This window comes from Gambusia affinis, linkage group LG14, assembly GCF_019740435.1.
Source record: "Gambusia affinis linkage group LG14, SWU_Gaff_1.0, whole genome shotgun sequence".
Classification (NCBI taxonomy): Eukaryota; Metazoa; Chordata; class Actinopteri; order Cyprinodontiformes; family Poeciliidae; genus Gambusia; species Gambusia affinis.
The window spans coordinates 12,843,889-13,096,638 of record NC_057881.1 but is presented as its reverse complement, the minus strand read 5'-3'; the positions used below and the strand labels follow the sequence as shown (position 1 = coordinate 13,096,638).

General features: G+C 38.4%; 7 protein-coding genes across 13 annotated transcripts; 4 read left to right on the top strand and 3 right to left on the bottom strand.

The window, feature by feature from the left end:
* Window positions 1–26,863: 26,863 nt before the first annotated feature.
* zbtb10 (zinc finger and BTB domain containing 10) lies at window positions 26,864–50,471 on the bottom strand. Of its 2 annotated transcripts, XM_044137951.1 has the most exons (5): window positions 49,470–50,471; window positions 40,746–41,778; window positions 33,923–33,988; window positions 31,909–32,084; window positions 26,864–29,793 (listed from the first exon to the last, which is right to left on the bottom strand). In XM_044137951.1, exons 1-5 carry the CDS (start codon window positions 50,148–50,150, stop codon window positions 29,509–29,511), a joined length of 2,241 nt encoding a protein of 746 aa, XP_043993886.1. In that variant the 5' UTR covers window positions 50,151–50,471; the 3' UTR covers window positions 26,864–29,508. The 2 variants fall into 2 exon arrangements, with proteins under 2 accessions (XP_043993886.1, XP_043993887.1); XM_044137952.1 differs by lacking the exon at window positions 33,923–33,988 and having other exon boundaries at window positions 49,470–50,426.
* A 3,297-nt stretch (window positions 50,472–53,768) lies between these two features.
* Window positions 53,769–71,686, top strand: tpd52 (tumor protein D52). 2 transcript variants are annotated; one of them, XM_044137704.1, is made up of 6 exons: window positions 53,769–53,904; window positions 66,537–66,664; window positions 67,062–67,210; window positions 67,795–67,896; window positions 70,431–70,479; window positions 71,075–71,686. In XM_044137704.1, the coding sequence occupies exons 1-6, from the start codon at window positions 53,886–53,888 to the stop codon at window positions 71,189–71,191; spliced, it is 564 nt and encodes a 187-aa protein (XP_043993639.1). In that variant the 5' UTR covers window positions 53,769–53,885; the 3' UTR covers window positions 71,192–71,686. The 2 variants fall into 2 exon arrangements, with proteins under 2 accessions (XP_043993639.1, XP_043993638.1); XM_044137703.1 differs by lacking the exon at window positions 53,769–53,904 and adding an exon at window positions 62,228–63,080.
* Window positions 71,687–87,569: 15,883 nt separating this feature from the next.
* On the bottom strand, window positions 87,570–143,095 carry znf704 (zinc finger protein 704). The gene is made up of 9 exons (XM_044137723.1): window positions 142,300–143,095; window positions 132,681–132,868; window positions 97,388–97,491; window positions 95,304–95,581; window positions 90,698–90,798; window positions 90,157–90,451; window positions 89,935–90,060; window positions 89,171–89,262; window positions 87,570–89,002 (listed from the first exon to the last, which is right to left on the bottom strand). The coding sequence occupies exons 1-9, from the start codon at window positions 142,558–142,560 to the stop codon at window positions 88,888–88,890; spliced, it is 1,560 nt and encodes a 519-aa protein (XP_043993658.1). The 5' UTR covers window positions 142,561–143,095; the 3' UTR covers window positions 87,570–88,887.
* A 2,564-nt stretch (window positions 143,096–145,659) lies between these two features.
* pag1 (phosphoprotein membrane anchor with glycosphingolipid microdomains 1) lies at window positions 145,660–211,358 on the bottom strand. 4 transcript variants are annotated; one of them, XM_044138291.1, is made up of 10 exons: window positions 211,032–211,357; window positions 194,126–194,271; window positions 165,041–165,077; window positions 162,964–163,195; window positions 160,970–161,027; window positions 158,063–158,159; window positions 156,899–157,068; window positions 156,310–156,741; window positions 149,305–149,361; window positions 145,660–148,753 (listed from the first exon to the last, which is right to left on the bottom strand). In XM_044138291.1, exons 4-10 carry the CDS (start codon window positions 163,149–163,151, stop codon window positions 148,412–148,414), a joined length of 1,344 nt encoding a protein of 447 aa, XP_043994226.1. In that variant the 5' UTR covers window positions 163,152–163,195; window positions 165,041–165,077; window positions 194,126–194,271; window positions 211,032–211,357; the 3' UTR covers window positions 145,660–148,411. The 4 variants fall into 4 exon arrangements, with proteins under 4 accessions (XP_043994226.1, XP_043994224.1, XP_043994225.1 ...); XM_044138289.1 differs by having other exon boundaries at window positions 211,060–211,357; XM_044138290.1 differs by lacking the exon at window positions 194,126–194,271 and having other exon boundaries at window positions 211,060–211,358.
* Window positions 211,359–216,775: 5,417 nt separating this feature from the next.
* On the top strand, window positions 216,776–219,323 carry mrpl53 (mitochondrial ribosomal protein L53). The gene is made up of 3 exons (XM_044139477.1): window positions 216,776–216,914; window positions 217,568–217,680; window positions 219,121–219,323. The coding sequence occupies exons 1-3, from the start codon at window positions 216,820–216,822 to the stop codon at window positions 219,237–219,239; spliced, it is 327 nt and encodes a 108-aa protein (XP_043995412.1). The 5' UTR covers window positions 216,776–216,819; the 3' UTR covers window positions 219,240–219,323.
* Window positions 219,324–220,344: 1,021 nt separating this feature from the next.
* On the top strand, window positions 220,345–221,780 carry fabp4a (fatty acid binding protein 4a). The gene is made up of 4 exons (XM_044139476.1): window positions 220,345–220,545; window positions 220,647–220,822; window positions 220,968–221,069; window positions 221,539–221,780. The coding sequence occupies exons 1-4, from the start codon at window positions 220,473–220,475 to the stop codon at window positions 221,587–221,589; spliced, it is 402 nt and encodes a 133-aa protein (XP_043995411.1). The 5' UTR covers window positions 220,345–220,472; the 3' UTR covers window positions 221,590–221,780.
* A 12,351-nt stretch (window positions 221,781–234,131) lies between these two features.
* fam8a1a (family with sequence similarity 8 member A1a) lies at window positions 234,132–242,168 on the top strand. Of its 2 annotated transcripts, none has more exons than XM_044139474.1 (5): window positions 234,132–234,753; window positions 235,774–235,894; window positions 236,045–236,168; window positions 239,255–239,394; window positions 239,592–239,785. In XM_044139474.1, the coding sequence occupies exons 1-5, from the start codon at window positions 234,381–234,383 to the stop codon at window positions 239,629–239,631; spliced, it is 798 nt and encodes a 265-aa protein (XP_043995409.1). In that variant the 5' UTR covers window positions 234,132–234,380; the 3' UTR covers window positions 239,632–239,785. The 2 variants fall into 2 exon arrangements, with proteins under 2 accessions (XP_043995409.1, XP_043995408.1); XM_044139473.1 differs by having other exon boundaries at window positions 234,139–234,753; window positions 239,513–242,168.
* Window positions 242,169–252,750: the final 10,582 nt, after the last annotated feature.

Here is a 252,750-nt window from a genome sequence, read left to right as displayed (position 1 = left end):
ACAGTGGTTAGCGCAGTGCTGATTGCTGTTTATTTGGTCTGTGGGTCGACACAGAGCCTTGCAGTTAGAAGCGCTACTGACAGCACTGTTTTTATTGGGTCCCTGTGGCTGAACCAACACTAACATTGGGGTCGCGCTCTTCGCTCTGTCCCCCACACCAAAAAACTCCCATACCGAGGTTCCTGTCTGCTTCAAAATAACTTACAGTTAATCACCATGTATGCAACATGAGATTTTTACTGGGGAAATATAGGGATTTTTGCCTCAAAATTATGTGGAAATCCATCACGCTGACATGGATCAAAGACCTAACAACTACTCTTTTGATAGAACCACCATTTATTGTTGCTTAAATAAGACAGGCAATCTGTCTGCCTGTCGGTGTGAGTAAACCGCTCCATTTTGTGCAACATTTGATTGTTTTGTGTATCTTCTGGACAGTGGCGGTTTCTGACATGGGTGACATGGGCAACCGCCCAGGGTAGTATCTAGTGGGGGGCTGCATGAGCTAACTTCTCCTTTATAGTCTCCATGTCTGGGCTACATTCTAGGGATGTAAATGAAAAGCTTTTTCATCCAAAGAAAGAATTCAGACAATGATAACATCTTATTGACACAAAAAGAACACTGAACATATAAAAAGAAAAGTCCAAAAGTGAAAGATGCAGTGGCAACATTATGATCATAGGAGACTTTCTGGATATGGAGCTGCAAGTTGTCTTTGGTCAGAGTTGATGAAATAACAGGGCAGTTTGGACCCATAACCTTCAGGAAGAAAGTTGAGGAGACAGAGATGCCTCTTGTTCAGAACTTCTGAATCCAAGTATTCATCAAACCATGAGAGAAAAGTTACAGTTTCAGAAAATATTCCTGAAGTCTAAATCCTAAAAATGTGTGTAGCTACTCACCTCTAAAGGAAATTATCTTGGTATTTTACAGCTTTCTGTATAAGGTCTCATGACTTGGTGGACACGGTGGAAGTGCCTGCCTTATCAGATGAAAGTTAACGCTCACACACACACACACGCACACACACACATATATATATACTGGCATGCACAAGGTGGTGCACGGTACATGAATGCCTAGTCATCCATGTAATATGACCCTGCCTCAGCCTACACATGAACACACGCTTATAAAGAGGTCACCGCTTTGCCGTCTGGTGGTCAACCCCCCCCATACACACACACACCCGAGTGTCTATGTGTGACTGACTGTCCACACAGTGAACAGGAAGAGAAAGGTATATCTCAAAGCATTGATTGATCATTTTTGTCCTTTTTTTTAAAAACCTAAAACACACAGACCTGCCTTCATTCAGCTGATATCTCCCTTTACTGAAAGAAGTGGAGATGCACTGGTGACCTCAGGGACACAGAGGGTGGGATGCTGGGATGAGACGGCTGTTTGTGCGTGTGTTTATCTGCGAGTCCCCACTGTAACGGCTGCTCCCGGCCGTCCACGCAGCTGTCTGCTCAACACACTCCCACATAAACACACCAATGTGCGCACAACACTGAGCGGCTGTGAGAGATCCCCCCCGCGGCCGCTTCCCAGGCTGAGAGAAAAGAGAGAAGGGGAAACGGCTGGAAAGGATTACGCACAACAGTCAACCAGTCGCAGAGCGACAGCCACACGTGGAACCTTGTGAATGTGCGGATCATCCAGGAAGTGATAGCGCTCATTCCTGTTGCATGATGAATAGTGTTGTAGTCTTCATGAGAAAGATATTAAAAGGGTAGTATGATGTAAAATTGGCTTTTTTTGAGCTTTATGTCACGGTGTAATGTTTTTCTCTCATCAAAAACATACCTGGAGTATTGCCTTGAGTCTTTCGTGCATGTTTGAGAAATCCTGTAATCTCCCATGGCAACTATTCAGCTGTGCAAAATGCCTGGTTGGACGTAGCTCCGCCTTCGAGGACAAAGTTCCTCCTAGCAGCATCCAAGCTACTGTACTTCCAACTGAAAGAGCACCCCTCCTCTGCAAATCCCCCACTGAGCTCCTAGCCAGTAGCAATTAGCAGACACCTTGTTGAACTGCATACCTGTTGATATCATCTCGTTAGCCACTTCTCAGTGCAACGCTTGTAAAAACGTTGCTAAAGGACTAATAGAGGACGAATGTTGTGATGACTTGAAGGCGTTAAATTAAATATGACTTTTTAGTTTGATACATGTAGCATTTTCACAGCAACTGCAGGTAACATAGTTGATTGTCCTATAAAATGACACTGTGTGCAGGAAAACACATAATAATGCCCCTTTAAAAATAAAATTAGCCAAATTTTGGAAAATCAAAAACAAACATTTCAATTGAAATCTATTTCTGATAATAATAAACATTTTTATTTCTGGCAAGCATCTACAACTTCAAGACCTTATTGGCAGGAAAAGTACAGCTTTAGTTTTGGTCAGAAAGTTTATGACAACTTTCTGCAGACAGCAGGCACAGTCAGAGGCCAAGCTGAAAACCTGACAAGATGAGATCATTTTAGTCATTTTACTTTAAAACTGGATTATTTTAATCAACAACTCTTATGCTTGAAAAGACCCTTCCTGTTTTTTAAATGGGAAGTGTGCTGAATTAGACAAAAACAGGCATGAAATCATGAAATCAAGAAAGTAAGAGCCATAGAACATTTGAGAATCATAAGTAACTAAGACCAAAAGATAACAAAAAGAAGTCAATAACCTAGAGAGTGTTTTCATCAATGTCCATTAACAGTTGAAAGTACGAAACAGTCGAAAGTCTGTTTCGTTTGTGAACATTATGAGAAATAAATCATGGTTAGACTCCCTATTTGAATCACCTCCTGTTTGACGTCAGATACTCTCCAAAAGAGTTGTAGCCTTTTTTTGTTACATGGCAGAACACCACAAGAATGTGTTTGTTCTGTCAAATAAAGTTTAAGAAAAGAAAGAAAGAAGAGAAAGATTGCCCAGTCATCTCTTGAGATTGTTTTATAAGAGCAGCAGTTAATCTACCAAGCCAAAGCTTAAAAAAAGGGTGAAATAAAGAAGAAAGAGATCAGCCCTGCAGATTTTCTGTGAGAAGTTGTGGAAAAATTATTCATAATGAACAGGAAATAGTAACACAGTCAGAAACAAGAATCTACTTTAATGAAATTAAACATATCAGCGTTTTATCGCATGCTATTTTCAAACAACAACTTCCTTCCCGGCAGTCATATTGTCAAATATCATGGTGTGTCAAACTGGTCACGTTTAGATTTCACTTTCAGAAAGGTTTCATTGAACAATTGCATTCATTTTTCTTTCTTCATTTAAGATTTTGTGGGAATTCAGACATTGAAAAACATGCTTGGACTCAAAGGTTTTTTCTGTGTTTGTATTGCAGGCAATTTCCTTTGGGTTTGTTATCCCTGCAGACAGAAATAGACAGAAGCCGGGACAAGCGGGAACAGGGAAGGTTTAGCCGACGATGTCATGGGCCCCGTGGTTTCACTGCAGGAGTTTCAACTTGTGTATGATCAAGGTCAGTGGGCATGTATTGTGGGTTTTAATGGAGACAAGAGGAGTAAAAAACAGAGGGAACTAAAACAAGTTTGACAGCAAGACGAGAATCAAAGATTTGTCTTTGCTGCACACATTCCAGACTCCGGCTTTAAAGCTTGGTGTTCACCACACATATTTGCTTTGTAGCTGTAAAGAAGTTCTCATGAATATTGGGGAGAATGTTTAGGCGACAGTGGGCTGCGCTCTTTGTTTGTATGCATGCGTGTGGCGTGCATGAGTGCTGTTGTGGTTATTGATTCATCCTGCTTATGAGGCATGACATGATGAGCCAGTCAGGACATTGGAGGGAGTGGAGGAGAGGGGGGGTGGATGTGTTTGTCGGGAGGTTTGTGGGAGGGAGACATAAACACTGAGGCAGAGGAAAGACAAGGATGCAGGATTTACACGGCGCAAAATAAAAGCCGGGGGATCACAGAACGATAAAGACACAACAAAACATAAGAAGGCACAGTTTATGTGGGAATGTGGATGAAAGCAAGCTGTTCATGTGTCTGTTGGTGCAGCACTTTTGATCTGATTCTATGGGAATGTAGAGAAACAGGGAACTCTATAAAGCTAAACGGTTCTGATCAGGAAAACGTGCTAACAAGTGGGACAAATATACATTTAAGCAGAGTATTAATTGTAGTATTAAAAGTAGTCACGCATTCCACAATTCTTGCCTTCTCCTAGAAACATGGGAAGAATAAAACCATTAATGTTTACCCCCAAACCGTGACGTAAATGTGGAAGACTGTGCTCAGGCCGGACAACACCAACTGTAACTTTCTGATCTTTATGCAAACCTCTCAACACATCAGCCACATTGGGAGACGTGGTGGCAGCATCATGCTTTGTGAATTATTTTTCTTAGCAGGGGAAGGGAAGTTGGTCAGAATTCATGGGATAATGGACGGAGAGGTACAGGACAGTTCTGGAAGAAACCTGCTACTGACTGCAAAAGAGAGATACATCCTGTTTAAAGCACACTCAGAATTGAAATAGATTAGATTTTTATGTGTTTTGAAATCTGTGCTTTTTGTTTGGTAATCAATAGATAATTCACACATGGCACTATTTCTCTGAAATGAACACTGTTTGTGGATCTGTTTCTTCAACAGTCAGGTTCTTCAGCAGGAGGAAAATAGCAGGACGGATGTGCAATTAAACGCATTACTAGGGAGAAAAGGACGCAGTTTTGTGTCTGCAGCTGTGTTGTTGTCCAGGTACAAATAAAACATAGAGAAGTTAAAACAAAACAAAAAATGTTTTAATTACAATTTCATTCTCTCTATTTTGGGTCTTCCTTTTGCTTTGGAGGAAAATAAGAGAAGATCTCAGAAATATGAAGTGAAAAGACAAAGTCTGGTTGTGTAGCTTCAAGCCTACGTGTGCTATAGATGGTGAAAAAGGCTTTCCAATCTGTCCATAATTTCAAAGCTGGTCAATACAAAGTAAAAATGGTAATAAATAGATATGGAGTCCGTTCCCGTCTGATGAGACTCAAAGCAGATGCTTTCCCACACTTCAGATGATTAAAAACAACCTCATTCCCACCCTAACATTTGGCCCTGAATGAGCAGTTGAGCTATTGAAGAAAATTATGCCAAAGTTATAAAATGTGTTATTTTAACAAACTGGACTAAGTTCTCACACTGTTGTAAAACAGCTTTTGCGCGCGCGCGTGTGTGGTTGTAGGTGGATGGGTGTGGGATCTGCAGTAGCAGCTGGTGCATTATGCATCCCCCATGTCCTTCAGAGACTGTCGTCATGCTTCCTGTATTGTGGCCAGTACGGCGTGATGTCACATCCTGCACTCAGTAGCGTTATGTGTTTGTGTGTTTATGAGGGTGCGGACCCTACAGAGACCCAGCTGCAGCGTCGGAGTGTCTAAAAACAAGAAAGGAAAACCTCCAAGAATAGAGATCCTTCTAGGGACCTGAGCAGAACGTTTTACACTGATTGCATTATTTGTTCTTGTATTTAAAAGAACAAAAAGTCTTCAAACATCATGGATTCAAACCTGTGCGATTAAAAGAGGTGTTAGTCTCCACTTGCAGTAGCTCATTTGATTCAGTTTGCATTGGCTCTAACTCTAATGAAGTCATGAGTTGTGAATACTGTACATACAATACATCATACTGGGATCATATGTTTTACGCAATGCGGTATATTTGGACGATCTTTGATTGTCTCTTGTCTCTGGGAAACATAGATGATAACTAAAATGGAAGAGTTTTCATCTGAACATCTTTAAAATATCACATCCATGATTTAATTGAGCTCTTCAGCCCTGTTTCTCACTAATCGCTCATCTTTCCTGCGCTTCTCATTCAGCTGTTTGTTCTCGTTCGTGTGACCCCGTTTCAGAGCCTTAGCTTGGCAGGACGGCCGCTTGGACACGTGGTTCATTGACTGGAAAAGTTTGGCTACACTCTCTGCTTCTCTTTCCTCTCACACCATTTATTATCTGTACTCGGAGACTCCCAGGACCCGAGGACTTGAGCTCACATGAACATAGAAGCACACACACACACAAATCTCACACACAGACGGATACAAGTAACACTCTTCCCCTCAGTGTGAGAACTTCTGCAATGTCTCCTCGACTGAGTCACACAGATGTTCCTCTTGGCACCTCAGCAGGTTGTGGTGGGGTGTTTCGGGGGGCCTTTCTGGGATCTGGGAGGGGGCCACTGAGGGCCAAACAGGGCCCCAGAGCCTGGATGAGAGCTTCCTTTGTGGGACACAAAGCATTGTCTGTGCTGGGAAAGGCCACAGGGATGGGAACACCGCCCAGAGCCGGACACTAAGCAGCGATTCTGGCTTTTCCATGTGTGAGTGTTTGTGCGAGGGTGGAAGACCACGACGGACTCTGAGTGTGGGAGAGAGAAACAGAAAGTGTGTACTAACTTATCCGGAGTGAACATGTTTGAGTCAAAGTCTGTCTGAGAAGGTGAAAGAGCAGCTGAAAGCATGACATTGGAGGAGCTAGCTTTTTTTTTCTTTAAAGTCTCACTTTCTATGACCTATTTTAGCATCTAATCAGTTTTGCCCTGTTTAAACCTAATCAGTTTTTAGATGTGCCACAGGTACAAAACACTGGAATGAAATGTCTTAATTACCTCCTCCTTATGTAGATCAGTTCTCCAAGAGCCTTGCTAATGACCTAATTATTCTATTCAGGTGTGGTGCAGCAGAGGCACATATAAAAGTTGCAGGACAGCAGACCTGGAGGACTGGAGTTTGACACCCCTGACCTAAAAGAAGTCACCATGAGACCCAGAACAGGCTCTTGCCAACACATAAGTGCATCCAGTGCAATTATAAAGATAAATGTGACCTATAATGCTTCCTTGAACAGGTTAGGATCCCGGTAGGTCTAAAGGTGATACAAAACATGTTCATTACATTTTTTGCACAAAATCCTTTTTAGATATTTAGATTTTAGTCTACTGCCTATTTTGAGCTCCTTTCAGAATGAGTAGTTTTAGAGCCTCCTGTCACTTTAAATCCAAATAAACTGCAGCTGGTCACGACCCCCCCCCCCCCAAACTCAACACTCACAAGTGAAAATGGCTGCAAACAGATGCGCAGTCATGTAACCGTACATCTTTGAAAAGCAGACATGGACCCTCCTGCACAACCAACAATGATGTAGCAAGGGGTTTCTGAATGGTAGGTCAGCAACATAATACTTGTCTTTTTCAGCAGTCATTGTACAGCGAATACAGCTGGAGGAAAGTCTGAGGACAGTGTGAGTAAAAAAAAAAATTAAGCTGAAGCCAAAATAGATCATCCAACACGATAAAAACCCAAAACATGTCGGCTGGCTGAGAACAAAGAACTGGACAATTTAGGCCCAAGTCGAAGCCCAGATCTTAATCACGTAAATTTCAGTCAGTTAGAAAAACGTTTGTTGGAAGAACAAATGAAATCTTTGAGGAGGTTCAACAGCTTCAGCTCATGATCCTCAACTGGGTCAATTAAAACAGACATAATGTACAAATCAAATCAGTTTCATGTCTTTTGACACTTTTTTTACATTTAGGCCATAGGAGATAAAAAAAAAATATGGAAGTATTGCATCTTGTTTGGTTTGTGCAGTTTTAAAATTCCTCTACAGCATAACAGTCTCTTTAACACCAGTTCTAGTTTCCCTGACTCTAGCTAGATCTGTAAAACATTTCTGCAGGGATGTAGGATAAAATGCACAAAAATGACATCAAATATTGGGATTTTGTTTTACTACTGGAAACATATGCATGTCAAAGTTATGAAAATTTACAAAACTGAAAATAAAAACATTTCTCTTCACTTTTGTCTACAAAAAAAAGTGATGCCTAAAAGTAACAAAGCCATGCATGTTTCGTAAGAGAAGAAAAAGATCATGACTTCATCATCTTAGCCCTGGGTTAAAGCTGCTGCTCCAACAACAGCCCGTCTGACATCAACCCCACCCGGCTTTTCTTTCAAATATGATAAGATACGGTGCTGATGAAGGACCGGGAAGTCTATTTTAAGACTTTGGGAACTGTCGCTTACAAAACGTGGCCCAAAAAAAAAAAAAAAGTCGGCCTGAGTCAAAAGAGTGAGCTTGCATGTGTGCATGAGTAACGGGGTGGAGCGTGGGGACGGTGGGAATGGACGAGGAATGTCAGAAAGCCAAAGAAGGGGAAAGAATGAAAACAAAAAAGCAAAGAAGTGGTTTATGCCCACAGAACAAAGATGAAGAGAGGGGTTTTTTTATAATTGGCCTTTTCCTTCGGGTCCCAGACTCACTGGCTGAGAGGAGGAGACAGGGGGATAGAGGGGAGAGTGTGTAGTCTCTGTCCAACACGCAGACACAGAGACACGGGGACAGCAGGACTCTCGGAAGACGGGAGGGTTCAGGACGTAGGTGATGAGAACACTTTGATAAACGATTTCTGTCTAATTACAGTTGCCACAGACAAGCACATCTCACTTAAAAAAAACAAAAAAACAAAACACACACACACACACTCTCTCACCCCAACACACACTTTTGAAACTTTTCCCAAATCACACACGCCTTAATCTCCTCACAAATGAGAACGTCTGAACGTCAGAGTGAGTTGGCGTTCAGCGACTCACCGCGTGACTGTTTTTTACACGACACAACCTTGACCTTGACGTACCACGGTGAGTCTGCGTGAGCGAACGTGCGTGTCTGTTTCACAAACCGCCTCGGGAAGCCCCGCTCCTTAAAAAGCCCCGTGAGTCTGCGAAAGCCCCGCAGAGCGGCAGTCTCACAGTTGTGTTGGCTTATTTCTGGGACGTTTCAGTGGGAAATCCTGAGAAACTTTGCTGGTGGTTCTGTCTGGATTCTGGAATGGATACTTTGGATTCATATGCTGCTGCAAACTATCACATGACATGCAACGCACAATGAACAAACAGCGGCTATGTCGGTTACTCAGATAGGCTACATCTGAATAATAATAATTAAAAAAAAAAGACAAATTGAAGTTTAAAATGTAAACCATCAGACGGGTTATGGAAAGTAATGTTTGGATAACTTGATTAGAAATTTTGCATTAAAAACAATTAAAGTATATTTTATAGAGTCTTGTATGTGATCCTGTCTTCTCCGTCAGGCTCACACACTCAGACTTGGTGGGACAGCGGCTCAGTCTGCAGGCTGCAGGCGCTTCGGCTTCAGGCTCCAGTTTCCTCCTGATGAAAGTGCAATCCAGGCAGGTTCCTCCCTGCTGCTTTGTTTCCCTCATCCCTCCAACCTGTGGGAAGGAGGGAGCGATGGACTCCGTCAGTGTCACAACACAACATTATCGCTCTCAACACACACACACACACACACACACACACACACACATACAAACTCAAAGCGACAAGAAGAAGAGGTCTGTCCTTTGTTATGCTTTTGTCTTCTCAGTTTCTCTCACGTTTCACTTTTTTTTTTACAGCTGTTATTCATCTTCTTTTCCTCCTCGACTGTCTGCGACTGTAATTCACAATCGATTTAGACAGAGTAGTAAACCTTGATGGAATAAATGATGTAAATAGACACGATACTTGTGTAAAAAATGTAGGTTAAATGTTTTTTTGGGTGTTTTAGCTTTACGAGAATAGAATTAGGTTTCTTTATCTCTGGGGAGGAAAGCTGATGTTGACTGAAAGTATAGGCATGAAGTGTTTAGATGTTCAATGTCACAAATTATGTTAATTAGCTTTTACGTAACTGGGATGTTTATATTAACTTAAATATTAAATATTAAAATAAGCATTTTAAACGGTAGTAACCTTAAAATATCTTGCAATGGCAGCCTAGTTGATCGGCAGACCAATCACAAGACGTTAATGTTTGACTGGATTTCATGGAGAAAAAAAGGAAGATTTTATGGGCTTATTGACAAAAAATTATGAAAGGAAAACACAATAGAACTTCCATATATGGATATGTTTACTGTTTTGTTTCATAAAACTCAACAGTAAACATTTTAAAACAGAATGATTAATATGTCTGAAGATCTGCTGAGTTTGGGTTATAGTTTTCCCTTGTGCTTTCTCTTTAAATTCAACACTTTCTAGCTCATAAAGCTCAATTTATATTGTTGTATTTTGCCATGTTTGATGTTTTTGGTGGATTGTTTTATTGTGTTTTGTTTTTAAGTTGCTTTATAGAAGGGTGCTGATTATTTTGTTCCTTTGTGGTAACATAACTGGGTACACGCATCTTTTCTGCAGTGAAAAGATGTGTGTTTTTAAAAATAGATGTTTTTACTTAAAATCTAGAAAGTGTAGCTACACTCCAATAAATATTCACAACCAGCAGGAGGTTGCTTAAAGTGTTTCTGGTTTGATTGGGGATCACAAGCAGCCAAAATTCACAAGAGTTAAATGGCTCAGAAAGAACCACAATTAATGGGAATCAATGACTTCAGAAACTATTTAGGTCAATTAAATTAAGATCTGAGCATTTTAGTGTCAGCATATTTCATGAAAACAATCAGCTCCTAAGAACTTTAAGTAAGTAAGTTTGAAATATTTCGTATGAGGATGTCCTATATGAAAATGTTATGTTTCATTGTTTCTCAGAAACAGACACACATCTTTCACTATTCACACTGGTGTCAAATACCAGGTATGAGTTTGTGTCTTAGTGTTGTCTAAATGTTGGAACCGTTAAGTTTCATTTTTAAAAAGCTAAACCTGATCTTTTGAAACAGTCTCCATCAACAGTCCCATAATGTTTTTGAAGTTTTTCTACCTTTCAGTCCAGTCCAAAGTGCCTGAACTGGCTCTGTGTTGATACATAAACGACAACTTAGGGAACTGGTTTGGCGTTTTGTTGCTCTGATTTCTTTAGTTGAAGTCTTCTACATTGTTTATTTGTATGAATAAAAAGAATAGAAGAAGAAAAGTCAACTTTCATTAAGTCGCTTCTCCTTTACCCTCGCCCCCACACCTTCCCCTTTAATGATGTGTGTGTGTATCCCACGTCTTACCAGGCGACACCTGCGCTGCCGCTCAACTTTAACAGCCCAGATCCAGCCGGATCACGATTAAATGCCCTGGGATTACAACACAGCTTAACACCAAAGCATTTAGACGCAGAAGCTGCCTTCCTGCGATGTAACAATCCCCTGTTCGCTTTGACATGCGGTGGGGCTTAGCTGCCAAAAGACAGCTGTCCATCAGCGCCTGGCTTTGATAAAGAGATAAATCATGCCTTGAGGCTGGCACACTTTTTTTTTTTTTTTTTTTGTGCAACAAGTTATCAAAGGCTGTATTATGCTTGAGCAATTGTTTTAATGAGTCGAACGCACCCTGCAGCAATGTACGTTTTCATCTGAACTTTGTTCCAAAGAAAACAGTTTCTGCCTGTTTCAAGAGCTCGTTTGGAACAACAAAAGGAGTCGAGGCGACGGCTGCCAAAGCTTGATGTTTTACCCTTTGGGTGGAAAAGTGACATCAAAAGCTGCAGCACATTGCTCCTGACTCCTAGAGGAGCTTAACAGAGGATAAAGAGAGGAGTGAACCTCATCCTATGCATCATCTACACACAGCTGTCCACTGGGTTAGGAAAACAGAGCCACCAACGAAACCTCAGCTGCACCTGCACAGGTTTATCCCCCTCAAGTTGTTCCCAAATAGAACGGAGAGAGAAACGACAAAGAGTTCAAGTGCTCAGTGTCAAGATCGATTCTGATGTGTGCTTCAGGCCTTTCAAGGGTTGAAATTTTTATTTATTTTTTTTACTCCTAGAGTGGAGATATGATCATAAAACAAAACTAGCAAGGAAAACAAATGAAGGCTGGGCGTATTTTTGTGTGGAAGAAAAGCAGGAAGCCCCGAAATCCGAATGCGAGCAGTTCAAAGAAGTCCAAGGAAGGTGGTAGGGTGCATATACAGGGTCATATATCAACACACACACTAACACATACACAGTTATTCAATGTAAATAACACAAGGACTGCTAGACACCCATATGCTCTATTAGCTATAATTGCTTGGTGCAGTTCATTCAGTGCAGAAGTAGCTCCATCTGCTCAGTTCATTTCACTGACAAACCACCACAAAGACGTGTAAAATTGACAAACAGAATGAAAATTATAAGTTTTGTTTAAAAATAAAAGTCAGAACATGTGCTGTGTGCCTGTACTCGTATTCAAAATTTTGTTGAACCTCTTTCAACTGCCAAAGCTGCGTTTTCCTCTGCCAAATAAAACAAGCTCTGTCAGACTGAGCATCAATCTGCAATTGTTTTGCACCAATTTTCAATTAACTTCATGTCTGGACTTTGATTAAGCCCTTCTAACACATGAGTACCCTTTAATCTGAACCATTTCATTGTTTCTTTGACTGAATGTTTGGGGTAGGTGTCTTGAAGGTGGACCTTCAGCGGAGTCTCAAGTCATTTGACCCCTCTAACTGATTCTTCATGGTTGGCCATCAAATCAAACCAAAAGCATCCCCCTACATGAAGCTGCCTCCACCACCATGTCGTCCCCCCATCATGGCGTTTTCAAGGTGATTTGCGGCGATGGAGTTTCACCGCACAAAGCAGTTTGAAAGTTGCTCGGCGTGTTTCGTTTTGGTCTTGCCTGACCTTTCACACGTTTGCTGTCCCTTGTTGAAAACTTTCAGCTGAATTTCTTATGATGTGAAAAGGTTCCCGAGGTACAAAGACATTTGCAAGTGCGTCCTTTGCCCACTTGTTTTCTCGTCCTCTAATTTCTTTTCTTTTCCCAGCTACGCGCATCGCCACACAGGAGAGGCCTTGTGTGCGAGGGGCCGTGACAACTGCGGCAGTAGCTGCACGGTGACCTTTAATCCCTGACAGCATGGGAAAGTGGGCACTCTCAGCTGTTAGGACTCCAGCAGACCCTCCTGAGCAATAGTTTATGATTACACATTAATGGGAAGATGCACTAAAAAACACAGAGGATTGACAAAGTGCACACACACAAAAAAAAAAAACACCCAAATGAAGGCCTACAGTATATCAGGGTTGCTGTGGTTACAGCTTCACACAGTAACCACAGCTTCACAGTGGTTACTGTGTGTACCACAGTACACACCCAAAGTGTGTGATCAATGGTTTCAACCCTAATCAAATGACTTCCCATATAATGATCTACGTTAATTTAATTCATATGTTTTATTTTAAATAATACTCAAAAACCCACTAAATCATAGAATTGTCACTATGCACACTTAAAGCAAAGTACACACACACACAAACGTGTGTGTGTGCTTTGCTGGCACACGCTTAAAGCTATTTAAGACCTAGAAATATTTCTGCCTCTCTTTATGTTCTCACAGTCCTCAGTCGCTGTAGGAATGTAAAGTATCCAGAACCCTGTTCCCCCCCAGGCCCTGGTTGAGCAGGATGGTGGTGAGACCCTTGATTTAAACAACTCTGATTGTTCCCATGTCACTTACTGCAACAATCTATACACCAGAGTCCTCCGTCAGCTGCTCAACCTTAAAGGTTTTTCCAGGAAGAGATGCATCCTCCTACTGTAGCTCGATCCAAGCTACTGTGCACTTCATGAACAACAAGGCTGTTTTTATAAAACGGTCATGCTTCGTTGGAAAAAAAATCTCGTGATTTTCTTCGATTTTACATTTTAAGTAGCGATTGAAACGATTTCATGGTCAGCTTATATGATTCTGGGTGTGCATGTACAGAATTGTGCAAAAACAGAAGAGCTGAATATCAGCTTTCAAAGCCGAGATTAAAAGACACATTTTTATGGAGTTTTTTTTCTACTCGGAAATCAGAGATTTCGATTTGGACTCGCCGTTCAGCCAGTTTTCTAATCCTGAATCCAGACTAAACATGTCTGATGAGAGCAAACGTGTCTTGATTTCTGGTTGCTGTGGATCCAAAGGCTTTTTGATAAAACTTACTGCTACAAAATATTTTCACAGGCGAGTTTATTTCTTCTAGCTTATAAATGATAAATTATGGAGCACTTCCAATCTAGAGAAACTACTAAAGTAGTACTTATAAAAACATAATAATATGTAAAAAATACAGCACAAAACAGTATTTTTCATTGTGAATCATCTTTGAGAACCCTTTGAGGGTTGAAAGTGCTATATTCTTCTTCGTCTATCATTATTCAACAAGGATGAAACTCCTTGAGATCAAAAGTCTCAAGGCTGTCCTGACAATCAGATGCAAGTCTGGTGTGATTTGATTTCATTTAATTTAGTATTGTACAATCTTGTTATCTTTCTCATGTTCCTTTACTGCGTCAATCGACAGAGTGTTGGTAAGTCCATTTTAATTTGCCTATTTTGTCTATTTGGTGCTTATTTATTGTTTATATTTGGTAACCTGACAACTGAGCACAAGAACGATCAACCCTGCAGTGTTTCCCCAGGCTGTAACCAGAACACATTCAAGTTGGGTGCAGTGTCATCCTCAGATCTAAGCTTCGACTTCAAGGACAGTTTGACTTTAGAGTAAGTGAAACCATGCTTACCTGACAAAACCCAGTGATGTCAAAAACCACTTCACTCATGTCCACTGTGACTTTGTGTCTTTCACAAGCACTATAAACCACAACAATGTTCATCTTTCTACAACTCACGAGATTTGCCCCAAACATGATGCCTTTGTACTTCAGTCGTATGTTGAAAGATTTGGTAAGGCAAAACTGCAAACAATGTCCAATAATAAAAAAAAAAAAGAGTCACCTGTTGTGGGATCAAACTAGTCCTTCATGGCATCATCGCCAACCCGCCTCATGTGAAGACGTCTTTTTGAGTTCTTTAACCATCTGAATGAAAATATTTTGTATTCAGAGGAAGAAAAAATAATTGATTTTGTTCTTTCTTTCCTTCTTACTCGCTCTCTTTCATTGCTTTTGATTTTAGTCGCATGTTGTGATGTAGACATCAGTTAGAGTTTTGGGTTTTTTTCCAAAATTGCAGGATATGTGGTGCTCTCTACTAATTGCTACTCCAGGTAGATGTGTACAGTAATTGTTTAAAAGTGGAAAAATAAGAGAGCATGCTTTTCAAGCACTCCTTATGTTCATTAACCTCTATAAACTAAGAAATGCCTCCAAAAAAAATATGAATATAAAAATCCTATATTTAGTCAAAGTACCAAAGTGAGACCTTGTACATTGTAGAGAATGCTTCACTTGAATCATTCTTTAAGCAGCGTTTCTACTGATCTAACATTAGTGAAGCATTTGGTTAGGATATGATTTAAGGTTAGGAAAAGACTTGCAACAAGTTAAAGCAAAGTGCCCATCTTTGTTTAAAACACAAAACAGGTTTTTATGGTATGTGAACCCATTTCTTAAATGAAATAAATGTGAGCAGATATAGAAAAGCATCCCAAACCAGAGTGAGATGGTCTCACAATACCCATTGATTTGTTGTGTGGTTCATCACAAACAGAGAAAACCTCGTTGTGTGGTTACAGTAGAGAAACAAAGGCACCTGTAGTCCCATCAAGTTCGGGTCAAAGGCCGCGCCGACCTCCAGAGCCGTCCTTCGATTGTTTCTAATCCTTCTGACAGCTGGGAGCCTCGGGGCCACAGATGCACAGACGAGAGAGGTTGAGGACTGCTTTGAGACTTTCACAGAGCCAGCCATTCGTTTGTGTGCGTGTGTGTGTGTATATATACATATGTGTCTGAGGCGCAAGTTTACATGCGAGAGTGACTGCGTGTGGTGTGGAGAGCATCCTTTCCCTGTCAAATCAGCAGCTGACTGTGATTAATATTTCAAAAGGGAACAAATGGAGAGCACAGGCAGGCCAGCGTGAAGGGGTGCGTATGTGTGTGTGTGTGTGTGTGTGTGTGTATGACGACGATATAATTGACATAATTACCCCCCTGCTTAAACATCACACACATCCTGACAGACACAGCCGGAGACACACAAGGACAGCGCTTCTCTCTTGTCTGTGTTCACCCAGATGATGCTTTAATGTGGTTTGAAGTGGGAGTCCACATTAAATCACCACGCATGAAGCCACCAGCCCCCATACTCAAATGGTGCTTCTTTTTTTTTCTTTTCTTTTGCATGATTTAAAAAAAAAGCATTTGACTATTAGACGCATTGGGGAAAATTTGGGGACCAAAAGATGATGCTTTTGGAGATCAAAGATGTAAAATCTGTCTTAAAATATAATCTGAGCAATATTTAGAATTTAGCTGCAAAGCAAGATTGCATTAAATCTGCAACCCAGTGACACCTAAAACAAGAGGAGTTCAGTCTGATTAAACGTCCAACTGTAGGAAAAAATGTAAACAGTGTATTTACTAATTGATCTTAATCTTCTGCTTGAGACGATTAATCTTAAATGTTATCTGCAATGTTTGGGAGACGTTTGGTTCTGATATTTTCTGTGATAAGAGAAAAATCATAACATGTTCAGATGAGACCAAAAGGTCAGAGAGCAACAAACACATCAAGAGAGAGGCAGCCTGCTCGAAATAGAAATAAAAACTTCCCTTTCTTCCATGAAGCGGTGAAACATTTAGAAACTAATACTGTTTTGATTATTAAAGGAAGCTTAAATGTGAACATATATGGAAATGAAACACAAACAGAGACACAAATTCTTTTCAGGGATGTGAAAAAGTATTTGGTCCCTTTCAGATTTTTTCAGTTTTACCTTTTTTTTTCTGATTTAAAAACAGAAATTTTACCAAAACAACAGCAAAAATATAATAAGAAAGTCCTGGTTTTCTAAATCAAAACCCTCATCTCTAGATAAGAGATGTAAATTATAAATCGCAACAATGACGTTTCTCTCTTTCGTTGCTACAAAGGAGGGTGGCACACACTTCAGGCAGTGGATAACTGATTTTGGAATGAAAATGAACGCCATAGTTAAAACAGCTATCTCTGCTGTTTGCTGTTTTTTTTTGTTGTTGTTGTTTTTGTACATGAAAAGTTCAAAATAAAATCCCAATCCCATGTGAAAGTTCTCCCTGATGACATGGCTTTGATGCAGCCTTTGAAGTGGAGACGTCGGGGGTAATAATGATGGTGATGGTGGTAATTGATAACGGGGAGCTGAACGGTAAATGGACGATCATGTGGGATAGGAAGTGCTGAAAGTGAGTCAGCCTCGGGCTGTGTGATAATGTAAGGGAAGGGTTGGGACAGCTATGATAAGGGAAAATGGTAGTCGTGACGGTTTGTGTGTTCAAATCTCCAGATTTGTCTCATGTCCATGTTAGAGGACGTGTTCTCAAGAAAAAGAAAAGAAAGTAAAAAAAACTTTTACGCTTTCACAAGAGTCTGATTCCCACAATGTTTTTTTGTTTTTTTTTTTAGGAAAAAACACGTGCTGCTACAGTGTTTAGGCATAAATATAAAAGCTGATTTTGATAATTGTGACTTCAAGTTAAGAAAACGCAACAAAACTGTTGCTATGTACTGAGCTAAGATGAAGCCAAAGTGAATATTTTTTATATAATTGCAAAGTAAAGAATGAAATTAAGTTTTCTAAGTTTTTTTCATTACAGTGCTGCTTCAGTTCATTCATTTGACATTTTCTTCATTGCTCCAAGGTTCTGCCTTAGCCTTTAAATCAGGCTGTGATCTACAATTTGACTTTTCCATGCAACATCTTCATTATCTTCTTTTTCTGGCAGTCTTTTTTAATTATTATTATTCTGATTTGTTGATGCATTTAGTTTTCGTTCCAGGTTGCAGCCATCAGACAGATTTCATCACATTGGATCCAGAATATGTCTGACAAACAGAGGACTAAGTGTCTGCAAGTTGTCCCTCAGCTGATTAACATTCCCAGGTCATCACTACTCCACCTCCGTGCATCAAGACATACAGTCTTGATGCACAGATGTGCATCAAGACTGTTTTATTCTTTTGACATTAATTCGTAGGGAGACGTTGAGTTGGGTAAGTGTGTGAGTAAATGTGTGGGCAGCTTAACAATATGATGTAATGTTTTTGATATGAGTGTGTCACGGGACCTCTACCTCTTTGACAAAGTTAAAACTTTCTTTAAAAACGTCTTTATCTGGTTTTGCATCTAAATGCCTTTTAAATAGCATTTTAATTGTACGTAACTTTAACATAATGTCAAAAATAGATCTCATCTGAAGGGACTTTTTGTAAAATAAAGCTTGGGTAAAAAAAATTAATGAAATTGGCAGCGTACAAGAACATTGAGATTTGTGCAAAGAACGATTGCAGAAATGTAAATAAGGAGTTGAGATGACAACAGCTGGCTTGGATTAGACACTTCAGAGGAGTAACAAGCTTCTGACACATAAACGAGTGACTCAATGTTTAGTCGAAAGTTTGTTATCTTTTCTCCCTGCTATGTCTCTCGGAAAAAAAAAAGATAAGCAAACTTTGTTTCAAGCGGCTTTCTGACTTCAGCCAACGGTTTTCAACATAAATCCTCCCGAATGTCCCCAACACGTGAACACACCTTGTGACGTCATGTGTTTGAGACGTTCGGAGTGAATGTCAAAGCCACACAATCAAACAAAAACTGCCATGATAAATACGATGGGAACATTAGATTACGGACATATCTGGTTCACCTCCATGTTTTTGATGAAAGTCAATCAAAATAGATTTTTTTTTCTCCCTGTCTCACTTTCATCTGCAGATAAACAAGAAACATTCACTCAGTTTGATTTAAAACACATAAATCAAAGAGTATTCAAAAATATTCAGGTGGTAGATAACACTTTTTAGCATTTAATAAACTTGTAAGGATGTTAAAATACACTGTTTTAGCTTTTTATAGTGCTAAAAAAATGTATTTTTAACAGACAGGAATGAACTAGCTCTATATTTTGAACAATTTCTCAAGCTTGTATTCAGTTTGTCAAGTATCAGTCAGCGTTAATACAGTTCACTTAAATGTAGAAGAAGACATGAACACCAATTCAAATCATTGTCAACCCAGACTTCTAGTGGGTTTGTGATTCCTTTGGGTTAACGTTCTTCACCGTTCATTTCTTCGATTGTTCTATTGACTCATTTAAAAGGTTCTGCTGTGAGCTGCTGCAGCAGCAGCAGCAGCAGGAAGCGGTGGCATGCAGATAACACTGGTCTGAATGTAGGGCTTGGTGACCCGGGGGAAAGCAGGCCTGGGGATTCAAGCTCGCTCTCTCACACAACAACACAATTGGGAGCCGGCAAGGCTGGACAAGGATCTCTTTAGTAGGTCTTTGAAAAACCAATCAAGCAGACATCTTGGCTCTCGTCATTGTTAGCTGCCACAGCGCTGCCCACAACAGACCAGGAATATCACAGGATGTAGAGCTTGTGTCATATTTGAACACAGAGAGCAGGGAGACATCTTGTCTATCGATCCTTAACAGACTTCAAAAACAAAAATATTGACTTTATTGATGATTAACTCTACAGATGGTATATGCATGCATTAAGAAAAAAACACAGAAGGACAGAGATGCAGTGTCAGAGATGTTACTGAACAATAATTAATTGTTAAGCTGACAACTGAGAATAAAAAAATTTCTAGTATTAAAAACTCAAATGAACAGCACAGCGTTTACTTTCCTTGTCAGGCATGTCTCTGGTCTTGTTGCAACAATGCTTAGTTTAAAAAAAAATAAAAAATCTCAGAGTTCAGTTTGTTTTTTGGCAAAAAACTACAGTTTCTAAAGTTTGGATGAACATTCTGTACAGATGTCACTGGTCGTTTTTATGGAATCATTTCCATAGTCTTTTAAAATGAGGAAGTGCTGGTGGGAAAATTCACAAATCTGCTACAAGCTCCAAATGTGTGCAGACCTGAACTTGTATGTCTGAAAGTAGTCACCAAGGCAGGTTTGCTCTTTGAATTGCATTGGTCTCATCTGTAAGCAAAGAGTAACACATTAAGAGATTAAGAATTGTCTGAAATATATCATGCAAATAAGAACAAAACTAAAAAATTAAAAAATAGAATACAATTTTCTAAGATGTGTTCTTACGTTTTAACCATATTTTTGCATCATATCTTATTTGTGACATGAGTTATTAATATTAGTATTGATTGTGACTATGATGTACTGTTGGTGTCATTATTGTGTAATTAGGAATAGATGAGTCCCTCCATGGCTGGAAGGACGTCCACAGTTAGCAACCATTCCTTCCGCTCTGAGAACTGTCCACTTACAGACTAATACACAAACAAGCCTTCGTGAATACGAAAAAAAAAAGAAAAAAAAGCTGTGTGTTCACCTCAGTGACCACCGCATAAACACTTGAACACCGAACCTCTCGAGACACTAGCATTTGCATGAATAACAATGCGCACACACACACACGCGCACGCAAACAAACGCGCACACTTGTTTTCACACAAACACTCAAGCATGTTCTCACTGTTCACACAAACTTTCACTCCCAACCAGCCTGCCCAATCCCTCGTGATGGTGTTTTCCCCCCAGTGTGCACACACACACGCGCGCGCGCGCACACACACAGGGCGCTCCCACACTCGCTCACATCTGTTTGAGTTTGTTTTCTGTCTGAAGCCGTCTCCTCCGGTCCCTCGCTGGCTTCCCTCCTTGCCTCCTCACCTCGTTTCCTCAGCAGACCGAAGGAAATGCTCGCCTCCTCTCGGCTGTTGCTCGGTGTCCAGCTCACGTTGCTAACGTGCCTCGAGGTTTTCAAAACATTAAAAAAAATATGCAAATGCTCACCTCTGGAACATAAACGTTTCTAAAAACACCTACTGAAAAATGCAAACTAAGAAGCTTGTTTTTGTCTCGCTGGTGGCACAGAAGACTTTCAAATATACCTTTCATTTTTGAATACAATGATCAACTTTTAATAAGAACCACAAACCAAAATGAACAAGTTTATTAAATAAAAAAAGGATTTTACATGTCCTGCTGTACTGTTATGGATATATATATATATATATATATATATATATATATATATATATATATATATATATATATATATATATATATATATATATATATATATATATATATATATATATATATATATTATTGCAAGCCTCCATAATGCTCCATAACACTGCCCACTGCTGGAGTCAGGCTGGCCAAAAATCTGCCCATTTTGTTTTAAGATTGTATCACTTTTAAAATAATTGTCACATTCCACTTATTTTTAATGTTATCTATGTTTTTTTTAATCAGAATTATTATTACTATTACACAAAAGTAGCCAACATGTGATTATTTAACTGATTAGTAGGTGGAGAGAGAAGCCACTTTTACTACAAACCTATAAGTTTTAAATGTTTTATGTTTCAAACAATAACGTAATTAATTATAAATAACGTTACAATATATCAACACTTTCAAAGCAGCTGGAATCAAGTCTTCATACTGTTTTTATTTTTTCAGGAAGTGACTTATTAAACCCTGATTGCTTAAGGTAAACCCAAGGACTAGAAGAAATGTTTTCATCCGGCCTCACATTATGTTCTCTGATGAATGCTGGAAATGGCTTTGCGTAACTTCAACAACCACATCCCACGGTAATGGAAAAGCTGTAAAGTCAGATTACGTGTCCGCGTCGGCTAATAAAATGTTGCCGAAATACCTGGAATTGTCTTGAAGGGAAAAAAATTGGAAAAATCTTGATGTGCTTTGTTAAAAAGGCATTACCGTAATTAAGCTGTTTTACTCATTGTCGTATGAATGAAGTAAACGAGGAGCATTTTTCAACGTGCAACGGGAAGAGGAGCTGTTTCAGAAGGAAGAAACATCTGTGCAGATTTCTCTGTTTTCAACAAACCCAGTTGAGTATGGATATGGTTAAAAAAAACATAAAAGGTAAGAAAAGCTGTGCATGAGTTGGAAACTTGGTTTGTTTCAGGTCGAGTCTGAGTAATTCCATCCATCCATCCATTAACGCTCCACCTCTTTCTGAGGAACTGAAAGCCGTTTGTTGTGTAGCAACAGTTTGTTGTGCTTTTCTTAACTTGAGAACTTCAGTCTAGTCTCTCCAGCAAGTTAAGCATTGGCACTTTTATGACATTAAACGGATTCAACAGATTTTTGCTCATTTAAAAGCACAATGAATCAGGATTAATTAGATGAAGCATTGCAGTTTATGTATTGTTTGTGTCAATTATGTGTTTTCTTTCCCCTTGTGTTGCTGTTTTATTTTAAACATATTTAATTGTCAGAGCTAAGGTGATTTGTTACTTCCTTACACAGAACTGATATCTTTGAATCTCAACAGATCTTGTCATATTAACCCAAAAACCTTTATATTTTGTCAGGGAGTTTTTGTGATTGGCCAACACAGAAAAGAGCAGCAATCTGTTTTCAGTCACCCGCACTAAGAAAATGGAATAAAATTCAAAGCAACCAAATGCTTTCATAAGTTACTTAATTAACTGAATATCCAGTGGTGTAATTAATGGATTAATGAATGAATGATTTAGTTAATTGTAGTGTGCTCTTCAATCTTTCACATGAAAATGAGAAGGAAGTGTATGGCATAAATGCAAACCTGCAGACCTGATGGATTTGCAGTTTATCACAAGTTACATGAGGAAAACATGCAAGAAGGAGCTTTGTGAAATGAAACTTAAAATCAAAGTTTAAGGATATATGTATGCAAAGTGCTGTGTGTTGAGGAAAACCAAGTCTGCCCACTGTGAAACACGGTGGTGGCAGCGTCATGTTTTTATCATGTGGGATAGGGAAACCGTTTAGAGTTGAATTGGAGAGATAGACGGGGAACAATTTAGAAAAAACTACGTGTCATTTCCCTTTTACTTTACAATCATGAACAGCCTCAAGTTGCTCTCTGGCATGAAATCCCAGCAACAGACATGGAAGTCAGCAATTATAGTGTCATAAAACATGAAAAAGTTCAAGGGGGCCGAGTACTTTTGCAAGACACAATCCGAACACAATCACACTGTTGAAATGGGATCATCCTGCAGATGGCTGAAAGCTTGCCACAGGGAGTCTGAGCTGCATTTATGGCCGTGAATATGTGTCCAAGTGTGTGAATGTGACTTTACACTGCTGCCGTCAAGCTCCTGGCGTTGACACAGTAAACTGATCCTGCAGGGTCTGAGAGGGGAAACATCTCCCTAACACACACACACACACGCACACACTCCAGAGGGAGAGGAGAGCACTGGAGGAGCGGCACTCACACGGAGATTGAGTTACAGCCGAATTAGATCTGAGCTGTGGGAACCAGCACCTTCGCCTAGACACACACACTCACACACACACACCCACGTGGCTGTTCTTAACACAACAGACGAGCAGGGACACACGCTGAGATGACACGGTGTGTGTACTCGATCTCACATGAACATGCTCTCCCACACACACACACACACACACACACACGTGAGCCGACAGATGCTTATAAACAAACACACGGCTCTGAACAGATGCAGGCCGACCCTGAGGAGCACATGCAGAAAACATAACATGAAAGAGGAGCTATATCATCCTGGAAATAAAGTCTGAATGTGACACAACGTTGTGTGTGTCTCTGTGTGTGTGGTTGTATCAACAGACTCAATGGCATAAAGATAAGTGTGGCTATAAAAAGATGCAAACAAGAAATTTCTGTCTCCCATAAACGGAAGACTGACAGAAGCCAGCAGCGGCAGGTTTATATCTGGAACAAACAATTCAACGCACACATCTAGTATAGAGCTGTGTGTGTGTGGGCGTGTGCGCGCGTGTGTGTGTGTGTGCATGCCGGATAAAAACGAGAGAGAACAAAGAACAGAAGAGAGGCCACAACACCACACACAAGTAAACTCTCCACATCGTAATTGCCCTTTCGTTTTCACACGCTAATGTCTTTCTGTCTGCGTGAACATGTGTGTGTTTATTTTCTATTCTCCTGCCAAGATTGCACAGCCAAGTACGCCAGAAAAACAAGACCAACACAGAGTGTGCTTCCTGGTTGTTTACACATGGGCTGGATAGATGGTTGAATGAATCAGTATTGGTCAGGGTCCTTTCGTAATCAGAAGTGTGGATATTTGAATTCCTTGTAAGAAACAACAACAGGAACCAAATCTGAGAGGTTCCTGAAAAAGCCCCAAATCCAACATGGCTGCTTCACGCAGACGGGGTGAAGCAGCCATGTTTGCTTGTTTGTCTATTTTTTTGAAGATGTATGAAAAATACTTGCAGCCTGAAGCATAATGTCAAAACTTTTGTTTTACATATTCCAGGGAGTAGATGGAAGTATATACGTAAGAATATTCCCTTTTCTTCTCCAACTACACAACCATACATTTATTACATTAATAATCCATAAATATAACATCTACACCCATATTTAATAGTAAAACCATCAATATAGCATGTATTTCATTTGAACTATGTTGGATTTCTTTAACGCACATCAATAAGAAAAACAAAAAACAGCAATAATTGAATATTCATACAATATATCCAGTAATATTGATATGTTTCTGATTATTCGAACAGTTTTATGTTTGGACACTGTCTAAGTTCAATATTCAAATTATTCCCCAGTTTCACTCCACTTAATACTCAATATTTATTTACATATTTTGAATCGTGTTTCTCCCTTTCACTTATAAATCTGCTCCTTCATCTTAAACAAGTTTTGCAAGAACTACCTTGTTCGATCTTTCCAGACGGATCCTGAGACTCGTTAAGTAGGAGTGTTGCACAGGCGACAAAAGCTGTCCTTGACAAAGGTTGAGTTTAGTTGCGTCACCTGAATGTTGGCTATGAGGAAAGAGTGAGATGCTGGGAACCAAATTTGCCTTCGCCACCATGTAAAGGTCACAGCAGGTCACAGCGGAGAAAGCAGTGATCAGGGAATAATGATCTGCATTCATGTTTGCTGTCCTCTTGACCTGCGTACTGTCACATGTCGGCTTATTGAGAACAGCGGACGTCAGACACGCACTTAAACATTCATATTACATACCAGCACAGTGGGTGGCAGCCGGGCTTCCCTGCAGCTGTGACCATATGATTAGCCGTCTTCTCTCTTTATTTAAGTGTCAAACAAACTACACACACACAAATCTAAACATCCCCTCGCGGCAAACACACACTTGCTCCACGCTGCCACCCAGCCCTGTGGACACAAACTACAGGAGCACCAGGGGAGAGAGAGAAAGGGGAGTGCAAACAAACTCTCCCTAGGTCCGGGGCTCCGGTTTCAGCCTTCCGTCCGCCGTGGGCTGGGGGGCCATGGGAACATGGAGCACCGGGGGCCCTGTGTCAATAAGGAGCAATGGTTCGACACAATGGAGGCCTGCCTGCAGACAACACCGCTGACAGATACCCACACAAAAGGGCCCGTGAATGGGAAGGAGGCAGGAAGAAGAATGGAGCAGTGTGCGGTTGACTGCAGTGCCAGTGTTTGATGGTTGTTTCGCTCACAAAACGCAACCACGTCCACGAGGGGTAAAATCTCCCTCTGAACGGCTTGTAACACCAGAAAACCCGGCGAACGCGGATCAGCAGACGGCTTCATGCATGTTTGAAAAATTTGTTTCAGTTACCAACTGGTGGAAGTGACTAGATTTGGCGCTAAGTAAATTGTCACAGAAAGATTTGTGAGTGAGTCTGGCTTCGAATGTGCTGATCACGTGCATTGCTACAGAGACACGGTGATCTTATCTGCTAACTGAGATTTCATGGAATGAAACTCTTTTTACCTGACACAGAAACTCCTCTCAAGTACTCAAAAGTTTGCTTTTTAAATTGAATAAAGATGAATTAAAATGTATTACAATGAGCACAGGATGACCTTCTCAAGCAATAAATAGAGCATCGCTGGAAAACATCACTGCACAAGCCCCCCATTAATGGAAACCTGGACTGTATTTTCTTCTGTCCAGGCCAGGCTTCTTTAAAGATATATGCTGCCACCTGGTGTCAAACAGCTGCTATTAGTCTAAAGCAAGATCCCAACAGCAGGTGGCAGCACTTTTAAATCTAGTGAGTTGAGAACAGCACACTGGGAGATTTTTTTTTTTTTTTTCCCCCTCAGTGTGACATATTTGCAGATAAAAACCTGTTAACGCAGGATTATCTTGCAAAACCGAGCATAGACACTAATCTACAGTTTAAACACGTGTTTCTGTCTCTGTGGAGGTATTTTATTAGACTTTTTGGAATAACTCTGACTGAATATGATACACTGAATGACTGCTCTGAACAAAGAAAAGAAAGCAAGGTAAAGGTAGAGGGATGGATTTCAGACCGTGAATGATTTCTGGAAGAAATATTTTTCTGAACTCTATTAATATTCTTTCTACATCCATCCAGATCTGAAAAATGGCTACAATTCCATTCAGTGTGGGAGGTGGTATGAGTTATTCTGCCAGTCAGCTGTTTACTAAGTATCAACCTCAGGTGTGTCACAGTTAAAGCTGTTATTTGCGCCTCAGACAGTGGACTTTGTATGTATGAACTGCTTAGGCACTTCACTGCTTTGTTTTTTAAAGTCAGTAACAAATAACAGCTGTTTTCATGAAGACTGAATAAAAAAGGTGCTCAAAACGGTTAAAGCAATATCAAAGTTTTATTCGTAAAATGTAGTATAGAGAGGAACAGTAGTACAATTCAGACAGAAAAAAGGAAAATGTAGTTCCATCTTTGAAAACCTTTGATAAAAACGTAAAAAGAGTAACCTGAATTTGCTTCGTGTTCGGAAAAAAGGGCACTGAGGCGCGGCCCCGGGTTTTGCATCACTGTTAAAGTTCGAGAAATAGAGAGAAGAGTTGAAAAATACAACCTTTTTTTTTTCTTTTTTGCAACAGCGTAAAAAAATACAGCTGGGAAAAAAAACCTCTGCTTTACATCTGTAGTGTTTTTGCTTCGTTTGCTTTTCCTGTTTTTTGTGGGATTTTTTTTTTTTGTTGTCGATTTTGTCGTCCATATAACAAATACAGCATAAAATCTATCATGATACATCATAGCTTTTGCGTTTCATTCATTACAGTAAAATCAGTAGGATGGTAAATAGTATCAAAAAAACAAACATGACAGATGGTGAGATGAACGAGCACGCAGCGTGAAAACGGAGAAAGCAAAAGGTTAAAAAAGTTCACCACAGCAGGAGGTTTGTGGCTGACCATGTTCCATTAATTCCATATATTCTTCATACATATACATATATATTTATCTCATATATTCTCAACATATATTCATACATATATATATATCTGCAACATAACCCCTCCCACTGTGACTTGAAGGTAAAAAGTGACACAAAGAGGATGAATATCTCTATGACTTAAAATATATCTTCTTCCACTGAGCGTATAAAGGAAGTTACACATCTTCGGTATCCTTAGCACTTCAGTACATACTGTATAATTCCACTGCATACGAACAGATACTGCTGTTCCAAGCTTTAAACCTGCAAACAATCAGTGTTTCTTTACAAAAACATGTGCTTGGTGAAACAAAGGAGAAAACATAAGTGGAAAAGACAAAAAAAAAAAACATAAAATAAAACCAAGGTAAAGTGAATGATTTTGAAGAGTAAAAACATTTAAAAATCTCAACAGTTACAGACACGAGCAAAGATTTTTTGTTTTCATTTCTACACTAAGCAAGTATTCACCTGGCTTTTCCGCATACGTTATATTCCAACAATAATTAATAAAACCAATTTTGGTTGGACAAATAGAAATTAACAGTCTTGATTGCATTTTGGAGTCTATATGTATATATATATATACATATATATATACATATATATATATATATACATATATATATATATATAGTATTAAATAATAAAACAGGACATCTATTAAAAAAGAAAGATTCAACTGGAAGAAAGACAACAGTTTTTATATAGTTCCATTCAGACCCGCTTTTGGGGGAGAGACAAACATAAAAAGAAAAACTCTTTTCATGAAAAGTAAGTGCATGTCTACGAGGTGCCATAGAGTTTCACTTTATGTGGAACAAAGTGTTTTCTACCTGGCAGACCTTAAAAAAAAAAAGAAAAAGAAAAAAAAAAAGAAGAGAAAACACACACACACACAAATTAAACTGTTGACTTTAACAAATACAAAATGGAGTTGTTTTAGACTTAAAACATCACGCGTCATAAATTTCTGCGCATTTCTAGCCCCGCCCCATCACAAACCAACGTTCAAGTGATTAGAAAATATATATATATTTATATATATGCTCATTTAGCTTTCAACCTCAGTACCAAACATAAACAAACAGGTAATTGATGTCCATTTAGGTCCTCAAGATGGCGATCAGAAGTACAGTTGGTAGTTTTGCAAAAAAAAAAAAAAAAAAAATGGTATGTGTGTGTGCTCGCGTTAAATTAAAAACAAAAAGCTTCAAAACGATGGCAAAAGCATACCTGATAGTCGCCGTAGCAAAACAGTGTTCTAAAGATTAAGCTGATTATATATGCATAACTGAGTCAGTTTAAGCTTTTATGATTATAAACATCATATATAGCCTGTAGGTCCAGTATTCTGCGACAAGCATTACAGCACCAAACGTTTCATCATTTGGCAAAAATTCAAGCTTTAAGTGAAAGTCAAATGCTTTTGTTTATTAATAATAATAATAAAGTGTTACTGTGACGCTGTGATTTGTATAAAGCTAGCAATAACAATTCCCCTCTTTTTCTATTTTTTTTTAAATATTTCCCACCCTATTTAAAACAACAAACCCAATGTTGTCTTTATTTCTTTTTTTTAAGTATATTCAGTAGTTTTTGTTTCCTGCTAAATCTTGGTGTGCGGTCTGTTTGGCACAATATCACAGCCCTTTTTTTTTTTCTTTTCTTTAAATTAATCATAAATATGGCTGTGATACATTAGAGTCACAAAACAGATTTTTTGGTTCCAAGATTTTTGCAGGGAAAGAAAATAGGAAAGACAAAAACAAAACAGAAACGAATACAATATTTAGCGCGTCTAAACCAGCCCTACAGAGCAAGTATCACTCTTCCTGTGGACAGTAATGCTCTTCGTCTGTGTGCCTCAAGCAACGCACTTTCAGATTGCTCGCGCACACAGAAAACAAAAAAAAAAAGAAACAGAAACAAAATAGCATTTAATAAGACCATAATAAGCTCTTTTCATAAATTAAATAATTAACATTTCTTTGTTTAGATGATTGGCCTACCTCAACTCAAAACAAAAAAAAAAGAAAATTACAACACCCCACCCAACTTGCACCCCGAAAAACAAACAGGAAATAAAAATACATCACCAAAAACCTGATTCATCATATAATTCATCATTAGAATCATTCTCTTATAGGCGCTGGGCCCAGAGTTGGACACATTATAATAATAAAATCTGTACATATTGGAGTTCCCATACTAACAAAACTTAAAAAAAAAAAAAAAAAAAATCATCTCTTTGTTGTGTACTTGCACAATTAAGTAACCTTGAGGTTTGATAGCACTTTGGAGTTGATTGTTTACCAGCTAGGTTTTGTGTACATACATGTATATCTATATATATATATTAAACATCAACTTTTTTTTTTTCAGATTTGTTTATCAAGCTTGTTTAGATTTCTTAGTCCTCGTCTGGAGCGGCGGCGGCGGCGTTGCCCTCGCCCCAGTTTGATTGGTCGTTGTCGGTGGGCTCCTCCCCCTCTACGTCCTCCACTTCCTCGCCGTCAAAGTCGTCATCGCGAGGAAACTCCATGCCCTCCAGGCCCTCCTGAGTGGCTTGGTGTGAGTCGGCGCAGTCGGCGCACACGCCGTAGCGCCGCGAACCGTGACGGATGCCGACGCTGGCTGCAAGCATGAAGATCTTCTTGCAAACCATGCATTTGTATTTTTTGTCTTTCTTGTGCACCTGAGAATAAAAATTAAACGGGACGGTTTTATTTATATATATATATATATATATTAAAAAAAAGGTTATTGGAGTGAAGTTGAGATCTACTTTTTTCATTTTGTGACAATTTTTAAGCTATCCCCATTTTAAAACAATATAATCGTTATCGGTAAAGCAACATGCTGCTCTACTATGAGCTTTTATTTGCAGTAAAACCAATTAAAAGACTTGGATCTTTCCCTAATTCATACTGCAGACTAAAGTATCTGGATAGAAATTTTCCATAAATGCGAGCAAAAAATTGGCAGTTGCACAAAGCCTTAGTTAAACAAATTGCCCAAAAAGTCTATTGTTCTCCAAAATGTTGAGTGATGTTTTTACCCTTAAAACCTAAAATAAGAGGACACACTGTTCACTGCAGATCTACGTTTTGTCTGGGATTGTAATCGTTTCTATAAATTTACCCTTCTGAGGAAAACATAGTTGCAAATGTTATATTATTTTTAAGTAAAATGCAAAATTGCTCGTTCTTGTGATAGTTCTGGTTTCGTCCTGTTTAGCATGTTTTAAAGTCAGTTATACACTCTGATAGGTCTGTTGATGATCACATGTGAAAATCTAAGCTAAGTCGTAAAACGGAAAAAGTGACTGTGCTTGTATAAATAACAATTCAACTCTTCCAATAATAAAGGGCTCAATTGGTTTTGAGTTGGCCAGCAACAGAAGCTTTGCTGGTAACGGATTGGTCTAGAATAAATGAGAAGTGAGTGATAAGATTAATTATTTAGAGGGATGCATAAAAAAAAAGGAAAAAGAAAAAATCTCAAGCTGCTAGAAGCCTCAACTGATTTCACAGTAATACGATTAGAGTCACTTCCTGGTTTGGCTACTTTGTTGTAGTGTGACCAATAACTAACTAAGCTCAAAGCATGCAGCCCCTTCCCAGGGAAGAGCGGCACCCTGCAATGATCCTAATTTTCCTAAACTACCCAAAGCCTTAAGCTTCAGTAAAAATGCAAAAGGACCACAGTTGAAAATTGTCTGTCATCTCCACGGTCATAAAATGTTTGAAGTAGAAACAAGAAGAACTGGCTCCAATGAACACCGGCTTCACATCTTACCATTTTTACATACTTGGAGAATAAGTAAAATTTTTAAGAAATATGAGTTTTTATTCTGTTAGGAAGAAGGATATAAAAACTAAAGTATGGAGTTGGACATGTTTTCCACTTTCTTAATGTATACTTAAAAAAAAAATAAAAAAAATGGCAAAATCCATACTGTTCAAGCCTGCATAAGAACACAATATGGACCAGTTGCTGGTATCACAAGTAGCTGAACAATGGCCCTCCTGTACCTGTTGCTAGTCACTAACGGTCAATATATTAAAAGAAGGTTAGTGCACTTTTCTCTCGCTTGAAAGAAAAACTAATCTGGATGACTGTAAATATTTTTTTTGGAAAAAACAAAACAAATAAAAAACCATCCAGACTACTGTGATTAGCACCCAAAAACAAAATGTCATTATTACACTGTACAGTGAAAGAATCCCACTGCCTCACCACTAACTTGCTTGTTTTTATATTTAAAAACATCGTTACTGTAATAATGTCATAATTCAGCAGCTGTCTAAAAGGATCTTTGCTGGTTATATCTTTTTTTATATTATTGTGTGGATTCCTTTATACTACAACACTGGTCCTTTTATTCAAAGATATATTTTGAAAATCTCATACCAGCCCATCCATAAATAATAGTGTCTTTTCTTATTAAATTCTGTGGATTATCCAGATGAGGCTTTGTTTGTTCATTCAAGATTCAATACCTGGAAACGATCATCTTTGCCCTTTTCTTTTAGGCCTGTGAGCACCGATCCGTTTTTGTACCACTTTGAGAGTGACCCTACCTTACTCCCTGTTTCAACGGGAACTGATAAAGAGTCTAAAAGACTCTGCTTGTGCACTCACTCCCTGTAGGAAAGCTGCCAGACCCAGAACACAAGGTGGTGTGGAATGAAGTGAGAGAGGCCAAAAATCTGTAGGGCTTGGCAGTGTTCGGGGGATGCGCACTGACCGGTGGCGAAACGGAGAAGGGTGGGGGGGGGCGGAGTTTAGTGTGCGTGTGTTGGCTCACCAGGGAATGTCTCTTTACGTGCTCGCGGCGGGTGAACAGCTTGCCGCAGATGTCGCAGCTGAAGGAGCGCACACCTGAGTGGATGATCAGGTGCCTCTTGAGTGTGCGGCGGTGCTTGGCGATGTAGTTACAGTGGGGGCACTTGAGCTTATTGAGGGCTAGGTGTGAGGCCTCGCCTGAGGAGAGAGAAGCAAAGCAGCAGAGGATAATCAACCAGAGTCACCGTCTCTGAAACTTCAATTCGAGTTATCGGGAAGTTCCTTTAAACCAATAACGCGGAGAGGCAACAAGACTATTATCATAAAAGCTGCATTTCAATCCGAAGGCCTAATGAGAACAGGGGGGTGTGTCAGGAACCAATATCCTGTTTATCAAATCAGTTGAGAGTAGAGATGCGGTGACCATTACTGCAAAAAAACAAAAAAAAACAAACCACAAACTGAAAAGATGCATTAAACATCATTTGCTCCTAGCTATGGAAGTCTGATAAAACTGCAAATGCACAAATGAAATCATTAAATGCGTCTGTGTTGCCGTTGCTACGTAACCGGAAAGAGAAACAGCAGCCTAGTGCTAATTATGAAGCTCGGTGATTGAACACAATAAAACATACTGAATTATCACAAATTTCACAAACAGTCACAAATTTTTATTTCCAAATGACACCAAGTTTCAATAGTTTATTATGTAATAATTATGTTTAGTTAATAAAAAATAATCTAATTTTGCATGCTTTTTTTTTGCAGCCGGATTCGCAGAAAATGCTCCAGCGATAGTCTTCCTGTTAGGAGTTTGGGGCTAACGCAGCAGGGCCCTTTGTTTAGGCCAGAGAGAGCAAAACAGAGGCGTTGTTAAGGTAGCTTGCCAAGGGGCGAGGAGGGGGGGATGGTTGATGAGAAGCAGGTCACCTGTGTATTCCCCTCCTGTGCGTGGCTGTGGGTTTTAAACAGCTGAAAAGAAGGTAGTGGATGTACTGCAGTCTGATCATTTAAGCTACATGAAAAGTTGCAACCTCTTCGCTATCTTGGCGCTAAGGAGTGGTCTTGAAGGGTCACAGTAATGTTTCTTAAATTGTGTTCCTCTGGTTTCCCCTCACTGTACAGTCTGTTCCTCTTTTGTCTGTTTTTATCTTAGTCTGAATCTGAACGCTTCGGCCTGACTGTCACTTCGCCGGGAACCCTTACTAATGCGACATCCTGTCTTTCTGTATAAAAACGTGCAACATGCTGGAGTTTTCAAGCATTTTATATTTGAACTCTGAAGTCCCAATTTCCAAATTGGCAGCTGGAAGAAACATTTACTGGGGAAGGACAACTGAACAGACTGAAATGAAAAGTTGGAGGTTTTTCACTAAATGGAAGACTTAAAAATCAAAAATGGCACCTGCAGAAGAGAGAGCTGGGTAGAGCAACAAACTGTTAATTTGCATTTCTGAAAGTTTGTATCTTGATAAATATTGCATAAAACACAGAAAAATATCCTTTTGAACTGTTTTGCCAATAAAAGATAAAAAAGATAAGTCCCACTAGTATTCTGACTCGCAGCTGGAACACCGGTTAGTTCGGTGTGATGTCATGTCCGGATCTGGATTCCAATGTGAATGGAAAGCTGAATTAGCCGACAATGCTGGGTGCTTTTATACAACTTTTCAGAAGACATGCACTGCAACAACTCTTTTTTTTTTTTTTCTTTTGCTTCACCTGTGCATTGTATGATCATTTTAACACCGTTAGGCAGAAAGAAAAGGCTTACGCTTCACTGTTCCTGTTTGCTTTGCTGTAACAACCAACAATGCAGTTGGGGACACGTTTCCCCTGAGAAAACGCCTCATCATCAGTTGGAGAAAAAAATCTGCTTCAGGTGAATCAACTACACTTATAAAGCCTGGTTTAAAGGATTTATGTGTAAAAGTGTGACTCAAACCTTTTTTCAAACGAAGCACATTAACAAAATCTTTCATTATCTACTAAATTCACTGGCGATTTAAACTGTACTCTAGAGAGTGGCATCTTACCATTCTCCCAGGACTCCCCTTGCTGTAAGTCTTGCATGATGCTATACTGGATCTGATTGGCCAGCTCTGGGAAAAGGGAAGGAGGGGGGCAGAAGGGGGAGGAGAGAAAGAGAGAGGAGAGGAGGGTGAGAGCCTGTGGGGGATCCACACCTCACGATGTTCTGTGTACACAGCCAACCACCCCCACTCCACACAAAGGAGGCAAACAGACACTCATAGAAGCCTACTGTATGTAAAGCAGAGGCTCCCAAGACGGCAACAAGCTAAGTAGGTTTCCAGTGTGGTGGGGGTTAATTAGAGAATGACAGAGTAGAGCCTTCACACTGGCTCGTCTTACACTCCACTTTTGCAAGCACCTGTGGATGTGTGAGTATACCCTTCCTAAAGCATCAGCGCTTAGAGCCCATTAAAGACACACCCCTATGAGTGTGTGCGTGCGCGTGTGTGTGTGTTCATGCTCCCTGGGTCAATATTTGGAATAGTGAGGACAGCCCTGGTGCATTAGAGTGGATTAGGAAATGAAGGGACTGCCCCGGGCAGCTTTGCACCTCTCTCGTACCGAGGTGGTGGTGGTGGTGGGGGGTTGTTCTGCATAGGTGTGTTCATTTTAGAGGCTGGTGTTCATGCAAATGCCCACCTGCTCCATGTGCCTGTGCAGATACAATCACTTAAAACAATCCAACAAACCTGCTTGGAGCAGACAGAAGAACCTGCTGGCTGTATGTGTTGTAGGAGAGTTCAGCGAGAGCAGCAGCCAGTGACAGTAAAGTACTTTAATCCTGTAAATAAACCACTCGTAGCTGTGCTTGTTTTTCAACACTCCAATGTGACTCTAAACTCACTGCTGTGTGTGATTTTGGGGGTAAAACTTCAAAGACGCAGAAGCTAACTGAAAACAAATATGAGAATATCATCTGGATATGCCTCTATGAGGATATAGCGTAATCATTATAGCCAGATGATTACGCTAAAAGAGACTGGTGCGTTTAGGGGCAAAATTTGGCACTGAACGCACCAGCCTGAGTCGCACCAGAGTTCAAATCCCGCCCTCGGTTCCCTTGCTGTGTTTTTGGTCCCCATCTTTCAGATTACTGTCAAAATGAAAGTCACTAGAGCACAAAATAATTTTGAAAAACAAAAGAAAAACAAAGAAAAACTCACCATTATGGACGTTTGGTAAAAACCAATGTAGTATGTAGCTTACTTATTGGAAGCCAATAAGTATCCTTCCACCAAAAAACAACCAGTTGATAGTTAACCTTTCAACTGGGTTATGTTTCAAACAAAATGATTTCTTGTAAGAGAACCCGGAAAACTGAGATGTTTGGTTTGAAGCAATATAGCAGGTTTTGAAAATTTCTCTGTTTCTCAATTATTTATCACAGCAGTAGAGTGATTAATTTGATTAAATGTTTTTTTTAAGTCAATTCGCCGGACTAGTATTTTCCCCCATTCTTAAAACGTGAAAGAAACAAAGAGGTGTGGAAAATGCCTTTAGGCGCTGCTGGTGTTCTGTCTGATTTAACTGGGTGAGTGTTGGTGTTATAAATGTAAAAATAGTATTTAAAGCTGCAGAAAGAATGCCATCATTCAGGCCACTATGTTTCCATCCTGAGGGCCTGGCAGTGCAAAACAAACTGAAGCCAAACGAAAGCCAAAAGCGTGACATCACTGTGGGAAACTGGGACGACTAATATTGCTGCACAAATATTCACAGGTTCAGATGGAAGCACGCATCAGGGCTATTTAGCTTCAGCAATCAGATTCAGTAAACAGTTTTTACCGTCAACAGAAGGGACGACACATTCAAACAACTTTATGTATTCTCGGTCATTTAAGACAACTTGAAACTTCTCTACAGTAGGAATAAATACATGGGTTCTGTTTGCAATAAAAAAAACTAGAGAGAGAGAGAAAGAGAAGGAGAGGGAGAGGGGAAAATGCTGTCACAAACAAGTAAAATGATCTCTCTAAATGGGACAGGACAACTGGGTTGAAAAATAGCATTAAGTGGGTTACAAATACTCCACATGCATGCTGAGTACTACTGAGCCTTCAAGTCTTTTTATCACCAATGTATGGGTCTAGACAGAAGGTTACTTACCCTTTGCATGATGGGAAAGTGAGAAAAACAAATATTACCACACGCTACATTGCTGTGAGCTAACCGTCACAGCAAATATACTATACGCTTCAATGTCTTTGATCGAGCTCAACAAAATCCCCACAGAGAGTGTGTGGCTGTCTTTATAAGCCAAGTAGGGTCACACTTATCTTGTTTAAAGCAACATGACAGTGTGGCTGCCAAAAAGACCCCTGGGACCATTTCTAGATAAATGTAAATTAATAGTTCAGTACTACAGGGAAATAAGGGTGTTTAATGTTCTGAAGGGTGAACTCTAACAGGTCAAAAAAAAAAAAAAAAACCCTTCAAGAAGATTGCTCTGGTTTCGTATTTAATACCAAAATTAGTAGATACATTTGCAACATTGCAAAACACATTATTTTATTAATTATATCATGACTGCATTTTTTTATGCGGTCACTGTGTGCCGGCTGCGAAGAGTTTTGACTGCCAGAAACTGTCCTCCACTGCGGTAAAGTGTGTCATCATATAAAGGAAGACAGTTCATTGTGACATGAAATGTTTCACTACTGGATAATAACACCACCTACAACAGGGAGAAAGGCACAAAAATATGCTGATGAATTATGCAACATAATAATCCTAACAAAAACTAAACCTCTCAAACCTGGCGTGAATTATTCTACACCAATTAAAGAGAAGCAGTAGTTCTTTACACAGTTGGTCCCAATAAGTAAAATCAATAAAGTAAAAAAAAACAACTAATTATACTGATCTTTTAGGAATTTTACATTAATTTCCGTTGACTGAACTTATTACGTTGAGAGATCATAACCTTTGATTAAATTCAAACAACTTACCAACAACCCCCTGTAGTTAGAAATTATTTACTGTATCAGCATAAAAGACACTGAATGATTACAGATCATTGGTTCTCTTTGGGTATGAAACAATAACTTGCGTCAGAATAAAAAGTATAGTCCAAAGCATGATCAAAAGTGCTTGGATTTTCAAAATGGGGATGGAAATGCCCGGGGGGTCTCACTTACAAACGTAGCATGCGCTAAAAATGACAACAAAAACTGGTGTCACTTTCCACTCAAAGGTTTTGATCTACTAAAAAATCCCTCGCACAAACTCTGACCCACACTTACTACTTACGCTTGTTTTGGAGACTGGAAACTATCATAAGAATTCTAAACTGCAAAAATAGTTCAAGTTTGGAGTGTCAATATCAACAAATCATATATACAAATCCTTCTACTCCTCATAAATGAATTACTCCTGCAAACAACTCCAGAGGACTTGCTTCAAAAAATCTGAATAATCTCTTTAAAGGAGGAGAACAGACACTCCCCTGATCCTAAAAATAAAACCACTCCAGTAAAGTTTTCTAAAATTACCTCTCGGTTCTAACACTAATTGTTTTACAACCCTGCTTTCATATGTTCAAGACTGTGGCAAATAAGTTCTGCAACTTTAAAAACAAAACTACACATCTACAGTTAAGTGTCCTGCATAGTTTAAGCTTCCCAGCGTGAGGCTATATTTAAACTGAACAAGAGCTGAGAAAATTAACTAAATGTAAGAGATGTGTTTTTTCTTTGATAACCAACCTGTAGCTATCTTTGGGAAAATGAGCACAGGTGGGTAAATAAAGTGGAGCAGCAAAGTGTGGAGAATAGAAAGCAAAGGAGTCGGCAAAATTTACTGGTGTTTTCGCGTGACTATTACAACACACTGGACTTCTTCATGCACACGCACAAGAGGAGCTGGAGGCACTAAGAGCATTCAAGTGCATTTAGGAAGGCCTGAGGGAGCAACAGTTTCCCCTGCTTCCTTCATTATCCTACATCAGGGAGGGCTTTGCTCTCAAACACACTGAAAGCAGTTCTCCATTTCTGCACAGCCTTTGTGACACACACACACACACACACACACACACACACACACACACACACACACACACACACACACACACACACACATCTCCTCCGCTTGTCTATACCACTTCACCTGATATACGAAATCATTATGGGCTAAATGGGACCAGCAAAAGGAGGTGGTTTGAGCCAGGAGATACATGCAGGGTACAATGAATAGAGCACTGTACAGATTAAGAGATTTAGGAGGGGAGAAGGAAAAAGTAAACTGACAAAACGATGGGGAAAGAACAATTTTATCACCCAAAAACGCCTAAACCTGAAGACAGGGCAGCTGGAAGACTTGTGAAGATGAAAAAAAAAAAAAAACCCCCAGTATTTTCGAGCAAACGTCAAAAGACATGCAGTGTCTTGCTCTGAAATTTTCCCACAGTTTGCAGTTTTAAAACACATTTCAGTATTCTGTTTTATGTGACAGACAAAGTAGTGTATATTTGTGAAGTGGAAAGTAAATGCATGGTTTTTAAAGAAATTTTGGGAAAAGTGTGTCCGAACCGATTTGCACATGTTCGGATGGAAAATTTTGCCAATTCTTTTTTTAAAAATTTCCCAAGCTCAGTAAAACTGGACAAGAGTCTAAGTGCTGAAAGGAGTACCCCACAGCATGATGCTGCTACTGCCACCCTTCACCATACTGAAACAAGTATTTCACCTGGAGACTGAAAAAGTTGAATTTCACATCTAACCAGAGTACCTTCCTTGAAGTTTGTTGTGCCTCCTCATGGGTTTTTGGAAAACTTTTTTCCAACAATGTCTTTCATGCAGACCAACTTATAGAGCTCCTGTCAGCAGATTCTCGTACTTGCAGGGATCATTTCTGCTCCCTCTGCCCAGCCTGTTTGTTTACATGGAACGTCATGTCCTGGTGGTGCCTTACTTTTATTTTCTGATGATCGATTATTAGACGTTCAAAGCTTGGGGCACTGTTCAATTAAATGCAGGCCACTCTTTTCACCAAGATTTTATATAAAAAAAATAAAAAAAACATTCAAAACCTTGTAAGATATTTCTACCATTACAAAAATGTGCACTACTTTGTGTTGGTTTATCGCAAAAAGTCCCAGCAAAACGACATGTCCAAATAAACAAGTCAGGGGTGGGAATACTTTTACAAGACACTGCAGATCTTTATGGGTACTGATTAGCTATGTTTGAGTCAAACTTTTAAAATTATTCTGCAATGAACGACAATTTATTAGAGAAAGAAAAAGTTGATATCACATGTTATAAGTTACTTTGAGAGTAGTTTTATATTTCAAATAACTCCAATCAGAATAACTTCCATAAGAAAAGTCCCTATACACAATAATGTCCAATTAAAAATAAGTAAATATAAGTATTTTTTAACAAAAACGGTAAATGGAAAGTAGAAACAGTAGATGAGCGGGGAGAGTTAGTGAAGCATATGGCACATAAACAACTAGCTAATTTGGTAACGTCACTGCAGGACACAGGGACTTGCTCTTTTACAAGCCCCTGGCCATGTTTGCAGAATTAATCTCAACACATCATTCAAGTAAATGTTATGGAGTAGGAATAGAAACTCCCAACATGAACTTTTATGGCTAAACTCCAGCCACTCTAGCTAGAAAACCCCCAAACGTATCGACTGACTATTTATACCCCTACATTCCTGAAACATCTCTGAAATTCTTGCATCATCTGGAGGCCCAAAAAAAAGATCCACAAAACAGGTCAGTTTGAAAAGTTATTACAATTGGTCTCTGTATAAAGTTCTTCTCTGACCCTTCTGTGACCCTGTCCATTGTTAATCTTTAGGTACTAGAAGCTTATGTACTAGAGGCTACTTAAACATGCAAAGCACGTTAAACTGAATGCCCTTCCTTCCCTGCTGTCTCTATCCAGAGCTTCCCATTCACAGATCAGCCATAACATTGTGACAACAAACAAACTTGTGAAAAACAAACTCTTGTCATCATAGTGGCAGTACGTCTGATGTATTAAACAACAAGTTAGCAATCTGCTGTTGAGGTTCGTATGTTGAAAGCAGTAGAAAAAAAAAAAAAAAGGAAATTTATGCAAAAATATTTAGTATTGTGACCCAAGGTAAGACAACTGGTGAACCAATAACACGGGGAAGAAAGTCAAGGCCCACTGATATGCAATCGGAGCAGTTCCACTAGTTGATAAGATTTGTGCCACTTATTGATATGACAAAGAGCAAAACATTTCTAATTTTCAGACTCTTAATCCAACAAGTACAATAACTAAAGTTGTTTAATGGAAAATCAAGGATGAAGGATGTAATTGATATATTATTTCAGAAATTTAAGTTTCATGCAATGAACAAAATAAGCTGTAGAAACTCAAATATTTTGGATTTTTTTTTCCCCCAGATTAAGGCTTGTAAAATTCTAAAGTATCTGAAAATGGATACAAGATCACCAAAAGAAGCTGAAATGATTAATCTAATGTTATTCAAATTGATAAGAGAGTCTGTTTGGGTTTTTTGGTTTTGGGATAAACAAAGTTTAATCCAACAAATTTTTAATTAAACAAGTATAATTCAACAAACCCCCAACTTTAGAGCTTTGAAAGAGCTGAAGGAACTGATAACAACTTGGAGCCAGATACCATCCAGAAGCCTGGTTGAGTCATACAGCTCGGTGCTACTTTGACCTACTCAATATTAGATGTGTAATCATATGGTTATGGCTTAACAGTGTATAATCTTCACATTATAATCGCACTCAGGCTATATCTTAATCAGAGTTGTGAAATGACAACAGTAAACACAAGAAAATGCTTTCTAGAGCTCCAATGTGCGCCTTACCAGCATTTTCTGAGAGTGAGGAGAAGTCCTCTCTGGGATAGGAGGCCGACGGTTGGATGAACATCCCTTCATCGAATCCTTCTTCAGGCTCTGGCTGGAAGTTGTAGACGAATCGCCTTGTGGTGGTCTGCTTTTTCCGCCGCCCACTTCCCGCGGCAGCGTCCGTCGCCTCTCGCTTTATTGCGGCGGGCGCTGCCGCGGTGCCCCCCGCGACCGGCTCGTTCCAGACGAAGACCTGCGTCTGGCTGCTTGCCGCCCGCATGTCATTGGTCTCTGCTGAGTCAGAGGAGGTTTCATTGTGGTGGGTCCAGTTACCAGACGCCCCTGGGGTCACAAGGGCACAGCCCTCAACCCCGGCCGCCGTCACCTCTATGTCACTGGTTTCCTCCTTTACCCTGCCATTAACATCGTCTTCTTCAATTGCATCCTTTCCTTGGTTGCCGCTTGCCTTGATTGACAGCTTGGACAGGATACTCGTGGCCCAAAAGTTGCTTGGTTTCCGGTCCAGTCCTCTCTGTCCCTCCTTGGCCACTGTCTGCCTCTTGTTGTAGTCCACCACCACCGAATCAGGAGCCTCTTGTTTAATGCTGATATTCAGAGCGTCCTTTATGAAAGCCCTGCATGACTGTACAACCTCCGTCATTTGGAGGTAACTCGCAACAGTCATCACCTCAATGGCATTTTGGCTTGTGAGCAGCAAATTTCCGGAGTAGAGAAAGTCGAGGATGACCGAGAAGCCCTGCACGGCAGCAACATCAAGGTGTGTGACAGTGGCTTGGTCCTGAGCCTCGCTCTTGGTCAGACAGTAGAGAGTTTTGAAGTAGCGGCTGCCCGCCACCAGGATGTTCTTGTGCGCGCGAAACACCTGGCCTGAGACAACTATGTTCACATCACAGAGGATGCCACTTTTGCGCTGTTTGTCCAACTCTTGTAGTAGCTGGTAACAGTAGGAGTTTTCATTGGGCTTGTTGCGGTAGTCGTCCTCTGAGCAGTTAGTGGAGGGGCTGGTGTTGTCCGATGGTCTCACAGTCTCCTTATAGCAAAAAGGGAGAAGAAAACAAAACATTAGTGGGGGGGGGAAATAACAACATATGCAGAATCTCATAGTATTAAATAGAAACATGTCTCCTCACAATGTAGTCCATCCATGAGACTTGCATGTTTGCTACTAGCGTGCAAGTTGGTCTCAAGAAATTAGTATTGTTATAATCCCCAGATAGGAAGGTGTGTCCTTTATATTTGACACCCTGAATCTATGTATGAGACGATATATAAAAAGGTTTTATTAAATCTCCAAATGAATTTTAAAGGAATCACTGTTCCATGTCAAAATACCAGGTTTAGGTGTGTCCATTAAATTATTTTTAGATTTTTACATAAATATGCTCAATTTCTTCTTCAAAAAAAATACTCAATTTCTTCTTCTCCAAGTTTCAGAGAATTAAAACGCCATTATTGCAAGTTTGAAAAAAATTCAAACTTGCAATAATGACAAAAGAATAACTTGATAACTTTATAACTTGTTTTTTTTTTCCTGCATTTACACCTTTGTTACTTTAAATCTTCACGCAAAAAAAAAATTCAGTAAGCTTCATAACACTGACATTAATGGTAGATTCATAAATTTAAGACATAAAATTATAGACCTAATATGGGAAATTCTAGGGTATTTAATACTTTAACATCTAAAATTGAGATTATTAAATTTAAGAATTTGACTTGGCAACACTCAGTTCTGATATACAACACTTTGTTTGTGGCAACAGTTTAAACTAGAGCAACGCTATATATTAAATAGGAATCACTTATTGTAAAATCTCTATTGTTAAATTTTGAAAAAAAAGGGGGAATTTTTTTATTTTCCAAGAAAAAAAAGTTTAATTATATTGCTGTCGTGATCTTAATCTTGTGTATTTCCTTCTGGCACTTTGTACGTGTATAGCTACACCTTACGAAACTTTCGCACAAATATAGACACACAAACAGGTTTCATCTGTCTGTTTATATACAGTGGAAACATGCACACACATCCCCTTTAGTCTCTGTCTGACACCAGTGCACCTGCCTCAAAGAGGTGAAACAGGTTCAGCAGGTTACTGTTAAGAGGGGGGCAGGTAGGAATTAGGCAGCGAAAGACATTACTTTAAGGCTTGCTCGTAAACAGCCATATAATCAAATCGTTTCCTCAAACAAACTTTAACCTCATAACGACAGATAAAAAAACAGGCAATGAAAGACTTTATTAAGCAGTTATCTAACAGTCAACCTGCCATTTGCTCTTATGTCAGGTCTCTCAGATACGTACGCGTCAATAAAATTTTAATAAGTTTCCCAAAATACCAGGGAACATGTTCAGACTCGCTGAATTTAGCGAAGCAAATGAGAGAACAGTGTTAAGGTGGTAATAAGGATCAATCTCTTGGGAAATATCAGCCCGAGTTCAATAAATATTTGAGCTTCTTCTTCTTCAGCTCCTAAAATGCTATTTTTTTTTAGTCGTTTGCATATATAATTCAGTTAATATATATGCATTAGATACAAGAACACAACCTGCCTGTTGAATGGGAGGAAAACTGGCAAAGCATAGACCTACTCTGTAACATCCCACTCAACCGGGTATTCATACACCAGGGAGGGGGAGGGCATAGAGCCAGCATGACAGGGAGCAGAAGACAGTGTACACATACATGCATATGTTCAGTAAATACACGGCATTATTATAACCCACAAAAGGCTGGGCTGAGGTGAGCCCTTAAGCGTCCTGATACAACAATAGAAAAACATTTTTAAATGCTGACGAGCATAAAGGTGCTTTTTGTTTTGCTTTGTGCTTTTTCCCCAACGTAATACACACAAGCAGAGCGTGGATCTCTGGCTCATTTTCGAATTGCACAGCAGATGTCCTAATCCAGAATAATTCACATTGCTCTGGCCCTGCATTTTTGCCCCCACCCACCCCCATCTCTGCCACGCACGCTTGCATGTGCACGCACGGGTTGAAGCCAGGCTGCCCACACGTACACACAGCTGGGGCTTTGGACCGGGTAATTCAGATTAAATCCATTTCTCAGAGGTCCCCACCCAGCCCCCACCAACCCACCACCCCCCACTCCCTCCACACTGCAGCTCTTGTCCAGGGCAGCCTGGGCACAGAGGGCTGTATGGGGGGGTTGGGGGGGGGGCTTATCATCCTCTGCCACAGCTGGAAGGGGGGAGAGATGGAGCGAGATGGGATAGAATAAAATGAGAGGCAGAATGAGGGAGAGATGGAGTGAGTGGAGGTTGGGTGGTAGATGTATAAAAAATAAATAAAACAAAAAAAAAAAACGGACAAACTATTAAGAGACAATGATTGCAAGGGTTTGTGGGAAAAAATATACAAGTCACATACACATGACAAAGTAAGGTAAAGGGAGAGCGATGAGAATTATTGGTCCGCAGATTAACGACATGAACTAAAGAACGGGGATTGAGAGAGTGAAAACCTGAGCTCTATGAAAAAAAAAAAAACAGGCCGAGGAGACGATGTGGAGCAAAGGGGGACAGAAAGCCAGCGCAATAGAGAAGGAGTTGTCGGGTCACCCCATTTTAGCATTCACAATAGCCTGTGCTCTCCCTGAGGCTGATTGTCCACTCACTGTGGGCCTTTGTAAAAAGGCTTGGCACTCAACTCTCTTATTACACAGCAGCTCCCACTGACAAATGCAGAAAAGAGCCGTGGTGCATGTGGGTGAGTCTAAGAGGTTGAGCAGGGAGGATGAGAAATTAGTCCATGATGTACACATCAAAGCCTCTGGAGGGGTACATCCACCCTGATGAGTACTAAGGTTGAATATATTTGTGTGGTAAAGTGAAGGTGCACAGAGTTCAGCTGGTAAACACAAGTGGGCAATTTTGTAGCTGGCCTGGCAAGTCAGGAACTCAAAATCTGATTTTTATCTGATTAGTAAATGCACCATATGAAAAGGCTAAGACTACAAGTATTGATAACACTCTTCCATGGTGAAGAAGAAAATTAGCCATCTCCAGTATCAGTGTGTGTTTTTTTATGAATTTAATGGTATCTCAGATGCAACAAGTGGAGGCCTGGTTGTCACTTGTTTTACTTTTAGAGCAAAATTATTTTTGTGGGATTGTGACTACACGGAAAGATTCATAGTTTACTCTCATCACATACCACAAAGGTTTATGAAAATATGTCCAAAATGACCATCCTTATACATAATGAATTTAGAAATGTTAGCATATGTTTGAAAACCTCAGAGTAGAGATGTAGAGTAGACGGTGTCAGCCTTCTTCAGGGCAGGAGTTCATTATCGTGTAGTGCAAAGAATGTAAAAAGAAATACAGCTAAATCCACTTCTATCACTAATACAAGATGCTACAAGTATGAAGCATGTAAAAACAAAGTCCTATTTATTATGTTCATGTTTAAAAAAAAAAAAGTAAAATCATATTTTTCCTAAAACAATGTGTTGCTTCTGCTCCAAATCAAAATAATTATTGGCTACTCACAGCCAAAGATCCATCTTTAACTATCCAATTTTAGTTCCAAACTAGAAAATATAATCTGCTAAAAACTGATTCTGGCAGGCCAAACGTTTACAAAAGCAAGAGATCAGAAATTTGTCACGAAGAAAGCAAGAAGAGCCACACAGGCTTTTGAGTTAAATTGGACTTGTTGGAGGTTAACGGTTTGACTTGTTCTCTTGATTTGACAAGCTTTTAACCAATTATATAGCAACAGGAAAATATAACCTAAAAGATGGATGATTTTTGCAGGTCTCTGCACCTACAACTTTTAACTTCCCACAGATTTTCTGTTTGAACGTTAATAGTCCAACTATTCGGGTGCTGGATAGGTTGCTTCATCCTGGCCTCATCAGCGGCAGCATCCCTTCTCCAGATGTGCCACGTATGAGCTGAGAGCTTAGAGAGACCAGCAGACCAACCCTGTGCAGCAGATGCTGGAGGCAAAACCTAACTAAGCCAAGAGAGAATTGAGGGAATCTCAACCTCTGCCAAGTCCTTATTCATTCCAGAGATTGCAAAAGGTGAACCAAGAGGAGAAACGAAGAGGGGATGGGCAAGATAAGTCCTTTGATGTAGGTCAAAAAGAAAAGTTTGAAAAGCCAAACGTATGCTGCCAAAAATCTAGTGCTTTACAGGTGCATTAAATGAGTCAAGGTGGCTTTAAAGTCAAGATTAGAAATGTAACGTATCAGCACTCAAGAAATGTACTACCACAAACCCAAACAATCCACAAAGTCCCAAGGCCAGCAAATGCATGAAAAAACTTTTCGACACACCATGAACAAAATCATGTGATGCAACTCCTGTCTTCATGCAACATAAAAACCCACTGGAGACACTTTTGTTTACGGTACCTTTAATGCACACGTTATCCTCAATTTGCACACCCGTACCCCACCCGCCCAGCATCTATCCTGTCCCATGACCAGCCCAGCCCAGAGGCCATCTCCGCCGCTCTTTGCCTAATTCTGCTGCGTCCTCCGCTACGTCTGGCCCCTCCTCCTCGCCCGGCCCCTCTGTCCCTTAGATGCTAGAACAATATCGCAGTGTGCATTTGGCCCAAGGTGTGGGAGGGCTGCTCTGAGTGTCTCCCTGCGTACCGACAATGCTAAACAGCTATGGTGGGGGTGCCACAAGAAAGGGGGTTTTTAGCAAGAAGAATTCTCCCTCTGGCTTCACCCCACCCATTCCCCCTGACCTGTGGCCCCCAATAAACATCCCATCTATCTGCTAGGATCCACCGGGTGTGTCTCCTTCCCCATTTGGGGAGACACCGCAATTATGAATAAGTGTTTGTCATAACCAAATTTAGGGATGGTGTGAAAATTACTTAACAGTTCTGAAGATATCTGAATTTCCTGTCTGAGAATTAACTCTGATGATCTCATCTCACACTAAGATCAAGAAAAACATAGGCATCGACTAAGCTGTGACAAAGATTTTTTTTTATCCCAACATAGAAAAGTTTATTAATTGTGTGCTTAATAGCAACAAAAAGAAAAGCATGACAGTGACACAAAAGGGAAAAACAGAGAATGAATTGAGTATAGGACTGGAACAAGTTTCATGTGACAATTCAATGCATCTTTGTTTCATATGGTAGAAATGGAAACACAGTCATAGTTTGGCTTAAAGAGTTTAAATAGAAGGCAATAACACATAGGTCTGTGGGCAGTGTGCACTGACAAAGGATTGACACATACTTGATTACTCTTCTGAGGAAAATTGAAGCAACAGTAACTCATGACATCATGCACAAAACAAAAAGGGAAAAATGTTGCCTGTTCAACATTTAAGACTGAAATATTCAGACACCCAAGGTCAACTTTTAAACTGCTGTAACCTCTCGCCAGAGAGAAGTAGCATAGGAAGCATAAGACAGCACGGAGAGAATTAAGAACAACAGCCCCCTTTTTTTCTGAGGATACCCACATTTATTACAGCTGCCCGGGTGTACTGAGGCTAATTGAGTTAGCTCTAACAAATGCAGCAGAGGCCTGACTAACATCAGGAATGAGTGTAGAGAACAAGACGTCGTCTCATAGCGTCTTTAATGTGCTGCTTCACAATGCTCTACAACTTATATTATCATATTCAAGAAGCACTCCTATGAAAGCTCTGAACTGAAGAACACAAATCAGAAATAAATAACTGTACAGCTAGCTAGGTTGTACATACAAACTAAACACAGAAACGGGACTTTGAGCTCAAACAGCCTCCTTAGTGGTGTCTGGGGTCCTTGTTGCTAGGGAAAAGCCACACCAAGCCCCTAATCCACTCCTACTGCTCTCCTTACCAATTAGAGATGTGTACAAGTTAGTGGATGACTTTAAGTAATTCTGATTAGCAACTGCGTGTACAAAGGAAGGGAACTAAATGTAGTAGTGAAATCCTCTCTGCTCACAAATTAGAGTCAAATAGGACCCTGTTCTTAATTCTCCTGACAGTTCAGGCCATTGTCAGTACATGAGGCGGTACGCGACCATGATTAAGGAACAGAAAATGTGGGCACTAATCGGTGAATCAATGTTTCAAACTGAGCAGTTTGTTTATACAGACATCACAAAAAATCTGCTGTAGATGTGCTGCCTCTGCTCTAATAAAATTAAGAAAACCAATAAAAAGACCTCTTGCAAATCAGCAACTAAATATTTATACTTTTAAAGTTTCTTGACTCTCTTTAACAACATTAAGTATGATGATACTGACGATACAAGTCTACCTTCCTCAACGGTCAGTAATTTTTATAGCCCAATAATAAAAGAAGTCACTGCAAAGTCAGATAGTAGATGTTTATAAGAATAATAAACCAGGATGGCGACCTCCATATTAGCATTTTTGTGAGAGAGTTGTTTATGTTTATTGTTGTCCATTTTTACCTGCACACAAGACTTTTAATATTTTTGTTTCTGAATCAACTTGCAGTGCATTATTGCGAGGTATGGGAGGTATGGATTCAACATTTTACAAATAAAAACAAATTAATCAAGGTTTGATATGACCTTCTAGCAATAGTTACGATTATGTCAATTCATTCAGAACAAAACTTACAGGTGAAAAGCTATAATGCTGGTTATGAAATTGCGGTACCAATGGCAAAAAGGCAAACAGAGCCAGATCCTTTCACATTTTGCATACCCAATAATATATTTGACTACCATAGTCACATCAGAAATTCACATCTGCTACATTAATTGTTTAAAAGAAAACAAATTGGTAATGTCCTTGGAAGCTTGATGAATGCCTCTAATAATTTCCCTAAACAGTAGGCAAAATGTCCAGTTGTATAGATATAAGATGATTCAGGTGATGCTGTGCTACTTGATTACTAACATCTATTCCACTGATTCCTCCCTGTTGTAAGGTCGCCTGTGGGCAAAGCAAGCTGTCAGGCTCCAGCCAGCATGATTTACTCCCCTCCTCTTGTTCAGCCTTGCAAGTGACACCATCTATGGATTTTGGGGGGTCATTCTCGCACAATGCCTCTAATTTAGCTCCCTGAAGGGAGGAGTAGGAGGTGGTTGGTGGAGGAAGAAATGCACCAAAGGTCACCCGTGACTGCAAGGCAGTGGAGTTAGCATGAGAGGCGGGGGGTTGGGTAAGGGGTGCGGTTCCCCAAAGGCTGTCAGGGTCGAGCCCTTGCCATTGTTTGACCTCTAGGCAAGCTAGCAATCAACACAACAGCCAATACAATAGTACTAAATTCTATACGACACAATTACTGCCTTACATTTGTGAATCAAAGTGCTGCTTTAATGATGCATTCTGAGACTCAACCTCTTGGTGTAGCAGGTGTCAAAAAGGAGCAGGTGTAATTACTCCGATATCTGAAGGGACAGTTCATTTCAAACCTTGAAGTGTTTTCTTAAAACCATCTATAAGTGACTCACTGCTATGGGAGCACCTCACCACCCTTAATGACCATCTACCTTTAGCTTGACAGCAACGCCTTAAGCGGCTAGAAAGCTATGCTAGCTGTTAGCTAAAGCTAGAAGGCTGGAGCTAACTAATTAGCCCGGGGGAGGGATTGGGAAGCTTAGGTAAAAGCCAATTTTCGCCTTAGCTTTATGTTTTAAGTTCTTCAACGTAAAAAAGCAACGATAAAACAAGTAACGAATTGACAGTTTGGCAGTTGTCTGACTGGTATTTCATGTAACGTAGGTAAACGGAAGCGGAGCCAGCTAACGTTACCTGTTTGGTGGGGTCATTTCTACCGTGCTCGGAAGACAGGTGATGTCTCAGCAGCAAGGCCCGCTTGTAGTTACGGCTCCCTTTGACGAGCTCGTCGCTGTTTTTAGTGGCAATGTTGTGGCACCAAGAACAAGACATGAGTCCCGTCTCTTGGCAGAATTTGAGCCATGGGAATTCTTGCAGCCACGAAGCGTGGAACCGTGAGTGTTTCTGAAGGAGGGTCTGCGGTCTCATCTCTACCCCAGATTTCCTGGAACCAGTTTCGCCTCCCCTCGCAACGCCCCGACACTCTTGTCCTTCTTCAGTGTTGTTGGTGGGACCGTTCCCCGCTGTCCAGCTATTTCCCTCCCTACACCCATCGTCTCCTTCAACCGAGCCCGTACGATCGTCCCCGTCCCCGGCTGCACAGCTGCCCCCTTCCGGGTCCTCTTCCTCCTCCGCCTCGGGCTCCGTGCTGTCGCTGACAGACCCAGCGCCCTCCACTCTCTTCTGCGACGGTCCCTTCGCCCCCAGATCCCTGTCCTCCTCTTGATCCGGCCTATTCCCGTTAAAATGTCGGTCTTGACAGGCCGGGGCCTCCCAGCTGTTACAGTTGCCCCCGCCGATGCCGCTGGAGCCCGTTAACCCAGTTGATCCACCTCCTCGGAAAGCCAGAGACCTGCGATTTCTCTCACCGGACATTTTTTCTTTATAAATATTACTATCTTCACTTTCCCAACAGTGTCTACCCTCCAGCGAATAAACAGTGAATTTAAAAGCGATGTCTTTCCCCGAAAGAGATGGCCCGCCGTCGTTTCTTTCCCCTGCCTGGCCCTCCCGGTGAGAGTATGTAGGTTATGCGGAAATAAATAAAGGTTTTAAACGCATAATGAATTTCAGGGTTCTCGCTGCGTCCGCGCAGGCCCCGCAGAGGTCGAATGGCAACGACTTTCCTCCCCACAATGCACCTCGACCAGAGCGGGGGGCGGGGGGGAGACTGGAGAGACAGAGAAGGAAGGGGGGAGGAAGGGGGACGGCTTTAAAGGGAGATGGGGGTGCTGTTGATCTGCAAGAGGTCCTTTGTATTTTAAAGCTGCACCCATTTTCCGCGTGCTTTTCATCTTTTGACTTTGCTTTTTTTTTCGGTCTATAAATGCCGACACGTGTTCCCCTCTTTAGCTCAAAGCATTGTGACCACAATTGTCATATGACTTCTACAGCAATACATTAACCGGGAAGTGTACATTATTATTATTATTATTATTATTATTATTATTATTATTATTATTATTATTATTATTATTATTATTATTATTATTATTATTATTATTATTATTATCCTCCGGTATTCCTGCATAAATATTAGTTAAATATTAATATTCATTTGATATATCTACATGAGAGAAGCTTGGCAATTTTTATTCTAAATTGGTCATATTTATGGATATTCTTTAACACTGTTGATGACACTAATGACACTACACATGTCCACTTTAGTCTTTATTTATTCCTGCTTCTGACCAATAAAATGATAGTGAGATTTATAAACAACTATTTCTAGTTAGCTGTTTATAAATCTGTATTGCATTGTAAACTGATATAAAATGCAGTGATTTTATATCAGTTTAATAAAACACATGATAACAAATCAAACAACTTTAGCTTTTTTATTTATTTACTGGTGTTTTAATTACTTGTGGCAATTGTGTAACTATTACTAGAAAAGAAGTCTACATATAATAATAAAATTACAACAATATTATTTTTATTGACAATTCATCCGCTGTCTGTAATTATTACCATAATTATAATTATCATTGTTGTTGGGATAATAGATCAACATCTAATTTTTATAAGTAATAGCTTACAGAAAAAAAAAATATGGATGTATAATATAAATACAAAATAGTAAAATAATTTGGAAAGGTATTTGTAAATATTTTACACGTCGACATTCCTTTGTTATTCTAAAAAAGGACGTTTTATCAATTTTTATAGACGACTGTCTGTATTAATACAATGGTTCTTGGTTAACTCTGAATCTGACAAAAATAAAATAAAACAGTGCCATTAGCTTTTAAACTGACATAATTTATTGACATACATGCACAATTTTGTGTCGCTTAAACTAAAGTGTAATCCCAACTAAAAGGCTTCAACAGTCCAAAGTAGCATAGTTATGTAAATATACACATTTGTCATTTTAAATGTGTATATTTTAGAACCCCTACTTTTTTAGATTCCCTACTTTGTATGTTATGATCCATATTGGACTTCACATTCACACTTTAAGAAACAGTGGTCTACCAAAAAACCATTTTGTGTCTCTAAATTACTGTAACAAAGTAAGGAGTAATAATTTTTCTCTTATTTTTGTGATGTGCATTGAGCATTGATTAATCTTCTTTACATAAAAACTTTGACTTTGAATTATGTTGAGTGGATTTTGTTCAACCAACAACTACATGTATCAAGATAAGAATAAACTGAATCAATCTTCATCTTTCCCTGGATAAAATGAATCTCTTTTGAGACTTATGTAAGGAACTGTAGCAGATCTATCTCTCTAATAAGTTTGTTTCTACTTGATGTTAATCCAAGGTATTCCAGCAGAGGACACTGTTTCACGATAGCCTTTCTCTTCCCGTGTGTGTCTCTTCATGGGTAGTACTTGACATAACATACTTGTGAATATACTTTATCTGCTGCTTCTAATTAATAATTTTACACATAGTGTCTAAAGAGAGGGACTTACCAAACGGTCTGGGCACAGTAAGATGGAGGGTATTATGTCCCACTGGTTTAATTGGTCTGGGGGACTGTCATTTCTTGTTAACAATGTGAAGGATTGTTTTCCCCAATAAAAAAAAAAAATCCATGTTAAAAAAAACAAAAAACAAAAAAAGGAAGAAAAAAAAGATTCTGCAAGAGCTGCACATCTTACAAATTGGTATTATAAGAGCCCTTGAAGCAGCCTTTGGGTTCTTTGCAAACTCTGAATAAGTCACACCTTATGGTCTGATTAATCCATGTAAGTACCAGTAAGTACTGTAAAAATATTTTGCTAACATCCCACAGAAAATTTATGCCACCCTTTAAATGCCCCAACAGTTCACGGTAAGTAACACCTCATAATTTATGTATTATATACATTGTCAAAAATGTAGAAAGTCCTATTAAAGCCCATAAATACATAGTCTGGTAAAAAAAAGAAACAAACAAACAAAAAAAAAAACAGCTCCTTGGCCTATGTTATTTGCTATAAGCAAGATTTGTTTTCAAGCAGAATTGCGCAGAAAGGCAATGGTACGTGAAAATGGGTGAAAGTTCTGGCTGGGCATATTCAATTAAAAAATGCTTTCTTAATCCCAAAGCCAAATTAAATGTTGCTGAAATTCATATTATCCTAGGTTCTTCAAATAGTTGTAGATCCTGATGACCGGGGTTAGGAAGGATTTTCTGTAGTGGTCTGTATTTCAGCAAATCTGGAAAAGCCTCTGACTGAAGACACTGTTGTTGTAAAGCAGTTGACTCATGAAGAGGATACTCAGGTTTGTCCATCATTTTCTTGAGTTTATGAAGATCTTTGCACGATAATCTCCAGGAGCTCCACAGTAGGCCCTAGAATAGAACAAGCCTTCTTTTTTATCTGGCTGTTTAGCCTTATCAAGTCATTGGCTCTGATGTTTGCCCGAACAGATTATATTACATCCCTACAAGTACCCCTAAAAGTTTGTTTTCTGCAACAAACTTATAGGACATATGCAGCTTCTTGCAGAAAATACTGAATGACTAAGCTTCCTCAAGAAGCACAGTCTGCTTTGTCCCTTCTTGTAGATGTTTCTTCACTATTGCTTCTCCAGTTCAGTCTGTTGCCCAGGTAAGAACCAAGGTATTTATGTCACTTCTTGTTTTGATGAAAATAAAACTTTAAAATTTACTTTTGTGCACTTCTGTCTTTGTTTGAGTGTAATACCTCTTTAAATTTAGAGGTAACCCTTACAAAAAATCCCATGAAAATCACACGTGTTCACATGTGATTTTTATGTAAGGGAAAGTCTATAAGTAGAGTTTTTCTTGAATAAAATGTGAATACCTAAAATTTAACCCAGTACAGCGTATGTTGATTATGCTGTATCAAACATATATTTTTTATGTAAGTTTTGCAAAAAAAAGAAAAAGAAAAAAAAAAGAAAAAGAAAAAATCGTCCATAAGATGACTTGTCCTTCATGTGCTATGCTCTGGATAGTGTAAAAACTCAACCCACGTGCATCTCTTTGTTTACACTCCTGCGTGTTGACGTCACCTAGAACCCCACCCCGTACGGCGGGCTGCCTGGCAACATGACGGAGAGAACAGGAAGACCTTCCGCCGTCAAGTTGGCAAACTACACACCCTGGACTTAAAAACGACCAGAAATATTTCTCGACCACACAATGGAGGGCGAAGAAAAAGGTAAACACTTTGTTGTATTTTATTTGCTCTGTCAGTATTGTTATTGATGGTTCTCATCTGTTGTTGTTTTTTTGACTCAAAAGTACACAGACTAGCTAAAAAGTTTGTATTGCGGCTGAATCTTGAGGCATGACAATATATGCTGTTTTTTGAAAAAGTGATGTAAGTAAAGTGACAATAAGTTAACAACATGTAGACTTTAACAACCTATTTTAACACTGTTTCCAAATTAGAGCTTCAGCCTTGCAAAAAATAATACGGAAGTCTGATGTTCCACGCCTTTTACTACCGCATGTAGTTGTCAGATGGGCTACTTTAGTGAAAATATCAACGGGGAAAGTATATTAAGATGTTCAAGTTAAAATAGGGATTATGGTTTTGATAGCTACTAAAAAGTCAGTCAAAAAAGTGTTTTAATAAATGAAAAGCTGGAAGCAGTCACACCTGTTTCACAGCTACGTTCTGTAAATGTCATGAGTGCACAATGTTTCTTGCAAGTAACGCGTTCCTGTTTAAAAACATTGTGTTTTGGGATAAAGCAAGGTGAATATATGCTGCTAGCAATATTTCGTCTTCTCTGGCTTCCTGAATATTTCTGTAACATTTTATCAGTCTACACTTAAACTTCTTCAGTTATGAGACCTTGGGCTTTGTTAGCTAGCTAAATATCTGGAGAAAAATACATGTTGTAAACAGTTGGTTATAGTTCTGCTGATTACATAGAAGCAGGTGACAGAAGTTTGTTTGTGACCATCCAACAGAAGTTGAGTATTACCTTTAAAAAACAACAACAAAAAACCCTCCCCTCCAGGTTTTCTGTATGTAATTTTCTGATCTCTGTGTGCCATTAAAGCAACAGAACACAAAATATGGAGGAAATTCATGTTGTAAAACGTAGACACAGTCTGTTACAGATTTAATATAATTTTATTTAAGTTTTTTTGTGCAGTTATTTGAGGTAAGAGTTATAAGATAAATCATTTCAATGACAGTGTGAGGTTACTCCTATGGCAGCTGACTGTATCATCTTATGCTACAAAAACTGTACTAGCATGTGTCAAATATCCAGTATTTGACAAATCTTAAATGTGTTTTGGAAAAACCAGCACAGTTTAACACAATCTAGAGATGCACAAATTAGTGTTTTTTTTTCTGTCCAATAATTTCTGGGGGGTTGTAAGTCTGACCTGTTGGTTCAGACTGATTTATTTTTTTTGTTTGTGCTTTTTAGAAGTAACGCATCAAACTGGAAAAAAATGTACTACAAGGTTTTTAATAGAGGCAATAGTTTATAATCCAACAGCAAATGAAGAAATTACAATATTTTTCCCAGTTATGAATCAAATGAACCAAATCGTTATTGAACTGCAATTCAAATCAAAAATTTTGATGAACTCATGGGCTTGGTTGATGTACTTGTTGACTGTAAATGTTCAGTTTTTCAGTTTTGATGCATACATTGAATGTGGAAGAGAATAAATTCAAAATTTATGATCAAGGGATAATTGGCTGTTTGGTGCATTATTATCCAATCACAAATGTTTTGTCTTGTAATGTAAGTGGATGCAATATCACAATAAAATATAGCTTAGATGTACTTTTTGGTAGACTATTATATTTGAAGTGTCATATGTCAGCAGACTGAATAATTTATTTTACCAGCTGGATTCACATTGAGATATATAGACTATGTGAGAATTTGGAGGCCCAAACTCTTGAGAGCATAAAAACTGCCAGGATATAATAATAATTTAAAAGGAGGGGAAGATTAAAGAAGTTGTTGACACCAATATCATGATCATGAAATTCTATCAGTAATATGGTTGTTGGATATTTTTATTATGAAATTTGAACGTGAGAAACACTCCACAAATTAATTGTGGAGTTCTTTGTTCATACTGTTATTCATAAGAATAAAACATTTTGTAAGGTTGTTCAACTGTCAGTTTATGTAATTATTGCACAATATAAATCCAGTACTTTCAGAATTAAGCTTTTGTTTTTTTTTTGCAGCTAACAAAAGTAAAGTTAAAAGTCATTCTTCCTCTCTGTCACTTTAAACACGGTCACTTTTGTGTTCCCCTTTGTGAAAATGTGCATTGTCACTCCAACAAACATTCATTTTTATTTTTTTAACATGTCCAGATATCCATGGTAGATGTGTACTGTCTAGTGTGGCATAAAGCTACTGATACAATGGTTTATCTGGATACCCTTTTGTTTTGTTCATTCTTTAATTCTAAGCTAAAATTCCCATTTAGGGGAAGGTATAGATCATCTCATTGTGCAGGATTTCTTTAAACTGTTACAGTTTAAAAACTGTGAAATTTTATGCTCAAGTATAAAGTATTTTTATGACAAGCACAAACAGTGATGGAGGATACCAGATTTGTCTCTAGTATAGAAAGACTTGTCACCCACATCTGAATGCACGCTTCTGGTTAGCTACCTGAAAGATTGCAGCTGCATTTCTCACCTCATTCCCACTAACAAGATAGATAAATGTGGGTGTTTGGTAATATTTTCCGACACATAAAACAGAGACCTACCAAAATGATTCAGTTTATGAAGTGTTTATTTTAAATTGCTGGTTATGCTTATGAGTGAAAAATACTCAAATCAATAATTAGATTTTTTTTTTATTAACTCATATGCTGTAGTGCTTTTACACAGTAATGATATGTTGTTTTTCTCGTTTTAAATTCGCAAAACATTTTTGTTTTCAATGTTTGTTCAAATAACATTCAATAGTTGGATTTTTACTAAGGGTTATATTACAAGCAGCCCACGCCTCATAAAACACGTCAGTCATGTAGGCCTCTCTGTTTCACTCATCATTTAGTTTTCCCTTTGAAATGTGTTTCAGATGAAGTGAAATCAGGTTATCAGGTTGTAGTAGGAGGAAGGTTAATGCATACTGAGCAGTTGGTAGTTTTTAAGAGCTCCCTTTTTTCTTATTGTGTGTGGGAAAGATGACCTACTTGCTTAGAAGCATCTCTTTCCTTGAATGATCAGTTCTTTGCATCGTTTCTTTATGTTCAATGTGTTGAAAAGGAGCGATCGAGCGTACTTTGATAACGTGATTTGTATACAGTGGGAAGATTAGGCTCTAATCAACATTTTATCTTCTTTGCTGTTCCAAGCAAATGTTAAAAGCTGTCAATGAAAGTTTTTTTTTTTTTTTTTAAAGTTGTGTTAAGCTGTGTCTCCTATGTCGTGTGGGTATTTTTTATTTCTGCGATCACTGACTTGTACAAGACAGTCAGGGTTTCTGTCCAATGTTGTTTTTTGACTGGCTCGCCTAATAAGGTTGATCATGAGTACAAATCAACAATTTTGCTTCATTAGATTTGTATGAAGAACAACTGACTGCTTTCATTTGTCAGAGAAAGTATCTCACAGTCAAGAGCCCCAAAGCTGGTTTGTTTTAAATTTAAAATTTTTTTTTTAGCAGAACCAAATGTTATAAAATGCATTCTGATGTTAGAGGTTTCATGGCACATCATTGCAGCCTCGTGTGAGAATTGTTTTTATAATCCCTACCAAACTTTTAAATCCATATTGATGTGTTTCATTTCCTTTAGGGCCCAATTTCACAATTATCTGCTTGTTTTGTTTATTTGCTTAACGTCTACAGCTGCTACAGTGTACTTCACATTTATTGACATCCTTGGTATAGATGTGGAAAACTAAGAATTGTAGAATACGTCAGTCTGCTACTGCAATAGCATAAATCCTACACAGACAAAATTGCTGCAGTTTTTCTTATTAAGGCTTTTACAGATCTTTGCAAAAAGGATCAAAAAAATTGTGGAGAGACTCCTCAAGTTTCTCTGTCTGCCAAATGGAGCACAGTGTGCAGCCTATACATTATAATTCCTAAAGATGAAGAAGATTTAATTGTGTAATTTGATCTCATTCGGGGGGGAAGAAAGTTCTGTTTTTTTAGACATTCTTGGAGGAGATGACTTAGACTGTGCTGCTTAGGCCTAATCATTTATAACAGAGATACTGGAATTTCTGGTCCCGTTTTCTTTTCTTTCTTTTTTTTTTAACACTCCTCTGTTGTTATCCTGCATGACTGAAGACAACTATCCAGTACTTCTTGGAATGCAGGATGGTGGCTTTTTCAGCATGGATGCAGATTCTAAAGTAAATACAAAATTGGGATGCTTTCTTTTCCACTTTAATGGCTCAAAACACTTTAACAGGAATTATGATGAAGATGTCCTGTAATTAACATTACAGAGTGGAGGATGCTAAGGTGCTTTAATTAGTCATATTTCACAAAGTCGTGTGTAATTTCTTATATATACGTGAGTTGTATTGTACACTTTTTCTGTTTCCATTTGAATATTGTGGAATTGGTTAAATTTGATTTTATTTTTCTTTCATTTAGAGCTAAAGTTGAATGTTTTCTTTTGCTTGAGATTTACCTGATTTTATTTATTTGTTGGAATTATTCAATTTAATGTTTTTTTGGTTTTTTTACATTATTGCTGAGTTTTTCAACTCGTGATTAAAAAAATTGCAATTGAAATTAATTTTAATAGTCAATAATTCACAACCATAAATATTAATTCTGATAAATTCCAGTTTTCTAAATTTTCTATTTTCCACATTTGATGGTTAGTTAGATGTTGGTACTCTGAAAACGTCCTTAATGATTTAAAAAGATTTTTGTATAAAATTGCAGTATATGTGTTTTGAACTTTTTCACAATTTGTCCTTAATCTTTTTAATAGATTTTTAGGGGGATTTTGTGTGATAGGCTAACACATAGTAGTGGACAATTGTTGATTTTATTTTATTTTTTCCAATATTCTTACAATATTCTTAAAAACCAATTTAACAGATGGTTTGCATTTGTATTCAGCCAAACCAAATAAATACCAACAGGCTCTTAGCCAGACCGCTGCATTTTACATCAGTTTGTCATAATCTTGTTTTCATGTTTGTGTTTTTGTAAAGCACATTGTGAGTTTTAATGTCTTTGATAGGTGCGATACAAATCAATTTTACATGCTTTTCTTAGCTTAATGACTTTGTATCTGCAACTACAGCACATCTGCTTGGAGTTTCTGCTCTTCCTTCTTTGAAAAATAGCTCAACATCAGTCGGACTGAATGGAAAGAATCTTTGAACAGCAGCTTTTTTTAAAATCCAGATTCTGGATTTGATCTTACTTCTGGATTTTTATTAGGCTAGTAGATAGTAGTTCTTTCCTGGGTTTAACACACCTGAATCAAATAGTTGGACCTGGTTTGTTAGATAGAACGAGATATGGTTGGATATCTTATTGCGAAGAGGTTTCCTCTAGTTTAGTTGTTTGTTTGTTTTGGGGGGGTTTCTAACCATCCTCCTTTATAAACTTGCATTGGAAACACATGTACAGTCTCTCTGCTCCATCTACGACTTTCCTTATTATTTTCCCATGATGCACATCTCATGGGAGCTCTGTGGGTCCAGTTCTTGCAGTCATTCATGTCCCATGATTCTTGTTTTAGGCCAATCATGTGACAGGCTATGCCTCAAATAGTGGGGTAATTGATCTCATGCTGTGCTTCGTTAACCACTTTAAGATGGCTGTTTGTTCCCTGTTACAGTCTAGGTGGATGTTATCTGTTCAAATCCCGGTCATGAACATGTGAACATTAATCTGAAATGTAGCTTAATTTATGACGTGAATGTAATTCTTTTAAAGATTGTGTGAGTTGTACTAAATTTACTACTTGTTAACAATTGTCATGTGAATTTGTTGTTTTGCTGGTCAAGTTGAGTGCAGATTGAAGTTTTGAGTTTAAACCTAATCTCTACGACAATAAGGTTATAAAATATATATATAAATATATTTTTTTCTAGTTCAGATAGAAAAATATCATTTGAAAATATGCATTCTGCTACAATGGAGTTGATTTTTAAATAACAGATGCCAATTCAGAAGAGGTTCCATTTCCAACAGGACATCTGCTCTGAGAATACAGCTGGACCTACAACAGGCTGGTTTAGGTTGAAGCTTATTCATGTGTTAGAATGGCCTAGTCAAAGTCCTGACCAAAATCCAGTTGAGATTCTGTGTTGGGCGTTTTTATGATGCTCTTTTGTCATTCTGACTCGGCTTGAGCAATCCCTGATGAAGACACAGTGGATGTAGAAACATTAGTCTGCCTTGGTGTTGACATGTTCATCAGTAGTTCTCAGCCCCAGTTTGTCTTCTGAGTTCGAGTTATTTGGCAAACATGCATGCATTTTCTTTTTTTTTTTTTTTGCTATTACATATCTTGAAACGTGACCATAAATTCCACTTCACAATTCTGCTGAATGTGTTGATACAATGACACAAAATCCCAATAAAACATTCACAGGATAGTTTTGCAAAGCATTGTGTTTTAGGCAACGTTTTTACTTGCTCCTCATCAGGACATTATTTGGTTATGAGTTGTGTCAAATGCATCTTTACATATTTATTTTCAATATGAGTTAAGTATTTTTTCTGAAAGTAGCAACACTGCTGTTGTGTTAAAAATAATTGAAATATTTATGAGCCCCAGTTAAACCTCATATTTTATCAGCTAAAATTATGTATATTTTGCCACGATTATATTCTCGGCAACAAACTGAGTTTTTGTCTGCTCAGATGTTGCAGATTCAAGATGCAGGTAGAAACTGGCTGCTCTGTTGCATATAAAATACGGTGATTGAATCCTTTTACATTATGCTTTAAAATAAAATAATTCTGTTGAGTAATGGTCAGGTAAAACAAAAAAGTTTACATTTGTTTCAACAAGTTTTTCCTACCTAACTTTGGCACAGTTTATAAAAAAAAAAAAAACTCCTCAGTGCTTGTGTTTAGCCAGTATAAAGTCTCTGTTAGTTGCTTAATCGAAGCATTTTCTCAACAGGCCAAAGTGGATCTGCTTGTCTGAAACCTTAGAAAAGAAGAATAGTTTGAGCTGTGTTTAATGATCTCACCAGTGATTCATGTTTCTAACTGGGACCTTTATTATTTAAAAAATGCGATGAAACAATCCCATCTACACTGACCTGATTATAAATAAAGGCATAACAATATAGCAGATGAGGTAAATAACGCTGAAAATTTCTTCGTCGTGGCACCAGATGTGAACGACAGCAAGTGAATATTCCATGCTGGGTTGTGTTTGAAACAGGAAGAAACGGGAGGGCTCTGAGGGAGTTTAACAAGAGCTGATGTGTGACGGTGCCATGACTGGATCAGAGCTTCGTGTTGGGGTCTTCCCAGTCTGCAGGGATTGGTGTTTATTTAAAAGTAGTCCAAGTAAGGAATGCTGTTAAACTAGCATCAGGGTCTTGTGTGGACAAGTTTGCGTTACCGACTCGACCTCTACATTTTCCAGATCTCGCTCCAATAGAGCATCAGCAGGATGTGCTTGACAAACGTGTCGGTTTTGTGGAGGCTTCGTCTTGTAGCTTACAGGACTTGAGTGTGCCAGAGATGATGAGGCTGCACAGTAATGCATGTATACTGTATGTGTGACTACAGTCCGTAATATTCACACTTATGTATTTGTGGCTTCAGTTATAGCTCATTAAATTGGTAGGAATACTGTAAAGGGAACAAAGAGGAAATATAAAGAAGAGGAAGTGACTCTGTCATGATCGGTGCTGTCACAGCAATGTTCAGTAACTGTGGTGCAGGTCTTATACCTACCAGGATGCCATTCTCTTCACCTCTTCCTTTAGTTGCACTGACTTTTCTAAACTAGACCAAATAGTTCCAGCGTCAGAAAACTGTGGCAGTGTGCATGAGCCAGAAGACATTACAAACTAAGAATATAGTTTCAAAATGATCCAGGTATTAGTTTTTAACAAACCGTTTTAGTGGCTAGTTGGAGCCAAAATTTAATGATGAATAAAAACACATCAGCAGTGTTTTCCTCTCGGATCAGCATAAATGGCTCATAATCTGGCATCTGCTGTGGTGACACAGAAACTCTCAGTGAAACCAAAGCAGAAATACATTAGGTCTGTTTATTAGGTATGTTGGAAAAAGGTGACCAATGGAATATCAGAAAGGTGATTCTAAAATTATCTCTGATTTATACGCAATCTAGAAATCGATTTCTTAAAAAAAAAAAAAATCATGATTTATTTACTTTTCTCCATTGATCTTTAAAATGTTCAAATGTCTCCCTGTGATAACAGAAAACTGCAGTTAAACGAATGTCCTTGTTGCTCAGAAAGAACAGATAAATTCACGTACTGAACGTCCACAGTACCGCTTTTTTCTTTCTTTCTTTCTTTTCTTTTAAAGCACTAAAAGCACTTTCTCTCCATTACTTCCAGAGCAGCCAGTGTAGCCTGCAGCATCCTCCCATCTCATTCTGGCTGACTAGCATTACTGCTGCTGCTCCGAGTTGGACTGGCCTCCCAGGATTATCGCTTTGCTGTAATCTGGGACACTGCAGATTATGCTTTTCATCTAATGCGCCCCTACACACACGCACCACATGACCCTCTCACACAAATGGACTCTCTCCTACTTTCTCCTCGCTTCACAGTGAGGGAGTGAGGAGTGGAAATGGCAGAGAGACTAGAGAGTTGAACCTCTGCAGCGTGCCTTCAAAGGCTGGTGGTAAAACTGGTTGTACAAACGGATTTTTGAATGATGGACTGAGAGCTGACCTTTGGGATTATAGTGGAGAGGAGGAGGGTGTGTGTGTCTGTGTGTGTGATCTACAGCAGCTGCTTGAGGGGACAGGTAACTTATTAACGTCCTGCAAAAAGCAGAGAGTTTACGATCCTTTGGCCTTCTGCACCAATGAGTAATGAAAACGTGGTGCCGCTTTGTTTCATTTTTTTGTCCTTCTGGCTGCTCCTAAACCAATCTAGAATCTGCTTAAGTGTTCATCACAAAGAGAACAAGAGTCCAGAGTGTCGTAAGCAAGGAGAGACAGTGACAACCAGCACGCGGCTGGATCACATGCAGACAATCAGGACTCGGGCGGCTCTGCTTAGGTAGAGATTGCGTCGAGGAGGTGGTTTTCACAGCGGCGTTCGGCGACCTGTAAATATGGAGCCTTTGGAGGAATACCACTCTCCGTTTGACTTTGAACAAGGGGTCAACTCCAGTTATCTCTACCTCTCCCCAGCTTACAGCGACACGCCGCCCAGTTCGCCAGCTGTCAGATGCAGAGGTAATCACAAGGAGGAAAGGGAGAGGCTGAGTGGAGGGTGTGTATGCGTGTGTGTGTGTGGGTGTGTGTGTGTGTGTGTGTTCACTGGACAAAAAAAAAAAGGCAAACATGGCTTTGGGTCACTGAGCAGGAATAATTTGGGGAACACAAACTATAAGAGGAGGGGAAAGCTTATTATTGTGTGCGGTGACAAAAGTGTGTGTTGCATTTACTGTTCAGATTTATCACTGTATCTGTACAAATCGTTTTGTTGCTGTTTCAATGCCAAAACAAATAAGCAAAAAAAGAAAACATGGTTAAATGTTTATTATCTTTGCTTTCAGTTTCTTTGTTTTATTTAATGTCCACCTTTTTTAGCCATCAGTTTTGTTAATACTCTCTGTTAGAATAATTATTGAGTTCAGGAAGGCATTGCATGTTAAATGCTTAAAATTTGAATAATCTAATTAAAGAAAACTAAAAAAATAGATTACGGTAAGCAACATATATTACCACCAAAAGTCATGGCATGATCGGGATTGACATTTCTAATTAGAATTTTTTATTTATTTTTTTTATTGTTTTTTTCCGTGAGAGGATTATTAAATGTTGAGATGTTTGAAACTGATTATTTGATATGATGAAACGCATCCAAAAGACAACTATGTCACATTTTTTACACGAGGGTTCATACTGCAGCAAAAAGCTTTTTATATAGTCAGAAAATAATCAAAATGACTTTACTTTTCATTCACTTTCACAGTTTTAAAATCTCAGAAATATATGACCTAAACCATATCTGGCTTTTGTGATGAAGGATGATGAAACTGAGGAGATTGGAAGAGTTTATTAGATTTGGCTCTTACTTCTCCTTTGTCTCTTCTGATTAGTGGAGAACTTGCCTACCTGTGAGAACTTTCATCCTGAAATTCTGTTTTCTTTCTCACAAGCCTGTTTTGCATTCAACTTCTAATTGTTAACGTTGCTTTGACAACTGCTCAAAATGGGGTGGTCATCGTGGAGGCCAGTGATGTGCAGTTTTACGATAACAAGCTAAACTTGTACGCTCAGACTTTTCTATTCCCTTCAAATCAGTAGCTTTCTCTTTTTCAAACACCAAATGAATCATGTTCACTTTCAGATTTTGTCACTTAGTGATTATGATTCCTGAAATTTTAACTAGCGTGCAACTAAAAAGTGTTTTATAAAGAAATGCAGTTTCTAAAAGTTATTCAGTTGGTACAAAGGCACTCATTTAATTTAAGCAATAGAGCCTGCTCTACCAGTTCTTTCTTTGTAAGGAGGCTGGTATCTGTATTGTGTATTTCACTAGTGTAATGTAATATAGTGGATCACCCTTGTTTGAAAAAAAGGGTTGAGGACACGATGAGGCGATAAGAGGATCCTTCAGGGCAGTGAAAGTGTTGCACCTCAGAGGAACAGAGAAATGGCTTCAGAGTTTGTGTTCGGCTTTAGATATAATTTATCATTTATATTGTTAATTTAATGTCTAAACAGTTAGTAATGGCACAACAAATCACCTCACAATAACTTGCAGGGTTGTCCTGTCTTGACTTGTTCTGTCCAGATACCTATCTGAGTCATTCAAGAGAAGAAAATGCATTTGCGAATTAAATTTCATTCCATTTGTACTCTTGGAAACTCGGTACATTTAAAGTAGATTAACACCCATGATAATAATAGACTTGAGTTTCACTTAAGACGAGCTGCAAAATGTATTCATCCAGTCATGATTGTGTGCAATGTTGCAATTTCAAACAACTTTTTGAACACACAAATGCACTTAAATCCTCCCTGGCAGTAATATAATTGGTCGGCTAGATGGACCTCCACGTCTCCTTATGTCTGCACTAAATGCAGATTTTAGTGCTAAAGGAGAGTGACAGAAACATCATGTTGTAGGAGAAGAAAACTATTTCTCAAGAGATATTGAGGAAATGTTTTAATTACGTCTGATATATCATTGCAATATTGAACAACAATACCTCGATGTCTCACAGCCCTGATTGGTCATTTCTGCAGAGTTGCATTATGCATTTGAACATGTAGGATGTGTAAAGCTGCAGCAGCCTGATCTTCAGACGTATCTTTGCACAAGTGTTAGAAACAGTTTAGTTATGTCCAAAACTAAACTGTTTACATTTAGTACAGTAAAATAACACTGGATGCATTCAAGACCTGCAGCACCCATATTACTAACTGATTTTGATGTGATGAATGCTTGTATCATTGTGTGGCGTTTTCCACAATATATAACATTCAGTATATCTCCAGTTTGCAGTGTTTTTTTCTTGAAGAGACATGATGACGTAATTAATTAGCTTCTCTCCCTCTAGCAGGCCTCCATATTTGATCTGCTTCTTATCCAGTTTTTCCTCATCCTCACTGGAAAAAGGAAACGATTCAAGTTGTCATATTTACCGACTCAGCCTCTGATGTTCTCAAAGAATTACATGCAATATTTCACTCCAAATTATTACCGATTAACACCCCCATTGTTTGTTGACTGAGTCGATAAGCCGCCATTCTTTGTTCACACTAAGATCAGGCTGTAACGCCTTGGGAAGACTCAGTCGCCACGCTGTATGTCCTCATGTCTGCGTGGTGCCTTTTTCTTTTTCAGATTAGATGCACTCTTAAAAACAACAGCATCTGTATCAGTGTTGCACTGTCATGACCCTGTTTCAACTTCCTCTCTTTTCTTTTTTTTTTTTTTCTTTTTTGGTCTGCATTTCGACCACTGAACAGTTCGTCCGTCAACAGACACACTGTAGCACATTTCAGAAACAAGGCAGCTCTGAATCAGCCTGCGTAGATATCAGGGGAATGGTGGAGACTGCATCAGACTTATTATCACCAGAAATGCCCAAAAGGTTGCTTCTTGAAAACACTTTATGCATATCTAGTAGTCATTTAAATATTCCTGTTTTTTTCTGGAATTGGCAATGTAAATGTATAAACCAAAAGTCTCCCATGCGATGTAATCCCAGTGTGAGAAGTGAAACAACCTAATTGCAGTGCTTGGACACATATAGATGACTCTCATTTCAGCTTTTGGATAGCTGTGCCTCATTTCACTGAAGTAAAAGACTTCCATCATGAACTTCCTGTTTTGACTTCATCTATTCTCTTTCTCTGTATTTTACTTCCTTTTATTTAGAATTCCACAATTTTTAAGATATTAAAGACTATTATTTGCTATTGCCCACCCTAGTTACTTTTCATAGTAGCCTTATAATTTTTATAATGTGTGTACACTTTGCCTTATTAGCGTAAAGAGGGAATAAAAATGACCACATCCTTTTGTAAAGTATGACAAAACGAGGGGTTTCCTTTGAGACTCACATTTTACTTCTTTTTTTAAAAATATATATTGAACTTTTGAAGACGAGGAGACTCGCACTTGTAAAGTTAGGATGGTTAATCTGTGATTCTTCATGTTCTTGTACTTGCCAGATTTCCAGGAGCAACCAGACTCTGTAGCTGAGGTGGGAGAGGATGCAGTGACATCTGTCGGTGCAGCTCCTCTTCCTCCTGTCATGACAGAGGAAGAGCGTCAGGAGCTGCAACAGGAGCTGGATAAGGTCAGGAGGGAACAGGGATTAATGAGCGATGTCTCACTGAAGTTTCAGAACACAAAACCTTCGCCATTGTTTACTTTTATATATGACAGTTTTTTGTTTTTCTTACATTATTCTGCTCTGTTGTTAATCTCAGATTAAATCCTAACAAATAATTTTTCTCTCTAAAACCTTTAACTTGCCTTATTTGAACAACAGTGGTTCATTATTTAAATGCTGTTGCACTTTTGTGCCCTGTTGCTCATAGGAATGCTACTCAGAAACAGGATCAACATGTCTTTTTTTTTTCCTTCAATTTTGTTTTAACCAACTTTAATATATAGCAGTGCTCATATAGCACTGGGTAATTTGGTGATTTGGTGTCCCATAATTCAGCATGGTGAATGTATTTATATGTCAGGTTGAAGACGAGATCCAGACTCTAACCCAGGTGTTGGCAGCTAAAGAGAAGCAGCTTGCAGACATCAAGAGGAAACTGGGCATCACGCCTTTAAACGAGCTGAAACAGAACATCACCAAAACCTGGCAGGAAGTCACCACTTCCACAGCGTGAGTACTTTCACCTACCAACTTGTGAGGTCAAGTTGATGTACTTTTGTTATGACTATCGTGCTTTTTGAGTTTTTGTGTTTTGATTTTTTTTTCTCTCTCTCTCTCTTTCGTGCACTACTCATCTGACCAAGAAAGAGTTTTGCTTCATTGCTTTATGAAATAATAATAAAATGACTGTGAGCATGTTCTGAGATGCCTTTGAAGTATATTTTCTATTAACAGAATGGAAACCTCTTGGGTAACGGCTTTATTATATTTAAATTATTCATTATTGTTCTGCGTTTCTGAACGTGCTGAAAACGCAGCTAGCTGTCGGCTCTACTGAGAGACAACTCCTTCCCTGCTGTGTGAGGGGAGAAAAAGATGTCAGCGCTGTTGACAGGTTGCCTCTGGCTTTTGTGAAACCGTTTGATGGGGTTTATTCTACAGGAAATGAGTGGCGTTGGGATTCTCCCAGGCTTACTTTAAATGAAAAAGACATCGAAGCTTTATTCTGACCTCGACGTTTCTCCTCAGCCTTTGATCCCTCAGTCTTTTTTATTGCATTCATATCCTCCTCTCCTCGCCCTGCTGCGTTTCAGCTATCGGAGGACGTCTGAAACTCTGTCTCAGGCCAGTCTGAAAGCGACGGCAGCCTTCTCCAACATGGGCTCGGCCATCAGCAAGAAGTTCGAGGATGTCAGGTATGTTAGATGCCAGGTGAAAGGTTTCCTGTGAGCTCCAAAAGTCCAATGTTTACACTAACAATCAATAGAGCGACTTAAGCATAATTGTCTTTTTCTTTTTGTTCCCTCTGTACATTTTCAATGAAGATGCACCAATGGGTCAAAACCAGTTTTTGGGTTCCTCTGAGGTGTTATTTGCCAATTCAATTTTTATTTTTTTATTTTTTTATTTTTCCCCCATTACTGTGCTGCAGTAAAAGTTCTAAATACAATTGAAAGTTAAGGAATTGCAGCTGTTATTGCAACTAGGTAAAAGTTCCCAGCCTTTATCTTGTTCATTTTATTTAGGAATAAACTCTTCTTGTCGTTGGTCGATGTACTTATAGACAGAGAATAATGGGAGTTGTTTGTTTCGGTCCAGGCACGAAAAGGGAGCAAACGATACATTTTTTCATTATTTGACCTTCTGATTACTAATCAGAAATGCTCAAACGAAGTTGATTTCCTCGACTTACTGATTGATGCATCTCCACTTTCACTAAGTGATGCACCAATCAAGTTTTTACAGGCCAATACCAGTTTCTAATTGTCTTTTAGGTTTGAGCTGCCAAGTATGATATTGGCATTAGTCCACTTTTCTTCAATCCATCCATTCACTCGCCTGGCCATCAGTCCGTCCATCTATTCATGGTTAAGCAGGATTAAAGACAGTTTAAAAAAACACCCAACAACAGCTTGTTCAGAGTGGGATTCACCTCCCGTTGATCTTCCTCTGGACCTAAGCCGTCTTCTACCCCGTCATCCTTCTTCCCTTGAGATTATTGAGCCACAAACAAGATTGTTAGCCCTGGTCTAAGCTGCAGTGTGCTGAGAAATGCAGCCTTATAGATCCTGAGTCTGTTTGGGGGGTGAGCGGGGACGTGAGGTAAAGAACAATGTTCCCACTCCGGTCAGAGACGTTTTGTGTGTGTGTGTGTGTGTGTGTGTGTGTGTCTTCTTATTTGTGTCCGTGCTTTGTGAATGTTTTATATGTGTCTATTTGATGAGCAGATATTCACTCTAATGCAGGGGATTAACACATATCCTCTGTGATAGTACACAATCGATCTTAATGGGATGAAGCAGGGTTTACAGGCTTTACGCACTTGGTAGAATAAATTACGTTTTGTTGTAATTTATAAGCCTGTCCCACCTTTGTTCTCCTGGTCTTTCTGTGCACGCTATGCTTTTTATGCGACTTGACTAACTTGACTAATGGCAGATTTTCTTCTCCTTAATGCTGTCGGATAGTTTACAGTCAATACAACATTCAGCTAGTATGCCAGCAATCAGGTAAGGAGCAGCCTAACTAGTTGATGCTGATGGCACACGAATCATAAAGATAACACAAAGGCAACATGTTTTTTCAACAGCTTAAAAGGATGCAGTCTTATTGGCTGCCTAGACTTTTTATGTATTTATTTTCTTATTTTTCAATGAGAGTGCAATAATGTAGCACATTTTAGTCCAATCTTTAATTTTACAAACAAAATTTCAATGAAGAATCCATCTCTTTCACGTCCACACTTCTAATTGGGAAATAAGATAACATGCTTTTCATTCAAGACTTATGTGAGTTTTATAATTCAGAAAATGCTGTAACGAAACGGCTACTTGAATACACTCGGTACATATGTTTAGCTACCAAAATAAATGTCAGGCAACAAAAAAAGCTTCTTTTTTTTTCTTTCATCCCTCAAATGTCTTCAGTGAGAAATTGGCCGACTGCAATAAATTAATTGTTGTCAATTCTAGTATTTATATTCAGTACGGAAGGTTTTTATCCAGCATTACCAAAAGAGCCAATAAGAGTAGAAGACCCTGCAAGTGAAGAGAAGCCTCTTCTGTTTGTGTTTGCGATTATACAGAGGTCTGAGTGTTAACTGTAAGCATCTCAACAGTATCAGCTGATATCAGCACACAGCAACACAGCAGTCTGAATAATCTCCCTCAGCCAGGCTGCTGTTCCTTCAGGTTAGCAGAGGTCGAACAGAAATGTTGTCCAAAACGTGGAGATAAAACCCGGGCCGCCCTTTGAAGATGCGGAGAAACACCCGCCTTCAGAAACGCATCTGCACGTAGGCAGACATTCTGCCCCGAATTTCACACTTCATTCGGCTTCAGGGTCCCGAAGTTTCCTGCATTCGTTTCAGACCAGATATAATTTCTCTTAAAAGAACCAAACCAAACAAAAAGAAAAACACATGTTCTCTGCTTTATCTCCTCATCCCTTTTATTCTGCTTTCTTTCTTTTAGTTAGTTTTTTTTTTCTTCCTTCATGGAAAACAACACCAAGCAGCTTTTCAGTGGGAACAGATCTGGACAGAATGGGGTCACCTCAGAAAAGGCTGCTTTGTGAATATTTGGTATCGGATTTCTGGACCTCCTAAAGTTGTGCTTACTGTTGGTGTTTGCCCTGCAGTGAGCGGACGATGAGGTCGGAGAAATGCAGTCCGCTCAGGTCTGTCTGTGTTTGTCAACTCACTATTACGTCTCTTCCTCCCACTTCACAGGAACGCACCAACTTTCAAGTCACTGGAGGAGAAAGTCGAGACACTGAAGGTATTGGATTAATAACTGGATTTCGGATTTGCGTGACATGAAAACAAAACTCTACAAAGTTTGTTGGATTGTGTTATGCTCTGAATATCAACAATAAATAAACATTATAAGCATCATTATTTTATCTGTAATAACCCATATTATTATTGCAAGAACTGCAACAGCAGCAGTTGAAGTGATTTCTTTTGAAAATAATTGGATCATGCTCTCCATCTTTGCTTTTATTTTTTATTTTTAAATACAATTAACAATAGCGTTTTTATACCTGCCCACGAATCTCTCACAGTAAGATAGCACTGAGTAAAAATATCAAAGCATTAACGTTTTCCCACAAAAAATGTTATGCAAAAATAGTTAAGGTGCTGTGTTTTCTTAAAAAAAAGAAAAACGTACAGAAGAGCAACAATTCTGCCATATTTACATTTCCAACTTGTCCTCCAGGTTTTCATCATAAACTCAGTTTTATGCACCTCTCGGTCATGTTCATAGTTGGGTTTGAGAAACCTTTTAAATTGTTAAATTGCAGGCTGTTTGTACATTAATCATTTTAACATTGTGGAAGTCAGTAACAGATTTATTCTTTCTCCTTGTTCAGATTAAGATCGCTCCCACCGCTCCTCCCAGCAACCAGGACGGCAACGTCCCGGAAACCACCGAGTCTTTGATCAACCAGCCTGAGGACGCCCCCATCCAGGACGCACCCATGCAATGAGACTGAGACCGCACTTTCACCCTCTGACCTCTTTACCACCCGCACCCCCCCTCACCCCCCACCCTGCTCCTCTGACCAGTTTAACTCTTGTGTGCCAGTCTTCCTCTATTGGAAACAAATACCTTCCCAGCATCCTCTGAGATCGACTTGTCCGCTGTCCTCTTCCAACACACACGCTCAGTCGTTAGCTTGTTTGAAACTAAAACCACGGGATGGATTCAGGCACATATCCTCATGTTTTTTGGGTTTATCTAGTTGGTTTAGGCTCACTTATAGAGGAATCCTTTTTCCTTGTTGCACTCCTTATTTCTTTGCCTTTTTTTCTTTTTCTAACCAGAAAAGCTTGAATGCCAAACATGCTCCAGTGTACTTTAGTTTCTTTATGATATTAACACTCGAGTGTAGAAAACTGTGCAGTTAGAACAATTGTAGTGTACTTTAGAAATGTATTAAATGTTGGAGTCATTGTTATTAAACACGGATGGTTTTGGCTTAGTTTTTCTTCTTGGACTAAACTGTCCCCCTCACCCCTGAGAAATATAACATGGTGTCCCAGCAGTAAATATGAACATTTTTGTATCTTATGCTGTGCTCGGGTCGCTCGGCTTTCCGGGTTTGATACACTGTGTTGTTAATATGACTACTGACTGCACGTTTCAGACTCAGGCAGACCTTCCCCTTTCATTGTAGAGAAACCTGTCAGAACCTCCCACCCCACAGCCCCCGCGCTCGGAAAGCTGCAGGAAAATGGCCAAGATCAGCAGAATAGCTCAGAGCAAACACGCCATCAAGGTCCAGCCTTGACCTGAGGTGACAGAGAAATAAATGTAGCCTCCACAGCCAGCCAGAGTCAATATTTGAACACTAGTGCATTGTTTCTGCGATAGCGGCAACACCCAAACTACCCATGCTGTGTAGGACACAGCACTGCAGCAGTGTTTCCCCCCTTTTTTTTATTGTGACAAAAACGAGCTTGATTGATTGATGGCAAGTATTTGTAGAAAAAGTTTCTTTTGCATTTATCGAATACTTTTTTTTTTTTTATGCATATATATCAAAACTCTAGTTAGAGTTGGCTTTACAGCCTCATGCTGCTTTATGTCGATTATATGTTGGAAGCAATTAAACTCTAATTTATTGGGCTTCAAGCAGTGATCAATAAAACCCGAACGGAGCCGATTTCAACACAAGCTGAGGTAAAGTCAAACTAAATGAAGAACAAACTTTTCTATTGGGCGCAGCATCAAACTGGTACAAGTCCTCCCCTGCTGGTGGATAAGAGGTACTGCACGAATATAAATCAACTCCCACTATCAGTATGAAACATGAGTGACGCAGCTGAGCTGTACAGACTGTGGATCAGAGAAATCTAACGTTGAGTATTGTTTTCTTTTATTGTTATCAATAAAGATTCTCATGTTTTCACTGACCACCACGTTCCACTAATGATTTACTAGCAGAGTTCCGTCTTTACACGGTCTGGAAATGTCGTTCTTCAAACACGCAAAAAAAAAACACAAACAAAACAAAAAACAGTTAGAGGTATGTAGTAGTTTTCTGATCTTTATTTATTTAACAAAAAATATGAATTTCTGAGGAAAAAATGGCCTACTATTTAAATCTCCAACTTCTTGTTTTGTGACCACAATTAGCTATTAGTTACGTTTAATTCAACTGTAATCCAAAATAAATTTGAATGCTAGAAGTTTTGTTGTTTTCATAAAATAAAACCTTTTAAATTGGACATGCTGTTGCAAAACGGTCAGCAGCTTCCAGTTTTGTGTTGTTTCATATTTTTTAGACCACAGATAACAGAACTCAACATGTCCAGACTTAGCATGAGAAGTCCCAGAAGTTTGAGGCTTGAAAAGTTTAAACGTTTTTAAACAGGAAAATCTGTAGGAAGCCTGCATGTCAGACATGGTGTTTTTTATGTGGAGTCATATTTTTATTTCTCACAAATATTGTTTTTTTAATAGAAACACAAATGCCCTATAATTAACATCCCTTTAAAGTAACCTGCCTCTCGTAAAAGAAACGCCAACCAGTGTAGAAGCTCATTTTAACCTCATAGAGATGCTGTACCTTGTATGACCACATGAGGGCAACCATTCACAGAAGTGGCACCTACTTTTGATGGCTTTATTTTCTTGTTCCAGGCCAGACTGCCTGGAGCCAGAAGGCTGGCCGCTGCTGCTGCTGCTGCTGCATTAAGTCACACTCACCACTGCTAGCTGTTTTATTAAAGAAAACCTCTGATGGAGACAATGTCCCTAAATAGCTTCTGACTGAGAAGAAGGAGCTCGGCATGAGGATTTCACTAAAATTTAATTATTATTTTTTTTTACTTTCATCCTTCTGTTCCTTTTTAAATTAGAATTTCAGTTTTTTTTTTCCTTCCATCTTTCAAGTGGCAGAATCTTAAATGATGGCCAACAAACTGTAAATACAATTATAGTAAAATGCAAAATAGATTTATAACTTAAACCCAAGTAAAGGAAAACTATTTTATTACTCTTAAAGTAAAATTTTTACAAATTGATATAGCCTTGAATTTAATGTTTTCTTATTCTTAAAATTACTCTTAATGTGACCCAACCCCCACTGCAATACACAGATGGTAATTACACTCTATAGAGCATTTCTTGGCATAAAGAGCACTTTCACACACATTCATGCACAGATTGGTAAGCAATTTTGTTTGAAGTGCCTTGTTTAAGGGCATATCGACATGTGGCAGTGGAGGAAGCTGGAATTGAACTTATTACTTTGCAAGAAAACCACACCACCTACTGATTCACAGTCAGTCCTAATTAATATGGCAAGAAGTTTCTATAAATTAAATTTCTTTAATTTTATTTGTGCCATCCCCAACAAATTAAAAAATCTAGAAAATGATCAAAGCGTAAAAGATAATATTCAACGCAGCAAACATCAACTCCCTACTGACTCCACATGCAAAAAAAAAAAAAAAGCCACAACTGAGAAGTCATATTTTTTTAATGTGATGGTTTCTCCTTTGCTAATACCAGCCTGGCCCCTCTCACAAAAAGAGAGAGGGGAAAAAAAAAAAAAAAAAAGACACAGGTACAATTTTTAATAAACAGCTGCCAAAAAGTCTTTATTCAGTCATAACGGTATGCTGCAGAATGAGTCTCTCTGCAGAAAGTCTAAACTGTACAAACACCAGGAAACGCGAAAAAGTAAAACACAGCTTACAACAAGAGAGATGGCAGTTTCTACACACAGAGATCACAGGAATAAAAACATTACAGTTAACAGTCAGTCAGATTCTTCTCATGTAGAAAATATTCATATACTGATAGAATCCGTTTTATAATGTGGGAAAGAATATAAGGAAATGTCAGAGGTGCAGTAGAATATAGATTTTGCAAAAGAGAAGGTATATATTGCAGCTATTTCTGTATGTTGGTTTGATAAATATATCCGGACTGACTCGGTGTGTGACACTGACGGCTGCTTGTGTGTGTGTGTGTGTGTGTGTGTGTGTTACGGAGACGTAGACCATTTAAAATGTGCAGAAAGCGAACATTCAGTTCAAACATGGCTTTGTGTGTGTGAGGTCCAAATCCCAAATGTATTTTTTGGGATACATTTTGATGTTTTTTTTGTTTTTTGTTTTTTTTTTTTTTTTAGATTTTTTTTGTTTTTTTTTTCGGAAACTAACTGCTGAGGTAAAAGTGAGGGTTGATGCCAAACTCATATCTGAACGTCAGCTTTTGCAGAGGTGGCTCCGCATTAAGAGGTCAAAAGGTGGAAAATAGTTTTATCAGTTCTAACTCACCATTTTCTTATAAAGGTTATTCTTGTTTTATTTCATTTTTATTCTAGATTAAGACAAAATCTGAAAGCACAATGAGAGCAGTGGTGCTGCCAGTCCTTCCAAGATGCTCTGTTCTCCATTTGACTTATTTAGGGTTTAAAACAGATTCATCAGCAGATAAATTCCTATATTCCAAAGCGATAAAGTGCAGATATAAACCTGTTGAATTGGAGACAAGCTATATTTCTCATCTAAAGCTTTGAGAAACTAATCCAGATGTTTCCCCTAACTGTCCTTCATTCAAGACTAGTTTTAAATATCCAAGAATTGTAGGAACAGATTGTCTTAATAGCCACACCAGACCTTGTAAAAGTAAGGCTCTCCAAACTTTAGTTTAATCTACATATTAACTGTAGAAATGACAGACTGCTGCACCTTAAAAAACCCCCAAAAAAACCACAGAACCATAAGTACCCAGCGCGCTCTGATAATATCTATCCAATAATAAAGAACACATAACACAATCATAACTGTTCAACATTTCTACATTTTCTCACAACAAACATCTATGGGATCAGTATTTTATGTTGCAGAATAAGACAGAGACGTGCATAAAGGAAACATCTGGGAAGTGTGCTGTATTCCGCCCCTTTACTCTGACAACCTTAAATAAAATTGAGTGGAAGAAATTCCCTTCACAGCCAAGATTCATAGCCAAGGGCTATCTCTGAAGGGAAGGGCAATCAGAATAACAATATACTTTACTGATCCCCGAAAGGAAATTGCTTATTTGTTGAGAAGCTACTCCACCCAAAATGTCAAATATTAGCAGTATAACCATAAGCAATATAACTATACTAATAAAACCTTATAGCCTCTTTTCAGGGTTTACCTCGCCTCTCAGCCAGAAATTGCAAAAGAATAACCTAATGTAAGCTTAATTAATTTATATTTTATATATATATATATAGTTAATCCAGTGTTTTGGTGAGAAAAAAAATCTTAGTTGAATTTAAAGTAATCTCATGTTGTGTTAAACTTTCTTTTGCTAACCTTGAACTTGTTGCACAGAATCCAGAAATTGGACAGCAGCGATTAAGGCCAGCTGACCTTACAGATTGAGCCCGCTACAATAAAACCCAAACTGAGCTCCCTGCAGCTGTGTGCTGCTCGCTGAGGCCTGAAGTCCTCTCCATGCCTTCATGCTGCTGCTTAGAATCAAATCTCATCAGTCCAGAGAAGCAACCAGAGCTCCTCTGTTCAACTCCTCTGTTTATCTCGGCCCCTGGTTTGAGGGTGATGCTCTGCAGCCTTCCATGTTTATGATGATTAGTCACACTGCTTGGTACGAAGCGTGCCAGCGGGAGGCTTATTGGACTTCGTCAGTCTTCCATCTGATAACGCGAGAGGTGCGACAGCTTGCACACTGAAATGTGCATTACGGCTGCGAAAACGCAGAAAGATTGTCTGGGGCTGAGACGCTCGCGCTCACGGCGAGCTTTCGTGCTCGACGAAAACACAACAGGAGGAGGTGTGAATGTTGCATTGAGCAGATGGGTCGTACCTCGGGAGGTCACAGGAACCACTCCCCGCATCACGGAAAGGCTAGCAGCTTTAGCAGAGCTCCTCCACCCAGACACGAGCAGCTTCCATGTCATCCCAGGGTGAGACCCAAAGCCGCAGGGACATATGTCAGGCGGCGAGGGAACAAACCGCTCTGACACCAAGACATCATGTCCACGTGCGAGTGTTTGTGTGAGAGGGTCTGAGATGGTGAAGCTCTGGAGCCCAGAGATCTTCATACGGTCATTTTTTACATATTTATTCAGTTTTAGCGTTTTGTTGTTGTTGTCACACTTACATGGTGCAGGTCTTCAACCAAGCCTTAATATCATAATACTGGAAGCTGAAATTCTGGTAATAACTAAAAAAAATAAAATAAAATAAAAAAACAAACTGCCGTTGTTGCTGTAATTTTTCCTCAATTAGTGATCTTTAACTTGGTTACTTTAATTAAAACTTGCCTGATGATCTGACAAATGTAAGTATGACAAAGTAGCACAAGCAGAACAATCTGAAATGGGGTAACTACTTATAGTCACAGCGCTGCAAATTTCTGAGATTTACAGAAACTAGTGATCTGCTGGGATTTTCACTCGATCTGCTCGTCATTTTGTAGAAAACGGTTCAAAAAAGTGAAAACATCCAGTGACTGGAAATAAAATACCATGTTGATATCAGAGGGGAATGAGCAAATAAATTCTAAATTATAGGAACTCAAATAACTCAGCATTACACACGACTGGAGACAACTTCTGTTTCCAAAACGTTCTTAACTACGCTCCCTTATTTTCATCTGTTGCATTAGAAACAAAGGAGGAGTCTGCAGGCATGTTATAGATTTACTAGTTTCCATATCTCTTTTTGATAAAGTGAGAAAACAACGAGCCGAAGTGTAAAAACAGATGCCACAGCTCCTAATTGGATGTTTAATACGACCATCGTAAGATAGCATCTGCAGAAACGTTGTGTTTCTCTGGTGTTAGGGAAAATATGTCTAATTTATTTCGGATATCTTTCAGTCACTCTTTGTAATCTTTATGAATGGTAAACAAATTGTCCAAGATTTTTATTTGCTTGCTTATGATTTGGTTAAGAAGATATTTTAGCTTCTCCCTAAGAATACATTTATTCCACTCAACTATCACCACTGCTTTCATTTGAACATTTCAGAAACTCTTTTTGACTCCAGAATGTCGTCTTTATTTTTTATTTTAAATCCTCCCCGTTAACGAAACGAGAACCTGAGCTTCTCGGTATGAAATAACACCCGCTCCGCCTTTCTCTACTGACTTCCATCTCTGTGCAACGTCAGATACGTTGGAGTTTGACATTTTCCAACCCAGCTGGGTCACCGAATGCACCGAGCAGGACGGGAGGGAGACAGGCTGCATCTACGGTTAGGGTTGTACAGGTCAGCTACACATGGAAAACATTTACATTTCGAGGCTTTCAAAGGATAAAAAAAAAAAGTCAACTGAAATTGTGCCAAGCTCCTGGAGGGTGGAGAGCAGCCTCCGACTGACAAATTGCTCAGGGAAGTTTTGTGAAATCCACACGTTTCTGCTTCCCATAATGGCTGAGATGGCCTAGCAAACTGGAGCAGGCCAGCACGGTTCTAATGTCACAGCTGCTTAAGTCAACCAGCGGTGACAAAGCTAAAAATTTTGCTTTTAAAATCTTTAAAGCTAAATTTACCCAGAAAATGTAGCTTTCTAAAAAAAACTTAAGCAAAGATGATGTTCGGATTCGTCAGCACATTCTTGTGGATGTTTTTACACCTTTCATCCGAAATTTAACGGGGCGTCGATGGAAGGTGTCCTTTCAAAGTGCTTGGGTAAACTACAACAAAAAACAAAGCCATTGTTTGTATTTTTTTATCTCTTTACACCAATTATCAGCCGTGGGAGCAGCTGAAGTTGGGCTTAACACCCACACTGAGGCGACACTGGCTGTTCTCAACCCGTTCATGGTGCTACGGCACACATAAAAGACACTTATATAAAGTCACTACTTTACTTATTTGCATGCACATGCAGCATTAAAAATACTTATACCAGAGTAGTACACCGTTTGAAGAGAAAAGTGTAAAAATCCAGTGCGACAGTCATTGAGTTCTTGAGGTCTATGTGATTTTAATTATATATATATATATATATATATATATATATATATATATATATATATATATATAAATGAAAACAGCCAGTGAGATGATTCTGTCGGAAGAGAGGGACGGTTGCCGCTCTCTGTTGCATATTCAGGTTGAACCCCGGGGAGCTGTGTCACTAATGCCTCTGAAGGAAAACAGCTAATTAATGCTGCATTCAAAGCCAATAATGGAATCAAGGTTGATGAGAGCGGGGTAAAGGAGGGGGGTTCTTTTTTTTCCGTTAATGTTCACCCACATTCAACACTGAAAGGGAGAGGAGTCCCGCTCAGGTTCCTGCGGAAGGCAGATCATTTCACCGACTGTTTTGGTGAAGGAAGCTTCCTTGATTTCCCAAACATTCCCGGTGTGCACCACGACATTTCCTCGCACGGTGGTCTACAGAGCCCTTGCGTGAAAGGGAGAGACATTAGTCATGTTTGGGAAAACAAGGATGACAATCGCACAATAAACGACACGTGGAAAATTCATCGTCATAGTAGTTGAAAAAACAGTTTACAAGTTACAGCAAAGAGTAGAAAAGTCACCCCAAATGTCTTTCTGGAACCAAAAACAGAAGAAAGAATGGGAGAGGCCAAAACGGGTCTCTCTCTCTCCGTACACAACGCACAAGACGGATTTCTTTGCATCACAAATCTATTGACTCATAGATACAAAACATAAAAAAAGCAGAACTCAGACTAGCCAGCACCAGAAACATTCCATCGTCGTCTTCGTCCGTGTGCTGCTGACTGAGCAGGTCACACGTCCCACAGTTTCAACACGCAACGTGGTGAAACTCCACGCTTATCAAGGCACATTCAACACTCCTCCAAATATACTCAGACTGAAGATGATCCTGGAGCAACAACACACACATTTCTGGTCATGTTGTTTAGAAAACCTTGAGCACTTTGCTAAAGTTTTGTCACATTACAACCACAAATGTAAAACCGATGTGTGTCACTAAGAATTTAATCTAATCTCCGAGGTCTTAAAGTTGTTGCTGACCTGGAGGAATCCAATGAGCAATTTGCTATAAGCTACAGGGGACAAAGTGAAACATGTAGAAGAAGATGCTTTGGTCAGAAGAGGCCAAAATTAAACTCATTGGCCAAAATGCAAAATGGGGTGGAAAGCTAGCTCCTGGCTGGATCATTTTCCAGGTAAAGCAAGGTAGTTGCAGAATCATGCTGTGGGGAGGCTGTCCTTCAGAGGGATCAAGAAATCTAGTCAAGTTAATCGGATGGCGGAGGAAGGTAAATAATGAGGAATGTTGGAAGAAAGCCGGTAAAGAAACTTAAAACTTAAATGGAGTCACACAAGTCACAGGTATTATTAAATGTTATAGATCAAAGCATATTTGTATAAACAAAATGGTTAAAACCTCATATTATTTTCCCATCAAGCTTAAAATTTGTGCACCACTTTGAATTGATTTATCTCAATAAATTCCAGTAGGACAGATTGACGTTTGAATGTGGCTGGAATGTGACAAAAACCGAAAGGGTCAGGTGTGGATACTTTGCAAAGCTCTGTATAACAAGTGGCAGAAATAACTTTAGTCTCTGTGACTCATTTTCACATTCCTGAATAAACGAGAGAATGAAGAAAACCAAGTAAAAGTGAGAGAGACTCTCCTCTTTTCATTGACAGCAACACTTGCACAATCAGCCAATAAAAAAATCAAGCACACAACAACCCATAAAGATGGCAGGCGGGAAACCTGACCACCACATGACTTCTAACTCCTTCAGAGCGCCACCTGCTGCCAGCCTGCAGAAAGCAGGAAGCTCTGTGTGCAGGGAGGCAGATAAAGATGCCTCGGACGTTTCTTTATCGCCCGCTGGGAGGGGAGGCGGCTGGTTAATCAGCACCCACAGAGGCGAAAGGAACTTCCTTAACAGAACAAAAGTCTCTTCGCCGCACCAACCATGAACAACGCAAACAAAGTTTTGAGAGAGTACAGTTCTGGATACTGGTGCACACTGATACTGGTTAGATATACTGCACTACGGCTTATATTGTAGCATACTGACCTATATATGGATGATACAGGATATATTAAGTGTCAGTTTCTTGTCACGCACAAGTGTTGTCGTGTAGCGAAAGATCAGTTACATAAACCAGGACTCCATATAAAACTGTCAACAACATGAGCTGCAGTAAAAGCCATCGTTGCCCGTAATTACATTGGACACACGGCCAGAGTCCACCGTTAACTCGGAAGAGGAGAGTTTTACAACACCCATAAGCACAACAACGCAATCTTTGTTTTATTCTGCGCATAATTCACAGCTCAGCCCTTCATTAGGCAGCACAGAACAACCAGAAGCTCTTTGCAGAAAACAAACCAAAACAAAGAAAATCTTAAGTATTCAGATTAATCTCGCTGGCCTTCTGATGGCACAGTTTCCAATCGTCCTTGCCAGAAAATCCCCAACTTCCGTCCACAAGATTTGGAGGTTGAGAGATCGCTTTAATATAAATAAATCACATCAGATGCTGTTAGGCATCATTAGAAATATTTTTTGGCCAGGTTTTCCTGAAACAAAGTGAATTATTCAGAAACTCCTACATGCTTCAACATGTTCATCTGATGGTTTGGTAAAACGCCAACAGGACCTGCAATCATAGTCAGAAAAACCAATTTGTTGCAACAGAAGCGAAATAATTCAGACATTCCTGGATGAAAACACTTATTTTATTCTCTCTGGAGCTTTTGACTGCTTCACATGGTCTTCATCAGAAGGGTAAGTGCTCTGTTGAAGTTTATCCATACTATATGTAGCTTATTCTCATAATAGCCCAGATCATTGTGAGAGCTGAAGGCTACAGAATGCATCCAACATCTGCATAGAGACTTGCAGCAGCCAGTCATGCAATTTTGGCCATTTTAAATGCAACAAAACCAATAATATTTTAAATTGCAGGTAACATAAAGTTTTTTGAGGCAATAAAAATATTTAGCCAAAAACAACACATTTTTGGCTATCTCCTCTATTGGTTGTACAAAGTTTTTAAAAATCCTTAGAAAATGCACTGCAGCTAATGATGCTAAAGGCTATCCAATAGTACAAGTCAAGGTCTCAAATACGTTTGAAGAGTTTTTGCAGTTTTTTTTTTAACAATTGGTAAATCAAAAATAGTTCCAGTAAATATTATACTCATATTCATTTATAAAACCTATCCACAATGCAGCACTCTCTTTCCTATACCGAAGATTGTGTGAGCCAGTTTGAGGGATAGTTGTACAAAACCTTTGTTTTTGTTTGCTTGGATATGTCAATTAACAATATTGCATGTAGAAAAAAACACATGTTAAATTCCTGTTGCATGTATCTGGTAGTAAGCAGTTTTAAATTTCGGGAAGAGAATAATTCTTCCAGTTAAAACGGAGTCTTTCCTCTCTACTGTCGCCATGTGACTGCTCAGTATGGGGGATTGCTGCAAAGTTAACGACTCAGTGCAATCTGCTGGGTTTACTGGGAAGAAACCTTTTACTAAATGGTGTAATAAACTGAACTTAGCTGCACTGTACTATAACTATGACTCAGTTAGAATGAATACTTCAATTTAATCTGCTTATATGACCACATATGAATTGTTTTTGACAAATTTGTGAACTAGTGTCAAATAAACAACTGACCTAGAATTGCTACATTTGCGAAGGAATTTTTAAATGCTGTGTGAATAATTAATAGCCAGCCAATAACGTAGTAACTTTTCATAAACTGGCAAAATATTATGTCACTGTCATAATCTAAAATATAGATCACAAGATTGTAACAACAAAGTTATTATGTTGCTGGCTTTATTACATTAAAAATACAAAAATGGTTACACAGTTAAAGTCTTCCTTTCCTCAAATCAAAACACGCTAAGCACTACTCAGATGCATTTATGTATTTTGTCCAAGAGAATACTAAAAGTGTATTTTAGAGACGGCTCATGCCTGTACAGTCTTTAAGGCATCAGATTTCTACCACCGATGAAGACATTGTGTCACAGGTCAAAGCTCAAGGAAATCAAATAAACAAGCCATTAATGAATATTATTCTCCCTCCAAGTTAGGTGCTAAAATGTTTTACTTGTGCCTTAACGCACTTCAGCGTGCCAACATCTGATAGAAAATGATCTGATTGCTTTGAACTCCTGTAATCTACACATGAAAAACATTTTTTATAACAAATGTGTCTTTTATTACAGTAGCATAACATCATACTACCAATATGTGAAGATAGATGTAATCAGGAAGACAACTCACATTAAGAAATCACCATCTTAAGATCACTAGCTCTGCAGACCGAGGTTGTCATATGATGTTAACGTTTGTCTGATGAACCAGATCTGAGTTTGTTTAATTATCTTGCTTAAAGACTCAGCCATGACACATTTTCAATTTTCCAACAGTGTCAACTAAGGTTTTAAACTACCATTTCCTGGTATTTAAAACGCTCTGAACAGTGAGCGTTGAGTATTTATCTCCATTTCTTGTCAAACCAAACTGGGATGATTTCTTCTGGAAAAACGCAATCTTAGTCTCTATGGAGACCAAATCACAAAGTTCCAGTTCAAGTCCAATGATTTTAGTGCTCTAACTGTGTTAATTATTCTTATTCTTATTATATATTTTTCTTCCTCATCCAGTCCTGTTTACCGCAGCTACAGCGATTTCAAACTACTCGATTGCTTTGACTGTAGATATGGCCATGTTTAAACAAACAGCTATTTATTTGGAGCTAATTAGTTTCCCCGAGAGATTAGTCTGAAATGCATTTACCTCGATTAATAGGAATGTTCACTCATCTTTTCCATTTTGAAGAGCGGCTAAAAGAAATCAGCCTGCATCACATTACATATCTGACTTACAAGAAAAAGTTTTTTGCTTTGTATCGTTACTATTTTTCTCACTAAATAAGTATATTTTAATTAAAGGTGCATTGTTTTATATCACATTTTTTCATTCTGAAATGATGCTACTGCAATAAAAGATGAATTTATCTTCAGGCCTTTCCCACATCTTCACAGAGATGTGTGGAGGGCGCCGTAGATTCAGGCTGCGGTCGTCACTGATTTGTGTCCGGACACATCGGCAGACTTCAGTCAGGGTGTTTTTTATTTTCATGTTCTCTACAGCAATATAACAATGTGTACAAAAATGGAATCGATGCGATCAGAGGGAGAAACAGCACTGCGTGGGTATTTATAGCACCTCTGTTTCTCCCCCCGCCGCGGCCACAGCACCAGAACCTCGACCTCAGCGGGCGGAGGCTCTAAAAGCACCGTCAGGTTGGAGCAATCTTTGTGCCGCTGTTGACGAACGACGCTCTCGGCACTGTGAAGCAGGTCGGACCATTCCAGGAACAAACCCTGGAGTTTCCAGAGGGAGCTGACAAATAAAGCAGCAAGAGCTCTTTTGAGTTTTATTTGGAACAGACCAAAAATAAACAGTGTTGCATTAGCTTAACTTTAGCCAAATCTGGTAAAAACTGAAACATATTAGCGATAATATCTTGTGAAATTAGCTGCCTGGAAATGCCGCTGCTTCGTTTATATCCGGCCTTTGCCAGCAACTCTGAGGACTGCAGGGACTCGTTCCTGGAACCTGGACTGCGGCTGATGCCAAGTGTTTCCAAACTCGAGTCGAGAAGAACAGAAAAAGCACCACAGTGGTGGAGAGAAAGCAGTGGGAAGTACACGGAACAATAACTACAAATTAAAACAAAACAAACAAAAAAAAAAGGAACATTTTCAACTCGGCCGCTAACTAAAACATCCATGAACTCAAATTGGACCCGAGCGAAACCGGTGACACTTCGAGAAAGGTGTGCAGTTCCATGCAACTTTGCCTGGAGTTCCTTCAGTTTCCCACGCTTGGATGGAAACACAATTAGACTTCAATCATCTGTGGGTTTGGGATACGTTTAGCGGATTAGTGGGACCATGAAGAAGCACCAAGTGGGTCACACTTAGAGAGAACAACACAACAAGCTGAGATTGTAATGAGTTTCCTCCTACAGCCTCCTCAGAAGAACATGAAAATAAAATGAATAAACAGTTTATATATATATATATCTATATGCATATACATATGAAAAAATAGTGAAAGGAAAACAGCCTAAGCTCTTTTTTTTCCAGCTTTGAATTTAAATGTTTCTCTTTTTCTGAAACTATATAGATTTGTCCTTATTTTTTTTTTTAAAACAACAATATGTTCACATTGTACAAGGGCGAATGAGCTTTGAAATAATCTAAATGTAACGACAGAAGAAGCACAATGATTCGACATTAAGGCTGAACAGCAAACTTTTCTCAAAACATGTCCAAAAAAAAAAAAGATTCAGATGAACCGCTTGATCTATGAGCTTAAAAAACAAAACAAGCATAGAGTGATACACGAGATCTCCATATATACAGAAAACAACAACAACAAAAAGGACAAAAGTAAGAGCTACGCCTGCAGATGTGGAAGTACTGAATGGTAAAATGGCAAATGCGAGTTTATCAGCTGGTGTTGGTTTATAATAACTGGTGTAAAAATGGCTGACAGAAGTGCAAACCAAGATTAGAGCATGCGTTTAAAAAATAAAAGCCTGACACGTAAAAGGAGGGCAAACACACACGAGGAAAAGACGAGGTGCCTGCTCGTCCGACTCTGCGTCTTGTCTTCGACACGTTTGTTTGTGATTCACAACAATGTAATAAAGTTGGCCTCGGTCCGTACGTTGCCTCTGAGCCAAAATGGAATATGAAATTCAAAGAACACTTTCTTTTTCTTTTTTTTTGAGGGAGGGGGGGAGAAAATTTCTTCAATTACAATCTGAAACTTAGACTGTAAATCTGTTTGCATGATGGGAAGTGAGTGGATAAGTGCAGTGCATGGTAAACAACACCCAAGTGACCTAATAAGGTGCCGGTCATTTCACCAGTTTGCCATTTTATACTTTTCTTATTTGACTTTTGCAAAGAGAGCCTTCTGCCGTTGAGATGGACTGGGAAAATATAACCACCAGAATCTGATGATTTGAGCTGGATCGGGCTTGACCAGCGACAAGTCGTTTGGAAATGAAAACAATCCTCTGTCTTTCAGAGAACATTAGCGCTACATGGTTGCACTGACAACACTCTTCATTGTGGAAGTTTCTATAGAGTGATAAAGTCTTGAAACAGTTTTTTTTTTCAGGAGCAGCAAGGTGCTTCAAATCGTCAGAGGAAGCATGAAGACAAAAAGAAAATTGTAATTATAGAACATGCTAGAACAAGTTCATCCAGACTGCAAGAGTGAGAGAGAGCAATAATTTGAGTAGATAACAGGAAGGCTTTGTGTTTATGCTTCATGCATTCGAAAATGCTGGCTATTAGAGCTTTCAGGATTGAGGTCTTCAATTTCAAGTGATGTGGTAAAAGTCTCACATACAGGACTCTGGCTAATTTGAGTGGTAATCACAAGAAATCTTGGCACAACTACAACCTAGTTAACCGTGAGCTACAGGTAATGAACACCAACAGCTAAAAATATGAACTATTCAAAGATGTTTATTTTTCTGTCTCAGAAAAGTGCTGAGAAGTTCCAGAGAACTAAAGTGGACTACTAACAAGTGCTGGTGGCTATTTATGTAACACCAGTTCTGAAGTCGGACCTTGGATCTGGGAATGTTATCGATCCCAATTTAACAATGCGCCAGGAAAGAAAACAAGCAGGATTTGCTAAGTGATATGCCGAGTTAACAGAAATGTTTTTAACAATATAAAACGAGTTCCACTGCACTTTGTGATCAAGTTAAAGATATCTCTTAAAAGGTAAAAAGAAGTTTTTACTATGATTGTCACAATGTTTTATATGCAGAGTAACCACATTAAGTTTTGAGGTCTGGGTTGCTAGACACTTGCAGCTTTCCCAACCTTAAAGTGACCTTTATGTCAATTTCTTTCCAACTTGAAGCTTGGACATTTTAACTTCTGAGTAAAAATTACATCAGTTATGATACTGATAGCAGCTTTTTCTCGTACAACAAACTGTTTTAAAATTGTTTTCCCTATATGACGATTCTTGAGGCGAACTACCACGGTAATCCCTTTATAAGATTTTCAAAAGATTTTGCAGCTACTGCTGTCTCTCTCTCTCACACACAGTGTGACGTCGTCTCTCATCTTTATATAGCCAAGCAATGATTGACGATTCACAGAAGAAGCAAGAATTAAAATATTTTGAATTCGTATACATTATTTAATCATAGTTCTCAGAAAGAACTCAAAATCTTGCAACATAAGCATCGGCATGTAAAACTTGGCAGAGGCAAGTTGGTGCTTTTCATGTGACGTATAATAATAACCTTTGGGGTTTAACTTAAATTATTGTATTCTCCTGAAAGGAAATGTAGCTATGTGAATAGAATAAATATGAGCAGGAGGTATTCTATAGTTATTTTGGTTTGGTCACGCTTCATAATCACATTTTCTAAACGTTTAGTGGCCCAAATAAATAACAGAATTGCAGCCAATAGAAGCAGAGCTCTATATTTCATAAAGGAAAGATAAATGACTTAATGCGAGTATTTGATCATTTTTTAAGATTGATTGTATGTTATTTGTTAAAATATCTAACTGACAAATCATCTGATAAACGGTTGAACAGTTTGTTTATGGGGCTGAAATGCCAACAACAACAATGCCAATACAAAAATTATGGTACAAAATAGCAAAGTGGTGAACTGACCCAGAGCTTTTCCCTTCACTTCTACAAAAGACAAGAATGGCGTATGCAACTATGTCGTTTTTTTTTGTTTGTTTGTTTTTTTTTGCTGTTACATCTCATTCATAGAAACCATTTTAATAAGAAACTGAGTTTACATAGTGGTATAAATCTTTTTTAATTTTTTTAAATTAGTGCAATTCTTTTGGTTTTCAGCCCTCCTCGCTTTTGCTTACAGATAATAAAGATGCACCTTTGTAGCATTTGTAAACAAAAGTTTCCCGTTTTAGCGGTTCCCTTTGGAACACTGCGAAAAGTACTGGAGGGAGAGGGTTACTCATCTCTGCATGTGGTGAAAACATGTTGCTCATTTAATGGTGCGACTCCAAGAGCTGCCAGGGAGTTGTTTTTTAGAACGCGCTTTGTTTAAAATCTTCAGATTGATCCCATTAAAACGAGAGAAGAAGCAGCATGCTTAAAAGAAGAAGTAAACATGGCACAGCAACAAAAGCCCCCAAAAAAAACAAAAAACCCCAAAACAAAACAAAACAAAAAAACAAAACAATCCATGAACAACATGACAGAGGAAAGAGATTTTGGTACAAAGTTCAGAAGCTGCTGAGATGGAAGCAGCTCCATCTCAGGAGCTTAAACCCGACGTTTAAGCTGCTGGTTCTTTCACCTTGAGAATCACATCCCTGAACCACAGGAAGGAAATGACTTGAATAAGCAGGTTATTGTTCGTTTAAGTGTGATGTGGTCCATCTGTTTTCCCTGACTTAAGTTTGCATTGATCATTCACCTCGTGTGTCTTTCACTTCCTTCTCGTTCCCACCTTTTATCCAATCCCCTTGCGTTCTCGTGGTGTGCTGAAGTTAACAGGAATGATTGTGATGTCGGGGATAGAATATGACCTCAAAACGTCCAGAAATGAATCAAAACGAGGGCAAGGGTTGAAAGAAGAACAAAAAAATAAAATTAATTCTCCTCCAATGTTCTTCTTTTGGATAAAAAATTAAAAGTCTTCTTTTGAATTTTTTTTTCATTATAACACAAAAACACTTTTTGGTCTTGTTGTTTGTTTTTCCTCGATTGCTTCTTAGACAAGACTCTCCATTTAAAACCAGAGCTGTACAAAACTAGAAAGATGCAACACTGAACCCGACATGAAAAGATCTATTTTTACACCTCTTAGCTGCACTGGGGTTTCCCATTCACTGGGAATGACGGGGATGGGGGAGGCAGAATTAGGAATCCTGGACAGAACTGGGAAAAAAACAAAAGGAAAAGGAAAGAAAAAGAAAGAGAAGGCGCTCAGCCATCCTTCATTTGCCTCCGCTGCTGGAAGAGATTCGCTAACGTGGAAGAGGGGCCGGAGCTTGACGGATAGTTGCGATTCTGGGCTGCAGAAAGACCAAATGCATGCAAAATGAAGCCCCCTCGCTCCACATTTCTCTGGCCAACAGCTACGGCGCCTGCTGCTGAGGCGTTGCATTGGCCGGCTGGGATCAGTCGGTGAATCTCTGACAGGCTTTCTTCCAGCGGCAGGCGGTGCACCACATGTCGCGGTTTTCCATCCCGTACACCTTACGGCACTTCTTCCCCTCGCCGCGCACTTTCCGGCTGGGGAGGTGAAAAACGGAAACGACACAAAAAAAGGTCACGAAGGGGTTGAAGTAAACGATTAAGATCCATTGTGCTAATGTGCAAAATAATTTTCGTCACAGCCAGCAAAGCGGACTCTCTGAGGTGCATTTTTTTGGCAGGTAATGAGCAGCGAGCATCCGGTACCTGAGGGCAGTGGTCGCTCTAGGAGGGGACGAAAGGACGGCGATGGTCTGGGACCGCTGCTCTCCAAATCCCTGGCTTTTAGTGGGAGACACCTGGAGAGAGGACACAGAAACTTAATCATGTGAAGTGAAAGGTTAAAGAAAATCAACAGAAATATTTTAATGCCAAAAATTGGATTGCATTTAATTGCAAAATCCTCCCAGTGTCACACCTCTAAAAATGATTTTGAAATTAAAGTTACCAAAGCATTTTAGTAGCTTTTATTAACTTTAAGTGATCCCTTTTTACGTGGTTGTAAATTTTTACAAATAAATTTCCCAGTCTGTTATTTTGCTACTCTGTTAAACCATTTCAAAATTCAATGTTTCACAAACCCAGTTTCACAGATTTTTCCACATAAGTTTTAAAAACATTATGACAATTAGTGCACAAAATACTCATCAGCTTTCGTAAAAAAAAACCCCAACATATATATATATTCTCTCCATTGTCTTTTTGCCTTAACGTTAAAAAAAAAAATCATTAAAACTTCAAAACATCTGGGCTAGACAGTCACCTGTTGTAAGACCTTCGAATAAATCAAGGTGATAAAATATTAGGTGAAAAATTCAGCAAACTAAAAAACTAAGACATTTTCAGACATTAAATGTATTATCTTTAAAATTATGGAACAAGACATAAAATCAGAAAAGTCTCACATTTTTCTATCCTCGTTCTGCGGGCAATTTTGATGGCTGCATAAATAAACGTTGACATTCCCTCACCGTGTTTCCTGTGAAAGTGACGGGAGGAGACTGCCAGGAGATGCTGAAGCTGGAGCTGTTGGTGGGAGTGAAACTGGTGGAGGACGAGTTGCTGCTGCTGGAGGGGATGGACACCGGAGCTGTGGCCTACAGGACGAGATTCGAATGTTTTAAATGTTTTCATGCGATGTTGTAAGTCAAACGTTTTCTCTTCATTTCATTTTACAGCTAATATTTCCTCGCCTGATAGGCGTGGTCCGTGTGGATGAGGTAGAGAGCGCTTGGAGCGGAGCGGCTGAGCGGGGTGGTGCCGCCGGGGTGAGGCTCCTTGGAGTCGGACGGGTGGGCGGGTCGCTGGGAGTCCGGCTGGTGGTTGAGAGGGGCCAGAGGCGACGGGGGCGGCGGCGGGGGAGAGAGGATGGAGGAGGACACAGGCGACAGGCTGCTCAGCCCGTCGGCAACGGAATCCGTGTTGAGCTTGATTTCTGTGTAGTAGAAATCCTCCTCGCCATCGCTGCAGTCTGAATCACAGTTACGCCTAAAAAAGTGACGCGTAGAGATTTAGGAAAGCAAGAGAAAGCAGGTCAGTGAAATCTAATGACAATTCACCCGTCAACATTAGACAATTTATCTTTCGTTCTCTCCGTTTCCCTCCTGGTTTCTCACAACATGACCTGGAGTTTTTATTCCAGTCCATAAATGCTGACTATTTAGCATCTGTGTGTCTCACAGAGTCACAACGAGAGCTGTGGTTCACTAAAGTTAGTGAATGCTGGTGTCTTACCCCAGGTGGATGGTGCGGATGTGTCTCTGGATGCCTGCAGTGGTACTCAGCACTTTGCCACAATTCTTCCACAGGCACTTGAACATCACCTTCATGGAGTTCTGCAGGAAACACAAAACAGAAACGTGTTCATTCAGATTAAAGTGATAATCTGACCTTAAAAGTTGACTTTTGAAGTACAGATGAAAAAAGCAGCATAATGCAGTGGATTATTGACTCTGCCACTAGCACAAACTAAATTAATTTACCTAAAACAAATAATAAACTTTAATTGATATTTGTTGCAGACCAAATATTGTATTTGGAGGCGGGAACAATTAATCCAGCTACTCAAGGACGAAGTCAATAAAGTGAAACTCTACCCATTCTGCCTCTGAAAGTAGTCCTCAAAAATCATCCAACAGCAGCCTCATGCTGATGTTTTATGAAAGTGTATGACTATGCAATCTGAAAAGACTAGATGGGTTTAACTATCTAGTCTTGAAACCTTGATCCTGTGAGAAAAACATGAAGGCCAGACTCACTTTTGCCAGAGAATGTAAACAAAGACCTGGACTTCTGGATTATTGTCTCTGGACAGATGAGTCTAAAAACTGAACTGAGGACATGTTTGGTATGAAACAACACAGAATTAAAAAAATATGTGGAGGTTTTTTTTTTTTTTTGTGACAGAAATGTACTCCTCCATGGCCACATGATTTTTTTTTCTTGGAATTTCTATTACTACTATTTTTCGTTTAGTAAGTCGAACCAGGTTAGTTTCTGTACTGTAATTAAATCTCTCTATTTTCCTAAATTTAAATGTGAAAAATATGCTGGACATCAATCAATATGTGGACATTTCTTTAAAAAATACAAATATTTAGGTTGTCCCAATTGTTTTACAAAAGTATAATAATAATAATCAGTTTGGTTCATTTTTATAATTGCTGGGAACAATAGTATTTTCTCTGCTCAAACATGGAGGTCTTATGTCTAATAGTAACTCCACTGTTGTTTAGGTCACACTGAGTCAGGAAGCAGCTGCAACAACGATAAAACAACCTCTCAAACTTTGAACTAGTGATTAATCGGTCGCTCTGTTAATCAGGATGATAATTTCCCTTTACTGACTTAATCCCCATGCGCTGATTATTCCAGGGCATCAACCGTTAATCATTTCACAACGACGGCAACCAGAAAATAAATAGGCAAAAATTGCAGACACATCTGCATTGCAGGCAGCCTCGCCTGTGGATATGATAAAAGACGAAGGTTTTAATTAGACCTGGATTGTGTTTTTCCCATTGCAAGCCAGATTAAAGAACAAACCAATTTAAAATGAGTTAAACATAAAAAAAAAAAAAATAAAAAAAAATCTTTAGCAGCTGCAAGAACCAAACGTACGGCTGCTCTGCTCTGCTCTCAAAAAAAGATCCGACATTTATTTTTTATGTGCACACCAAAACTGTGGAGGCAATAAATTATTTATATACGTTATACTGAGCAAACATGTGGTTCGACACTTATGTTACCAACAAACATATGTCTTTCCTCTGAAACCTCAAAACAGGAACGTGGATTTTAAACCAAACTGAAATGCCTGAAAATTTCTCCTCAGTTTGCATTGAATCTGCTGTGTTCTTCACAACATGCTGTGTATCTGTCTGCCTTTGACATATGGGGAGATGTTTGTTTTCTTTGCCTCTGTAATTCAAAACATACTAACATTCCTTCAACCCTCAATCCAAAAAAAAAAAAAAAATGAAGGAAGGGTGGGGTTGGATAAGCAACTTCACCGTGCAAACATTTGCCTTTCAAGTATCCGTCACTGGACACACAAGCCACTTGTTAATCTAAACATTGTGGTGTTTAAGTGTTATTGATATTAAAGAACAGCATTTTCAATAGAAGATTACAGAAATTGCAGTGAAATTAGCTGGTGAAAAAGGCCTACCAAACATAAGATTTCTCCATGTGCAGATGATATTTCACGTTTTGTTTCAAATCCCTATTTCAAGCCTCAATGATACCGAAGTAGAAATGTTTCAAGACACACAAACACGTTTTTGCTCATTTGGGGTTGCTGGGGTCATGATTGGGTTTTTTCCTACAGCCTCAAGCTCCGGATAGCAACTGAAGGAATGAGACAGAACAGAAACGACTGAAATAGGTTTCCTCTACAAAGTGTCTCCCTTAGCCATAGGGTGTGAAGCTCAGAGTAGAGCCGCGGCTGCTCCATATCAAGAGGAGACAGTTGAAGTGGTCGAGGTATCTGGGCCTCTGGACGTCTCCCTGGTGAGGCGTTATGGACACGTCCCAGCAGGAGGAGACCCAGAGGAAGAACCAGGACACGCTGGAGAGACTGTTTCTCTCCTGGCCTGGGAATGCTTTGGGATTCCCCCGGAGGATCTGGCCCAAGCGGCTGGGGACAGGGAAGGCTGCTCCCCCCGTGCGCTGACCCCGGATAAGAGGAAGACAATGGATTCAGTCAGGGACATTTCCCTCGTCTCCTTATTAAGTTCTTCTCCCTCTCTGTCTGTGGATAAAACTACAGTCAAACTACTTTCACTGAGCAAAAGATTTCAGCCTGCACGCCGCTTCATCTATTCATGAAGCGATGCTGGACACGATTCAGCCGGATGTGCTGCTGTCTTTCGTTCATCTGCTGTAATTACATCACTGGTTTCTCCTGAGAGACTGTTTATTGTTTTCATGCAGAAAGAAAAAAGCCCCTCAGAGTTTCCCTCCTTGCTCTTCTGTCAATCAAACGTTTGACAAGATGCCCTCCTCCTGTCTACTTCACACACACACACACACACACACACACACTTTATAGCACATATGCAAGCACATGGCAGTCATCTGTTCCCCGAGCATTGTTTTGTCTCAACTGTGTTGTGTGTTACGGAGTGTGTGCTCCTGAGGAAACCCTTCACAGTTAATTAATCAGGGGCTTCTTATGGTATTGTGCTGCCAAGAGAAAAAGACCACAGGAGGTGAACGCAGATTACCTGCTCTGAAGCCTCACCGCAACATACACCACAGGGCGGTGAAAACCCATCTGATTTATAGAAAACCACAAATTTTACAGTCAGGCAAAGATAACCTGAGTTAAGGAAAAGAAGAGGATTTCAACTGGATCGAGGGTAAAGAAGCTTACCAAGCCAACCATTAACCTCAGTTTTCCTTAACAGTTTGACAGAACTGAGCATACCTGTAGATTTCCACAGCTTGTATAAGTGCATCTACCCTTATGCTCAAACTCCTCCAAGTTCTTGTTTAACTTTTCATCTGAGACCTTCATCCATCTTCAGCTTTCCCCATTTCAAAAAGTTTTTCCACCTCCCACAGAGACCCAATCCATCAGTGCCAAAACTCCAAGAAGGGACATGAAGCCCGAACGATCTTTTGTGTTTCTCTGTTACAGACATGAAAATCATTAAAAGATGCAATGGGGCGACTGAGAGGGCAAGGAGAGCAGTAAAAATGAAGAGTGAAAGTCTGGGGACGACAAACATGAGGAGGTAAAGAAAAATTGCAGTGAAAGAGCAGGACAGGAAGAAGGAAAGAAAGCAGAAACGAGAGACAGATGGATGATCATGTCAGGGAAGCGGAACATAGTAGCACCGATAAGAGGAGGAAGCACAACACGATGTATACCTGAAAAATAATAAGTGACAGTGAGCTGTCAGGGTGAGTGAAAATGAGACAAAATGAAATGATGGGTGAGAAAAAGAGCACTGTGAGTGTGTGTGTGTGTGTGTGGAAAAAAGCAGTATGTTCCATCTTGTTCCGTCCCTCAGAGTGTGGATCAGAATCAGGTTGAATAATAACACTGAAGTGTAGAGGAGATGTCCATCTGGCAGGCGGCAACTCAGAGTTCCTGCTCTTTCGTCTTCTATTAGATCAACAATAATGTCTTAAAATATATTTAAAAAAAAAATAAAAAAAAACACTTTTCTCTTTAATTATGCCCTCCATCTGGACTCTTCTGTCATCCACACCAACGCTTAACAAAAAAAAAGTTCTTTTTCAGAGGAAAAGCTGTTTCGTTTAACTTCTACACCATCTTATTATTTGGGCTTGTTTCACAGTCGCAGAACCTGAGAAACTCAAGATTATTAAGTAGATTCAGAATTCCTGTTTGGACATAATTGCTTAGTAATGAACCAATCTGTAAGACAGAAGCTTAGATGAAACTTGTTCAACTACAGCCCAATGAACCCCAAAAAAACAGCACCAGATTGTAGCAAAACGGCTGAGAAAGAAGCAAATTAAGATGTGGGGATGGCTCAGTCAAAGTCCAGAATAAAGAAAGAAACAAATGTCTGAAAATCTCAAAGAGCTATAGTAATGTTGGATGGAACTGTCACTGTAAATGTTGTTTGTAGTTACTGCTGTTGCGTCAGTTGAAGACTTAATCACTTGCCTAAAAAATATTACATGGTGGAATCTGTTGTGTGATGGGAAACTTAATGATCATTTTCATTAAGTCCTGAAATAAGGGTGTATTTCCTTTCTCCCACTGCTGTATTTGATGTTAGGACAATAACTTATATCAAAAGCAGTTTTAATCCATTTATTTTCTTGAATTTCAGCTTTTGACCTGATTTAGTGAACTCACCTTGCGCTTGCGCGGGATGGGCTCATCGAACAGCAGACTGCTGCCGTCCTGCTCGTCCAGACTCGGGTCCTCCACCCCCGGCGGGTTGGACCCCACGCCGCCCACGCTTGGCACACGGAAGGGCTTGAAGCTGTCAGCCGAGAGCGGCGGCGAAGGCGTGGACGGATTGGACTGGTCGCTGGGCGCGGACCAGCTCCAGTAGCCTCCTGAGGAACTGTTGCTGGACGGGGTGAAGGGTCCAGCGGAGCCGTTGTCCTTCCACGAACCGCTGAGGCCCTCTGCGGAGACGGACGTGAAGAGACGGAGGAGGACAGGGTAGATGGACGAAAAAGGAAGCAGGATGATACAGCAATAAGACGATGGAAATGGCTTGAGATTTTTTCAGACTGCGCTCTGGATTATTTTGAAGAGTACACCAAAAAAACCCCTCTTCATCGTAACTCAGTTATATTTGAATAACTGTCATAGGGAATGAACATTTTAACAAGTCATGGGAGACAAAGTTAGTCATTTTGCAGATATGTCTTCATTCTTCCATCATATCAGTTATATGCTTTGTGATAAAGAAAATGGCTACTATTGAGAACAGCTGTTTTGCTGTGTATTTAATAAAATGTTATTAAAACAAAAGCTTTAAAACTATGTTCCGTCCCTTTGTCCCTGGGTCGGTGTGTAGTTTAACCAGATAGTCGCGAAGAAGAACGCAGCTGATGGTGAAACATAACTAACGGAAAATATTTGACTTCCATTTCAAGCGAGGCTATATATATGGAAATTTTTAAATATAACCATCTATTTTAAAAACTATATAGAATATGACAATAACGTTTATGTAGTGGTGGTATGTGTGCCATTAAAATGATCAAAAAGTTTCTAAATTTGTAAACTTACGGTTGTTCCCCCAAAGTCTTGCAACAAAAATTGGTTCTTCGAATTATTGGCTCACGGGGGACATTTCTGATTTTATGTTTAAATCGTGTATTCTATTCCACTTCACAAAATAACACAATAAAGTCCGAAAAAGCACCTAGAGGTTCGTAGTTCCAACTAAACAAAACATGGGAAAGGAATACTTTTGCAAGTCGTTGCGCTTCGCATGGATGACAAACAGAGGAGAGTCATGTAAGTTCACCTTCATTTCCACTTCACACAGACGGAGCCCGAACCTATACAGTTAACTTCCCCATTCTGTGATTCCACCGAGACAATAACAAGGTCTTGCTTTTATAGATCAAAGAAACATTTCCTTTGAATACCAAACTACAAAAGACATCTCATTTTAGCAAAAAGACATAAGCCGGGTGAAACGTTGAATATCTGTGTATGTATTTAACAGAGTTAGTGACAGAGACCCAGTTTTGTTCAGTAAACAGCTTCCCAGCAGCGAATCTCTTCTCTAATACTTTTACTTTACCGCAGTAGTACTTTACAAAGACTTCAAAGTGTCTCATCTTTGATGTAAAAAAAATAAATAAAAAAAATGCATTTATGTTTGAGGTGGAAGAAATGAAGTATAATAAGCTAAAATTCAATTATTACAAGTGCATTTTCAAGTAAATTTCAGCGTGAACATTCATCTAACATCTGTTGTTGCTTGAGCCTGCTGTCTTTTGTAAAAGCTAATTGCAAATTTTCAAACGCACGGGCGTGACGTCTGCATAGAAACAGCCACTTAAGGCTGGGATCTCGAATCAAGTGACGGGTATATGTAGAGGCTGGCGTCGTGCTTGGTTGAACGGACAATCTTGTGGTGGCATAAATGGAAAAATTAAAAATTGCAGCACATGTTTACATTTTGGACTCCTGCCACTATGTTGAGTGGCACGGCTCCAAGCATGCGTGTGCTTCTCTGTGAATTTTCCCAAATTCAATGATGAAGCAATCCAACGGCACAGCAGGCGGTGGTAATCTGTCAACCAAAGCTTCTGCATGCATTCGCGAGATAACAGCTGTGAGGGAGGGAAAACATCAGCACGGAGAGGAGGATACAAATTACTGGGTCGGTGTGAAGCAACCTCTCCGCGTTCTGTGGACGCGGAGACTCCGCTTTGTCTAGAGCTGCATTTGTCGGACGTTCAACTCACCGCTGACTTTGACAGGCGGACTCCTGACCAGCGGGCTGGTGGAGAGGCTCGTCAGCACCATGGCGGCCGTCACTTTGTCCATGTCCACCTCCTCCTCTGACCGTCTGTGAAACAGAACAGAAATGGAAGGAAATCCTGAGCATCTTTTGACTCCAGACGGTTTATGTTGACCATGAAAACTTATTTGAAAACTTTTTCCACTCATACTGTAAAATGTATGTGTGGAATATATAATTAAACCATGAAAATAAAAATCTGAGAGAAAAACATAAAAAATGAAGGTTGGACTTAAGAGTGATGATGAAAAATAAAACCCGAAGATTATCTCCAGCAGTCTAGCTAAGATGTGAAGGTTTTGAATTAAGATATCACTGTTAAAAAAACCCCACATAGTTCCACCTTAGGAATAGGAAAACCACAGCTTCATGCTGCCGTCTCTGTGTTTCCCTGTGGGGAAGTTTTGGTGATGCTCGGGGAAGTTACTGTGAAATTGTTTCTCAAAATTTTAAGTTTGGTTTTAAGAACCACATCTGGACGTTTAATTTGAAAACAAACCTGTAGAGCTGCACAATGTAGCAAATTGCAACAATACTGCAAGTGCAAAGAACTCATTGGATTAAATTTGTGCTATATTAATCTTATTCTTATGATTTCTGATCTGTTTATTCAACAGCCCTGAAAGCTCAGACTGCATGGATATTTTAGTGGCTACATGTTACGCTAAGGACATTAAGACGAAGGAAAAGAATAAAAAAGGGACAAGAAATTTATTTACAATTGTTTCCATCATTTTAATATTAATCAGTTGTATCGCATTTCCAGGTTTTCCTGAAATTATGTATCTTACGGATAATTTTAGTAAGAACGCCGACTTCAAGAAACACAATGAGTGCTTGTGCTTTTCATGTCCTTCAGCCAGATGTTTCAGATAAGACAGACCCTGTGGTCTGCAGATTACTGCACTGTCTGCAACATGCGCCACTAATTACATTCAAGCGTTTGTTTTGTTAAGCCCTTTGTACGCAACTGGAAATGTCCAAGAGCCAGGATGTGGTGTTTTGCAGAGACGAAAATAAATTATAATTGCTTTGTCTAAGTGAAATGCACAAAACCGAAGCCGAGTAGATGGGTGTCTTAATCCTGTGGCATGAACCAGTCCTACGAGTAGAACACAATCTGTGATCAAAAGAGATGTCAATACCTTCATCACTGATGCTCTCTGCCTGAGCTGTAATCTCACTATTAATAAGACAAGCACTGTGTGCTCAAACACGTCGGTCTTTGATGGTGTGTGGATGTCAAACCATCAAACACGATCCGTGGAGAAACATGACATCCGCCACCTCAGATTTTCATAACAGGCGAGTAAAAAAAACAAAAAAAAAACAACCGCGTCTGTACTGCGACATGTACAGTAGGAGCAATGTTGAAACGAACATCCTGTCGTTTTCTTGAATAACAAAATTCCAACAAAACCAAACAGATGTCCGATTTGTCTAACCAAACCAGTTAGAAATTGCAACAACATTAAGTCACTGACTTGCTGTGGTTGCAGTGGTCATTATCAGTGGTAATCATTTACTCCAAACATGGCGGTTCATAATTTTGAACATTTAAAGGAAGAGCCGCTTGGAACCAAAAATGGCTCAAAGGGGCGAAGAAATCTATTTTCACAAAAAAACTGGATTAAGGTGTGACTTCATAAAAAAACATATGTTTGAATTTATATTCTAGGTGTTACAGGGTGGATTTTCAAGATTAGTAAAAATGTATTCAATTAAACAAATAGTTGATTAGGTCACGTTTTTAAAATACCTAAATAAAGAAAATGGATTTGATACTTGAGTACATGAATTTCCATTAGAGTTCTATTTGTATTTTTTTTTTATCGGAATTTCAAGAATAAATGACAATTATTACTTTGAAAAATAAGGTAAGCAGAATGTTTTAAACAATAAATCGGCTCACTGGAATCTTTAAAATAGAAAAACTCTCCATGGCAACAAATAAAAAAAAAAAAAAGTAATTCTGTCTGACATTTATGGCAAACATTTAAGCATTTTTGTGATTTGGGCTCCACACATTTTTTTTTTTTTTCCAAATTATCAATATTTGGAAAAAAACCTAAACTATTGTGACCTAATATTAAGTCAAAAGCAAACACTATTAAAAAGTTCAATGTGATGCAAAAGGTTTATTTTTCATAGGCTCAATGCTTAGATGCACCTGAAAATGAATAGAAAAATATGAGTTTCAAACTTTACAAAGAAGGACAAAACACCAAGCTGAAGTCGTAAACAAGCAATGAAAGCATCTCCTCCCGTTGCCAGAAAAGGCTGCCCTTGAACACACACCGAGGATGACCTCCAAGTGACAGCTTCAGAGAACTTGTTACTCCGTTCACAAAGGCTTCAGCTTCAACGCACAATGGAGTCACTTATTTATTATTCAAGGCAAAAACATGCAAGAAAAAACAAGTTTTCTGTACAGTTGTATGTTTTCGTCAGTTTTTTACCATTAAACACACTTCTAGTTTAAGGTTTGTTGGTGTTTAAATACAGATGAAACTGGCATATTACATGATGCTTAAATAACTGAATACAGCGAGCATAACACTGCCTGATCTGCACTGAATGAAATGCAGGTGTCTCTTTGTTTCTGTTTGCTCCACTCAGATCTCTGATAGTCACTTCGTGTGATTTTTCAAATGTATTTACTGGGCTTTTATTTTGGTAGTCTGAGCTTCAGTGAAAAATGAGGGTCTGTGTTCCCTAGTCCAGGACTGAGGGGGATTTCCAAAGTTCCCTCCCAAACAGAACTCAGAGGAATTATTGTAAAGAGCTACTTCCATTTAAGGCCAAACAGTTGAAGCTAATGTTCAAAAGATTCCTTTAGAAAACAAGGTTTTGCCTTTGTTATCGTTAAAAACACGTGGTGTGAAAAAACAATACTGCAGCAGAAACAATGATAAGTCTGTTCTATCAAACTAGACTTATCAAGTGCAACGTAAATGGCAGCTCTGCTTTTTTTTTTCTTTTGGCTTTTGCAATTTTTTATTGTTTGGCAAGTGACTTCTTTCAGGTAAGAAATAATACAGTCTGCCATGGATTTTTATGGGCTAATCATGAATAAATTGTTAATAGTTGTAATCTTCTCCTTTGACATTTTGATCAGGAGTGTACGGATTGGTCAAGCATCAACTGGAAATCTCTACAACAGCTACATTCTTTAAAAACACACTTCCAGAAATCAAAACTTGTTGAACTTCACCAAGGTTTCCCTTTATAACCGATTCCGGTCATAACGTTTATGGACAAGGTGCAGTCAAGGTATTGAGGGGATCAATTTTGGTTCTGTTGGCTTAATTGGACTGCAATCTCCAGCGTTCCCTGGAGAAGTTCACAACCAATTATGAAGCAGCCACGATGAGAATCAGTACAAAATATCCAAAAACATTGTCCTCATCCATAAAAGAGTGGCCTGTCTTCTCCAGCTTGGAGATAAGGTGCTGTTCCAAGTGAAGGAGTTTAGGCATCCCAGGGTCTTGTTTAAGAATAGCGGAAAAATGGAGGAGGGAAATTGTAGGCGGATTGGCGTGGCAAGTACAGTGATGTGTAAGCTGTCTACAAAGACAGAGCTGAGCCAAAAGGCTAAGTTCTCAATTCATCAGATGATTTACGCTCATACCCTCATCTATGGTGATGAGCCCTGGTAGTGACCAAAGGAACAAGATTGTCAATACAAGTGACCAATTCAGCTTCCGCTGCAGGGTGTCTGGGGTCTTTCTTATAGATAGGGTGAGAAGCTCGATCAACTGGGAGGGGCTCAGCATTGGGGCTGGCCTGGGAACGCCTTGAGATTTCCCCGCAAGGGCTGGCCCAAGTGGCTGCGAGAAGGAAATCATGATATCCCTGATTACTCTGCTGCCTCTCTGACTTGAATCCAAATTAAGCTCAGGATAATTCATGGATTAATGGAACTTTCCCTCTAAGTTTTTGATCAGAAGTGTAAGGATTCTCTTAAAAAATACGAAAAACACACACTTTCTGAAATCTGAAAAATTTAGACAATTAAAACTTTTAGTCTTCCACAAAATATGCCTAAAATGTTGCCCTTTGTCTGGTGTAGTATTGCAAATAGAATGTAACATTTACACCAATAACATAAATCCATAAGTAATAGTTTAGGAAATGGGCATTAAACTATTTGCTGACAGGCCCGCATGGAATACAGATGTTATTCAATGAGAACGTGTGGATATGAAAAGGCAGTATAAATTGGTAAAAGTTAAATCCAACAAGAGCTGGTGCACAAAATAACAAAAGATTCATTAAATGATTTATTTTTCAAATCACTCGCTCATTTAATGCATATAAGCACATCTGCTCTGCAAATTTGCAACATAATTCAAGTTGCAGTCAGACTCCTAAAACTTAGCATCTCCTCATTAATACTTCAGTTGTGATTGAATTCCATAATTAAAAGCTTATTTACACAGGCAAAGCACAAGCTATGAGGGAAGAGAAAAAAAGGGCTGGCCAACAAAGAAAGAGGCTCAGCCTCCATTAGCTGATGGCTAATTTATAACCCTTTCTGCTGCTAAATATGATGTCATTACAGCTTGCACATGAATCATGAAAGGAAGCTGCACACACAGCTGTCACTTTTTCCCATAACCCCCGCCCCGCTTCGCTGTAAAATGCTGTCCTGGTCACCTTGGGAGGACATCAACTGACTGCAGATATTATCTCCACCGCAACAGTGTCAGAAAATAATTACTGAGAGATTCGTCTGTCTTGAAAACCAAACGAGTCAATCTTAGGAAAGCAGATTAGGAAGACTAATAATTAGGATGTGATGTTTTGAGAGAGGGGAGAGGTGTGAAAACAAAAATCCCAAATCACATCATTAGTGGTTTTATCAAACTTAAACTGGTTATCACGTATTTAATTAACATGCATGTGGGTTTGTTACGTGCATGATACATGGGTAACAGGAGGTGGTTCATGTATTGCTAAGTGAATTCTAAGAAATGAGTTTCATTTGTTTGAATTTTTGAGTCAGTGTTTTAATCTTCTCACTTTAATCATCTGCAATAAAGCGCTCTTGGATCTGACCCCCGAGACTTCCTGAAAGGGACATTATCCAGGATGTATATGGTGGCATTAACACAACTATGCAGTGGGTGTTAAGAGCTTGTTTACTAAAGCAGATTGTACGAAACAGATCCATGTAATTTCATCTTGCTGCAGGCTGCTCATAAATAGAGTAAAATTACACATGAGATGCTGTTAATGTGGTTACAGTCAATGAAAGACTGAAAAGACTTTCTTTCTCTAACCAAAACACTTTAATGTACTGACAGCATTCAGAATAAGTGATCTTTAAAGCCTTTTTATATTTTTAACTGCATCATATTTGACCTTTCAATTGCACACAGAGTACCACAATTCACAAAATAATGTTTTCTCTTTGCTCACAACGGCTCTCAGGGAAAATATTTTCAATAAAGACAGAAAGGCAGCATATAGACTGAATCTGAGCCTAATATATTTTAATTAAAAGCTATTTCTTTAATAGGGGATAGTTGCATAATGGCAGAATACGTTTAATTTGTGTCAACACTGACAAAATAAGAGGTACAACAAACACATAAAAGAAAATAAAGGCTGAAAGTTCTCATATGTGAAAAGTTGACCCGTAACAATTACCAAAAATCAGCCTGCAGATAATAATAATCAATCATTTAACTGACCGTAGGAGCTCCACACAAAATTCTGTCAAGCAGCAGCAGAGTTAAAAAAACCCAAATGGGATGATCAAATTTGATCAATGTTGTTCCCTTTTTGACAAATAAAGAGAAACAGTAGGAGGGTCGTGTCAGAGAGATGCTGATCAGCCGAAAACTCCCACACAGCTCTTAGGCGAGGTCTTATCAAGATAAAACAAGTGAGGCCAAATGTGAGAGGACAAAGGTTGAGCTGGACTACAGCCTTTAAATTGAAGAGTTACTGTGTTTTCCATGTACCTTCTTGATCTGATGCATTATGCAGCCCATTAATTATACAGATAATTAATGGGTTACAAAGCGTAACCATTAATTATCTGTTTAGACAGAATAAATACTGTAAAGTCTTGAAATTGTATTATCCCACTGTCAGCTGATTTGATGTTTGTCCTAGTTATGTTTCTATATGCAAATAACAGAGCAACGCTATCTGAAGCATCATTAAAAAAACAAATAGTAGAAAAATAGTATTTCCTTTATCCCTGGCACATGATCCATCATGTCTGCCAGGATGTCGACTGCAGAAATGACTTAAAAGCAAAGAATCGGGATCTCCAAATCTTTATTTCTTAACTGATGTGAAAAGCATATCAGCATGAAGAAAATCTTGTCCCATATTTGTATAATTGTAATGAACATTAGTTTAATATCAATAGTGTATGCATCTTTTATTTATGCTAATTCTTAATTTTTATATTACTGCTTATTTGTATAAGTTACAATTTTTATTTGTTTACTTAAATTACAACATACAAATATTGACTGATCTCTACTGTTAGTTTTACTCATTTATTTATTGGCATTCCCACTTATTTAGCTGATATTTTATAAATTTTTTACTGCAACCCATTTATTTCATTACATGATTGTTTATTTACATATTTATTGACTGACCACTAGCTATTTATTTATGTCGATCAAGTACCCATCATAAGAAGTTACAGCTTTTCAGTTTATTTGGATGCATTTTTTTTATTTTTCATTTATTCCTTTTATTCCCTTTCGTATTGATGTACGAAAGGGGATCTTACACACTTATGTAATAATGTTCTTCATATTTTACAGTCATGTATTGACAACAACACAGGAACACATTTTAATTTTGCAGATTACGATTTTAACCCTAAGTCAGAACTAGAGTTTTTAAAAAGCATAAAAGCAAAAAGACAACAAAATCAGGAGCTGATGGATCTCGCTACCATAAAAAAGTATGAAGATCACAGGTCGGTGTTGAGAAAAATCCAAGTCATGTACTAGACCTGGCCTGAAACGATGAACCTTAAAGTTAAAATGTGAAGCAGCGGTAGGTCACAGTTGGTGAAATTGGTAAAACAACAGCTCCCTCTTCAGGGGTTCTGATGAGTTTGGTGGGAGATCTGAATGTTTGCCAGCCTGCCACTGAAACATCTGTCTGCTTATCTATGCCAGATGTTTACATTTGCTCTACCTCCCCACCCAGATGTGTGTATACCTTTAAAAGGCAGCTCAAGTGAAATAAATGCAGCACAGAAGCTGTAAGAAAATAAGTGAGACAGAAGGTGGGGCTGAGTGTGTGTGCGTGTGTGTGTGCGTGTGTGTGTGTGTGAAAAGGGCTGAAGCCGAGTCCCCACCATTGTGTGGGGACGACAGTGTCAAGTTTCAAGCAAAACACAGAGCCGGGAGAGAAAATAACAGGAGTTCATGTTACTGTGACTGTCTAGATTTGACAGATAAATGGGGAGCCAATGAAAAGGTAGAGTTGAGGTTGATTTTTCCACCATGTTTTTAAATTAAAGTGGATAGTGAAAACAGAAATACATGTGGACATATTTCTTTTAGACGTAGTAAAATATATATTAAAGTACAACAAAGGATATTAAGGTCATAATCCTTTGTACACCGGGGTGATTTATATTTAAAATTATTTTCATTCCACGAAGAAGTTTGTTTCTGATAAGAAATGAGACGTCTGAAGTTTAAAGTCATGTTTGCTGTTGCTATAATCTTCGGCTCTATCCACAGATTATTTATTGCTGTAGGTCATGAGCTATTTTCTTGTATCCATGTCCTGATATTTGACAATTTTTCTTCCTTTTATTGCATCCTGTTATGTCTTTCCCACTTTAAGGAGTGTTTAAGAAAAATGTAGAAAGAAAAATTAAGTCTCAACACAAAAGTTACCCACATTTAGTTCATAGAAAGTATTAGGAGGAAAAATAGTGCTAATGATTTAAAAAAATAAAATGAGTTCTGGAAACATTTCCCCCAATGATTAAATGTATTAATTGCAATTTTTCATATTTTACATAAATTCATAAATTATATTTTACATAAATGTAGTATTAGTTCAAGTATTTGTCTTGTGTTGTTTACAGAACCTTTTGCACTACTTTGGAAAACATCAGTTTGTCTGAGTTTGTCCAATACTGTTGTTTTCATTTTATAAAAACAATACTTCATTAAAAAGTCTCTATTTATGATTTTATGCTTTTTTGCTCATCTTCTGTGATGAAAGTGTCCAAAAGTTTTCTTATTTCACTTGAGATGATAAGAGTCATCATTGAGTTTCCCTTTAAGATGAATACAGTATTAAATTGAAATGAACTAAATCCAGTGTTTTTTGGAACATTAATGTGTTCTGTCAAATGTTTTCCGTACCTCACGGTCACAAAAAATTTTGCTTTAGAATAAGGTCACACTATAAAAAATAATAAAATATTACAGCATAAAAAGTACACTTTGCCTTTTGTACAAAATTATTCTGAATACTTGCCAGATTACTTTTTTATTTTACATTGAAGTTGGTTTCAGGTCAAACCTGAAGAATCTCAAAAACATTCTTCATTTTTAGGTCAAAAGCTTTCAAATTACAACACTAAATGTAGAAAATGAGAGACATCAAATGGAGTCTCTACTTTGCCAAACACAGAATTAGTTTCCTGCACAAGGTAAAGAAACGTTTTAATTTAATGTAAAGTCACGAAAAAGAAAATCTAAAGAATTTCTAAAACAATCCTAAAATGTATTCTTTTCCTACAGCCTACAGCTAACTTTGTCCTAACTCTGGCTAAATGGGCCATGGTCAGTCTTTGCACACACAGCTATGCACACAGTCTGGCAGAGCCGGTTTCCATGTCACCCAGAACACTATCAATCATTTCTAATAAAGGCAGCTGAAATGTGGGGAGGGTAACAGGAATCCCCCTGAAACACAGGCCAGCGCTGCCGAGAACACCCAAACTCCTCTCTCTTCTCCAGCTCCTCTTCCTCCCTGCACCCCTGCCGGACTCACTTTCTATACTCTCAGGATTTTTCATGCATAGCAAACCTTTCCCCCCTATACACACTTTGTGCTTGTTTGACATATTTGCCACAGATCAGAGCTGTAGACAGTAAGAGAGAGAAACTATGTTTATGACGAGCTGGGAGAGCGTTTTGGTTGGCTTGCTTCTTATATGTTGCCTAATTCAGGGAGGCATTCTCATATATAACAATCGCTGGACTATGCAGCCTATTTCTTTCTCAATAAGCTCTAATAAACCTGAAAGCTCTCATTTCTATCTGTCACAGAAACAGTATCAAATCAAAGAAAATCTGCTTATGAAACCCAGTTAACAACCATGAAAGGTAGATGAGTCTAAGCAGAAATATATCCAACTTCACTCAAGGTTTTAGCAAACAAAAATGTTTTCAAACACCAATATCCAGTCTTAAATACATAATGTGTTGCATTTAAACATCAAGTTGCCTCAGTTTTCTAAGGTATATATTAAAGAAATTGCTATGCATAATATGTCATATATAGGCATAGACTGAATGCAAAGCCTAGAAAAGCACTGCCAACAGCTGTAGGGAAGTGTTTGTTTTAAATGTGAGCACATGGCATGGAGGGAAATTATTATTTTTTGGCCACACCAGGAATTTTGTGGCACAAAGAGAGAGTGTGCTAAATGTATATTTTAGCTCTGTTGTTTATTTATCTATTTATTGTTGCTGGTCAAACAACAGCATTCACACACCAGTATTTCTTTTAATATTATAGTAAAATATAAGTATCTATACAACACCAGATCACAACAAGTGACTTAAGGTTGGCTTTACTATAGAACAAGTCCATAACTTTGGTGTCTACATACATTAGTCTTCTCTGCTTTGTATTATATAACATACACTAGACTTGTGTCACCAGCACAATTTTATAAAAATTCTACTCTTTCAAAATAACTAAAATACTTTCCTTATAGTTTAAAGTCACGCTAATAAAATGCCAGAGAAAGTTGTGAAGTGAGTAGAGATATCTCTGTCTTTCTAGAGTCCAATATGGCTTGATGTTTTACCATGTAAAACCCGATGAGGATCTTTAACCCTCTTGCAGTCCTAAGAGGGGATTCGGTGGACCCCACATGAGGCTTTTACTCTGCGCACAGTCCGTGCAGAGTCGCACTAACCTCACATGCCCTTTTATCATTTTTTTTTTTCATGGTTAGGAGAACCGACCCCTATTGCTTCCCCGTTGTCCGACCGTGACATCTGCTGCGCTCTTCCCGAGTGTCACACTAAGACTGCAAGAGGATTATACAAAATTCAATTCTTTCCAGTAATAATTAATATTTCAGATATCTACAAAGGCATTCTATCCATCCATTGATGCATTTTCTTCTGCTTTATCCGGAGTCGGGTCGAGGGGGTAGCCGCTTCAGAAAGGAGGCCCAGACTTTCCTCTCCCCAGCCATTTGTTCCAGCTCCTCCGGGGGAATCCCAAGGCGTTCCCAGGCCAGCCGAGAAACATAGTCCCTCCAGCGTGTCCTGGGTCTTCCCCGGGGCCTCCTCCCGGTGGGACGTGCCCGGAACACCTCACCAGGGAGGCGTCCAGGAGGCATCCTGACCAGATGCCAGAGCCACCTCAACTGGCCCTTCTCGACGCGAAGGTGCAGCGGCTCTATTCTGAGTCCCTCCCGGATGACTGAGCTTCTCACCCTATCTCTAAGGGAGAACCCAGACACCCTGCGGAGAAAACCCATTTCGGCCGCTTGAATCCGCGATCTCGTTTTTTCGGTCATGACCCAAAAAGCTCATGACCATAGATGAGGGTGGGAACGTAGATCAACCGGTAAATTGAGAGCTTTGCTTTTTGATTCAGCTCTCTCTTCACCACGACAGACCAGTTCTATCTATCCACAAGTCACATTTCAATTATGTCAAACAGCTTTTTTTCTAGCTAAAAATAAGGGCTTTTAAGACAATTATAGACTTCTTCATATCAGGACTGCATAATATTAAGAAAATATTTAATAAAAACTTAAACACCGATTTTGATTAAGATAATAATTTTGTCCATGCCTCCGTGAAGTTAAAGTGCTTTAGATTTTGACATGTTTACAGAGATCATGTATTGAAAGCCTCCACTACAGACCAAATATAACTTCAGAACAGCTTTATCTTCCTACCCGTAACAACATATTGATGCAGCTGGTCTCCAGCATGGTGGGACATGAGTAACAAACATCTTTTCCCCTTACTCAGACACTAAACTGTGACCAAAACTGGTTTCTTTCAACAATGACAAAGGGACTCCAGGAAGAAATGTCAGGATACCCCCATCCAGACCTGACACATTGTACTAAAACATGTAAAAGAGGTTGGTTTTAAGTTACAGTGTCTATGGGACTCAGTGAAATTACTAATCTAACACTAACTTTGTAGTTAAGAGTGAAAGCATAAATGTAATTGCTTAATTTGAACTTGAATTTACCTCAGTGTTATAATTGTAATTTTTAATTTTCAAGATCTTCCTGTCAGATTCTTGTTTAAACAAATCAAGAAGACTAAGCTAATAAGTTATTCTACGGAACATTTGAGGTTCGGTAACCTCATGCTGTAAACAGGATAAACCATTCTAATGAAGTTTCATTAGAATGGTTTATCCTGTTTACAGCATAAACCTGTTCAAACCACAGCAGAACTTTGTGTTGGTCTATGACATATCTAGAAAAAAAAAGAAAAGAAAAAAAAAGAAGATATGAAATAATCTCGCAGCTGCAATGTGAAAACATGAACAACATCAAAGGGCACGAATACTTTTGCACGATACGGCATGTTAAATCTTTGTTTTGTTTTTCTGAGGATGATAAGTGAGTGATATATTTATTGTACCAACTCCTCTCTCCTTATGCATCTAAATAATCCCTTTTTTGTAGACACAAAACCACACCAACACGTTCTTCTTAAGCCATTTAAATCCTGCACACAATTTCCTGCACTAACTACAGGGTATTGGTTATTGAATTTGCTTTAAGCACTCGGTCACGAATGGATAACAATGGATGATGAAACCATTATGGTTGAACAATATGACTTGAGAGCCGCACTTATGGTCAGCAGGTTTTAGTTGGCTTTCTATAAAATTAAACTAAAACAATCACTCAAAGATTAGACACAAAAACAAATGACTAACTGGAAAATGTGAAGTTTTTAACAACTAGCAGACAGTTACAGCTTAGGCCCTCAGGTAAAAGAAGAGATGTGACATGATTTAGCTGTAGCCAAACATACTTTATATGTCAGTGTATGTTACTACTGTATGTGTTTGCACAGTCCAAACAGTGGAGCAGATATCAATGTTTTTTTCTTTTATATTTGTCCTTTTCTGCTGTGCAAACAGTGAGAGCTTCTCCGTTACGTAAACAGACAGATTTATTGACGTTCTGATTCACAAACAGCCTCTTTCTGTCATGCACCTCTTACGATGCACTGTAAAAATATATATATATATTAAAAAAAATCCCAGCAAACTGTCTTTTAGCCATTAAATTAATGGTAAGGTCACACAAATCTTCAATATCAAAGAAAGCGAAGACAAAAACACACTCCTCTTTCCTGCTTTTCCTCTAAGCCCATTTCTTTTAAATCTAATAAGCATTTTCATGCCAATCACCCCTGGGAGATGGAATATGCACCGACAAAAAGCCAGCTCAAACACCTCTGCTCCTATAAAATTGGAAATTAGATCATATATGTAAACAAAGATGGATGCACAGGGGAATAGAAATGATTTCTACTTGGACCTACCAAGTTAACTTAATAAATGCACCAAGAAACCTGATTTAAAATGCCTTTCAGCTGCCATCCCTCCACCCCCCAACATTGCCATAAAATAAAATGATTTTCACATCATCTAAGCAAAGTATCTTTGAGTTGCACTGACTCTCTTGTGACCTTACCGAGTTGAGTATTTAAATCTACTTATTACAATATTTGAAGGACATCTATGCATCACTCATGCTGATTTATAATCTACACAAGAACCTTCTGCGGTAGTCAGAACTTCTGCGTAACAGCTAGAAATGCTAATCATATATCTATTATATGTCCATGTATTAGAAATCTTCAAAGAATCTTTTCAGTCTTGAGATGTAAGAAAAAAAATAAAAATTATCTTGGTCACACATTTTTTCCAATCCAAGTTATCCCAAGTAGGTGGAAATTGCACTTTCTTTCCAGTACTAAAAGTTGGACAGTTATTAAAATGTAATTTTAATCCAAAAGTACAAATAATAATAAAGAAATTCTGAATGATGAGACAAGAGTTGCTCAACTTATTTAAGGAAACAGAAAGTAGACCATACGGGAAATGCCTTCTAAAATATCATTTATATTTAAATTTTTGTATGTTGTTTTCAAACAAAAACATTATTTCACATTCCAGGGTTTCTCTTACAAGCCTGACAGGCCATCAGGCTTTACCAGGCTTAGCATTGTTAATTTATTTTAGTTTTATCATGATTGCCTCTTTAAAAAACTTTATATTTGGGGTTTGGTTTGGTTTCCAGTCTTCCAATAATGCATAACTATCAAGTGATATTTTCAAATCTCCTGTCAACTATAAACATGCTTTACCTCAAAAACATGGCGGGCAGCTGGTTGAATGCAACTCGAGCACCAGGCTTAGCAAGTTTTCTGTGGGAAATCCTGCATTCTGTTTCCACTGTCAAATTGTGGAAATTTTAATACGGATCTTTATTCCTATATCACAGCCCTCATGCCATCATATTTAAGGTTTAAATGTGTGGGTTGACTCTGAGCAGACTGAATAAATTACATATATGAACTATAAAAATAAAGAAATACATTTGTGACTTATTCGGAGTCCATGTATTCTTCTTAGATTTTCTTTTATCTCTAATGTAGACATAAGAGGACAAAGGACAAGCCAGACTGTGAGAAGCAATGGCTTTATTCGTTCAGATGAAGCGATGGTAAAGCGTCTGAAAGAAAACTCTTTTCACATAGTGTAAGTTTATTGAGGAAAAGAGCTGCAGGGCAGAGAAAGGGGTCTTCAGTGGATGTATGTGTCAGAGTGATGTATATAAGTCCCGATTTGTTCCCACTTCGTATGAAATAAGAGATGAAAGTGAATGATCTTCCTTGCTGCTTTCTGCCTTTTAATAAGCCTTTTGACTGACACGTGTGCACGCTTCAAGACTGTGTCCTAGATTTCCAATGCAAGTAAGGAGCTCCTTTATGTATTCCGATCTTTGAAATGTGAGTGAAGACTTATAAACCCACCTGGATCAGTAGACTGATGGATAGAGGGTCTATTTAATGCAAGCCCCAGGCTGTACATCAGATACAAACACCAGTAAAAAGGTGTCTAGTTAATCCTCTACACTGGTGAAAAAAATCTTTCAAACCTATCCGAATCACATATTTACATATAATCATTTAGCCAGCACATTGTATCTAGTTTTCTAAATGTTTGCGCAAAAGTCAAATATAATTAGTCTAAAACTTCTATCTCTCAAATATTGAGTTTTTTCCTGTGCCATTGCACATTATGTTCATACGTTACATTCACTTGAAAACTATGGGGGTGCATGTAATATCTGCAGCCTGGATTTCTGGATTGTTAGTATGCAGGTGGTGCTGCTTGGGTCTATTTTTCTTTTGTTTGTACATAATTTTCCTTGAACTGAGCCAATCCCTTTTGTAGGTGCTATGCTTACAGCTCAGCATGGTTTCTCCTGGTGCCTGAATCAAAAAGGAAGATGTAGACAAACTCATAAGCCTGCACGAGACATGCTACTGACAGGTGGACAATATGAGCTTATATTTATTTAATCTTTCTGATATCATACAACTGAAACACAAACAAAGCAGAAACTAAAATCCCACCACATAAAAAGGCACGTTCGCTCAGATTGAATTCACTTTATAGCCCTCTTACTGAAAACCAAACAGTTGCACCTTCATTTGCCAACACAATTTTTACTAACTGGTTTAACAAGGAGTTCAGAACGTTTTAGATACATCAATATATCATATATTTAAATCAATGGAATAGATAAAGTGAGAATGTAGTAGTCACAATACTTACAGGTATGTAGTTTTATTACACAGAATAGCCCATTGTACCCAAATGCACGTAAGATAGGAGGAATATCCAAATTATACAAAAATATTTCAAACCTGTCTGGTTCGTCAACTGCAGATGACCTCAAATTATCCAGGCAGGATGATGAAGGAGGGAGATTAGTGAACAACGGGAGGCATCGTAACATTAATTCACAGTTCCTTAATATGCGCAACAAGCGGACTTCTGCAATTCAAAATAAACAAAACAGAAACGCCACAAAATATTCCCTTCAGTTGACCTTTCATGTGACAAGTGTGGACTTGTTCAAGTGAGTCATATGTTCTGGAATTGCCCAAAGGTTTTAATTTATTGGAAAGATATTTTTGAAATTTTTAAATACTAAAGAAAAGAGCAACATGGGACATAGTAAAGAATGGCATATGTCTGCCAACAGGCAAGAAGATTTTACTCAACTTGAGACAACAAATAGTCCAAACTTGTAGAATACTTTGTAGGATGTTATGAAGCATTTGAAGCTGGAGAACATAAGATTTTCACAAAAAACAGAACAAAAAGTTTTATAAATATGGCAGACACTCAGTTATTTTAAATGCCACATAAAGTATGATGGTGGAAATTAGAGCCAATTTTTGAATCATAACTCAAGAAAAGAATTTTATTTATTATTTTATACTTGTAAAGTTTCTATTTGTACTAGTATAATTTCTTCGTTATCAGAGTTTACATTCTCTCTGGATGCAAGTGTAACTGTGTGTGTACGTTTATGTAATTGGATGGTTGTGTGTGGATGTGAATCGGTACCATTTGTATCATACTCCTTTTGACTTGTATATTACAGATGCCTAATTTACTGAAATATTTGATATATGAAAATAGATGGTGTAACTGGATATACGCCGTTTACAGCTTCTGCTGTATGTTAAGTAAAAAAATGTTTGTCATTGTAAGACATTAAGTCAGACACACGACTATGCATGTATTTAAATAAGGCTTCTCAAATGTGCTGTATCCTAGTAGTGCAACACTAAGAAAAAAAGAAAGAAAAATCGTGCAAAATCTAAGGAGGAGAATTACGTACTCTGGAGTCTGCTTCACCCTTGGGCATTATTTCCATATGCCTGAGGGTGCCACAGTCACCTGTTCAAAAAAAGTTATATTCAAGTGTAAAAACGGTGGTAATGACCAGACATCACAATGTTCAGGAAGGAGAGGATTCTGTTCCCCCAAGATGACAGTTTTCTTTGTGTGAAATGTGCAGAACAAACCCAGAAGAGGCTGGCTGAAGCTTGTAAGAGTGTGTCATTATCCACAGCAAAACGACTCCTCTACTTACACTCAGAGGAAATAGCCATTATTACAAAAGAAACATAAAGGGACAGACTACAATTTAGAAATAAACTAAAGGATAAAGACCCTAATTTTTGCAGACATGTCCCCTGGTCTGATGAAATTATAACAGAAGTGGTTGACCACAATGACTAAAGGGGCCACAATGACTAAAGGGGGAAGCTTGAAAGTTTGAGAATCCCCTGACAATGATGAAGCACAGAAATGGCAGCTTCATGCTGGGTGGGTGTTTTTGCTAAAAGAGGAACTGGTGCATTTTACCAAAAAAGATGGTATCACAAGCAGAGACCATTATGTGGAAATATTGAAGCAACATCTAGAGACATCAGCTAGGAAGGTTAAAGTATAGATGGGTCTTCTGAATGGACAATGACTAAACATGCAGCCAGAGTGGCTAAAATGTGGAGAAATTAGAAATAGATCAACTTTTTGGGGTGGTGATCACAAAGTTTAGATCACAGTAGGGAGTAAGGTTGAGCAATATGGACTTAAAAGTTTATAATATTTTGTAGTACTATTGTGGCAAGTCATAAAAGTTAAGATAATTTATAACGTCTTTTTAGGCAACCTTAAAGCTGTGACTTCATGGCACAGCAGTCAGAAACACAAATACTGCTCCACTTGTAATTGGCTTGTTTAGGACACCAGTCACATAAAGAAGTGTGATTGATATCAACAAGCTCCTCACAGTAATTGCATTTAATATTTTCTAATGTATTGATATTTAATGATACAAGTATATTGAACAGATAGTGGAGAATATACTAAAACTAGCAATCCTGATAATACAGTTAGTTTTAGGGTTCTTTAAACATCGTTAAGTGGAATTTATCATAACAATCAATCGAAAATTCTTGTGATAAGAAATCTATCACAATAAATGACAAACAATGTGATAAAGCCCTACCTCTAGCAGTAAGGGAACAATATTATAGCAATTTACTGAGAAGCTTAAAAAAGTAGTTTAAAAAAAAGCCCTTCACTCAAGACTTTTATTTTAGTAATCCTTAAAGACATAAAACAGAAAATGTTTAATCTCAAGTAAATTTTGATTAATTACATAGATTTTAACATAAATTATTTTTAATCACGATTTATTTTTTATTTTTTACATGCAAAAGTCCTGAGTGGGAACCTTTGTTGTGCGTTTCTGGTTCGCCTGTAAATCTGATTGTTTTGGGTTGATTGTTGAAGTTGATGGGTGAGAAAGCCCCTTCTCTTGACCCGCTGGCGGTGAATTTTTGATTCAAATAATTATCTGATAAGAGAAAAAAAATAAACATTTGTTGTTGAGCTAATATGTAAGTGTATTTAATATTTTATCAGTAAAAAGGGATTTATTTTGTCTACATATGGTTCTCTTTTAAAATGCATTTAATTTTGATTAATAAATTGCAGACCCTGCAATTAACTTGATTAAAAATTTTAATCAAGTCCCACCACTAAATAAAAATACTGTAAGACGTATAAATCATACATAGCATCTCTGCATTAGTCGTTTAAAGAAAATCTTATTTTTCAAAAACAAATGACCCTAGGATTAATTATGGAGACATGTTTAGAATGCAAATCATTATAATGAGAGAGAAAAATACACAAAAGAAGGTCAGTAGGAGCACAGATAACCCTTCTCTCTCACACAGAGTCCGGTGGGTTTCCCCTGAATTGATGTTGCTGTATGCCACTAATGAGTGGAGGGAATACACAAGACCTCACTGCTCCAAGCTACTCGCTTGGTTTTGTGTGTGTGCAAATCAGAAAATGTGTTATTTTCGGGAGAAGTTTGACTCTGCTCACATCCATACATTTGCAGGAGCATATGAATCTGTATGAAACCATGTGTCAAATTGCCAAATAATTTGAACAAAGGTTTAGCAATAACAACCAAAAGGACTTTCAGAGTTGCTTTATGGCTGATTTTTTTTCCAACCCTTACTTCTTTCCTGTACTTCCTCAATCTTTTTCTTATGTTTTTTTGTTTGTTTGTTTTTTGTATCATAAAGATTGTTCTTTCAGATGTGGTCTGAAGTCATCAGAGGGATTAGGAGAGAGGAATGAAGCATCTGAGCTCTGTCACATGTAAGTATCAGGTGATGTGTTTCCCAGTAGATCCATTAAGTCATTTTTCTGGCAGTGATATAACACAATATGTTTGTGTTACCATCAGATTTCTGGGTCACGGGGAACTTTGTCAGTAAATACTTTTTACTGTAGCAAAAAACAAAACAAAAAAACAAACAAACAAACAAAAAAACTTTAAGCAGTATATCTTGGAAAGAAACGTTGCTTCAACAACAAAGAAGAACAAGTTAATAAAGCACAAATGTAATGTGCCACACAAATAAACTTGATTGATTGACTGATTGATTGACATGGTTTTGAAGTCAAATAAAATAATTTTAAAGAGTGTTTTTCTTATTCATCTTCAAGCCAGAATCAGCCAAAAAGCACCTTGTCTTCTCAAATCAACATAGCACACACTGCACAGAGGTTGACCAAAATAACTTTCATGAGTTGCTTCCAAACCACCAAAATATTGGCCATCAGCAAAGTTTGTTCAACCAGTTTTTCTAAGGACTGTCTATGAAAGTTAGGGGCTGGTTTTGATGAACAGAAGCTTTGTGATCAGACTGATGAAGGAAACCTCCTCCCTGGGTTTTCAGATTTCGATCAGGAATATGTTAATGACGATGCCTATTATCGTACCAAGTTATAAGGTCGTGAAATGCTTGTGGGATGATTCTTATAATCCTATCCACATAATATAAAGTTCCTAGCAACCATTCCCTCTCCTCTGTCCCATCTTCTGTTTAGTAGAAAAGTGTTGGTGCTTGAAATAGTGTTTACTGACGCTGCTCATAATGATAATGGAGGTCACCAGCATGAGTTACCCTAACTCCTCCTGCCTCTTCCTTTGCCCTCTGTACACACTCATTCTGCAAATAAATGCCATGACCTTTGAAGACAACCAAACATGGGCACCTATTTTATCACCAGGCAGCTTGATTATAAACCTCTTGGCTGTAACCAGATCATACACACAAGACACTTCCACAGACACCTTTAACCCCTCCTTTCTCAGGAGACTAATATTCGCTCTGGGGGAGTGTAGATGTGTATTTCAGTGAGAGTGTAAGTGTGTGTGTTATAGATGAAGATGCTCATAAAACCTCTGGTTGGAGAGCCTTGTAAAAGCTGGTCCAATCACCTGTCGACCATAACAAGGGCAGAAAGCTGCAGGACAAAAGATGAGGCCTTCAACTCAATATTTACCAAAATGGCCCTTTAATTCCACATCTCCCTTCATAATGTCGTCTTTCCCTTTATTCTTCATCTCTATTTCTGTTTTGTTTTTGTTTTTTGCTCAACTGTGCAAAAATGAATCCCTTTATTCAGAAGAAATGCTGTTATATAATTTCCTTTCAAGGACACACAGGATTTGTAAGTTACTTTGTGTAAAACATGTAAACTGCATCACCTCTGCAATTCTGTGAAAAAGCAACAATTTAATCGATTTTGTGTATCTTTAGACGCACAGTTTCTGAACATTAAATAACATCAGACAAATAAAGGGAAAATGCCATTTTTAGTTATCAGGGAAAAGGACTTTTCAAATCAACTCATGTATAATGTACATGTAAAAGGAGTTGCCCTCTTATTGCATTGGCAGGACAAACTGCCCTTGAGTGTCTGTGATTATTGGCAGCGACTCTTTTATGTTGCTGTGTTGGATTTTGGCCTACTGAATTGTTTTTGCACTGAAGGGCAGGTTTCAGGTCTTGGCCAGCTTCAGGATTTAAATAATTTAAGGCTTTGACTACACCATTATAACACCTTCATTTAATCTTTCTACGTTATTAGTTGTTATGAAGGGGATTTGCAGGAGTGCTGTGGATCACTGCACTGCTTCTAAACCCAGTAGCATTTCAGCTTCATGTCATGAACTCATGCTGCAGTTCAAGGATTTTCCAATAGAGCGCAGAATTACTCATTTCATCAATCATATCAAGTTTCCCCAAGTCCTAAAGCAGCACAACAGCCCTAGACCATCACACTCCCACCACCATGTTTCTCTGTTGTTTTGCAGACATGATAGTGAAAGATTTAATACATCTCTGGTCCATTAGCACCAAAATAGATACAGATAAATGTAAAAATAAAATAAAAAATCCAATACTGAGGCAATCAAAACAAGTCAAAGCAGGAATGGATGACATTTGTTTCAGGTTTTTCTTGGCAATGAAAGAAGTTTTTTTAGAAGGAGTGGAAGGTCTGCATCAGAGTAGGATCATTTCTGAGTAATCCATTCCATGGGAGGATGTGACATCGAGCACGAAGAGCAAGGCACAAAAAATAAAAATACCAGATAAGAGAGGGGTAGCTAAGGAAGTGGGTCAAAAATGAAGAACCACCTGGTACTTGATGCTGCTCGGCCATGTTGACAAGTTCAAACAAAAACTTGTCAGACATTCTGGATCTTTCCGGATGCATCCCAATCTTAAGAATTTATTTGCATCTCTAAATCCTGCTCATTTGAAAACTACAACTTAAGAATGTGCCTGGTACTTCATGCATCAGGGAAAGACAAATCCATTTGAAATCAAGTCAAATTTGCCTTAAACACAAACGAAAAGTCTGGAAATGAGAAAGTGTGTCAAATATAATAATGTGCAATTTCTGATTGCAAAACACAAAGTTGAACTACATTATATTTGATTCATTTCTGTTTTAAGCACAGTCTCTTGTGGTTCTAGCACTGCCAACACAAGCTTGAACAATCTGTGCATCGCATTAGGAACTGACAGTGAATTTTGTAATTCCCCAAAAGCCAGAGAGGGGAGAAAAGTTAGAAATTGTTTGAAATGAAAATGACCCTCCATCTAAGAACAAATCTAGACAGGGAGGTTTGGGTTCTTCCCATAAGTGATTTTAGGATTTGACCTTTAGTGTGCTCTGCTCTTATTACGTAGCTGTCAGTGTCCCTAGGCCAGTACAATCCTTACACTGTGCCTAGTCCAGTTTTTAGACCTTCCAGAATAAGATAACATTTTTGAACAACAGCTGACATAAGTATCCATGATAATCTCTGACCAACAATCGATGTGGATTGAAATGCAACACCTCGGCTACACCAGTCTTTTCTGTGGAATTAAACAGCATGTATCTCAAAGATCAAGATGCCTGGACTCCTGAGCTGCACTCGTTCCACCTGTCTATGTGTCGTCATGCTGCTCACGTCTTTGTGGCGATGCTCAAAGGAGCCGCAAGCGAGGGAACAAATTGATGGACAGTTTCAGCCAACCAACGCACCAATTGTCACTTGGCATTTGAATCAAGGTTTTGCTGGGTTTACTCACAACCGTCTGCGGTCAAAAGTTTAAAAACATAAGCAACCCTGAATGATAAAACTGTGAAATTAATGAAATGCAACCCTCTGTTGTTCATGATCCAACTGTATCAGCTTGGAATTGTGTGTTTGGGCTACAAATTAATTATTAAAATCTCCAGAGTGTGTAAAATTACAGAAGCATTTGCATGCTTAATTGGAAATGTTCACGTATGTCGCTCTACTGTCGGAAAACCTTCATGCATATTAAGAAATTAATTGCAAACTACTTCTTGCTTGTGCTGAAAGGCAAACTGGAAAACAGACAAAAACAAACTCTGCCGTCTCTAGCATGTGGGTTACACATTTCAACGAGGCTTTGGTGCCAAAACCTGACACAGGTTTTAGCTAAAGAACGCTCAGATAAACAACATGTGTCTGCCTCACATTATTTATCTCAACTGATTTCATATGGGGGTGTAAGTTAGCCACACACCCTACTGTAATGCCAGCGCACAGCTCCGCAGCAGGCAAACATCTTTCTCTGCCAGTCAGAGGGAAGAAAAATACAGTCACACACACACACACACACACACAAAGCAAGCAGGGGGAGAGGGAAGACAAAGGAAGGGAGGGAGGGCTAGGGTGTGGAGGAAACATCATGGGGGAACGAAGGGGGAAATGAGCGGGAAAGCAGGGATGGAGAAAGCAAGATTGAATAGCGAGAGCCAAGGGAGGTGAAAACAGAAAGAAAGAAGGGAGGAGAGAAAGAAAGGTTGGAAAGCTCATGCAGTCATTTGATCGAGAGGAAATAAAGTAAGGGGAGATGAAAAAAATAAAGTAATAAAAAAGAAAGCACAAGGATTAGACAGCGAGACGAAAAACAAGTTCACTTGAATGAAAGAGGAGCAGCTGGGGGTTTTCATGTTGCTTCAGAGAAAACCAGGTCCAACATTTACATAATAATGTACAGCGCTTTTCTTTAGTTACACATGAATCAACAAATGAACATTATGGCCAGAGAAGACCAACATCCAACCAGTAGCAAAAAAAAGTTTTAGATGATGCAAATGCAATATAAATCTGCAGAGGAACCCACTCCTGACCGGGACTGTTTGATTCTTAGCTTGATCTGCTGGTCAGAAACTCAGAAATCTTTTTTTTTTTTTTTTTTCCAGTCAGCAAATGTATCGTACCAAAGTGGTATTGGTCAGGATAACCACAACACATCTGTGTGGATGGTGTTTTGTGGAAAGAAGGCTTATTTTTGGATATCACTACAAGCTAGACTTTGATGAGTGCTGGGAATGTCATCATTAAACAGTTTTAGTCATCATGCTCCCGGCTGGATGATACTTGTTGGGGGTATCATCCCCTTCCTCTCACTGTTTCTCAATGTGAAACAGTGAGAAAGAGCAAGACTTACAGGAGGTAACAGGATGGCTTAAAGAAGCATGTCAAAGTTGCTTTGCTTTAGCCTTTTGAGATTTAAATTTCCGTCTGCTAGGGAACATGCTACACTTAGAAATTTTGGCAGACTTTTGAAAATCTTAAAAAATAAATTTAACAAAATAAATGTTTTTCAACCCTGGTCCTCAAGGCACACTGCCCTCAATGTTTTAGGTGATTCCCTGTTTTAGCCCACCTGAATTAAAATGATGGAGATTAACAGGCTTTGCTGAACTGCAATCAACAGGTCAGTTAAAGCGGGGAAATGTCTAAAAACATGCAGGGTAGTTTGCCTTGAGAACCAGAGTTGGGAAACACTGAGCTAAAGTGATAATTGCATTAACAGCTAATTCTCTTTTCCTTCATTTTGATGTTGCTTCTGCTTCCACTTTCATTAATTAATGATCGTTCATGGCAGGATGGCTAAAATAAAATTCTGTTATTTGTAGTTCTTAAAGAAGAAGCTCAGAGCTTTGCAAAAACTGCAACTGAAATCTCAGACAGGCATTTTAAAAAAGGAAAATAAGGCATGACTTTTAAAGGCGTTAAGGTATGTATTGAAGTTATGTTAATACAAACTACAACGGCCCGACCGTCTAACAAAGAGATGCCGAAGGAAGCAATCGTGTTTGCACAGGAGTCAGTGGGAGGTCATGAATTATGCATGCCATATGGAGGACTGTGGCTATGCACCATATGTATGTGTGCATGTTAGCAGTCCCAAACTCAAGGAAATGCTTTGTGTGTCCATCTTAGGGGAGCACTGTGCCCCCCTTCCCTCCTATCCCACATCAACCCCACCCAACCCAGGCTGAAAGTCTCAAATAGCTGTAAGACAGAAAATAAAAGAAGGAACCTTAAGAGAGATACAAAGGGAAAGAGATAGAGAGAAGCTGCTGGTAAACACATCCATTTTCAGCTTGTGATGAGGTAATGGTGCCAAAGATACCACAATCGACTCACAAATACACACTCAGGCACAAAAACACCAAGTTCTGCAGCTCCGCAGCCCTCGTGTTTGGCACAAGATCGTAGCCCCACCCCAACCCCTAAAGTGACTGCATACAGAGAGAGAGAGGGAAGAGAGAGAGAAGAAGAGAAAGAGGGAAAGAGAGTCCGGCTCAGATGGGAGGGAAGTTGAGATTGTGGAACCAGAATCAAAACAATAACACCCTCGTCCGCAGATGCTTTGCAGATCATGTGACCAAAGCCACCGATTGTTTACGGCGGGGACGAGAGTGAAGCTGGGGTGGGGAGAGCTGGAGGTGATGGAGTTTATAATCAGGACAAACTGCTGCTCCTTTGTGGATATCACCAGCTCCTCCTCGACAGTGCAGGCACACTGAGCGTTGGAGGGAACAACAGGAGATGGTCTGAACAACCACTCCATTGAGGGGTAAAAGAGGGGCAATAGCGCCAGCTGTTATCTGAATTCAACTAAATGTCGCTCCTCTTACTAACACGTAGACACAGACATTCATAGTCCAACTCAGAGCTAGAAATACTACTGGCTGTTTACCTACTGGCATGCTGTTATGCAATGCAACAAGAGATGTCCTAAAATAGTAAATATGAGGTAAAACTAAGTTTTGCTTTAATGGCTTGTGTGTACATCAATGATTCTGTTCTTGTCTGCAGAAATCTGTCCACTGCAGCGAACTCACAGGTGAGACTAGTGGTAAATGTCTTTGAAGAACAAAGGAGGGGGAAGGACAAAGAGAAAGTAAGATGGTGTGAACAAAAAAAGGTGAAAGAGAATATTATTTAAAACCTCAACAAAAGACACATGCAACGATTAAAGCATGCTTTTTCAAAGGTTGGTTATTTGCAGGGGGAGCAAATAACCAACCTGCTGCCTAATACAGTATGATTATTAGGCAGCAGAGCTCTTTAAATCTTTCCAACACAGGGTTAAGACAGTAACTAGGTTTACTCGTATCAAGGTATACCAATTTTTTAACACCACTAACCAATAACTTCAGGTCCGTTTAAAAAGATACCAAGGAAAGTACTGGAGTAACCTGAGTTTTTCCAAGCTGTATGAAGAGTAGAGAAACACCATGCTGCCTCTTCCTCACTTGTTGCTTCCCACCCTTGCTTACAATTATTTAACTATTTTTGGTAATGACAGCCATGGTTTGAAAATATCCATCTGTGCACCCATTTAACTGATGGTTAATAAGTCATCCAGTATAGTAGCAGCAACTTCCTAAAGTTAAATCCAAGGATTAGAATAAGGTACAAATGGGAATAAAGTCACTTTGAACACAGCATGGTTGTTGATGATAGACTGGGTGTCATGTGTACTTCAAAAACTGCTCATCTATTGGGATTTTGACACACTACTAAGTCTTTGGTTTACAGAGAACGGGACAATATCTAGTAAGTAGCAGTTACATGGTGATGTTTGATCACAGGGGAATAGGTGGATGCTGTATTCAATTTCTGAATGCTCTACATGCTCAACCAAGAAGCTGCTGGTCTACAACAGCAAAAGTCCACAACGGGTTGCCACTCTGAGCTAAGCACTAGAAACTGAAGCTATGAGTCACACAGGTTCATTACAGCTTCAAATTGGAAAGATATTGCCTGGACTGACGAGTCCCCATTTCAGGTGCAAAAATTCAGATGGTAGGGTCAGAATCTGTTGTAACATCATAAAAGCATGGATCCATCCGTCCTACATTGTATCTAGGGTTAGTGCTGGCGGTAGAGATGTAAGGAGAGAGGAAGGACACACTTAAGGTATCCAGTATCTATTTGAGCTTCAGTAAATGCCACATCCTACTTAAGAGTTTTGACAGACCACGTTTATTTTTTATGTCCATAGTGTGCCCATCTTCTGATGGCTACTGCTCCAGCAGAATAATGCTCCAACATTACAAAGCTACAATCAACTAAAACCAGCATTCCCAAAGCTGACGATGTGTTCAGTGTCCCCAGAGGTTTTCAGTCACCAGATGTCAATTCAACAAAGCAACTTTGGGATGTGATGGAAAGCAATGTTTGCATCATGATATTGCAGCTTACCAATCAGCAGAAGCTGATATATTATTGTGCTAATATGGATCAAATTCACCTTGTTGTATCTATGCTATGACAAATTAAAATGGTCCCAAAGGTAAATGAATGACCAAATTGGTATTAGCAAGAAACATCTATAAAGTTATGGTAAGTGGAAAGCACCACCTCCACTTTAATTTAGGGTAATATTTTAATTAGGAGCAATAAGTGGGGCTATTCTGTAATAAGCAGAAGAAATTTTAATTTTAAAAAGTCAAATCTTGTTTTACATTTTGTGCTACAGCACTGATATTTTTTACCATGATATTTTCACTCATACTGGCTCATGTCTAATTGCAACTGTCGTGATCTTTTAATGAAAGTACAAAGAAAAACTAACAAAGTTATGGGGGGAGTGCTGGCATATGGACCCAAACTTCTGGGATGAACAGATAAATCAAATTATCTAAATGGAATTAGAGCCAATACAACTAATGTAATCTGATAACCTTTCCAGGCAAAGGTCTAATTTCAGAAAACATATCATAAGCAAAAGCACTCTTCTCTGTTTCTCTACATCAGTGAAGCGAAACTCAGCAGATGATGGATTAGTTTGGCTGTTCTTTTTCATTTACAATTCTGGTCTGTCGCCTACTTATAGCTTTGAATCTACTTGGGAACACCAAAGACATTATTGGATTAAGAAGTAAAAGGATGTTCCACTGTTGTCCTCTTTGGAAACAGTTTATGTAGATCTCTTTAAACTCGTCAGACAAACCAACTTTGTAAAATGTAGCTAAGTCTCCTAATAGCACATGGAATTCTTTATGTCAAAAACATTTCAGGAACAGGTTGACTATATGTGTATTCTTTTTGGTTGCAAGAATGTGTGCTACACAGTGAAATTAAAGAATTCAGGGTTGCCATGTTTGCAAAAACAGATCTTTTAGAGAGTGGAATTGCACGCACGAGTGCTAAACGCATTATAGCTTCTACCACGGTGTAAGTATCGCTCCCACATCTGTTAGGCCAGAAGGTGCTTTCATACCACATATGGAAATTAAAGCGGTAGACATCATTGATGTGATTCATTGCGGAAGTTAAAATTACATGAAAGTACATGACTAATGCTTCTAATTTGCTAAACATCTTAAGATGGGTTTTTTTCTTGACTTAAACTAGAGTAAGAATATGTTATTTTTATCCAGAAAATGGAAAATTATTTTTAAAATCTGATTCATAATGTAGTGAGGCTTTATTTATGCAGCATTTTTTTTTTAGAAACAGTAGAAGAATGTCACATTTAATCATCCCCAATAATTTGTTAAAAATCTAGCCCTTCTGCAGGGGTAGGTATTAATTGGTTAGATTTGAGAAGCATGTCATCATGTCTTTGCCCCAAACCAACGATTTGTCTAGGTTGATAAACTAACACAAATCCTGAAGATATAGAAGGTGTGGTATCATTATATTTGCAAACCTCAGGCTGTCAATTTCAGACCTCAGTCTGTGTTTTTACAAGTATGCATACCATTTACTGCCATTTTTAACAAGATAGACAAAATGTAAGCCTGAAAGACCACTTTGGTGTGCTCTAGCAATAATTAATGTTGTCTGCTGATTTAATTGCCTAGCTTAGAGCAGAATTTTACTTTATTATAAAACAGAAATCCATTGAAGGATGCCACTCCATCTCCTCATTAGTACTTCTGTTTATGTGAGACACTTGACACTGGCATCAATTGGTACCACCTTGTACACACCACAGATGACCGTACTGCACATCCATCAATGAAATCAATTAGAGCTTTCCTCCTCTTGCAGAACTCTGGGGCATCAGTCCATTAAAGGGAGGTACTATAGATTAGTTCAACGTAATAGAAAACCAACTGACCCAACTCTCACATAAAACACAGGCCTAAGTGTGAAAAAGCTGAACTTTGGAGACTAAAAATAATACTATGGGGATGATTTGCATACTAATGCATTTGACAATGACAATTTCATTGGTTCATCTGCATTTTTTGCAACATTAAGATTTTTGTTTAAATTGAATGACAGATAATTTATATGGCACCAGTTTTTCTTTATTATTCAGAGATATGCACAAACATTTACCAGGGCTAGGAATTGGGTGATTTTAAATACATCCCCCATATTGCGGATCAGTAAATCAAAAAACAAAAATAATCAGTAAACATGCCATACCTGACCATCCAGATAGTCTAATTTATCTGTCATAAAACATGTTGATTAAGGAAATGTTGGAAGTCTCACAGTTGAGGTGTGACTCTAACGCTTCAGATAATAGACACGTTGACTGTATTTTACAGTTCTAAATAATAACCACAACAAACCTATTATTTGCTATGAAACACTAAAGTCAAAATTTTAAATATGAACCCTATTCTATCATTTTTTATTTTTAAACAATACTGTAATATCCATCTAGGGTAAACAAAGTATATTTTTGAATTTCAACATACCTGGCAGGAAATCAAAGTTCTTTCCTTTCAAAATTGCACATAGTAGCTCTTAAATTTGAATGGATCTGGAAATATATATATATATATATATATATATATATATTCTTTTTTTTTTTATTTATTTTAATTTATCCAAGTGTTGGCAATTCAGGGCTTCACAAAATCTAAAATTGTTGAATATCTAATTTAGCAGGTCAGTTCTGCCAGCAGTTAGGTTAAAGAAAATAAAATAAGGAAGAGATCAAATATCCATTACTTGCTCATGCTAAGGTTCACGGCTTAAAAAGATCACGGTGACATTGGCCACTCATCTGTGAATTAACCTCTCTGATTTACTTTAATAGATATTCGGGTTCTTTAATTAATCAAGTGCCATTTGCATATAGATTTAAACTGAGTCTACCAATAGAATAATTGCTGGTTCAAGTCTTGGGGAGCCTGGAGAAGGAGATGAGGATCAGCACCATGTTGAACAATGAGATCTTTGCCTTTTATGAATCAGTGCATCAGGAATCAAACGTCAATTTAATAAAAGGAAGGGAGATATCAATCTGTGCAAATTTCCTCCTGTATTTTAAAATTCTGATTAAAATTCAGATTCACTTACTTTTCACTTATGGCTTTTTGACTGGACCGACAAGTTGAGATGAAACGCTAATTTTATCAAAATTGCGGCAGAGTAAGTTGGAGTAAACAAACTCAAAAGTGAGTTATTTTGATCAGTTTTTAGTTTTAAAAAAGGGTTTCATAAGAACTGACAGCACCTTACAGGACGAGATGGCAAAAACATATGTTTGTATCCCCTCTTATTTTAAAGACATGAGGGAGCACTTGGTAAACTGTTTAGGATCCTATGGATGAATTATTTTACACAAAAAACAGTGAAAAAGAAAAAGGTATGAGGCATTGTGTTGTACAGTTTAGCAAAACCACAATGGCAGTTATTGCTAATCTAATTAAAGATTCAGATGTCATCCTAGATCTTTTAAATCCTCACAAGTCAGACATAGGATCCCAAGTGGTCATCAACGCTGTTACAGCCTAATCCAAAGTGAAGCATCTAAGTAGGAATCCATCGGAGCCACCTTTTATTTGTCTTTACAAGGTCTTTAGTCACAGCTGGTCATAGTTTAAAGTTTTCCTTGCTACTTTCAAAGCAAAAATGGACTTTAATGTAATGTAATTTTATTTATATAGCACATTTTCAGCAGCAAGGCAATTCAAAGTGCTTTACATAAATTAGAAGGAAATACAAACAAAATAAACCACAGGAAAGAGCAAAAGAAGAAAAAGCTAATAATGTTGATCCAAAGTATATAAACTAGGTGCTCATAGTAAGTAAGTAAAACCACTTACCTTAAAAAGACTAGTAACACATAAGATTCTTTAAGAACTGCACAGCTTTCACGCCACAATATATTTTCATGTATCTCAAACAATTTTTTATTGTTTGCTTGAATTTAAGAAAACATTACAATGAATGGTTCTCAGAAAACCCTGCCTCCTCAAGTCACAATGATAAATTACATAACATTTGGAACTTAGGAACCCATTATGGCTCCAAAGTAGGAATGCTCCATTACACAGGTTGAGCAATGCTCATTTCACAGCACATAACTGCAAGCACTTTGCTGCTATTTTTACAGTAAGTTTGAATAGCTAAGGCGATCAGCTTATCAAACTATCTGACTCAGCATATGCCGAGTGAACAAAACATTACATTTGCTCCGATGAGAGAAGGCTGAAATTAGCGACACAGAGGGAAACAGATCACAGGAGCTGTCGTCTCAGATGGTAATCTCATGGTTTCTCAAATCTACTTGCATCCAAACCAGGAAGACTGTTTTCTTTGGCAACCGCTGAGAAGCTCTCTCACTCTGTCCTTCACTTAACACTGTTACTCACTCACCCTCTCTCCAGAGAATCAACTCTGCTCCCTTCTTCCACACGGACCTATACACTCTTCCTTTCTTTTATTTCGAAACTCAGACCGCAAACGCCAACAGGGAGTTATGGAAGCAGTCGAAAAGCTAGGAAATGGCCACAGAGACAAGCAAAACCACGAGCAGAACGAAAAACAAGCGGATTACTGGACAAGCCACTTTATCAAAAGATAAACAATAATTTGAAAGTCCCTCTAGGCTCCTGTTTGGTGATTGGCGTTCCTCCATGTCTGAGTTGGCTGCTGTACTGTACTCGGAGAGCGAAGCACATGGTTGGCTCGGCCCACTGAACTGCCTGATCTGAAAACACACTGATGAACAATAAAAACGAAGCTAACAAATTGTTTTGCAGTGGCATCAACTCTGGCTTTAAAGTCAAACTCGCGCCCGGTCCCACCAGACTCCATGTTTTTCACTTACAGCTATGAAAAAGTTGTACTTTGAGGCAAGTGGGACTATTTGACAAAAAAAATTAAAATCACAGAGGGGCCAAGGAACGGAGCCAAATGTGAGTAACTTAAGTTCATAATAGAAAGGGAGGACAGGCTGCAGAGTCTGGGGATCTGGACCTTTAGAGCTGTTGTTTTGGTGTTTTGCAGTAATAAGCAAAGCATGCTTCTGATTTCCCCTTAACCAGTGCTGCAGTTCACTTCCCCTCACAGCAATTTGGCTCCAGAATGTTATTTATCAAAAGGCAAGCCATTCATTTCTACCAGTCTACCTCAACCAGCTCTTGCTAAATCATTTCCTGCAAGGGAAAAACACTCACACACACACTCTTAGACCAGGCCTAGCAGCTGGCTCAGAGCACAAACTGAAACTGTAGACAAACATCCAAGACTTTAATAGAGACACAAAAAAGGCCTGTCAAAATAACAAATTTTGCTGAGCAATTAATTGTCTTAAAACTTATTGCGATAGACGATAATATTGTTTGAAGACCATTTTAAACTGATGTAATGATAATGATATAAAAATGCAAGAGATATCCTGCCCAAAATAAATACCGGTACACTTTATTCTCAAAAGGACATTTAACACTGGAACTGGTAAACAACATAAAACCAAAGTGGAAATACATTCAACCAAAAGAGTACAGCTTATGAAGACTGTATACTATATTGCCCTTCAATAATCATTAGATTTAGACAGAGAAGACGAGCATATCTGACTACCTGATGCAATAGTTCACACTGCACGATTTTTTCCCCTTACAACAATCTTAGAACGTCCAACGTTTTAAGATTGAACTTGCTATAATTGCAAACATCCTGTAGTGCGTGGTGTGTTCTGACCGAAAATGTGAAAATGCGCCGACAGTTCCAAAATTGTGTAGTATGAACTGGGCATAACGCTAAGAAAATGAGAAAGGGAGGGGACAGTGGAAAGCATCAGAGTTGAGCCTTTTTTTCATCCAGTGTCATCAATAGAAAGAGAAAAAGTCAGTAAGACACAATAAAGCTGATAAATTAAAATGAGGTAGATCATTTTCATTTATCACGCAATTAATTGATTTATTGTTAATTGCGACAGGCCTAGACACAAGTGCTCAAAATTAAACTGTGTTTAGTTATAACCTGCTTAAGCTTTATTTGAATTGTTGTAGGGACCAGTATGAGTTTTCTGATACCCTTGATCCTTCTTCAGATTACATCATGGTATATTCATTACTGCCTGGTAGATAAGCTTCTGATTTGGGAGGCTTTAAGGGTTTGTCCTTGTCTTAATTGCAGCTCTTCATAACTTTGTGTCAGGAGAAACTCCTGCTTCCCTCCAGCATTAGGGCAGAACTGAAAATCTGTCGCAGGTGTGCAGAGGATGAGGGCCATGGATCTTAATCTTGAGGTAATAATACCGCAGTGTGCTGAAGAGGTCACTTTATGGATATCCAAGAAAAAAGCTCAGGACGCAGTCTGCACAACCATGAGGAAACAATGAACTTTTTCAGAGTGTTTTGTGCAGGCATATTTCAGGAATTGTGCTGAAATGTACTTTAACTTAAAGTCTGATTTTGTAGTGGCTTTGATTTAGCAGAATATGTTGATGGACTCTGAGTATCTGGTTTTAAAGACTCCAAGAGACACAAAGAAAGATGTTAAAGGGGTGGTATTATGTATGTTCCTGGCATAATGTCAATAGAGCATAATTCAGTGAGTATATTACCTTTAGTTGCAATAAAAAACTGTATATATATTAAAGATAACTTAAAAGAAATTTGATTTTGTAATTTGATGCCGTGAAATTATTCTCCATCTCTTTAAGAAATTCCTGCTCTTTCCAACACTCTACCTTCAGCATGTCATCACAACAATGCCTCTGATGCCTCTGATTATGGCATTTTCAACCGTTCTTAGGAGTGTTGTGCAGAGAAGTAGTTGGTATGATGAGCTCTCCAAGGAGAAGCTTTAGAGAAGTAGATACTGCTATGTGAGAGCCAGGGTTTAGGTACCCCTGAATGGTTGCCAAGGGAGATTTAAGGATTTCTCCAAACATGCATGAAAGAATCAAAGCAACACTCCAGGTGTGTTCTTGATGAGGGGACAACACTATAACATGATGTAAAGCTCAAGAATGTTGATTCTACAATTATACCATCATCTCCTTTAAGCCTACAGAGTAAAAAGTTTGATGTCCATAAACATGAAAAAAAGATAATTTTGAACCTACATTTTTAATCCAAAGCAGGTTGGTGTTTCATATCTCCTTCTGTAATGATAGTCAAATAACTGCTAAATAGCAACATTTATTTTTATGAGAACAATGGGCACTTAGTTTTGAGACCAATAAGTTGTGACTTCTCTCCACATTTATAATGAGAATAGCTATTGGTGTGGACTGATTTTGCTATAAGCTACACTGTAATGCATTTTTGTTGATGGTCTCATTTTAATGACCAATGTTAGAACTGTTCATAAAGTGCTTGTCTCTGGGAGAACGAAAATGGCTTTACTTGTTGAAGCTGTGAAATAATCAATATGCCATCTTACTGTGACTACATGAGTAATAATAATATCACAGCCAATATGCAACGAGGGAAACATGGCTGGACAGGTGCACAAGTTTTGTCCAATCCATACAGGAGATTAAATTTTAAACCAGACTTATCCTCTAAATGGACGGCAAGGCAGGGCAAAAATCAATAAGCAAATATCAAATCTGGACCTCAGAAAGTAGTAATGAAGCTGCAGATGTTCCTGTTCTTTTCAGGAAGTTATGATCAATCATAGTCCTCCAACACCAAGTAATCAGAGGGGATGCTCAATAACAGTGTTGAGCATTTAGACTGCAGAAAAGGGATTAGATTTTCCATTTAATAGAGAAGGAGTGTTGCTTCCTCGTATGATGTTAACAGCCATCAATGTTTCATTCCCCTACAACAAATTAGCTTTGCTTGCACACTCTACAGCCTATAACTTAAAAGATTCTATGTGCAGAAATACAGTGAGTGAATGAATTAATGCAACATCACATCCTAATTGTTTCCAGTTGTTAATAGTAATGTGGTACATAGTACAAAATAGGATCAGGTGCAACAAGTTTCAAATCTAAGACGGAAGATAAAAGAGACTGACATATTTCTTTACAAATTTTAGATGTACTCAATCAGATTAGAACATGCTGCATATAATGAACCTCTAGCCATTGTGTTTGCGGTGGAGGGAGGAATCCAAGGGGGTAAAGGATGAGGTTTACATGGTCAGGTAAAGCTTACAGCATTCAGTGCATCTTGACATCCCTTTAAAGTGCAGGGAACTCTCAGGACGATTATGTCTAGATAGTAAATATGTCTAGATTTCACATTTTGTCACACCCATGTTCCCCATCTCTTCTTCTAATTACATGCTGGTACTAACATGTCTCATAGTGATGGTGAAAATCTGAAAAGTGTGTCTTACATTCAGTCTCAACTTCACTGCAGGTTTTCTTCTATAGCTGCAGTGTATTTAGTTGCATAATTTCATTATCTCTGACAAGCATCTCTGTCCTTGCTGAAGTATGATGCTGCCATCACCATGTTTCAGAGAGAATGGTACATTCAGAGTTTTGCTTGTAGACCAAAACATAAAAAAAAAAATTATCTCTTTTCATTGTACTTGCTTTAGAACATAAACTCTCAAAGATTCATTTTGTGGTTTGTTGTTGTGATGCGACAACATTTAACAAAGTTCAAAGGATATGAATATGTATTCAAGAATAGCTGCTGCTGTAACTTTGGCTTTGTACAGCCGAGAATCTTTCAAGACAGGGTTAGACTTTTGCTTTGGATAACTTCGGTTGGTAATTAATCATCTGACATTATTTGTGTGATAGAACATGTGGGATGGGATAAAATATGTGTGTGTAATGGCAGCAGAAATGGACACCTGCCAAATTAAATCAAACTCTGCATGCTGCCAAAATGGTTTCAAGGATACGACGAGAAATGGAACATCGTCCAGCATAAACTGTGTCCTACTTGTCAGATGACATATCAGTGTCATAAACTCTCCATGAACTCTGCATTGGAACATGAGCCAAAGTCCCTCTGGGAACCACACAGACAGTCGGTTCCTCAAATTTGGTATGCACTTGAATGCATTTATTCTCAGAGGGTCTTACCTGGCATGTGGGACGTCAATGCTGGACGAGACCACTTTGCGTTTCTGCTCTAGGAGGGACACGGATCGGGCGTCGGGATCCCGGGTAACTCGCTTCCCGTCCACAGGCCTCTGCTCTTCCACTGCCTCTGGGCTCCAGCAGCCTCTCTCCAACTTGTGACCATCTGAAACCCCGTTACTGGAGCTTTGCTGTCAGGGGGTTAACAGAAGAATAAGTCACTCTTTGCACTGAAACAAAAACAGCTTCCAAGGAAGGAATGCTGTAAACATGAAAAACGCACAGTTCAACATCATTCAAAAATAATTCAAGCAGCTTTGCAGCAGGTACAATAGTCCTAAACATAACTTTTTTGTTACATTTAATAATATTACACAATTATGGGGAAGCTTTAGGATATAAAAAAAACTTTTTTAAGCCAGAACCAGATGGAGAGGTAGGTCTTGGCTTTGCCTGAACTTGTAATCTTTGACAATAATTCCATATTTACATTTCAAATGAAGGAGTACGGTATGGTTTTAGAAAAATTTCCAGGATCCTGAACCTTAAATGGCTGTTCCAAAATATATTGGAGAAACTAAAAAATGTGCAGTGGTCAGTTATAAACAAAGCTCTTTTCCTGCAGACGTTTTGGAGGTTTTTCTCAAAGAAAATGTTCTATGCAAAAAACTTTTTCTTTTTTAAATAATGGAAAGCAAAGTCTTATTATAACTTATGAAAAAAATTAAACATTTCATTTAGGTCACATCCAGAGGTATGAGTTTTAAGTATATTACCATTCCTGCATTGCAAGATTACGGTTTTCAATACATCAACACAAAAGCAAAGAAGATGAAAACTGCAAGTTAGAAAACTCTTAAATACTGGACATTATTCAATATAGTCACTATATTTTTTTTATGTCCTCCCACATACTGCTACAAATAATCTTATGTCAAAAAGGTCCAAGTGCACAAAGAAAAACTTGGCACAATATGTATAACTAACACAAAAGATGTAAAGGTAAAGTCTAAAGTTTTATAAGACACATCCTTGGGTTTCCAGCAGTTTTATATGAACAGTAATGCAAAATAGGTCAAACAAAAACACAAATGTTCAAGGAGAGTGTAACAGAATAATAATGTTGATAAAATACAAAAGTGTATTAAAAGTTGAATGTTCAATATGACATGTATTACATATCCTTTATTTGAAAGAATAAACATAAATATTCAGACTCCAGCAAACGCACACTAACATAACGACAATTCATGTTATTATAATGTGATCTATGTCATTTTTTAGAATGACTGGAAAATCTAACCACTTAGTAGCAGCTTTCAAGTAAACCATTATTTTGAAGAATGTCGTGGATTTTTGCTGTTCTGCTTCTAATATTAACAACACAAGCAGTTCAAGCTGATATTTAATGGTTTGTAATTTGGTTAAATGCTGTTGGTATTTGACCTCTAGTCATGCAGATTAAGAGATTTGCTAGTTAAAATAGTGTAAACTTAATAAGAATAGTTGTGGTTCCTCAGTCCCTATAATGGCTGTCCATGCTTAACATCACTGGAAATATTTCCAAACAACCCAATTGGTCTTTTATGCAACTGAGAGAAAGATGCAGTTTTGAGACCATAACTTGACTCCAGAACTGGGACGGTTAACCACCGTTTCCTGTTAAAGAAGTATGTTTATTAGACATCTTTCAGTTTTAGCTTTACATTTGTAATGCACCTTTAAATCATCGCAGTTTCAAAACAAACAAAAGAAAAAAAAAACAGTTCCCATAAACTGGAACCGAAAACTACATAATAAAAATGAAGTTGGCTGAGAATAATGTCACCAACAAAGCTTCCTAAATATAACAATTACTGACAAAAAGCTGCATGAATAAACATGTCTTTTTGCACAGTGTAGTATTCTGTAGTAAATGTTATTCCTTCTTGCAACGCTAACATCAGCATTTCTTCACAAATGCAGAACAGAATACACCACAATCTGTCATAAACATGCCAAATTTCAGACTTATATCTAACCTCATCTGGCATTTATTTTTTTATGTCTTCCATTCCTGTCTACATCTGTTTTACGTTAGCTCTGTAACCTATACAGAAAGCCCATTCTGACCTTTACATGTTGTGGTCGTGACAGTGGCAGCTTTTTTAATAAAAGTAATTAGATCATGTCATACATTTTTACATTTGTGGGGGGATTCAATACAGCGAAACCAAGATTATTCTACAGAAGCTCATTACGTTGTCAGAATCCCCTACTGGTATACGTCTACTCCTCCTAACTGGGTGAAATTGACCCAGAAGTACCTCAGCAGGGGTCATGATATGAGCTGGAGTCTTGATTCTCTGAACCATTAAGGAAGGAAGCGTTCATGCTTCCTCAATCTCTTCTAAAACACAAGGAACAGTGGACTGTCTTTCAGTTCTTTACAACAGTGTTTTCAAAGCCTTTCTTATAGTCTTTGTACTTGAATCAGTTTAAATAAACATTATGCAAGTGTATTTCATAAAAGATAACTGATTAGGAAAACTATAGACATGATAAAAAGAAAGTATGCCTTTCAATTCTTGGGGTAAATTAAATTGTTATATCTCTAAGGCTTAAAACTGGCAAATAAATGTCTTCATATCACAGAAAAACTAACTAAATTCAAAATAAATCCTAATCAAAGTGGAAGACACACTACCATATAGTATGAATATAGTGAATATAACAGCCCAGTATGGTCTTTACTGGAGTTAATTGTTTGCTTTGCTGACCTTATTCAATAGAAATATAAAGGCTAACTACAGTTAACTTCCCAGGTGGAGTGCCGGTCTAATAGGTCTCCAAGCTATTGCTTTCTTACCTCTGGACAAAGCCCTGACTCGCATTAAAGCTGGAGTATTTGCTAGTACTAATTTCTACTTGGATAGCTATTATGTCCAGTGCTCAAGTTTGATATTCCATTTTTAATGCCTCAATCTCTGAAAAGTTTCAGCTGCACTCTTGGCTGCATTTTGCTCAGTTTCTATTATGGCTGCACAGTATTAGAAAATCTCACAGTGGTGATAATAATGATAAAAACTAGAAAATTCCTGAAGAAATTTAACTGGGGCCTGCCAAAGTGTGCCCGTCGGTTTGGACCCAGCGTTCTGATGCTAAGAATTAGCATCGATGCTAAAGAAAGCTGCAATGTAATCAATAGCATGTGGAGAATCACAAGAATGTTAAGTAAGCTGGACATGCAACATTCAGTATGATAAAGCAAGTGTATTAGCTAAAATGAACAAATATGCTAATGTAAGCATAAATACTTTCAGTACCATGTGGGGTATCATTAGAATGTTTACTGTCATTTACTTACTCCATTAAGTATACTAAACATGGCTAATAAGTCTAAAAAATAGAAAATAGCTTATTTAAGCTAAAAGGCTAATGCTAATGAACTGCCTTGCGTGAAGGCAGTTCCCTAACCTCGGATAAACAGATAATGCAGAATGATATCATTGCACCGCTGTGGCGTGCACTCAGAGGGGCATATTGAGGCTTTTATTTTGAAATTTGCAGTAAGCTTCATATTAAATGCCCACACTAATCCAATGTGTAAGAGTGCTTTGGATAAACCAGTTACATAAAGCCAAAAAGAGCAATTACATGATGTAAAATTGCCAAAGCTTTTATTTTGAAATTTTTGTTAAGCTTCATTTGAAAGGGTCAAAGTCATCCCATGTGTAACAGTCATTGGATTAAATCAGTCATATAACGCTCAAAAAGCAATGACCTGATGTAAAAATTTTCAAGGGCTTTTATTTTGAAATTTTCAGTAAGCTTCATTTCAAAGGGCCAAACTCATCCCATGTGTAACAGTGACAGGGTTAAATTAGTTATATACAGCCCATAGCAGCAAGTTTTTCTAAAGGCCAGCTCAGTCCTCCTCTGTTTTAACTGAACTACTAGTTCTAACTACATCTGACATTTATTTGTAGTCCTCAGCAGCTTCCCTGCTCTGGGTTCCGCCATGGTAAATAATCCTCTCTGCCAGCTGTGAGTGAGACATCCAGGGGAGACAATTCTCTGTTTGAGCCAGCCAGTTTAACTAAAAAAGCATTGCAAAAACTGTTTAACCGTAATACATATTCGAAAACCGTTTGAAGCGTATGAGAGGGCTATTTGTCGTCTCACATAGTCCCGCCATTCATATCTCTACCTCACTCACAGTATTAACAGCAATGAGATAAAAAAGTGTGTGCCAAGGTCTGAAATTTTCAGAAATACATGGAAGTGAATCAGTGAGATCTGTCTGCTACCCTGGCGATGACTTTGCTCTGAAGCACCAAAACTGTAAGCGCTAGATAATTTTTGAAAACATTTGGAACAGCAGGCACGCGTATCAATGTCATGACCAAGTTTGATACCAATCATGCAATATTAAAAATGATTTGGGGTCAAAATGTCGCTCTGACTCTCACTCTAGCGGAGCAACCTTCACACTCTGATTTTTCCAAAATCAAAAACTTTGGGTCGCTTAGAAAGAAGTTGTGGACAAACCATAATACATATTGACGTGCTTTCTTCACTTTAAAAGGGACGTATCTACAAAATGAACACAGAAAATCCTCAAAAATAGGGTATTTTAAGATTTAGATTTCACCTGGTGAGCTCGTTAGTGATTTTTCGTTTTTGCTTTTTACGTCGCCATGGTAACTCCAAAGCCCACCAAAATAATAGCACACCTCCGGGATCGAGCATACGTTTTGATACCACTTTTGTGGGTGGGCTCTTGGCAGTCGAGCCGCATTTCGGTGACGGAAGAATAATAAATAATAATACTTAAAGAGACATTCTATTGGGTGTAGAACAATAGGTGCCTGCCATGCAATGCATGGAGGCAGTGACTGACTTGCTTCGCAAGTCAGTCACTGCTCTCCTTATGCATTGCTATGGGCAGGCCCCAATAATATCTACATCAGTTGCAATATAAGTCTATTTTCTTCTGTCCCATTATTTTTATCTCTGCTTTTATCACTCAGTGTGATTATCTGTTGCCATGAGACTTTGACCAAAAGGCTAAATATTACACTACTTTGTAAAATGTAAGTTCATAACACTTGGAATACATTAGCCAACATAAAACATAAAAGACCATGGTGGTCAGAGTCTCACTGGAGAACAATTACATTTCTTTCACCATTTTCATCGAGTCTGATTAATTTCCAAACAAGATCATTGAAGAAATCCCAAAAAGAGACAAAATATAAATTTGGTATGGAGTATTTGAAAAAGTGACTGAAGTAAGACATTTACTCACCAGAAGAACAATATTATCACAGAAAAACACAATTTGTCCCTTCACATGCTGCAGATGCATCCTTAGGTAGTTTGTAATAAAAAACATACCGTAATCGTTGCTGCTTACTTTGATGGACAAATGTAAAACAAAAAAAAAATGCCTGAATCTCGGAATGAATTCACACACCACCACACCTCTATCTAGCTCTATCTTCCTGCCTGGAGGCCTGTTGAAACGATCACAGTAAAGGCCAAAACATAAGCAGAGTGACTCACACAGCTGTCAATGACAATAGAGCATTGAGGAGTAGTTCAGGTTCGTGTGTGTTTATGTGTTCGTGGGTGATCTGGATTGCTGCCTTAAAGATCAGCTGCATGATTAGACATGAATGAGACTTTTAGGCAACGGATAATTTATTTAAAGACTAGAATCTTTCACACATAGCCAGTTTTGGTTGGACAACTTCTTTTGCCTTAATCAATGAAACCAAAATTTGAAAACTGGCTTTTTTAAAATACTTTTTCAGGCCTTTGTAAAAACAAAAACTGACACAAAAGGTCAGAACAGTGTGTGTTTGTGGACACGGAGATGTTTGTTCGTGGACTGTAGAAACACCTTTGAGCTAACAGCATACAGAGATGTAAGGATATTAAATTCAGGTAACACAGGTGATGTTTTTCCACACCAAAGATGGAAAATTTCACACCAAACTGTTAAAAATTGACTTGTTGACCAGCTTCTCTCAACACGTTTCAGATCATGCCATCTGTTGTAAGCAAGCCCTGTGATCTGAGCTTTACTTTATAGCTCTGCTATTTGTATCAGTGCATATAGCCTGAAAGCTAGTTGAAGTGAAGCTTGAGTGAGGAATTTGCTCCTACAGTCGAATTTCTGTGAAGCACATAATACTGCACTCCTACAGTTTTTCTGGGTCCTCTTTGGAAATCCAAGCTACTGAGATGACGCATTTCAAATCATGATCAAAGTAAGACAGTCCTCCTTCCTTGCTCTCATGTTTCTCCAGCCTTCCTCTACAGCTCCTTTTGGACTTGATATCTTATTCAAGGTATGACTGAGTCTAGCAGCAAAACGTCCAAGTCAGCAATATACACCGTATTTTCCGGACTATAGAGCGCACCTCCCTATAAGCCGCACCCACAACGTTTTTTTTTAAATAACTGGAAACGTACATTTATAAGCCGCTGGCATCTCCGCCGCTCTCGGTTTTCCACAAGGATACAGCAGAGGGATGCGTCCTGAATACATCTGCTATTGAGGACGCAGCCCTGTGTCTCCAACGCCGAACCATGGATTCGTTTACGCAGAGCTTATGTGCAGCGGCTATAGATCTGTACTGCCAGATTGATAGCCTTCAACCTAAAAGCTGCATCGTATTAACTTCTTCATGTTGTTTCCTTGATGAGGGGGTATGAGTTTAAAAACATTTCTCCATCGTGCCTGATGCTAGCTTGTTCTAAATGACAATCAGCACTTTCTTCTTTGATTTTCAATTTTGACTTCCAATGATTCACTTCCAGCTGAAGAAAAATACAGAGAAAAGCCGCACAGGGCTATAAGCCGCATAGTTCAAAACAAGGGAAAATGTAGTCCAAAAAATACGGTACATACATATAAAAAAATATTCAAATCTGTGCCTCCAGAGGAACTGTAAAAAGCTGGCACTGGTGAGCATTTATTGTTTTCGTAGGTTGAGCAGTTTAAAAGTAGAATATGTATTTGTTACTTGTAAGAAGTTACAAGGCAGTATAATCTTTCTTAAATGAATTTGTATTTTAGACATTCTTAGCAAATATGTACTGGAGATTGTTTAAATACTTGTATATTACTAACAACAACTACATGGACTTACGGTGTAAGGCTGAGCACATTCAGAAAGCAGAGTAGGTTTCTCACTTTATGACTCCAGTGAGAAATTTAAAAAGATTGCACAATACTCTGTCAACACTCATTGACTCCTGCGCTGGCAGACGCTTAACACCACAACAAGCTGGTCTTTTTTTTTTTTCTGAGCATCGAGAAAAATCATTGTTGCTTGAGGTACAAAACGTAGTTTTGCAAATAAACGAGTCAACAAGTGGCACCCAGTTTGCCCCCTCCCCTAAAAAAAGAGGGGGCATTCATTTGCAGGACTGGGCTTGGTGCCAAGCATCCAGATTCTTTGGGGCATGCCACCCGTTGCCAACCTGAGGGTGCCTGCTTTATTGGCTGTACAGCTGCTACTGCTCAAACGAGGCTGCAAGCTCTCGAAAACAAGATCCAATCCAAGGTTTCGAGAAGTTTGGGCTTAGTAATAACACACACCAGAGGAAAATTACAGCCATACCACACTCTGATGCACACCATAGGCAGCACGGACCCACACATCAAGCTACACACACTGCACAGGAGACTCCTCCTACTCCTCGTTTTATGGCTTGTTTTCGACCTCGGTGGGAATTGAGTCGTGCTGAAAGAGACTTGACCATTGTGCAGCGAGCCTCAGCTGCACTCTGCCTGCACTGGTGGCTGTAGCGCTGCAGCGCAACAGCTTTTGTTTCCACAAAACTGCAATGAAAATGAACAAAGTATGAATAAAGAAATGAAAAAATCTGGCAGTGTCTCCAGGTTATATCAGGATCTTAAAAATAATTGGTTTTTAAAGAATTAAGTTGGTAAAGGACTTATAAGCATTTGCAACAGAGGACTGGAATAGGAATGCTGCTACCAATAGTCAAAAATGTGAGGAAACAAAAGTGACCACAGGTTTCCTTTTTGCTCCAGAAATAGAATGCATGTTACTTCATCTGTGAAAACCAAAACCTGACACAAACAAACACGAGGAGGGGAAAAAAAGAATCCAAATCTGAGTGGAAAAAAATAGCTGTTTACTCAGTCTTACTCATTCCTCAGTCCCTCCCTTACTGTAAGGACAGAATAACACAAGCTTGCCCCTCAACAGAAAACACTGAACTGGCTTCTCCTGCTCACTCACTCTTTATCTTTCAAGTAATCCCATTAGATAAGCATTGTTGCCTCACATTTGGATATTTTAAGACAGAATTGCAATGTAGCTGCATGCTAACCTTACATCATAACATCCCATTCAGAGTGATTAGATTTTTATATAGACGGCATTGCTCACTGCTCAGAGCAACACACCCTATGGGAGACCCCAATCAAGTTTTCTATTGTTCATAATGCAGGTCCTCTCAGTAGGGAGATGTTGTGCCCACTGAAAACAATGAAAAAATATATGACTGTGATTATAAGTTAAGGGTAACTTCAGTGTTCTGCAGGAAATTTGTATTGAATTTGATAATCTCAGCCACAAAATTGAAAATACTTAAGAGTTCATCAACCCCGCTCAGAAATTATTTTTAAAACTTGAGACCTGAAATCTGTATTTTACGTAAACACAAAAAAGCATCTTTTACTATTTTATTGTGGAGATGCACACATCAATAATTACCTGACCGATCCCAATTTTCTTTAAAATCTGACGTACCAATTCAGATTACAACAGATTGGCTTTTTTCGCTAAATAAAATGCGACGTGTTGATAATTTTGATGCATTCAGTATAAGGGGAAAACATCAGATATTTTTTTTTTGTGTGTGATCCCTAATCAAAGTAACATCGGTCAATTTTAATCTCTGACTCAAGAGCATCTTTACTTTTTTGTTATTCAACTGTTGTTGAGACCAAAAAGGGCGCAATTCAAGCAAGAACCCGCGGTCTAACATTAGAAAAAGTCAAATTATTTACAGAGCAAATTCAGAAAACTGCAAGTTTTCCCAAAGTGCTGAACAATATAAAAGACCATTGTGCTTGCAAAAGCTATAATGTCAGTCATTCTTCTGTATACTGAATAAATGAATGAGTCAAAACGACGCAAATCCGACAAAAAATATGCATTTTTTGCACAAAATTGCATGCGATTATTGTTCAGTGCAAAATTGTACAACGAGTTCCTCACGTCGGACCAAAACGCTGCAGCTGCAGTCAGAGCGTGTTTGTTTCCTTCATATTACCCACCCTCCAGCCCACATAAACATTGCGCAGGCCCCATCAAGCCCTCTTTGTCCCATATATGTGTCATCGCCAAATGTCATGACAGCACATTATTTGACAAAATATGCAGCCAAACGGATCTATTCTCTATTTTGACTGATGCATATTTGGTTTTAACCGACTAAATTCGCAGAGAGCGGCATTGGTGGCTGACACCGTTAAATCCGCTTCGTGCAGGAAGCGGTTAAACGCTGCAAAACACCGCACAACAACAGTGAAGCGCAGCCCGCCGGTCGGGGCCCTTTCCGTCCATAAACATATAGAGAGGCAGACACACACCTTCAGGCTGGACTTGAGCGGTCCTTTGGCCGCTGTGTGGTTGGATCCAGCGGCTATCTCCTCCTCGGAGAACTCCTTCAGGCTTCCGTCCTGCAGGAGCACGGTGTACACGCTCCGCCGGGGTCCAGCGGCGGACGCGTCCCTGTTTTCCTGCTTGACAGCCTGGACCACTCCTGTCACCGGGGCACCGTCCCCAGTCGGGCTCGTCGCATAAACGCGGCTGCCAAGGATCGACCGCTTCACCAGGCGCCTGGTGTGCATCTCCGCCGAGTGTGTCGCCGTATTCAGAGCGCTCCCAGCAGGAACTTTAATTCATTAAACGTCGAAACACGGGCGGCGGCGAACAAAACGTCGGGAATGGCACAAGACCGCAGCGGGTAGACTACGCGCTCCAACAACCTCGACGAAAATGTTGGAAAGCGACAACATACTCGGTGGGGGAGGCAAAAACTTCCGAACTGCGTCCCGAATGCAGGGGACTCAAGCCACAGAACTTTGAATTAGCAACAGACGGCATAAACACGAACCATTCGCTCCCAAACAGCCTCCACATCTAACCGGCTACCAATCTTCCTCCGTTAGACCTGTTTGTTTTCCCCACTGCTCCCAGCGAGCTGCGAGGGGGGCGGCGGAAAAACGCGGAGCGATCACAACCTTCTGAAGCCGTAACAACATTGTTCACGATTAAACAAAATGGCGACACAATCAAGTCAAAAGGTCCCGCATAAAGACAGACAACTCGTAATACGTTGTATTATTTTGCAGGTCTGCAAAACACATCGCCGACCTGCTTCAAATGTGGGAATTTATAAAGACAATACCGTTTGATGATTCTGGCTCCGACTGTGCTCTAAATCCAGTCCGTTCTTTGCTCCGACCGAGCGGGGCCTTTACCGGCGGATTGCTGCCTGTAAACATGTGCGGTCCGGCAGCCAAGACGGGCTGCAATTGGACGACGAAGCACACGCCTCCACAAGCCCCCACCGCTTCCCCTTTTCCTGCAAAGGAGGGTAATGCAACTCTTGAAGGGTGCTCCATTCAAAACAATGACGCAAGGATGGAAAGGAAACGAGATGGGAGGGTGGATGAAAGATGGAAAGTGGGAAAAAGGGGATATTTAGGCTATAAGAAAAAAAAAAAATCTTAGACCAGACAGACAAGCTTTATTCCTTAACCTACTTGTAGATGGATGTGACCTACTTTTAAAGTACCATGGGAGTCGTAAATTACTGTGATCTGGTTGAAATATAAAATGGAGTGCATGAGAATGTATTAGTGAGTCAACCAGTGGTGGTTCTGGCACGATTTGATACCCTCCATCCCCCTCAAACTCCACCACCAACAACCCATTTCTTTCCACACAGAGAAAACTTTACAGTAATTCAGAAAGTTTGTAGACAGAAAAAAAAACTTGCAACCAGACAAGATTGATTCAAACACTGACCACTCTAAAAACTGAAATGCTTTTTTTTCTTTTCCATGTTCTGCCATAGGTGCCCCATGCTGCCATTTCACATATTGCCAAATCACTAACTACCACTGAGAGAATGCAAAGATATACATTATTAGCATGTACTGCTAATAGCAGTTAGCACTATCACTGCTTGTCCATTGCTAAATCCCACAAGTTGTCAGATTTGGAACTGTAAAAAAAAATCAAAGGTCTGATGTCATGTCATCTTTTCCTTCACAATAACTCCACCAGCATTTATTCCTGATGAACTGGCACCATTTTTAGTTTGTTTCTGATGTGCTCAAATAAAACCATGGTCTTAAATGATTCACTGCATGTACATGTTGTTTTCCTTCAACCAAGGCCATTGGCCTAAGTTAAAGAGGCTGGATAATGTATTTTACAAGTGTATTATGGCATTTTACAGCACAATCAAGTAAGTAAATTATTCTCAGTTTATATATGTGTTGTATATCTCAAACATAACTTAAAATAATTTTGACTTTGCAATATTATGCCTTGACAGCAAGTGCTGGGACACCAATGTATTCACTTCCTACTACTTAACTTGCAGAAGGCAGAGGAGTTGTTGCGCCAGAAAGTGCGACACTCTCTCCATGACCATTTTGAGAAGTTGCAATAATTGTTGAACGTCAGAGCCAAGTATATATATATGTGCTAAAATGACCCAGTCAGCCCAGATGTCAAGCCAATTAATAACTCTTGGAAAGACTGAGCTTGAGCTAACTTGGAAAGAAAAATGGCCAAAGATGTTTGTTTCCAGACTTACACATGTAATTGCAGCGAAAGATGGCTCTATGAAGTGTTGACTCAAGTGCACAAATGCATGCCACACTTCTCAGATTTTTCAGAAAACCGTCAACAACTATGCATAATTTTTCCACTTTACAATTATACCCTACTATGTGTTGGTCAATCACACAAAATCATTTTAAAATGCATGGGAACTTGTGGTGTGCAAGGATGCTAGGCACTGGACGAGATGTTACAAATTTTTCATTTGGAAAACCTTCTATGGTTTTCCAAACGTGTACTTCAATATCAGTTCGTCTACTGTATATTTATGTTATCATCAAATCCAAAATGACTGTTTTTTCAAAAATCATACATAGTCAAAAGCTCATTGCGAGTGCTCCTCAGAATAAAAAACAAATCACAAATTTCATAATATTTATCGTTTAATTGAAGAATTCATGTGATAAAATATTTACTTGTAAAGACTGGAAACTTGATGTGGTGCAGCAGCAGATGTGACGGTAACTGCCAAAACGGGCTTTGCCCTGTGATCAAAGGCGGGGTGTCACTACAGAGTTGTCTGCTGCTTATTCAGGAGGAACAAACGGCCTCATTAGGGGAGGACTAGAGCTAAAGAAAAGACATCAGAGGGAGGGGTGCACTTCTGTAAACCTCAACTAGACCCGCCCTCCCTGCAGGGGAAAATCTGTGTTTATATGACCAGGATAGGAGGACAAGGAGCAGAAGTGAGTTTAGGACTACTAATATATGTTGTCCTAATTAAATCTGGCACTAAAAATCCATTTGGCATTTCCTTAGAGGTCCTTCATAGCATTCTGAGAACATTAAATCGGATTACCTGATATGCAGCTACAGTACTGCATAGAGGAGCAATACCCTCAAATATTTGCTCTTCTTACACAGGAGGGTATAAATAACACTCACTGTTCTTGTTGAAATGTGTACTTTCTTACTGGTCTTCATCTGTAGAGCACTATGGGTGAAATGCAGGGACTCATTCAAAGATCGAACATTAGGAGAAGAATATTTAAAATGTGCATCATTTAAGAATCGATTGCCAGTCAGAACAGGTCGACTGCGCGTTCTTAAACCGCAAACAAGCTCCATCATGTCTCATGACACACACTAGCTGAAGATACTGTAACACTTTAATATTTGGATGTGGGTGGAAACAGCTGACAGTAATTTTCTGCAAGGGGAGTATACTGTGGCAAAGAGGGACAAAAAATACAGCAAAATTACAACCAAGTAAACATACTTGAAGACTTTTTTTTTTTTTTTTTTAAATTTAAGTACCAAACTCATCTTTCAATGCTTGTACCAAAATAACTGTACCACTTCACTCACATTTGATTAGTTGCCATTTTGTTACAATCAACTAAAAAAAACAACAAAAAAAACCAAACAAGACGGACATTCATAATTGCTCTTAAATAAAAAAAGAAATCTTGACATTTCACAAATAGATACAAGATTACATAATATTTCCTGTGAATAACAGCTGGTTAAAATAGTGCTTTTACAATATACACACCTTAGCTGGCATTTCGTCAGTACAAGCTGTTAAGTAGATGGATCTAAAATACATTATGTGCTCAAAGTTTACACATACAAACCTTCTGAATTCATTGGCACCCATAATAAAGATGTGTAAAAAGTCTTAAAAATGAATGCATCTTGTAATGGAGTAGCATGATGACATGCAAAAAAACCCCCCAAAAAAACTCAGCCTTTAATTTGAGAACATTTGATCAGTCTAAGAAAAAAAAACATTCAAGTAGTAATTATTTGGTTTATAAAAAAAATATTGTAAAATGTACCATTAGATTTACAAATAGTGAAACTGATTCATTTTCAATGTATATTTTACAAAAGTTAATCACGGCATTTGGAGACTTACTTAAACCTATGATAGTTATTAAAATAGCTTTGTAAAATAATACTAAAAATATTAAAAGAGGGAAATCCAATTTTTCCTGTGATATAACTGGTGTGAGACAGCAGCGAATTTCACTGAGGCACTCTAATTTGAGAAAAAGACAAGAGAACTTACAGTTCAAGTAAGCCAGATGTGTGTTGATATTTAGAAGACAGAAAAACAAAATAGTAATCAACCTAAATGTTACCGTAGAAACAGTCAGATCAATTTTAGATTTTATTAGCAGTGTGATCCACAGATCCTAAAAATCACAATGCTGAAGTTGGCTTTTGATTTTGGTAAAGGACAATTTCACAGTTTTTCTGACAAATTATAGCACCTATCTTTTAAAACTCTGTAACTCATTGTAAACCAAGAGTGCATTTTATTATGCTAAACATAGTTTCTGGAAAGCAGCTGGTAATCTTTGATACCTTATGCAATATGTAAAAATGTCAATCTGCTGGCCCTGTGGCATCAAAAACCACAAAAATTTGAAATTATTGATCTAAAAGTCTCTAAAAGGTAATAAGATGAAACTGCTCTTTATTTTACTTTCTGGATGAACATTTAAATAAGGGTTCTGTCACCGACAGAAAAAATACGAACGATAAAAAAAGACGACTGAAGCCTAAATTTCCATGTGGCAAATCAAAGATAAATGTATACAAGACTAATTTTTGAGACAATCTGAGGTTTCGGCTTTTAGATAATAAAACAACTCTGGAAACTTAATTTCCAGAGATGTTTCCAGATTTTTCTTTCTTATCCACGTCAAAAATATATACATCTACGCTTTTCAATACTGTGAAGAAAGTGTTTATCTTGTCACACACACTGTAAGTAAGATGGTAAGAAGTATATCCAAAGCAAACTTTTGTGAAAATTTCAGAGCAGAGTTATGCTCCTGAAATTCAAATGAATATATTTTTAAGGCTTTGTGCAGGTCTTTATTAGAGGTGCTAATAAATGTTGAAGGTGCTTTAAAAACTGAACTGTGGTGATGATTTCTGTAGTACCATTAAAATAATTCAAGTGCTTTGAAGCAAGATGAAGACAGTCCCTTGTACAAAAAGACAAAAAAAACTGTTAAAGAATATAATTAGGCAAGTGTGTTTTGTCATTTAAACACATAAGTACTTCAAAGTTTGTGAAAGCTGACATCTTAATAAAATGAAAGGAACGCGTACCGAAGTGGCATCAAACCCACTGTTAACTTTCATTAGGATCTTAATGAAAATGCACGAAACTTCTATAAAATCCTCTCACAGACGCAGTCAGAAACATTTCACAATTACACAATAATAAACATTTTCGAATAAATACAATATCATTTGTACAAAACCTGTTGCTGTGGACCCTAAAGTTTATAGAAAGGTCAAAATGTACTATGAAACTTTAAAGCTCAAATGAAAAACTATTTTTTCCTTCGCAGTGACTATTTCCAACCTTTCAAATGTCAAGCCCAGTCTCAGTTTCATCAATTTTCTCTTTTTCTGCTAGAAACCCTTTCACAGGAACATCTAGTGAGAATGCACGGTGGAGGTGGCGCAAACTTGACAGAAGAAGGCCTAGAAATATGCCATTTGATGCTTCAGTAAAATATGACGGTTATCTAGAAGCTTGAAAAACTAGCTGGTGCAGAGAAGCCATACAAATAATCACATAATACAGTTAGTGAATGACTTTTATGCAAGTTATATGGCACTAGATCAATATCTTTTTTTTTCTCTGTTGACCAGAATATGTTGCCATTATTTTTAACAACCCAGAGATTTTAAGGCCTACCAGTACCGATGTCTCGCTCTGGTTGATTAATAACGTTCACATATGATAAGCTGTACCTAAGCTGCAAAGAAGATGTACACTTGATAAGGAAACTTTGAGAAGCAATTTGCATCAAAGGCATCCTAAACAGCTGCTTCAAAGTGCTACTTGTAAGATGCGACGCTGAGGCAGTCAGCTCAAAGACGGGACATTTCCCGACTGAGACCCAGCTCTCCCACGCTTTCGTAGTCAGGCTCTGGCTTGCCGTTCCCGGCTCCGTGATTGTCATCAGAGCTAGTAGTCTTTGGGATGCGGATTGATTCGTAGCCGGGATCTGAGCTGTCCATTGGGGGCTCTTCGCCCGCCTGGGGCTCGTCAGGTTGAGCGTAGATGTCATGAACCGTGGCGTAGAGGTCGCTGGAGGACGAGTTCGGGACAATACCTTTGATCTCTGCGATGCTGCTGTAGTCGTGCTCTTTGTCGTCCTCGCTAAAAGCCTTGTTGCAGTTCGTCTTATTAACAGTAGAGTACAGCGGTGACTGAAACAAGGAAAAAGGAAAAGGAACATTAAAGACATGACAATATGAGACTTGATATATGGTTCAAGAACCTGAGACAAGACAAGACTAAGGTTTAAGAAATGTTTTCTGGACAAACTACTTTTTTTTACAATCTAACTTTCAAAAATCATAAACTGTCCTTGAAACGATCTGTAAATAAGTGCACATTTGACTAGCTCATAAACAGTTGTTTTTAAGCTAATCTAATACTATGGTAGTCCCAAGTGAAAAATGTCCAAATTTTTTTGGTCTAGAAATAAAAATAGGGTTTAATGAATGAGAAAGTGTGTTTTAAAACAAGGATCCCAACCTACCTGGGGTAAATTGATATGGTACTGGAGAACTCTTTGAGACTTCAATCAATCTGAGAATTTCAGATTTTGAACTAGAGACGATCAAATGCTGTTCAGACTGATTTAATCATTAGCACTTCAGATGTTGGTGGATTACTAGTCAAATATTTAGATAGCGCTGCTGTCTTGGATCAGGAAATATGCAGGTTTGGGAATAAGCGAGTTGCACACACTTACTTCATTGTCTGATTGTGGGTGGTCTTCAAATTCCAGTGGAGGAGACAGAGAATTTAACTGTGGAGAAATACAAAGAAACAGATTCAGACGTGGGAGCAAAGGTATGAAAGGAACAGCCACCCCAAAGAGTCATTTAGTAACATTTTAAGGGCTGTGCTCTTAAAATGAAGGTGTTGGTCATTGCACTTCCTTGCCATTTTGTGCTTTGGTAGCTTCAATGTTTGGAACAAATATGTTTTCATAATAGACTGTGGTAAAGCTAAAACTTGTGATACTGACTTTTGTTAAGACAAAAAAGTTTTCAGACTACTCTTCTGGAACATAAAAGTTTTACGTCCAACGTCTGTGGGGGTAAAAATATGTTTTTGGTACAGATTCTTTTCTTGATGCACCTAAACGTTTTTGGAACAAGGTTTTCATACCCAACTTTTGAAACATACCAGCTTTCCACAAGCAAAAGTTTTTCATTTGATAAGTAGTAATCTCACACTGGGTGATTCATACCGAGTATGAGTCAATTTGTACACACATGAAAGTTTTGTACTTCTTTGATTTAAGTAATCAATAATCTGCTAACAGTATACTGCAGAAAAAAGTATACTTTTATATACAGGATATATAAATTGATCTAGCGGAATCTTATTATTTTCTTCTTTAGTTGAGCCAAATGCTTAACACACAGTTATGAAACAATTTGTTTACAGCTACAAAATGAAAGTAGGTAGAGCTTTAACGCCAATGTGGTCACAAAATAAGGGCACGATCTGCTGAAAGGGAGAATTGATCCACAACCTCCTTAGAAAGGATAAAAAGTAGCCGACTGCAACACAAAAAGCCATTCCCAACAACTTTGAAGGAACACAATTAAGGAAGAGTTGCACTTCTTATTGAGCTGTATTAATAAAACATGCTATCAAGATATCGACCACTTCTGAAAAATGCATACTCTGGTAAAAAAAAAAAAAAAATCTGTATGAATGCCTTGGAACGCCGATCGATGGCGAAATTCTAAACTAACCCCTCTGGTGCGAGTCGAAAACATGTTCTGCATCTTCTGTGATACATTCGAAACTAATGTTGTATATAACCACCCATTCATTAAAAAAATATTGAGTTAAAGTCAATAGGGAGTGACAGGGAAAGGGATGCTTTTTCTGCACGCCCTCTGTCCATTTTGTCTTTTGATCGATGAGGTAGCCATTAATCAACAAAACCCATCAGACAAAGCACTTCAGGAGAACTAACAAGGATCTCGATACAACCACCGGCATTCCCTAAGTAGCTTACATCATGCGGAAAGAAAAACAAAAACAGTGCTTTTTGTGTGGATACGCAAGTTAGGTCCTCGGTTGGAGTTCCCCAGGTTAAAGCTGATGGATGCGGAGGTGCAGCCCTTTGTTTTAGTTATGTCCACCTCTTTGTTCGGACCACACTCCAACACACAGGATACAACCTGCGCAGAGTTCATCCATCAAACTGTCCAACCCAGCTGTATGTCTTGGTGTCTTCACATGTGTTTCTTCCCCGGAGCGTGAAAATCAATATGACTACTTTATGGATACCACGTATTTGGAGACATGATTACTTTTATAGATCCAACCTGAGCTCAACAACGCAGCAGACGCCTTTGTCATTTCACTTTAATTAGCCAGCCAATTAGGCAGAATGCCCCCTGGGGCGATATATTTGTAGAAAAACAAGGATGCAGGCGGCTCTTGGCCCAGTCAGTACAGCCTTCAAGTGGTGTCTCAGAGTGAAATAGTCCTCAAAACTTTATACTAATTAAAGTGGACATTTAATCTTGAAGTAAAATCTGGTTTGTACACAGACAACAAATGTATATATACATGCATATGTAGTAACTATTAAAGCACACAGAGAAGTTTGTCTTCCGTCAGCTCAAAATGAGACTAACACCTAATAGATAAATATTTTGGCGTCCAACAATAAAACGTGGCGTGCTTGTGTGCGTTGAAGTGAGAGCAGATTAGACGTATGCGTTGATGTTCCATGCATGTAGAATTAATAACATACAGGCCGTGCAGGAAAGGCTTTGCGGTAAGCCAATTACCACCACCTCATGTGATGGACGGCCCAGGTGTCAGCATGTCAGTCATGAGCGAAGCATTTGTTGACAGAAGCACGCATCAATCAGTTTGAGTGCATTAGGCTGAGCGTGTACGTGGTCACTCAGGAGGAAAGACCTAAGAAATCTAAGGTAATACAGAAAGGATAAATTACATCTCGCAACAAATACTTTTCCTATGTTAGAATGACTCCGTTTCGCGACAGGTCTACAGCAGTGCTGAATGATGAATAGATCACTGTTTTCCTGGACTGCATCCCAAATGTATAACCTGGCAGCCCACCAGCGGGGTCAAATTCATTTCCTGCCTCTCACATTACATGCCCACAGGCACCAAGCCTCTGCAAACATGTGCTGCTGTTGTATATGACAGTTCAATAAATGCTCACCTTTGCAGCTTTACAGAAACTGAAGCTGCTTGAGAGTTTTTCCCTGTTTGCACCAATCCTTACAGCAAATCCATTAGTGTGTGCAGTAAACAGCAAATATATATGGTATAGTGCACAGTTACTGGCACCTCTAGAAGAGATGCATAAAAAGTTAAATTCATCTTTTTACTGTAGCAGCACACATTTCTTGAAGAGTTAAGTAAAAAAGATCTACTTTGTTTATGTGAATTCATCTACTAGAGAAAAACAAAAGAATCTCATGCTATGAAATCTTAAAAAAAGAAGAAAAAAAATCACTTGTACAATAAAGCTGGGGCTCTTAGATCATTTGTATTCAGACAGTTTCTCTATATCACCCAGAATCCTCTCCTTTGCCCTCTTCTAATTGGCCATATTTTTTTCTTTTATCCGTATCTGAATGAATTACCCAATAAATACTCATTTCAGTTCAGTAGTACATCCATGTATTCAATTACAAAGGCTCAACGCATCACAGATCATCTGCTGTACTTAACAACTGCAATGAGGTGATATGCAGGGGGGGGGAATCTTTTGTTTCACATTGGCGCCATCTGGATTGCAGATCAGAGCAGAATTTTTCCATCAAGCGTCTCAAACTGCTGGCTGGCAAATCGGCTGCATCTATCTGCTGTTACGGAGATGTTGCTGCATCTGTTCTAACTATTTATTGTACTGACTGATGGCAAACTTAAGCAAATTGCTATTTACTTGCCATTTTCTTACTAATGAGGCCTAACTTTAATATGTCCTTTTGTCTTTCCAATTTTGAAGAGAAATCAAGAAGTCCTGGCTTACTAAATGTTTCTAATCCCTCTTATTAACAAAAAAAAATCTGACATATGTGTTTAAATATTGTTTTAGTAATATTGATTTTAATTGCTAGGAGAGTCAATAAATGTAGAACCGATAATTTAATAAAACAATTATTTCTGAACAGCACTGAATAAATGAACACAAATTAAAAGTTAGATTAAAAAATAAATAAATAAATTCAGAGCAAGATGACACTGCTGAATTAAAAACATACATTTATTCAAGGGCTTTTTGCTCATGTCTACCTGGAGCGCTGATAAATGAGGTTGGAACTGTAAGACAGCCCGTCTCTGTTCAACAAAGCAGCCACCTGATCAGAGGGCTTTTCTTAAGATATTTACATAAAAGACGTTTTCAGATGATTTGTGTGTCAGCATGTCTGTGTGTAAGAGGACTCAGACAGATAAGGAGTTTCTACGGCCCAGATCATCCATCATGAAGTCTGGGTAACTGAGAGCGACGGGGTCCGAGGAGCCGCTCACAAAGACACAAGAATACCCGGTTCTGACAAGACAAATGACAGTCAGCTCCTGGTCATATATGAGTGTAAACCACAGGGAGCGGTAAACATTCACTGTTAACCTTACATTAGCCCGAGGCGTCTATGCAGCAGAATATATGTAAACACACATGCTGTGCTATCTGCGTGTGAGATATTAGGGGAATGGGAGAAGCAAAACACATGTGGCTGTAGCCATTTGTTACTGGTCGGATGAAAGATAATATTTTTAGTTATGTGTGTGTATGTGTGTACTTGCTGTTGCCAGTATTTATAAGAATGGAAATATGCAGAAGCTTGCTAGATCAGGTGTTTATCACTGGTAAAGGAGAGGGATCATTTCCTGCCGTCTAATGATTAACACATTAACTTCCACACAATAATAAACAGACAAACAAGTTGGAAAAAATATCCGTAAAACAACTTATATGTCATATAAAAAGCTTAAGATAATGTGAATAGATGATGCAGTCATTAAGTGTTCTTTGAGCTCTAACCTAACACAGAATTAATAGACTGAATGCCTTTTTTCTAAGGACGTTAAGATATAAGAGCCAGTTTGCATTCTTTTCACTGCTGAATTCCTTTTAAAATGAATTTAAAAGGTATTCTATATGCAGAATAGGTCAATAGCATTTGACCTATTTGATCAAGGGGCAAACTGGCCAATGACAATTTTTACTTAAGGATACATCAAAGTACACACTCTGACAATAGTGCCCATTAGATTGAGAAAACAATAACAAATAAAGTTGCAAACAAATCACCAGCAACAAACTACTAAGCCGGATAAACGCATATGAAAATCTTGGTAAATGCATAATAAAAAAGATTACACAAATGGTTATAAAATGATTTTTTGAACCACACTGGGCAATATCTCTGAAAAAAACTGTGCTGCTACTGACAATAGAGAGTAGAGAGGCCACATAGGCAGCTGGGGGCAACAGAGGGGGAGCGATGACACATTTTAGATCTTCAGAGGAGGAATTAAATTAGATGACAGACTGCCATATACCTGATTACTGTGATGTTTCCCACCTCTCAGCAGGAGTCGAGGGAATGGGGGAAAAAAAACCCCACCAAAAAACCAGGTCTAACAAACAAGCTGCAAAATATCACTCCATCAAACAGTATGAGTGAAACTAACTGTATATACAGTAATGACTCTATGTAGGTTTAACATGAACTTCAGATATGCTGTAGTACATTTTTAACATGTTACAGAGGACTGTATTTCTGTTTCTCTCCACAACTTCAGAACATGGATGGATAGCAGAACGGGGGGGGGGCGGGGGTTATTTTCAGCTGCTTCAACATTTACACTTAAAAAAAAAAAATAAATAAATTGGAAGATTAAATTTAAGGTAAAAGTCTTGAAAACTGAGGGAACACCGGGGGCATAAATCAGATGTTTTATAATTTTTATGGAGAATAACATTTACACAGCATGGACTACACACTCATCAAAATAAACTAGATATATAATATAGATATACACATGAATTTTTTGCCCCCAAAAACAATGCTGGTGCAGGGTGGGTCTCTATTGTTTTCATAAGGCAAACCTTTAAAAGAAATCACCTTGTCTTTTTTATGAAACTTATCCCAAGTTCATTCAGTTCATGGTTGCACAGCAATGATCACTTTTGGTACTGATCTAGATGCAGGTTATGTTTCATTTCCATTGTTATGATGCCTTCTTGACAAGGTATTGTGTTTTTTTAGTTTCACAGCCAAAGCAGTAACAAATAAATGTAGCTTTACTTTGCAAACTGGTGAACCACATCATTCAGTTAAACAGGGGGAAGGGAAAGAAATGTGAACAAAGATGAAAGCAAACACATATAACTTCAGGGGAGAGTTTTTAAATTAGAAAAGTTGCCTCATCAAGCAGTTTTTCTGTGATGTTAATGTGATGTGTTGTTGGCATGCCAAAGGCAGCTTCCTGAGAGCAGCTCTACTTTGCTCCGCTCCTGACACTACAGCGATGTTTATCGGTTTTCACCTCTTCAATCATTCCCATCTCTTCACCATCACATCTCCCTCTTTCATACCTCCTCCTCTTTAGCGCCATTTTTTCCTTATCATTCCACCATCTTCACTACTTTTCACTCGTTGCTACAGAGGACTTCATCTGTATGCTGTCGCGTTTTCCTTCTCCACGTTTCTCGCTTTCTATCCTACCAACTCTCACCCCGAACCCTTGACTCTTTCTTCTTAATACCTTCCAATCCTTTCGGTGCCTTTCTGAGTAAATCTCGCCATCATCATCTCTATTTCATCTATCTTCTTCTGCTTTTCTAACTCCAGCTGCCGATTTTAGTCTTCTCTTCGACATCATCAAAGTTCTTTGTTTCACGCTTTGTGGCGCTGAAGATATAGGCTCACTGATGGTCATCCTGAAGGATACTGTTCTCAAAATAGTTGGAGTAATTTTTAAAAAAACTAAAAGTGCAAAGGTATTCACCCCCCTTGATTTATTTTTCATATTTTCTTAACCACCAACTAAACTTCAATAAATGCCAAGTTATGCATAACTACACTGTCAAAAGAAATTTATATATGGGTTGCAAATATGGAATCTGAAAGAAAACTGCATGCATTTGTGTTCAGGCCCCTTTCTATGATAAATAAAATCTACCCCAAACAATTGCTGTCAGAAGTCACACAAGTATAGAGGTCACCTTTAAAAACTCAAAAATATTTTAGATTTATGTGTTGGTTTATCCACCAGAAGGATTACAATCTTAAAATTCAGTCGGAGATTCAGTGGTTTGGATGAAATTATGGTGCAGTCTAAGGTTAGACATAAATTCAACCATGAGTCTGTGGCTAAACTTGAAAAAGATTGGTTATTGAAATTCTCACTGAATTTCAGGTAGTCTGTGAAAAATAGGCTAAATGAACCAAAAGATGTTTAAAAAGCATTGAGTGGATTAAATACAAATGCACGCCACAATTTTTCAGATTGATGTTTCCAAAAAAACAATGAACCCCACAAAATTATAATCTTCAAGTGTCATTCCATCACATAAAATCCTGAAAAAATACATTGGAGCTTGTAATGGTTTCTAATTTGACATAATATTTCAGGTGGCATTGATACTTTTGTAAGACTGCTTACAAAAGTGACATATTTCAGTTTTTACCTTTGCAATGTAAAATCATCTGTTGGTGTGCAACAAACTCCTCACCTCTCCATTGTCCAGCCCAGACCCTTCCACACCATTCATCACCGCTGGCTGGTTGTCGTTTTCGTCGAGAACCTTCTTCGGTACAGGCGGCGGCGGCTCCTCCTCTGGCTCCTCCGCAGGTTTGCGTGAGGGAATGGCGGCGTTATCGGAGCGCCTTTTGGCATCCAAGTCAGCGCTGTGTCGGCTCTTCTTTCGCAGGTCAACAGAGGCGTACTCGACCCCTTCACTCAGCGGCACCCGCTCTGGGGTGCAGGGGCTGGGGTGGCCGTTGACGAGGGCGGGAGGTTGAGGTGGAGGTTCATCGGGGCTCGGCTGGACGGTACCGTTGGCAAGGCAAGGCTGCACTGAGGTGTCTTTGATCTCCTTGACAGTCTCGTAGAGAGAGTCCTCAACGCTGACGTCGCGGGATGCCACCTCCATCTCCTTCACCACCTGGATACCACAGAGGCAGACTTGTCACTTTGCTGTGTGAGTTACAAAGCAACACACATTCTTCTGGGTTTCTCATCATTTAATTCGCCAGTACTGTCAAGAACATTCAACATCTGACATAATAGAGACACAACGGAAGGTGACTTTAAATGCCGACCTCATAAGTGCTGTCTCCTGAGGCTGGGGGTCTGTCCTCCATGGGGGCACTGCCAGGAGGGAGGCTGGGAAGCTCTCGGTCCTGATGGCACTTAGAGGACCTGAGCTCTGATTGGCTGGAGAGCAGCTCCTCGGACAACTGAGGGCTGGTGTCTTGTGTGTCTGAGAGGACTGTCGAAGGAAGAGACAGAGCCTACTTTTTTCTTCTGTTGCATGTTGAATTTATTTCCAATTTTGGTCACATTACAACATATTTCAACCTACAGCAATCAGGTGTAACATTATGATCCTTAAAGTGTGTGGTCCCCCTTTTACTGACAAAACAGGACCCCCCACTGAAACACCAAAAGGTGAGCTATTCTGTTAAGATTTTAGCAGTCAATCCTTAAACAGGGGTGTCAAACTATTTCCATTTTGGCCTCATATACAGCTACAGTGGGCTGGATTTAACCCTGCTGGCAATGAGTTTGTCACATGTTTTAAGTACTGTAAGCTACTAATAATAATGTATCTCTGCTTTGGTCATTCCCCCAAACTCTGAGCAGCTTCCCTATCCCTGCTGGAGAAAAGCATTCTCACAGCAAGAGGCATGTTTTAAAGCCCTAAATTTTAGTCTAATCTGACCAAAGCACTTTTCACACATTTACTGTTGCCAACATGGCTTGTGGAAAATTCCAGCGGAAGATCATGTTGGCTTTCTTTCTATAATTCAACAAGCTTTGCTATTCCTCCAAAACTGCCAGATTTGTGTAGTGCACAACAACAGATTATCCTACCTGAGCTGTGGATATCTGCAGCTCTGCCAGAGTTCTCTTTCCCTAGTCACTCAGTTAAGGTCAATGGTAATGTCTGGGTATGAAGTTTTGCCATTCTTTAGAGATATTAAAGAATCTCTAAAGAAACAAAACACACTTTTTAGATGTTTAATTATACAAAATTTCTAAGCATAGATAATTTTCCTTCTACCTGTAAGCTGTGATATACTCTTTCTTGAATTTATTATATACTTTGTTGTGTGTTGCTTTAATGTGAGAAGATTGGAAAAGGTTTAAGGGGTATTAACACTTTTACGACATTCCATAGATGTACCACTAAGCAACAGCATCCAGAAGTTGAAGCTGAAACATGATGGCTCACAGCTCTGAGGCTATATGTCTCTGCTTACTTGTACCGCTGGTTAGAGGACCGTTGTGAGAGCTGCTGACTGCTGCGTCAGTCACTGGACTGTCTGCTGATTGGCTGACCATCTCCTTCTCCGACACCTGCACAACAAAGGATGAGATGTTTGTCACTGCAGAGAGAGCTCACCTCGCTGCTGAGCAAAAATCAATCCGGGCTCGTCCCCATTAGGACAAAATGGTTGACTTTCACACGTCTGCACAATGCAGAATAAAGAGAAGCAGATTTCTATAAAGGTTCTCCAGCTTTCTGGATATTTCTCTCATATTTGCAGCACTAATTCATTTTTTCATGCTTCCCTGCTTCTTTATCTCTGCTTCTCTGAGCTATTCTGGTCACACTACTTTAAGTTCATTATCCAAACATTATTCATGCCTAATTAAGCATCCGTTTTTCTTGATTACCAAGAAAAGACTTCTATAGATAGTTAACATTTTCTGTTTGCATAAAAAACAAAGGAAAATTCAAACTTAATCAGGCGTGTTGCATGTATGGGACTTGCGTTATGATAAATCATCGGCATCTGGCATGTTTTAAAATAAACACGACAAAAACATCTCAGATGGACACATTTTCTTTCATGCTGTTCTTCTAAGATCTAAGATGTTTTCCATCTAAGATTGACTGTGTTAAGACAGCAACACTATGTCAAGGAGATTAGAAAAGTTCATCCAAGAAGGGTAAGCCACACAAAAATCTGTTGCCCTGCTTTACCAAACTTCCTTCCACAAAAACCTCAGTGACACTGAGCAATATCTCTGAAACTGTCAGTGTTGCACAAAGACGCTCCAGCAGCTGACATCCTGTTCTTGCACCTAAATATGAGCACCTTCCAGCAACATCATGCAAGCCTGTTAAAATCAACATCTCTATTTAGCCCTCATGAAAAGTTTGCCTCCACCATTTCCAACTCCAAATAACAGTTGCAGATAAGTACATCAATCATCACATGCGGTTTTTAAAACAGAGACGAGATTTGTTAACATGCAGTCTGCTCAAACTCTCTTGTTTCTGTAGTTCCTCCGTTAGAGTTCAGAAAATGTGAAAAAAATCACCAAAAGGTGTGAAGCTTGATGGTTCTTTGTTTAGGTTTTTTGTTTTCATTCTGTGTGTGTGAAAGAAGGAGGGTGTAAAAGAAGCTCTACATCCCCATCTAGTGGACATGCACTCTAACAGCTGCCGGTTTCAATGATGTAATGTTTTAACTGTTTTATAACCCCAATATTTTTCATGAGGTCTAGCCATTGCTTGTCCTCTTAAGACAAAAAAATATGATGACATTTTTAAAATGTTTTCTGTTATATCGTTAATAAAAGTTGTCCACAGTATTACGTAAAAAATGTCGCCATCATGTCAGGTTTTATTGGACCTCATCGTAATGGTCTGTTTCATTCCTTGTGTTTAAATGAAAGTCACAAGGAAAGAGAAATTGTCTTTCCTTGACAAAATTAAAGAGAAATTGTCCTTAGTGCAGTAACAGAGAACCTACAAATATATTAAGAGTGAGAGGCATAAGAGGGATTCAATGCAGAGATATTGCAGGTGACAGAGGAAAAGCGTGTCATGCTCACAGACAAAGACCCCCATTTACCCTGCCAGGCTTGACATGGTCTGTCATACAAATGGGCACCTCTTGTAACAATCTGGCAAGCTGCTGAATAATGTTTGTGCACAAGGTTGGGGTAAAGATATCAATCAAATACAAAAAGCACTCTGCTGGATGTTCTCACAGAGGACTGTATGCGACAGACTGATGCAGACGATAAAGCCACTGAATGACAGACAATAAGAGAGCGAGAGGACATAGTTCAGGCTGTGAAAACTGGAGATTTGTCAGATCCAATAGTGTTTTGATTACTGGGGTATGACTATTCATTTATTTGGTAATTAGTATCCAATAACTGTTAAAGAGAACGCCTCTTATTTATTAGTAGAGAAACAATTGCCCAACAATTGTCACCTTAATAAATACTCTATAATTCTTTTCAGTCTCACAGAATTGAGAGACTTTACAACAGTAAAGTAATCAATCTGGAAATGTCAGTGAAAGTTCACCCATGTTCTCTCTTCATACTGTAGAGATAGACATGATTGTAGAAATGTTTCACAATAATTTTGCCTTTAACTTTGATTTCATTTGTCTTTCTTCTTATTGAAGAAGTAAAGTATTCTTGTCTATTAAAGACAAACACAATAGGATGTACATCTTATTGTGTTTGTCTTTAGTAGCATCTCTTTCTCGGATAAAGATGAACTCGTGAAGTTATCACTACTATTATTTTCATCTTCCAATATCTTTTTCCTCCCATTGAAAGTAATCTTTGAGCATTGTTTACAAATTTAGCTGTGCTTCATATTGAAAGTACGCTAGTACGCTAATTATGCTTCCTCTCTTGATTTTTCCCACAGAAAGTATTCTTTGCCTTGCATTTAGCTGCGTTTTCCTCACTGAATGAAGCCCAGGCAAAGCAATCAATATTATGAACTATTTCTCTTTCCATAAAAAAACACCTGGTTCTTCATACGGTCTGCTTCTGCTGGTTGTTTTCAAATGCTAAATGGACCTACATGCTACCTCGAGACAGACTCACTGCAAAGACAACAATCAGCTGGACTTTCTCAGATAAATATTCTTTAATTTAATTAGGTTTTTTTTACCGGTTAGTTTTTTATATTCAACTGAATTTGACTTTGCTTTAATGAAGTTTGAATAGAACTGGGCTAATTATTTGCCAAGCATTACGATTAACTTACCAATGAGCACAAAATACCTTAGTTTATTCTAATATGTTAAGAATGAGCGGGGAAAAGAGAAACACTGTTGCAAGAACATAGATCATACTTAGATCATATTTGTACTAAAACGCAGTAAAAACCCTGTGATCCCACTTACTCCATTTACAAGGTTTTCTTGGTCTCCTGTAGTAGTTCCATTTATTACTTTCTTCTGCCTGAAAGAGAGAAGTATAAAAAAACAATAGAGGGATAAGTGCACCAGAGAAGTGTGAGTTTCATTGTTTTGACTATCACACATGATCAAATAACAGATTTGGTTCAAAAAGCTCCAGCCTCTAATGTGTACACAGCTATCCAGGAATGCAAGGACTTTGTCCTTCAGGTAAAAAAAATACACCCTCTTTGTTCACTTTGTAAGGTCCGCTGGTGCAATCTGATGCAATCCAGTGTAACGGACCTGCCAGGATTCTTTAAACAAAGCCTGTGGGCTTCTGTCTGACATGGAGGGGCTCTGAGAACAGACACAACAATGAATGTACCATGAAAGGAATATGGAAAACCAAAAAAACCTATATCACAATGAACTGGACCCATAGAAAAGGAAAATATAATAGACATGTTTGAGAGAAGTACAAAAATATAACATACAAGAAAGTACAGGTGTATCTCAATTCATCAGAATTTCAACAAAAAGTTGATTTTAGTAATTCTTTTATATTACTACTGAGCGTTTTTTTGTAAAAACAAAACATTGTATCAGTATTAAAACCCTCTTTTATTTCTTTGGTGTATTATTCACTAAATGTGGAGTTTTCACCACACTGTGCATGCTATGATTCTGCATAATATTTAATCTTCAATTTTTAACTGAATTAAAGGAATTAATTATTCACAATAATTTTCTGATTTATTCAGATGCACCTGTGAAGGTGTTCATTAGTGATGTGCTGCTATGATAGGGCTGAAACGATTCCTCGAGTGATTCGAGTACCTAGATTATTAAAATTTCTCGAGGAAAATGAATCTGCCTCGAAGCTTCGCTAAATTATATTTTATCATTTAGCGTACCGTGTTCCGGCCGGGTTATTACTTGCGTTGCGCAGAGCTCTCACTTCCGCCTGAGTTGTTGACGAAAGCTAAGTGTTAGATAGACTGAACATGATGGCCGGCTGCGCATTAGATGATTAACCTCAGCGTAGCTTTATGGACGAACCGTAAAATTTCTTTCATATCATCCTCGTCTCAACAAATGGGTGGCGGCACATAACTGGTAGATGTTTCTGTGTGTGACTAACGAAGGTGTCAAATCCCGTCGCTAACATGAACACAAAAGCTATAAATGGAACAGCAAGGTGAGAGTTCATCTATTAAATTGACTGAAGATGAATGCATAAATGAAAAGCTGGAGTACAGACATTTTTTTGTATTTGTGAGCCTGCCTCTTTATTATTAAATTGAATATAATTTCAGATTCTTGTGTAACATTTCTACAGGTTAACTTAGAAAGTGAGCTATTATTGTTACGAGTTAATTTTCTAAACTACAGAAAAGTTATTGTTAGGGAAGCTAAAATGTGAAAAACTGGACTGATGTTGATATGTGATAGTAATGCTGCTGTTATGTTAGATTTACCAATGGTTTATTTGATCTTTTTTTAATCAGATTACTCGATTAATCATAAGACTAATCGATAGATTACTCGATTACTAAAATATTTGTTTACAACAGCCCTATGCTACAATAAACAACAATTTGCTTCCAAAGGAGAGCAGTTGAAAGGTCACACTAAACTGCTAAAAAAAAAGGTATATATTCTTTGCAACAATACTAAAAGAGTTTGCAATATTGCTGGTTAAAAATAAATGTGATAATCTTTTAATATGTGAGTGTACGAAATATGCTTCCCGTGAACCTGTGACAAAGATTTGAACATCAGGCCTTGGTTAAAAGATGCAATTTAATCTAGCTAATCTAGTCAGATTAGCTAGATTAACTTCTAGCTAATCTGACTCATCTTGCAAACTTAGACATTTTTATAATTTTATCTTGCTTCCGTTTGAGGTTATCAAGCGCCATTTCTGGCCTTAGAGTCATATTCCTGAACAACAGGAAAAGTACAATAGGGGACTCATGTTGTGCGATGCGGCTCACCCCTGACAGCTGGCGCACAGCCCAAGCAGCACAGAGAGCAGCAACAAGCCGGTGACGATGCTGAGTGTGACGACCAACACCAGCTGCTCACTCTGCGGCCAGTACGCGGCGCCAGTGGCAGCTGCCGTCCCCGACCCAACAACTCCCGCCTCCGAAAGCCACCGCACTCCACTCAGCACCGGAGCCATGACACATCACACTGTGTGGGCAGAGGACATCGGACAGGTACCAGCTGGGAAAAGACAAGCAAAATACAGACACAGCTGAGTACAAGTTCAGCTGGAGCCAAGTTCAAAAATCCCTCCAAATTGTTCAAACTGTGATGATGTGTTGCTTTGACACCCAGAAAAGGTGAGAGTGAAAAGAGAGGGAAAAAAAAAACATTAATTTTATTCAAACAAGACCTAAGTTTTCTTATTGGAAATGAGACGAGCATCACCCAAAGATAAAAGAATGCAAAAGGAAAGTCAGTTCTAGAAAACAGCAACAGTTTCCATAGTAACCACCAGATGCTATCTTAATGTTGACCAAAGTTCAGAGACTTCTCTAAATGCTACTGGTATTCTTTTCCTCCCAACACCAAATAAATATCTTGAATTTAATTGTTGTCGATTTCTAAAATACTCTGTGCTAAATTATGTTACTGTAAAAAAAAAAAAAAAAAGAGAAAAAATTCTTACAGATTGTTACCAGAAGTGCCAGAAAGTGAAAAGCTTTTACAAGGTGTCAAGCACCTTGTAAAAGCTGAATCAAACACAGAGCTGTGAAAGATTGACCAAAATATCAAACTTTGAAGATCATTAACTTAAAACCCTGCCTGAAACATTGACTCAAGTAAACTAAATCAACCTTACAGCTGTTTGTTTTTCTCTGTTTTGGAGACTGGTAGCCAGAAAACTCCGGATTTTAAATTTTCTTATTTTAAATCGAGTTGTTAAGGTTAAGGGGCATTTTTAGCCACAGACTATACAAATGTGGATATTTATAACACCAGAACCGTATGGGAAATTTACTACAATACACATAATTTTACTAAGATTTGAGTGTGGTTATGTGGTTCATTTAACAAAAATACTTACAAAGATTATTTAGACAAGACCACAACATCACATTATAAATTTGATCAAAATAAAAACATTTTTATGTCTTTCTTTGAAAGTGACCTTTTTTTTTTGGGCTGAACCCCTCAGCTCACTTCAACTGCATGTTATATCTGGATATGACCAGCAGGTGGCAGGCCAGAGCAGAGAGCGGCTGCAGTGCAGTCTGCTGCAGTGACCCCCCTCTATACAGAGCCTCCACAGGCAGCATGCGGGCTCTGCGCACAGCATCAGAAAGCTCCTCACGTCTCTGTCTAACAGCTAAAGTTAGGCTTCACTGAACTGATGGAACCCCCTGATGTTATCACAGATGATTCATGGGTGATGTGGAAAGTGCGGAGGGGGGGGGGCACAGCTGGGAGAGGTGGTGGAAAATGTGTGAGCCTCAAGAAATGTCAAACAAATATATGTGGAGAGGGCTGGTATGCAGCCCAGAGAGAGTGTGCTTTGCGGGTTCCCAAGGGTGCAGAGATACAAAGGAGGCTGATGAGCAAGGATTGCACAAAGTCAGGAGTGTTTAGAGTCTGCATATTTGCCTGCTTAGGCATTTCTATTCAATAACCTGAATAGAATGGCTGAATGGCTGTCCGAAGACAGCCACATGTTTTCCTTGCAACATCTCGGATGTTGCAAGAAAAACTGTAGAAATCCAGCTCTTTATTTTGCATGAGCCAAACTCCAGCCAGACAGTGTGTACAGAATGAACGCATGTTGTTCCAGGACTGAACAACTTCTTTGTCTCTCTGGCTGTCTTATGCTAATGTGTCCTGGGAGCGTAGGAGCTGTGGACTCAGTTCTACCAGGCGAGAAAGTTTTGTGTGTGTCTTGGGTTGAGCTGCAGAAGTCAAATTAAATTTCTTCCACAAAGGACGTTGAGGAGAGATTTCTGTTTTGGTTACAGGAGTTGAGTTTCTCTTGATACAAACACACCGGGATTTCTGTGCGAGTGCCTGTTGAGGAGGAGAAAACAGCCTTACCTCGACACTGTGGATGATTAGTCAGGGATGGCCTCGCCTGGAAGACAGCAGATAAAAATTAGAAGGATGTAGGGGAAGGTTATTACCTCAGGGAGTGGGGATTGGCTTTTTGTGGGAGAGAGTATCAGTGACTGTAGAGAGGAAAGCCATGTAAGTCGGGGGGTAATGAGGGAATTTGTGAGCAAATTCAGAACAGGCTGGCTAAAAGCTCTGGTTCGCACACACAGGTGCATCTCTGAAACATGATTTTCTTTCAGTAATTCCATATGAAATGGGAAATTTAGATACATATTTATTACACACAGGTAATTCTTTCCCGCTGTGAATTTTGATAATCATAGCTTACAACCAACAGGAATTCAAAACCAACTTTTCTTTGCATAAGACACACAAAAAAAGGGTTTTAATACAGAAATGTTATGACAATGTTATGACCTACAAAATCTTGTGGGAGAATGCTGACAGAGAGTAATATAGACACCCTTTAGTCAAATTTTAATCGAGAGTGATTAATGACCCTAATCATTTTAATTTCCGGTGTATTACCGCCCCTCCCCCCTTCCGGTGTCAAGTTACCCATCCCCCATTTCACCCCATCTATTATGACATCTGAGTTTTAAGAATAATGCAATTAAAGAATGAAAAACATGAGTTTTAAGAGTAATATAATATGTGTTAGATAATCTAGAATAATATACAATATAATATATTTAAATAGATTTGGGATGTTGTAGTTACCTCTAGTTTAAGCAGAATATCTTCCTGAGACGTGAAGCGGGAGTTACGGTCCTGTTTTGAGGCGGGGGGACAGAAATCCCTCAGGATAGTTCTCCTGACCTCTGGGTCAACACACATGGCGAACAAGGAAAATGTATGTCTCAGAAAAAAAACAACACATTTTTCAAACCGTTGGCATTTCTCAGCTCTCAGGATTTGCGCGGGAGAGGGCATAAGACTAGACAGGGGCTGACATCGTCCCAACCATGGGCGTGTCCCCACCCGATTGGCATATTAGCCTTTTGATTCCCTCCCAGTGAGGCGGTGCTTCACAAAGCAAACTGTGTGTCAAATGGTTGATCTGCCTGATGGCTGTTTCAGAAGATGAGGAAACACGGTGACTGAGTTTTAGACAGTACTGGTTTTAGACAGTACTTTTTGTTGTAGCTGCTCATGTAGCTTTTTTTTTTTACTAGATGGCAGTCCTAAAAGTACATGTCTTTAAAATATGAATAAATACGTACAATTCCATAGTTATTTGATCCAGCGGTTATAGAAGTTTGGTAATAATGCAATTCTGGCATTGTGCTTTCTTAATGTAAGTATTTCTGCTACTGGACAAAAAAATAGTGTTAAAAGAGGATTTAGAAAGAAAAATGCAAAGATGATATTTGTATTTACTGAGTGCAAGGCTGTGACTAGTTATCAGGACAGAATGAGAACTGAAAAACTGTTGGGTCCACATGACCAAGGAGGGAACCGGTCATCTGCTCCAACAATTTATTAGTCTTTAGGAAATATTTTTGGACACAAGGAGCAGGAACATAACAATATCAGATGTATTGTTCATCCTTATATCAGTGATTCAAAGCTATTTTTAATTTTGCATCATCTTAAAGATGGAAAGAGTCAATTATTTTTTCACCCATAGACAAGTGTAATGTGTTTATTACAAGTAGGATTAACCAAGCTGAAGGAAAGCAGAGAGAAAAGAGAAATAAATATTCATTGATACAGAACAAGAATTTTATGTTGTGTAAGATATTTAAGAAAATAATACTGAAGCTGTGAACTCATGAATTTCTTTATATGGTTGTTATCTCTAAACTACGTTTACTTTTTATGTTGAACACCAGACATCTTTTCCACAGTTTTTTCACTTAGTTCCACGACTGCAGTGGATTTTGTAGTCAATGTTAAAATCCAGCGCAGAATCTGAAGCGATGGAGGAAATTTACGTCAATATGGAACCTGTTGGACAAACTGCATCTAATCACACAGGTAAGAATGAAGTTACAGAGAAATCTAGTATGTATGTTATTCAATTTTTTGCTAATGTTAAGGTTTTTGTTAAGGTTGGAGCAGCTCCAAAGAGAGGCTCGGCCTCGGTGTGGTCGTATGCTTGGGAATCCTGAATGTTTTAATTCTGGCTGAACTCATAGGCCTCAGTGTACACAGTGAGTCTTCTTCTAGTCATCTTACAGATGTAAAATGAGTAAATGTTATGTTTCTGTTTTTTCTACTGATCACATAGCGAGGGTTTAAAAAAAGAATAAAGCTTGGTGACTCAAAGTGTTGCAGAGAGGTGAAACATTACACCATGTTACATGAGTTTGATTCATTCTCAGTAATGGTTGCATCTGCAGCCGTTTAGCGTGTCTTTAATATCTCCTCTTTTTCAAACTATTTACCAAACAATTTATTTTTCAGTGTTACCTCAGTTTAAATTCTACAGGTGTAACCAAAATCATGAAACTATTTTATAAGTCTTAGTTGAAAATAGATGCCACTTCTTTTTTTTCTGCAAACATGTTTGTTGACTTGTTTTTTTTTGTTTTTTCCCAGCTCATGACATGACAGCAGATTTTTCTGACATCGGCAACATGCTGACCGAACAGAACAGCAAGTTTCTCTCCATGAACTCTAACTTCACTGAAACGGCTCCACGAGCTGAAGAGACTTTAAGGTTTGTCAAAACTTTAAAAAATTTGTATCTCTTTAAAAACTGAATTCTACACTGAATTGTAAAGTATAAATAATACCTTTCCTTTTTGGTTTAAATGAGTATAATGTAAATGAACAACTTTTATTGAATTTATTAAGTGCTCTATCATTTTCGTGTGCTAAAGAACAACAATGTAAAGCAAACTAAACTTTGATTCTTTTCTCCTTACAGGACAGACAAACATCAGTTGTTCCTGTTAATCCAGGGGCTGCAGAGGAAGAGCAGATCCAGTAGTGATGGATGATTAGGATCTGTGTTCACTGTGATATTATTCATCAATAATAATATAGCTTATTAGTATGCTGTTACATAAAACCGTAAAGATAAATTGTACACTTCCAACTGACTTATAAAGCAACAATTTTACCCGTTGTACTCTGTGTTTTTCTTTCTTGTTAAAACTGACACGATAAACAAACGTTGGGGGATGGTTTTGTGCGCAGGATCGGTTTAGCATGATGCTCTCTGATTGTGTCTTGATGTGACTTTTACTCGAGACTTTATGGAACTCCAGTTGTGTCCGGTAATAATGGATTAAGCTCTATCTTGGTAGATTTTTATATTTCCAATTATTTACTATCATTTGTAATAAAGTAACGTCAACACCACAGATTCAGCTGTGAGGAGTTTGTTCTAGTCATCTTAAAGATGGCAAGAGTCAATGTCCTGTTGATTCTGAGTAACTGAATAATTAACCGAATGACATTTTATTAATTTCAGAGTTCAATCAGCGTTTTGTAGTGATCCTAGTCTAAGAAAGAAAGAAACAAAGGTAGAAAGCAGCAAATGTTCATGTTGGTTCCACAGACTTACCTGAAAATATGGATCAAATCAGTCATTACAGGGTAAAAGTAATTTGAAGAGGGAGAAGCGTATAAACAAGTCAAGTCAATGACAAGTCAACGACATGATGCAATCTGCATTTTGAACTTTGATAACTTTTTTTTTTACTGACTTAAATAATACATTTAAATTGCTGCGTTGTTTGATAAGTAGAATAGAAGTGACTTTTTTGTAAATGGTTTTGAGATTACCTATTGTAAATTAACGTTTTATAAATCAACTGAATCGAATTAAGAAATTTGCCCGACTGACTGGACTGGAGAGAAATGATGAACAATGTTTTATGCTTTTCGTGGAAAACTAAGAAATTAAAACAGAAATTTTCCAATTGCATTTTACTACATACCGTTGCCTGGTGTCTGAGCAGGTAAAAGGTCATCCCAAGCAATAAGAAGAAGCTGTTGTCAAAATCATGATCTTAAATTTTATTTACAAAGAGATGAGTCATAATATTCTGTACCACATAATTCACTGCTTACAAATACTAAAAAGTCCTGTTTTGGAAAAATGTTTCATGTTTTTGCAGTTTGTTCAAATGTATGATTTCAACAGCAAGTGCTAAATCATATCCTGTTTTGTATTTTTATGTATGTCGTAATAGAGAGGATGCCGGGGCAGTGTGCTGTCCTGACACGATAAACGTTTCATCTACTATCTGGTCAACATACCAGTCAATTATACTGCATAGGACCAAGAGTTGTTTTGTTATTCAATCTGGTTCCTGTATCTTTCCTATTATGTGTCTCAAATCACAAAGAAAAAAGGCAACCAACACAGGGCAGACTTTTCACTGTGATGGAGATATTTGTCTCTTTAAAGACACCTTTGACCATTACAGCTGGTCCAGGCCACATCCAATTCTGAGAGAGGAGACACGAGGCAAACATTTAATTATTCCCAGTAAGAAGAAGAAGATTGAATAACAAAACAACTCTTGGTCCTATGCAGTATAATTGACTGGTATGTTGACCAGATAGTAGATGAAACATTTATCGTGTCAGGACAGCACACTGCCCCGGCATCCTCTCTATTACGACATACATAAAAATACAAAACAGGATATGATTTAGCACTTGCTGTTGAAATCATACATTTGAACAAACTGCAAAAACATGAAACATTTTTCCAAAACAGGACTTTTTAGTATTTGTAAGCAGTGAATTATGTGGTACAGAATATTATGACTCATCTCTTTGTAAATAAAATTTAAGATCATGATTTTGACAACAGCTTCTTCTTATTGCTTGGGATGACCTTTTACCTGCTCAGACACCAGGCAACGGTATGTAGTAAAATGCAATTGGAAAATTTCTGTTTTAATTTCTTAGTTTTCCACGAAAAGCATAAAACATTGTTCATCATTTCTCTCCAGTCCAGTCAGTCGGGCAAATTTCTTAATTCGATTCAGTTGATTTATAAAACGTTAATTTACAATAGGTAATCTCAAAACCATTTACAAAAAAGTCACTTCTATTCTACTTATCAAACAACGCAGCAATTTAAATATATTATTTAAGTCAGTAAAAAAAAAAGTTATCAAAGTTCAAAATGCAGATTGCATCATGTCATTGACTTGTCATTGACTTGACTTGTTTATACGCTTCTCCCTCTTCAAATTACTTTTACCCTGTAATGACTGATTTGATCCATATTTTCAGGTAAGTCTGTGGAACCAACATGAACATTTGCTGCTTTCTATCTTTGTTTCTTTCTTTCTTAGACTAGGATCACTACAAAACGCTGATTGAACTCTGAAATTAATAAAATGTCATTCGGTTAATTATTCAGTTACTCAGAATCAACAGGACATTGACTCTTGCCATCTTTAAGATGACTAGAACAAACTCCTCACAGCTGAATCTGTGGTGTTGACGTTACTTTATTACAAATGATAGTAAATAATTGGAAATATAAAAATCTACCAAGATAGAGCTTAATCCGTTATTACCGGACACAACTGGAGTTCCATAAAGTCTCGTAGTAAAAGTCACATCAAGACACAATCAGAGAGCATCATGCTAAACCGATCCTGCGCACAAAACCATCCCCCAACGTTTGTTTATCGTGTCAGTTTTAACAAGAAAGAAAAACACAGAGTACAACGGGTAAAATTGTTGCTTTATAAGTCAGTTGGAAGTGTACAATTTATCTTTACGGTTTTATGTAACAGCATACTAATAAGCTACATTATTATTGATGAATAATATCACAGTGAACACAGATCCTAATCATCCATCACTACTGGATCTGCTCTTCCTCTGCAGCCCCTGGATTAACAGGAACAACTGATGTTTGTCTGTCCTGTAAGGAGAAAAGAATCAAAGTTTAGTTTGCTTTACATTGTTGTTCTTTAGCACACGAAAATGATAGAGCACTTAATAAATTCAATAAAAGTTGTTCATTTACATTATACTCATTTAAACCAAAAAGGAAAGGTATTATTTATACTTTACAATTCAGTGTAGAATTCAGTTTTTAAAGAGATACAAATTTTTTAAAGTTTTGACAAACCTTAAAGTCTCTTCAGCTCGTGGAGCCGTTTCAGTGAAGTTAGAGTTCATGGAGAGAAAGTTGCTGTTCTGTTCAGTCAGCATGTTGCCGATGTCAGAAAAATCTGCTGTCATGTTATGAGCTGGGAAAAAATCAACAAACATGTTTGCAGAAAAAAAGAAGTGGCATCTATTTTCAACTAAGACTTATAAAATAGTTTCATGATTTTGGTTACACCTGTAGAATTTAAACTGAGGTAACACTGAAAAATAAATTGTTTGGTAAATAGTTTGAAAAAGAGGAGATATTAAAGACACGCTAAACGGCTGCAGATGCAACCATTACTGAGAATGAATCAAACTCATGTAACATGGTGTAATGTTTCACCTCTCTGCAACACTTTGAGTCACCAAGCTTTATTCTTTTTTTAAACCCTCGCTATGTGATCAGTAGAAAAAACAGAAACATAACATTTACTCATTTTACATCTGTAAGATGACTAGAAGAAGACTCACTGTGTACACTGAGGCCTATGAGTTCAGCCAGAATTAAAACATTCAGGATTCCCGACCACACCGAGGCCGAGCCTCTCTTTGGAGCTGCTCCAACCTTAACAAAAACCTTAACATTAGCAAAAAATTGAATAACATACATACTAGATTTCTCTGTAACTTCATTCTTACCTGTGTGATTAGATGCAGTTTGTCCAACAGGTTCCATATTGACGTAAATTTCCTCCATCGCTTCAGATTCTGCGCTGGATTTTAACATTGACTACAAAATCCACTGCAGTCGTGGAACTAAGTGAAAAAACTGTGGAAAAGATGTCTGGTGTTCAACATAAAAAGTAAACGTAGTTTAGAGATAACAACCATATAAAGAAATTCATGAGTTCACAGCTTCAGTATTATTTTCTTAAATATCTTACACAACATAAAATTCTTGTTCTGTATCAATGAATATTTATTTCTCTTTTCTCTCTGCTTTCCTTCAACTTGGTTAATCCGATTAAAATTTGACTAAAGGGTGTCTATATTACTCTCTGCTGACTCGACAACCTCCGCAAGAACAGTAAAGTCATAGCTAAAGGTGGCTGATCATATTAATGGAAAGTTAAATGGGAAAAAAAATTACTTCATAAAAAGTGCACAAAGCAGATGGCGCACATTTCTATTCTGCACTAAAATCACAACCACAAACCCTTCTTTTATTTCCTCCATTTATGTAGATCCTATGTGATCAGAGGTCGTGGGTGCTTTCTAAACATTCAGCAAGAATCACAGAGCCAAAGGGGCGTGGCTTACAATTTACAGTATTTACCTGAGCAATGTGTGTGAGGTGTGCATAGCGGACCTCAGTCAGACTTCAAGCAAACTCAAGATGCAACATCCTTTGCACTAATAGAGTAATTCATGCAAAACAAGCTCCAACCATCCAGTACAACACTAGAAAATTAATTTATATGGTAGTTTTCTTATCATAACACCCACTCCAAGCAGTTGACACCACAGAGACTTTCACCCAACTGCATTTCACAAATTCAAATATTTAATCCATAACTTTTCATTTGCAAGACGACTACTCACACTTGCCCTCAACTCTTTATACAAACTTTAAGAAGCAGGTAGAAATTTTTTACAAATACAAAAATGCATTTTATTTTTGCTCCCATCAGTTATTAAATTTTTTTGCATAATCGAACCATCCAAAGTAACATAAGTAAACTTTTGGATTAAATCAGTCTATGTGTAATCTATAAGCCAGTTTCAATTTGTACAGTGAATTACTGAAATTAGTTTGAATAATATCTACTGAAATGCAGTCTTATTGTGCCACATAAAAGGAGAACAATATGCTCCAATGTGTAGAACACATGGGGAACAACTATATTGATCAATCATGTAACTGAGAAGATAATGTCGAAGTGACATCATGGCTCAACAGTATCATGTAACGCATTACGACTAATATGAAGATTCTCACATTAAATCCTTATGAGTTCAGTAGTTAAGACCAGCAAGGACACAGTGATTTTTCTGACCTTCATCTTTTATTCCTGCTTTAAAAAAAAACTCCCCAGCATGCTGCCAGACCCTCTATTACTTGTGTCTGGGAATAATAATAATAGTAATAATAATAATAATAATAATAATAATAATAATAATAATAATAATAATAATAAAAATTCCTCCCTTGATATCGTCTCCTGTCCAGGTGTCACTATCTGGCAACTGCGTGCCGGTCCGCTGGTGTCTCGGCTGGCGCTCAAACCAGAATAATTACCGGCTGCCACAGTGCAGCGTCACCATGGCAACATGGCCTTCTACCCATCACCACTATTTATGGTGGCAGACAGGGAAGAAGAAGAAAAAAAAATAAAAAATCAAGAGAGATGTTTTAAAAGCAACTTGTGGATGATTAGGCTGCAGGTGGTGGGTTTTATTTGTTTGATAAAGAACCTCTGAACTCCCCACCAGCAAAGCAGAGGACAAATGGACTGGAAGGGATTCAGGCCCTCTAAAACATATAATAGGGGGAAAAAATGACCACTCCGTGACATTAAACACTTTAAGACAGCTAAACAGCTGAAATCTGTAGTTTTTAGTATGACTGAGAAATTCTGAGTGTCTCAAGCTGAGGGTATAATTAAGTCTTTATTGTGGATTGAAATTGTGACATAAAAACAGAAAACATCTTCTGACACCGAGAAATGACTCATTTTAAGCCAATCCTAATCAACAGCCACAGTAGTTTTTATGCATAAAAGTGCCTTTCAAAGTGAAAATCATGTAACAGAAATTACAAGATTTCACATCATGAAAGTGATGTAACTGAATGAATCTTGAATTGTATAATTTTAACAAGTAATGAAAGGAAATATGATTTTATTAGACTACTATTTAGATAACACTATCCATAATCTACAAAAAAATTTTATTTAAAAATTTTTAATAGATGATAAACAAAAATCATGCATACATGCATAGGTAGGCTTGTCGCAATAAACAATAAATCAATTAATCGCACGATAAATTCAAACTATCGACCTCATTTTAATTATCGGCATTACCTTTTTCTCTTTCTGTTGATGACACTGAATGAAAAAAGGCTCAACTCGCTGCTCTTCACTGACCCTCCCTTCCTCATTTCCTTAGTGTAATGCCCAGCGCACACTACACAATTTTAGAGCTGTTGGCCGATTGTCGGCCCATTTTCAAAACCTGAGATCACACATTAGCCGACAGAAATCCTAGGTGTAACTGTTTGCCATGTGGTGTCCAACAATGGGCACAAAATAATGGCTACAAGTCCAGTTAACTAATTTTAAAACCAGGCATTAATCAATGCTTTACTACAATCTACCTGCAACGCATGTGGCTCTAGTGTCAGCGTAACGTCCTGACTTGAAAACACACAGAGTGCTGGTAAATCTTACAACTTTATTTGTGCTCAGCAGGCTGCTTAATTTAATCATTTAATATAATTTTCATTCCATTTAATAATGTTTTGTATGATTTTATATATATATATATAATATATATATAATATATGATTTTATATATATATATATATATATATATAAGTAAATGGAATGAAAAAAAATATATATATAATCAATAAATGATCAAATCTAAGTTTTTTATGTCATTTTTGCTTGGGTTTGTATGAACAGCAAAAACAACCTTGCTGCACAACGGCACTGACCAGGACCAGAGGGCGACTTGGATGGTGGGTGAGCATGATGGGGGAGGGGTGAAGGTGAATTGGGGTGTGCAGCCAAGAAAGGGGGAGGAATGACGATGATGATGATGATGATGATGATGATGACGAAAATAAAGAGGGGAATGAACAAGCAGCACAAAAACACCAGGATCAACACAGATGTACAGGTGAAGAAAATGCAAACAAAAGCAAAGCGGAAATGAAAACAGAGAGAAAAATTAAAGACATCCTGGAAAGCAGAACAAGCACTCAGGCTGATATACAGTAGCCATAGTGACACATACACCTATCCCTAGGGAGGTTTGATGATTTACTACTCCCTACATTCTGCAGTGCAAAAGCGACCCTGCCCTGACCGAGACACTGTAATCATCTGAATAAACACACAGGCACAAAAAGGCATTCAGAACCAGCACAGTCTGTCGAATCAGTTCCACAGATTCATTATAATTAAAGAAAAAATCTTGAGCACCAAACCTAACAGACTGGCGTTCAGCCAGAAGCACCATCATGCATGTAATTCAGTTCACTCTAATTTGCTAATCATGCCCCCATGTGTCTTAGGTGTGTGTGTTAGGCAGAGGAAGCGTAATAACAGGTGCTTCTCATCAAGGGACATATCAATGTTGCTGTGGTAACACTGGCCAGCCTAAGGGTTATTGGTTTAGTATGAGAAATTGATCCATCTTCTCTAAATGGGAATATTGAAACTGCATAATTTATAAAGGCTCCCCTCATATTTGCAGCTCTCATATTACAATTAAATCTGTTGTATTGACACAAAGTAATAAAGCCCTTTGCTTGTACAAGATGCAGAAGCAGTGTCTTGCAGCAACATTTACATTATGTCTTCCCCTTGTTCCTGTTTAATAACAAAAAAATTCAAAAATCATTTTAGAACATCCTCTAAACTGGTTTGCTAACGAATAATGCCCTAACCCTTGAAATCCAAACCAGCTGCAAGATCACGGATCAACAGCATGTCCAGTTTCTCCATCGCCAATGACAAAGCTCTTCTCGTCCTCATCATGCTCTGACCTGTCCTGACCTCGCAGGGCTGCTACAGCCCACAGAGGCTCTGTGCATATGTGCAGTGATTGTGTAAACACTTGTGAGCGTCTGTTCAATCTGCCTCCATTTAAAGTCCAACAACCCCATGGGAAAGCCTCATTTTCTGCCTTCCTCTGTTCATTTTTTAAACAGACATGACTGACTCTGAAGTCCAGCACCAGTTTGTGTTCCAAAACACAACTAAAACTGTAATGTAATTGATGCGCTGCTGAATCACTTGCTCACAATTGGCTTTAACTGGAGAGTTGTAACTCTTCTTTAACCAAAAGCTTTTATTAGCTATATGAATTAAATCATGCTTAAATATAATTATTTTTTTTTCCACAAGAAGAACTTCTCTCACTTGTACTTTCTACAATTACTTTTGCCAATACCTGGTCAAAACCTTTAAACCATTATCATTTAGCTCTGAGAAGTTAACTATGTCTAGGGCACTAAGATTATGGGGAGAATAATCACTCTTTCAATCTAAAGCTCAGTTCCGCTTTTATCTTCCCATCTTTAACCACTGTAATAAATACATGTATTGCAGTTACTCTGACATATCTTTTAACTTCACTTTTTTTTCACACGCTCTCTCAGCTTGAAAAGGGGAAGAACCTCGTCAGTAAAGAACTTCGCCCAGTTGTTACTGTCAGCAAACCTCCATAGTAACAGCTACTGTAAACACCCTCCGAACATGTCAAACAGAAAGGGGGAAATTCAACTGAGGCAACTCCCTGCAAAAATATCTATACCATGTGAACTTCTTCATTTTTTCTAACGGTCCAGCCACAAAATTTAATGTATTCTCTTTGTGATGGACCAGCGCAAAGTATTTCCTAAATGAACTGGCAGAAACAGTAACAAGGATTTTACATTTTTTCTTAAATTTGCATTCAGACCTCTTTACTGTGATGCCCAAGTTAATGCCTAATGTCTTCAGAGGTCACCTGTGTGTCAATTAGTCTGTATAAATTCAGCTGTTCGTAGTAAACATTAAAAAACAGCTTTATGAAGACCAAAGAACAGTAGAGAGGTCAAAGAGAAGGTTGTGGAGAGGTTAAAGGCAGAAATAGGTAATTATACCCTTCCCCAAGTTTTGGACATCTCACAGAACCCTATTTAGTCCATTAGAGACAACTAAAAGCCCCATAGTGACTTTGGAGGAGCTGCGATATGATACAGCTCAGAATTAAAAATTTGTTAACAAAATAACTAACCTAGGCTGCAGGGAGAAAGCCAGACAAGTTCCATTTGTACTTTGCCTGAAGCAATTTAGGAAATAGAAAATGTATTCAAGAATGAGCACTGGTCCAAAGAGATCAAAATGATACTTTTTAGGCTGAAAGCAAAAGATAACATGTTTGATCTATAACTAAAACTGCACAACACTCACAATGAGTCCTCTTAGTGGCAGCATAAATATCCTAGCTATGTACAGAACTATCCTGAAATAAAACGTGTTAGACTTCGCAAATGATTTGAGATTTGGGTGAAGGTTCACCTTCCAACCATAAAATGACCCTAAACATACCGCCAGAGATACTTTGATTTAGACCAAAGTATTTACATGTGTTTAAGTGACCTAGTTCAAGACCAAAACCTAAATTCAACTGAGAATTTGTGACACATAAATGCACTCTATTTATTTATTTTTGGACTGAGCTTGAGCCATTTTATAATTAATAATAATAATTTGAAAAATGAGTCTCTGGATATACAACGCTGGCATAAACATACCCTCAAAGACCTACAGTTGGAATTGCAGCAAAATGTGGTTCTACAAAGTATTGACTCTGCAGTCACACTATTATTCAGGATTTTTTTTTTACTTTATAAACATTTTACTTTGATTTTACAACAGTGCACCAATTTGTGTTTCACATAAAATTACAATAAGAAAAAACTAACATGAAGCTTGTGGTTGTAACGAGGAAATGTTTAAGGGCTGTGAATTAGTAACCACCATGTTCTGGTGAGAGACGGCCAACATTTGCAAAACTGAAACTTAATGAGAGGAGCCAAATTTTGTGTGTCTCCGACACAACAACGCATTGTTTCATTGTCAAAAATTGATTAGCTGTATGATGGCAGAGCCATTCCGCTATTAATAAAATGCTGAAACAAAAGCAATTTGTGCATTGCAACAGTATCCAGCAATTAAACGGATCAACCAGGCATAACATCCAAATATGTAAATAGAGGCATGAAGCGTGAAAATAAAAAAAAACATTTCAGCTATTATTAGGATTTGATGAACTGTCATTCATACTGTAAGTATGACCTCTAATAGCAAGACGGAGAGAGAACTGAATTTTGAGGATGTCAGGCTACCTCTAAATTACCTAACCGTGAACATGAGAGTAGTCTGGTTTTCAAGTGATCCTCAACAGACAACGTTGACCTGCCTCTGCTGAAAGCAAAGAAAAATATGAACTGTTCGTGCGTAAGCAGATGCACATCCATGCGGGCGAACCTGACAAGGATATAGCCGATTTATTTAGCACTGAAACAACTGCATGCATAACAATTCTCCATCATTGTCACCTTGAGATGCAGATTAGCATTAGAGTGAATAAGTAACAGATACGACCACCTCATTATTCACTGGCAGCAGCCTTTATGAGGCGAATAGCTGCAAAGATAAGGGGATTATCAGGGTGAATGGAATGGGACGAAGGATGTTTTGTGTGCATGTGTGGCTGCGACTGAGAAATCCATGGAGGCAGTTCATTGTAAAAGCTGCTAATGAGATGCAACAGATGCATACAGACGAACGGGCTCATTCTCGCTCCAGCTAACACACATGCTTCACTGAGCTGCCATGTGCACAATAAACGCTTACACTGAGGTTGTCAAAAATGTACAAGCAAAATTAAGTCTTTAAAGTATCTCTGCCACACCCAGAGCTGCTGCTGCTGCTCCGGAAATGGCCAAGCGGTGGTTCATTTATCTCACTCCCATGACACCAACCTTTTGGACAAAGGGCACAAGGCAGCAAGGGGATTAATAGAGGTGTATGAGAATAGGAGTGACTGAAATGGAAATAGGGTCCATCTTTACAAGGCTCTAATCACAGCAGGGGTGTCTTAATAGATGACCCAGGTGGGCTGAGTAACAGAGGCTCTGCCACTTTCAAAAAGTGCAAGATGGATTTATTTAAGGTGAATTGCATTAAACATGTACACTGAATTTCTATCATGCTCCTTCCCCTGTCCTCCTCACCTTTCCATGCTCCATCTTTATAGTTTTCTAGACGGAAAACACTGCATCGTCCGGTAAAGATATGGTAAAATATGGAAGCCCACAGGGCCAGCGGGCTTCCAACACGGCTGACTGTAGCCGTGTTGTATGCACGGCTACAATCAGCAGCTTCAGCAGTCGGGGGTCAGTCGGACAGTTGCGGGGTGGCTGGGAGGAATTTTGAAGCTGAGCGAGGACTGCAACCTCCATAATGGCAAAGAAGGGGGTGGACTGCTGCTGCAAGACATTCAGATGCAACTTGGAGATTCCAGATCTGCCTCCCACATTCACATGAAAATACAGACGCAGTTCTTAAAGATTAAGATGAAGATCTGTCTTCACCTTTTTCACAATTCGATTCGATTTCTTATTTTATGAACCAAAATTAATGGCAGCGAGGAGAGAAAGTTATTCAGAGCAAAGGGGAAACTCAGGTCTGAAAAAAAGGAATAAAAACCAGTTTGGAAAAAAAAAAGAGGAAAAATGATTATTCAAATAAAAAAGTAGCTTAAATAAAGTAACAGAGTACCGTAGTTTATTATTCAGAAGGCTATATGGGTCACAATTTTACTTTCACAAAAGCATCAAAAAGGGGACAAATTCTCTATGTCTTGCTAAAATATTGAGTAAATAAGTAGTTTGATTCCTTTTTTTTTTTTTTTTTTTTTTTTTTTAAATCAGTTTTTAAGGTTTGGAGGCAAACTCACATGTAGTCATTTGTGAGAAAAAATGAGAGGGCCCTGCAGAGAGTGGAGCTAAGAGGCTCGTTCCTGTGTTTATGCCCTCTATCCGGGATCGAAGTCAGAGTTGCTGAAGGAACAGCAGAGACTCTTAACTCTGTACACATGACAGAAAACAGAAACGCTAAATCACAATCAGAACCACCAGACTGCTAGACAGCTTTCTGGATCAAGATTATGTTATTCACACTGTCTTGTTTTGTTGTATGCTATTTAGTACACAAGAAAAACTTAGGTCTGCCTAGCATTTAGACTGAAAGCTGATACAACCTCACACATACAACAATTACCATATTGCATAATTAATTTTTTAATTACGTCGATCCTAGAAGTAGAACTTTCTTATTGTATAGACTTTGCAAATATCAAAGTGCAGTAAAAAAGGAACACTGGCGGTTTTATTTGGTCAGGTTTTATGAGTCTATTGTTTTGGCACGTGTCCTGTGAATCAACTGATGTTACATTAAACGTATATGTTAACGTACAAAGTGTAAAAGGAGGAAACTTTGACACTAGACGTAGCTCTGCAACATCAGTGTGCACCCACGATGTATAGAAACTTTAAAACTTGACAAATTAACAGATGTTCAGTGTGAATCATTGTAAGGTGGACGGCTCAGTTATATCCCCCAAAACAATGTGGACAGAAAAATCCAAACTGCCGCAAAATGACCAGAACCTTTGTGCTTTCAGTGCTGCTCAATGGTGTTTTTACAGTGACAGGCTGGTAAATGAGACATTAAAACTAATTTACGTTACCATTCTGTTAAGGTTTTTCCCCACTAAGTTACAACATAATTATAAACCAAGTGACTAGAATAACATAGTGGAAGATTTATTTAAGTCTTCTCAGGCTGTGACTGCAGCATAATGCTCAGTGTAAAACTTGCTCCCTTTTCCGTCTACTGCTGTATTCTGTATTCTTTAGGTTTTATCAACCGTCTGTATCTCATTTTTCTAGTTCTGTTATGTTGGAGTTTTGCATAAAGAAGAACCTTCAGCTGGACCATTATAAAGAGGTTCCTCTTCCACATGCTAGACTGAAAATCAGAAAAAAACAACTGTACTCCTGAGCAACCTACACTTTTTAGCTTTTGAGTAAGGCAAACAAAGATCAGATATTTTAGGCAACATTGTTAAAGGTACTACATGAAGTGGTTGCCTGCAATAGATCAAATGCAGCCTTTATAGATGGGAGTGGTATTAAACCCAAAATAGATTCCTGATTCCTTAAAGATACTTGTACTACCACTTACTCATCTACTTCTATTGTGGGGCTGTTGTCAGATGGAAGGGCAGACATAGTTATTTCTGCAATCTTCTGCACCAAACTGTTGGCCTTCTCTTTCCCAGCACCGCTCTGCAACATGAGCAAGAGAGCCAAACCATGTATAATAAATTTACAACATTTCAGAATTTCTAGTTACAGAAAGGCAGAGGCTGCAACAGTCCTTTTCAAATCAGTTAATGGGGGTTGGCTCAGCGTGTCCCCAGGGAGAGCCAACACCAAATGAAGCAGCTGAATGTGCACCAGAGCAGTAAACAGAATGCCTGCTGGTGGTAGACAATCTGCTGTCAGTCACACACATATTCACTCACAATTATTTAGGCTTGCATACACACTTGAGAGTTTCATTCAAAACTGCACTGAAAAATGGACTCACGTACACAGAGTCACCGGAATAGAGATGGACCAATTAGCAAGTGACAGACAGAAAGACGGAGGGAGAAAGATGGGGAGAGAGATGAGAATACATTAAATCACTCAGTGTGCAGCAATTCATCAGAGGCACCTTCACACTCTGACGCTTTCAAGGAAGCTGAGGAGGCCAGCGGCAAATCCATTCAGTTACAGTGGGAGGATAATTTGGGACAGAGTGTGGAGAAAATGGAGGGTCACGCTTGCACCTGAATATTGAAGCCAAATAAGTAAAGCACAATTCAACTTTAGCAATAAGTTGATTGGGCATGTACAAAATAATGAGTATAACCTTTTTAGCTTCTGCGATGAATCAGAGAGCAGTCCGAGGTTTATCTCACCTCTCACTCTATGACTGATGGAGATAGGCACCAGGAATATGCAGGTGCAGCCAATGACACATATTCACAGTCCTCCAGTGTAGTTCTGTAGCAGACAATACGTCAGAATACAACAGGAGTCTCGCCTGCAACAAAGACCTGCAGCACAGCACAAATGTGTAAATGCACAATCAAACTGCTACCACTAAAGGTGGAGAGATGATAACAGTGCTGTGTGAACTCAGGAAACACTGGAATGCAGAGTTACAACCTGCTTCCACCAAGGTTAACGAGAAACTCAACAAAGCCTGAGCTCAGGAACTGCTAAGTTCATTTTTAATAATAGGAGCACAAAGCGGATCTTGAAGTTATTCTCTTTTTGATGGATTTGGTGTCAATAAAGACTTTGGTTTTGACTATTCTGGGTTAACAACAAAAGAGTTTGAGTTTATATTTATTAGATGAGCTTACTGTACTGACTCCAGAACAGTTAAACGTTTACATGACTTAGGTGCTTATAAAAATAGATTTACATTTAAAGGATGAGCTCATTTGGAGAGTTGTATCTCTCTTACTAGATTGATTTTAAAATTGTTTATTGTAATTACGCCAGTTAAGAGCATCTTTATTTCATTTTACAAAAAAAGTCTTTGGTAATCCACATTCAGCTGCGACAAAAGCAAAAACAGAAGAAATATGTAAAGAGACAAATATTTCACAGCACTATATTTTAGGAGAAACATTTCCTAGTGAAAGCTCTGTTGCTAGACAGCAATCAAATAATCATACAATGTTTGATTGTTATAAGATGGTCAGATCGGAGCAGTGAGAAACTTCCCAAAGTGCGCCTGAAGTCAAACATCATTATATCACAGGATGTGTGAATCACCTAATGGCCCTGACAACCAAAGGATATTGGACCATTATGGGAACCCAATACATATAACACAAATTGCAAAATTGCACCAGAGACCAACTTAACAGAGGATTGAACCAGTTAGCACTGCTTATGGTTGCTGAGGTTTTCCTCAGCAACAAACCATAATCACTACGAATCATGTTCAACCACCAGAGAGCTTCCTCAGGATCTCGGATTGAGTACTGCTGTGTGTTTTCAAGGCAATGACCCCTGGTGCAGATTGTTGGCATCTCTCAGAAGAATTTGTTTGACGAAGAAAAGCAGATTTTTTTTTGTCTTTAGAGATGCACAGTAACAGTTTGTTTATCCATTCTCAGATATAATACAATAGATGCCCTCTAAAGTAATACTTTGAAGACAAATTCTGTTTGTAGTTGGCTGCAGATTAAAAAAAGCAGATAGGAAGGGCAACCAGTTTACTTTCAGCTGAGAAGGCAAGGCTCATGAGAGCCTTGAGGAGGACTTAACAGTATGCACAGGGTCAGAGAGAAGATTGATGGTTTTCTCTTAAGCTGCTTCGGTACAAAAATAAAACATGAAATCCCCTCTCTTCTAACAACAATCTTGTTGTGTAAGACTTCCTAGATGTCAACAGGATGTGATATAAGGAGAGATCAGAAAACCAAATCCATTAGACTCATTTAAGCCTAAATATTGCACAAACAGCATGCTTTGACATTAAAGTAGAGTTATTTTACTTTTAAAACATAATTTAGGATGTTTATGTTTATGTAAATGCTCCAAGGGAAGACTTAAATTATCAAACATAAATGCATAAAACAGAGTATGAACCTTTTTGGCCACAGAAGCTAAAGGAATGAGACAACAGAGAGCAAGTTTCCCACTGGAATCAGTGGAATGTAAACAGGCCACCCGCATGCATAGTTTCAAGCTGATTCTTTCGAGGTCGTGAGACGAGACCCACATCTGGAAAAAGTTGCCCCACGGAGCAACGTAGTTTGTTAGGACTGTCGTCTAACTTTCCTCCTTCTAACCACATGCTGTGATCCAAACAGCCCCTTCAGATGCTGCAGGAATGTTGCTGCCTGCTGGGAAAAATGTCAACCCTCAACCTTCTCATTTTGTAGTAAACATCCTGTGTCTAAAATCCTACAGATCTATGGGTAAAATGATGCGGATGCATTTTGTCGCAGCTGGGAGTATTTAGGTTGAGGATGCTAGAGCCCTCACACAAAGGCAGCATCATTTACAGTTATCTTTCACGGGAGATTAATGAAAGTTTCAGTTCTGCTGCACAAATAATTAAAAAAATCTATAATCCATAGGATATTTGATTCAAAGTTTGTTTGACGAGTCCATATTTTATAGTTCATAGGCCTAAGATGATCCTAATGTCCAAAAATAGACTAAAAAGGCTTATTTTGTATTTCAATCAACAGAATAAAGGTTAAACGTAAAATGTTTTTAAGAACCAATGTTCAGTGTGGAACAGAGATGGACAATCTTACCAAAAGGCCACGTAAGCAAAGCCATGCAAACCATTCAAATGGGCTGGAGTCTCTTAAGACTTGGTGTTACTGGTCAATATATGTATATATGTGTACACAGTACAGACCAAAAGTTTGGACACACCTTTTCATTCAAAGAGTTTTCCTTATTTTCATGACTATGAAAATCGTAGATTCACACTGAAGGCATCAAAACTATGAATTAACACATGTGGAATTATATACTTAACAAAAATGTGTCTTATATTCTAGGTTCTTCAAAGTAGCTACCTTTTGCTTTGATTACTGCTTCGCACACTCTTGGTATTCTCTTGATGAGCTTCAAGAGGTAGTCACCTGAAATGGTCTTCCAACAGTCTTGAAGGAGTTCCAAGAGATGCTTAGCACTTGTTGGCCCTTTTGCCCTCATTCTGCGGTCCAGCTCACCCCAAACCATCTCGACTGGGTTCAGGTCTGGTGACTGTGGAGGCCAGGTCATCTGGCGCATCACTCTCCTTCTTGGTCAAATAGCCCTTACACAGCCTGGAGATGTGTTTGGTGTTATTGTCCTGTTGAAAAATAAATGATGGTCCAACTAAACTCAAACCGGATGAAATAGCATGCCACTGCAAGATGCTGTGGACAGGAGGGCCAGGAGAAACAGTCACACTGGGTGTGTTTAAGTGGTCAGTGTCGGGTCCCTCCGCATTCGATTGCTTCTCGTAAACATAAATGAATCCTCTTACATACATGTCCTCTCTGCAGGTTTTACCAGCAGGAAGGACATATTCATCCACCACCTTTACTGGCTGTTGTCCCTGAATCAAATAGCTGTAGAAATGTGTTGACTCAGCATCACCACAAATGACAGAGGACAGACTGTACAACTCACTTCCACTTTGTCCTGGAACCTCTACGACAGGATTGGGAATTACTGGGTGTCTTCTTTTCACCCACTGTGGCAGAAACAGGACAATAACTTTATTGTTGCTGAGGACGTTTTTCCGATTTAAGCCTGACCTGCAGCTTGAACAGAAAGGCTGGCCCCACAAATTTATCCAGTTATTAAAAAGTGAAGCGGTGTCGTTGAATGAAGTTGAGGATGGAAGCACAACAATGGGGCCCTTATTTAGCAGCTGTAAGAACGACATCCCACATTCGGTACAGGTGTTTTCACTGTACATTTCCCGATCTGTGCTGCCACCGTACGAGTCGAGCCAGACTAGAACCGACTCCAGTAAACAAGAGATTTGAAAGTGTTTCCCCACCTCTGGTGACGGGTCTCTCTCCCTCAGTTCCATCAAAACTGGGGAGAGTTCTGCTGGGGTAAAGAAATACCCTGGTTGGTGGACGGCAGTGTGAATCAGACTGGCACAGCTCGGGATAGACGAAGCCTCTTTAAACAAGTGTCTCTGAGCCAGACACCGTCTGGTGACGCTCAGGTTGATAACACTCTGAAAACCGGCACTCATCCAGCTGCTGTGGAATCGGTTTGCAAATCTACAGATGCCCCTCTCTGTCTGTCTCATTCTGCTTTGTTCCTCATGTACAACTTTCCTATCTGGGTCAGTTCCAGAGTGGACTTTTACATCACTTCCGGTGACTTTATACATTTTGATTTCCTGTTACAAAGGCCGCTGATTGGAGATGGAAATATTAACTAAAGGGTTGTTGTTTACTATACTACCACAGTGTAAGTCACATATTCTGTAATGATTAATAAAAAATGGATAATTGTTTGTTTGTAATTGTTTCTTATTCTAGAGATTCTATGAAGTGTAAAAACTAATTCATTGGGTATTTCTATCATCTGTTTTAATAAACTGATCAAGTTTTTCTCATTGGACATCGAAAACAATGTCACTGTTTCATAGATAGCTAGATAGATAGCTAGATAGATCTATATATATATTCAATAGAGACTCTTTCAGCCAGCACTTCAGGTTAGAGCTAAGAGGAAACGCCAAAGCTGATGCTAACTTTCAAGTCTTTTTGCAGCACTTAGCTGGCTGATGTATTCTCTCAGTGCAGGGTTTCCTCCAGTGCATTATAAGCATTGTTTTAAAAAAAAAAAAGTCTTTTAAAAATGTTAGCATTTTTTAAAGACTTTATAGTTGTTTTCAGGTATTAATCTTCCAATCTTTCAATAAAGATTGGATGATTGGATATTATCATAGTTATGTGATAATATCACATAATTATCAAGTGATATTTTCAAATTTCCTGTCAACTTTAAACACTCAAAAACACGATGGGCAGCTGGATGAATGGCTGCTTTCGGGGGGAAACCTTATAAATACTGCTTACAAATAATTATTCTTTCTTTTATCTGTTGAGTTTTTAAAATTGTCAATTACCAGTAAAAAAGGTTCATTATTCTTCAAGACAACTGAATGTCAACTAGCAACAACAGATGCTTTGACCAGAGCAGACTCCTTTTCTCCATTTGTTTGCTGGCAGCCTCTGGATAGAGCTTCATTAGACAGACTTATCTTTGATATAAAATATCAGAGCATCATTGATAATCTAGCCATCACGCTTACAGCTCAACAAATTATTATATTTTATATTATGCATCGTCTTGGGACAGATGGGTGGCATCGCTGCCTTTCCTATTGAGTGAGAGTTCTGCTTGTGTTCAAACAAATCCAGTTTCAATTCTTATCACTAATGTTGACTCCAGCTGACACCAGAACCCAACTGCTGCCTTCGGCACTTTCATGCTTTACCCTATTGTGGTGCTATTAAAGCTTATGGCACACATGACCACCTGCTCGGAAAAATGACTTTCTGGGTCGTTGCCGGATTATTTCACCACTGCATGCAGTCTTGGGGGGCCACAAATAGGTCAACACAGCTTCATATCTCAGCGCTCTTACAATACAACATGCAACAGCGAAAGCACATGCCATTGAGATGAACAAAGAGGCATGCAGCAATTAATTAGCAGGAACACGTCTAGACAAGTGAAAGCAAATAGTGGCTAATTTCCTGTGTTGTGACTTCTATCGACCTTGTTTTGTGGATTCCCAGGTCGAGTCCCCCCACCCCCTTCTGTGACCCCTTGTTGGTACTACAGTTATTGCTCTGTTGACAGGGCCACTTATAAACCAGCTGGTTGCAGTTCTCGTTATTGTGGTAAAACTGGCCACAGCTGCTTTAAAAAAAAACATCCCGTTGTGCATTTGAAGCAGTTTTCTCTTTGCTAAAAGCTGCAGGGAGCTCGTTTCAGCTTTCAGGTCCTTTCATAGTGTATTCTGTCAATAGAGATGCCAACACATTAAGCAGAAAAAAAAAAAAAAGACGATACAGGAACATGTGCAATAATGTATGACAACCACAAGACATGAGCCATTTCTCTTTGTTATATAAAACACAAAATATAGTCAAGTCTCTTAAGTCATTATGGCTTTAACAGTACCTGCCTTATTGATTTCCTTACATCACTAATTAAAAGAAGACAAGTGAGATGGTTAGCGTGATTAAAAACACACTTTGCATGGCTATAATGGTCCATTAAATAGGCAAGAGTGTATCGAATGTCAAGCTTAGAGGCCTTTCATGTGAGGCTCTTTAAAGGTAAGACTAGGACAAAGATTTGGATTCATTACCCAACTAAAAACATGTAGAATAGTCTTCAAAGGTTTTTACAGGAAGTGACAGAGTTCAAGTGGAAGGGATGTAGGGAAAAAAGGAGCTGACTGAAGCACCATGAGCTGCTGAGAGGCCCAGTCTAACCCCCGGAGCCAGCCCCAGAGTGTCAATCCCTTTGGGAGACTGTACAAACTGTTATACAGTCTGATATGTTTGTTTTCTAAATTCTAGATATGCGTAGTGGCATTTGTAAACAAATACCAAATAAAATCCAACAGAAACAATTTGAAGCAGTTTCGCTTCTATCGCTTCTAACACTATCGCTCTTTTTTGTTTGCTTGCCCGTTTACTACCACAAGGTGACAGCAAAGCACCAAGTTGTTTGGCGTAAAGCAGCAAAAAACACAGTTTGCACTAATAAGCAAAGACAAGATTGGCTGCTGTGGAGGAGTTGTCACTTGCGGTTCGCTCAAGCCTCTTTAAAACTACGGTTCAGTCACATCGCCTCTTAAAGCCTCCTCTGGTTAAGCCGGTCTGTTTCATTTTATATGTTCCGCACAGAAGTGAGGTTTGCAGAACTACAGAAGGTGTCAAAATCAGATAAGCTGGGTCAAAATTGAGATCATCTCTCTTCTAAAGGGTTATTCTAGATCTCCAGGTTGTCTTTAAGGTCTGAATTCTCAATTCAGATTACATTTTAAACAGATCAAAAGGGGGGAAAGGTCCAAATATATTATTGATAGAGTGTGACTGCACACCACCTGAAATATAATTTCTAACCAAATATTACGTATAATAAGTCCTTAGCAATTGTAACATTGAGCGCAATTATATCGCAATGGCAATTGCGATTCCATAATATAGAGCATTCATGTATATTTATAGAATGATGTGTTTTTAATGAATAAAAGTGTACAGGTAGAAGTGAAAATATGCATTGTGAAATATGTATATGGCTGTCACATGCATCCCTGTGGTTTGACGGTTGAACATTCAACAACTGAACAATTAGCAGAAAATTCAAAAATCCTTTTCCGTTGAAATGCACATCTCAATCATAAACAGACAGTCCTAAGAAAGCCCCGACAAACTTATGATTCACCTCACAGTTTTTCCACATAAATAATTGATCAACATGTCAAGAAGTTGGTCCAAATGATGATTCATTAATGAGGTCCACAGCCTGATCCTGAAGTATTTTTTTCTGAGCAGAGATTTGATTGATTTTAGAGCGAGGAGAAACGGACAAGTTGCTGTGACACGGGACAAACTAAAGTGTGGGTTTGTGACGGACTCAATTCAGATCCAAAACAGAAATGGGAGTCAGTAGATCTGTGGACTGAGAAGAGAAACTGCTGACAGTGCTACCAAAAAATGTCTTAAATGGTCATGTCTTCACATGTCATGTTAAACAGTAAGACAGTAAGACAGTGGAAACATTTATTTGATGATGTGTTCTTTTCAATTCGCCATTTCCTACTGAAAGAGTTGATGTTGCAAACTCCACCGACAGTCCTTTCTAATAATTGATATTTGCAACTTTTTTTAGTTTGTTTTCAAATAATTTGGCTCCCAGAAGGCAGGTTGCTTTTAATATAAATATTCTTAGACAAGAAAACGAAATGTAAAAAATTAAGCAATTACTCCAATACTATTTAACAATGTTTAAAATTATTTTTTTTATTTAAAAAAACAAAATCTTGCTTTTGCATCATGTATTGAAACTAAAACGTGGCTATTAATTTAAAAAAAAACATGCACCTGTTTAGGCTTTAGATACAAGTTTGACTGAAGAACAATTATTTTATAACCGTCGGTGTTAAAAGGAATGCATTCTGCTTAGTTAAAGAGGAAGTTTATGCAAGGCCACGGGAGCTTTTAGGTTTTCTGACGCTCTTAGTCAGCGAGAAAATACGAGTGTAACATGACAAGCACCCAGGGATTGAGAAAAGCCTACTCCTATCCCTGCCGATGACAAACCTCGCCGGGTCTTGTTATCACTTGGCAGACCATCTTGCGCCCAAAGCAGCGTGTCCCAATAACAGGCTATAAAAGTGACAATGCGTATCGACATCCTAAGAGGCTGCTGGGATGCATTCAAAGATAGAAGACAACCATGAAGTGTGCAGAGAAAAATGCATTAGGGATGACGCAGCAACAAAGAAAACAGACACAAGAGCACACGTTTTCCCAGAGACATTACACATCGATTATTTCTGACGAGTCACAGAGTGTCTGGGGAATGCTTGTTTATGTGCATGTGTGGGTGTGGCAAGCTAAAATTCTTGCAGACGTTTGCAAGTATTACCAACACACACAAAAAAAGAGAAGTGTAGATGTACTAGCTAGAAGACACTTTTTATAACCTTGCATTAATGGAAACCAAGATTAAATTTGTAATAACAGAAAAGAAATGTGTAATAAACTTTTTGTTGCCATATTATGTCGCCATCCATAAAACAAAAAGTCAGTATATTGCTTCAAATTGATAGTTCTCAACCCTAAAAGTTGAGAAAATTTGAGAGAAGTTCTTTTGGAGGAGTACAGGTTAGCTAAAACAATATATTTCAAGGTTTTAAACAAATATTACAACTTCAAAATGTTCCTTCATCCTTGTCCTATGACTTGTTAAAAAGTAATAAAGGCAGAGTGGCAAGTTTTTCTCTGCAGTTGTACGAATCTTAGATTAATTAATAGTGTGTTGCCCTTTCTCCACTTGTTGCCGACTTCCCATCAGCTGGCTAAAGGGCAGGTGTTATGCTTTCCTCTTGCTTACAGAAAAAACAAAATGGTATTCTGAAACATTTCCAGTGGAAGTAAACACAGAGAGACATGTAGCTGAAACAGAAAGTAACTAAACGTATTTTTAAACCATCACTCATCACTTTTGCAGCAGACATGCGTCCACCAAATCATATTATTTAACCAAGCATGTCCATATTGCGGGATTTAATCCTATGCTGTTAAAAATGTCCTGCCACAAATCAGCAAAGTCTAGCAGTTCAACCAGACAATCATAAACTGCAGAATCTAAAACTGATAATTATTCAACTTTGCAAGGTACTCAAGTGTTTCAGAAGGAGTATGTTAGTTATGCATAGGTGCTCCCACTGGGAGTTAAGTTGTGCTTCCCCTTCTTATGCAAATGGAAGTTGTCTAAAACTTAAAATTAATATGTGACAAATGAAAACCAAAATGTAAAATGGAAAGCCAAATTAAAGATGTGTCTGTCTGCTACTATTTTTGATCTCAAACCTTGACTTCATATGTTAGGTAAAAATCAGTATCATTTTGTCCATCTGTTTAAGAAAAAATTCCTTTTAAAAGCCGTTAGCTTGTATGAATAAGATGAATTTTTTTCATTTAGAAAATGAAACGGAGAATCTGTGGAAGGGAAAACACAAAGCAAATTCCATTTTCTTATGCAGAGGAGAAAATCTCCTGAGAAAAATCACTGTTGCTGCATCAGTGCACACAGTTACTATAGCAACATGAACATGTTGGTTTTTAAAAATCCACAGCAACTGCAGATCAAACAATGGTAAAATTTAACTAGTTAAAAAACTGAATTAACATTACATTTAGCTATTGTGCTTCTAAAAGCTGCAAATACCTTGTTCAAGTAAACAGTTTAACCAACATCCATCTTTGGCCCCAGCTGTTTTTTTTGTGGGTTTTTTTATCACTGTTGGCATTGGTCAGCAACTATTGTGACTGAACTCTTTCAACCAGCAGTGAATGTCACAATAACAAGTCAGAAAAGGCAGCAGATAAATGAATGGTTTCACTGACAATGACATGCCCACTCACAAACTACAGGGTAGTTTATGTGTTGTTTGTCCTCCTGCTCATTTGTTGTAATTCTCCCATAATCCTTTATGTGGCAAAATGACACAGCTGCCAGACATATCCACTCTGCTGGCGCCTCGGACCTCCACTCCTTTCCTCTCTCGCTCACTCACAAACAAGTTCTCCCTCCAATGAACAAACTTCACAACCACAACATGTCATCAAACATCCAAGTTAAAACGAAATCTCGTCTCTGGAGAGATGACATCTCTTTGTTTTTTTCATTTTGGTAGTAAGTATGGGACACACCCTGTTTACCAAGTTTGATTCATACCTTTGAAATCATTTGGTGACTCAGGGCTTCTAGAGAAAACATTTGGTTTAAATTTTTTCCAAACTGCAACTACTTTGGAGTGAGACCCATCACAGAAACCTATACAAGTGGAATGAAATCAAAACCTTTAACAATAACTGGTTAACAACATGAGCCGAGTTTCCTTTTTGATATTGCTGAACATCCCAAAGTAACCAGACCAGACAAGGCATCTCTCGGTTCACTTATTAAGATAAGAATCCAGCCTCACATTGGCAGAGAGCTTCTCATACAAAGCAGCAGGCTGTGCATTTGCAATAATGTGCGAGGCTGTCTGGCATCTGGTCATACTGGGATCTGCTTCCTTGCAAATCCTTGTTGATTTAATTTGTGCACGCTCGACCGGCAATGTCAACTTTGCGAAACGCGGTCCTGAAAGCTGGGCTAAATTAGATGAGCGTGCTTAATGCTCGCTATTCTGCCTCCGCTGGATGCCAGATGACGGCACATGAACAAGTGCTAAAAAAGCCCAGAGAGAGCCAGCAACACCAACATCACAGCAAATAGGATTTGAAATTTCTGGAACGGTGTCTGTATTGTTGGGAAAACACTGCGGAAAAGGAAATGCAGAAAAGCTCAGCTGCACAAATTACCCGACAAATGCTGTGTTCCTAATGTTCATATCTGTGCAGAAGAATCTAATTCTTGTCATTCCAACCAGCAAGCACAAAGAACTCTGGTAGGTGTGTCATCTGATTGAGGCTAAGGGCGGTCATTATGGTATTACGTCTTTACGCAGGGTCTATCTAAGAAGCAAAACAGGATTATTAGCAGTGTAGCTTTCAGTGTTCAGCATACTTAATGACTAGACCTGTCCATCCTGTCTGAGTGATTAGTTATTGACTAGGCTGAGGCCGACTGATGCGGGAGAGTGTGCACAAGGCATAAGCTTTCTCAATATTTAGTGAATGAAAAGTGGATTTGGTTACAGAGACAAAAACAAAGACACTTTTACAATGTCTAGATGCAACCTGCTGTACACACATGGTACATGGTAACTCTGTGTTATTATCTAGCTGTTACCTGGTCCTTCACATATCCTGGACTGGCCCACAATGGTCAACCATTACCCGAAAATGCTTTCTCTGTGCCACTGAGGGAATTTCTTGTTAGTATTGGTTATATTCTACATGAGCTAAAAATCTCCTGTAGTTTCCATATCTCTATTCTGAGGAGTAGTGGTTGAAAAACAGAATGCTTTTCTACAAAAAATTAAACATCCAGGTCTGGCTAGAGTCTCCCAAAACCTTGCTGGGGAATGTGGTATGGTTTTATTGAAAACAGACTTTAAGGCACAACTCTAACTATAAGACAGAGACTAGAGTTGGATTAAAGTGAACTATTCAGGACTGGTGTGAATGCACTCATAGTAAAAAATAATGCTGAAGTGTTACGGCGTGACAGACAGAATGTGACACATAATGCAAAGTCTTCCGTGCATTAGTGCCGCAGTAGCCTCAGTCGTCTGCTTTTTTTATCACAGAAAAGATATTCACTGCAGGGGAAAAACAGGCCTCATCAGGGTGTTTCCTGCTGCTACTGAATGCATGAAAATTAAATCAGAGCAACAACACAGAAGCAGAGTACACCGACAGGCATTAAAGGAAAAACTCCATAAGTACAGATCTGTAACAAACTTACAGTAGCAGTCTGTATGGTCAAGGTTAACCATTATTTGCTTTCAGTACTTGATAGTGCAGGTAAAATATCCTGATTAGAGGAATAATGAACAGTGAAAAGGCATAACTATTCTCATAAGAAACATTTCAACTTAGATTTGAGAAAAAGGGCATCAGTGTTTGTTCCTCAACAGCAAATTTCTTCCACACAAAAACCTGTAACATCTCCCAAACATGTGATTCTAGAATCTTAAACAACTCTGGAGGTAATACATGAAGGATATTTGCTCCTTAAGTTTGTAACTTGTGCAACTCTCGTCATTTCAGCAATAAAGCCCTTCATATTTGCATGTAAGAGCACTTATAGACGAATCAGTCAGCAATCAGTTTGAAAAGACTTTGCCAAACTCATCCTACCTTCTTTATTCTAATAAGTATGCAATTTTCTTGAGCATATAAATCTACCACACAGTTTTGAGGTCAGATCAAGTCAAAGACAGACAAGTTTACCTCTTCGTGTTGCCAGAAGTCGGGTTAAGAAGGACAGCAAACCCACTGGGAATCACACTCTGATGGAGATGAATATTCGTCCAGCTTCTAATTGAATAGCATCAAATGATTGTGGATGATATGTCAGGTTGGTCCACACTGATGGTCTGGCAAAATATAACAAAAGAGATTTACATTATAAGAGAAAAACTGAGAATGAGGAAAAAAAAACAGATCTCTAATTTCTCACACTTATTTACCGACAGCATCCAAAGCTTGGAGGGATTTTTTAGTATATATTTTTAGTGTATATTTCTTTCCAAACACTGCATAAAAAAATCCTTTCCTGATGAGAAAAAAAACAAGCTGCAATGAAAGCATTAGTTTGCAAGATTCACCACAGAGTGTTAGAAATTTCAAAAAGGCTGTTATGTCTGGCAAAGCAGCATGAAGTAGGTCTTTTCCCATCTTGGATTTCCTGCATCCTGTCACTTCCCAGTCTGTCTGAGAGTTGTCGTTGGCTCATATCCTCAGCTCTATTTTCCCAGTTTGAAATTCCTCTAAATCCACAAACTCTCTCACATAAGTTCCCACATTAGTCACATAAAAACCCTCTATCCAAACTAGAATTGTTCCAGCTGCTGGGCCTTTCTGCCCTCAGGCATCCGACTGTTTGCTTTATACTCATTATGTAGGAGACATTTATAATGATATGGGTCATCTCTGGAAGCAAAAAGTTCAAAAATACTTTCACCATCCTCTTTGTACTTTGATTTCCTTCCTTTAAATTCAGCCTTTTCTTCTCCAGTCCTTTTGCCCTCACTTAAGATGTTTTGTTTTCATAAGGAGTCTCGGGCTCAGTCTCTGTTTTGAAAGCTTATTTTGTTTTTGCTGCTGCTGCTCAGAGTGGCACCCTGCTGCAGTGGGTCTGCTCCTTTTTCAGACTCACGTCTTCCGCTTATAAAAGCTCCACTCCCTTCTCTCCTTCACTTCCTTTCCCAGAAGCTGGAAGGTAAAATCCCTTTTATCTTCTCCTTCCTATTGGTCTTCCTCCGGTCAAAACTTCTTTTTTTTTTCACTTCTAAAGAAAGTCCGTTAGCTGCCGCACTACAGCAATACTTTTGTTGGATTTACTCTGAATCAGGATTGTCTCTTGGCTAAAAGAATACTTTACACAACCAAAAAAGAAAATTATTTATTTTCATAAATAATCTACAGAACATTATGGCAATATATCTTCATTTTCACAAATTTTCATTTTAATTATGTGCAGGCTTGTAACTCACAATAGTTATAAATACATATACATAGTTATAATTTCATTGGATTCAATGAAATAAATATAAAAACAATTTGAAAGGTAGTTAGAAAGCCACCTAGGAATGCAGCCATTGATAATAAAGAATAGTGGAGAGATGGGCCAGAGATAAATCTGACAGCAATCTGAGGGCAAGCAAGAACTGTTCAGCAGTAAACAATTCACTTGTGGTCACGGTTTTTGTGGTTCTGCAATGAAATTTATTAGAATATAGCCCAACCACTTCTCTGTTGGATGTCATGGTGCCAAAACGTCCAACCAAGAAGGAAGTCAGGTGGCCCATTTAAAAAAAACACGTGTGGCATGACAGGAAGCCTTCAGCAGAAACGCCAACATGGAAAAAAACTAATTAGGAGGTTCAAATAACACAAGTGTATATTGGTGAACCAAGTCAACAGACTGCAAACAGTTGTTAAGCAAGTGAAGTTTCTGAATGCTTTAACATTTCAACAAAGAATCTAAGAAAAACATCAGGAACTGACTGTTCAGGAGGAGAAAGTCTCCTCAGTTTGTCTCAACAATATGCCCCTTGTACTTTCACTTGGCTTAAACAGCTTTTATCAAAATCTATTTACTCGCTCACTCAGACCTAACTCCATGACTGTCGCATTCTGTCTGAGGATTTCTTTATTCTTTTTCCTTTATGTTTTCCCACCGCCATCTTCCTCTCTTGGATAAAGAAGCAGATTTAGCAGCAGCCAGCAAATAAACACAAGAAGTCTATTCAAACAGCTCAGCCATGACAGAGACTGAGGAAGGAAGGACCAGTGAGCAGGAAGAGTGGAGGAAGACGGAGTAAATTCCTTGAATAACATGAAAACACCGATAAACAACATCTTTATGGAATGAAAATCACATTACATGAAGGCATAATGCCTCTAATTGCATCCATCTCATATTTGCAATCCCCCCCTCATTTATCACTGCTTTCCATTCTCATCCTAGCACACACACACTTGCATAGACACAATGCTCTCTGATGTTATAACGCCCTGAGGTCCATTAACCAGACCAAACTAACAACAAAAGTAATTGGCAAAAAGGCTCCAGAAAATTTCAAGACCTAAAAAAAAAGTAAAAAGTAAATTTCTTAAAGCAGTCATGCAGTGGAGGCAAAATGAAAACTTGCTTGTTTGTTGTTGCCTATGTGCTTAAAATGCAAAGAATGGAGGCAGATGTTATAGCTAACAGTGTTCAGGACTTGTTAGTTAACTTAGTAGTTACTGTTGATGTTCAAATATGTTTAAAATTATTTTTTAATGTCACTAGTCTGAATGAGTGCGATGACAATGTTAGAATAAGCTATCCACATTCACCAATGCAATGATGGAGAGAAGACATAAAAACACCTCAACAGTTTAAAGTACAGCTACATCTTTTAAGGATTTTATATGCAAACGTACCAAGAGAAGGGTAAAAAAAATAATTGACCACATTACAAGTACACCATGGTACAGCCAAGAGAAAATATGAAACAGCAATGAGACTAAAAGTAGACACGTAATGAAGAGATCTTCATTACTAGAACTATTTTAACTTAAGTCACTGTATAGCAATATGGGAGCACTTTTTGCACTTTATTAAAAAGCACTTTATTTAGCACTGCACTTTAAGCATAGATTTTCACATCAATAACAATTTGCACACAAGAAGTTTTAAGTATATTTATCCCTGTGAAGGGAGGGCAATTGTTACTCAGAGCAAGGAGCTACTGGTGGGTAAAACTTGAGCAAATGCATAATCTGTAAAGTGTGGAGGTGCTAAGATGGAGTGGCTGTCTTTTCTGTGTCCTCTCCAGGATATTTGGACAAATCCTAGGTCCAGACACCATTTCTAGGTTCCGGGAGAGGCCATGGAAAAGTGGGAGGGCAAAGTGTTTGTGGGGTTTCATAATGGTGCTTATGGGGTAAGGATAAAAAACAGTAAATAGAAATGTGTTATTTGGTAAAAAAAAAAAAAAAAAAAAAAAAAAGTATTTTATTTATTTATTTATATAAATAAAAAGTGGTACATTTAGATCCCCTGTGATTTAAAAGGTGGTTTGGTCCTTCACAGCTGGGACTATTTAAGGCTGCAGTTCCACATGTGGTCTTGTTCTTGATGCTGTGTTCTGGAATAATAAACCTTTGCTGTTTCCACCTTACTCTGCCTCAACTTTCATCCTCACTGTAAATCCAGCCCCAAAAGGCCGCCTTGTTGCAAGATGTTTTATTTTAATTCATAAAAAGACATGTTAATTTCACTCATCTTCATTAACAACACTAGTTCCACCTGGAGAAAAGTAATCTCAAACCATGATGCTGCCAGCACGGAATGATGAACGTTAGTTGATGTGCAGTATTTATCTTGTGCCAAATACGTTTGAAATTTGGCACAATAATTCAGGTTTGGTTTCATCACCATGACACACAATAAAAGACTTCTACGTTGGAGCCCTACTCCTTTATTTAGACATTTGCAGGATGTACAAATGTCTGTCTCATGCAGAGCACAAACAAAAACTCACCAGAATGTCCCGCATCTCATTTTTCGGTATATTGTCCTCCTCTTAGTAGCCTCAAGACCATCTTTCATCAGATCTTAGCAGCGATTCAAGGCAAGTATCCAAATTGACCAAACAAAGGGATTTTTAGAATAAAATTCAAGTTTTGGTGTGGCGTAAGAGTCCGGACAAAATACAGATATAACATTTGTTGTATCACCTGAAAAGGACTGTCAACAAGCAATATCCTCAGTCTATGGAGACTGTTGTCATCCAGATTCTTCAAACTTTGCCAGGTTAATGTAAGGAATGCTGCAATTAAATAAAAAGGAGCCATAACCAATTGTTAGTTGAAGGGTGTGCAAACATATAACTGGGTTATTCATAAAAATAGAAATACCTCTCTATGTGAAATTAGTTTGTAGCAAATGTGAAGCCATCTCTATGTCAGCTATTATTTTAATGAAATCACATCACAATCACAATGATCCAGAGTAAACCTGGAAATATGGAAAATAATGAATGAAAACTAATGAAATGTTGGATTTAAAGTTTCCATCCTGACTGAAAATCTTCAGACAGATCAAGATAAACTTTAAAGTACGGAATCAACATTTGCATTTTGCATATCGTGGTATTTTCGTTGTTCATATGTGGTTGAATTAAGCTAATATTCAAGAGCTTGTGTAAGCTAATTAAAAAGCTGTACAACAGTCACAGAGATGGCCTACTATTTAGCAAGTTAGATCTCTCCTGAATAAGCATGTACAGTAAGATGTAGGTTTAGCTAACGACAGAAATGTCCGTAAGGGCCCAGAAAAGCTCTGCCTTTCCCTTCCTGCAGTTCTCACTTCTGCTTTCTGGCTTATCTGTTCTTGACCTTCTTGTGCCACAACCAGTTTAATGAACTTAAACTGCAGAGGAAAAAAGCAGCCTGAAGAGGTGGACTCTGTATAAAACCAGCTTGTGTGTGCTTTGTCAGAGCAAGGGCACAGTAGAGCACGTATCCACACCTTGTTTGCCTTTGGCTTAAATTAATACGCTGGTACCCGACGAGATAACAGGGGCATTTCCTACTGTGAGCCTGCTTGGGAAAAGGGAAGAGGGAGGTACGGCTTAATTGCGAGCAGGATAAACTTGTCTTTGAATAGCAGACCTTTCTTTAAAACTAGAGCGAGTTACAATCAGTGGGGTGGCAAAGGGGAAGAGTATATTTTGAGAAACATGTGACAGACGGTAAAAGAGGAATAGAAAGTGGACAAACTGAGAGAAAAATGTGAAACACGCCTAAGAAACGGCAGGGGGGAAAGGGAGGGGAAGGCCAGGTGGAAGTGGTGAAAACCAAAAGGTAAATTGGAAAGAAAAAAGGGTCAAACAGAATCTCAGAGGAGGAAGGAAAATGAGAAATACAGAGAGAAGGTGGAAAATGGTGTCAGCCAGCCGGAGGTTCTTTATGATGGATGACAACCAATCATCTGCCTGTCCATCCATCATCTGATAACACATAAAGGGAGGAAACAACCAAACTGAAGCACAGAAAATCCTTACACCTTCACTTGCATGTATGGCTACGTGCAGTTTATGTGAAATAATAAGCAAGAATTTTTTTTTTGAGCGAGAGCAGAGAACCAATAAACAGCCTCGCCTTTGAGTATCATCTTCTCCCAAAGTCCCAGATAACCCTGTTTCAGCTCAGATATAAACTGTCCATGAACAGAAATGTCATTTTTCTCCATGCACATGACGCTCACCACAGAAACTAAGCAGCAACCACCATGGCTGGAGGCTGCATCCAAACAGATGGACTCAGTGACATGCAGTTATGCTGGGCTTTGATTAAAGGCCCATATAAATAAAAACAAGAACATCACATGAAGCCGATGATGAAATATTTCACTACATCTTCTGTTGATCTGCACACCATATTTACAAGGAAACTCTATTAGTAGAAAAGCAGATAAACAGGTTCACAAATGAATTGAAATTTATCTGACTAGAATCTGATTATGTGAAATTATATTGGGTTATGCACTCACTGGCCAATTTATTAGGTACATGTAAATGCTGATTAACAAAAATAGTAAATCAATCAAACAAATGACAGCAAATGAATCCACTTATGCATCTGAACATGGTGAAGACTCAAACTAAGAATCAGAATGCGGATTTCTAACAATAACTATTTGTATTTCAAAAAGTGTCTCAGCTTTACAGAGAACAGTCAGCCTGGGTGACGTCAGAGAGTTTAAAAATGCAACAGTAGCTAAAACATTTTTTTAATTTCTGAATCTCCAACGTATTAAAACCTGAAGTTGACAGGCTAGAGTAGTGGTAGATTGCACCAGGCAAATTCTCAAGACAGTAAATGGACACTAAAACTTAAAAAGCTTCACCAAAACAAAACTTCTTCAAAATTAGCAAAGGTTGACCTGTAAACCATTTCCTAAAAGTCAGAACAATTGTTTACATTCACAGGTATGAATGACGACACCCTAAATTCTTCCTCTTTTAGTCATATGCAGATCAGTTCACATTTCTATACAAAAGCATAAACCTGAAGATCGCAGTTTTATGCTGAGAATGAAACATTCCCCTTGCTTTAAAAAAAACAATTAATACATTAAAAACTGTTTACTGTTTTTTCAGACCAAAATGTTTGATGAAACATAGAACTACAGATAAAGATGAAGACCAACCTGCATACACAGAACAACACAGAGTTTAGTCCAACTTGGAGTCAAAAAGACAATGACTCAACAAGAAACTTCTTTCCAAAAACATAACATAAATGTGTGTGTGTCTGTGATTAAAATGAGGATCCTTCCCTCGGATGACATTATAGCATCTAATCCCAGAAGAGTTCAACTGCAAGTACAACTGCTGCACCAGCAACTCTCTGCATGAAGGCGACAAGGACAGTCCAGGCAATTGTCTATGCATCATCTCCCCTGATTTCACTCCTCTTTATTCAACTAAACATTTAGTCATCACTTGTTTATATTTTGGTCACACATGCGACACATTAAACAGCTGTTAAAAGTGTCCCAGCTATTAAAAGTGTTGAACATGATGGTGTAAGAACCACGCTTTCCGTTTGACTTGTTACACAAAGGATGCTGTGGGTTCTCCACCCTGTCCTGCACACACTGCTTGACTTGAGGATGAAGAAGTAAACATGTCTTCAGGTAGCCCTGCTTAAAAAAAAAGGAAGTTAAGGTAGCTTGAAGTTACAAACACTTTAATAAATGTAAAGAGTGTTCAGGCAGTTTAGGCCATTTACTAAAACCCTACAGAAAAAATAAAATCACCCTCACACCGTCAATTTGAACTATGAAAATCAAGAAACCTTTTAGTGCTTTCTCATAGTATTTCCACATTATATTTTGCAAAAAGCCATAAATTATATTTTTTCCTCTTCAAAAAACATGTGAAAATGATAAAAGGCAAAAAATATGGGACAGGAAAACTAAAAGTATTTTTTTTCTATTTAGTCATGATCAGTCATTTAGAATATGCTTTCCAGGGAAACTCCTTTATCAGACACATTTTGATATCTAAATTACCTGTTGTAAATAACTTGAAAATGACTCGATATACGAGGCAGTGTTCACACATATCTCTTCAGGTGTGAGTGATGTTAAAGGTATTCTTCAATGCGTTTAAAGATATGAAAAGAAAAAAGTTTATAATTGTTCTTTTGTTCAGTTTAATTGTAGTTTCTTTCCTCACATCTCTGCATTCTTGTTTAGATATCTTTTTACATTAGCATCAAGTTTCTCTTTCACACTGTTCTTATTTTACAGTTTTCTTTACGTGACATTCAAATAACTTTGCACACTGACAGAAATGGCGACAGCGTGATGTTCCATCTTCCCGACATCAGAAACCAGTTTGTTGGAAATAAAATGAGATTATGAATGAATAATCTCATGTGATGTTTCCTTCTCATTTGACGAAGGAAACATCAAGTGTCTCTTCCTGTAAAGTCCGTTTTGAAGCTTAAATCGCACAAACACCACATGAGAGAAAGTTAGTGTTGTCATAGTGATAGATTTGTCAGCTACATTGATAATTGAGGGAAGTGCACTTTCTAGTTAAGCTTTAGACACATATAACATATAACCTTGCATGGTAAATGACCAGGTAAATGACCATTCACGGTAACATATTATGCAAGTCTACTAGTCACATTCTATAACATAAATTCTAAGTACAATTTCTAGAAAGAAGAACTCAGATTTCCCTCTAAAGCTTCCTCATAGCAGAGTTTAGTGAATTCTTTTTAATATGTTCTGTTATTCTGCATACAGTAATTGTGTTGATCTTCCTCTACGCAGCACTAAGGGAAGTATTGGAATAAAATTCACAGCACAGAGTCAAACTGGAATTATACAAACCCAAATATTCAGAGAAAGCTGCTAAGAACCACCTGCAGTGTGTGTTCAAAATGCTTTAATTTACCTTTATTTATTTGAAGCAAGTGCTTTTGGTATGCGATTGCATGTTTACTGCTATGTTTTGTTTGTTTTTTGACTGGTAGTGCATCTCTGGGCATGATCAGGCAGGATTCCAACCACTGTACACCGGGAAGAACAAGTTCCACTTCATCGCTGGGTGTTTGTACACATCCAACACGTTGAGCTCCAGAGGCTGACAAGCTGACATAATAAGCTTAGCTTAAAAGGCTGCTACAACTTGCTTTTTCTAAAACACGTAAGGATCGTGTTCAATATTAGAGAAACACCTCGTGAAATGAAAAAGTTGTGCATTGTCTCTTTGTTCTGCTGTTACCCTCAAGCAATTTTTGTTGGCTTCCTTTTAAAACAAAAGCTCCATAAATGCATAAAATAAATTTTAGAACTTTTTGACCCAAAATTTTAAGAAGCTTAATTATCCGAAAGTAGTCACGACTACAGACTTTTAGGGTTCTAATTAAAGCAGAACTCATTTGTTAAGTTGACATCTTAAGGCTCCCACAGACTTGGGCGTACTTCGCTCTGCGGAGACCTGTGTGTACTTGAGGTAGACTTAAAATAGATATTCGCACAAATGTTTGTTTTTATGGCCACCTCAGCAGTAAACGGTGTTTATATTTTTAACTGTTTAATCTGCGACACAGTTAAAGAGGTTCAGAGTCGGAGCAACCAGTCGCACAGACACACAGCTGCCACTTTGTGCCACTGTAACAGTTGTGCAGCGGCTGGCCTGATGAAGACGGAAAGAGGCACCTAACCAGCTCATCAAACCTAATATAGTATCCATTCGGATTGTGGGACATGAAGAAATTTCTCACAAGAAATGTCGGCAATTGGTACCCTTGACTACAAAACCGCAGCTGTCCATGCAGATCACAGAATGTGTAGGCCTGAGTATGTGGGAGCCTTTAGTTTGCAGCGAATTTGAACATCTATAGGAACAGCCTGGTTCTCCAAGAAAGACGTCATTGCAAAACAACTGTTTCTCAACACAGATGCTCAGTTCAAACTGAATCCATCTGTTCATTAAGATTTCAGAAAGCTGTTTGTGCGTTCAGCCGTCCTTGTGTTTGTCAGCCTAAGGTGTCTTCTAGCATTTAGTTGTTTTCAGAAGACAAACTGCCTAGTGGCCGCAAAGAGGAAGTTGGCTCATTATTTTCTCAATACAGAAGGAAAGCAAGTCATAGGTCCCTTTCTGTACACCATGAAGGCCCCTGTACCAGCTGAGTAGCAGTGCACAGCAACAGGTGTGGGAGGGGAGTGTCAAGCTTCTTTTCTCTTGAAAAATCCTCATCTATCACTCTCACATTTACCCTGAAGATTCAGTAAGAAGACTTAAAAAAATGTAGGGACAGCATTTTAACCACACAAATAGGTAGGAGATTAAAATGATGCGATAAACTTACAAAGTGCTTCGGATTTGCTTTACGAAAGAGTAAAACCTAACTGATGCAGTTAATGCTAAAACCTTATAAACTTTACCAAGTCAGGCAGTAAGATAAAATTTTTGATTGATTTTTCCATTTGTAGAGAACGCTTTAATCATTTGCCCTGTCACTGATTAACCATATTATTTTTGACTCAGCTCAACATTAGGTCATTTCCCTGCTTTACATTTTCAGTTGAAAGGATTTCCTGAAGCAAGCAAAAATGAAAGAGTCAAATAAACACCCATCCACTGCTATTTCATTCGTTGATTTTACGTAAAACTAGAGCAGCGGATGCTCTAGAGAGACTACAATAGACAGGACTAACAAAAACAAAACAAAACAGAAAAATTCCCTTTAGAATGAGAGAAGCAGATTTAAAATCAATTTCATGAGGTTTACTGCTTTTGAGGAGCAAAAGAGAAGAAGCAACGATAACTCAATAGACTAATATCGGGTTATTTTTCCCCCCCAATATTATTGCCTCATTTTTATTTCCCTCATTTATTGCGTCTAGCTGCAGCTCCGTGTTTTTATTGCTGTCTGACTGAATCTGTCTCCTTTTCCTTTCAGAAGCTTCTATACTTTAAAAGCTCTAGACAAAAGTACTAAACTACCACAGAAAACTAAAAATTTATTGGAGTGCTGCAGTAGAAGATTTATGCTTCTTCCTTCACCAGCACCAAATTATTTCTCAATCTGGAATTGGAGACTTTCTATAACAAAATTATACATTTAAATAAGAGCTAAAGATGCACTTTAGAGCTTAGAATAAACAATAACCACAATCTATCTGAAGTGGCCCACAGCAAAAACCTAAATTAGAAGTGATTATATATATATGTATGTACCAATGATTTGGAGAAAATGTGAACCTTTTTTTTTTTTTTTTTTTTGGAGAAAATAAAAACTCCCCAAAGACAAAGTGTATTTTATAATTTCCGCATTCAGTTCCGAGGTAGAACAATTTGTGTGTATATGAAACAAAATTTGGAATTAAAAAACTAAAAGTCTCAATTTGATTCTGCACTCAAAGGCTTTCTTTGCGTGCAGTGTGAAAGTGAACCAAACCAGATGAAAATGTAACAGATGCTGCAATTTTAGTCCCCAAACAAACTGAGTTTACCAGACTATCAACTGTGGAAGCAGCCCTCATCTGGATGGTGGCGACATCACAATACAGTTTTTGCATACGTTTAATGTTTACAAAATGCAATAAAGTGCATATGTGCTGTCAACTGTACTGCTCCAGCTCTTGCCCATTTCCTCAGCTGCACTTACTAGACCATTAATTGCAACATAAGCCTGATCTTATCAGCATCTAACTACAGAGCTGCTAGATTTATTTTAGAAAAGCTGCTGCTGTGAAATGGCTTTTTTTGGAGGCGTAAAAATTTGGTGAGAAGTTCTGAAAAGCAGCTTCATTCAGTGACGAAATTAGAGCCAGATATCTCACCAAACAATGTCACTTTAGTGAAACTAAGTCAGATTTATGTGACTGTGACATTTTCTTTACCTTTCCTTAAGAGATAGCACACTGAGCTCTGTTAGTGCTGCAATAAATGACTGTTTAAATATTTCTACCTTAAATCTGATGGCAAAGATTTACAAATCCCTAACAGATTAGGCTTTAAGAGCATGAAATAATGACCTTACTGTTATCCAGTAAACCTTCCTGATGTCTGCTGAAGCTCTTTGTCCCTACTCTGTAAAGTAATGAATCTCGCTGCACTAAGTCCTATTCTTAGTTATTAATTCACTTAACACCAGCTTTATTTGCCGTATTCTCTGCCCCTCTACTCTGAAATGTATCCAAAGAAGCCCAAACCGAGCAGGCAGACTGTCCTCAAAAAGGATTTTCCTGTAGGTTTAAACGAAACTTAACATCATCTGGACAATCAAACAAAGATCTACCAAAATCCACGAAACACTTGCTTACATGCATTTTATGAAACAATCATGTACATTGTGCTTGTGTGCAGCATATTTAGCTGCAAATTCAAGGGTGAAAATCGGATGGGCAGACACACAGAACAATAGTTTATGAACCATAAAAGGCACAGCCTAATATTTTATCCAAAAATGTTAGTAATGGTTCTGGTTCTGCATCTGATTGGAAGAGTCTCCATTTTAAAAAGTCACATTTTTACACTCTAGAAACCATTTGCTAAAAAATTTACTCTTTGGTCTCCCAAAGCACAGTTTCCTTGTGGATGCATATCAGCTCTTCCTCTTGAGCTCCACGCAATGTTTCATTCATTTCATTCTGCACTAATAAGTCTGAATTTCTGAGTTTCAAGATAAAAAAAAAAACAACCAAATAATTCTGACCCAGAACTCTCTTTTCTTTGTTCATGTGGATAAACTAGTTGCATCAATAAAATAGAATAAAACAAACTTTATCAATGGATATCTGGCTTTTATTTTGGGACCATTTTAGGCAAATACAGGATTGGACCACCAATAATGGCAACAGTTTCCTTCACTCCATCAGGGTTTGGTGACAGAGTCAAATATCGTTGCTCTCAACAGAGAACCATTTGGTTCTACGACAACCAGAAAGCCGCCACAGCTCAACCCCATTACGCCACAACAAATAACTCTCCTAACATGTGATTCTCCCAGTAGCAGGGAAGTCTGTTTTCCAAGGAGGACCTCAGAGCAGGGAAGCAACTCATCAACACAGCATGAGGGAGTAAAGCAGCCAGCATTCACATCACACACAGCAAATTTAAACAAAGACCTCGTAGACTTACAGTAATGTTGCATTTCTTTCTACTCAAAAGTGATAAGAATGTTATTCTAGATAAAGTAAAAGTTTTGTCCCAGCAGAGAAGCTGCAGCTTCACTCATTATGTTGCTTTAGCAATGTGATAAAAACGTAATGGCCTGCAAAAACCTTCTCTGAGATCACCCAGCAGCACCAGCGGTTACGTCTTTAGCAGGGAGTGACACGTCGACCCACAGTGTGCTCCTTGCTAAACCACAAGCTGCACAAGTGTCTCTAACTGCAAATGTTATTTCTTACCAACCACACACTCACTTAAAATAGGCCACATTTCAATAAGCATGAAGAGTAAAAGCACTAATGCTAACTTAGAGGTTTCCTATTTATTTTGTGTAGTTTCAATGAAACTGCTTACATGAGGAGAGAGGATGAACCTGGTGACCAAAAAATAAATAAATAAAACCTCCAGGAAATGCTTACTAATAAAAAAAAATAATTACCTCCCCAGTTTACTCCATCCCATTTTCTTTTATGTTTTGATGATTGAATTCTGCTCAGTGCACAGGAAGCTGGACATTTAACAAACGCTCATTGCTAGTCAGAGCAACGCGCCCTCCTCCAGACTCAATCTTCGCTTTAATTCCCCCAGGTGTACATGTCTCCAATGGACAGGAGTGTCAAACAGGGCATGCAGCGTAATTGTAAAATCTGGGGCCACGGCTCCACTGTTTGCCTTCAAATGATGGGGATGCTGTTCCTGCTTGTTAAAGCCTAAGTGACTGTGAAATGTGTGTAGTCTGCTAAACGACATCTCGACAGCCACTGATGAAGCGCCGTCCGCCAAGCAGTCAGAGATGGCGCGATTATAATTGATCCTTTTCAGAACAAGGACGCTCCAGATCCAGCAGAGACATTTTAATGAGCGCAGAAATGTATGTGGATGTTACATGGGAACACTTTGAAAGCACATAACAGGGTCTTAAAGGCTAAAGATACAAACATTTGCGTAATTTAATATTGTTTATACAAAAAGAAATGACAAAACATTGAAATAAAAACCATCTTTGGAAAATATTTCCATCATTCCTTCTGTGAGTTGACATAAATGCAGAAGAAAGGCTGACATCACTCTGAACTACGGAAACCCAAGGAGTCCATTGGTGACAAAAAAAATCCAAATTTTCTACAAAATTAAATCTTCAAATAATCATTAGAATCAATTCATCGTCTTGCCCTATTTGTACTGTATATTACCTATTAATAAGATTTAATCTAACAGTAGGACTTTTAACCTGGGTATTCGCCTCAATGGTCTTTCCTCTTGTAATAAACAGTTTAGTAGCCCACCCTTGTCCTCGTTTTCTTCTAACGTTTCTCCCGCCTTTTGTACAACAGCTGCAAACACCCACCCTGATCGCCATCCAAATTCCAGGATTAGCAGTCCGCTATGAATAACGGCGAGTTAAAACTGTCACAAAGCATTTGCCATTCGCCGCCACGCAGTCGGTTGCTTACAGGGTGACGGGGATTTAGCGATGCGCAGATTTCCCGCGCTGACCCTTCTGACATGTGTGCGTTTTAAGCTGCAAAAGCCTCCCTGTCACTTCTGCACAATGCACACATAGTAGCACAATAGTATAAGATTGAGCCTCTTGAGATATTTTCCTCTAAATCCTTCGACTTCAATCTGGGTTTTAAATACCGAAAGACATTCATTGCTGCTGTCAATCAGTGGTTTGAAAAAAAAAAAAAAGTACATTTATGTAAAGACAATGATCTTACTCGCTTCCAGAGAGAAATTGTTATTCATTTACCATGTTTTTATGAAAAGATGCCACCAGAAAGAGAAGTCATCAATGTTTAGCATATCACACAGGGAAGTGCTGTGAATGCAAAGGGAAGCTAAAACAAAGTGCAAATTGTGTTTGCTGAAGTGAATGTCAACTTGTGTGACAGCCAGACTGCTGCGGGGTATCTGCCAGCATATTCAACAACCGCGCACATCAACGGGAGCTGAAGGAGGGGGCTTCTGTTGGCTCTGTTTACATGTCTATGTGTGCGTGTCAGCGTGTGTGAATAAGATAAATGAGAACCGCCAGAGTGTGAAAAAAAGGGGGGTTTATTTGGCAGGTGAGCAGAAGGGTGGATTTGTTGTTGAATTGAGTGTGTTTCTCATCTGCATACCATACAGGAAGCAGTACAGTGAGGTGTGTTTGGCCACGCAGGCGTGCCTGACAGCTTCAACATCAGGTGGAGTTAAAGAGGTCGCTCATGTCATCGTGAGTGAATTAGGGTGTTTATAAAACTCGGCTTATACAGACGCATCCTACCATCAGTGACTCTACCGCTGCTGTTTGTGCACGTGACTGGCGTTCGCGCTGTTCACTGCTTCATCCTTTTGAAAATTTTGTTTGAAATGAGAAAGTTTGCATGGCAAAAACCCTTTAGGATTCATCTAAAGAGAGGAAGAATCTTCTAAAATCAACTAAATAATCTGGTAGTTCAGTTTCAGCTGTGACATTTACTTACAATTTAACTTTAGGAATTATGTATTTTAATGGTTTTTGTCAGTTTTAGGTGACTGTGACTTGCATTTAATTAAATACTAAAAATGTTTGAATATTACAAAGGACCAAAGAAAATACATATCTTACATAAAATGTTACGCTGTGGACACATTATGACCTACATAATCAAGAGATTATTACCAGGAGGGTGAGCCACAAGAGGTGTGCTGTTCAATGTGGGTTGTATCTAAGAGAAGTGTTGGAAAACTGAGTGGAAGAAAGAACTGTGGTTAAAAATAAAAATGGTTTACACTGCAGAAACAACAGCAGCAAATCCAATTGGGTTTTAATCTTGAGTATTTTATTTTATGTAAAGTGAATAATGTGTTGGTCTTTCTTACTTTTAATCAATGCATTTATGCATGAATCATTTGTTGTTCTTCTTGAATGAAAGACAGAAACAAACAAAGAAAGACAGAGAAAAAGAAAGAAGACTTTTCTCAAGATGCTGATTTTATTTACAGCATGCACCTAGTCCTTGCTGCCAAAAAGTACCAATGTCTTCTTTAATCCATGGCATCACTGTGATTGATATGTCACCAAGCTCTCCTGATCAAACACCCTCAGAGAATCTATGTGGCGTTGCAAAGAGGAAGATGAGAAACGACAAACCCAACGAAGCAAGACATGAACACTGGTTTTTAAGCAACCCGGGCTTCTTGAACACCTTACCAATATGAAAGGCTGATTACAATGCACTGAAGCAGAAAATCAGGCAAAAGGAGCCCCACCAAGTACTAAGTACTACACAACACATGGACATACTTGTGTTGTGTAGTACAAGAATATCTCACGATATTCTTGTCCAGTATTATAATTGTCTGAGAACTTGTATTTTGGTTTTATTAACTGTAACTATAATCATAACAGAAATTATAGCTGGAAATATTACTCAGAATAATAAGTCTATGTAACACATTTGACTCTTAATTACAATACTGAAATATATTTTTTGAAGAAACTAATTTATTCAGATGCACCTGAATCACCTGATTTGACTAAACTCATGCAACAGAGGGTAATATTTTATACCTGACTTACAGGATTTACCTATAATGGATAACTAGGAGAAACAATGTAAGCTGGTTGATTTGTTTCAAAGAAGGATTTTTTTTTCTCTCATTGTTTTCATGTTAAGAACACTTTCTGGATATGAAATAGCTCTTTTTGGGTAAACTAATACATATTAATTGACTGTTAGAAGTTGTCATTTTTTTCAACCACTAAAAAGGTACTGGCTTTGTGGTTCATAATATCAAAATGACCTTTCATTTATTTTATTTATTTATTTATGATTTGAGGTTACAAATTGTCAAATGGATGGCCATGAAAAAGAAATTCTGGGGCGGGACTTTGATATTATTTGAAAGGTTTATTACATAATGGAATAGTTTTATCTTCGGAGGAAATGATGCTAAATATCAAAGTACTCACACACATCAGTGTTTTCTTTGTGCATGTGTGCAAAGCTGTGACAACAAGACAAAGTCGAAAAGAATGAGGGAAGTTGATTTGCATCTTTAAGCAAGCACCTACCCTATTGAGGATTAAATTAGAAATGTGACAGCTTCCCATGTTTGTTCTGCAAAATGAGTCCAACACAGCTGACATGACCTTAAATAACGAATTAAAAGCATAAAAGAAGTTTATGAGCAGCAGCACACCTGATTTCTGACAATAAACAAGAAGTCTCACACAGATGCCAGGTGCTATTTGTTAACACTAAAATGTATGCCCAGATGGCAACAAGTTTCTCCTCTCACCATTTTTCTAATCCTGCTTTCAGCGCGACCACCGAGGCTGCCGCAGTCACTTCACCGCGCCGCTCCCTCCCTCTCTGTCTGCAGCTCAACTTTTCCAGAAACCCTCACAAATATATAAAACCCTCCATTTCCTGACCCTTCACAAATGACAACTTTTACACACTCACATGCGAAGGCTTGGAGAGGAGCGCTTACCCAGACACAGAGAAGCGAGGGGCGTTCAGCGGCTGCCTGAGTCCAAAGTAGCCGGGTTCCTTCAGTAAGCTTTTGGTCCAAAGCCTCCCGCCCCCCGGCGCTACGTTTGGAGGAGCAGAGGAACAGAAGCGGGGTTTCTGTGTTTGTGGGGGCTACAGGTAGAGATGAGTCTCGTTACGAAGACCGAGCGCATTTCAGGAGGACGACAGAGACGCGGTGCTTCTCAGTTCAGTTCAGTCCAGCCTGCTGCGCTGTGCGGCGGTCGCTCCGCCAGCTGTAGAGGCTGTAGCCTGGAACGCCGGTGGGAGGAGGAGCGGCGAAAAGCTGGAGCGCAAAGAGTCATGGGAAATGTAGTAGCATCGATTCGGCGCTCAGACAAATTTTGCTGTTAATTTTAGTTGGGTTTTTGCCTCCCAGTTCCAATCCAATTTGATTCAGATCACATCAAATTTATTTAACCAAGAACTGCATATTAAACAATGCTACATATTAAAAACATTTGTTTTGTACGTAGGCTTTATAGCAAAGGTTTGATTTGTAAGCCCAGTCCTCGGTTGGACCCTTTAGAACAGTGGTCCCCAACCACCGGGCCGCGGACCGGTACCGGTCCGTGGACCAATTGGTACCGGGCCGCGCAAGAAATAATAAAATATGTCCGTTCTATGTATTGAGTCTGGAGGAGCTTTTATTTTGAAAATCGTACACCGGATGCCGAGGGTTGAGTCTTGCGCCAGCTCACAGCGCGCACCCCCGTTCGACGATCCTCACAACGCGCATGCACCCCCGGTCCGCGGAAATTTACGAAGGCCTTGGCCGGTCCGCTGTAATAAAAAGGTTGGGGACCACTGCTTTAGAAGACAGTAAAATTAAAATTAAAGATTTCCGTCACACACAGAGTTTGTGCGAATATTAACGAGGAAAAACATAAAAAAATTGATATTAGAGAAAACTAATTCTCCACAACAAAGCAGACTTTGTGCCAATAAAAATATCCAATCATTGCATCAAATTCTTATTTTTAAAAATGTTTGTAACTGTTGGTTACACTATTAATTAATTTGTGCCGAAAAACAATGCTTCAAAATAACTAAAAGCCCCAAATCAATATGGCATTTGTGCTAATAAAGACTATACATGTTATGATAAAAGGTATGGGATTGTACAGTCAATGAGTCAGAAAAGTATTAAAAGTTCATTTATTTTAGTACATAAAATACTAATGGGCATGTATAGATTAATTACACACTGGCTGATGTTTTAAGAGATGTATTTATGTTACTTATGATGATTTTCTACTTTAAACTAGTAAAAACACTACACAAAAAATTCAGCCAAATGATTTAATTGGTCAATTTGCATTTCATGCGTGTCCATCTAGGCTAAAGGAAAATATATTGAAGTTTTGGTTGAATTAAATAGCACTTTTTTGAAATAGTTTTATAAAAATAAAAAAAAACTAAAGATTTTAGTAATTTATGTTTTGATTATAATTCAAGATTATTATAAATTGTCAGCTCTTCAAAGTTTTGAATTGATTAGTGAGGGTATTTTTGTTTGTTTTCAGAGTTTTCCTGTGTGGTTTATGAACTGTATGTAATGGAGTCTTCTGCCCAGTTTTTATTTTGGTTGCATTTTGAAATAGCGATGGTTTTATAAATAGCTACAACAAAGTATGACTTCAGTGCCCTGCATAAAGGGTTCATAAAATTTTTTGTGCAGAGCTGCACAGTGGAAAAAAACCAGTGCACAGTTTCTGTTGTAGTACAGATAAAAATCTACTAAAGTACGGCATGTATCTGCATTCTTCTTCGAGTTAATGCCCTAACCCTAACCACTTTTTGCTCAAATAATAGCAGGAGCTATGACTTTTGGGCTATGACTCTACAAGCTTTACAGATCTAAAACTAGCGATGTTTATCTTTACAAAAAGACTTCAAGCTAAGTCAGATTGGATGAAGAGCATTTTGAATTATCTTTGTTTTTGTCTCGCCACGTGTTCTTTTGGTGTTAGGTCAGGACTTTGACTGGGACATTGCAGCACTTGAAAATGCTTTGATCTATTGCACTGTATATCTTACTGTATATTTAACATCATTGCCCCACTGAAAGGTGAACCTCCTTCCCCAAGCATTTTGCAATCTCTAACCTGGTTTTCTTCCAGGGTTGCCATGTATTTAGCTCCATCCATCTTCCCTTTTTTTGGCCAACTTCCTTGCCCCTGCTCTCAGCTGTTTCTCTAATAAAAACTTTTCTTGGCCTGCTTAGGTGATTGCTCAGTTGTCAGCTCACTTGGATGGCCTCTTACTGCTACTTAACTCTGTCTCAAAGTTCTTCACAAACTGTCTGCTGTGTTTCTTGGTCGTTTTGATGCTGTTTAGTCTCTAACAAATCTCTGAGGCCTTCGCAGAACAGATTTATAGAAACTATATAACTATGAAAATATGAAAGTATTTGCTAATTAGATAACTATTGAAGGTGAATGGTGTCATAGTAAATATGGCTAAATCCAGATTCAGATTTAAAGTTTTAAAAAGGTTTTCAAAACCATGCATCATTTTCATTGTGCACCACTTTGCCGTTGTGTTTTATCTAAAATCCCAATAGAAACACAAAGCCTTTCGGTTACAACATGGCAAAATGTGATAAGGAATATTTTTTTAAAAAGCACTGATTTGCATAGATGTTTATTGTATACATTTTGACCTTCTGACCGCTGTCTCAAATGTTAATCTATGAAAAGTAAAAGGTAAACACTCCTTCATCCCTACAGCAATTTCACTTTTCAATGCAGTACAAGCCAGGAGGAATTGTGTCTAATAGGATAGTTGATTACCTGATTTCTATTTTGATTATTTCACATTTGTTAATGGTGTTGGTAGTAATTGTTGGCTAACAACATACACTGTTGGTACTATCCCTATCTTGTCTGGACAGCTACTGATGTTGTATCAGCACACTGTATTGTCCCTTATTTTTAGCACTTTGATTGTCTTTTGATTTTTATGTATTTTTTAAAAAAGTTTTTACTTGCTGTAACATTACTTACCTTTTTTGGACTCAAGTAAACCTGAACCTGGTCCTGAACCTGAACCTGATTAACCAGCATTAGCTGGGTTGCATAAAATTTTTCTTCGTACAGTTTTTTTTTTTTTTCTTTTTTTTTTTTTAATAGCATACCTGGAGGGATTTCTGCAGATTTTATTTTAATCACTTATAGATGAAAATAAATACCATTTTTCTGGTATTTTTCTGGATTTATGCGTTCTATGATTAATGAGGTCCATGTGAAATTACATTACAGAGGGTTAGAGAGAAGGATAAAAAGATTGCATATAATTCAGTTTTTGGAGTATGCATACTTGCAGAAAATCCCCTGTGATTCAAAAGAAGCAGACACTTGAGTGATGAATATAATAAAGGCAACGTGAAACACCTGGGTTCAGACTATTAATGTCTACAGTGCAGATGCATTCCTGATTTAACCTTAAGAAAGAATAACTACTAGGAAAAGCTGATGTATTTTACAGTAAAACAAAGAGGGAGGGTTGTAACCGTTTTTTATTTGCAATAACTCCCAGGAATATCAATGACACGCACAAGAAGAAAAGTGATGCATTTGCTTCCATTAAAAGCAAATCTTTAAGCTCAGACTGAGACCGTGATAGATGAAATTCTACACCAAGACAATAAGTTGTTTTCCTTTCAGGTCAAACATTCCCTCGTGCATTCATTGTTTCTCAGCAGCCTCTCCCCCATTTTCTTACTGCCTGCGCAAAGAGTACATTTCCTAAACAGCTTGCTGTTTGCATGTGTGTGTGTGTGTGTGTGTGGTGCATGTGGGGTGTGTAGAGGAAATGCTTCTGCCTTTCAGTAGCCTTATGTCTAAATTTAGAGTACCCCGGCTGTCAGAGGCCAGCTCGGACTGATGGCCGCTCAGGAAAGAGACTTGAGGCGTGTTAAAGTCGGGGACAAATTGTGTTCAGCTGGGCTGTGCTCAGCTGAGAATAACACGTTTGCTCCTTGTACGCCCTGAAAAACAAGAGGATCTATAAATATCCCCAAACAGCAAGGAGAGTTTCAGGAAGTGTGAATGTAATGGTGAACAATGTTAAATGGGGCGACAAGTTGGGTCATCTGTCATAAAACAAGATCATTTATGAGAAATGAGAGATATGATCATCTAAGAGTCATTCTTAGGTCATAGATGAGGTTGAGATTACATTTATTGTAGTCAGATGAGGAAAAAGAAAACAAAAGGCCAACAATGCAATTCCAAACCTGCAAGGAACCGATTAGTGTCTTTTTTTTTTATCTGTTTGCTGGCAGTGCATTGTTTGTGTCTTTTTGATTATGAGATGTGCATCTATGTCTGTCTGTTTGGAGAGCAGCACCTCCTTTATTGACTCAGTTCCTGACAGACCCCTCTCGCTCCCTCTGTTGTTTGTTTGCCCTCTAATGTGATTCGGTTCTGCCAGAAGAAGATGATAGCAGCAAAGAGTCTCAGTCGGTTTGCCTCTGGGCTTTCCTTTAATGGGTTTTGGCCTATAACCAGGGACAAAACTCTGCTTTTTCCATCAGTATCATTTTGTATTTTAAATCAACATTTTGCCCAAATAATGCTGAAAAACCATTGACAGAGAGCTCAAATGCAATATGGAAAAATCTGGATGCAAAATCAATTCTAAGTTTTAAAAATCATAAGTAAGTATTGAAGAAGAAAACAGTTTGAAGGAGAAAAATACTTCCACATTTTTTTTTGTTTCTGCTATGACCACTGTACCTCATTGGCCACCCCTTCCTTTTGTTTTTTAATGCTCTATTTAAAACTAAATGATTTTCTAAATTAAACTGGGTATGTATTCAATTAGTGCTTGTTGCATATGCATGAATTGGAGCAGCGACAGCAAAAGCATGGTCTGCTCTAAGTTTCTGCTTGGATTTAAGTAAGAAGCTGCTATTTGTCTAAGGGATAAATAAATGCCAGTGTCTACTTTTCAAATTGTGAGTGATAATAAAGTTGAGAAAAGTCTCTGGGAACTGAACTGTAAAGATCCAGAATGATTTAAGTCGATTGTATGAGAAAGACAAAATTTGCTTTATACTGAAATCATCAGTATCATCAATGATGTAAACCACATTTGTCTTTATTGAATTTGGATTTGTGCAGTGAAAATAGATGACCTGAAATAAGTAAAAAATAAAGTCAAACAAACTTGAATTTGAACTACTTTGCAAAACTCTACAATCTCTGTGAGAGATTACAGCCACAAGCTATTAATATTGAATCAGGTACTGCTGCCAGTCTTTTGGGATTGTTGTTATGGTTCAAAGGCAACTGAAAAACTAACCATATATTAAAAGAAAAGCCTAAAAGACTGATTTATTTAATTCAAATTAACTTAGAAATCAAAATTTTGTGTATGAAGTGTGATAGTGAGTGAAATCAGTGGTGTAGAGTGTGCATGTTTCTATGGTATATGTGTTATAATGTGCAAGAAAAAATAACCTATGAGACAAAATGGCATCGTACCTGAAGAGATAGAACACACATTAGTCAGCAGTTATAGTTAAAAAAGTTATATTGTATTGTATTGTATTGTATTGTATTGTATTGTATTGTATTGTATTGTATTGTATTATTTGTAGACCCAAAGTGGGAAATATTCACTTTGGAATATTCCCCATCCTCTGCCGCCCTCTAGTGGGTTCAACTAGAAACTTCACTTCCTGTCGAGGTAGGATGTCACCATCCCAGAAAACATGGCTGCCACCAGTAAAACTACCGTGTTATTGAAAGCTGTGAAGAAAATAACCATCCAGTTCTGTCCGTTCGAGTCAAATGTCCGCTCAACAAGGTGAGGAACCTTCGCTCAGCTTTACTGTTGTGTTATAATGCTGTTGTTTTACAAATTGTGTGTAATAATGGCAGGATTGTTATTAGTGAGAAAATAGCCGATACTATAACGAAGACCAACCATCAAGAACCGGGATTTGCCTATCGCTGTTCTAAAGGGTTAAAAAGCTGAAGCTGTCCTTTTTATTAATTGTTTAATGCACCTGCATATCGCTGGTAGTTCACAGTCAAGAGCTCGAAAGTAAAAAATACTTATTGCTCAGCTGTAAAATTCAAGACATGAAGTGACTGCTCAAAGATGGTGTGTCCTTTCAATAGATGTAATAAGTAAGTCTAGACTTGTATAGTTTTTCCACATTCAATTTTCTTTTCTTAATAGTTAAAAAAAGTCTCCTATTACCGGATGGTTTTCTCTAAAACCACTCTTATAAGGCTCAAAGGAAATAGTTAGTATGAAGCATTCAGATTTTATTATTAATGAATATTCCTCCTCTTATGTTTATAATTGTTTAGCATGTCTCTGTCGTTTATGGGATTGACTTCATTTATCAACTAACATGCGGCTAAGGTTTAACGCACCAGAGTAAGAATAATTTTTACATGTAGTCTTGATGTGGAGGACTCAAAGACCCTGTTGCATGCTTGTCTTTTCAGAGAGTTTCTGGCTCTGGTGGGTTCAGAGAAGGCCCGCTCCACCAACATGAACTGTGAGGTGATTTCTGTGGTGAAACATGACAAGTCGGAACCAGTAATCGACGTAACATATGGTAAGAAATCGGGCCTTAGCTGTTTTTTTTCCAATGATTATCAGTTGAATATTAATGGGATCTGATCTGTTAGGTAATGTTCTACTGCTCAACAGAAGGAACATCATAGGAGATTCAGTGTCTAATAAGTTATGATTATATTGTCTAAATATACATAGACATGTTAAGTGGTGGAGAGCTGCAGTAGTTCAGATTCCAAACAACAAATGCGTAGAAAGAAACGTTCAAACATATTTCTAGTTTCAGCAGTATTGCAAAGGTAGAATTTGTTGTCCCCACCCACTAACTAATGAAGTCTGAATTTTATGCTGTGAAGGGGAACCTCCAGCTCAACAAGTTGAGGGATGAGGATTGCTGTGTGATTGGAGTTGTGGTATAAAATCTACTTGTAGAATACAGACATATAGAAAAGTGTGGTCAGCCAATGAAATGTTCAGTTCTTTTGGAAGAAAGGCTCACATATTGATGCCTGACCTCTTTATTTTATCCTGTAAACAAAGCTCTTATAAACCACAAAAAACCATTGTCCTCATTATTATAAAATCAACAAACACATTTTTCTTAGCTAATAAAAAAGTTATTAGGACATCCTAATCCCTAGCAGTTAGTGAATCCATACCCACTTTGGTAAATGTTTCCTCTTTGCTCACCTCCCTTGAAAACTGAACTCTTGTGTCTTTCTGGTGGTAGAGACATGCAATGACAGCATTAAGACTCTGTTCTATATTTTGTGACGACTTTTTATTGTTTTTAGAGACTTCTTTTCAACAACTTTCAGCCTGCTCTCCGTGAGAACTTCCTTGGACTGCCGGTTTTAAACGACCTTCATCTGTGGTCCGTTTTCCGTAATGTGAAGCAGCAGATTTATGCCCGTTTGTAATTGTTGCCGACCGAGTTGTGAATAAATCTATGGATGTGCTAATTTATTTCTCACGAGAAATTGTGCTCTTGTTACATTCCACTGAAAGCTCATTTGTTCAGTTTTTCTTGTCTGTTTGTACCTGAATTGATATTAAGTATCCAATGAATGTCAGAAAAAAAAAAAAACATACAGACTGTTGGAGGGTATTGTGATTATTATTTTTTTTTATCACATGACTGCATCTGAGTTCAAAGCCTTGTGTTAAAAATTCTGAATAGCTCTAAGTTTCTGAGAAGACTTAATCTGCCATCAGTAACAAACACTTCATATATCGACATTACTGTTTTTCCTCCATGTTTTACCTCATTTAGTTCCTGGTGCTTTGATTAGCGTGAGCTGCAGCACGTTTCTGCCCCACAGTTCACAAATATTTGGCGTAGGTCAGCAGAGTCTCTTTGTGGTAACTGACATTTGCTCAGAGTTAACTTTCCCTGTGTTTCACTCCTCACACAGTGCCGTCTCCTCTCAGTCATCTCATTGTGTCTTCTGTTTTTTTTTTTTTTTTTTGTAAACCACAGTGGATGGAGAGAGGCTGGTGATGAAGGGGGAATGGTTGACTTGCCGTGAGATGATGAGCGCGTTTCAGTCCCGCTGCAAAGACAAGGACCTGCAGACCAAAGCCGGAGCCAAAAAATGACCACCTGTTTGAATTTGCTTGTATTTATATATGTGTGTGTGTGTAATCTTGGAAATGTACAATAAAACAATATGTTTAGGTAAATATGACTCCTTTTGTAAGTTATATAGAATTGTTTAACACTCTTTATGAATTTTGTTTTAACTCAGTACCTCAGATGCACTTTTTTGTAAGTGACAGCCCAATCAATTAAAATTGTTTTGAGTAACAAAGCAGTTGAGTAAGTACAGAGTCAGTGGAATCTAACATTTTGTTAGACACAGCTGGACTTTATGAAATTAAGCAAAAAAAAAAAAAAAAAAAAGCAGTCCAAGTGAAACTAACGCAACTATCATATGTAACAGACATAAATATAAGATCAAGTTAACCATTTTCAATAGATTTTAATGTACCTGCCATTCATTTGCATGAATGTTCATCCTTTCATCCATTTGCCATTTCATCCATCCGGCTGTCCATCCGTTCACAAATTTGTTTGTATGTTTGTCCTTTACTTCACAGTTATCAGCTAATTCTCCAGATTAACATGTCTTGGCACTGGTCAATCAGATTGCAATGTAAAAATAAGCAAACATGAATGACATTTTCCCTGGTGGTGACTTTACTTCCCACTAAGCTTTTGAAACACATTTTTGCTTTTTAATGTGAGCCTCTCTCTCTCATTCATCACCTGTATCTTGTTTGTTTGATTTCTCCACACCTGTTTTCTTATAGTCAGTTTTGGCCTAATATGAGTGAGCAGGTATTATTCCTCCCTTTAAGATTCTCACGTTATTGGCTCTAGTTTGAACTCACTTCAGATTAACTTTAATCATGTTATTGAATTCATGCTGTATCAATACATTCTTGCACTGCTGAATTCTTTCAGATTTATTTTTTTATACCTTCAGATCCTTCTGAGATAACTTCAAACATAGGACAAACTAAAAAGAAATAAAAAACCCGATTACGGTAAAAAAAAATAAAATAAAATAAAATATATATACACTCACAGATTTAATAAACAGCATTGTAAGTAAAAGGTTAGGATTATCGGAGGCGGGACTTAAGTAATTTAAATATCTGACTTGTGACATAGAGGGATGCGATTGGCTTCACGTGCGTTTACGGGGGAGATAAAAAAAAAAAATCGAGCTGGCCCTTTAAAAGCACTCACTGCCTGACTAGTTCAACATATTGGTCAGAGAAAGTTAAGAATTGTTGTGAAGGATAATCACACCAAAGACTGCGACAATGGTTGACCAGTTTGTGGGAACATGGAAGATGATTTCCAGTGAGAACTTTGATGACTACATGAAGGCACTGGGTGAGCTCTTATTAAATTGAGCAAAGTAGGGTTTTTATGAATACTGAAGTCGTTGAATTTCCCCGAAATTTTATTCATTTTTTTGTTCTTCCGTGCTGCAGGTGTGGGTTTTGCCACCCGGCAAGTGGGGAACCGAACCAAGCCTAACTTCGTGATGAGCGTGGATGATCAGGGGATGATCTGTATGAAATCTCAGAGCGCCTTCAAAACTACCGAGGTCAAATTCAAGCTTAACGAGCCTTTCGAGGAGACGACTGCTGATGACCGGAAGACGAGGGTTAGTTTGTTGGGTCTTAATGATTTCAACATTTGGATTTGGAAGGAGTCGCAGCTTTGTCATTTCTTAATTTTTAAAAATTTATTTTAAAACCCCAAATGCTGGAGTTTAACAGTGTCGCTCTCTCCTCTTCTCCGCCCTGCAGACTGTGGTTAGTCTGGACAGCGGCAAGCTTATTCAGAAACAAAGTTGGGATGGTAAAGAAACAAACATCGAAAGGGAAATCTCTGATGGCAAACTCGTGGCGGTAAGTATCTTTTTTTTTTTTTTTTTTTTTTTTTTTTTTAAGCCAATGAAGACCCACCTTAATACTTCAAACTGCATGTTGTAGAGAAATGAGGTCAAATGACTGAAGTTATAAAATAGGATTGCTTTTTATCTTCTTGGACGATGTGGAAGAACTGAGGGGTTCCTTTTGGAAGTCTTGAGTCACACTATCAAAGCAAAAAACTGAATCTTTTTACTTTGCTTTCATTTCTATTTCCATGTATTTAAGGGCAGTTTTGGCTCAGCTAGTCTTTTAGTATTGTGAAAAGCTATTATGTTTTTCTTTCTTTTTAAAATGCTGGAATGAGATCAATTTTACCACACAAAATAAGCATAGCAATAGAAATTCATACTAAATCTTGTTTTTCCTCGCTCTCTTCCTTGACATCGCCTTCTGCATAACTTTCTAAAGACATGCTCCAGATAATATGTCTGGATTCTCTCCACAGAAATGCATAATGGGAGATGTTGTGGCCGTGAGGACGTACGTGAAGGAGTGATGTTGATACTGGATGACCGGCTCAGTTCAATGAGCATGCTCCCAAACTGAAATGGCATGTTCTGCTCTCTGTACAATTGTTGCCAAAGTCTGCTTTTTGTATCTTGTTGCCCTCATCTTGACACCGTCATGGGGTTTTGTTTGAAACTCTTATGGTGGATTTTGTGAATAAAAGCTTAGCTTGAGAATCTATCAAATGTCTGACTCTTTTTGTCATTGAGTCTTAATCAAGGTCACCTTCTAAGATGTTCAAATGCTGGGAAATGTTTGAATAGAAGTTCTCTGGCTTCCAGATTTATCTAATGAGCTGCTTTTAATTCCAAAGGCTGTGTTTCCACGTGCTCAAGGGTTATGAAACATTTTTTTTTTTTTTTCCCCTCCATAGGTCCTTTAAAGGTCAAAACTTTGAGCCATCCTGCATGGATGCCAGGGAATGTGAGCTCTTTTTAGATGGTATGTAGGGGGAAATTCTTTTTATTTTTTTTGGAGTCTGAACATTTCCCATTGCTAATTTACTGGCAGCTGTATGGTGCACAAGAGCATTCTGGGTATCCTTCCCTCCCTTGTTTGCAAGTGGCGACAACCAATTTCCCATGACGGGAAAAGCAGGCCGATGGTACTGATTGGACCTGACTACTAAAACAGCTGAACCTGGACTTGTGGGCCGGCACTCATTGTGGACAATAGACTTGGCAGCTGTGAAGGACACAATGTTTAACCTTCTGGTGAAGAGGCCAAGTGAACAGGAATGTAATGGACTGTTGGCAAAGGTCAATGTGCTGAAGTTGGTGTACTAAATTCCTGTTTTCCACTCAAAACATTTAACTTCAGGTTAATCACCTTTCCTTGGTTCACAATGAAACAAATTCATTAACTCTGTATGGACGCTGCATCCTGCAATCTTATGGTATTAGAATTTTCTGTTAAATGAATTTTATCGTTGCAGAGGGAAATGGTTTGTTGGGCATTTAAGGATGGGAGGTTTTTGTCTCTGGATCAGGTTTTACTAATGAATATACATAAAAACACCAAACTTCACAGCAAATACTTTAACCTATCCACACAGGTCTAGAAATTGAGAAATAAAAATTGACTATCTTAATCTAGATATCTAGATTTTCTATCTAGATATGCGCATAATCTGAATGTCTAACTTCATAAATAAAGGAATTTGACAGATTGATTTTTCAATCTAACTCAAGATGCACTTTATGTGATCTTAAAATGAAACAGCTGTGGAAAAAAAAAACCTAGGCAAAACTGGGGCAAAAAACTGTTATCTCTTTATTCATAAAAAAAAAAATACAGTCCAAAAGGATTCATCAATATAATTTACAAAACTTAATTTTATGCTAAATTCTTTCCTTACAGCAGAAAATGTGTATTTCAACACTCTAGTTAAGGAGATTTGAAATGAAAAATCTATAGGAAATCCAGTAGATTAATGTATTTTTTTTAATCTAACCATTTTTTGATATATAAATTTGACATTAGACCATTGTGCTCCTCTTCTGTAATGATTCATTAATACTACACGGAGTTAAGCAGTAGAATCTGGACAAACAAAACCCAAGCATGGCAAGCTGAATTCAAGTTTGTCCTTGTTGGAAATAACATCAGATTCAAGTAAAAGAATGTGAAAAGAATACAATTTCATTGGTTTAGCCTGAAGCCAGCTAACAGCAAACTGACTACATTATGCAATGATTTCATCTCTTTTCATAGTTGTTTTTCCTCAGCCTGATATGATTCTTTAATGCTGCCATCCCATAATTACAACTCTCCTAACCCTCATACTGACCAGCTGCATTCAAACTAAAAAGCAGCTGTGTGTTCTGCATATGCTTTGTTGTTCATTGCTTTACATGCCAGAAAGCTGATTGAGTAGTTTATCTTCCCAGTGGACCAGTTTAAGATGGTGACTCCTTTAACTAATATTACCTCTAAAGGTACAAGAATAATGGATCGCAATCTTTTATTCTTGGCTTTTGTCTTGATTTGATTGCTGCTCATGAGGTAAGAGTCTGCTGTGTGCACAATCTGAAAGCCAAAAGGCACATCTGCTATGTATTGACTTACAGGTGCACTGCTTGAAAGTCAACAAGGCGTCCCTGTGTCTTTGTTTGGACAACTGCAGGGAACAGGGCGGATCTCCACCTCAGAGTCTTTTCTTCCCAGACATCTTCCACTGCTGTTAACACGGCTTTTCCTGATCAGCTGGAGGTGGACAGCCTTTTAAAACATTCAGTCTTAATTAAAGTGCATGAATCGAGCAACACAACGCAGGGCACTACTGAAATGAAGGATGAAGGATGAGAGAAGAAGTTTGTTATAAGGACAAAGAAGTTTGTTAGGGGCCACAAAATGGCGTAACCCTTGTAGCTCTTCTATTGTAGAGCTACAATAGAATGACTTAGGTCAAAGCGTATTAATGTTTTAAAATGGCTCAAAGTCTAGACCTAAATTTAATTGAGGACTTGAAAAGGAAGTTCACTGATCGGTCCTTCACTTGAACTTCTTTTTTGTTTTTAAAAAGAGCAAAAGTTTTAGTCTCTAGATTAATTTTGGCCTCTGATATGTGGAACAATTTAAAACCTAAAGATCTCAAGTAAACTTGCATATGTTCTCACGCCTGATAGAACGTTGCATCTGGCTGACACCGGGTTTGCTTTGTGTCATGAGAAAGACAGCAGGTCTGGGACTTCAGAGGAATTAACTCATATCCTTTGCATAACATCTGGAAAGCTCCACTTGAGTTTCAGTGTTGACACCCTTCCTCTGCTTGTCCTCAATCTAAACTCAGCCTTACACAAACACCTTTTAAGTTCTAGTGCTTCAACGAAGCTATAAATCTGTAATATACCCTTAGAGCCTCAAGCCTGCACATTGTGTTAGATAACAAGTGGATCTTAAAAGCTTAAATACATTCACATGGTTTGTTACTGAGAATGAGTGGCATGTCTTATCAAATATTTCTCTACTTTATCCTCAGAAGTGAATTTCTGGGGAGTGTTTTGTGAAACGGGGATGGTATGGCGCTTTGTTGGTTTAAAGGAGAGACAAGATCAGGGTCAAAAGGTTCCTGTTTGCTTTTACATCAGAAGCAGCATTCAAGATAGAGAAGTAGATTGGTAAGATAAATATAAAAAGCAAAAGATCCATTACTTTTGTTGTGTGGCTTTGATGTTGGATTGAGGAAATCACCACCGGATAAACAACTTTTTCACGATTTTCGTCTGACATGTGTGGTGAAATCTGACTTAGAGATAAAACAACTTTTCTTGGCTAGAAGCTCTCATTCTCTCATTAGTTACACTAATGAAATCTTATTTGCACTTGACAGCACAAAACCATTTTGATTTATCGTTTTTCAACATTCATCATCAAGCATTTCTCATGCAGTGGAGTTGGCTGTGAGGTGGACTTATGAAAAGATTTCCTGAGATTTTCCCCCAGTGCCTTGACATTCGCTAAAAACACATTAGTTTCATCTTGACTCCTCTCTGCAGGAGAAAAATGGCCTCTGGGTTGATCTGAGATCTGTCTCCAGAGAAACCAAACAGCAGAAATGAGTTATGTGTGAGGAGGCCCCACAGAACCGTGGGGGAGCCTGGCTGCCGTGCAACAAGATTTCCCCTGAGTGATCCCTGCAATTCAGTCATACAGAAGGCTGAATTCTGATTTCATTAATTAGTGTCTAAGCATTTTGCAAGCTGTGCCCTGTGGCTGTACTTGGAATTGCCCTCTGCATCGACTCATTGAATATCTGTGTTTCGATGGTTGTGAAATTGGTCAAAGTTGTGCAGCTGCAGTGATGTGATGTTTTTTATTTTTTTTATTTTTATTTTTTTTACTATTGCAGCAGTTTGAGTAATGTCTACTGTAACTAGATTCATTTTACACTCTGCTCTTAGCAGTTTGCACCAAAAGAGTAAATAATGACTAACACTAGTATCTGACATTCCTACAATAAAGTTGTTGTACATGTTGTACATTAAAAGACATACTTACATCTTGATGCATTAAAATGGACCAAAATACTGGAGAAAGCTGTCACTCAAACAATTGCACAAAACTTACCGCCAGACTGGGATTAATTTGTGTCATCTCGACAAAGATTACATGTGAGGTTTTCCCAGAGAAAATGCAAATGCACAAGGATGGAGCATGCAAAAGTACATGAAAAATGACTTTTGCTAGAGTTTTTACAAACGTCGTTTCATCTGACCTCTAAAGTCACTCCATCTTTCTGCACACAGAGATCCAGAATGGGAAATGTGGTGGCAGTGAGGACCTTTGAAAAGGAGGAATAAAAGTGCTCCAGGATGAGAAGCCCAGCTGGATTCAACGGTCTATTCCTAGAATGACATGTTGTGCCCTTGTGCTTTATTTTCAGCCTCCTACCAACTTGAAACACTAATGTGTTTTGCTTGGAACTGCTTTGATGCTGATTAAATAAAATAAACTAAAGAAATAAACTAAATTTCAATGAATAAATAAATGACACACAAGGAGTGTTTGAGTTTGTTATTTTAGTGGAATGTGTCCTTTATTAATTTCAGACAAAGGCAGGTAAATTCAATGACTTGCCAACAGGGGTTGTGGTGGTGTGATGGCTTGTGCTATTGTCTGAAAGCAAAAAAATATTAGTTATTTTTAAATAGCTTGCATGTTCCATCTGCGTGCATCTGCACTTTTTCATCAGTATGTGTAGAGAAATAATCCTTAGGTTCAGGTTTTGACAAGATGCAATTAATTGCTAGGCCTCATCCTTATTCTTAACAGAATGCTTGGAAATTGTCTTTATTTGCCATAAAAGATTATATGTTACCTGCAAAGTGCCATTTAGCAAAATAAAGCAGATGTTTTGTATGGACTCCAGAAAGTGTTGCGGTCCTCAGACTGCTGCAGCAACTCTGTGTTTAGGTTTAAAATGATAGTCTAACAACTGTTGTCATGGCAGTTGTCCAAAGAAGACAGCAGACAGAGTCAGCCTCAAATGTAACATCCAAAGGATTCTGTAGGGCATATGAGGAAGAGCATTTATTTTGCTTTAGAGAGCACCACAAAGATTCGCTGTTTTTCCAGTCATCCCTGCAGGAGTTCCTGTCAAAGTTTGGTGTAGAATGAGGCCCCTGTATGTGATTGTAAAGCCTGGGGCCTGCAGGAAGGAGGGTGGAAAATCTTTAAAGTGAGACCATGTGAGCAAGCTTCTACACAATAGTACTCCCCTGGGAGCAGAACAAATGAAACTCTGCGTGTACAAACATGAGAACTTGATTGAAGTTTTGTCTTCGGTAGATTTTAGCCAGAAATGGCTAAATAAATAGATAGGTATGGCAAATGAGGTTAAAAAAATGCCATTAGGTGTCATAATATTTGATATATTCTCTCCCCTCTCTTCTCTATTAACAGAAACCATGTGCAGCAGAAATAGAAATAACCTTCATTGTCCCACAGTGGGGAAATTTGGGTGCAACAGCAGCAATTTACAGGTAAATGGAGGCCAGGATAGTCAAACTAAGGTTAAAAAAAAAAGATAGAAAAAAGAAAACTGAAATATAAGAATAAGAGAGTCTAAGGTAAGGGCAAATTTATGACATAAGAAATTTAATACTGTCCAGTTAAATGGCAAAAAAGTGCAACAATTGTGTTTGATGTGATCTTTAAAATGAAAGGACTGGTAATAAAAGAAGGAAAACAGAGAAAACAGATTTTTTTTAAAAAGGTGTTTTTTGTCTGTACCTGATGTCAATGCTGATCGGTGTTAGCATTTTTAAAAGGGTCTGATTGTTGTTTTTCTTAGAAATTTTTTTTTGATTCACTGGTGCAAAAAAAACAACAAAAAAACAAAAACAAACAAAAAACCAACAACAGCCAAAAACTAAACAATAAAAAGAAAAACCTGCACAGCATGCAAAATGGTTTATTTTACAACCACAGGACGCTGAGTTTAAACAGAACTTGTTTCAGGAAAAAACTAACTTCAAACACAAATTACTACGCTCTCAAAACAAATGAGGACTGCAGTTCTCTTGGCCAACAGCGTGTTTGCTTTACTTCTAAAGCAAATATTTGCTTCTTTCAAACAGGTTGTTGCAAAAAAAAAAAATAATAATAATAATAATAAAATAAATAAAATTACCATGCCTTAGTATCAAAATTTAGTCAATAGGAAAAATAACATTCTTTCTGAATTCTTGACTATGTTACATAACCCAAAGAAGAGCCGCAACTGCTACTTTCAAATGTGACAGCAGATACCACAGCCAAGGTTTACCCTGTTTTACCACACAGTAAAGCAAACTGTCTGCAGTCCTATCTTGGTGGAAACAACCCCGTGAGATTTTTAAGAATTTCACAGGATGGTGTAGCACAGAACAAAGACGTTGTGGTGTCTGTACCTTAAGTATGCAGTCACAGACAAACACAGACATGCTGACCTTCCGCTGCAGGTGGTAAGGAGCTGAGAGGTTTTGATACTCAAAAGGTCAGACCATGATTTTTGTCTGCCAGGTCCTTATGGCTCAAATATAAATATATGTTTTCTTAAATAAACAAGTCTTTTTGCTGCAGGAAATGTTGGGGGACATTAGAAAATACTAAGTCTAAAACGTTATTTCGGCACAAATAAACTATTCTTTTTCTCAAGAATAGTGTTTTTGTTTGGGTATGTTTTCAAAAATGGTGAAGAAAGTATGCAAATGCAAGCAGATTACCTCATTTCAAAACAGACAGGCAGGCGGACATATAGATGTTTTTTCTTTCACACATTTCAGACCATCAATTAAATGTCAGTATCAGAAAAAGAAATGAGAATTCTTTAACATTATGTTTCCTCTGTTTTAATTCAGCCACATTGGAAAGTTTTTGAGTATGAATAGCCTATAGATTAATCCAAAACCGTTTTTTTTTTAAATTTATTTATTTTTTACCCCAGAGGGTATATTTTCTGCTATACTTTGGATCATTGTCCTGGTGAACTGCTGCTCTTAAGGTCACAAACTGATGGCCAGGAATTTGTATTTTCCGCTGAATTTGAAAGCAGATTTCATGGTTCAAGACTCTTAGTTTCTGAAGCAGCAAAGCAGCCCAGATCATCCCGCTACCACCACCATGTGGTAGTATGTAAGATGTTATCCTTTGCTTTGCCCCAAGCAAGAATCTCAATGAACCTAAAAGTTGTTTTTGCAAGGGAAAATGTGCAAAGCATCTGCAAATGACAACTCAACAAATTTAACTTCTGCAGTGGTGTTTACAATTTGTGATAGTGTCCCAATAGAGATATTATTACTGACTACATTTCAGTATGGGTTGTCTCTTTTAGTTTGCCAATTGTCAGAGGTGAGTAGACCTCTGACAGTCTGTACTCTGATAATCTGTTTACATCACCCAGTAGCTGCTTTTGCATTTGCACATGGACAAAGGACTTGTATTTGTATTTTGTATTTTTGTATTTTTTAAGGAAACTTAAATTAAAAAATAAACAACAATGGGTCATCAGGAAAGTTGGCTTGACGGACGTTTTGCGACGTGCTGTAGGCAGCAGACGCTTCCCGACAATGCACTGGAGAGATAACCTCAGGGAGGAAAACGGAAACCATTAGTCACAGGCTGACCTTTCTCCAAGCTGCTTGTAGACGGGACTCTCAACAGTCAAAACCCAAACAGCAAGATTTTATTGAACCTTCTGGAAAGAGTTAATAAACTGCAAGAAGCTTGTTCAGAAAACATTAGACTTTTTTTCTTCTTACAGTTTATGTGGTTGTATAAAATATCTTTACATAAAATAAAATGGTAAAATCCCCCTTCTGTTGGATACTGTTTTCATTTATGCTTAGGGTCAAGTTGAATAGTTGAAATCAATCAGTATTTTCAGGGCTGGCCAAAGACTATTTGAGGCCTCAAGTAATGTTTAATTTTGGGCCCCTCCTTCTATTTAGGACATGATCACCATCAAACAACAGATTTCAACACAGATTTGTTGAAATCTGGGAGAGGGGGACCAAGTTTAATTTAAAACCTGTCACCGACTATTGGTTAGGAATTGTGGAGAAGTTTTTATATTTTTTCAGAAACTGAGCGCAAACATAAAGAAAAGATTAAACTCGTAGCATCAGACCGTAACTAAGCTAAGACAAGAGTCAAATGACAAAGGCTGTTCTTTTCACTTTTACTTGAGTGAAGTTCCAAGGTGAAGATTTGGAGAAATGGTAGGTGAGGATTTCTAAAATATCCATGAATGAGTCAAAGAAACTCTCCTGAAATGTTCTTAATGAGGCAATTACGTTATACCGTGATATAAAGCTCTAAAAGTTGATTTTACATAATACCCTCACACCCCTATTTAAAGAATTAAATCTTCTTTTAGTACAAAAAAAGAAGCTAAAATCTCGTAAAAGGACAAATACATTTTCACCGTACTGCCTTAAGTTTGCATTTACTACAAGAAGCGTTTTGACGTTTCAGTTGTTGTAACTAGTGAAATTTTGCTCTTTAATCTAACTTGTTCTCAGTTGTGTCAGGTGCACTCCCTGATGAGATGTTAGTTCTCAATTGTCCACGACTTGTCTGAGGAACATCTAAAAGCACACAAAGAAACCAGAGCTTGTTTCTGATAACCAAACAGCTGTGAACCCTCGGGTTCACAGCTGTTTGAGATAACGTCAGTGTGAATCTCAGCATGACAGAATCACGCTGCCTTCCTTCCAGTGCACAGCTGTGCACCAACAAAAACCAGCACCTTGTGCAGATCCACTTTTTTTTGCGTCCCTTCGGTTGGACTTCGCGATTTAATCGGAGTGAAATACAAAACAAAGGGTTAAAAAGAAGGATTTAACATGCAGCTACAGAAAACTGTCATGTAAAAGGGATGATTGCTGAGGTGAAGGTAAGATTGTGAAGTTGCTTTTGAAACACGACTGAGATGCGATGAAGCAAACAGGGCACACGGACAGGAAGAGGAGGGTTGGTTACTGTTACACCAGCAAACGTCCTTACCTAAGTGTGCTAGCAGCAGGGAAAGGTGCAGTGTGTTTAAAGGTCAAGGAAATGCAGAGAATTAAGTAAGCATGGGGTTTTGAAAAAAACACTTTGCTTGGATCAAAAGCTGGCCAACAAGCGGTGGTGCTCTCATTGTCCCCTTGGGTGTTCCTGTCAAAGCTCAGGGAGGCAGAAATAATTCAGTTAATTGGCTCTCAGAGTTACATATATAAGACCAATCAGGGATACTTTAGGCTAAGAGAAGCAGAGACTTCCCTTTGCTGCCTCAGCAAGCAAAGAAGTTTCTTCCCTTTAGCATGCAACTTTTATCTTTCAGTACAAAAATCTTACATATATTAACACTGTTTTAACAATTCAGCTACACTTTAGGTGCTAACTATAGAAAAGGACAACTGTGAGAGAATGAGAGGCTCTTTGATCTCTGCATGACATCAGTGAATTAAAAAGGTTAATCCCATTTCAAACTGCAAGCGCGGTCTCAAACTACGCAAAACACGAGATGCCTCATGGAGTGTGACCGGCTAGCCACACAAAGTCTGAATCATGTGACTTCTCCCCTCCTCCACCCACTCACAAGACAGGATATGAGTTCTCCCAAGTTTTCTGGAAGTCCGATGGCTGTTTTGTCCGTTTCTTTAACCTGCGACCCACTGCACACATTTTGAATAGGCGACATGCTTTAACCTTTGTATGGAATAACATTTCATACAAGTAGTGGACAATTTATAAATTAGGCAGCCTGCCGGTTTGGAAACTCTGCAGGAACTGAAGAGCCTGTTCCTCTCTGGGGTTTGTCAGGCTTTTAATCTGTTTCTGACAAACTGTGATTCACTTGTAGAGCTTTGAGAGCAGATAGGTCTTGACAAAAAGGGATGTTCTGCTTTCTGTTGAACTTTCACATAGAATATTTGCTGCAACAAACAGAAACGGTGATTATTTTTATTCTCAGAGCTCTTATAGAAAAAAGCGTATACATATTTTTGAATTATGATCTCCTTCTTAAAGAAGCCAACCCCACCCTGTGTAAAAATATTATTATCCCCCTAATTGAAAAATGCAACTTTTCTGGAAGCTGAATTCAATTACACTTGCTACATTTAATCAGAAATCAAGAAATCCCATATATGGAACCAGCCAGGCCACATTAAGTGGGTCAAAAGATTTTAAAAAGCAGTACTGTAAAAAATCAACAGGTACGAAACAGACCCACCGACATATCAATGTGGACAAGGTAACAAAGCCATTTCTGAGGCTTTGGGATGCCAGTGACTCACAGTGAGATTCCTGATCCTCAAATGGAAAAAAAAACATGGGACAGTGAAAAACCTTCCCAGGAGAGGCCAGCCTAACACATATTCCAAGAATGTATCATCAACTTATCTAAAAGCTCACAAAGGACCTTAGAACAGCATTTAACACACTGCAGGCCCATTTGGCTCAGTCAGCAGCAAGAAAGAAACTGGGAAGACTACTGGCCAAAAAGACCAGAAAGGACTATTTTACGTGTGCCCAAGTCTTTAGGAGAAATATGTGGACTAATCAGACAAAAAAGATCCCTCAGAAAGAACATTCACCAAGTGTGACAAAAAAAAATAAAAAAAAATAAAAATCCACAAAAACCCCCCAGAAACAATCTGTACAGAAGCAAATACTTTCTTCCCTTATCTCTGAGTCTTTTATGAGACTATTATGCTGCATATGTCTTTGGAGTGTTTTAGTTGTATTGAGAGTATTGTTGACTTGGATTTCTTCACGCCTAAAATGACTTTTTTCTAATTAAATGGCCTTGTTCAATCAGCAGAATACTTCCTGTTCAGACACAGCAACCTGTTTCACAGAAACCTTATCAGCAACGTGTCCTTTCTACATCAGCAAATGCATTCCTCACTTTTTAGCATTCATTAGACTCAACAGTGAGCACAAGCAAAAGGGAGAGTTATATGATTAGTGAAAGAGAGACTAATATATTTTGTAATTTTCTGTTGTTTTGTGCTTTATTTCTGGCAAGAACATTTGTGTATTATTTGAAAATTGTATAAATTTTCAAGAGTTTATCTTTGACTTTTGCAAGAGATTTAAGGATTTTCTGTCTACTATTAAATTACTTTCCCTCAACAATGACTAATAAATAATTTAAGCAAAAAAAACAGAAAAAAAAACAAGAAATGTTGAGGCAGGTTATTATTAGCAGCTGGACTCAATCTATTGTGTGTTTTTTCGCTAAGTCAACAAAAGTCAAAAGGAAAAATAATATTATAACAGATATAGTTTCATACACACTAATCAGACACGCTGCAATTCCAGTAGGTTTTTGGGTTTTCTATGCAGGTCAGCTTCTGCCAGACACAGCTTTTATTTGGACCCGATTAGTTTTGGGCACAGTCATCGCATGGCCTCTGTTGGCCGGGATCACGCTCATTGGTGTCCGCATCACTGGACCTATTCAGGCGGGCCGGCACAATTGCGTAGAACTGGCAGACATAACGCTTAACCCAAAGTGTCAGGCCAGCCCAGTCAGCAAATGCAATGCCCCCTCAACATACCCCTGTCTCCTTTTTAAATTGTAGTTAGATGGAGGGACTGAGACATGAGAAGAAAAAAGAAAAGAATGGGATAAGTAAGAGACAGAGGGGACCAGTTCGAGAGAAAAAAAAGAAAAAGAAAAAAAGACACAGGGCGTAGGTGAGAAAAAGACATATTGTCCTGCAAGTCAACTTTTACACAGTTCTGAAATTGACCCCAGTGACCTATGTGCCAAATGACCGATTAGTCACTGCTTTTACATATTTAGGATTCCAGCATGCTTGCATTTATCCAACCAGTCTAAGTAAGTTTCTGCTAACTGTAAAAATCTAGAATTAAAATTGTTTTCTAAATACAGACAGACAAAAAGCAAACTTGGCATAAGACAACGTAAAGTATGAACAATAACTGGTTACAGATTGCAAATATGAGAAGACAGGAGACACATTTAGGCATGCATTTTTAGTAGCTAAGAGTGCTATTTAGCTAATTAGTCCTCTGCTGCCCTCTTGTGTTGTAACCAGTTTAGCTCAGGGCATTTTCCCATCTTCCTGCAGATAGTTTATTAAAGATGAGTGACATGGAACGCCATAAAAATGATGGGACTTGTTTTGTAAACTGATAAAAACATTAAAGTGGCCTTTACAAAATAATATATATAAATTGTAGGTGAAATGATTTATTTCTATTATTTTTTATAATAGTCTTTAAAATACCAGAATTTGCACATGACTTTATGTTTTTGTCTGTCTGATCACGTCATCATAAATATTAAATCCGATGTTATGATCAGTTACTTAGTTTTTGAATAGTCTTTTTATCTTGTTTACTCTAACTGAAAATCTGAAAATTGTTGATAATCGTGTAAAACTGCAGCGGTTTTCACGAACTCAGAACTAACAGGTGTCGCTTAACGTAAAATAAAATTTACAGCAAGCGCCTTTAACTGGCTCATACCATTAATGGTTAAAGAGAGGGGTGAAGTCCCGTTTGTTGAAACTTTATAGTGTCTTTAGTTCTTTTATGCGGTGATAAAACTGCCAGTAGTCTAATGGTTTATGTTATTATTAAGCTTTCTAGGTATATATCACCGAAAGAGCAGTTGTAAAAGAAATCTACAAGAGTTACCACGACCGGTGCTTCCCGTCGTTACTAACAGAGGTAGGGACCGCTGGCTAAGAATGAGCGGCACCAACTGTCAGGTGCAAGACTTAGAAAAGGACTTGAATCAATTTATTGTGGAGTAACTTAGACGTATTTGTGACAATGACGGATAGCGGCAGTCGCGACGGCTCTGAAACAGAAACAAAGCAGCTCCAGGCTAACGCTACGACGGAGTACTGCTCAAAGTTGCAGCAGTGGATGTGGGAGTATTACTGGGGATATGCTAGCTGGCAGAGCTGGGCGGCTCTGTCAGCCTTCCCCTTGCTACCGCCGAGCTCTGCCGCTCAGACACCGGCTGCTCATTCTTTCATTCCCGCTAGCGGACAGCAAGCGTTTGAGCCCGGGAACTGGTTCGGCTACCCGTACGCTTTCAGACACCCGGGGTCCTCGATTCCTTACCCGGGTGGTCTGCAGGCGGAGCAGCGCGCAGTCGCGACCGATGTGCGGCAGCAGAACGGAAGTCCACCGCAGGCAGGTAGGTGGTGGCCTGTACTGTTTTTACAGAAACATCCCCAAGCATGGTGTAATGTGCGTGGTTCCTTAAAGAGTTAAGATAAGTCATGAGTGTAATGCGAAGCAGGCTTAAGAAGAGGTCCAGGTGGAAACAGGCTTATATAATTAGAGTTGTCCCAAAGACTCTTTGGACCTATTGTTTACCACACTGGTTGTTTTCTGCAGATCTAAAGTAGCTTCAAAATAACAACAGTACCTCACAAAATAATCCCTGCACTATAAGCTTTGGCATCACAAACGTCACAGTATTTTCTTTTTTAAATTGTATTTGCTCTAGAATCATGAAATGATGCATAACAGTGAGGTGAGTGGAAAATTATTTATGGTTTTCATACTTGAAACTAAAAAGTGTGGCGTGCATTTATTTAAATCGTAGTAGGACCACCTCTGTATTACATTTGCACATTTTTGGGGGGACATGTCTCTTCCTTATTTGCACATCTAGTTATTAAACTTTCATTCAGTTACATTGTAGGAAGAAGCATGTGTAAATGGCAGCTTTCAAGTCTTGTCATCTCGGACTTTCAGTAGCCTGTTTTGGCTCACAATTTGTCACCTACTCCCGCTCCCTCAAAAAGTAAGATTGAAACCGTGCTCGTTGTTTTAGAGTTATTTTATTTATTTTTCCTCATGCCTCCTCCTATCTCCTTGGGCTGTTACTCCTTTATATACTCTCAGGTCAGCTGATCAGCTGCTCCTCTGTGTGCCAAAAAGTGAAAGTTAGCTTGGAGGGGACTACAGTTTTGCTGTGGTAGCCCCTACAATGTGGAAAATACTTTTGTATTTGCCTTTGCTTTTGACACAATATGAGATGCTGATTTTAATTTATGTTATTTTCCTTATAATCGGGTATATGAGTTACAAAGTATTTTGTGCTTTGAGTAAAGCTATTGATTTGTAATATTAATAGGTTTTTTAATGAATTGCTATTAATAAATCAGAAGAATATTCCAACATTTTGTCTCTACATCATATTGTACAGGACGAGAGTACACCATCCCCTCCCCTCTGCAGAGGTTACTGGCAGAGACGGTGGATTTCTTCATCCTGTTTTGTGTGAAGGCCACCATCGTCTTATGGATCATGCATCTCTTCGGAATGAAGTGAGGAAAATAAATCTGAAAGCCTTAAACAAAACTCCTAATTTAAAGATTCCCAAATTTTGCTCTTTGCCAATTATACTACCAACAATGTTCTAATGAGTCCGTCATCCAGAACCACCCTCACCAACAAACTGTATCGTCTCCTTTCAGGGACATTGCCAAGTTTATCACCCACTTCATCATTGAGGAGATCGATGAGAACACGTCCATCGAGGACCTGCAGAAAATGATGGCGGTCGCTTTGGTTTACAGAGTCTTTGTCTGCGTTTATGAGGTGGGATGCATTTCTTGTCGCCTGCTCTTAAGAAACTAACTAGTTCAAGTTTATCAAGATTCAGGTGAAGTAGAATGTATTTAATTCAAATGGAGTCTTCTGACTTGGACTGTTGTAGTTCTAATAAGATTTTAAATACCACACAACATTACTTTGGGTTTAATTTGGAGTTAAATAGATGACTTTTTAGTATTAGGCATGTTGATGGAGGAATCAGTAATAGTTGAAGATGTGTGTTACTGCTTGTGAACAGGTATCTGATATACAGAGTGGTGGTTTGTCAAAGTTAAACCGAACTTGTCTTTTTAATTCAACTCCAACTGAGTTTCCAAAACATACATTTATTTGAAGAAAAATGGAGGCAACACATTGGTCAGCATGCCAATGTGTTTTGTGCAAAACTAATTTTTTGAGCAAAACCCCATTATTTTCCCTTTCAACTCTGAATCTTTTAAACAAAAGGCCCATGCTGCACAGCCTTATTAAGCTGACCACAGTCTCCGCACCTACCAGCTTACACTTCTTCCATATAATTAACAACAAAGCGCAGATTAAAGATGAAGGTCATTTCTACTGCATTCGCGAGGAGCTGCTTTCCTTTCTGCATGAGCAGATTTCTCACAACAAAACATCCTGTTCCATAGAGAACCGTGATGCAACGTTGCGTTCAGAATTGCGGGAGGTGAAGTCATGTATTTTGCGTCTCCTGTTGGACGTCTGTGTCAGAGGCTTTGTTTTCCCACATGGGGCTAACCTCTGGGACGCTTAGGCACCTCGGCTCAAACTGCATCTGGCCTTTTTTTTTTTTTTTCTTGTTGTTGCATATAAATATGTAAATAAAGTGAAACAGAAAATCATAGTAACAATTCAGTTCAATAGTTTATGTGCTTATAAATGCATTATATGTTTTTTTCTTTACATTTTTCTTTTAATTTTGATATTTATCGTGGCATTGTTATGATCATATGAGCTGTAAAGTATTGTTTTGGGATTTTTTTTCCCCCATTATTTTTGTTTTTCCACTGTTCGTCCCTTGAGAGTAGCAGTAAAGATTGATATCTTTAAAAGTATGATTGAATTCAGCTTTCCTTGTGCTGCTTTATGATAAAATCATTTCCTAATTGGTGAGCTGGAATGGCCATGTTTTATTTATTTATTTGTTTTAGGGCAGTTTTTATATTTGGTATCAAATTCTAAAAACTGCCTGGACTATTGTGTTCCTTATCTACATTTAATTCTTTTTATTTTTGAATGTTTACTCTTTTTTTTTTTTTTTTTTCAATTAAAAAGTAAAAATAGTTTTTTACTATATATACGTTTACTCCAGCCTCTTCACCACGTCGATGATGCTATGTTAATGCTAAAGCGATGTTAATGCTTATGCTAACTTATTCCCCAAAATAGTTGTAGGTAATACACTCCTGATCAAAATCTTAAGACCAGTCAGAAATTTGCAAGAATTAGCATTTTGCAACACTGAATCTTAAGAAGGTTCTAAGTAGAGCTTCACAATGTTAAAAGGACAAATCAGTGCAAGAGACAAGAACATTTGAGCAGGGAATTGTCTGAAAACTGCATTTACACTCAAACATGATTTTTTCAGCTGATCAAAAGTTTAAGACCATAGTCTTTAAAAGCCAAAAGCTGTGCAAACATCTGGATTCCATGTCATTTTCTGTGAAGTCTTTACACTGTCAAGACCTCCTGATGGCAAAAGCAAAAAAGCTCACTGACTTTGAACGTGGTAGGATTGTTGAGCTGCATAAGCAAGGCCTCTCTGGCGTGCCATCGCTGCTGAGGTTGGACGCAGTAAGACAGTCATTTTGCATTTTTTAAATGATCCTGAGGGTTATGGAACAAAAAAGTCAAGTGGTAGACCCAAAAAAATTTCACCAGCTCTGAGCCGCAGGATCCGATTGGCTGTCCGTCAAGACACGGGACGATCCTCTACCCAGATTAAGGCCATTACTGGTGCTGACTGCAGCCCAATAACCATCAGACGGCATCTGCGAGAGAAGGGCTTCAGAAACAAAAAACGTCTTCAAAGGCCACGTCTTCTTCAACGCCACAGAATTGCCCGTTTGGACTTTGCAAGGATGCACCAAACATGGGACATTGAAAGGTGGAAGAAAGTTGTCTTCTCTGATGAGAAAAAATTTAACCTTGATGGTCCTGATGGCTTCCAACGTTACTGGCATGACAGGGAGATCCCACCTGAGATGTTTTCTACGGCACAGTGGTGGGGGCGCCATCATGATTTGGGGTCGTTTTTCCTTCAATGGAACAATGGAGCTTCAGGTTGTGCAGGGGCGTCAAACAGCAGCTGGCTATGTGGAGATGTTGCAGCGGGCATCCCTCATGACTGAGGGCCCTCGTCTATGTGGTAATGATTGGGTTTTTCAACAGGACAATGCTGCAGTTCACAATGCCCGCCTGACAAAGGAGTTCTTCCAAGAGAACAACATCACTCTTTTGGACCATCCTGCATGTTCCCCGGATCTAAACCCAATTGAGAACATTTGGGGATGGATGGCAAGGGAAGTTTACAAAAATGGACATCAGTTCCAGACAATGGATGCCCTTCGTGAAGCCATCTTCAACACTTGGAGCAACGTTCCCACTAGCCTCCTGGAAACACTGGCATCGAGCATGCCTAAACGATTGTTTGAAGTCATCAACAAGAATGGTGGAGCTACTCATTACTGAGTCCTTTTTTTTGACATTTTGATTTCTGTTTTGGGGGGTTTTCGGGTTTTTTTGAGCTATGGTCTTAAACTTTTGATCAGCTGAAAAAATCATGTTTGAGTATAAATGCAGTTTTCAGACAATTCCCTGCTCAAATGTTCTTGTCTCTTGCACTGATTTGTCCTTTTAACATTGTGAAGCTCTACTTAGAACCTTCTTAAGATCCAATAGTGCAAAATGCAAATTCTTGCAATTTTTTGACTGGTCTTAAGATTTTGATCAGGAGTGTATGTTGATGCTATAATACTTGTAAAAGGAGCCCAATCCAGACATTGGGTGGATTGTATTGTACTATACAGTACGCAGCTTTTTTTGACAGTCTTATCTTCTTGTTTAATCAGACAATCTGCATTTGGGGCGCCGGAGGTGCGACTCCAGGGAAGTTTCTGCTCGGTCTGCGGGTGGTGACCTGCGACACGTCCACCATGGTACGACCCAACCGCATTTTTGTGGTTCCAGCATCTAATGTTTCTCTGTCGGCGTGAGTAATCAACCCTTTATATTTCTTTTTTTTACATCAAAGTGGATGTCCTCAATATTTGAAATTGAGAGGTTCAAGTTGCATTTTAAAAGAACAAACAAATTTCTTACATTCGCAGCTCCACTGTGCGAGCGTTGAACAAGAACTTCTCCATCGCTTTTCTCTTTCCTGTCTTCATCACGCTCCTCTTCTTCCAGCACAACAGGACAGTTTACGACATTGTGGCCGGCACCATAGTGGTCCAACGCAGAGGGGCCTAAAAAGTGGCCCCCTTCTCCCAACCTTTTGTTTCACTGACTCGGCCACTGCTGCATGTCAAAGAGTGATTGTTCTGTTTTTCCATCAGGATCCACCTAATTTATTCTACATTAAAATTTTATTGCACTGAAAAGAATAATGGGTCATAACATCCCTACACGGACGTTGGGCTACATTTTGAAAGGACATGAATACAGATACGGTAGTAGAATATTAAGTTAAATGAAATGAATGGTGTGTGAGGATTTCAGTTTTCTTATTAAAAAAAAAAAGTCTCTTTGCCTCTTTAAGGCAGAAATATATGCAAAGTCAACCTTTTTTATATTTATTTAAAATCTGTTTTCAAATACCTACATATGATATGGATATGGTCTTTTTGTAGATGTTGTGGTATTAGTGCCAAACAATTTACTTTTGCCTAACCCTAAATATGCAACTTTCAGGTCAAAATTGAAGATGTATTGTTTGATCAAGCTATTTTATGCTTTATGAATAATAAAAAAAGGCAGCATTGAAAACATTTAAAAATATGCTTAAGTAAAATATAAGATACATCAGCAGGACTGATGTGGGAATAGGCCAATCTAATATTTTATGTCTCCAGAATTGGTAGCAAAGCTGCTGTCTGCTCATGAGCCCAAAGTTGTTCATGCAGACCAAAATGTAAAATATATGCACACAAAACGTAATATATAGCACGTACTTTTGGTTTCTTGATTCAAAAAAGAAAATTGTCTTGGGCAACTGTTTGGATGGCCTCTGAAGTATTACGATTGCGTTGTAAATTAAGAAAGGGTTGCAGTAAAGCGATGTTGCATAATCTGTCAGTATGTAGGTTTTTTTCTTTATCTTTTGAGTTAGGAGAGAATTTAGTTACGCATTTGTTTTTTTTTAAAGCTAAAATCTTTTAAGTCCAATTTACCATGTTGTTTCTTTAGTAACTGTGGTCATATCTATAACATCAGTTTGGTTAGATTTTTCAAATGTCCATTTATTGTGCCTATGGATGATTTGAACTGCTTTGATTTATTGAGTTTGAAAGTTTCTATGTCATATTATGCATAGTTTGTAAGTTACAAAAAAGACATTTTGTGACTCAGGGCAACTTGTTAGCATTGACAATATTTTACTTAATATTAAATGTCATTTCTGTATATGACTAATATGAGAACATTCTGGTATTAAAGTACTAAGCAGTAAATGGATTTAATCCATGCAAGAAGTATATTTGTGTTTGCATTGTCCCACCAATGAATGTCTTTACCTGGACTTACCCTACAATCACACTAAAATGTAAGCAATGCAAGATTTTTGATTAAAATAATCCACATAAATTAACTGTTTTTAAGAAAAATCTGGTCACATATGTTAAGTACTAGTGTTTAAATGATTTTCCTGTTTCTTCTCTTGTGTTTGTCATTATTAACTGCCTGGCCAAAAACAAACAGTTCAAACACTAATATTTTGTTGGGTTGCCTGATTACGGCATGCATGTGTTGTAGCACTATTTTGATGACCTTGAGCAATGTCATGACATTTATTCCCATTTGCATTATTGTTTCACCAAGATCTTGTATTGATCTTGGTGAAATAATAATCTTGTATTGATTATGAGAGTCCATTGAGTTCTCTCACCGTTAAACTCTACTCTGTGTTTTTTGTTCTGCAGTTTGATTTCACCAAACATTTAAATGATCGCTGATCATTCGATGACGATGGTCTTCCAATTTCTAATAATGTGTTGGACAGTTGTGCGATCTTCTTAGTTTTCTCTGCTTGATGCCAATGATGTGACTCTTAAACAAATAACATCTTTTCCATGACCACAGGATGTGTCATTAGGCTTGGTTGTTTAAGAAATGAGAAACTACGTTTTCAGCAGTTGGGGTTAATTAACTTGTTGCCAGCTGGAAAATGAGAGCCACCGCTGTAATTATCCAATAGCTGGCTTGTAGTGGTTTGCTTAATGAAATTCAGATGGTGACTAGTTTTTTTTTGGTTGTGTATTTTCTTTTTTACCCAGCCCTAATGTCAATGTCTGGATAATAGTCAATTAAGAATGATTTTATACTGAGCAAACCACATAACAAGGAACATAGTTGTTCATGGCATTGTATTTCATGTATATTTAGAGCTATAAATTTGTTTTATAAGTTCTTGGTGAAGAGTCAGTGACCGTTTTTAGATATAAAAGAAAACCGTTAAAAGATGTGCCGTCTTTTCCCTGCTTTCGCACGTTTATAGCCTCACCACATGGGGGCAGCAGAGGTCAGAACAGGCCAGACTCGGCGAACTACACCTACGAAAAAAAAAGTAAAATGTCCATTTGTGAATTCATATATTGGGGCAGTGTTAGCAATGCCGCACTTGAGACTGAAAAATGTAACCTTATGGCCTTTTTTTCAACTGAACCAACAATTTCTACTGCATGTTTGCTGTTGACTCCCAGTTGTAGACTTTCCTTTTCAACAAAGTTTTATTGATCCCAAAGGGAAATTAAATGTTCTTATTAATAATTCTTGGTTCTTCAGAGTTTTTGTAGATTGCTGGCTATTGACAGAAAGGATCCAGGTCCTTTCTATCAGTAGATGATCCCCTGTAGCAGTCAGTATTACAGTGAATTTAAGAAAAGCCTCCGACTGAAGATACATTTGTTTTTTATATGGCAGTCTCATTAAAAGAATGCTCAAGATTTTCTTGATTTTTACGTAAAATTCTTCTTTGCATCCGCACGTCTTAGAGGCTCCACAGTAATACACAGAACAGAACCAGCTTTCTTTAGCACTTTGCTTAGCCTTTGGCTAAGTCTTTGGCAAGAGATGACACAACAGACTTACAGAAGATAAGTCTGTTGTGTCTGACAACATCTTGCTGCAAACCTTGAAGGATCTGCGCTTTCTCAAGAAGTACAGCCCACTCTGTCATTGCTGTATAAAGGAGAGCATCAATAGTGTCTATTTTGGTGGCAATAGATCACATAAAATTTGATTTTAGAAATGTGTTTATGGTTACAATATAATGTCACAAAAATTCGAGTTCTGTACTTCTTCATGCATTTTCTAAGTTTAAATTTGGTTGCATTCCTTTGGGAAACTAAATGTTTTCACTTATGAGTTGTTTTCAAATTTTGTTTAATTGTAACAAAATAAATTCAACGTCGCTGCAAGGACGTGACATACTTGCATCCTCGAACAATGACTGTTACAGTGAGAGGTGAAACAAAAAAAAACTTCAGCAATTTTCTAATGTTAAGCGTAGCAAAGTGTATTTTAACAGTAACAATAACAATAACAAATGGGCTTAGCTTCAGTTATTTTTTTTAAAGGGAGACGATCTGAAATGTTACTAAATAGTAAGATGATGTCTTTGTAACTCTTCTAGTTAATGTAAAAAAAAAAATAAATAAATAAAATGTTTATGTTTGAAAATTGTAGAGTTGGAATCTTTTGATTTAGGGAAGAGATGAATTAATGAATAACTTTTTCCCCCGAACCTTCTTTTTAAATAGTTTTTCCTGTTCCAAAATGCTGTGGAGTTGAATTTTTATGAGCTGCGTGTCAGATTAGCCTGGAGTGTATTTTACATTAAGGTCCCAGTAGGAAGATGTAAAGGCTTGTTGGGGTTTCCTCTGAATGGTTGCGTTTAAACAGCAAGCATTAATCAAGGGAGCTGGTAATCATTAGCCTCTTGCTGCTTTTCTCACTCCAGTATGCACAAGAATAACATGAGACACAGAGGCTTTTAAAGTTTTTATGAACTCGTGTTTTTGTATTTTCTATTCTGCTTTGGTGCTCTCTTGCATATTTTTTTCCTTTTGGATTTTTTATAAACTTTTTTTCTTTTTTTAGAGTTGAAGCAATAATTTATGTGTTCTCTTGCACTGATAGCAGGTATAAAACACTGGAATCTTATGTTTTACTTCTTTCTTGATGAAATCTTCTATAAATTCTGAGTAATATTAGTTTTATTAGTTCTTAAAAAAAAATCTTAGTGCCTTTCAATGGCTTCAGGGCATGGGGGAAATTAGTTCTCTGCTATATAATCCCTGTGTGTGGAGAAGCTCTCCAAACATCGTGCATGATTTTTGGAAGTTCATTGTGGCATTTTTGTCCTTTGGTTGCAAGTTTTTGTGCTGAGAGTCATGAGTTGTTCTTCGTGCCAGAAAGCTGAGAGGGGCTCAGCGATTATTACGCCTCGAGTGGCTTTAATACAAATTTCACAGAGCAGACGGGGAAGGGAGAGAGAGAGAGAAAGCAACAGAAAGTGGGAGACACTTGGATTAAGAGAGAGACAAAAGCCCAAGAGGAAAAAAGGGATTGGAACTGGGAGTTCAAAACGAGGGGAGTTGAGGATGGGAAGAGAAGTGGAGGCAAAAACAGAGAATGGGAAGAAGTGAGCGTGAGAGGCTAAGGGACACCATGCTTGAAAATTCTCTCTGATCTTTGAGCCTTGGGACCGGAGGCGATGGAATACCCTGCAGAACTCTATTAAAATTCAACCAGCTTCACTTAAGCCTTCAGTTATTATAGAATAGAGGCCCTTCACAGCTCAGCTTTCTCTGTTTGGTCTCTGTTGCATGCACTGAGTTAACACTTGCAAAGAAGTAAGGATGTCTTTTTGGCACAAAAAGGTGAGTTAAAAAAAAAAAAAAACTAGTGAGAAAGGCGTAGAGTTTGTTGCACAGGTAGCCACCGTGGAATTTTGCTCATAGTTTTGACTTTAAAAATAAGCACTGATCCATAAGAATATATCTGGAAAAGCGCAGAGTGGCTCTGTTTTATTATAATGTTGATGGCTGGGTGAACATTTGTTACAGTTAGTAACAAGACACCGTGTTAAAGCAGAGCTCAGAGCAGCACCAACCCCATAAAGCTAAGCATGCTCGTTACATAAATTATCTCAGCTAATTCTTGCCTCTTGGCAAAACAAGAAAGCTGTAGGGGGCTATAAAACAGTATCTTGACTTCTGAAGCAATGGTTCATAGTAGTTAGAAATGTTTAACTTTATATGAAAATAAAATTAGGTTGAATGAAACTTGTAAGTGTAGCAAAACTGAGGTTTAGTGCAAACATCATAGGAATATGTTGGAATAAACCTATCCTAATTTGTTTCTTAACAGAAACCATATATTTGCAATACTTTTTATTGGAAAAAAAAAATAAAGGTTTATCTTTTCAGATTTTTCTTTTTTACATTTTGTTACATTTCCTGTTGTTTTAACATTAAGATGTCTAAAAATGTTGAGAAAAAAAAAAAGAAACAAATGGGCTTTTTTTCTGTATGGTGTCCAATTGCTTTCTCAAATCTCAGCAACATGAGTTTTGCTTGTACTCCGAAATGAGGTCAGAGTTCAGAGTACTGTATGTGATGTCATCATTCTTCTGCGGCTTCTCTTGTTTCTCGGGTCTCATGGGTTCACTATTCAAGCTTCTTTTATGGTTTCTTCCATACCTGCATGTCCACATGAGGTTGCTGGTGTCCATCTCCAGCAGTCTTTGGACTAGAGGTGGGGTACACCCTGGACAGGCACCTCATCCATTAAAGGCCAACACAAACACAGACACACACACACACCCACACCCACACACCCACAGGAGAGTAACCATGCACACACACTCATGAGGTCAGGTTAGAGAGGCCAATTAACCCAACAGTCATGTTTCTGGACTTTGGGAGGAACTGGGAGTACCCAGAGAAAACCCGGGCTTGCACAAAACAAACACAAAACCTTCAACCTCAAAGAGCCCGGGTCGGGATTTGAACCTTGAACCTTCTGAGTGCAAGACAACAGAGCTACTCTGCCTCCTTTTAGTCTAATTCTCAACTTCAAACCTGTAAATAAATGCCACTTTCATGAGCTGGAACACATTTGAAATGGAAAAAATGAAAAGATTATGATCCATACCTGTTGCGAGGATGCACAATATGTTAACTGCTTCAACTATTTGTGGATGCGGGTGAACATTGTTGTTTCCCATAATCACGTCTTTGTATTGCGATGCAGAACCTACAGATGGACAATGTTGAGCAAAGATGGACAAATTAAAACCACCGCAAGATCAGAAAGGATGAGCAGCTCAAAACCGGCTCAGCAGGTACGTTTTCAGACAAGCTATTTCACAGAACTGTCTAGTAAATGTATGCTTACTGCTCTTTTATTTATTTATTTATTATTATTTTTTTGTCACTGCATGACCGGTTTGATTTATGACTTTGCTCAAAGTATGTGAAACAAACAGCCAGCAGCTGTTCAACAGCAGCTCAAGAGTACAAGGAGACTGAGTCCACAGTAGTTCTGACTTGCAGACATTTTTAGTTACACAGCCAACAAATCTAGTGGGGGGGGAACTATCTTTGAGCATCTTCTGAGGTCATCTCTGTATTGCTCAGCTCCTCAGGGACGCGTTTCACCTGTTTATCTGCATGGAGCTTCTCTGTGTTCAAGATTGTACCTTGTCTGCAATTTTTTTTTACCAGGCAAGCTGTGTGTGGGGATTACATAATCAGAATGTTTTTATTTATTTATTTAAAAAAAAATAAAACAAAAACAGCTGCCTCTGTGTGAACATGGTAGCAGTGAACTAGAACAGTCACAATGTTGGCTGTGATACCAGCAAACGTAAGCAAAAGATGCCGACAGGCTCCAAGCAGAAATGAGGTCAACAGCAGGAAAATGACGGGACATTTTATGGGGTCAGTATGAGATGGTTGTAATATTTTGTGACACAATGTTACTATGAAATGCAGGGATTTGACTGTGTTTTGCTCAGTTTTAATACAACCAAATTATTTTAAAATCATTTATGGAGTACTATCTCAGAAGAATAGTTCATTAGTGGAACAGTAAATGCAGCCCAGTTCAAACAACACACTCAGTGCAGTTTAACAGTTAGAATAAATATATTTGGCGTTTAAAAATCTCTACAGGCTGCAGTAGAAGAAAAATCTGTCATTGCATTAAACTACAGTCAGAAACATAGAGAACAATCTGATAAGTGTATCTCGTCCTTTAACCAGGAAATTGGCCACATCTTTGACAATAATATGTACAAGGTTACAAGAGCCTCTATTAAAGTTATGAAGAGGATAATAAGCACCGGTTGGTTTCTGGTTTGAGACTGAGCACTGAGAGAGACATAAGCTATCTTTCCCTGAGATGTAAGATGAAAAGGAAATACCTATAATTTGCCAATAAATCCCATCTTTTTTTGTTTCTTATTACAAATAGCTGTTTAGTATATTATTACACTGATGGTTCAATAAAAACATTTGCTTCGTGTAATGTGTGAGAAGCGGTTGAATGGATAACTATTAGGTTCTCATAAGTAGTTTGTTGTATCCTTGCAGGGTCACAGGTGCCTCCCCAACAGCTGCTGGGTGAGAGGTGGGTTACGTCACAGTCCATTCAAAGGCAACTTAGAGACACAAAACATCATACTGAAGGTCAGCGTAGTATATGCAATAACCTTACAAGTGCGTTTTTGAATTATGGGAGAAAGCTGGAGTACTCACACATGGACAAGGAGAACAAACGGCATGCAGAAAGACCCCAGGCCATGATTCAAACCCAGTACTTTTTTAATGTTAGGCAACAATCCTACCAACTGGGCCACAGTGCAAATAGCTTATCCTGTCAACCTAAAGCATATATTAAAGAAGTTCAGGCCAGGCACCCTTAGCAGCTATTTTTCTTGCTAATTTCTTGCTTGATGTAATTAGGCAAGTAGCAACAACACATATTGTACTTGTATAAAAAAATTTAACTATTTTGGGGAAACATTTATTGCTAATTCCCACAATGAAGTTCTTAAAAAATAATTTCTTTAATTTATGCCTGAAGGATACAGTTCTTAAATTTCTTTCAAAAATATGTTTGGGCATTAAATGCTCTCAAACGGGACAGAATTGAGTGCAATCAACTTTAGTTGTTAAAACAAAGTATTGGTATTCCTACCGATAGACTGAAAAATGATGGTGAGTGAATAAGGGGAGAAACTAAAAATAAAAGCTTAAAATGAAGCTACAGAAAATGGCACGGTGAGAAATATAATCATTTAAACATACAAATGCTTTGACACAACCACACTTCCGTCCCAGAGTCTCTCTGTAATCCCCAGCAGAGGGAGTGCAGTTTAAAGCGATGAGTTTGTCTGCACAGAGCCGTCTTCCTCATTGGTTCCCCATGACTTCAGTGCTGGAGGTGTCTTGGCCAATGGGAGCGCTCCCTGGTTACAAACATCTGAAGTAGTAATAATGTGGAATGTGCTGGCTCGGCATGAGCTGTCAACCAGAGCATGTAGTACTATACCACATACGGATGGGGGGAGGAGACTAGGCGAGAGGAGGAAGTGGTAAATACTCTGTGACAAAGCAGAAGCTTCGTTGTGCTCTGTTAATGTGCGTGTGATTGTAGGAAGCAACATTACCATCAGCTGCTTTATATTACCCAACAGAACTCCACCCTCTCGACTTTTATTACACTTTTGTTTTGTGTGATGATGATTTCTTGTTTCATACAGATTCCAGAAAGATGTCATCAATGATTAGATATTTTTATTCTACTTTTTTTTTTTTGACTGTAGTGAAAACATATTTTGGTTTTACAAAATAACTTTTCCATTCCAGCATTTTAGGCCACGTAACTTTCCCTTACGTGCCATTACATTGATGGGAAACATTTAAAAATGAGTGCAGAGACAAATTTTAATCTTGATAGGGTTGTTTTGTTACCATGTCTTGCACAGTGCAAATCATTCAGGCTTTTGGGCCTTAGAGCCAGTGCTCAGATTACTGGCCCTGTAGTGAAGTTACAGCAGACTAAACACCTGTTTTCCATTCTACTGGAAAGACATACAGAATGCACAGAGGCGCTATTTGATACTAAAACAACCAAAACAGTTTCCCACTGATCACTGTTCATATATATAAATGTCTCTAGGAAGATGGAATGTAATCTTTCTATGTGTTTGGTGGCAGCAAGAGAGGAGAACTAATTGGGGAGATGAAGCATGGGAGTTTCCCCAAACCAGTTAACATTATGTGAAATTACCAAAGACATTGGTGGAGCTATTGTAGAAATGAACTCTAGAATCTTTTTCTGGGTGTGTCTGCTTGACTGAACAAACATTCATCCAGCCAGACTTGAGCTGGTTATTCTAAAGGATTTGAGGAAGTTTTTTTATCTGAGTTTCAGGACATTCAATGTGAGAAAGAGTCACATTAAGAAGGTTGAAATATTAGAAAGCTTTCTATGTAGCTTATGTAGCTAATGTAGCTCGTAATGTAGTTTTTTTTTGTTTACTTTTTGTCACACCTAAACGTTTCACATGACCAAACGTATTTAAGAACTTATGACGCCTCATTTCTATGAATGAATGTGTCTATGAATGTGTTGGACTGTTTAAGGTCAAAGAAGTTTTTCATCCTATTCAGGCTATGAATCTTTCCATTACATGTGTCATGTGTCCATGCTGTTATACTGTTCAAACATTTTCAAATTATCCAGTAGGGCTGAGTTTACTGAACATTATGTCATCTCTTGTTGGGCATTTGGATGCCAGCCTTACTATAACTCATAAGTTTTATTTGTCTCATATTATTTTACTACCTTTCTTTAGATCCTTTTGTTTTAAATACCACACATTTCCTAACGCGTTTCACAACATCATAGGCAACATTAGTCATCATCTCTTAATTTGTGTTTTCATTTCTTGTGTTGCAAGAAGGTGGTCCAGTTTCCATGTGGGTGTTGGTGCGTCTGCAATGAAGCATTTCATGCAACATTCAGCTAGGTGTCGAGCACTTTCGCTAAGATCTTCATTACATAAGAAAGACCTATGGAGGCTTTTTTTCTGCAAGTACTAATGCAGCAAAGAAACAAACTAATAATTAAGCAAAGAATAGGAAACTGACAGCGGCAACACGTTGCTCAAATAATAATAATAAAAAAAAACCCAGTGCCATTTGGAAATTCAAGCACAAGCTTGTATTGAATTGTGGGGGGAGGTGTTAACTGAAATATGATGAATTTATGTCAGCTTTACTGCAAAAAACAAAACAAAAAAATCCGTGTTTTGGACACACTCAGATCTGAAATGTATTAAACTGAAACTTAATAGGGACCCACAGAATTAATTGTACTGCTTTGGAAACTCTAATTTTAATAATTTTCTCACGTTATAATTTCAAACTTCTGTGTATTTCATTGAGATTTGTAGTTGTGAATAATTGTGAATTGAAATGAAAAGGATAAATGATTTTCAAATTTTTTTCACACAAACATTTGGAAAACTGTGCCCTGCATTGCTGCTCAACCCCTTTTAATCAGACACCACAAAGTAAAATCTTTGGAAACATTCTGCGGATTTTACCCGTCTCACCACATTTTAACTAATTCACGTCATCTAACCGGTAATTGGTTAACCTGCAATAACATAGTGTTATTATTATATATACATTTGTCCTGTAACCCCAACAAATGTCTGTCCATTTGTTGGGTGTGCAGTATGCAGGTCTAAACCTTCTCATTCAAAGTGCTGATAATTTACCACATATTCTGTAAGGTAACAAACAACCCTCCTCCTCTTAGGTACAGCTCATCAGCAGCATCTCTGTCATCAGGCTTAAATAGCTACAGATCATAAGCCGGCATGCGGATAGCGTACTCTATAAGAGAGCTCTTCCCCACTTATAAACCATGACAGCGTACACAGAGCCACTGTGGCCATGATTAATTGATGGTGTTTCAGTGTTAACAGGCCTCTCGTTGCCAGACATCTACAGGACTCGTGGGCTGACGAGACATCAGCATCACTGATTCAAAGTTGTTGTTTTTTTTAAAACAAAGGGTCCTTTGAAATGGAGCGTTCAGAGGATTTAGTCAGGTGTATATTCGTGTTCAATTATGCTTGAAGAGCATAATCCCTCCTTCATCCTTCTGGATGAAGGAGGGAGAGCTGATAGTCAGCAAAAGTGTGCAAAGTTTGCATCGCACTCCTGGATTTGCATCCTAGAATGTCCAATTCAACCTTCGCATCACTTTTTAAGAGCAGAAATACCCTGAGAGACTAGAAGGGAACATGTTAAGTCTTTAAAGATTGTGACAGAGAAATCTAAACTCAGTCAGAAATCCACTGAAGTTGCTTGTTCACCCTTAACCTCAGTGTGTTAATGCTAATGATGGAAGTCAGAAGGTGAAGCCTCAGAAGAAGTATTGATCAATAACCACAGCACATTATAAACTATTTAGCTGGCAAGAAAAGCATATAGAAGAATGTCTTGATCTGTCTTCACTTGACTACAACTTTAAGCAACATGCCTGATTTCATTTAAGACAATAATTAAATCGCTTGATTGCAAATAACCAGTTCTTCATTACAATACATCAGACATTCATTTATGACAGTACAGTTTCTCTACCTTGTACGTTTAGCATTACTGTACATGCTACACAACTATCCACGGGGAAGCAATATGTACTCCCAGACTATCTTTAAATCCTTGCTTCTTTCCCTATCTCCATCTCCCTTCCTTGATTCTTTTTGCTCTGCCAAACTGTTAGTTAGTTTCCTCCTATACGCGCCCACACCCCGTTGTCATGAGTTCACACTAAACAGCAGTTCAGGCTCCCAGGGAAGACCAAGGGGGGTCAGGCGAGTGCTGGAGATTTGTAAGCTGCCTCCTTCAAACTCATCCATTATCCAGCTGACTCCACTCTGACCCCTGAGGTAGCGAGTGTGTACTGTAGAGACTTGCCTGGAGAATCACTCAGCAGAGTTTCTGGGTGCCCGGGCGTGTTGGCATGTGTGTGTGTAGACCTTGGGGTTTGTGTTGGAGAGCAATCCTGACCTGGTCAATAATTAAAGAGGCTGATTTATTGGAAGAACGTGGCTCTGATATGAGAGACAACACTTTTTCAGACGGGATAATACGGCTGTTGAAGGGCCCTTAGTAAGCATGTTCATATCGTTGATGTTTGGCTTGAAGATTTCAGGTCAAGCAGAGACACAAGTGAAGAATGATGGCTGACATGCGGAGAAGACTATAAAGAAAGACTGGACCAGATTTCTGCCTTATGCTGAAATCTTTTCCATTGTTCTTTGGGAACAGCAACTGTCATGTCTTCCCACCGATTCTCATTTATTAGCTTTACGTAATGGACTTTGACTAGGCCATTCTAACACATAGATTTGTTTTGATTAGATTATAGGGTTGTTGTCCTGCTGGAGGGTGAACTTCTTCCCCATACTCAAGTCTTATGAAGCAATTTGTTATAAAAATAATGCTGGCAAAACTATGTTCCTCTGGTGTGTTCAAGGTGATGAGCTTTCTGATTTTTTTTTTCAACAAAGTATGATGCAAGAATTACCAAAAAAAGTTCAATTTTGACCTCCATTCTAATGACTTTTTTCTTTCCCACTGACAAATATTCCCATCTGAGTTGCATATCTCTGCAGTTCCTCCAAAGTGAACATGGAGCTCTCAGAATATTATCATAATGATAGTCTCCTAACATGTCAGCTCTGGTTGACAGCTTGATCCCGGTAGATTTGAAATCGTCCAATAATATTTCCACTGTGATGAATGATAGATGGAGAATCAATTTTTGGGATATTCAAGATGCAGTTCCAGAAACTAGATCCACTTTAAGCTTTTCTAAAACTGTTTGCTGTGTTCCATAGTTTTTTGTTTTGTTTTTTTTTTTATGCTTTTTGTTCTCTAATGTTCTCCAACAAATGTCTGAGGCCTTCAGCAAACAGCTGGAATGTTACTGATTAAATGACAGGAAGCATTTAATCAGTAACATTAAATGTCGTTTGTTTAGCTCCCTAAACAAATGCAGATTTGGAATGATAAAAAGTAAGTTGAAAACTGTGTAACAATTTCCATTCCCTGTACATTGAGGTATTACTTTGTGTGGGTCTATCCCACAGATCATATTAAAGCACTCAGGATTAATTCACAAACTCTACCTGCCTGGGATGTGCAGATTGAATTGCCTCCTGGTAATACATAGATTAGGAAACTCTCTGTGCATTGTAATCCTCCATTCTTTCCATTTCCCTTGTCGTGGGAGGGAAAAGGTGTGTGAGAACAGG

Bases quoted from the DNA above. Each gene is read 5' to 3' on its own strand.
- fabp4a (XM_044139476.1), top strand. From the start codon at position 220,473: ATGGTTGACCAGTTTGTGGGAACATGGAAGATGATTTCCAGTGAGAAC. The intron at 220,546-220,646 runs GTGAGCTCTTAT...TCCGTGCTGCAG, and splicing joins TGACTACATGAAGGCACTGG to GTGTGGGTTTTGCCACCCGG. The intron at 221,070-221,538 runs GTAAGTATCTTT...TTCTCTCCACAG, and splicing joins CTGATGGCAAACTCGTGGCG to AAATGCATAATGGGAGATGT.
- znf704 (XM_044137723.1), bottom strand. From the start codon at position 142,560: ATGCACACCAGGCGCCTGGTGAAGCGGTCGATCCTTGGCAGCCGCGTT. The intron at 132,869-142,299 runs GTGTGTGTCTGC...ACCCCCTGACAG, and splicing joins CGCTCAAGTCCAGCCTGAAG to CAAAGCTCCAGTAACGGGGT. The intron at 90,452-90,697 runs GTAAGACACCAG...TCACTTTTTTAG, and splicing joins ATCCGCACCATCCACCTGGG to GCGTAACTGTGATTCAGACT.
- tpd52 (XM_044137703.1), top strand. From the start codon at position 62,957: ATGGAGCCTTTGGAGGAATACCACTCTCCGTTTGACTTTGAACAAGGG. The intron at 66,665-67,061 runs GTCAGGAGGGAA...TTTATATGTCAG, and splicing joins TGCAACAGGAGCTGGATAAG to GTTGAAGACGAGATCCAGAC. The intron at 67,897-70,430 runs GTATGTTAGATG...CCCACTTCACAG, and splicing joins AAGAAGTTCGAGGATGTCAG to GAACGCACCAACTTTCAAGT.
- mrpl53 (XM_044139477.1), top strand. From the start codon at position 216,820: ATGGCTGCCACCAGTAAAACTACCGTGTTATTGAAAGCTGTGAAGAAA. The intron at 216,915-217,567 runs GTGAGGAACCTT...TTGTCTTTTCAG, and splicing joins TCAAATGTCCGCTCAACAAG to AGAGTTTCTGGCTCTGGTGG. The intron at 217,681-219,120 runs GTAAGAAATCGG...TGTAAACCACAG, and splicing joins AGTAATCGACGTAACATATG to TGGATGGAGAGAGGCTGGTG.
- pag1 (XM_044138290.1), bottom strand. From the start codon at position 163,151: ATGGCTCCGGTGCTGAGTGGAGTGCGGTGGCTTTCGGAGGCGGGAGTT. The intron at 157,069-158,062 runs GTAAGCAGAGAC...TTCCTTCGACAG, and splicing joins TCCTCTAACCAGCGGTACAA to TCCTCTCAGACACACAAGAC. The intron at 156,742-156,898 runs GTCGGCATTTAA...TGTGGTATCCAG, and splicing joins CAGGAGACAGCACTTATGAG to GTGGTGAAGGAGATGGAGGT.
- zbtb10 (XM_044137951.1), bottom strand. From the start codon at position 50,150: ATGTCCGGTGAGAGAAATCGCAGGTCTCTGGCTTTCCGAGGAGGTGGA. The intron at 41,779-49,469 runs GTAACGTTAGCT...TTTTGCTATAAG, and splicing joins GAAATGACCCCACCAAACAG to GAGACTGTGAGACCATCGGA. The intron at 32,085-33,922 runs GTAAGATGCCAC...CTCTCTCCTCAG, and splicing joins AGGGGAGTCCTGGGAGAATG to GCGAGGCCTCACACCTAGCC.
- fam8a1a (XM_044139473.1), top strand. From the start codon at position 234,381: ATGACGGATAGCGGCAGTCGCGACGGCTCTGAAACAGAAACAAAGCAG. The intron at 234,754-235,773 runs GTAGGTGGTGGC...CATATTGTACAG, and splicing joins CGGAAGTCCACCGCAGGCAG to GACGAGAGTACACCATCCCC. The intron at 239,395-239,512 runs GTGAGTAATCAA...TTACATTCGCAG, and splicing joins TCTAATGTTTCTCTGTCGGC to CTCCACTGTGCGAGCGTTGA.